This window comes from Typopeltis vanoorti, chromosome 4 (genome assembly GCF_054136105.1).
Source record: "Typopeltis vanoorti isolate ZY-2024b chromosome 4, IOZ_Tvanoo_1.0, whole genome shotgun sequence".
Taxonomy (NCBI): Eukaryota; Metazoa; Arthropoda; class Arachnida; order Uropygi; family Thelyphonidae; genus Typopeltis; species Typopeltis vanoorti.
The window spans coordinates 69,724,244-70,012,601 of NC_143552.1; the positions used below are offsets into that span (position 1 = coordinate 69,724,244).

Here is a 288,358-nt window from a genome sequence, read left to right on the forward strand (position 1 = left end):
AACAAAGTTGTTTAATCTAACTGAACTCTGGCAAGGTCCCAAGGGAGTGGAAAGAGGGTAAGATAATTCTATTGCATAAAGGTGGCTCCAAGACAGAAGCAGCAAATTACAGACTAGTTAGTCTCAGGAATGGTAGTTAAAGTTAGTTAACGCTAAAATTCAGGAATGGTATAGGAATGTGGTGGTGGGGTAGCATGGCTTTGTTAAAGGTAGATCTTGTCTTAGTAATTTAGCCAAATAATGTGACAGTGGATAAAGGAAGTGATTACACCCTGATACTTCTGGACTTGGCAAAGGCATATGACAGAATACCATATTTACTCGAATATAACTCGCACCCCTGATTTTACTTTATGAAAAAAGAAATTAAAAAGTTTCGCACATACCTTGCACACAAAAAAAAATGCAAACACATTCACGTCAATAACTCTCTCCCCACAGTAAACCCCAACACCCACTATACTGCAGACACAAGATAAGTAGTTTTATTGTATCACTGAATAAGGTACAGAAACATTTGCAATATGTGTAATATATTTCTCAACAAATAGTGAAATTAGAGACAACTGGGATAAAAACAGCACTAACTAATAAATCACGTCTCCTCCCACAGAAACTATGCTGTATAGACTCAAGTAAAACCATATGTTGCACTGGCAAACACTGTATCTAACTAAAAACTATTGTCCAATTTTTGATGTCATTAAGACCACAAAAGCAGAAGTGGCAAGCAAAACCAGCAATAAAATTCACCAGGGCTTGAAACTTTGTGCGAGTTAGCCTGGTAATGAAAAGTTCCGTCAGAACGATAAATGGGCAAAACACACCCCATTGTGAATGTGCTAAAACTAAGAAATATATAGTGAATGTTGTTATGGCAGTTTCAGATATGGAATTATTGATGAGAATTAGCATTTCAACTCAACAACTGTCAGCTTGCCTCTGTTGTTGGGTAGTGTAATCTTTTGTTAATACCACACCAATCATATGCACGTCTTCATAGCTGCTCTGTCTCTAATGACCTACTATTGCCGTCTGTTTTGCGCTCTGCTTTCAGTTCTCATTAGTCATTCGTGAAAGATTGTTCATTGCGTATCTCAAGTCTTGTAAATTACTGGTAAGTTTTGCTTGAAATAACGGGAAAGAAGTTGATGCTGTTTGGGTAGATGACTTTGATGATGCACACAAGGAAACTGCTCTCGAGGCCGGAAATAGCAATAGTGAATATGAGATGCTCGGTAAGTCACAGCCATTTTCAGTTTTTCCTAAAAACTTTTGTTACCGAAAATCCTTGCAATCTCTTACCATGATTATTTAGCGTTAATTTTGGGGGAAAAAAAGCACAAGTTATATTCAAGTAAATACGGTACCACATGGAAAACTATTACATATAAGCTGGAGCAGTGGGAATGGATGAGAGGCCGGCAGAATAGATGGAGGGGGGGGGGCAATGACAAACGTCAGAGGGTGATGTATAATGGAATGAGGACAACTAAGAGTATCCCAGGGCTCTGTACTAGTGCAGCTACTCTTTAATTTGTACATGTGTGCAAAACTGGGAAGGAAGGTGTTGTAGGTATCCTGCAAAATGATTTAAATAAATTGGCAGTGTGGACAAAGGTGGTCAATTTAATGTTGCAAAATGTTTTTTTTTTTTTTTTTTTTGGCTGATTTCTCTCATGTAGTAGTGACATATATTTATTCAACTAACTTCCCATTATACTATTATCTATTTTGATATTTAATTTGCCATCTTCACTAAAAATGCAGACCTAAACAGTAAAACTGATTATAGTTATTATACTGATGTTTACTGTTTTCATTGTCTTTTTATTCTGATTTTTATGTCAAATTTATCATAGCATCAAGTAGAACCAATGTTTCAATGTCAGAAAAATTGCTATACAAATGGAGCCTTTTGATATCTAGTTTGGAGGAGAGTCTTCTGATGAAAAGTTGAAGGTACAATAAGTATTGTATGTTTGGAATGGTAGGAAGAGATATTTACTGAGATTACAATGCAAGAATGCAATAAACCATCAGAATGCAAACACAAGGTCGGAAACAAGTTATGGCCAATAGTTTTAGCAAGAAACCCAAAATTGCAAAGTAGGCTGTTGGAAAGAGTTCTTTTGCGCAGTGAAGCTTGCATAAAGATGATAGTCATGTCAAGCCTGATGTCAGCAGAATTTGGAGGCAGGTTACAGATTCCATGCTCTGTATGAAACATGTCTAATGTCAATACGTGATGAGGCTGTACGGCAAAGTTGAAATTGAGGCTAAGGATGGTGATGGCTGTTTCATTAAGTATTTTTGATGAAAGCTTAACAATAACTTGAAGAGGCCGATTCTGTGGTTGAGAAAAAGTTGTCTGTAAGTTCTGTATTGAGAATAGAAGAGTTCAAAAATAAAGGAAAAACACACAACAAAAATACAACTTATAATGATATATTTTTTTCAACTGTCGAGTCAGCCTCTTCATCAAAAAGATTTGACAAAACAGCCATCAGTGTGTCCTTAACCACAACTTTGCAGTAGTGCCTCATCAAAACACTGACGTTAGACCTCATGGTACACACAAAGCACAGCATCTGCAACCTGTCTCTAAATATTGTTAATAACATCAATCTCGACATAGCTAAACATCCTTACACAAGCTTTGTTATCCAAAAGAAATCTCTCCAATAGCTAACTCTATCCTATCCCAATGACTTTAACAGGCCTTTAAGGCCCACAACCTTCCAAGCATGCTTGGATTTCATAACCGAAGTACGAGGATAGGATGGTCACCTCTATGACTAAGTATTCCTGGCTGTATCCCTGTGTGTTCAGGGGGCCGGTTTACCTGCTTGCAGGATGAAAAACCCCAGATAAACTGGCGGAAAAAAACCTGCTGTCCATGCCCAAGACCGGCTAACTTGGCTATGGCTGAGGAAGATCCTTGAGCTCCTCACGTCAGCGACGGGAATCGAACCTAGGACACTCCTTCCCCAGGCATATGGTTGCAAAGCGCAAGGCCACTAGGCTAACTGCACGGACTAACAGCTAACTCTATGCATGCTATAAATAATTACGCAATGTTTTACCTAATACATACCTAATAAATAGTTTTACACAATGTTTTACCTAAATTAATAAACCAAATAACCCTCTCCATTATAGTTTGCTGGCTACCCCTCCTTTTAACTAGACAAAGAGTTAGCTAAATCTTTAATATAAAATTAAGTTATAAATACTGATTTTAGTTGGTTTTGACAGCACTTCTTTACCAATATCCTCTTTTCTGGCTTCACCTTTACTTAAAAATGTCCTTCTCCCCAACATCATCATTGATCTGTTTAATTTTTTTCATCCATGCTGGTTTCTTCACCTGGAAGGATGCCATATATAAAAACAGATGGAGCTGTGATAGTCATGAATTCCCTTTCTTCTCCTCTAGTCAATTTTCATATGTAACATTCTGAAAAACATGCTATCTGAAACTGGCTAAGATACATTGATGATGTGTCCTCCATTTTTGGCCATATGACTCAGACACATTACTCTTTCTTCCTCCACTTCACCATAAAAAAAAAAGTGTCTTTTCTAGACACTTTAAATACATGCTTACCCAATCTATTTGCATGGGTAGATATACAAACTTACCTCTCATCACTCTCTCCAAACAATATATATACCATATATACCATATTGTTTGGAGAGATTGTACCAGAGCTTCCGACCTCTGTTCCAAGTAGGCTTCTCTCAAAGCTACACTCTCCTTTATTTGCCAAACCTTCCTGTTTAGTAGCTGCAATTCCAAAAAAGATCAACAGATTAGTTTTCCTTCTGCCACCTCACATCCCTCTCAACATACAGATTACAGTAATGCTATTACTATTCCCTGTATCCAGGGTACTTCCAGAAAAAATAGCCAGAACTTTAAAGAAATATAATCTCTGCACTGTTTTCAAACTTCATATGAAGCTAGCTACTTTTATCTGCTCTCCTAAAGATCAATTCGCTTCCCTCTCTGTTCCAGGTGTGAACAAGATCTTCTTCTTGCATCTTATGAACAAACTCCTTATTCTCCTTTTTGGAGAATAAGGAGTTTATTCTTAAATGATAAAGCCAATGTTATTTTAGCTACTCACATTGGCAGCAAAAGTGACCTTGACACAGTCCTTTGAAACCTAGAGAACTATAGATCAACAAACAAGAAAATTATCCAACAAATACCAGAAACACGTGTGAATCAATTATTTTATAACAGCATAAAACGTTTTATTTCATAAGTTTCTCTTTCATTCTGTCCACTGTTCTTTGAAACATCCTTGATCACTAAAACCTCCAGCTCTTCAAGAAACTCATTAAAAGATTATTTCATTATCGCTAATCACTTGAAGAAACATGGCACTATTGTGTTATAGGTTTTATCACTTCTTATGTATGGAGGTTGATGTATAAAAAAAAATACCATTCCATCTGTTAAGTGTTAGGATCCCTTTTTGTAGTATTTGGAAAAACAAATGCTAACTGTTATGTTCACATTTGCAATTCTTTCTTGCCTTGCTGTGAATGTTCTATGGGACCTAATTGAGTATCAAGATGGTTTGAGGAAAGAGTCCTAAGATCAGGTTGGACAGCATAAAGTACAGATGAATTATATAAAATGGCTTTGTATTTGTGATCATGCTAAGCATTTATTGATCTTGAGGTTCGTGACTGATATCTGCAGTAAGCTTCAGAAGCACTAAGTCAATCAAATAAAAATTGCCAGGGGAGTTGAGCAAAGTAAGCAGGAGGCAGATTCATTCCTCTCCGATCCTCAAGTTTTAAATGAAAAAAAAAAAAAAAATTGAAACAATTGAAGATAGAATGGGCCTTGACTTTTATAGACAATTCCACATCAAAATCCTTTTAAACTAGATGAACTGATTTCAAAGTACAACATACAAAAGGGAGGAAGGTTAAAAAAAAAAAAACTCATTTTCCTCCTTTTTTTTTTTTTTTTGCTTTTGGATAACTTTACTTCTAATTTAAGGATTCTAATTTACTACTTTATGTAAAATATTCTGTACAGATAAAGTCCATTTCTTTCCTCCATTTTTTTTAATACTTCAAATATGTTTGTCTGTTTCATGTATTTCTTTTCTTGATCCACATGCTACTTCGTATGTCTCTTTTAAACTGTATTAATAACTGTGTGAATTTACTTCATCCTTCAGTTAAGCACAGTTTATTCTTTATGGAGGGGGGGGGGGACTCAAAATAGTGTACTTACTTCATCCATAATATGTTTTTCTCCTGCTTTTTAATGATTAACTGCCTTCTATTTCATAATAAAATACTTCTGGATTTAGTGACTAGGTATAACAAAAGTAAAGTCAGTGATTTTTATTTTTATTTTTCAACATAATCTCACTTAAGACTAATACATTTATTCCAGCGATGCTCCAGTGCCATTATCCCATCCCTGTAGTGGTTCTCAGTAAGATCTGTAAAATACTCCCTGTACAGCTGCAATCACCTCTTGATTCGAAGAAAAATGCTGACCAGTGATGAAGAGTTTTAGCTTTGGGAAAAGATAGAAGTCAGAGGGAGCCAAATCTCGGGAAGAGTGTGGATGTTCCAACAATTCATAGTACAGATCCCTTAATTTTCCCATTGCCAAAACATCTTTGTGGACAGGTGCGTTGTCCTGATGAAAGATGATTTTTTTCTTCTGCAAATCAGTTCTTTTCTCAAACTTTTTCGTCTAGTCTGGTTAAAAGGTCAGAATAATATTCCCCAGTTATTGTTTTATCCTTTTCAAGATAATTAATAAACAAAATGCCTTAGGATCCCCAAACACCAATGCCATGACCTTTTCTGCTGATGGAACCAACTTTGAATTCTTTGGTGCTGAACAGCCGACTTCTGTCCACTGTTTTAACTGCTGTTTGGATTCTGGTGTGTAATGGTGAATCCAAATCTCATCCATAGTAATAAATCGAAGCACAAATTCAGTTTCATTCTTGTTAAAACTCTCCAAGCACTGTTCAGAGATTTTCATGCGAGTGAAATTGGTCATCCAATACCATATCGTGCACTTGATCAATGATTTCTGGTGGTGTTACACTTTTTGGACGTCCTTCATATGGATCATCTTCAAGGCTGGTATGGCCACGTTTAAACTCAGCAGCTCATTTCTTAATTGTTGAAAACGAGGGAGAAGAGTGCTCATAAATTTTTATGAATTTAGAATGAATTTCTTTTGCCGTTAAATCTTCTTTTACAAAGAATTTTATGACTGCATGATACTCAATTTTATCCATTTCAAGGGATACAGACAACACTTTTGCTTCAGACAGCTGTATAAAACAAACTACTTGATAGAATGACTTGCAATTTCACATGGATGCTTATGACAGATATACCAATGTAGAAAAAAAAATCACTCCGATAGTGTTGCCATCTCTGGTCGAGGCCGAGAACTTTTCAGACCACCCTCATAGAATGAAATGGATATCATAATGAATTTGATGTCGACTTACTTTTAACAAATAAGAAAAGGTGGGGAAAAGTGACTGGTCAGACACTCAGTGCTTGTTTAATTATCATAACATATAACTGAAAAAAAAATTTACTATAACCTTCTCCCAAAAATGAACTGTACACTGAGGCCCAAAGATACCACTTTGTGTGGGCCTGCATTTCACATGTATTAGTGAAAGCAGTTTTTGTAAAATTAACATTTTTTACATAAACATATATATAACATCCACTTACAACTTGCCTTCTCAAGATAGTCTCATAAGCATTATGTAAGAGAACACAAGTGCACTTGGTAAGATGAATTTCTAGCACAAAACTAGCAATAAATGCTTTATGTGTGGAAGTCAGTCAAGAACTATGAAGTAGCACTTTAATGAATTCCTATACACTTTGCTTTAGTACAGGTTGCTTTAGTAGATTTCTGTGCAATCCTTTATGATATCTTGCATCTAGATACCATTCCTAAAATTGAGAAAAAAAAAATAAATAACAGTTACTGTAAATAACTAGACAGCAATGGTATCTAATGAAAAGAAACCTATTATTGGCTATATTAAGATTTGTAAAAAAGTTTTACGAACACATTTAATGGAAGTATAAATGAGGATAAAATCAGTATATATATTAAAACATGCACATGCTTATGTACTGATATAACCTTAACTGATACATTTTTTTTCTGCAAGTATATTAGTATATATTATATGGCAGCAAGAAAAAAAAGTAATACTTTCTCTCCCCCCCCCACGCAGCTTAAGCATGACAGAAATATTTACATGTCACTGAGCGGACTGTAGTCTCTACTTACTGTGATCAGTCACAAGAGTGCAGCATGGTAGTTGTTACAGATACATGTATGAGGCAGAGGGCAATGATGGAATTCCTTATTGCAGAAAATGTGACTGAGGGTAATTCATTCCCATCTGAAAAATGTGTTTAGAGACAATGCTGTTGATGTGAGTTTAGATGCTGGATCAGACACTTTAAAAGTGGTGAGGTCTTCTCTCCTTTTTTGAGAATGTCCAACCTTGCACCAGTTTGTGCACAAGTGATATAATTGCAACATTTGGCTGATCTTCCCCATTCAGCTCAAAGTCTGGATCTAGCACCTTTTGAATTCTCAGCCTACTAGGCAGTTCCTAACAAGTTAAAGATACTAAGAAATTATATACTTGGTTTAATCCTTTATCCAAGTGTAAGCAAACAAGTTTGTGCCTGAACTATTTTCAGGACTGGGGCAACTCATATATAGAAGCTTATAACTTCACATCACTTGCCTTGGTATCCCATAGTGCAAAGCACATCCTTGCAGGTATATATAATGCTATGCATTAAGGGAAAGGTCACTACCCAGACTGGTTTCGATATTTACTTCCAACAGCTATTTCTAATCCAGAGTATTTTAATAATAAGGTGTGACACCTTTTGGCAACTCATATATGAAAATATGACTTCTGCATTACTTCAACCTTAGTATCACCTCTGGGTCTGGCTACCACTGATGAGACCTCAATAAAGATCGAAACCGGTCTGGGTAGTGATCCTTCCCATAATGCATAGCATTATACATATCTGCAAGGATATGTGCTTTGCATTATGGGGATACCAAGGTGATGTGAAGTCATAAGCTTCTATATATATATATATATATATATATGAGTTGCCCCAGTCCTGAAAATAGTTCAGCGCAAACTTATTTGCTTACACTTGGATAAAGGATTAAACCAAGTATATAATTTCTTGCTATCTTTAATTTATAGTATAACCAAGTAAAAAAACTTCCAACATTTCCTGACAAGACTGGATTGTAGATAATAGTGCCAATAGTAAGAAATGGATAGTTCTTTAAAGTAAGAAATACCAAAGAAAATATCAAATAATTTAAAGGCCATAGCTTGTTTAATTCTCTTACTGTAGTTGGAAATGTGCAGGTAAAGAGAATAAGAAGACACGCTTGCTGATGCGTGGAATGTAATGAGAGGATTGAATGATTTGAATGGATTTGACAGGATTTGAATGCTAGAGGCACATTGCCTGAGTAATGGAGGATATGTACCTTGATAAATATTATTTGATAAGAGGATGAATACAGTTAATCAAAGAAGCTAAAGTGGGCAGGACAGGTAGTAAGCAAGGAGATTAGGTAATGTGACATAGCACTATAGGACAGAAATGGTAATGGAAAGGGGGGGGGGTTGCAATAATGGAATATAACACTGTTTATGTACAAATGCCAGAAGTATTAGGATCAAGAGAAAGAATTTCTGGATTCAATCCTATCACTACCTTCAGAAAGACGGTAGTGATAGGATTGAATGTGAGAATGTATATAGTTAAAGATTAGATTAGAGAGTTGTAGTTGTAGACTGTCCTGTGTAACACAGTGTTTAGTACTGTGTTACATAGGACATGAAAATGTGAATGGAAGAAATAAATGGAAATAGGTTAAGCAGGTTATCAAGACAAATTAGGTTAATATCAAACAAAAAGAGGATAATCATCATTGGGGGGGGGGATTATTTTGAGTATAGTAATATGGCCTATAGAAAGGAATGAAAAATAGGAATTCTGTAATTATGCAAAGATTTAATTTGAACAAATGACTTGAGTGGAGAGGAAAATGAAAGGACAGATATCTGAATACCATTAAGGAGAGCAAAAGGTAATAGTGTTTCTTCTTTCTTTAATGGAATACCACACACAAAAAAGTTGCAAACAGCTGGGTTAAGGATTAGATAATCTGGACACTGTTCTAGAAAATAACATGGAAAATTTTTTTCAGGCCTCCAATAAGAAGGGTAGTTAATGGTCTTACACCAAGCAAGCAATGAAATTCATCTTCCACTTAAAGACATTCACAAACATCCATGCCCACAGGGCGATTTGAACCCAGTGTATGTTCAAAGATGAATGTTGTGTTGGCACATCATTCCACAGGTGAATGATCTGTTGACAGACTTGTGTTACGAGTAAAATACGGTAAAGGTGTGGGAAGAATGTGAGTGACGTGTAAGAAGAGTGGTTTTTTTTTTTTTTTTTTTTAGAATCTGAAAACCTTGCTCTAGAAAGCAAACATGGCACCTTTTTTTTTTTTTTGAGCCACTTCAAGTCTCCTATAAACAAAGTGGTAGTCTCACACTGTAGAATAAAAATGTTTGTATGTGTGGTCAATGTGTAAAGAGGGAATGCTCAATCATTCAGTTAGGTCTTGGGAAAATAGGACAGATTGTGACAAAAGGAAATGTTTGCAGTGTGTCAATCACAAAATGTTTAAAAAAAAGTATAAATCAACTGAATCACTGATTCATTTGATATATACATGAAAATCCTCATTTTCAAGCATATCAACCTAATTAACATTAACCATGGTGAATACCCATCATTCATTAATTATCTGGGTAGATACCTAACAGGGTGCACCATGAGAAGTTGAGGATTGGACATTAGATGAGAAGCCTCCGTTGGCTAAAAGGGTATGTGGAGGTCAGCTCCCAGTTATATAGCTTTGACCCTTAAGCACCCCTTCATTATTCTGTACACTTCCTGAGGGCACATATCAGGAATTTGATGATGATGATCCAGCTTTCTATCTGAAATAACAGAAAAACGAATTCATTCAATCATTCAGTTAGGTCTTGGGAAAATAGGACAGATTGTAACAAAAGGAAATGTTTGCAGTGTGTCAATCACAAAATGTTTAAAAAAAAGTATAAATCACTGATTCAGCTGATATATATACATGAAAATCCTTATTTTCAAGCATATCAACCTAATTAACATTAACCATGGTGAATACCCATCATTCGTTCATTATCCGGGTAGATACCTAACAGGGTGCACCATGAGAAGTTCAGGATTGGACATTGGGTGAGAAGCCTCAGTTGGCTAAAAGGTTATGTGGAGGTCTCCTCCCAGTTATAGCTTTGACCCTTAAGCACCCCTTCATTATTCTGTACGCTCCCTGAGAGTACATATCAGGAATTTGATGATGATGATGATCCAGCTTTCTATCTGAAATAACAGAAAAATGAAGAGAGCACAATTTAGAAAAATATACCCTATTTTTTTTTTAGAAATTATGGACTTTACAACTGTGTTATAAATAACTTTTAATTTCCCAACGTTTCGACCTTCATATTAAGGTCTTCATCTGGAGTATACACAAATATACAAAGAAAAGCTGAGTTACATTTCACAAAGTAGGCTAAAGAGACAATGATTTGATCAACGGTTGTTCTACTGGTATGACCTCTAGTGAAAATATATATAAAAAAATAATGCAAATAAAATAAAGATTAATTAATTAGAAACTACATCAAAGCTATATTCTATTTATGATAACATCAGAGAAACATTCTTTCATATAGATAATTTTCTTACAGTAACAATGATGTCCTAATTTAAAATGACAATTAAGAACTTTTATTGCTAAAAGACCATAAGATATAATGATAAAATATACAAACAGCCAACAAGTTTCACTAGCCACTGTCTAGCATTTTCAAGGCTGTACTGGTGTAAAAACAAATGTATCAAGTTACATGTAAAACATACACTTTTCGATGACGTGTTCATCATCTGGAAGGATACCATGGAAAACCTTCTCATGTTTCTTAATAAAATCAACTCGCTACACAATAAGATCAAATTCACTATGGAACTGGAGAAGAACAAAGATCTACCTTTTCTTGACATCCTCGTGAGGAGAGAAGATAACAATATCCAACTGTCCATTTACAAGAAACCCACAGATACAGGTAGATAATTAGAAGAATAATGTTGATATCTACATTATTCGTGTAACCATCATAGATCACAAAAACACAGCACCATTCATATGCTCCGTAATATAGCCTTAAGGTCTATTTCGAAAGAAGCAGATGTACAGAGAGAACTGTCACTAATAGCTAACACTCTATCTCTGAATGGATACCCTTCTAACATTTTAAACAAATTGCTATTTAAAGACAACCTCCAATGTGTTACGGTGTCCCAACATGTGTCCACAGCTGTCATTCCGTATATTAATTCAGTTTCCACAAAATTGGCGAGAATGTTAAAAGCTCATAACATCAGAGTGGTTTTAAAACCTACTACCATGATCAGACAAATCTTAAGATCACCCAAAGATGAGGTACCTTTCTTCAAATTTCCTGGAGTATATGAAATTCCATGCACATGTGGCCTTTCTTACATTGGTCAGACTTCTAGAAGTTTTGAAATAAGACAGAAGGAACGTGGGGGATGTCAATCACAATAGAATCATCACATCTGGTTTAGCTCATCATTTCTCAACATCAAATCATGTTATAGATTTGAAAAACAGTTCTATGCCTTACATCGAGAATGACTACAGACACAGAACTTTCAAAGAAGCAGCTGTGGTGCTACGCACAGGCAATAATTTAAATAGAAATCAAGGTACTATTCTTAAAGACATATGGAAAAATCTCTTCATTTCTCTCAGTTTAACAGAACTACAATATGCAAAAAACTACACAATACGTGGTCATGTACCAGATTCTGACTGAAGCATTTGAACGCATGCACGCCATCAAACACGAATTATCAAATGTAACGGCCAAGCAGTTACTAAAGTGTATGTTTTACATGTAACTTGATGCATTTGTTTTCACACCAGTACAGCCTTGAAAATGCTAGACAGTCGCTAGTGAAACTTGTTGGCTCTTTGTATATTTTATCATTATATCTTATGGTCTTTTAGCAATAAAAGTTCTTAATTTTAATACATTAGACCAAATATGTACAATTTAAGTTTAAAATTACAATTGTTAAATTAGGACATTAGGCACTAGCCCATTAAAATTTAAGATTCTGGATTATTTACAGTCCTGTTTATAGTTAACACTTAGGGAGAAAGGTTCCGTGGATAGAATATGTGCGTTCCAAATGCTTGGGATTTTTAGACCATCATTATTGTTAAGATCAGGGTGGTTGATAAGATCTCACAGGCTTTCTTGAATTTACGTTCATACCATGTTTTGGTGTGATTTAAACAACTGGTGCTTTTTCAGTAAATTCTATATATGTAACGTGTATAGTATGTATAGTATAGTATGTAATGTGTTCAGGGCATGATCAGAAAGGCCAGCTTCACCATAGTTATATATTTATATTATTATTTTATTTTATTCTTCATATATATTATATTTTCACTAGAGGTCATGCCAGTAGAATAACTGTTGATCAGATCATTGTCTCTTTAGCATACTGTGTGAAATGTAACAGCTTGTCTTTGTACATTTGTGTATACTCCAGATGATGACCTTAATATGAAGGTCAAAATGTCGGGAAATTAAAATAGTTATTTATAACACAGTTTTAAAGTCCATAATTTCTAAAACGAATGCTGATTGGCATGCAACACTAAAAGAAAGGATACTGTATTTTTCCGTGTATAGTACGCCCACAGATTCGAGACCCTTCGACACTTCTGCGCATGTCACAAAAAGGAGAATCCATTCTGATAATAGGGTAATCGATCCATCTTCTGGGATGAGTTTGTTTATTATTACAGGTCGGAAAATTTAGCTTTCCTTTTACGAACACTGTAGTTTTTAAAGTGGTAACTATTTTGCTTGTATAACAGTTGAAAAAATGTACGTAGAGTATTAACAAAATTAAAAAAAGGTATAGCATAAAACAAAAATAATTATACAAAAAAACAGAAATTTTTTTAAATGAATTTAGATATTCCAAACTTACAGTTGAGAGAACTGAGACACTTCAATGTCCTAAACAGATTAATTATTTATGACTTGTTGTGACTCTTTTAACAAACCCATGCAAAAAAAGGTTGGAAAAAAAAAATACCATTATCAAATCCTTTTAATCTTCATAGTCGTCTGAATCGGTGTCCGAATCACCATCACTTTCACTTTAATTGATCACCCAAGGTTCGCATAATTCTTCGATAATTCCATCTCTGTCCCAATACATATTTTCCAATGAGATGACATGAGAGCAATATTTTCTCCAGTTTTGAACTGTAATACTTTCAACCGCCTGTTCTGAAAGCTTAAAAAGTTTTGACATATCAATATCTCCAGTTATGGTGCGATGGCGAACAGTTGGCACTCTTTTCTCGACCATGTAAAATTTGTGAATACTTCTTCTTATAATGTATACATCAAAATCATTCAAAGCTACGTTTTCGATGGTTTTCTTTCTCTGGCGTTTTTTTTTTTTTTTTTTTTTTAAGGAGATTTAAATTTTGGCTTACCTTCATCTTTTGATTCCCTACGAATTCTTTTAACAGTCGACTCTGATACGCCCGCAATTGCACTTGCATGTTTTATGACTTGAGAAAGGGAAACAAGGAAACTGCCTTCTAATGATTCTTTATCGCAGAATGTCAGCACATTATTCAATATTCTTTTGCAAGAGCTACTGAAAGGTTTAACACCAGAACTTGTTGACTGTACTGGATCCATCAATCCATCATACAAATTAATAATAAAAAAATAATGCAAAAAAGCGACAACAAAAATCAAGCTACTAGTATAGCAACAGACAAGAAAGCACGTGATTTTGCATGTTGGCGACCAATTCATACATCTTTCATTTCTTTCTCCCCTTCAGCATGAATCAACTATTCTTGGCACCAAGCCAAGCGAAGCTCTACAAAGTGTGGGCATACTAAATAGGACAATACTTTTTTCCAAAATTTTTAGACCAAAAATTGGGGTCGTCTTATACATGGGGGTAACTGGTTGAGACCCACAGTTGCCATGGCAAAACTGTCGGTACCTTGTCTCCGCAAACAGGCTTCCACCAATCACTAGCCTTTGTTAACTCTGTCAAATGACGTCATTAACGGCTGATTCTGAATAAACCAATCAGAACTCTGAAAGCATTCATACATCTGCAACTTGTTGGTGGGATAAGTTAATGCATTTACAATATTTTGAGCACTAGCCCATTAAAATGTCTGAAAATAAAAAACACTGAAGAAAATGACATGCACAGAACTGAGAGTGATGCATAATTTCTTAGTATGTATCTTAAAAATATTACTTAATTACTAAATATACTTCGAATATTTAAAAAAATATCAAATGTGTTCTGTTTTATGTTTAAAATATTGATTTCTTAATTTTCGGTTTGAAAAACTAAGGTTCGACTTATACATGGGGGCATCTTATACACGTAAAAATACGGTAATTACATTTTATAGTAATTATTTTATAATTACATTTTTGGTCTTCTCCCAAATAACTAAGAGGATATTTCTACATCACCTTTCAGGAAGAATGTGGAGAATTGAGCAGAGCTTATAAAATAAGAACCCCCATGATAGACACAAGAAGTTAAAGAAGATGTTCTGGAAAACAAGAAAGCATACCTAAAGTTCCCAGCAAATAAGTTGGCAGATGTCCTAAAAAAATGCAGAGAAAAAAAAGTAAGAGAGCTAAGCTATGTGTGTAAAAGTAATTAAACAAAAGTTATGAGAAGACTGGTAATATTATAGGAAATAACTATCAGGAAGGTGAAAAAATGTTCTGGAGGCTATTGAAAAAGCTTACAAATTGAACCAATCCTCATCGTCACATGGTGTTGGGCTGGCAATTTGGGACTCAGCTGAGCAAATTGTACTCCCTATTCGCTTAAATGACAAATGCATATAATAGTACAACATGATGAGACTTCATGCTAGCTAGGGCATTGCCCAATTAAACAAGGCCCCCTGCTGTTTTCATCAGGGAACCAGGCAAACAGTGAAAAGTCAGCTACTGGAACAAGCTCCAATTCAACATCTAGAAAAAGGAACCATCAGTATAAGGAGTATTAATGGAAAGGAATTTGAACTTGCAGAAGAATTAGAAAAGTATTACGTGGACATAACTGGCATTACTGAGACAAAGAAGACAAAAATAGGTGAGATTCACTATATAATAATTATAGGTTGTTATTTTCAGGCAATAATGATCAAGGAAAAGAAGATGTAGTGATAGAATTCAACACCAAACATGAAGATAAACTTCTTTGATTGGAAGGCAGTTTCAAGTAGAGTAATGTGGGCAAACTTCAAAATGGGGAAAAAGGACAATGAAACATTTGTGCCTATGGTACCACAGAGGATTCTTTTAAGGAGGAAATGGAAGAATTTTTTGAGTCATTAAAACACTCAGCTGACATAAAGAAAATGGAAAAAGTGGCCCTTGTTGGAGATCTAAACAACAGAGTAGGAAATGAATATAGGAACATTTGAGAAAAATTGGAGAAAAGAGCAAAGCTAATAATAATGGTAAGTATTTGCTAGATTTCTGCTCAGGACACATACTAGTCATTACTAATGCCATGTTCCAACATAAAGAGAAGACACAAGAAATAAGAAAAGCCTCATTAAATATTTCATTATTAATACTGATATTTTGGTGCTAGTTCAGGATACAAGAGTGTACAGAGGATTTGAAATTGGAAGTGTCCATTTTTATCCTGCTTAGCACAAAGTAATTTCAATTAAAAGAAAAAGTAAAGAAACTAAGTAAGTGAAAAGAACAGTATGTAAGAAATTTTTTAAAAGAATTAAAGTTAAGTATATTATAAGTAAATTAAAGTTAATTAAAGAATTAAAGTTTGTATAGTCTATTGGTAAACTATAGACTATACAAACATTATTGAAGAAAATTTCAAGCAGTTTGAAAACAAGAACCGAACATTGGCATCTCGGTGGCAAACGCTGAAGACATTGACTGATTAGATAGGGAAGTATGTGGTGAAGTTGTCTGTAAGAATAGAAAAATAAGAACCCCCATGATGGACACAAGAAGTTAAAGAAGATGTCCTGGGAAAAAAGAAAGAATACCCAAAGTTCCCAGCAAATAAGTTGGCAGATGTTCTAAAACAATATAGAGAAAACAAAGTAAGAGAGCAAAGTTATGTGTGTAAAAGTAACAGAGCTAAGTTATGTGTGTAAAAGTAACTAAACAAAAGTTATGAGAAGACTGGTAAAATTATAGGAAATAACTATCAGGAAGGTGGCAAAATGTTCTGGAGGCTGTTGAAAAAGCTTAGAAATGGAGGTGGAGGAAAGCATACTAGAAAAAGAACCAAAGATGATAAAGGTGACATGAAAACTTAAGGATATCTTAAGATATCCTTAAGTTTTCTCTGAAAGACTGTTAAATGAAACAAGCAAGGACAGAATAGCAGTAGAAAATTTTCAAGACGAATACATATCAATACTTCAGGTAGAAAAAAGCTGTCAAAAAACTTGAAATGTGAAAAGGCAGCTGGAGTAGATGATATATGACCAGAAATGCTTAAGTATGGAGGTATAAAAGTTTTGCAGTGGTTAGACTGCATAATTCTGAACTGGTCAGGAGGTCGAATTCCAAGATGACTGGAGTAGAGCTCTCATAGTACTCATCTATAGAAAAAGGAATCAAGCTGGTTGTGAGAATTACAGAGGAATTTCTACTTGGAGAAGAACAAGCTGGGTTGGCCACAGAGAAATTATCAAGATCAGATTTTCACTTACAGCAAATAGTTGAAAATCACAGGAATCTGACAAGGATCTGCACTTAAGTTTTGTAGACCTGGAAAAGGCATATGACCAGGAGCTCAAAGAAAAGCTTTTCAAAACACTACAATTATATGGGGTAAATGGAACATTATACAGAGCAATACATAGTCTATACAGTAGGCTCCCAATTTAATGGACTAATTGGGGGAAGAGATGTCCGCTATTGCCAAAAGGCCATTAGATTGAACATATTTTAAAAACATATATTAATAATGAACTTATAATGTACAGGATGTATTCTTATTATTATTACGGGAGACTCCTTAGACTCATCGAGGGAGGCCCTAAACATCATGTCCATCACAACTATTTGACATTCAGACAGTATCTATCATACTTTGCCTTGAACTCATTCACTGTCATAGCACCCACAACAGACTCAGGCAGCTTATTCCACTCGTTCACCACTCTAAAAGTAAAAAACCCAGCTCTAACCAGCTTACTAAACACACTCTTGCCCAGCTTCCATGGATGTCCCCAAGTCCTCCCACCACTAGTCCTGTTCTCAAAAATATCCTCTGAATTAATCCTATAGATTAATTCAGAGGATATTATTGATATCCTCTGAATTAAGAGGATATAACCCTTCAGCAATTTGAATGTCTCAATCATATCTCCCCTTTTCTGCCTATCAACCAATTTCTGCAACCCACAAATCTTCAACCTGTTTTCATAAGGTTCATTCCATAGACTTGCTATCATCTTGGTCACTCACCTTTGGATCCTCTCAACCTCCTCCCCATCAAGAAGAAACCTAGGTGACCAGATCTAGTAATCAAGATGGGGTTTTATCAAGGCTCGATACAGAGGAACAATAACTTGTTTATCTCTGCTCGTATTCTTCAGCATCCAAGTGATTTGATGAGCTGATTTAGCCACTTTTGCAATGTTCCCCCTAAACTTCAACTCCCTATCCACCAATACTCCCAAGTCCCTGGCCTCAACAATCTCCTGGAGTACAGTTTCACCAATGTGATATACTGCTGCTAATCTTTTCACCCCAAAATGCATAACCTTACATTTTGCCACATTAAATTGACATCCATTCTCCTTAGCCCAGACCTCCAATCTATCCAAATCATTCTGCAAAATTTTGACATCTTCTGCATTCACTATTGCCCTTCCCAACTTAGCATCTCAGCGAAAAAATGAACCATTCCTCTCAGATCCTTCCCTATATCATTAATGAACAAATTAAACAGCAGTGGTCCAAGAACAGAACCCTGCGGCTCACCACTAGTCACAGGTCGTCTTTTGGACTCTACTCCTGAGTAAACTACTCTCTGGTATCTCTCCATCAACCACCCTCCTTTCCATCTCACCAACCCTATATCCATTCCCATATATTGCAGTTTATGGATTAGACTTCCATTTGGTATCCTATCAAAGGCCTTAGCCAGGTCAAGCAGTATCACTGTAAACCTATTACCCTTATCCAGTTCAGCTGTCACTGTGTTATAAAACCTGAGCAAGTTACTGAGGCATGATCTACCCTTCACAAAAGCATGCTGTCCCCCATACAGTATCTCATTTTCATCAATCCATTCCTGTATTTTTCCCTTGACTACTTTTTCCAAGACCTTGATGACTCCTGATATGCTGATCGGTCGGTAATTTGTAACAGTAGTCTTGGATCCTCTTTTATGAAGTGGAATATTTTCCCCTCTTTCCACCCCTTTGGGACTAAACCAGACCCGAGATTCAGATTAAACAATAAGGTCAAGGGCAGTGACAATTCTTTAGCTGCTTCATGTAAGACCCGTGCTGATATACCATCCAATCCTATAGATGTATTCGCATTAAGGTTCTGTAATAGACTATTCACCTCCATCTCATTCACCACAATTCCCATATAAACTAATGGTTCCTTCATTCCTTCAATGTCACCACCTGGATGATATACTCTTGCAAAGTGCTCACTCAGTAATTCCACTATATCGACTGATTCAGTGATCTCCCTCCCATCGGCGTTCCTTAAAATCATTCTGTCGTGTACAGTTTTTCTTTTACTAGCAGCATATTGAAAGAACTGTTTGGGATTCTTTTTAGCTTGCATGGCCAATATTCTTTCATAATCCTCTTTTGCTTTTCTTACCATCCTTGTTACCTTTCTGGCCTAAGCTTTATACTGTTCCTGCACCTGCAGGTCACCTTTCTCCTTAAATTCCTTCCACAGTTGTTTCTTTTTTTGCAACTCAAGTTTAATGGTGTTATTCATCCATTTAATCCCTACTAGATTTACTATTCGGACTCTAGGTATACAGTCAGCCATAACCTCCTGCAAATGCTCCTTGACCACTTCCCATGCCCTATCAACATCCAGCCCTTGCAGTTTTACATGCCATGGCACTGAACCAAGCAATCTCCTAAGCTTGTCATACTTGCCAGCCCGGTAATTCCACATGTACCCTGTTTTAATTGAAAATTTCACACATTTAGCCACCTCTCAGGTCGAGACCCTATGATCACTCTCACCAATAGGTGGCAAAACATAGTCATATTCATTACAGTCAAATTCTCAGATGCTATTACTAGGTCAAGCACTCTCGAACCTCTAGTATTTTCCATTACATGCAGTCTCAGATAGTTATCCCTCAGTAATTGAATAAAATCCAGTTCCTTCCTCACATGTGTCCTCTCCTCCTTCCGACCAATGTTACCATAGTTGAAATTTCCCATAATAATTACCCTCCTTCCACTCATTTCATCAATTTGCCTCTGCATACTATCTCCACCATCTATTCCATCACCTGGTCTATAGCAGCACCCAACTGTACATTTTATTCCGTTAGTCTCAATCTCACACCAAATAGCCTCAAATGAGCTCTTTTCACTATCCTGCAATACAACTTCTGTTCTCCTTGGTTGCAGTTCATCAGCTATCATTAATAACACTCCTCCCCCCATTTTATTCTCTCTGTCCCTCCTGAACACACTCTACCCTACACATTCTATCCCACTAACTATATCTTCTGTCAGCCATGTTTCACTAATGCCAATAACCTGTGGCCAGGAAGAGCCAACCAAGGCCAAAAAATTCTTCCTTCTTGTTCCTAATACTCCTGGCATTAGTATACATGAAATGCAGACGTCCATTTGTCCCACCCCTATCTTGATGCGTTATACTAACTATCGAATTCTGATTTCTTGTCCTTCGTACTGGCTCGGGCACATTATAAACATTCTTACACTCAACTGCCTCACTGATGTCTGCATATCCACTTCCTCCCCTCCTTAATAGTTCTAGTTTCCCTGATTTTGCACATCCACTCTCACTTCACTCAGCAACACTTTTTCCAGTCTTCGCACACCAAATACATTCAAATGTAAGCCATCCATCTTGTACAAATCCTTTCGTCCATCAAACTCACTCCAGACATCCACAAACTCCACATCACACCGTCTGCATAACCTGCACATAAAGTCATTTGCGATTATGGCCCTCCTCCTAAGCTCTTTTCTGTCATACAGCGGCAGCAGACTCACTATCCTAACTCTGTCACTCTTTTCTTTTGCTACCTCTGATAATTCCTTCATGTCCTCTATCATATCAAATTTATCTCCTTTCAAGTCATTCATTCCCGTTATGACTATCATTTCTTTCACCCTCTGCTTCTGCGCTCTAATACTCTCACTTACATCCTTAATTTTCGCACCCGGTAAGAACGATTTAGTTAAACTCTCATCTATCACACCTCTTACTAATGAGTCACCGTAGAACACTCTTTCCTTCATTTCTGAAACACTCCCAATCATACACTTGCTTATTTCAGTTTGCCGAGGCGCTCGGGAAAGAGTTTTGCAGTCTTTTCAACTGCTGCTTCGCACTGTGTATTACTCCATGTAACCATGCAATCTCACTCATTACAGCTAATTTCTCATTTTTTTTATCATTCAAACCATTTTCTCTCTCTGTATAATTACTTCCACTCTCTCTTTCATCACTGCTCTCTCATTGCTATCTTGTACAACATCACAATTTACTGTCAAACCATTATTTTCTCTCACATTCTGGCTTTCTTCTACAACAACTATCTTACGACCTGACTCACACTTCAATTCCTCACTTTCAGCACAATCTCCCACCATTATCATTATCTAACCAAACTCCAGCCTCTTTCGGGAATGCATACATACTGTTGGATTCTGAATATATAGAGATTGGAGTAATTATGTATAATTACTCCATATCTGTATAATTACTTCCACTCTCTCTTTCATCACTGCTCTCTCATTGCTATCTTGTACAACATCACAATTTACTGTCACTGTCAAACCACTAATTTCTCTCACATTCTGCTTTCTTCTACAACAACTATCTTACGACCTGACTCACACTTCAATTCCTCACTTTCAGTACAGTCTCCCACCACTATCATTATCTAACCAAACTCCAGCCTCTTTCGGGAATGCATACATACTGTTGGATTCTGAATATATAGAGATTGGAGTAATTATTATTTGATTCAGAATCCAACATGATCTTCCATCACAAAGGCTAGACTTGTAAATATTATTTAATGTAATTCACTTGTTTATAATTTAATATTCATATAACTACTTTAATTTTATCTAACATTTAATTATTTAATCAAAGATATATGTATTAATAATGAAAAGACTGTGACTGTATTAAATATTATTAAACTATTTTATTTATTACTATGTTAATATTATAAGAATTTGTATTCAATATTTTAACTGCGCATTAATTGAAATGTTAATATTTTCTATTTATTCCTACTTGTAGAAGTTTAGCGTTATGCAATAGCTCAATTTTATTATATTTTGTTTTGTTGTCATGGAAACGTATGCAAGTAAGCGAGCGCGAGAATTGGAACACAACGTGAGGAGAAGAGTTATTGAAAAGAGTTTTAGATCACGAGAACAATTTTGGTGGGAAAAACAGATATATAAGCGACGAACGCTGGAATTATGAATTAGTTAGGAGATTAGAGATTTATTAGAGAGAGATTGGCATTAGGTTGGAATCAGGCATTCGGGAATCACAGTGCGATAATAGCGAGTCGGCAAGTCACTCAAGCAGCTAAATAAAGTCTACTAGTCGAAAGGCGGTTAGCTAATAAGTTGTAGAATAACAATTATAGCTACGGAAGACAGCTGAGTGTCTACTAAATAGACTAGCGATATTTGTATTGCGATTCAATTTCAGGGCCGACCTTTCAAGGACATACAGAACCTTGAAGCAAAGCACGAAGTTACTAAAGTATAGTAGAGTAGAGAATATCCTCTTGATATCCCCATACCTCTCTCTCCTACTGTTTCCATTTTCTCCTCTTCTAGCACTCCCATACATCTCTCTCATTCCCTCTCTCCTACTGTTTCCATTTTCTCCACTTCTAGCACTTCCACATCCCTCTCTCATTCTGTCTCTCCTACCGTTTCCATTCTCTCCTCTTCTAGCACTTCCATATCTCTCTCTCATTCCGTCTCTCCTACTGTTTCCATCCTCTCGTCTGTTAGCATTCCCATACCTCGCTCTCATTCCCGCTCTTCTAATGTTTCCATTCTCTCCTATTCTAGCACCCCCATACCGCTCACTCATACTCCCTAAATTCTCTCTCTCTCCTACTCTGATTCTCCTTGCATTTATCTCTTCCATTCTCCTAATCTTATCTTTAATACTTCTGCTCTCATTCACAAGACATTCCACCTCCTCTTTCAACTCAATCTCCCTCTGCAGGTCACTCACTCTTAATCTAAATTCACTCTCCCACCACTGTCATTATCTAACCAAACTCCAGCCTCTTTCAGGAATGCATACATACCACACATGTCACACTGGACGAATTCCTTTACATTAATGTTTTTGAACAAAGATGGCGAAGTCTTGGTCAGGTCAGCATTTTTTTTGTAGCATTGGCACCATGCTACACTATCAATCATATCTTTAAACTACTAGTTTAATTAAAGCGGAAAAAAATATTCATCCCTACCGGGACCTTTGGATTAGAAGTACAACGCACTATCCACTGCACTACAGGGACATCAGTACAATTATATGGAGTAAATGGAACATTATACAGAGCAATACATAGTCTATACAGTAAGCTCTACAGTAGGCAATACAGTAGGCTCTCAATTTAATGGACTAAGTCCATTAGATTGAACATATTTTAAAAGCATATATTAATAATGAAATATATTAAAATATATAAGTATATAAAATGTATAAGATATTATTATTATTATTATTATTATTCAGGCCTCCATGGAGTCAAAAGACTCATCGTGGGAGGTCCTTCCTAAGAACATAAAGTCTGTCAAGACTCATCGAGGGGAGGTTCCCCCCTAAGAAACACAAAATCTATCATACCACTCAAACTCATTGACCGTTCTCGCCCTCACCACTCTATCAGGCAATGCATTCCATGGCTCAACCACCCTCCATGCAAAGAAACCACTCCTCACCCTCTTGCTCACAGTTTCCTTTCGTAACTTCCAGGGATGGCCTCTTGTCATCACTCCTTCCCGCTGTTCAACCAAGTGAAAGAACTCCCCAGTGTCAACCCTGTAACCACCTCTCAACAGTTTAAAAGTCTCAATCATATCACCTCTCCTTCTTCTATCTGCCAAACTCTCCAGTCCACATTCCCTCAGCCGATTCTCATAACTATCCTTGTACATTCCTGAGACCATATTTGTCATCCACCTTTGTATCTTTTCCACAGTTAATTTATCCCCTTTAAATCCTGGGGACCAAATCTGAGAACAATAATCCAAGTGTGGTCTGATCAGAGACTTATACAACGGAATGATAACCCTCTTATCTCTGCAGGTCAGTGTCCTTCTCATAATTGCAGCAATCCTCTGTGTTACCTTCACCACCTTTGCAATATGTCCCCTAAACTTCAGGTTTCTATCAATCATCAACCCCAGATCTCTTGTCTCCCCAACTTCCTCCAGTATAACTCCTCCCATAGAGAATGCAGCATCCCATCGATGTTTCCCAAACCTCCAGACCTTACATTTTGCTGCATTAAACTGACGCCCCCATTAATTTGCCCATCTATCAAGCTTATTCAAATCCTCTTGCAGGGCTACCACATCTGCACTATTACTAATAATCCTTCCCAGCTTCGCATCATCTGCAAACAACTGAATATCCCCTTGCAATCCACTGGCAATGTCATTGATATAAAGGTTAAACAATATAGGTCCCAGTACTGAGCCCTGTGGAACCCCACTTGTAACCTTCTGTCTCCTTGAAACTGCTCCACCATACACAACTCTCTGATACCTATCAGACAGCCAATCCTGAATCCAGTTGACCAATCTGACATCCAGACCCATGTGTTGCAACTTAAATATCAGCTTATCATGTGGCACCCTGTCAAATGCCTTTGCTAAGTCTAAGAAAATTACAGTATATGCCTTTCCCTCATCTAATGTTCTTGTAACTTTATTATAAAAGGCTAGCATATTGCTAAAACAAGAGCGCCCTTTCACAAATCCATGTTGACTCTCACAGATAACATTACCCTCATCTGCCCAGTGCTGTATATGGTCCCTCACTACTTTCTCCAAGATCTTAACAACTACTGATGACACACAAACTGGTCTATAATTAGACACTTCCAGTCTGTTACCACCCTTATGCAATGGCACTATCTTACCTTCCTTCCATTCCCTGGACACCTTTGCCGAAGCCAGACTTTCATTGAAAAGCCAGGTTAAAGGCACTGTCAGTTCCCTAGCACATTCTCTCAAAACTCGTGGTGAAATACCATCCAGTCCAAAAGCTTTATTGACATCCAGAGTTCTCAGTATCTGAAACACACTCTCCTTCTGTACCTCTAAACCTTGAACTCTAGCATTAAAACTGACTCCTCCAGGATGAAATACTCCAATAAAGTGGTCATTGAACAATTCCACTACGTCCTCTGCATCAGTCACTCTATTCCCATTTTTATCCCACAATATCATTCTTCCACAGTCATTTCTCCTCCTACTGGCCACATAGCTAAAAAATTCCCTAGGATTTTCTTTGGATCTTAGGGCCAATCTCCTCTCATATTCCAGTTTCGCTTTCCTTACCACACTAGTCACTCTTCTGGCCTGTGTCTTATATTCCTCATGCATCTCTTCACCTATCTCTCTTCCATATCTCTTATTATGTAGGAGTTAGATGGATCAATAATATATTAAGCATGAGTCAGAAAAAGAAAATGCTGTGGAGGGTATATAAGGAGAAAGGGGTGACCAGTATGGTAAGGAAAGCAAAATCAGATTACAAGAAGAATCTAGCTAAGCAGGCCAAAGGGAAATTGCAAAGAGTTCTTTCGTTATGTGGCAAGTAAGAGGAAGAATGACTATGGAAGATTAACCTTAATGAGTGATGATGGTCATGAGGAAATAGAAGCAGATAAAATAGTTGATGTGGGAATAGAGGTGGATGAATTGGTAAATATAGCTTGGGATTAGATGTGATATCAGCTAGAGTTCTGCAAGAATGTGCAAGGGAACTGGCAATACCTCTGACTAGGCTCTTTAATTTAAGTCTCAGCCCTGGTCACTGATCACTGAGTCTCTGTACATAATTTTCTCCCTAACTTGCTTTTCTCATTTGTTCGCTCGGTCTTTATTATTACTTTGGACCACCTGCTTCTTCCTCTTCTCAGATCCTCCTAAACTCTTGCTGCTTCTGCAACATTTCAGTTTTGCACTTTGTCCTATGAAGGATTACATTCAAGTGTGCTGTTTCTTTATTTATGTCCATTTCATTCATCTATATTTCTATTGTCACACATTCAACATTAATTCTGACATTTTCCATCCTACCATCGATACTGTCCACTCTACTAATATTGCTCTGCTCTCCTCACCTAATTAAGGCACTCACTTTTGAAACATTTCCAAGGGAGTAGAAAGAGGGCAAAATAATTCCCTTGCATAAGGGAGATTATAAGACTGCATTAGCAAATTATAGACCAATCAGCATCTCAGGCATGGTGGAAAAAGTACTAGAAAAACTGGTCAAAAAGAGAATTCAATAATGGGTAGATAAAAATATGATACTGTATGAGGGTCAACATACCTTTGTGAAGGGTCGGTCATGCCTTAGTAATTTACTAACTTTTTACAATAGAGCAACAGCTGAGTTGGATAAAGGAAATGGATACACGATTGTTTTGCTGGATTTTGTTAAGGCATTTGACAGAATATTGCATGGAGCAGTTATACAAATTAGAACAAACGGGGATGGACGTGACACTAGGTAAGTGGATAAGAGGGTTGCTGCTGGATGGATATCAAAAAGTGGTATATGGAGGGGCAGAATTGAGGTAAGAACAAGTGACTGGTGCTGTGCTATAAAGTTCAGTGCTGTTTAATTTGTACATAAATGATATAGAAAATAACCTGAAAGGAAATATTCAGTTGTTTGCTGATGATGCAAAATTAGGTATACAGTAATAGTTAATCAAGGAGATATAGAGAGCTTACAGGATGATTTAAATAGGCTATCAGTATGGGCAAAAGATAATGGGTATCAGTTTAACGTGGAGAAATGTAAAGTTATGCATTTTAGGATAAATAGATTCAATTAAAAGTACCACATTGATGGAAATGTACTCCAGGATATAAGGTTGCTAAAGCAGCTCATGAGATTATTTGACTATTGAAGAACACACTAACAAGTAGAGATAAGGAATTTGCTATTCCTCTTTTTTTAAGGCCTTGATACATCCACAACTGAATTACTGTGCCCAGGTCCGGTCTCCTGGGTTTCTTGGGGATGAGGAAGCAGTGGAGAAGTTCAGAAGTGAGCGAATAAATTGGTGAGTGGTATGTGGAATGTTCCCTATGAGGACAGAATTGAGTGTGTGTGTGTGTGGACTGCAGGAGTTGGTCGATAGGCAAAAAAGAGGGGATATGATAGCAACATTTAAGATACTTAAAGGGTTTTATAGGACTGGTGTAGGTGAAATGTTTCAGCACTTGGCTATAAGGGGCAGAAATAATCATCTCTGGAAGTTGAGTAAAAGTGTGGTTAGTAGGGATGTGAGGACAAGATTTTTCACTTGGAGAGTTGTGAATGAATGGAATGGGTTGTCAGAGTCGGTTGTTAGTACTTTTTCTGTTAATGGGTTCAAGAAGAGGTATGATAGATTGTATGGATAGTTTGGGTCTCCTGCGATGAGTCTTCGGACTCCAGGAAGGTGCCCATACAATAATAATAAGGAATAAAAGGTATTAGCAATTTTTTTTTAAATGGAATAAAAAGAAACACCAAGGTACTGAACTACCCTCTCCGAGGTGAACTATCATCTTGGAGAGAAATAAACTAAGATAGATAGTGATGTCCTTATCGGGAACACTATTTAATATAATTAAATGAAATAATAATAAAATGAATTGCTCCCTGAGTCTTCAAAAGATGGACAGGACTAAAACAGCCTCTCCTATTCCCTATAAAGAATAAAAGATATTAGCGGATTTTTTTTTTTAATGGAATAAAAAGAACACCAAGGTCTGAACTACCTTTTAATAAGGTTTTGTGAAGGATAGGTGTTTCTTTTGTAATTTGCTTACTTTTTTTATAATAAAGTAACAATGGAGTTGGATAAGGGAAAATAGCTACTCAGTGATATTACTAGACTTTGCAAAGGCATTTGACAGGATTCCACACACAACTCTATTGAATAAACTGGAGCAAATTGGGATGGATATGAAAGTGGTGATTTTGATTAGAGGGTGGCTGATGGACAGATATCAAAACATTTATGGAGGAGCTGAGTCCAGTAGAAGGCAGGTGACCAGTGGTGTACCACAGGGGTCAGTACTTGATCCTCCGTTATTTAATTTGTACATCAATGATGTAGGAAATGATTTGAGGAAACTTTCAGTTGTTTCTTGATAATGCTAAACTGGGAAGAGCAATGATAAATGAAGGTGATGCACATATCCTGTAGAAGACTTAAATCGACTAACAGTAATGGCTAAGTTAAATGGCTGCCAGTTTAATGTGACCAAGTGTAAGGTGATGCACTTTGGGAAGAAGAAGAAGAGATCACAAACTGTGCACTATATTGATAGAACTGAACTGTAGGAAACTGATAAGGTCAGGGACTTGGGGTGATTGTGGACAGGGAATTGGGCATATTGCAAAGGTAGCAAAAACATCACATCAGATTATGTGTTTGTGTTCTCTTCTTCTTCTGGATTACTGTACACACACCTGTATACCTGGATTCCATGGCATGAAGTGATGGAGAGGATCCAGAGGCAAGTGATTGTTGTAGGGCTATGGAATACTCCCCATGAGAATAGATTGGCACTCTGTGGGTTTAAAAAACTAGCTGATAGGGAAAGGAAAAAAAAAAGAGGAGATGTGATAGAATCATATGACTTGTTCAAGGAGATTTATAAGATTGAAACTGAAGACTTTTTTTCTGTACATGGCAGGAAGGGAGAGAACAAGGGTTCATCCATGGAAATTGTGTAAGAATGTGGTTAGCAAGGGTGTTAAGACTAAATTAATTGCTTGGAGGGTGGTGAGTGGGTGGAATGGGTTTCCAGAGATAGTTGTGCTTCATCAGTGAATGAGTTTAAGGAGAGGGGAGAGGTATGATAGGTATTGTGTGAATAATGGATCTCCTGTGATGAGTCTGCTGACTCCATGGAGATACCTGTATAATAATAATATGAATTACATACTTCTTTTTACAGATGACTCGGTGAATTACTGATCCTGAACAAAAACATGTAAAGCTATTTAAAACTTAAAGGAAGCTAATGATTTTGAAATGATAATCTCAACAGAAAAATCGACGACAGTAGTTTTTAAAGATCCAACTAGAAGTAAACTTCTTCTTCTTCTGCAGCTTTTCCCACTTAAGTAGGGTCACTGTTTGTGGGGAGTCTCCTCCACAACTTTCTGTCTTGGGCTGTAGCCACATCCAAGTTCTCCTCCACCATCTCCCTCCATCTCTTCTTTGGCCGCCTGCACTTCCTCCTCCCCTGCACATCCATCTGCATGACTTTTCTTCACACATACTCTTCCTCCCTCCTCATCACATGACCAAACCATCTCAACCTTGCCTCCTGTATCTTTGCTCCTAAGTTCGTAACTTTCACCATTCCCCTTACAGTCATTTCTCAGATGATCCTTTCTGATCACACCGCACATCCACCTAAGCATTCTCATCTCTGCTACCTCCATCCTGCTGTTATTTTTCCTCAGGGCCACAGTTTCCAAAGCATACGTCATAGTTGGTCTCACTACTGTTCTGTAAATTTTGCCTTTTAGATTGATCGGCACCCTCTTATCACATAGCACTCCAGCCCTCTCTCTCTCCAGTTCCTCCATCCTGCATCCCACTTCCTTCTCAGCCTCACCATCCTCTTTCATTGTTGAACCCAAGTATCTAAAGTCACTGACCTTCCTGATGACATTCCCTTCCAGCTCCAGATCTGTCTCCTGGCCGCCATCCACTTTGCAACACATATCCTCGGGCTTACTTCTGCTCAATCTCATACCTCTCTCTCTTCCAGTACTTTCCTCCAACTTTCCAGTTTGGCTGCCACTTCTTCTTTTGATTCTGCACACAGCACGATGTCATCTGCATACAACATAGTCCAGTGCATCTTCTCTCACTTCCTCCGTCACCACCTCGATCACAATATTAAACAGGAACAAACTTAATGCAGACCCTTGATGCAAGCCAACTGTCACTGGAAAACTTTCTGTCACTCCCAGGCAGGTTCGAACAGTTGTCTTCACATTTCTCTGTACATCTCCTGCACCAACCTGACATATTTCTCCGGTACCTTCTTCTCCCTCAGACACCTCCAGACTCCTTGCCTTGGCATTCTATCATATGCTTTCTCCAGATCAATAAATACCAGATGTAGCTCCCGTTGCTTCTCTTGAAACTTTTCCATCATCTGTCATACCCCAAAGATAGCATCTGTGGCCGATCGACCAGGCATGAAGCCAAATTGCTCCTTTGCAATCTCCACCTCCTTCCTCAGTCTTCCATCAAGAACCCTTTCTAGGATTTTCATTGTGTAGGACATTAACTTTATTCCTCTGTAATTCTTGCAGTCTTGTGCATCCCCTTTACCCTTGTAGATGGGGACAAGAGTACTTTTCCTCCATTCCTCGGGTATATTTTCCTGTTGGCAAACTTTCATAAACAGGTCCCACAGTAGGTCAATTCCCTCTTCCCCCAGAGCCTTCCATGCCTCCACTGGAATCCTGTCGGGGCCCACCAATTTTCCATTCTTCATCCTCTTCATGGCATCCTTCACTTCCACTTTACTGATGTTCTGCACGATCCCCTCAGAAAGCTGCCCATCATCTCTGTGAGTCCTCGCATTTTTCTCATTCAAAAGTCCCTCAAAGTATATTCTCCATCTGTTCCTTATGTCCACATCCCTCCATATTATTATTTCTTCAGCATCTTTGATCTGCCTCACATGTACGATGTCCTTTGAAGCCTTATTTCTACATTTTGCCAATCGATAAATCTTTCTCTGTCCTTCCTTTGTTTCTAATTGATCATAAAGGTCTTGATATGCCATGGCCTTCACTTGTGCAACAACTCTCTTGGCTTCTCACTTTTTCTCTCTGTCCTCTTCCACTCTTGAAGTAAATCAGTACTAAAAAAATAAAATAAAATAAAAACTGGTACAAAGACTATATCAGAAGATAGGACAATTGTTCAGAGCTGCACAAAGATAAGTTAAAATTTTATATTTGTTGGTTAGCAATATTGATAGTGTGTCAATTAAATTTTGTTGTATGATAGCTATGATTGGTAGGCAGTGTTTGTGGTTGTGTGTGTGTGGCTTTGAGAATGAACAAAATGGCAATGAAATGAATATTGGCATGAAAATGAATGTAAGTGGTGCAGAATTTTCAAAAATGATAAAGTGCTATGAATGCAAGTGTGACAAAGATGATGCAGCTGATGATAATGGTAAGAGAGCAGGAGTGCAACTTGCACTTGCATGGCAGTGAAAAAGTGACTGAAGAGATGAAAGCAGAGTTGGTAATGATGAGCAAGAGATGAAGTATATGAGGAGTGAAATAAGGAAGAACGGAACAAAAGATAGCCATTTGAAATCGGTATCAAATTATTCAAGAGTAGCTCTATATGGGATTCAATTATTAGAGGTGTGTGTGGTAAGTGAAAAGGTGCACAAGGTGAAACTTTGTGCACCTTTCCTGGAAGTAGAATGAGCAGAATGATAGAGGCATTGGATATGAGGAATAAGTGATCAAAAGAGTTGATAATGGTAGTAGGAATGAATGATTTGGTTGCAAACAAGAAGAATGTGAGGTTAGATATAAGGAAATTACTGAGGAGAGTGAGCTTCCATAGCTCAGTCAGTATGGACGAAGCCCTTTGGTCAGAAAGAACTGGGTTCGATTCCCGTCAGTGATGTGAGGAACCTTTATCTGGTCTCTTTTGACTAAAGGTGAGTTAGCCGGTCTCATGCAGAGGTTAGTTTTTTTTTTTCACCCAGAAACCCAGGTCCCCCAGAACAGGTTAAATCAGCCCATGAACACACACATTTACAGACACAGGACACACCGGGAGGCATAGGGCTAACCACCTCATCCTTGAATTATGGTTAAGAAATCCAAGAATACTTGGAAGGTCGTGGTGCTTAAGTGCCTGTTAGAACCACTGATGGATGGACCGAGGAGAGTAAAAGCTAAAGTGTGGTAAGAGAGGTAGTCAGTGTTTGTCTAGGTATAACAATAATGAGTTGAGACAGCGAATGAAGATCGTGAATGGTATGCTAACAGAGCTTTGCAAGGAGAAAGGAGTGCATTTTGTTAATGTGTGGGATGAATTTGAAGGACAGATGGAACTGTATAACAGAGGCAGACTGTATTTAAATAGTTTTGATGTGAATTAGTTGGAAAGACTGTTGCCAGAAGGGAGAATAATGACAACAGTCAATAAAAGATCTGAGAACATAAGAGGTGATATGGAACACAAGACAAATGGGGAAATCAAGGAGGGAATTGTGAATGGTATGGATCAGGGAGACACTGTATGAAAAGTGCATATGCTAGATTAAGAAGTGAATGTGTGATTGGACAAGAAAAGCTTAAGATGTACTGGGGTATGCAGACAGTGTATGAGTCTGGTGGGTGTTGTAGAATTGCTGGTGATAAGCAGGAATGGCCAGGAGGAGATAAGGAGTTACATCCAAGAGGTGAGGTCCATGGGACTTGTTATAGAACTAGAAGTGAACTATTATTTGTATATGAATGCCAGAAGTATCTGAAATAAGGAGGACAAAATTGTTGCACTGATTGAGTTCATCAGCCCAAAAATTGTTGGAATAAGTGAGACGTGATTGGTGGTAGTGGTTTTGAGGTAGTATGGTGAGGTAGAAGTTGAGTGACCTGGAAATGTATAGGCAAAGAAAATATTAATTATTATTATAGGTGATTTTAATTATGGTAATATAGATTGGAATGAAGACATCTGGAGGCAAAGAATAAATTTCTGAAGTTTTTGAAAGACAGACACCTATCTTGTAACAAAGGGCACACAAGGATCAAGGATCTTGGATTTGATCATCTCATCAGAAGATGTTATTATAAATGAGGTGTCATGTCTTCACCCAGTTGGATAGTGGCCAACCATATGAGGATCTCTGTGAGAAAGGGATATATGTAGAACTATAAGGCTGGAGATTATGACAAGCTCAGGAGACAGCTTGCAGCTATATCATGGAATTGGATGGGAAGAAAATCAATGCTGCTTGGGTCCTACTCACAAACTATCTGGCAGAGGCAATATCTGAATGTATTCCAAAGGTCAGGAGATTAAATAAGATAGATGTAAAATGGATGACTGAAGAAGTTAGGCATGCAATCTGGAAGAAAAAGGCATCATGGAGCAGCACATGTGAGATGGAATACACAGAGCAGGCAAGAAAGGTCATTTATTTGTTAAGGGGAGCAAAAGTGCAGTGGCAGCAGTTAGCTAATGAGGCCAAAAGAAATCCTAGAGTCCTTCCATAATCATTCTTTCTAGTAGAAGAAAGAATGATTATGGAAGGATGATACTGATTAGTGAACATGGTAGAATGATAACCACTGCAGTGAGTATAGTTGAGATATTAAATGAGAAATTCATAAAGGTATTTCATCTTCGTGAATGTGACATCATGCAGAACTTGAGTGCACTGGGGACGGGAGGGGAGAGAAGGCACCGATGATGATGAGTGAACAGGTGGTATGTGAGGAATTGAGTAAACTGAATATGAATAAGAATTGTGTTTTTCAATCTACTTACTTATTATAACAGATGACAAATGTATTGGACAAGGGAGATGCATACACAGTGGTGGATTTAGATTTTGCAAAGCCTTTGATAAATTGCTACATGACAAGCTGGTGATTAAATTGGGAAGGATGGGACTGGTTAATAGATTAGTGCACTGGATTGGATATTGGTTGCATGACAGTTATCAGCAATTTGTGTATGGCAGTGGCAGTGGATGAATCAATATCACAGAAAAGGAAAGCCATTATTGGTGTTCCCTCAGGGTCTGTTTTGGGATCATTGCTGTTTAACTTGTATGTTAATGATACTGGGAAATATTTCAATGGTGATATGCAGTTTGCAGATGATGCAAAGAATTATGAAGAGTAGAGCAGATGTAGCCTTGCAATTACTTGAATAGACTGGCTGAGTGATTAAATCAGTGGGTTACCAGTTCACTGTGACAAAGTGTAAGGTTTTTAAAATTTGAGAAGCATAGGTGGAATACAGAGTATGCAACTGGTGGAGAGATCATAGAGATTAAGGAGGTGAGGGATCTGGGGTGATGGTGGACAAGGATCTGAAGTTTTGGAGATATTTCTAAAATTGTGAGCATAGCACAGTAGATTAAGGCACAAGACACAAAAAAGCATTTGGGAAAATTTAGAGAAAAGGGCAAGGCTAATAATAGGAAGTTTCTGCTAGATTTCTGCTCAACCTAAACTAATTATTATTAATGCATGTTTATACATAAAAAAATGTACATGAATTTATATGGAGAGAACACACAAATGTGGAAAATCTTTTGTTATTGTTGATTAGAGTATCTTCAGATTGGTCCATGATAGAAGAGTGTGCAGACAATTTGAAATAATGTTGTGCAGGAAGTAAGGATATTCTCATTCCATTGTATAAGGATAGTAATAATAGGAGTAATCCTATAGCACTATGATATTGGAGGATTTCAGATCTGAAAAGACATTCAGAGTACTTAATAAATATCAGCTTCTCACCACTTTTAAACCATACACGAAATTGGCAATCATGTGTTCACCAAAGAACAAACTCTCTCCTTTATCACATCTAGGAGTATATGAAGTGCCCTGTATTTGTGACCTGGCTTACCATGGACAGACAGGAAGAACGTTTACATCTTCCTTGGAAAAAATAAAAAATACATGCTATGTATTTTTTATTTTCAAATGGAGAAAAACAAAAGTGCTACACAGTCAGATAGAGACTGTTTTTGAAATCAGTCTTGCTGATTCCAAAAACCTCAACAAGTATAGCTGTATCAATGTACCAAAAATCTGGGAGACAGTCATTTTAAGATCAAATTAATACTTCTTCACTCTCTCTTTATCCAACAATAGATAGTGCCAATTAGAATTTTAGTCTCTTGTGTTGTCCATTACAATTTTAAACTGGTCCTACTGTTAACTAATTGTTGCTCTTCATGTACTGTGATAAACTTTTTTTTGTGCTCTGAAGATGCCAGGTAAAACACCAGTGAAATATCAGGAAATAAGTAAATAAATATTAATTATTTTCTTATTATTCTTGTGTTGTGAAATAAAACTGTTATATGAATAAAACATGAACTGCCAACACACGAGCTTTCTACCCAAATATCCCATAATATGACTTTATGTTTAGAAAGATTTTCCATAATTGTGTTTTTCTATCCCTTTGTATTCAAACTTCTATTATTGTTCTTGAACTCACACTGATGATGCTTTACAATATCTACCTATCCTTTTCATACCCCCATGGCACATAATGAAGAGATACTCTTTTCCACTTAACCCAGTGTTTCTCAACTTTTTTTGGATCATGCCCCACCTCAACATCTCAAAGATTTTGATGCCCCCCCCTCTAGCATAATAGTCAGCCAAGTTCTGAAAAAGTATAATATAAATATGTACATGTACATTTTCTAATTGCACCCCTGTGGGGCGTACGCCCCACGTTGAGAAACACTAACTTAACCCTATGCTTTCCGACTAATTACTGCTACTCTTCAGTTCTCTCAACCATCATCCTTCTTTCTTTTTGTCATTCTTTACAAGTTGGTTTAGGCTTTTCCTTTTTCCCTTTTAGGATCCATGTCAAGGATATCCCCGGTTTCTATGTCCATTCTCAGTACTTGTCCAATCCAATTCCATCTGCATCTTTTTATTTCACTTTGTTTATATAATTTATCATTTGTTATACATTTTACAATATATAAAACAAAATTTGTGATTAATAAATAATTATTATTTCACTGTGGCACATATGTATTTTGTATAAAACATTATCATCAGACCTCCATGGAGTCAACACTCACCACAGGAAGTCTCACATGCACAATTCATATGTTAACTTAAATGCATCCACTGTCTCTGAACTCACCACTCTTTCAAGCAATGCATTCCAATCACCACTCTCGATGCAAAAAATCTACTCCTTATACAGCTCACACCCTCCTTATACAGCTTCCAGGGATGCCCATTTGTTCTTCCTCTGTCTCCAGACAGTCTATGAATAATCTCATCCACGTTAATCTGGTAATTATCCCTTACCAACTGATATGTCTCAATTGTATCCCCCCCCCCTTATCCACTAGGCTCTACAATTTGCATTCTCTCAATCTGTCCTCATACTCCACATTCCAGAGACCAGACACCAACTTAATCAATAGTCTCTGAATTCTCTTCAACAACTCATCATCCTTTTGAAAACCAGGCAACCAAATCTGTGCACAGCAATCTATATGTGGCCTGATCAAACCTTGTACAGTGGAATCATAACATTCTTACTTCTACATGTCACTGTTCTTCAGAACACTGCAATAATCCATTGCGTTGTCCTCACAATTTTAGCAAAATGTCACCAAAATTTCAAGTCCTTATCCACCATATCACTCACAGATCTTTCATCTCTTCCACTTCCTCTAGGATATCTCCACCAATCCTATACTCTGCATCCCTCTTTGCTTTCAAATTTTAAAATCTTACACTTTAAAAGCTTATGACATTAAACTGATATCCCCACACTTGCATATTCAGACAGCCTATTCAAGTCCTCTTGCAAGGCTACATCTGCTCTACTTCTCATAACTCTTCCAACCTTGCATAATCTGCAAACAACTGTATATATCACCATTTAAATCCCTTTCAATGTCATTTACATGCAAATTAAACAACAACAGCCCCCCCCCATAAAAACAGACCCCTGGGGCACACCACTAGTGACTTTCCTCTTCTGGGATATCCCCCCCCCCCCAAACACATCCTGCTGATACTTATCAGACAACCAATCTCCAATTCAATGCACTAATCTACCATCCAACTGCATCTGTTCCAATTCAATTACTAGTTGGTCATGTGGCAATCTATCAAACCCCTGCAAAATCTAAATATACTACTGCATATGCATTCCCCTTGTATAATGTATTCGTCACCTTGTTATGATAAGTAAGCAGATTGCTAAAACACTATCTTCCTTTAGCAAACTCATGCTGTCCATCAAAGAGAATTCTGCTACTGTCAATCCAGTTCTAAATCCTTGTCCTCGCTGGCTTCTCCACCTTGACCACAACTCCAAACAAGAAGATTGACCTATAATTCAAAGCCTTGGTCTTATCACTCCTATTATAAAGTCAAACAATTCTGCCCTCTTTCCACTCCTTTGGAACTTGGGCCAATCTAAGACAAAGAGGTAAGTTAAGCTGTTGTTAACTTCCTGAAACACTCTTTCAGGACATGTGGTCACATACGATCAAGTCCTATAGCCTTGTTGACATCAAGTTCCTTATATACCTTCTGCTCACTCACCATCAGTGGCTCCTATCCCATTCCCACTGTTCTCAACTTCTGCATTATGTTAGGATGGAAAACTTTAATGAACTGCTCATTTAACGCTTCTACTATATTATCCTCAGCGTTTATCATTCTCCCATTATCACTGACCAACATCATCCTCTAATAATCATTCTTCCTTCTACTGGCCACATATTGAAAAAATGCTAGGATTTCTTTTAGCCTTATTTGCTAAACTACTGCTCATGCTGCACTTTTGCTACCCTTACCAAGTAATTACCTTCATTGCTTGCTCTTCATACTCCTTATGTAACTGATTATTGCCACTCATTTTGTGCTGCCTTCACATCAGCCATCCATTTTACACCTACTTTATTTAATTTCCTGACCTTTGGATATATTCAGTCATTGCTTTTGCTAGATCCCCGAGTAGGGATCAAGCAACACTGATTTCCATCCCATCCAATTCCTCATTCCATGATATCACTGCAAATTGCCTTCTGAGTTTGTCATAATCATCTGCCTTATAGTTCCACATATAATCTCACAAAAGTCCTGATATAGCTTCCACCACCACCCAAGTGATCACTTCATTGTCACTTTCATGAACTGGAGGAAGATTTGACACTTCATTTACAATAATATCTTCTGATGATATAATCAAATCCAAGACCCTCAATCCTCGTGTAATCTGTCATGTATTGCCTAAGATAGCTGTCCCTCAAAAACTCAAGGAATTCATTCTCTTTGGTTCCAGAGAGAATGAATATTATCTCTTCGTTCCAGTCTATGTTACTATAATTAAAATCACCCATAATGATCACCCTTTTCTTATTAGCCAGGCCAGTTTTCTTAAACAGTTCCTTCTCACTGCTTTCCACATTACCAGGGCTTCAGCAACACCCTACTAAAAATTCATCCTACCCATGTCCTTCACACCACACTGCTTCAAAACCAATGTCACTATTTGCTCCTCGTATCTACACCCTAGATGGGCACAACAACTCCTCTGCCATAGCACTCTTCCTCCCTTTTTGCCTTGTCGGTCTTCACGAAAGACTACATATCCCCCCCCCCCCCATCTTTATTCCTCAGAATGCCATCTCATTCAATCATGTCTCACTTATTCCAACAAGTTTTGTGAGAATAAACTCTATGAATGCAACAATTTCATTCCCCTTGTTTTAAATACTTCCGACATTTGTAAACATACACACTGGCTCATTTCTTTTCCCATAACAAATCCCACTGATCTGTCCACTGTGACCCCCCCCTCCCATTTTCCTGTCTGTCTTGTGTTCCTTCTCTCTCATTCTCTTCACTCGTGCCACTCACTTCTCCATTGACAAACTATCCTACCTTACTCTCCTGTTCTTCCACAACACCTCTTGCTTCCTCAGGTCTTCCATTCACTTCAGTTATTATTTTCTCTTGCAGCAACAGCTTCTCCAACTGACTCACACCAAATTCATTTAAATATAGCCCATCTCTTTTATACAGCTCTATCCATCCCTCAAATTCTCCCATACATTCACAAAATGAACTCCTTTCTCTTCATACACCTCTGCTAGCACATCATTCATAATCTTCTCACAATATCTCACATGATTTTCTGTAGTTGTTTAAAACAGTGAATAATAACACACCAAGAATAACAGATAGGATGTTTTTTAACAAAAAATATGAAAGTTTATTTATTTTAATTAATTCTAAATATGAAAGACAAACCATTATCCTATGGTTCTATTTTTATATCGCTTTTGCTTTCTCCCTGCATGTCTAGCATTAGAAACTGTCCAGGATCCAGCTGTCGTGAAGAATCAGTAGAGCTGTCACTTTCTATTACATCACTCATTAAATCGATTCTTGTTGTCTGTGATGATGTTGCTGGAATACATGATTGCATTCCACAATTTGGAGATGACCAGCTTGTACAAGCAGAAGTTGATGGCATTGCCTGACTTGAAATTTGTCCCCCAGTTACTGCTGCCATAGCTGCAGCTATTGAAAAACATGAACAAACAATTAACAATAAAAGGAACAGTTTGACAAAGAAAAAGAGAAAGAAGGTTGAAAATTTTGGTTCTTTACACATATCATTATCATCTCATAATTTTAGTTTTAAACTTGGTGTGCTGTTTAGTAAAAGTACTGTAGTTTTTAAATCATATTGTTACTGATAATATCTAATGAATAATTTAGCAAAACTATTATATCTGATAGCAAACACCTATTTTTTACCTATGTATAAGAGTGGCTTGCCTTTATTATAAGTGTTTTGTAATAAAATTATAAATAAAATTTATAATTTTATTTATTATTATTATTATTTTTTTTTTTTTTGTGAGCCCATCAAGTAAACTTCAAATCATAGTATATATGATTTGAAGTTTACTTGGATGGCATAGTCATGCTTACTAGAACAGTTATTTATTATCAAGATGAAATTTAACTATAATTTTTTTTTTAATTCAGTATCTTAAAATACTAATGCCATGTTTCACCATTTTATAACATTTTATGCTCACTAGCTGTGAGATAAAATGCTAACGTATTCTGTAGTTACCACCATCTTGGAATTATTTCAATATCTTCAGAAATATATTACATGACATGCAATACATTTCAGCTACATTTAGGCAGTTAACATGTCCCCTCATCAATAACAATTGCTATACTTATGTTTTAATGAAAAAAATAAAAAAATAAAAATAAAGAGATATACAAAAAGAGTTTGGGATCAAAGCAAAATAGTTTACTGTACTTAATAAAAAAAAAAATAATAATAATAATAATGGCATGGACTAAGATGCATTATGGAATACTACAAGATGCATTAATAAATACTTGTGCTGGAGATTTTTCTATCATCATGATCAATTTCCTGATATCTATCCTCAAGGAATGTTCAGGCTATTATGACAGCATTACATAACTAAGATTACATTATTATTAATCTCCTATCAACTGTTTTCTTCCAAAGTAGTCTATTACTTGTCAACACTTCAGTATTATTGTATCTAACATTTTATGCTTCTAAGATACTTCTGACTGAAGCAATCCACCTGGCTTTCCATTTTTCCATTTTATTAATTACTTGTACCATCTTTTCCTCAATTAAGCAGCAATATTTGAATTTATATCTTGAGAGTGTATATCACAATTTTTAAGAACTTAGAAACCAACACACATTAGAAAATTATTATTATTATTATGCAAAGTTCCTTGAGGAAGTCAGGATTCAATTAAAAGAGGGCATCTTCCAGAGCACAGAATCTATGAACATGCTGATCACAACACTAACTGGTAATCCATTTCACTCACCACATGAGAATAAACCTGGACCTTATATACATATATATCCTAACCATATTCTTACTCAGTTTCATTCCAGGAATGACCCTAAGTTCTCCATCCACCTGTCAGGTAGATGGAGTAAAATCACACTTGTCCATATGGTAACATACCTTTCTAAATCACTTAAGGAATTGAACAACGTAGATCCGAATATAAATTAAATTACACTTTAATAAATATTTCCGATATTTTGGCAACGTCTCGTTGCCATTTTCAAAAGGAACTTACAAAAAGGCACGTGCACGCAGGCACTACAACACAGTAAATGAGAATGAAGCTATTGTTCTCCTAGAAGACCTGATGGTGCCCTCTAGCAGGCTAAGTAAGTGTACTTGGCTGTTGGGCTGAAGGTCTGCTGATGTATGCCTCCCAAATTTGGGGCAGTCGCATACAACCAAATTTGTTCAGCTTTGGAGAGTTTCTTAGGGCTGAGGCTGATTCCATAAATAGTCTTTTCGAATTAGCTTTCTTCCACCGTATTCTGTGGCATGTATCCAGAGCATGGTCTGCAAGACCAGAATGGCTGTACTTGTGAAACCGGATGTAGTCCTTGTGCTCAGAAATTCTGATATTCGCTGTCCTGCCTGTTTGGCCAAAGTAAGACAGTTTACAACTGCAAGGGACCTGGTATACATCAGGTAGGTCTAGGGGAAGTGGTTGGTCTTTGGTGGAGCGGATAAGGGATGTCAATTTTCTGTAAGGCCTGTAACAGGAGGTAAGGTCGTGTTTTTTTAAAATTTTGGTAATTTTTTCTGAGGTGCCTCGGATGTAGGGAATGGTGATGGATTTAGAGTAATCTTTGTTGTGGAGGGGGGGGGGTTGTCACCATCATCATCATCATCATCATCAAATTCCTGCCATGTACCCTCAAGGGGTGTACAGGATATGACAGTACTACATGAAAAAATTACATCATTACTAACTTCCTATCTACAATTTTCCTCCAAATCAGTCTGTTACTTGTCAAGACTTCAACATTATCAGATCTTAACTCTGGTGATGTTGAGTTGGGGTTTGTTTTCAGATTTGTTCCAGTAGCTGACTTTTCGGTGTTTGCCCTGGTTCCCTGGCGAAAACAACGGGGGCCTTGTTTAACCGGGCGACGCCCCAGCCGGCATGAAATTTTGTCATGTTGTACCATCATTTTTTATTTTTTATTTTGGTTTAACCAATAAGAATACAATTTGGTCAGCTAAATCCCAAATTGCCAGCCCATCCTCGTTCGTTCAGTATCAAAGTAGATACCCAACAGGGTGCACCACGAGAAGGTGAGGATTGGACATTAGGTCAGAAGCCCTGGTCGGTTCTCCACATTCCTTTAAAGGCTATGTGGAGGTCTCCTCTCAGTTATACAGCTTTGACCCTTAAGCACCCCCCGGGTGTGGTTTGTAGGTTTTAATATTTTTTGGATTTTTTTTTTTTTTTTTTTTGGGGGGGGGGGTAGCCATTGGCTGAGAAAGTGTTAAGGATGTGATTTAGTTCAGTGTTTAGGGCCATGTCGTTAGAACAGATTAGTTTAGCCCTGTTGTATAGTGTTTTCACCACTCCATATTGTTGTGAAGAGGGCAGGGGGATTGTTGGTGAATGTATCTGCCTGTATGGGTGGGTTTTCTATAAACTCAGAAAACCAAGGTTCCATCAGGCTGGCAGGTGACTAATGTGTCTAGGAAAGGAAGGCTGTTGTGTTCTTCTTTTTCCAAGATGAACTTGATTCTGGGGTGTTGGTTGTTTAAGTGTGTTAAGGAGAGGTGTGTTTCAGAGCCATGTGGCCAAATATTATTATTATTATTATTATTGTTCCGGGAAACTCCAAGGAGTCGACAGACTCATCGAGGGAGGCCCTAACATCATGTCAAGAACAACTATTCAACATTCACACAGTATCTATCATACCTTGTCTTGAACTCATTCACGGTCGTAGCACCCACAACAGACTCTGGAAGCTTATTCCACTCATTTACCACTCTCCAAGTAAAGAACCTAGCTCTAACACCCTTGTCAACCACGCTCTTGCCCAGCTTCCATGCATGGCCCCTAGTCCTCCCACCACCAGTCATATTTTCAAAAATATCTTCTGGATCAATCTTATAAAAACCCTTCAGTAATTTGAATGTCTCAATCATATCACCCCTCCTTCGCCTATCGTCCAATTTCTGCAACCCACAAATCTTCAACCTATTCTCATAAGGTTCATTCCACAGACCTGCTATCATCTTGGTCACTCGTCTCTGGACCCTCTCCACTTCCTCCCCATCACGAAGAAACCCTGGTGCCCATAACTGGGCACAGAAGTCCAGATGGGGGTCTTATCGAGGCTCGATACAGAGGAACAACAACTTGTTCGTCTCTGCATGTTAAAGTATTTTTCAGAAGCCAAGTGATTTGGTGAGCTGTTTTAGTTACTTTTGCAATGTGCCCCCTAAACTTCAACTCCCTATCCACCAACACTCCGAAATCCCTGGCCTCGTCAATCTCCTGGAGTATGGTTCCACCAATGTGATATACTGCTGCTATTCTTTTCACCCCAAAGTGCATAACCTTACACTTTGCCACATTAAATTGACATCCATTTTTCCTAGCCCAGTCCTCCAAACTATCCAAATCATCCTGTAAAATTCTGACATCCTGTGCACTCAATTGCTCTACCCAACTTTGCATCATCAGCAAACAAGTGAACACTTCCTCTCAGATCCTTTCCAATATCATTGATGAACAAATTGAAAAGCAGTGGTCCAAGAACAGAGCCCTGTGGCACTCCACTAGTCACAAGACGTCTTTTAGACTCCACTCCTGAATAAACCACTCTTTGATATCTCTCCTTCAACCACCCTCTTATCCATCTCACCAACCCTATATCTATACCCATCTGCTCCAGTTTACTGATTAGGGTTCCATGTGGTATCCTATCAAAGGTATATTTAGTTCTGCTAGCCACAATCTCACACCAAATGGCCTCAAATGTGTTCTTTTCTCTATCCTGCAATTCAACTTCTATTCTCCTTGGCTGTAGCTCATCAGCTATCATCAACAATACTCCTCCCCCCATTTTATTCTCTCTGTCATTCCTGAACACACTATACCCATCACATTCAATCCCACTAGTTATATCATCTACAGTCAGCCATGTTTCACTAATACCTATAACCTTGGTCTGGAAGTGCCAACCATGGCCAAAAACTCTTCCTTCTTGTTCCTAATACTCCTAGTATTAGTGTACATGAATTTAAGACCTCCATTAGCCCCAACCCTACCTTGATGCCTTATATTAACTATCCCACTCAGATTTGTTGTCCTTATTTGCTCTGGCATATTATATTCATTCTTACATTCAACTGCCTCCATAAGGACTGTATCTCTACCCCCCCCCCCTTAACAAATCTAGTTTCCCTGAATTTGCACATCCACTACATTCAGCAACACTTTCTCAAGTCTTCTTACACCGTAATCATTCAAATGCAAGCCATCCATCTTATATAGATCCTTTCGCCCATCAAACTCACTCCACACCACTCGTCATACATAACCCACGCATAAAGTCATTCACAATTATAGCCCTCCTTTTAAACATTTCACTGTCATACCGTGGCAAAAGACTAATCATTCTAACTCTCTCACTCTTTTCTTTTGCTACCTCAAACAATTCATTCAGGTCTTCTATCATTTCCATTTTATCTCCTTTCAAATCATTCGTACCTGCCACAACAATCATTTCTTTCACCCTTTCCTTTTGCTCTCTAATAGACTCAGTTACGTCCTTTACGGTCGCACCAGGTTGGTACGATTTTGTCAAATCCTCTACTAACACACCTCGTACTAACGAGTCTCCATACAGCACTCTATCCTTCATTTTGTTCATGTTCACATTCATACGTCTATTTTTCCTGTCATACCTTTTATTATTGGTTGGTTCATTCAGTCTACTTTTGTTCATGCACTCTAGCTGCTGTTTTGCTCTTTCTATCGCACTATTCAACAACGCGATCTCACTCAATGCATCTATCTCATCTTTTTTGTTCTCTGAGTAACCATTTATACTATCATTCACACTTTCTACATTCACACTCTCGATAGTTGAGTTACTGAGTGAGCACTTTGCAAAAGTATATCATCCAGGTGGTGACATTGCAGAAACGAATAAACCAGTAGATTATACAGGAATTGTGGTTAATGAAGTGGAGGTGAGTAGTCTATTGCATAACCTTAATGTCAATACATCTGTGGGATTGGATGGTATACCAGCTCGTGTTGTACGAGAAGCAGCTAAAGAATTGTCAGTACCCTTGACCATTTTGTTTAATTTAAGTCTCGGGTCTGGGGAAAAATAGCGAACACATCATCAACGTAGCAAAGCCATATGGTTATTTTTTGTGGGGCAGAGGCTAAGGCTTTTTCTTCAAAGGTCTCCATAAAGAAATTGGCCAAGGGTGGGGAGAGTGGTGAACCCATGGCTGTCCCCTCTATTTTTTCGTAGAATTTTCCCTGCGAAACGTTCATATGTGTGTGTGTGTGTGTGTAATTCATGTTACACACACACGCACGCACGCACATTTTTTTATGTGATGCCCACTCATGAAAGGTTTGTAAACTTATAATACATTAGTACCTGTGAATGGGTTAAGCAGTTTTTCTATTTTTATTAATTTTTCCCTGGTCTAGAAACCTGCTCTAGTGACCAAACGGGGAACTTTTTCAAGCCACTCCAGGCTTCCAATAAGCAGCGCAGCAGTCTCACACTGGGTATTGAAATTCATCTACCACCTAAAGATCACATATATTCCTTCACATGGTGGGATTTGAACCTACATACTGATGGTTAGAGAGCAGATTATACTAACTAACCACTTGGCTGACCAGGCTGGTAAAAGTATCACAGATATCATAGGCCAGGTATCACCTTAGTTACCTGCTGCTGAATCTCCATCTCTTCATCTTTTCTGAACACAAGTGATCACATCTGTGGACAGGAATCAAAACTTTGTAAATTGGGAAAATAATGTCTTTATTCTCACGACTCAGTATGGTATTTAGCACTGCAGTTATCTTTATGCAATGATTTAACCACTTTAACAATGTGGCAAACTTTAATTCTCTGTCTACTGTCACTCCAGTGACCACTTGGTACAAAATTACCATTAATATAATACTCTGCTAGTTCAAAATGCATTAAATGCATTACCGGCCTAGTTGGCCGAGTGGATAGCATATCCGCTCTCCAGCTAAAAGGCTGCAGGTTTGAATTCCGCAGTGGGCATGGATGTTTGTGATTGTCTGTGGAAATACCAGTGATAGTCAGCAGTAAATGGCATTGGTGTAGTTGCAGTCAGTTGGTGATTGAATGGTGGAGATGGTGTTGTAGAGCAGGTGCCCTCACTCGATGAGTCCTTGGACTCCCTGGATTGTCAAATAATAATAATAATTTAGCAACTTTGAAATGACAATCATCATCACCATTGCCAGTAGAATCAGTTTGTTCGGATCAACCAACAAGGATTCTATATCAGATCTATCCCTTATCACCCTCCATAACTTTTCATCATCTGCAAATAATTGTACATTACTGTCCAGACCAATTCAAATATCATTAATATACAGGTTGTTCCAAGAATTACAATTTTGATACTAAGTGAAATATTTACTAATACACATAGAATTACCAATCAAAGAAATTTAAACATGGAAAACCCCAAAGTTTTTTTTGTTTGTTTGTTTATTAAAGTAACAAGGTTAGAAATATTCAATATGAGCACCATTAGTGATTCACAAAACATCCAGGAGATAATCTAAATGCTACAATGTATGCTGCAACATATCCACATCAATGCTTTCAATAGCAACTGTGAATTTTGTCATCAGATCATCAATGTTTGTCACCCAAGTGTTGAACACACAATTGTTGATGAATCCCCAAAGAAACAAATCACAGGGTGTAACGTCAGGTGATCTAGGCAGCCAATGCATGTCACTTCCATGGCCAATCGACCTGTTTTGGAATATCTTATTCAGAGGGTCAGGAATGATCAAGACCCAATGTAGCAGTGTGCCATCTTGTTGAAAGAAGATATGTGGCTGAAGTTCTTTCGACTGTAGATAGACAAAATGTTGCACTTGTCTATGTGTTGGAGATCACTGTTGGTTCATTGATGAAAACGGGTCCAATCATGTGGTCATGCAACAGGCCACACTACACATTAACTTTTGAGAGATGAGAAATGATAAAAATTGTCAAAAACTTGGTATTCAGAAAAACTTAATGGGTTTCCTGTAAAATTAGACAATCCCAGTATTTCTACTTTTTGACATATACAGTTTTATACAGTATTTCTACTATTTGACTTTTTATATTGGATAAAAGCTATGAAGATAATTTTCAGACACCCCTGTACAAGATAAACAATGAACCAAGTGCATTTAGGATTAATGTAATCTTTTAGAGATGCCTTTCATATAGGAAATAAAAATTTGTAAGATCCTTCTAATATCAATTGTCTGGTTTGCACTTTTGTAGAACTTCTGAATTATTTTTGTTCTTGGTCTTGATAATGCCAAGCTTTTAACTATTTGGATGATGTAAGCTTCTATGAATACTCTCTTGCCAAATAATGCTTTTCATAAATGGAGAGGATTAAAGATCCACCCTGAAGTCTAATGATGAGACAGTCTCAAAATCACCCATCACTGATGATATATTTGCTGCGTGACCATATTCCAAAAATTAAACTTAAAACATTCTCATGAAAAAATTCACTCACCTTCATCAAAAAACAAAGTTCATTATTGGTTTTATTTTCAATGATAAACTTTATTTTTTGATGAACATGAATGATTTTTTTCATGAGAATGTTTTAAGTTTGATTTTCTGAAATGGCCACACAGCAAATATATCATCATCTATCATCTTTCCTCAACACTTCAGTGTTAAGAAAAGATGTTAAAGAACAGATCTTGTTCAAAATGAATCATGAAGTTAGCTAAATCAGAAGATAAAATGACATTTCCCACTCTAGTACTTGAACCTTACCTATATTCTATATATTTCTATATTTGGTTGCATGAAACTGCCTCAAATTTGGGAGACACTCATCCTCAGAACTTCAGCCCAGCAGCCAAGAATACTTATATTGGCTTGGTACGGAACACTATTTAGTACCTTAGGCTCACTTTTGTTGTTGTAATTCAGTCTTACTTACCTAGTGCTTGCATGTATATATCAGTTTGTACACTGTTTCCTGATGAATAGCAATTTGGCTTTGCCAAAATATTGGAAAATAATAATTAAATTTATTGTAATTAACAATTAGTCTACATGGTAATTTCCTTAAGAAATACCATGAAAATCAAGCTTGCATTACAAAATCATAGCTAGAGGATATCAGTCAGGAGAGATTTCTTTTGTCATAACAGATCAAGTAAATCATGTAAATCATTCTGCCTGGTATCTCCACGTCTGGGCCTGGCTCCCACTGAAGAGACCTCAATAAAGGTTGAAACTAGTCTGGGTAGTGGCCCTTCCCTTAATGCATAACATTATACATATCCGCAAGGAGATGTGTTTTGCATTATGGGAGATAGTGAGATAGGAGTGATGTTAGCTTGGTCCACCTCTGCTATGAATTTCCCGGTGCTGTACTACCTGACCCCAGTCCTGAAGGTACTTTCAGGCGCAAACTTTGTTTGCTCACACTTGGATAAAGGATTAAACTAAATTTATTATAGTCTAACCAAGTGAAAAATAAACTTTCAACATGTAAAGAAATGTTAGCAAATAATGTTATTTAAACATGGTAACATCCCAAACTTCATCCTCAGGAGTGTGCCAGGGAGTTGGCACCTGCCTTGACATGTTTTTTTTAATGCGAGTCTTGCACTTGGTCAAGTTCCTAAGGAGTGGAGGGAGGGCAAGATTGTGCCACTTCATGGGGGAGGTGATCGAACTCAGGCATCAAACTATGGGCCTATCTGTGTGTCAGGTGTTGTGGTTGGGTTGTTGGAGAGGCTTGTGAGAACTGGGATCCAGGGTTGGGTTGACGGCAATGGTATTATCTTTGATGGACAGCATGGATTTGCTAAAGGGAGGTCATGTTTTGGTAATCTACTTACTTATTACAATAAAGTGACTGCTTCCTTGGACAGAGGAGAGGGATACACAGTAATGTACTTGGATTCCGCAAAGGTTTTTGATAGAGTACCTCATGATAAGTTGACAGTCAAGCTTTAAAAACTGATCTGAAAGTAGCTGATCAGCATATGCATTATATTCATCTCAACATAGTGAAAGATAAATGTGACTTTCCTCCTTGTAATTATAGGTTTGCTACTTTGTCCAAGTAAGAATGAACCAATGACTTACATAAGACCATTCCAACTTCACTAAGCATCTTTATTCTAAAAATCAGGTTTGTTGTTGAAGCATATCAGTAAATGAAATGAATAAATACACCTGACATATGCCACTCTAGATTGTTAACTAATTCATTTAATTAAAATTATTTGAAGTGTTAAGAAACTGGACTGCTCTGAATAGAAACAACTGTTCCAAATTATGCAAATTTTTTAACACATTTCTATATAGTGGCACAGCAAATTTTTATATATGATATACACAACAGATTCCTATTTACTACTTTCATTTCAATTCATCTATTGATAATTTAAATGACTGTTGTTATTGTAACAAATTTTTATGTTATAATGTAGCATTTTTCTGCACTTAATGAAACATCAGAACATTATTGTTTAATGTAATTTTCAGTGTAATAAATAGTTACCAATTTTACAAATAAACCTTAATAAATGATCATATAAATAAATAAATACATTTTTTGGGATGGAAATTGGATAAGATACATCTGACACAAGCAATGTATAGCAAGAGTCATGTGAATAAATAAGGCAGGAATGAAATGGATGAACAGCAAAATTAGGAAAGCAATGTAGAAAAGAAGCATATGAAGGACATATAGGACAGAAGACAATAACCTGATGAATGAGGAATATAAATTACCCCATCTGGACTTCTGTGCCCAGTTATGGGCACCAGGGTTTCTTCGTGATGGGGAGGAAGTGGAGAGGGTCCAGAGACGAGTGACCAAGATGATAGCAGGTCTGTGGAATGAACCTTATGAGAATAGGTTGAAGATTTGTGGGTTGCAGAAATTGGACGATAGGCGAAGGAGGGGTGATATGATTGAGACATTCAAATTACTGAAGGGTTTTTATAAGATTGATCCAGAAGATATTTTTGAAAATATGACTGGTGGTGGGAGGACTAGGGGCCATGCATGGAAGCTGGGCAAGAGCGTGGTTGACAAGGGTGTTAGAGCTAGGTTCTTTACTTGGAGAGTGGTAAATGAGTGGAATAAGCTTCCAGAGTCTGTTGTGGGTGCTACGACCGTGAATGAGTTCAATGATAGATACTGTGTGAATGTTGAATAGTTGTTCTTGACATGATGTTAGGGCCTCCCTCGATGAGTCTGTCGACTCCTTGGAGTTTCCCGGAACAATAATAATAATAATAATAATAATAAATACAGGCTTGGGAAAGCAAAATGTCAATACAAGAGGAGATTAGCCAGTCAGGCCAAAGGAAATCTGAGAAAGTTCTACTTTATGACAAGCAGGAAGGAAGGAAGGAAAATTATGGAAGAGTAATGCTGATAGATGGTGATGGTGGAAAAATGACAACTGCTGATGCTGTAGTGGAATTATTTGATGAGAACTTTGTTACAGTATTTCATACCTGGTGAGAATGATGCTATGCAACACCCAAAAGGAAGGCAAATACATAGGGATTAGAAATGAATGAACCAGAGGTGCTGAAAACACTAGACGTAACAGGGCTATGGGGCAGGATGACATATTACCGCTCGTTGTTAGGGAAAGTTCAAAAGAAGTGACTATGCCCTTAACCCAAAAGGTGGCAAAATAGTGCCATTATATAATAATAGCGCTGAGAGATGTTTCTAATTACAGATCAGTTTATAAACTTGGAATTGTGGTTAAGGTATTTAAAGATAGATTAGGAACAGAACACAGGATTGAGTCAGTAGCGGAATTCTCTAGAAAGGCAACATGAGTTTGTAAAGGGTCTTACTTTAGCAATCTTCTAGCATTTTATGAAAAAGTGATGGATAAGGAAAACTCATATATAGTGATATTTTTGAATAGTGCAAAGACATTTGCATGGGAATCTGTATACAAGTTATGCAAGATGATGATGAACAATACACTCGCTTGATGAATAAGAAATTGGTGAACAATACCAACAAAGCTGCATATGTGGGGGGGGGGGGAAGGGAGATCAAAATCAAAGAAAAGGAAAGTAACTAGGAAGGAGTTACTGCTCATCTTATTTGTTAATGATATTTCACATGTACTGACAAGGAATATTTGATTGTTTGCTTGTAGCATAAAGCTGAGAATGTACAAAGTATGTTGATGTTAACTCCCTTCAGGAAAATTGAAACAGACTATTAGCTTGGACAGATGAGTGGGTTGTTGTAATGTTAAAAAGTGCAAGGCAGATATTGTATTTTGGAGTATAGAGCTGTGCATTGTATTGTACTGATAGAAATGTTTAGATTGATCAGATTTTGTTGTTGTCATGTGGGGGTTCCCCCTCTCCCAAATTTTCCTCATCCATCCCTTAGGACCGGCTGAAATTGTGCCCTCCAATAAGCGACTTCTAAATATGTATTTTTGACTGTAGATCAGTGTGTGTGTTCACAGGCTGGTGTGCCTGTTCTGAGGGACGAAAAAGCAGAGTTTCCAGGAATAAAAACCCTCTACTTCTGTATGAGATTGGCTAACTCACCTTTAGTCGAAAGAGACCGATAAAGGTTCCTTGCGTCATGAATGGGAATCAAACCCAGGTTTCCAACCAAAGGGCTTCGTCTATACCGACTAAGCTACGGAGGCTTACTCAGTATTCAGTACAATGGTTGAAAGAGGCTTGAAATTTAGACTGCAACTGCTGCAAAAAAACTGCACAGTATGCCACCATTATGATAAGAACACTGACATAAAGATTTTTTTGTCTCTGTGTGTTAATATGAATCCCATTCCCCCCCAAAAATGCTGTAAGCCTATACTACCTTTCATGATAAATAATTAGTACCATGGATGACTTGGGGATTAGATCACTTTCTCAAGCAACTTCAGGCATTCAATAAACACAATGGTGGCTTGAGATGGGGCAATGAAAGCTATCTTCTTCTGAAACACATTCACAAAACATCCATGCCCATACTGGGATAAGAACAACAGCCTGGTGGTTGGAGAGCAGATATATTAACCATTTGGTCAATCAGGTGCTGGCTATAAAGAACTACATTATACATTTGGTCACCAGGTTTCCACTGTGATAAGGAAACTCTGGAGATGATCTAAAAATAATTGATTAAAGCAATATTAGAACACAGTGAAACATTAGTTATTAAAAATAGTTGATGAAATGTAAACTGCAGAGTTTAGCAGATAGGAGTACAAAAGATGATATTATTATTTTTAGCTTTATGGCATAGACTTAAATCCACCTTTGCAGCTGCATGAATTTATCAACTTACATTTCAACATCAAATATAGTATGGTGCAAAAAAAAAAAAAAAAAAAAAAAAAAAAAATATCGAACTTTGACTAACTGAATAACTTAAATAGTTATTCAGTACTGTTTTTTTTTTTTTTTGTGCCATACTATATAAAAGGAATTATTTTAGAGCAGAAAATAAAAGATGAGAACAAGAGGCCATCCCTGAAAGTTAAATAAGGATATGATGAAGAAGAGATTGAGAAATAAATTTTTTACATTGAACACAGTCAATGAATGGAATGGAATGCAATGCTGAAGTATGCTGTGAGCGAGACTTTCTGTGATGAGTCTACTGTCTGTGGAGACTGCAGTTAATAAGAAAACTTGAACTTTGATATTATAGTTATGCAGCCTTATAGTATGGTCACCAGGTGACCATATCTTGTTATAAAGATAATAACAAGGATATTATCTTCATGTACAACTAAATAAAATCATAATTTTTTTTTCAATAATAAATTGCCTTAAGTACCTACCATGTTGTTGCCTTAATTGTTTTTTGGCTTCTTTTCGTCGATTATTAAACCAGTTGTTTACAACTGGAAGAGTAACTTTATCTCTTTCTGTTAACGGCCAGTCTAAAAAAAAATTAATCAAAATATACATAAAACCTTTAATTATACCAGATACCTCAGTGTACATAACATGCTAAAATCCATTAATGTTTTCAGACCTCACTTTATAAACTGTTTAAAATATTAATTTATAGGTTATAAGTAAATATAAGTTACTGTACATTATTATCGCTGAGTGAAATAAATTTTATAGATAAGTATTCATAACACTGCATCTGTCAAAAACTATATCTCTTGATCTATATCAACAGATATACATTACTTTAGGATTAATTTTATAATACAAAATTAAATACAAGACTAAGTGTAGGTCCATTATGTTTTTTTCAGATTTCTGTGTATGTGAAAGGCAGAGATAGTTGCAGAGGGTAATGGAACATTTACTGAAAAATGATTCCTTTAAAAATGTGATTGCATTGGTCTAGTATGAAATATTTGTTATGAAACTACAAGTGTGGAAGGTTAAAATATGGGATTTACTTTTTACAAAAAATTTATGAAGACTTCAGGAAAAACTTAATATGACTTAACTAGATAAAGACACTGAGGAGGTGGTTATATATTAATGAGAAAGTTTTCCATGAAATTATACTGTATTTCTAGCTTCATCTTCATACCAGTCAAAACTTTTAGGAAAGTGTCTTATTCATAATATATCAACAAACAAATGAGATGCATAGAGCACTCTTAGCACCCATGCATAAAAAAGGAAAATAGAAATAAATATGTGAATTACAGATGAACTGCTGAGTATTCCAGTAAGATTTGGGGATCTAAATAGCACAGTTGGAGATTGTCAGACATACAAAAATATTCTGGTAAAATTTGGAGACAAGAGAAAAGCTGTGAATTTGTGCATAAAAATGTGCACAAATTCATATGGAGAGAAGAGGCAAGGAATAAGAAAAGTCTCATTATGTTATTGTTGATGTTTTCTCATTGGTGCAGGACACCAGAGAGTACAAAGGATTTGAAATTGGAAGTGATCACAATTTAGTCTTGAGCAGGATAAAATTGAATTTCAGAAAGTTTTAAAGCAAATAAAAATTGAGCAGCTTTCAGATATGAACTGTAGACTAAAATACACAAACATTATTCAGGAAAAAATGAAAGAGTTTGAGAACAGGAACCAAACCTTGGAGATTCAGTGGCAAGCCCTGAAGAAAACAGTGATTGATTCAGCCAGAGAGGTATGTGGTGAGGTTGTCTGCAAGGATAGACAAATCAGAGGAAGTTAAAGAGGCAGCAAAGGAAAAGAAGAAAGCATATCAAAAAGTTCCTAGCAAATAAGTCAGCTTGTTCTCTTGGAGATTAGAGAGACAAATGTAAGAAAGCTAAACACTGTGTAAAACTAGCTAAACAAAAGTCATGGGAAGACTTTGGTAAGAACATAGAAAATAAATATCAAAAAGGTGGCAAGACATTCTCTGGAGGTTGTTGAAGAAGCTCAGAAATGGAGGAAAGAGTGCTGTAAAAGGAATTAAAGATGAACAAGGTGACATGAAAACTGGAGAAAAAGATATCATTGAAGTATGGAGTAATTACTTTGAGAAATTGCTAAATGAAACAAGCAGTGATAGCACAGTGGTAAAAAACACTCAACAGGCATACAGTCAGGAATACATATCCGTACTTGAAGTAGAAAAAGCCATCAAAGGCCTAAAATTAGAAAGGCAGCAGGAGTAGATGATATTCGACCAGAAATGCTAAGTATGGAGGTATAAAAGTTTTACAGTGACTGCACTGCATAGTTCAGAAGGCCTGGACAGAGAGACAAATTCTGGATGATTGGAGTAGTCCTGTCATAGTACCCATATATAAAAAGGGAAATAAAACCGAATGTGAGAATTACAGAGGTATTTCTCTACTGAGTGTTCCTGGTAATATTTATGCAAGTATACTTGAGAAACAGTTGAGATGGATTGTGGAAGAAAAGCTTCGTGAAGAACAAGCTGAATTCAGGTCAAATAGAGGCTGTCAGGATCAGATTTTCACTTTACAACAGAGTGTTGAGAAATCATGGGAATATAACAAAGACCTGTATTTTAGTTTTATAGATCAGGAAAAGACACCTGACAAGATGGCAAGAGAGAAGCTATTCAATGCGCTATGGTTATTTGGTGTCAATGTGGCATTATATCAAGCAATACTTAGTCTGTATTTGAGTTGTAAGTCCACTTACAACTCAAATACAAGAAGTACAGGAAGATGGTTTAATGTTAAATCTGGTGTGAGACAAGGATGTACATTATCCCCTCTGTTATTCATTATCTATATGGATCACATTATGAAGGAAAGTGGTATTAAACGCGATATCAAAATTGGAGATGTTAATGTCAGCTCTTTGCTTTATGCAAATGATGTTATACTTCTAAATAAATCCGCTACAAGCCTGCAAGATTCCCTGACTAAATTGAATAACTGTTGTAATAGATATGGTATAAAGGTCAGCATTAATAATACAATGACAATGAAAATAGGCAGAAACACTGAAAATATCAACTGCATTGTGAATGGAGAACTTATAGAACAAGTGAAAGATTTCAGGTACTTATACTATTTTTAGTGAAGATAGTAAATTTAATATGGAAATAGACAACAGAATCAGCAAAGCTCATATGAGAGGAAGTCAACTGAATAAATTTATATGGAGTAAGAGAGAAATTAGTCAAAACACTAAATTAGTTGTATACAAGATAGTGTTAAAAACAATTTTAACTTATATATCTAAGAGCTGGGTCAGAAGTAAAACACTTGACCAAAGATTAGAGACTGCCGATCTGAGATTCCTGAGAAAGATTAGAGGCATGAACAGATGGCATCAATAGCAATATCATATTAAAAACAAGGATATTAGGAAAGAAGTTGACATTGTCAGCATCCAGGAATGCGTTAGCAGAGCTAATCTCAGGTGGTATAGTCACTTTTAAACAGAATGGACGAGGAAAGATTAGCAAAACAAGTGTTCTCTGCCAGGTTGGCAGGAAAAAGACCAAGATATAGGTGGATTGATATGATAAAAAGTGCCTTAGAACAGTGCTTTCCATACTTTGGGCCTAGGCCACCTTGGGAGCCTTTAGTTTTGTTGAAGGGGTCCGTGAAATAATGAAACAAATTTTAAATGTTTTAAGACTAAGTGTGCCATGTCATATGTGTATGCAAGATGCTAAAATGTAATATTTGCATTTAATTTTTGCAATATTCGCTGTGTATGTTTTGTATTGAATATAAATACAATAAATATTATAATAATATGTGTCTATATTACGATTTTTTTTTCCCGATGGGGCTGAAATATTTTAATTTTTCCAAGGTGGCCTTTACATCCATAAGTTTGGGAAGCACTGGCTTAGAAGATAGAAATATAAGATCTGATAATGTTGGAGTCTTGACAGGTAACAGACTGATTTGGAGAAAAATTTTTGATAAGTAGTAATGATGTAAATTTTTCATTCAGTACTACCATATCAAAGCGTGGCTTTTAGACCCTCGAAGGTCATGGTTCTGGTGAATGGTACACCAACATTGGCATTGGCTTAAGCTTCAAAATTCCGGAGACATTTGCACTCAACAAAAGCATAAGTCTATCTTTTGCATCTTTAAAAACTAGTGCAGAACGTTCTTCACAGGAAATGAAGGTGCACAATGGCAATTTTTTCCAGTAGAACCCAGTCTCAACATTAAAAATGAGACCAGGAGGATAACTTCCTTGTTCTACACAGTCTTGAAATTCTTTAGGAAAAGCAGCCGTTGCCGCAACATCTGAACTTGCCACCTCACCACATAATTTGACACTATGGTACTTAATTCGAGACTTAAATCTCATGAACCAACCTTTGCTTCCTAAAAATGTTTCTTCACCTCCATCTGTCTTTTTAAGGTCCTCAAAAATTGTTTTTGCTTTCTCAGTTACAATTGCCTGCATCAGAGGAATGTTTTTCCGATTCATGTCATCCACCCATAATGATAATAATTTTTCCATTTTTTCATGAAGTTTACCCCTGCTATAACTTACATGTTTTGCATTTAGTACTGCCATAGATTGTTGCGCAAACTATTTTATTCTATCTGCATTTTTCATAATTATAGTAACAGTCGATGGAGGTAAGTTTATACTTCTACAGACATTAGCACGTGTCTGCCCATCTTCCATTCTTTGAATCACTTCCATCTTCTTTTCAAGTGCAATTGATTTCCGTGCTTTCTTAACAACAAGTTCTGCTAACTTTTCTGCACTTCTTTTATCAGACATGTAATTACGTACTTTATCAATTTAAATATGTATGTATGTATGTAAAAAAAATTAAATAGAACAATTAAGTAGATTCAACAGTAAAACTAGGTTTGATACATATACGTCGTAGTAGCTCAGTAAACACTCAAACACTAGAGTGCCTGCTAGCATCGTTTCTCAGTCAGACCACACTACAGTAAGAAAGCACACACAGACATCTGGCATTATTGTGAATCGGCGTAAATTGAACTATCGTAAACCGAGGGCTGCCTGTATTGGTCTGGTTTTTTTTTATTTGCCGTTGAAAATGGCTGGAAAAATATATAGATTGGATAATCCATCAGATGTTGAAGAGATTCGGCAAATGTTACTCGAGTCCAAAAGTGAAAGTGATATTTGATAGTAAATTGTATCTGAAAGATACCACGAACTCCAATGTCAGTATAGTATTGGTTTAGTTTTTTTTTTCTTTGTTTCTTTGTTCAATAATTTCTAGATTATAACTGAAAATAAATAAACCATCATGTATTATATTTGCAGTATTTTTTCCCCCTAATTTTATCGCATTTTAGCACATAATAGTAATGAACGTATCTCTCAGATACATGCGACCTACACTGCAATTTTTTCGAGTGCGACCTCCGCAGGGTTAAATGAGTGCAAGATTTTGCATTTATAAGCTTTTTTTGTGCTTCTTAGCAATACCTTTGAAATGAAACTTATACGAATAAGCATATATTTACTAATATATGCTAATTCATTAAGCGCCGAAATATGCAGAAAGCAAAATTTGTAAACCAACACCAATATGTGAATTTTTGCATTAAAATATAAGAAAATAATAAAAAAGAAATAATAAAAATTAAATACGTTTCTTTTAAGATAAAAAATATCTGCTTAGTATTAAAACATTTTAAATTAGTTTTTATTACTTCATGGCCCCCAAGAGGGCTGCAGCCCACAGTTTGGGAAGTGCTGCCTTAGAAGACTAAAATACAACAATTATTAATATTATTAACATCTGAGTCAAAGGACTCATCGTAGGAAGTCCATACTGTTTCATGCAAAAAGATAATCAAACTGTGCTTTAAAAGTTTCTTCAGCCACCACACTCTCAGGCAATGCATCCCACTCACCAATCCTCTCCAAATCTGGTAACAACCCCCTCACCAACTTATATGTCATAACCCCCCCCTTTCCTATTTAGGATCTGCAACTTCCATTCCCTCAATCTCTTCTTATATCTGACATTTCATAGACCTGGCAGTGACTTAGTAAACCTTCTCCGGATCCCCCCCCCCCCTGGAAACCAGGAGACTAAATTGGCACATAGTAATCTATATGTAGCCTGATACAACAGAATCAAATTCCTCCCTCAAAATTTCCCCATTAATGGTATATTCTGCATCCCAAACTTGCCCACCAAATTTTAAGACCTTACACTTTGAAACATTAAACTGATGGCTCCATTCACTTGCCCCTACACACACATAGTCTATTCAAATCCTCCTGCAAAACTACAACATCTGCTCTACTTCTCATAGTGCTTCCCAACTTTGCACCATTAACAAACAGCTGCACATCTCCAGATAACCCAGCCCCAATGTCATTAACATACAAGTTAAACAATAATTGTCCTAAAACAGATCCCTGTGGCACTCCACTATTGAGCTTCCTCTTTTGGGATACCACTCCTCCATATACAACCTGCTGATACTTGTCTGAGAGCAAATCAGCTATCAGCTAATTAGATAACAGCTAGTCTGTTATCTAATTTCATCTGTTTCAGTTCAGCTACTAGCTTGTCATGTGGCAAGTCTATCAAAGGCATTTGAAAAATTCAAGTATACAACTGTATATACATCTCTTTTATCCAATGAATTTGTCACCTTGTAATACATAAACAGATTGCCAAAGCATGACTTTTCCCTAACAAATCCATAGTGACCATCATAAACAATATTGCTAGTATCAACCCATTTCTGAGTCCTAGTCCTCACCAATTTTTCCGACACCTTAACAACCATTCCACACACACAAATTGGTATATAATTTGTAGCTTCAATCTTATTTTCATTTTTGTGAAGTGGAATGGAACAATTTTTCCCACCTTCTATTCTAAAGAAATAGAAGGTGGGAATAGGTGTGCCAAAGGTGCCTTTAATTCCCTAGAGCAGTGGTTCTCAAACTTTTTACCTCTGAGCCCCACCTGACAAAAGAAAAAACACTGTAACCACCCACCACCTGTTTTATTTATCAAAATAGAAGTCATACTAAGTTTGACATTTTATTCAGTTTATTTTGTGTTTTCTACATATTATTTAACAGTTTTTGATACAAAATAATTCAAGTATCACAATATTAGGCCTACAATAAAAATTAGTTTTAACACTTGCAATTAACCAAAATATGTATTGAAATGAAACAATATTTAACTAACAAGTATTTAATTTTTCTCTGTAAAAATAATCAAACATTTAAATGTTAAGTCTAATGTGATGGATGGGCCTGGTTTTGAGAACAAAGTTTATCAAAACGTGGTGTACTATCAGAAATAATCACTCTTTCTTTAGCAATATTTAGTCTTGAACAATACTTTGACTTCATAGCTGCCAAAGCAGAAAAGCCTTTCTTGCATAAATAAGTTGTTGCGAAAGGAATAAAGATCTTCAATGCTTTTTGGATCAAAGTTGGGAATTCCCTGCCAACATGTATCCAGAACTCTGACAAAGACAATTCCTTAAATTTACTTTTCAGTGAAGTATCGCTAGTGAGATTGATGAGTTGTTCTTGTTCATTTACGTTCAGAGATGATGGCCTAGGTGCATTTTTGAATGGGGTTTTAATCCAATAAAACTGCCCCCTTCCCGGCCCAACACGCACCAATGAGATGTCATTAAGTCGCTGCTTTCAGCTGCGTGTGTATAGTGCTGCTTCGAAGAGGATGCGGCCGCTGCCGAACTATCAGCACTGCCTCTGGCACACACGAGTTTTATAAGTGCAAGAGAAGAAAATAATTATTAGTTATTTTAAAATTCATGATAATTAAAACATGCATCATCAAAAGTTTTTCTTTCTGTATTTTTATTTGTTGTTATTTTTAAAACTGATTTAGGGCAGTTTTAATTTTTATCCATAGGAAAGTATGCCCCCCCCCTCAAGCTATTCCCCTGGGGGGGTCGCACCCCCACAGTTTGAGAACCACTGCCTTAGAGCATTTCTTCAAGATATGCAGCAACATATTGTTAATTCCTACTGCCTTATTAACATCAAGTTTACTTAATTCTTCAAATACCACCTGCTCATTCACCATTAGTCCCTCCTTCACCATATTCTCTACACTCCAGCTTCTAATGATGTTGCCATCATGTGGATGAAATACATTCACAAATTGCTCAGATTTGTGAATGTATTTGAAGGCAAATACATTCACAAATAAATACTTCATATTTATTTGTGAATACTTCAACTATAGACCAATCAGTATCACAGGTGTGGTGATAAAAGTATTAGAAAAATTGGTAAAAAAAAAAGAATTCAAGAATGGGTAGATAAAAATATGATACTGTATGAGGGTCAACATGGCTTTGTGAAGGGTCGGTCATGCCTTAGTAATTTACTAACTTTTTTACAATAGAGTAACAGCTGAGTTATGGATAAAAGAAATGGCTACACGATGATTTTGCTGTTTTTTTGCAAAGCCATTTGACAGAATACCACATGAAACACTGTTATGCAAAGTAGAACAAATGGGGATGGATGTGACATTGGTTATGTGGATAAGAGGGTGGCTGCTGGACAGATATCAAAAAGTGGTAGAGTATATGGAGGGGCAGAATCGAGACAAAAGCAGTGATTAGTAGTGTGCCACAAGGTTCAGTGCTGGGACCATTGCTGCTTAATTTATACATCAATGATATAGGAAATAACCTGAAAGGAAATATTCATTTGTTTGCTGATGATGCGAATTAGGTAAGCAATAATTAATCAAGGCAATGTGGAGAGTTTGCAGGGCAATTTAAGTGCCATCAATATGAAATAGATGAAGCTAGTGATTTAGGGGGGAAGGGGGGGATTAGACAGAGAGTTAAAGTTTAGAAGACATATTGCTAAGGTTGCTAAGATAGCACATAAAATCACTTAGCTAGAGAAGAACACATTAACAAGTAAAGATAAGGAAGTTGTAATTCCTCTTTATAAGGCCTTGATATGCCCACATCTGGATTACTATGCTCAAGTCTGGTCCCTGGGTTTCTTGGGGTGGGGGTAGAAGCGGTGGAGAGGAGTCAGAGGTGAGTGAACACGATGGTAAGTGGCCTGTGCCCTATGAGAAGAGATTGAAGGTGTGTGGATTGCAGAAGTTGGTTGATATGAGAAAAAGAGGGGATATGATAGAAACATTTCAGTTGCTTAAAGGATTGTATAAGATAGATGCAGGGGAAATGTTTCAGCATTTGGCTAGAGGGATCAGAACAAGGAGTCATCCCCGGAAGTTGAATAAAGGTGTGGTCAGTAGGGGTGTGAGGACTAGATTTTTTGCCTGGAGAGAGTGGTGAATGAATGGAATGGGTTGCCAGAGTCAGTTGCGAGTGCTTTTTCTGTTAATGGGTTCAAGAAGAGGATGATAGATTGGGTTTCCCGTGATGAGTCTTCGGACTCCATGGAGGTGCCCATATAATAATAATATCATCTGCATCGGTTACCATCTGTCAGTGTCATCAACCCACATCATTCTTCCACAGTTATATTTTCTTCTACTTGTCACATATTGAAAGAACTTGCTAGCATTTTTCTTAGTTTGAATGACTAATTACTTCTCATACTGCACTTTGTTGTCTTTACAAACCAAGTCACCTACCTTCATGTAACTGATTATTACTAACATTCATCTTGTATTGCCTCCATAGTGCCTTCTTCTTCTTCCAGATTTCAGGCTAAATCTCTTCATTCATCCTTATTCAGACTTTTCCCCTTTGGAATACCTCAAACATTGCCATTGTTAAATATCTCTTGATCAATGGCCAAGCAACATCTGCCTCCTTTCCATGCTATAGCCTCCTTCCAGTTGCATATAAACTTTTCATAATCACTAGCCTTGTACTTCCACATATATCCCTTCTTCACAATTCTCATATGGCTGGCTACAACCCAGGTGATCACTTTATGGTCACGCTCACCAAACGGGTGGGAAGATTAGACACTCTGTTCACAATCACGTCTTCTGATGATATAACCAGATCTAAGACCCATAACCCCATGTGCTCTCTGTTACTGCCCCTTAAGAACTTTAGAAATTCTTTCTCCTTATTCCCTGATGCTATCTCTTCATTCCAATCAATATTGCCATAATTGAAATAGCCCATAATGATCATTCTTCACTTACTCACTAAGCCAAATTGCTTATATATTTCTTTGTCTCTAACCTCCACATTTCCCAGACTGTAGCAACACCCAACCAAATATCTCAGTATCTCCCCACTGAGACAAGGAGTGATGAGAGCTTGATCCACCTTTGCTGCGAGTTGCCAAGGGATGTACTACCTTACCTCAGTCCTGAAGATATTTTCAGGTGCAAACTTTGTTTGCGTACACTTGGATAAAGGATTAAACTAAATTTATCAAATATCTCATTCTATCAATCTCCACCTCACACTATACTGCTTCAAAACAACTTCCCCCCCCCCCACTATATCTCAACCCTGTGTGGACATAATTCCTCTGCTATCATGAGCAGCACTGCCACCTACCTTCTTGCCCTTCTTATATCTCATGAAAAACATCATATCTTTCCATTTCTATTCCTGTCAAGATATCATTTTCAACTAACTAAGTTTCACTTATTCCAACTATTTTCAAGCAATAAACTCAATCACTACAACAATTTCACCTCCATTATTTATCCTGTTCATGACCTGAAGGTACACATTAGGGATGGGAATGGGACAGTCAAAACTATTAATAAGGCTTCAGCAGATTTACCCTTCTCCAGCTGATTGGAGAAGGACAAATATTACTCATGTCTATAAAGGATCATTGAAAAGTGACCTGTAACAAAGTTAGACTACAATTCACACGGCATGGATTTGTTATGTCATATTTATTAAATGTAATTACTTACTACAATAATGACACAATGGAATTATTATTATTATTATGGTTCTGGCAAGTCCTTAAATGCCCATAACCTTCAAGTATCACTGAATTTCCTAACCATTATTCCAGAATACTATGGTTAGCTCTTTGTCTATAGAGTAAGCCCTCGATTTAATGGACTAATAGGGGCTAAGGGATGTCCGTTAAATTGCGAATTTTTTTAAAATAAAATATCTGTAAATGTAATTACTTACTATAATAATGCCACAATGGAATTATTATTATTATTATGGTTCTGGCAAGTCCTTACATGCCCATAATCTTCAATTTTACTGCAATTTTATCAATATTAGCACTGTAATAAAAAAAATTGTTTACACACAATTTTTAACATAATTTTCACACTTTTAGATAAGTTAATGTGAAGTTAATGTTCGATATTGAGGTGCTTGGTTTAGGTAATCCTGCTTTGAAAAAACTATCAAGTTTTTTTTGAACTTTTGAATTCTGCTGTTTTTTTTTATAATTAACTCCCTAAAATGATGAACATGTGTGTAATAAAACTACTGCAGAAAGTCAAGCAACAAAAGAACCAATTATAGTGTGATTGGCGTGATCATGTCCTAATCATTCGGCGAACATGTTTTATGAGCGGTGACTCATTTATGTCAGCTAAATTACTACAGTGTTTTTCCAACATATGATGGCCTATTCGCCATAATTTGTTAAAAATAATAGGAAAGTAATAACAAAAAATAACCTGTTAATTTAATTATAAGCAAATCTTGGTTAAAAGTATTTTAAAATGAAAGGATGTTAATTTTCATGTGACATACGAACCGGAAATTTTTTCCGTTAAATCGAGGGTTTACTGTACTATTATTTGTGTGTATATTGTATATGTTCTCCTGGCTGGTTTGCCTATTTTGTGAGATGAGAAACCAAAAAGTTTTTAGAAGAAAAAAAACTCTGCCCTCCTTTATATGTGACTAGCTAACTCTCCTTCATTTGAAAAGCCCTGATAACGGTTCTTTGCATCTTAGACAGGATTCAAATTCAAGTAACCAACTAATCAGACAAAGATAAACTCAAAACACAGGGACAAGATGAAAAAGGACTTAAGAATAGGTCCTTTTCATGATCAAGTTTCTTCTTTTTCAAGGTGGCATTTCTAAAACAGTAATTCTGCTAATTGGTTGCTAGATAGGATTCTGGACTGAACCTTATAGTAACTTTAGGATTCCAGGTCATCTAGCAAATAAACTTGCTGCCATTATTTTGCCACATATGCATGCAGAGACAAATTAGTAGTGGAAGGGAGGGGGGGGGATGGTAAGGCCATGATTTGCAGAGGAGCTGGTTGAAATTCTCGAAGTGTATAGCTTAGTAAAGAATTCATTACTGTATATTCCATGTCCTTTCCAATTTCAATTCAACTTTCATGTGTCTTCTTCTTCTTCTCATCTCATCAGATTAGTAATGGGTTGAGTCCACTAAGAAGAAAGGTTCTCCACTTATCGCGATCTTTAGCCATCTCAATCATGACTCTATAGCTGGGTAGATGTGAATGTTCTTTCAGCAACTTTATCCAAGTACTTCTTGGTCTGCCTCTAGGTCTTTTTCTTCCTATATATCCATATAATTTTAATTTTAGACTTGGGATTTTTTTATTTTTAAATATTTTGTTTAGTTTATTCATGTTGGTCCAACCTAGGTTTAGCCTGTGTTTTACGGTTTCCATATTGTTGAGGTTACTAGATATAAGACTGCCAAGATAAACATATTTATTAACTTGTTCCAGCAGGTGATTTTCGAGATTTATAGAAATATTTTCTTCTTCTCTACCTATCTTCATTATTTTTGTTTTATGAAGATTTATTTTCATACCATAAGTTTTACAAGAGTCATTTAAAATATTAATAGTTTTTTCTAGCTGTGGTTTAGAATCTGCTAAAATAATGATATCATAAGCTTATTTTATGTGATTAATGTTGGCACCATTGATTTTTACACCTGGTTCATCAGCTATGATTTTACAGACTTCTTCTAGGAAGATGATAAAGAGTTGAGGTGAGAGGGCATCTCACCTCAACTCCTGCATTACACCTTTCTCGACTCTGAAATTCTCGGTTTTAATGTTGTTTGTTTTAACAAAAGCTTTGGTGTCTCCATAATAATTTGCAATAAATGTTAAAATATCAGAATCTATTTTTACGTTTTTTAGGATAGTGATCAATTTGTTTCTATTAACTGAATCAAAGGCTTGCTTAAAATCTATAAAACAACAGTATATGGACAGGTTGTATTCCCAATATTTTTCTGCTATATTATTAATGATGAAGATATGGTCTATAGTGGATCTATGTGGCCTGAATCCTGCTTGGTTTTCCTCTATGATTTTTTCTGTAACCACCTGAGTTCTCTTTTGTATAATTTGAATGAATAGTTTATAACTATGACTTAAGAGAGTTGTGGGTCTATAATTTTCTTATATTCTTTTGTCTCCTTTTTTGTGAATTGGTATAATAATTCCTGTTTTCCAGTCAGTTGGAATTACTCCAGTATAAAGAATTTGATTAAATAAATTCATTAAGAAATTAATGGCTTCCTAGCCACCGTATTTCCATAGTTCTATAGATATTTCATCTTTACCTGTAGCTTTTGAAAGTTTCATTTGGTTTATTGCATTTATAATTTCTGCTGAGGTTATGGGTGGTGCCTATTCTTATATCATCTTTTCTGTTATACTTTCCTCCTCCTGTTCTTTTTGAAATAATGTTTGATAGTAGTCCTTCCAAATTATTTTAATATTTTGTATTGACTCAGTTTCTAGATTGTTTTTATTTTTCATTGTTAATGGTTTATCTTTATAGATCTTAGTTAATTCTTTGATAATTTTGTATACTGTTTTATTATCATTTCTTTCATATATATATATTAGTGGCATCGTATTCCCATTTAGGTTGGGAGTACTGTTGTGTGGCTTATGCAACCCGAGTTGTCGTGTGGCTTATTCAATCCAAACCTACAAAATTCACGTCAATTTGAAACGTATGATTACATTTTTATTGATATATGAATGTTTTAAGAGTGCATAGCACATTAGCATTCATCTTAATTGGTCCAATGCAATTAACTGTAGGATAATTTTGAATACTTTAATTTATCAGTTAATATAATTTACATATGGAAAGCATAAAGATCAAATGAACAATAGCTATGCTTCAGGCACACCCAGTGTTGAACTATAAGGGGCTCGTCTGAGCCCCTTATAGTTCAACACTGGGTGTGCCTGAAGTAGTAGGACTATAAAATAATGCCCCTTGATTGATACCAGTGATTATCACTTGAAGTATAAAAACAAGAGAAATATAACATACTTCAATATTATTGTGTTTAGATAATATTTAATTATTTATAGATTGTGGGGCATGGGGAAGATGACTCGAACACTCGACACTCAGGGGCTACCTTAAGCGCCAGGGGACAGAACCCCCCCTTTTGAGTCTTCAAAATTCGAGTCACAGAATTGAAAGAGGGGGGGACCCACCTTTTCAAGTCATCAGAATTCAAGGAGAACCGGTCTACCAGTCTGGAACTCGGGGGTGGGGGGGTGCTGTAGGCACCAGAGCCCCTCCCCCCTTGAAGACTCGACACTCAGGGTAGCCCCCTGGTGTCAAGTCTTCGAAATTCGAGTCATCAGAATTCAAGGAGAATGGCCTACCAGTCCAAAACACGGGGAGTTGGGCACCGTAGACACCAGGGGGGGGGGCATATCCCCCCTCGCTAGTAGGACTATAAAATAATGCCCCTTGATTGATACCAGTGATTATCACTTGAAGTATAAAAACAAGAGAAATATAACATACTTCAATATTATTGTGTTTAGATAATATTTAATTATTTATAGATTGTCATAAAAACTTCTATTGCAACATAAGAAATTTATTTTGTTTATAAAAAATGCAGACTATTTCATATGTGCGATTATAAACGATTTTATTCTTGTTATATTTTGATAGTTAAAAAATATTTTTCTTATGTAAGATAAATTAACACAGATGATTGTGTGCAAATATTTCATGTTTAGATCATGGAAGATTTTTTTTTAAAAATGATAGCCTTTACAGGTTGATTGTCCTTGCATACTTTTTGATTGGCATTTGTACACAAGCTGTATTAAGTTTTAAAAGAGGTATACCGTGAGTAGACATATCGATACAAAATAAATAACGGAAAAAAAACTCACGTAGAAATATTTATTTATTTCTACGCGATTTATTTTTTATCAAATTTACTCTCCTCTTCAACTAGAAGAACTGATACTTATATAAAAAATACTTTGGATTTCAAAAATAAAATTTCAGATCTTCATTTGGACGTTTCTGATATCATGATCAGTTTAGATGTTGTTTCTTTATTTACAAATGTGCCTCTTTCGGAAAGTATTGAATTACTACAACAGGAATTTCCTTCAGACATTGTAAACGTATTTGATTTTGTAATAAATTCTGGTTATTTTTCCTTTAAAAATAAGGTGTATCAACAAATTGAAGGAACAGCAATGGGTAATCCTCTTTCTCCTGCTATCTCTAATTTCTTTATGGAACATTTTGAACAACGTATCTTTGACAACATTTCTCCCAGACCTACTCATTGGTTCAGATATGTCGATGACATTTTTGCTGTATGGAATGGCTCTTCTGATGAACTTCAACAATTTCTCACTAAGTTAAACGCATTTCATCCTAGGATCAAGTTTACACTAGAAGTAGAATCAAATAAGCAGTAGCCTTTTTAGATCTTCTAATTCTTCGCCAACCAGATGGTAACCTACATTTCTCAGTTTATAGAAAGAAGACTCATACAGGCCATTATATCCATGTGGAATCTCATCACCATCCCAGTCAAAAGGCAGGAACTATTAAAACACTGGTTCATCGGGCACACTCCTTTTGTTCTTCAGACGATCTTTTACAGAAAGAACTACAATATATAACTTCTTCCTTTCTATCTAATGGTTATAAGAATTGCTTCATTAAAAGAACTTTGAGTAGTTTTATATGTCTTCCTCTTCAAACACAGAGGAAATAACACGCATTACTATCCCTTATGTACAAGGCATCAGTGAACGTATAGCAAAAGTTTTAAAACCACTGAATATTTTTGTTGCCTTTCGACCGTTTAGAAAAATCTCCACCTTTCTCACTTCTCCTAAGGACAAGCTTCCACATCTTAATCATCCAGGTGTCTACCAAAATCCGTGCTCTTGTGGATTATCTTATTTTGGACAAACGGGAAGATCTGCCTCTATTCGGCTAGAAGAACACCAATCTTATATTGAATACTTTAAGAACTTTCTGAACATGCCATCTTCACTAGACACAGAGTTCATTGGAGAAAGACAAGAATTCTTCACAAAAGTCAGTTTCTCATGGAACGCCTTTATAAAGAAACATGTGAAACTCTACTTCATTCTCCTAACTTAAACAGATCCGACGGCTTACGTCTATCCCCTTTATGGGAGATAGTACTTTACAAATCAGCTAATCTTTCCTAACTTTTTATTGTATTAATTTTTTTTTTTTTTTTTTTTGGAAAGTTATTGACCTTTTTAGTTATCTTACACCAGCTACTTAGGTGGCGCTTTTTTGGAATTGTCAGTTAGTGTTTAATTTTGAGCTTAATGTACTGAAGATGCCTGTGACACACAGGCGAAAATTATACTATTAAATAATCTTTCTACGTGAGTTTTTTTTCCGTTATTTATTTTGTATCAAGCTGTATTAATAAACGTTTTTGTGTTAAATACGGCTTTTTTTGCTCAACGATGCGAGCCCTTTATTAAAATTTCCATAGCTCACCACTGGGCACACCCTTTACGCAAGAAGCACAATTAGATTACCATTGGCAAATACTAGAATGAGACACGGATAATTTGAATTTTGATATGATTTTTAAATACAGCCATATAATATGCACACAAATCAGAAAAAAAAGTAATCACTTGGGAAATTATTATTTTTACAGTTGAAATAACTTGTTTTACTTATTCATATGCAAGTTCCAACCTCCTTCAACTATAATCATACAATCCATAAGAGCTCTGACAGAAAATGGGACATTCAGAAGATCATCAACATTGTTTCCCATTGTAAATATGGGGGAAAAAAGCTATAAATTATTTATAGAAAATTATATATATATTACAAACTTGTCTATATCAGTGTCCTAAATATGTCAGTTCACATTTCATGCATGCAAAATAAATGAAACTCAGAAAAAAAAAAAAAAAAACGCACGACAAATGACAACATTCAGTTGGATTGGTTGACACAATAACCAATCACAGCCACTAATTTCTGGGTGCGATTGTCTCAGCATACACTCTGCCTTGCCTTCTTGGTGGTGTAAAACCACTGGAACACTAAGAATTTGATCCATTGCACCAATTCAAAGGGCTCAAAGATGTCTATGTTTGTGACTATACACTTGGGCTATTAAGGCGAATGTGATGCAATGTTTACGCATCGAAAAGTGAAGCTAGAAAACAATTAGGGAAGTCTTTAAGGAATAAATGCAAAAATATAATATCAGTGATATTGCTATTCTGTGGGAGTGCACCACACACCTAGCATATCCTGAATATATGCTCCTGATATATATATATATATATATATATATATCAGTGGTCCTAACAGGCACTTAAGCATCCACGACATTTCCAAGTATTCTTGGACTTCGCAACCATAACTTGAGGATAAGGTGGTTAGCCCTATGCCTCCGGTGTGTCCTATGTCTGTAGATGCACGAGTTCATAGGGCCAGTTCTGGGGGATGAAAATCTCGAGTTTCCAGGTGGAAAAAAATCCCCTACCTCTGTATGAAACCAGCTGACTCACGTTTCATCAAAAGAGACCAGATAAGGGTTCCTCACATCACTGATGGAAATCAAACCAAGGTCTTTCTGACCAAAGGGTTCATCTATACTGACTGAGCTACAGAAGCTCATACACAATATATATATGCTAGGGGGGGGGACTATGCCCCTGGCGCCTATGGCACCCAACCCCCTAAGTTCCGGGCTGGTAAGACAAAAAACGTGACATAAAAACATTTCAAATTTTGGCTTATCTTTATGTATATATATATAGAGTATATACAGTAAAACCCCGAAGTTATGTGGTAGGTGGGACCAACAAAAAGCGCATAAAGTTGAATTCGCGTAACTCGGGGTATAATTTTGCATGTAATTTATATATACAAACAAACAATTGAGACCAAAGGTTTACAAAAACACCTATATTTTTTAAAAAATATAATCATAATTGTAGTTTTTCGTACATAAAAAAAAGAAAGTTATTTCGATGTCAATGATTTCATAAAATCTAATAGATTTGTCTGACGGCATAATGTCTTTTTCTTGTCACGCAAAATTTCTTCATAGCAAGCTAATGATTTTTTTATTCCTTGTCTTGTGGCTACAATTCGTTCCTCGTTAGTATCTATGTCCTCCAAAATCTGTAAACCTTTCTTTTATGATTGTTCTTACTGTGGATTACTGTAGATAGAACTTCTTTGCTAGCTCACAAATTTTCATTCCGCCTCCAAAATCCTTAATAATGTTCAGTTTTGTTTTCAAAGTCAATGTTTTTCTTTTCTTGCTAGCTGTAGAAGAATCGGACTTGCTTCTTTTGGATGACATTATTATTTTTTTATGTGATAAAATTTTTATCAAGAACATAACATTAAACAATCGCAAGATTAATAGACTATAAAAATCATGTATGAATGGAGACCGTACGAAACACGTCGGTTCTTGTTCACAGCATGTGCGACACTGGCGAATACGGCCGGCGCCTGAAAGATACGAGTGGTGAGGCGTGAAGCGGGACGGGAATACATACATATATGAAACTGCGTAACTCCGGATTTGAGTAAGTCGGGGTATGACTGTGTGTATATATATATATGACAACTACTCACAAAGGTTGTAAACCTACAGTACACCAGTAACATCGGTGGGCTATGGACTTCTTTTTTTTTTTTCATTTTTTTCAAAATTTTTCAAGAACTTTTTGAAGCTATTTCAAGAAATAGTTCAAAGCATCCAATTTAAACATCTATGAAAAGTTAGTAGAGAGAAAAACATTATGTGAAGATTTTGAAGCTATTTGATGTGAAGTTGAGATCAGCAGAATAGTATATTCAATAGGATGTTGTTATAGGCCAGGGAATGTGGAGAGTACTGATTGTGAAATGTTTAGACAAATTTTTGGGCAAATAAAAGGAAGGCAATCCTAATGGGAGATTTTAATTATAGGAATGTGAATTGGAAAGAAGAGATAGTGTATGTTAACTGTACGTCATCACTGCAGGATTACTATCTTAAGCAGCATATGATTGAAGTAACAAGAGGTTTTCGGGTGTTGGATTTGGTGATATCCTCACAGGACGTGGTTATGAATAAAGTATCAACACTGCCACCTATAAGTGAGAGTGATCATGAGGTATTGGTTTGGAAGATAGTTAAACAGGAAAAGGTTGTTATTAAGAAGGTATATACAGTAAAATGCTGATTAACTGTGGTAAATTGGGGACACTGTAGACGAGATAATCGAAAAACACAGTTAATGCAAATTACATGTTATTGGGTTAAATATATACCTATAAAAACATAAAATAAACATTCATACAGTATAAAAATACAAAACTGCATTTTTAAACTTATTTAGATAGAAAATTCATGATTTTTGTTCATTTTCTTGGTAGCATTATTTCTTGCTTTATTTTTTCTTTATATGCCCACGAATTTTTAAAATTTCAATGAAATCAACATCATTTTTACTTTCCATGAATTTAAATAATGTTTCTGCAGTTGTTAGGGCTTCATTACGACTTACTTTGTTAGCTGGTTTTAGATCTTCATTGTCCTCACCAAGAGAAACACTTGATCCTGTTGTCAGTGTGATACATACACTATTATTTGAGTCTTCCACTTCCAAATTATTTTCAGTGATCACAAAGTTATCAGGCAATATTTTTTGAATGATTTTTCAATTGTTTCACTTTCAACTTCTGTCCAAGCTGTAGAAATGTTGTAGGATAATATTTTAATTGTTAGGAATTTTCAAAATAGAAGAGGATTTTTCTCTTCCATAATAAAGTCCAACATCATTATGGCAGGTTGATGTTGGTGAATAGTTATGGTAGCAGAATAACATACCAAACGAATGATGCTGTGCAACATATAGAAGGGAGATAAGTATTAGGAGAATTAAAGGTGAAAGAATCAGAGGTATATTGACTGTTGCTTGGATTAGATGTTGATAAGGCTGTGGGAATGGATGACATATTATCACATATTTTTAAGGAATATACAAAAGAATTAGCTATGCCTTGACCTGGTTATTTAATGAAAGTCTTGCAGTGGATGTGCATAATGTATAGCATTATGTACATCTGAAAAGAATAGTAGAAACATTATAGGAGGGTCACTACTCAGACTGTTTTGATTATTATGGAGGTGAAAAAGTGAATGGGTATTCATCATAGACCTAGAGTAGCATGGGGGTGCAAGAGAGCCTGATAGTACTAGGCGAAAGAAAAGACACATGGATAATAGGAGATGCAGAAAAAAAAATACCTTGGTTCCTTTATATCATCATACAGCCTTTGGCTGTATAATGGCTGTATATATCTTCCACCAGTCTCATACAGTTGAACAATTAAAAGATCAACTGAAACTAAAATCCAGAGATGACTGGTACCAGGTGGTTAGCTATATCTAAATTATCTGCCTCAAGCTGCCTTCTCTTCCTGGGATTGCTCTCCTGTCATCCCTGCAGCTGCCCATAAGACCACAGTGAACTAATAGGATGAAACCATGTGAAAAACCTCTCATAATAAAAATAGACAGAAATATATCTCTTCCCTAGTGAATACTGCATAATGTGGATGGTCTACACTACCTAGCCAAAAATTGGTATCTCCTAAAATGCTTCTTTCTAAATATAAAAATTGTCAGACTGAACAATAAAATTTCTATAATACCAAAGTTTTAAGGATGCCCTTACAGGTGGAAAGTGTTGCCAAAAAAAACCTGTTCTGTTGTAACTAATGGAATGCCCAACACATTATATAATCTGTTCAAAGATGTAGGGAAAGAGGATTATAGAATGCACGTTCTCTCATTTCCAATATGTAGCGGATGTCACAGATTGGATCTCCGATGTTAAAGTACTTCCATTTTATGGCATTTACTGAAAGATAATCATATGCAATTCTCCAACAAGATCCCTCCTGTTAGGCATCCTTAAAACTTCAGTAAGCTATTAAATAGAATGTCACTGTTAGTATTCAACTGTGGACATTCATGGCTGAAGAGGTTAAAGATTTCCTTATACCAAGTTCTGCTGTTCTTAATTTTGACGTTGCTGGTTAGCCGTGATCATCTAGTGGTTAGGACATTGCGTTGTGGCCGCAATAACCCAGGTTCAAATCTTGGTCACGGCAGTTTTCTTTTGCCAGCAAAGGTTGGTTGATTGGTAAAGCCTCTGCTACTAATGGTTTGCAAAAAGTTAAGCAAGTCTGAGCATGGTTAGTAGTTGGAAGGGATCAATCGTTCGATGCTGTTGGCACACTCTCCCTCGATGAGTCTTTGGACTCCCTGGAGGTGTCAAATAATAATAATAACAATAATAATAGAAATAATGTCAGTTCCAGAATACTGTAGCAGTCGTTGAGTTAAATACAGAATGCTGTAGTATTCAGGAACAATCTTGGCTCTTGGGCCATTGTAATCATTTATTCCGAATAGTAGGAGATGAAAATCCAGGTGATATTGGAGAAGGTCTGCAATACTTTATGGATGTTTGAAGTTGTACAACTTAAATAGCAGAATTTTAATACTGGAAGCCCTAAGTCTCCATGCTTTTTTGATGGCTGAAGAAATTTCTTTTTAACTTCTTATTACCTGCTAGACTTAAAAAAATTGCACATGTTTGCTATGTAATTGTTTTTCTTCAACTTCTGTAACATCTGAAATTTTTATTATGTACAGCTGAGCAGGAAAGATTATGATTCATGCTAAAGTTTCTGGAACAGAAAGGAATGCAAATAAACAATTTACTGACTAAAATTAATTATTTACAAGCCAATGTTTCACTAGTTCAAGTCAGCATTGTGAGTAGTACATTAACAATACACAATCAGTGCAGACAGAAAACAAAATGATCTAAATAATAAGGACAGTCACATGCATAGAGAGTGAGTGATATTGGTGCTCTTTGTGGTGATTCCTATTATTAACGAGGATAGGTTGATAGGGCAGTGCATTAATATCTATTCAAGATCATACAATCAGTTCTGTTATAATTATTCAAATTCTGTAGAATTTGTGCCCCTCCTAGGAACAATCTCTCCAATTTAAACAGGAAAGATTATGATTTTAAGTATATGGCTTTAGAAGAAAAGGAGAAAGGAGAGTTACCCTGTCCAGTCTTCTAAGATTTTAATGTTTTTGTGTTTAAGTTCTTGAACTGGTAATATTAGACAGGTGGAGAAAGGAATTCCAAGTAATGTGAGAGGTTCTCTCTTGGAGGTGGTCCAAAGGGAATGCCTCTACGATCCCATCTTCCAAAAACTTTTAATTTTGTCTTATTAGCACTGACAGTTAGCCCCCTGCTTTTGCTGATTTTTCCAAAATACCAAAGATATATACTGAATCATTATCCCTCAAGGTTGACTATATCATCTGCATCTGCATATTTTATTTTCCTTCATATCAAAGGGAACTGTTATCCCTGACACAGCATGCAAATTATCAACTTCATGCAAAAAAAAAAAAAATTAATTAATTAATTTAAAAAAAAAAGTTCCAGAACCAATGCAAAGAGTAAGGCGCTAAGAGGGCAACCTTACATGACTCTGTTTGAATTTTAACTAAGTCTGATAGGAATCCATTAACTAGAAGGTGGGTAGTCATATCAGCATAAGCCCCTTTAATGATAGATAGCAGCCTTTTGCTCACTCCAATTTTTCGGAGGAGGATATGGAATAGCAATGGATGCTGGACATTATTAAATGCCTGAGTAAGATCCACCAAAAATATTGCCACTGGCTGCTTTTTCACGTTAACTAAGCAGAGTAGGCCACGTAGCAGAAACAGATTGAATTCTACTGTACAGCCTGGAAATCCATACACTTGTGCTTTTAATTATGTATCTCATTCCTACGTCGAGCATGTTGTTGATAATGTGAAAAATGATCTTGTAGTCAGTGTTAGACAGAGAAAGACCTCCAGCTGTATATTAACATATGATGTCTATTATGTTTTTGAATGAGGATGGTATGGCTTGCTACAAATTCATTAGGTATGTGACCTATAGAGAGAAAATAAAGAATATAACTAGAACTGGTAAAGTTCTATCCATAGACTGTCAGGTCTTGAAAAGATTATCTTGTCTGACATTCTTTATAGGCTGTAGTAACTTTAGCTGCTGTAATGGATTTGTTAAGTCCACCTTGGGTTTGAACAGGAAAGGCATTATTGTTCTAAGAGTTATACTTTCCCACAGTACTACTATTATCTTCAAACAGATACTCATACTGTTCTTGAAAGGAGTCAAGGACATATTGTGCAGTGGGCATGTCTTCACCGTCCACACAGATTTGGGTGATAGTTCTTTCTTCATGGAATTTGGTGAATTATCTGCTTTCTTCAATAGACAATTCACCAAATTCCATGAAGAAAGGACTATCACCCAAATCTGTGTGGATGGTGAAGACATGCCCACTGCACAATATGTCCTTGACTCCTTTCAAGAACAGTATGAGTATCTGTTTGAAGATAATAGTAGTACTGTGGGAAAGTATAACTCTTAGAACAATAATGCCTTTCCTGTTCAAACCCAAGGTGGACTTAACAAATCCCTGCTTTATTCTTATTTTAAAATTTCTTTCTTCCACTTGTTTCTGCCTTTCCAGTTTATTTCTGTGTTGATGTTTCTAATGTGGGAGCCAGACGTAGGAAGATACTAAGGTTGTATTAATGCAGAAGTCATATATTTCTCATTATTATTAAAATACTCTGGATCAGAGATAGATTGCAGAAAGTTTTTTTTAGTTAAAATTTGTGCATGAAGTATCTTCAAGTGCAAACTTTGCTCACACTTAGATAAAGGATTAAACAAGAATATAATTTCTTTGCAAGTATGATTTACTCTTTGTAACCAAGTGAAAAAATTTTCTACATAGAAGAACCTTTATGATAGCTTATCAGATGAAGGTGAATTAACTGGTATCAAATGGATATCATAAAGCTTCTCCTTACAGAAACTCGAGCTTTTCATCCCACAAAACACACAAGACAAACCAGCCAGAATACATGCATATTTACAGACATAGAAGACAATGCAGTTAAGATTAACTACTCTATCACATAACCAATATCAGGTTTCTAAAGAGACCAAGTTACGTGGCCATGGCAGGCCAATGAGCCTAACAAAAAAGAATATGGGTATAGCACATAATTTTCTCAATTTCAAAGGTTTTAAAATTAATAACAACTTATTTCCAGCTTGTCTAATTTCTGATTTTTTACTGTTATTTTAATCCTCAACATGTGCATTTTTAGATTTCCTATTTTCATTTTCACACAAACATTTTTTTTTGAAGCAGCCACCTGCATCGGGTGTTACAAATCTCTAAGTTGTCTCTAAGGTTACGAAAACAGGAACCCTGGTAGACACAAAAAGTTAAAGAAGCAGTCCAGGAATGAAGAAAGCATACCAAGATCCTAGCAAATAAGTCAGCAGATGTCCTAAAAGAATACAGAGAAAAAAGTAAGAGAGCTAAGTTATGTGTGTAAAAGTAACTAAACAAAAGTTATAAGAAGACTGATAAAAATATAGAAAATAACTATCAGAAAAGTGGCAAAATGTTCTGGAGGCTATTGAAAAAGCTTAGAAATGGAAGAAAGAGCACAAGAAAAAGAATCAAAGATGATAAAGGTGACATGAAAACCAGGGGCGAATATTTCGGGTGTGCCAGGTGTGCAGTGCTCATCCACAAAATATCAGTATCACCAATATCAGTAGTTTATAACTTTGCGTGATTCCTAAAATTAAAAACAATATACTAATGCATCATTGCCCTCCCTCTTCATGAGGATAATGAAGCATTAGTGCTTCATGAAGAGGGCACTTGTCGACGTGTAGAAATTGCGTCACAATCTTGTTAATAGCCCAGGTGTGTGCTTTCAAAATGTATACACCTTTGTGCCCTTTGAAAAAATGTAAAGAGGGCACAGCTGGTCAAATTCTTAGTGTTCTAGTATTTTTAAACAGCTGAGAAGGTGAGGCTGGGTGAGCTCACATTGAGAGTCCACCCAGCACCTAGTGGCTGTGATTGGTTATCGTGTCAACCAATCCAATTGAACTTTGTCACTTGTCATGAGTTGAGCGCTTTCTGTATCTGATGACTGTATTACAAACAGCTGTTACACATGTTTTCTGGAACTGAAAATTTGAAAGTGGATGTTAGGAGAAAAAAACTAAATGTTTCTCTTGCTATGTAGTATAGCATCTGTTGAGGTTGCAAAGTTTTTTAAGACATTTTTATTCTAGTCTTCGGAAATGACAGTCAGTAAAAAATATCTATTCCTGAATAAAAATGAATATTCTGTGTATTATAAGACGTTGTTGATCTACAAAAAAATACCACCAGCATATGTGAGATTGATAAGATAGACGAACTGCTGATACTAAAAAAAAATAAAATAAAATAATGAACGTAGGATTCACGAAAGTGTGGATAATTCCAAATAATGATCGGATGTTATGTACACTGAGTCTTAGTAAACAAAAGAAAATCCTTGGAAAACGGAGCGAAATATACACAAACCAGAGAAATACACATAACATGGGCAACAAATTTTACGAAATGATTAGCTGCTCCATCAAACCATATTTATTCCTGCTATACTCTCTGTAAGTTTTTTTTTTTTAAATTATGCCATCATAAATTCACTTATCCATGTCTAGACTTTATAGGCTCGTGCTATTCGCTCTACTCAGCAACTTATAGGACACACATATCACAAATGTTAATTATTATTAATAATTCGTTTAGCATTGATGAAAGCATTTCTACTCACTTATTCTTTCCTTTCATTTCCTATTCTCACATGTCTTATAAATGATGGTTCACATATTTTCATCTTTGAGTATTTCAAATATACCAACCAAATATAGCATTCTCCTTCATTGTTGTTTTCTAATAAATCCTAAAACAAACCAATTGTTCCCCCCACTGCAGAAGTATTCAAAGTTATCCTGCAATTAATTGCATTGGACCAATTAAGATGAACACTGATGTGCTATGCACTCTGAAAACTTTTATACATCGATAAAAATGCAATCATACGGTCATGTGCATCAACGGGGGGGGTCAACGGGGACCCCCAGAATGGAGTAAAAAATTCCACAAATTATAATCATAAAAGTGATTCAGATATGTAACCTTAGACTCTCAACCATGGGACGCTTTTTCTGTCTTAAAATTTTATTATGGGTTGGCCTGTTTCGGTCCACAGCAGGGTAGCCATAGAACACGTGTTTTATTGCAGCAATAAAGCACGTGTTCATCTTTTTCTGATTTGTGAAAAAATGTTCATTACTGTTGTGAACATTTATATATTTAGTTTAATCCTTTATCCAAATGTAAGCAAACAAAGTTTGCGCCTGAAGTATTTTCAGGATTGGGGCAACTTGGATAAAAGATTAAACCAAATATATAATTCGTAGCATAGCCAAGTGAAAAAACTTCCATCAACTGTTGTAAACAGACGATCACAAACATCCATGCCCACGGCAGGATTCAAACCCACAGCCTTTTGGCTGGAGAGCAGGTACGCTAACCACTCGGCTAACCAGGCCGGCATATATATGGATCATAATATGAAAGAAAGTAGCATTAAGCATGAGCATGATATTAGAATACCATATTTACTCGAATATAACTTGCACTTTTTCCCCAGAAATTAAAGTTAAAAAATCATGGTGCAAGATATTTAACTCCAGATGTGGGGATTTTTGGAAACTAAAGTTTTTCAGGAAAAAATTAAATTGACGTTTATAATTATATTCTCAGTATTCATTTATAATTGATCACATTATTCATAAAATGAATGCATTTAAATTTTAATTATCAACGTTATTTATGGCATCAGCTGCTCACCTTCATCACATGATATATTTGAATCTTTAGTCTTTGAATCTTCTGTAATTAAATTAAAACAAACAGTTTCATTATTGTTTGTTCTTTTATCATTTCGAAATCATAAGATCACCATGATTTAAAAAAACAACAACTGAAAATGGGTATGACTTACCAAGAATCTATTATTCGCGATTGCTACTTCCAGTCTTGCATGTGATTAGTGCGGTATTAACAACAGATCACATGACTCAACAACAAAGGCAAGCCGAAGATTGTTGAGTTGAAATGCTGATTTCCTTCAACCGAATTCCAAATATTTGAAACTGCCATAACAATATTCACTAATTTACTATATATTTCTTAAAGCTTTAAACTTCTTTCATGTGCAAGGTACATGTGAAACTTTTCAATTTCTTTTTTCATAAAGTAAAACCAGGCGTGCGAGATATGCGCGAGGGTGAGTTATATTCGAGTAAATAGAGTATGTCAAACTTAGCATTATTTGGGATTACAACAGATGATGTTGTACTCCCAAACACATCTAATGCAAGTCTCCAGGATTCTCCAGGATTGAAAAACTGCTTTAAGAAATTTGGAAGGAAAATCAACAATAAAAAGACCACGTCTATGAACATAGGCAGAAACACTGAACACATCAATGCATTATGAATGGATAGTCTATAGAACAAGTAAAATATTTCAGCTATTCAGGCACAGTTTTTAGTGAAGATGGCAAGTTAAATCTGGAAATACAAAAGAGAATAAACAAAGCTGGTAAGGTGGACAGCCAACTGAATAAATTTATATGGAATAAGAGAGAAATTAGTCAAAACACTAAATTAGCTGTATACAAGACAGTGTTCAAACCAATTTTAACTTATGTATTTGAGGGCTGGGTTAGAAATAAAACACTTGACCAAGGACTAGAGACCACAGACATGAGAGTCCTGAGAAAGATTAGGGGTGTGAACAGAAAGCATCAATGGCAATATCATACTAAAAATGAGGATATTAGGAAAGAACTTGATGTTGTTAGCATACAGAAATGTGTGAGCAGAGCTACTCTCAGGTAGTATGATCACTTAAACAGAATGGGAGAGGAAAGATTAGCAAAACAAGTGTTCTCTGCCAGGTTGGCAGGAAAAAGACCCAGAGGAAGCCCAAGATATAAGTGGATTGATACAGTAAAAAGTGCCGTAGAAGAAATATAAGATCTAATAATGTTGGAGTCTTGACAGATAACAGATTGATATGGAGGAAAATTGTTGATGGGAAGTTAGTAATGATTAAGTTTTTCATGTAGTACAATAATAATATCCTATACACCTCTTCAGGGTACATGTCAGTAATTTGATGATGATGATGAAGCAGATACAAAAGAAATGCTTCAAATAATTGAAATTTCTTTGTTGTTTTGCATTATGTGATGGAAATTTTTATAGGGACACTTTAAAATCTTGAGAATAAATGTCTCCTGTTCATATTTTCTATAACAAAAAAAAAAAGGGTGCTTAAGAGTCAAAGCTGTATAACTGAGAGGAGACCTCCACATAGCCTTTAAAGGAATGCGGAGAACCAACCAGGGCTTCTGACATAATGTCCAATCCTCACCTTCTCGTGGTGCACCCTGTTGGGTATCTACCTGGATACTGAAGGATGGGCTGACAATTTGGGATTTAGCCGACCAAATTGTATTCTTATTGGCTTAAAACAATTTAGAATAAGATGGTGCAACATGACAAAATTTCATGCCGGCTGGGGCGTCGCCCGGTTAAACAAGACCCCTGTTGTTTTCGCCAGGGCAAACAGCGAAAAGTCAGCTACTGGAACAAATCTGAAAGCACACCCCAACTCAACATCACCAGAGTTAAAGATCGGTACTATCAACATAAGAAGCCTGAATGGCAAAGAAATGGAGCTAGCTGAGGAATTAGATAAGTACCAGATCGACATAATAGGGGTGACTGAAACAAAAAAGACAAAAACTGGTGCGATCTTTCTGAGCAATAAATACAAAATGTTATATATAGGAAATGACAATCAAGGAAAAGAAGGAGTAGCCATACTATTCAACACAAAATACGAGGCTAATCTTGAATGGCAGGCAGTCTCAAGTAGAGTGATGTGAGCAAATATCAGAATGGGGAATTGGACAATGGGACTTATTTGTGCCTATGGTTCCCACAGAAGGTTCTACTAAGGTAGAAGTGGAGGAATTTTTTGATGCTTTAGAAAAAGCAACTGACACAATGAAAAAGGAAAAGTTGGTCCTTGTTGGGGATCTAAAGAGCAGAGTAGGAAATCAGACATACAAAAATATTTTGGGAAAATTTGGAGAAAAGAGCAAAGCTAATAATAATGGCAAATACCTGTTGGATTACTGCTCAGGACATGGACTGGTTATTACTAACACCATGTTCCAACATAAAAATGTGCAAAAATTCACATGGAGAGAAGAGGCAAGGAATAAGAAAAGTCTCATTGACTATGTTATTGTTGATAGTGATGTTTTCTCCCTGGTGCAGGACACCAGAGTGTACAGAGGATTTGAAATTGGAAGTGATCACTATTTAGTCTTGAGCAGTATAAAATTGAATTTCATATTGAAAAGAATAACATGTAAGAAAGTTTTATAATGAATAAAAGTTGAGCAGCTCTCAGATGTGAATTGTAGACTAAAATACACAAAGATTATTGAAGAAAAAATGAAAGAGTTTGAGAACAAGAACCAAACCTTGGAGATTCAGTGGCAAGCCTTGAAGAAAAACACTGATTGTTTCAGCCAGAGGCATGTAGTGAGGTGGCCTGCAAGGATAGAAAAATCAGAACTCCATGGTGGACACAGGAAGTTAAAGAGGCAGTGAAGGAAAAGAAGAAAGCATATCAAAAGTTCCTGGCCAATAAGCCAGCTTTTGCTCTTAGAGAATATAGAGACAAATGTAAGAAAGTGAAACACTGTGTAAAACCTGCTAAAAAAAAGTCATGGGAGGACTTTGGCAAGAACATAGAAAATAAATATCAAGAAGGTGGCAAGATATTCTGGAGGTTGTTGAAGAAACTTAGAAATGGAGGAAAAAGTGCTGTAAAAGGAGTTAGAGATGATAAAGGTGACATGAAAACAGGAGAAAAAGATATCCTTGAAGTATGGAGTAATTACTTCGAAAAATTGCTAAATGAAACAAGCAGTGATAGCACAGTGGTAAAAAACACTCAACAGGCAGACAGTCAGGAATACATATTCATACTTGAAGTAGAAAAAGACATCAAAGGCTTGAAATGTGAAAAGGCAGCAGGAGTAGATGATATTCAACTAGAAATGCTGAAATATGGCGGTATAAAAGTCTTACAGCCACTGTAAGACTTTTATACCAGAAACAGTTCAGAAAGCCTGGACAGAGGGACGAATTTCTGATGATTGGAGTAGAGCTCTAATAGTACCCATATATAAAAAGGGAAATAAAACTGAATGTGAGAATTACAGAGGTATTTCCCTACTGAGTGTTCCTGGCAAGATCTATGCAAGTATACTTGAGAAACGGTTGAGAAGAATTGTGGAAGAAAAGCTGGGTGAAGAACAAGCTGGATTCAGGCTAAATAGAGGCTGTCAGGTTCAGATCTTCACTTTACGACAAGTAGTTGAGAAATCATGGGAATATAACAAAGATCTTATTTAAGTTTTGTAGATCTGGAAAAGGCATATGACATGGTGCCAAGAGAGAAGCTATTCAATACGCTACAGTTACATGGTGTCAATGCGGCATTATATCAAGCAATATTTAGTCTGTATTTGAGTTAAAGTCGGCAGTTAGAATTGAAGGAAGTACAGGAAGATGGTTTAATGTTAAATCTGGTGTGAGACAAGGATGTACATTATACCCTCTGTTATTCATTATCTATTTGGATCACATTATGAAGGAAAGTGGTATTAAACATAATATCAGAATTGGAGATGTTAATGTCAGCTCTTTGCTTTATGCGGACGATGTTATACTTTTAAATGAATCCGCTACAAGTTTGCAAGATTCCCTGACTAAATTGAATAACTGTTGTAATAGATATGGTATGAAGGTCAGCATTAAAAAGACAAAGACAATGAAAATAGGTAGAATTATTGAAAATGTCAACTGCGTTGTGAACGGGAAACCTGTGGAACAAGTAAAACATTTCAGCTACTTAGGCACGATTTTTAGTGAAGATGGTAAATTAAATATGGAAATAGACAATAGAATCAACAAAGCTATGGTAGGCAGTTAATTGAATAAATTCATATGGAATAAGAGAGAAATTAGTCGGAACTCTAAATTAGCTGTATACAAGACGGTGTTTAAACCAGTTTTAACTTATGGATCTGAGTCAGAAGTAAAACACTTGACCAAAGACTAGAAACTGCAGATATGAGAGTCCTGAGAAAGATTAGAGGCGTGAACAGATGGCATCAATATCATATTAAAAACGAGGATGTCAGGAAAGAACTTGACATTGCCAGCATCCAGGAATGCGTTAGCAGAGCTAATCTCAGGTGGTATGGTCACTTAAACAGAATGGGTGCGGAAAGATTAGCAAAACAAGTGTTCTCTGCCAGGCTGGCAGGAAAACAACCCAGAGGAAGACCAAGATATTGGTGGAATGATATGGTACAAAGTGCCTTAGACGATAGAAATATAAGATATGATAATGTTGGAGTCAGAAGTAGCAGTCCAAATCAGTCTGTTACTTGACAAGTAACAGACTGATTTGGAGGAAAATTGTAGATAGGAAGTTAGTAATGATGTAAATTTTTCATGTAGTACTATCATATCCTGTACACCCCCCCTTGAGGGTACATGTCAGGAATTTGATGATGATGGTTTAAAAAATAAATTGAAAGTTCATTAAGATGATTTTTTTTCAATGAGCTTACAATAATTCGAAATGATTTCATTTCAATACAGTTTCAAGTTCTAAAATTTTTAGGTATTGTACAAATGCAGGCAGCACACGGGACACAATTTTAAAGAACAGTACTTAAACTTCTGAATATTTTCAAAGTGGTATCTTTTGTTTTATCACTCCTTGAAACATCAGCATAATGTGAAAGAATTTTTAGTGTAATAAACTCCAAATGTCATGAAGGAAATCGATGTTTGGTAGAATTTGTGAAAGTTTGTTTTATGCTTATTTTAATTTTAGGATAATTGCTTGAATTTTGTGATAAAAAAGATTATGGTATTTTGCTGAAATCTGCAAAAAAATCAAGAAACAAAAATTTTACTTTTTAAATGTTGATTTTTCTCATTTTTGTAGATGACATAAAGATCTATCCAGAAAGATATTTCTTTTATATCATTATGGAATAATGAAGTATATTTAGAAAAACTTTTCCTCTCTTTATCTTCCGTGGAGTTGGCATCCCTAGCTTTACATGCATTTACCATATTTTTTGTTATTCAGTTAAGAGTATATCAAGTTTTCAAAATGAGTGATGTAAAAAAAAAAAAATCAACTTTGTGGATTTATGTGTATTAGTGAAGTTAAGAGAGATAAAAAATACTTCATATATTCACATTAAACTTTAACAATTCTTATTGCAAACAGTATGAAAACTAGCTTTTGTTGAAGATATGTATTGTGTTTCAGCTACATAGGCTTGTTAAATTACCTGTTTTTTCCACTGACTTATTGCACTCCTCTACAATCTGTTCTCGTGTTTGGGCATCAGGATAGGGATCCTGCTCATAATATTTTTCTAAAACTGCCAAATGAGCAGTTTTAAAAGTAAATCTCTCCCTTTTCAGAGGAATGAGGTCCCCAGTTTCTGATACCATCCATTTTACTCCAGAATTTGGACACATTTGAGCTAGAGAGAGAGATTATTTTCAGTTGTGTAAAAAACAGTTAAAAATATAACTATTATACAACTTCTGTCTATATCTCATTCTGCTATATAAAACCACTTTCAAAAAACTGTTATTATATTAAGTGTAACACTGTGGGAAAAAGTACACAATACAATCTTGATGACAGCATAATATATGGTCTCTTATTGATAATGTCATGCTGATTTAGCAGAGAATGGCAATGGAGCACAAGTTTTATAATGTATGTATAAGAAGCATTATAGAGCTGTATGGAATAACACTATTAAAATGTATTTAAGTGAATTCCAGGTTCTGATGCAGCACTGTTTATCACTGTGTATTAGTAAATGGGTTGATAAACTATTTCCAAATTAAAGCATAGTATTAGCACTGTATGTAGAAAAAAGAATGGTAATTAACTATGAATAAAAGCCAAAAGGCTATTTTTCTGGCAACCTTAATAATAATGAAGGGGATACAAACCCTTTGATGTTTATCAGCCAGTAAGCGAACTCTAAGAACTAGGACTAAGATCTATGAGTTTCATACCGAAAAACTATCGGCAAATCCAAGTGTAAGTAACCACTTGGTAGTACAACACCAAGGCAACTCATATCAAAGGTGGAGCATGCTCCCTCACTATCCTTGATATTTTCTCATAATGTAAAAACACAGCCCCTAGGGGATGTAATACTGTATTACATTATGAGGAGAGGTCACTACCCAGACCGGTTTCAACCTTTTTTGAGGTCTCATCAGTGAGTAGGTAGACCTGGAAGATAACAAGGTTTAAGTGAAAAAAACCTACATACCTTCACTATACAAATGCCATAAAGGTGTGCATGTATATTATAACATAGAATAAAAGCCAAAGGCTATTTTGGCAACTCCTCTACAATTAATTCTCATGTTTTGGCATCAGGATAGGGATCTGCTCATAAGACTTTTCTAAAACTGTCAAATGGACAGTTTTAAAAGTAAAACTGTTGCATAAATTTATAATTCAAATTTTTTTACAGAATTTCTGCCTATAATCTTATTTTGATATGCTAAGCTCTAACACACTGATTTTATACTAAGTGTAATACCATTGCAAACTATAAATTATCTTCATATCATAGATGTGCAGAATTCAAAGTAGGATAACATCATACAACCGTGATGTTACAATCAAATGTTACAAACCTGCCATGAAATAAGTACAAAAAAACGTCACTTCAGATTGAGATGAGCAATTAAGCCACCTAACCAAATTAGATGAAATAAAAATACCTTTAAAAAATCCTTAAAAAAACAAAACTGATAAATGATTATCATTTTTGATAAATAATGATATATATATATAAATAAAATGAAGATAAAATGATAAATGATATATATATAAATAATGATATAAAAATAAAAATAATGATAAATGATTATTTATCACTTTTTCATGAGCGCTGAATATGCTCTACAAATAACTAATAAAGTTCATTATCACATTCTTCTATATGATATTTTCAAAAAACATTAAATAGAATAATGATGTGAAAGATCAAAAATCTTTAAATTTTGTAAATTTGTGACAGAAGATGATAAAAAATGAAAACAATCAAAAAGATATTTAATAAATAATTTAGATTTATAAGTATCTTGCTAACTTATTATGTAGTGCACATGATGCATGTAAAAGTACCAGAAGTACATAACATAGTAGTATTCATAAATGATTCTTGAAAACTTTGATTTTCTGAAGATATCTTTTTTTTCTCTTGATAAAGATTTCCAGATCATAAGCAAGCACATAATATAAGAATGCAGTGTACCTGGAATCCTTAAGTATGCTTTATTTCTCAAAAAAAAAAAAAAAACTAGCAGAGACTAGACTAACTGGTAATTCTGAAATTAGTAACACAGACCTCCATGGAATCAAAAGATTCATTCCAGGAGGTACACATACACACATAAAGCTCATCAAGCTGTGCTTTAAACTCATTTAATGTTTGCATTTGCTACACTGAAAGGCAATGCATTCCACTCACCGATCACTTTCCATGCAAAGAACCTACTCCTCAATCCCAATATCTACTCACAAAAATGCTTAAGAGGCCTGATCAAGGCCGCACTCCCAGCCTCATACAAACTCTTGTTCTATCCCATTCTCCCATTCTATGAAAAATTTCTTCCATATTAACTTGGTACCCCCTCACCAACTTACATGGTCTCAATCATATCTCCTCTCTTCCTCCTCCTATTCATGAGGCTTTGCAAATTGCATTCCCTCAGTATGTCTTTATGACTCCACATTCCAAAGACCAGTTACCATAGTCAGTGTTCTCTGGAAACTTTCTAATGTATCCTCATCACCACAAAAACCAGGTGACCATATATGCACACAATAATGCTTAAGAGGCCTGATCCAGGCCTTGTATAATGGAACCATAACCTCTTTATTTTTGCATGCCAATATCACTGGTATTGCCTGCTATAAAAAAATATGATTCCACAACTTGCACAGTGTGACCCCCTGAATTTCAGTTCCCTGTTCAATATTGGATAAGGAAGTATCCAATCCCATTTGTTCCAAACTAGTTGACAACTTCTTGTTTAGCAATCTATCTGCATCTTCCTTGTCCATCTTCTTATACGAGGGCTGTTCAATAAGTAATAAGACTAATTTTACTGTCGCGAAACCACTCATCACAATATTAATTTCTGTGGAATAAAGAAATGTTGCTGTCTGTATTAACAAAAGAGGTTGATAGATGGCGTATACGGGCTGATGTGCCAGAGTCACGTGACTAAACGCAAGCTTGTTTCGGCTCACCTACGAGCCGCAACCAGTCATCGAAATGGAAGTGTTCTTGGAAAAGCGTTATGCGATTAAATTTTGTGTGCGTTTGCAAAAATTGGCATTGGACACTTTTAGCATGATATGCAAAGCTTTCCACGATGAAGCAATGTTGAGGGCAAGTGTTTTTCGTTGGCATAAAACTTTTAAGAAAGGAAGGCAAAATGTGGAAGATCTTGAACATGAGGGAAGACCTTCAACGTCCATCACAGAGACAATGATCAACACAGCAGCGATTATCATCAAGGAGGATCACAGAATTACAGTACGCCAGCTGCATGTTGTCCTGAATATTTCTGTGGGAAGTGTTCACTCAATCATGGCTGAACATTTGGGACTGAAACGTGTTTGCGCCCGATGGATTCCCAAACTCTTGACACCGGAGCAAATGAAGCATCGAGTGGATGTGTGAACAGAATGTAAAGAAAGACTGGAACAAGAAGGTGACAACTTCTTAAAACACATCATTACAGCAGATGAATCTTGGTTGTATCACTATGACCCTACAATGAAACACCAAAGCAGTGAATGGAAGCATCCATCCTCACCTACCCCCAAGAAAGCAAAAACTGTAAAATCGGCTGGTAAAGTTATGACCATAATGTTCTTTTGACTACGAAGGCATTGTTTACCAACACGCTGTAGAACCCGGGAATACTGTAAACGGCTCATACTATGCGGACGTTTTACGGACAGTGGTACAGCACGTTAAAAGGAAGCGTCCATTGCTGAAGAATGGCTTCTTATTGCACCACGATAATGCAAGGTCACATATTGCTGGTTGTGTAGTGGATGTTTTGCAGAAGAACAACATAGATATCCTACCACACCCTCCATACAGTCCTGATCTCGCACCGTGCGATTTCTGGCTGTTTCCTCAGCTCAAGAAACCACTAAGAGGTCACCATTTCGAAAGCAACAAAGCATGTGTAAAAGCTGCAGAGGCGGTTTTGATAGAACTCTCAAAAAACAGACTTTCACATGTGTTTAAGAAGTGGACGCAACGTTGGGACAAATGCATAGCGTCTCACAGTAGTTACTTCAAAAAAGACCATGTAAATGATGACGATTAAAGGTAATCTGTTTTCTGTATAAACATAGTCTTATAACTTATTGAACAGCCTACGTAGTATATAAATGAATTGGTAAAACATGACCCCCCCCCCTTTTATAACAAATCCATGCTGACAGTCACAGAGAATACTGCTATTAGTTCACTTGTGACCGCCTTATCACCACCTATGTGATGTGGAAAAATTTTACCTACCTTCTTTCCACTCCTTTAGGATATGTGCTATTGCAAGACTCTTGTTAAACAGGTATGCTAAAGCTGATGCTAACTACCTGGACATAATGATATGTCATCAACTCCCATTTCCTTATTAACATCAAGCTTACTTAACTCATCATGCATCATGTGCTTCTTGGCTCACTCACCAGTAAGCAATCATCTCTCACTCCCTCTACACTTGAGCTCATAATTTCACACTGATGTGAATGAAATAATGCTCACTGAATACCCCAACTATGTCCTCTGGAGCAGTCACCAATCTACTATTTTCATCCATTAACATCATTTAACCACAACCATTATTCCTTCTACTTGACACATAAAAAAAAAAACACTTAACGATTTTTCTCGATCTGATTTCTGCTCAAACTGCACTTTTGCTGTCCTTGTCAAATGTGTCACACCTAGCCTGCTTTTCATACTCTACATGCAATTGAATATTACAATTATTCATCCTGTGCTGTCTCCACAGCACCTTCTTCTTCTTCTTCTTCTTCCAGATTTCATGCTTAATATCATTGTTCATCCACTTGACATCTACCTTATTCAGCCTTTGATCTTTGGAATACATTTGCACATTGAACTCTGTTAAATATCTCTTGATCAGTGCCCAAGCAGCATTTATCTCCTTCCTGCTTAACTCCCGATTCCCTGCTTTAGCTCCAAGCTATCACCTAAGCTTCTCATAATCAGTGGCCTTGAAGTTCCACATATATTCATTTCTCACAGGAGTCATGATTACTCTAACCAACTGCAGGAAAATGCAACACCCTACTCACAATCACATCCTCTGATGAAATGATCAGATCTAAGACTCAATCCTCATGTGCCCTCCTTTAAATGCTGTCTAAGTTGGTTGTCTTTCAAGAACTCAAGAAATTCATTTTCCTTATTTCCAAATGCTACCTCTTCATTCTAATCTATATTACCATAACTAAAATAATCCATAACATTCACCCTTCCCTTGTTCACTAACACAAGTTGCATGTACATTTCATCATCACCACATCATCCCACATCCTCCACATTTTTTGGCCTAACAGCAACATCCAACTAAATATCTCTTCCTATCAACCTCCAAGCTTATGCAACTATAATTCCCATGCTTTTATCAGCAACAATCTCCCTACTTTCTTGTCTTTTTTCTCCTCATGAAAAACATCACACCCTTCCATTTCTATTCCCATTAGGATATCATCCTTATCCAACTATATTTCACTTATTCCAACAATTTTTGGAAGAATGAGTTCAATCTGTGAAACAATTTCATCTCCTTTATTTCTAATGCTCTCACTTTTAGATCTATAACCAGTTCTACTCTGTTGGTTGTGATCTCTCTTTCTCCACACTTGCCCATGCCCAATCACCTTTATCACCACTTACTCCATATATCTCTTTTTAGACTGAACTACCTGCCACCGCCACCTCCCCTTACATCCCAGGCTATCCCATTCCTATGCTGGCCATACCCACATTCACTACTGCTTCTAATATCCACTCTCTTCTCTTCATGCTGGTTCTCAAATGCATCCCACACATTTACAAACTGCACTCCCTTCTCACACAGCTCCACCAACATACCATTTATGATTCTTGCTCTCCATCTCAACTCCTCATTGTCATACTTTAGCAACACACACTGATAACTTTTCCTACCACAATGTTATCATTCACTCTCCTCAATAACTGCCTAATATCCATTCTCACATTCTCCTTATGTTCAATCAAATCCTTTGTTCCCACAATCACAAATAATTCTTTCTTGCTCATTTATTTCATCCAAAACATCAATTATCTTGCTTATCCTCCCTCCAGGAAAACAGACATTGTGGACCCTCTCATTTACCACACTTTTCTACTCTTGAGTCATTCATCATCTATTTTTTTCTACTTTCCTTAATTCTATCCTTTTGCACTCTTTCATTCCTATTGATCAAACACCTAATTTCACTGTATGTATTCCTAATCTCATTTCTCATTCTGATCAATTCGTCCCTTATATCTTGCATTTTGACAACTGCATTCTGTTACTCCTGCAGTCTCACTTTCTCTCATTTTGTCATTCCTTCCTTTCAATTCCATAGTTTCACTCACTCCCATTCTGTGATTCAAAGTCTTTTGCACTCACAATTACCCTAGCTTCCATTCCATCAGTCTTTTTGCATTCACTAACTCACAGTCAACAAAATATCACACTTTCTACAGACCCACTCCTCTCATATCCTGTTCAATCTCTCTATAAACATGTCCTCTGCATTTCACCATGCATACATGTTGTATTCATGACAACAAACCACTCTCAAAAAATCTACACCATTAATTACATTTGATCTTTTACACTGTGCAGATGTTGTTCATATCATCATTTTGTTTCAGTGCAAACTACAAAAATTTAGTAAAGAACATCAGTAACAAACCCACAAAGCTCAACTTCATGCAATTAAGCTAAACTATCAGTATTGTCAATTAATACACAAAATAGTACTTAGCTTTTCAAAGCTATTTCTCAATGGCCTGGTGCCATATGAACATGAAAGGAATCACTACAGATTATGAAAAGTTCTTCACGCATCAACAGCTTCTTTTAAAAAACTAGCTATTTGAGAAAAGAGAAAAAAAAAGAAACAGGGTTGCTTAAGGGTCAAAGCTAGACAACTGGAAGGAGACATTCGCATAGCCTTTGAAGAAATGCAGCGAACCAAATGGAAACTTCTGACCTAATATTCAATCATCACTTCCTGTGATGCACCCTATTAGTTGGTATCTATCTGGAATTTGCGGTTAATGATGGTACAAAAAGATGAAATGTCATGCTAGCTAAGACATCATCTGGCTAAACAAGTACCCTGCTGTTTTCATGAGAGAACCAGGGCAAACAGTACAGTACAGTTAATGTACTCAAATTAGCATTAGCAGAATTCAAGATAGATAAGAAGTATCATCAACATAAGAAGTATCAAACAAAAAGTAATGGAACTGGCAGAAGAATTAGAGAACATAATTACTACTGCTGAAACAAGACAAAAACATGGTGAGTTATTATTCTTCTAAATGAGTTTAAGGAGTGGTATGATAGACTTTGTGTTTCTTAGGGGGAACCTCCCCTCGATGAGTCTTGACAGACTTTATGTTCTTAGGAAGGACCTCCCACGATGAGTCTTTTGACTCCATGGAGGCCTAAATAATAATAATAATAATAATAATAAAATAACAACTACAAGATGTTATATTTGGCAAAACAATAATCAAGGAAAGGAAGGGGAATAGCTATAGTATTCAACACTAAACATGAAGATGATTTTAAATGGCAGGCAATTTCAAGTTGAGTGGCATGGGAAAACATCAAAAGGGGAATTAGACAATGAGACTTATTTGTGTCTATGGTCCCAAAGAAGGTTCTACTAATTAAGAAGTTGAGGAATTTTCTGAGTCATTAGTAAAAGCAGCTGACAAAGATAAAGAAAAAGTTGGTCCTTGTTTAGAGATATAAACAGCAGAGATTTTAGATTTTAGAAAGGATTTGTATACTATGTATTAAAATAGATAGTGCTGGTATGGTGCCAACATATAGTAGAACAATGGCAGCCAAAGACATCTTTTCTGGGAGAGCTGAATATGCAAGATTTTGCTCAGTGCACTATCTATGAGATGTATTCATCGTGAATATGGAAGATTTGTGGAAGAAAAGCGAGTGAGTGAATATGTAGGAAGTGTTTTGAGAGTAAGTGCCAGTTGTGTGAGGAGAGTAAAACATGTGAGTGGAGTAGAGAATATTGAACAGAAGTCTGGAAAAATGTTAGTGTTGGAAATATTGTTGAAAGTGCAGTGGTGGAAGGTCAAGAGAACAAAGAGGATCTCATGAAAAAAATAATGCACTTGTGCAGAGTTCTTCATGGGACAAAGCACAAGATTGAAAGATTGCAGAAATTTAAGCAAATGGCAGAGGTGAAAATAGGAAAAAAGCAAGAGACGCAAGATAAGAAACAAGAATGCACGACTTAGTAAGCAAGGGGGGGGGGCAAGAAGAAAAAAATTAAACATGATAAGAGGAATACTAAATTATAATATTAGTGATGCTGTCAGGATGCAAAAAAGGTAACATGAAAAAATGTTGTAAGAGAGAGAGAAAATAAAAATTGCAAATCTATTGCCATACAAGGACAGAGGTGAGCTGAGGAGGAGAACCAGGACCGGCCTTCTCTATAAAGGGGCCCGGGTGCAAGAAACCTTTTGGGGCCCCTAAAATATTTTTCAAAGGTAAAAATTAAAGGATTCGAAATAAACATATTGTAAAACCTCTTACCTGCAAATGATTTTGGCACAGGAAAACAAAAAAAAAAAAACATTCGAAATATAATATATTTCCGCAAATATGTACCAACTGTGCCCACTCAATTGTGGGGCCCGGGTGCATTGCACCCACTGCATCCCTGAGATGGCTGGCCCTGAGGAGAACAATAACTACAAATGAATCAATGTGTGGGTAATGCAGAAGGAATGGTGTGAATTTTATGGACTGATTTGATGTACAGAAGGAATTATATAATGCTAACTGACTGCACTTAAATGGGTTTAGAATTAGGTATCTAGAAAAACTTTGTTCATTGAGTGTGGGAATGCAAAATCAGGAAAAATAAAACTATTAGGGTGGATGCAGGTGTGTGTGTGTGTGTAAAGCAGTGTGTTGGTGGTAAATTTTTAATAACTGGCTTACTAAAAAAAATGCTGCAGGTTCTCTCTTTGTGAGAATTATTCCATCCACACACACACTCACTAGCAAATAACTGCTTAATTTTGGCAGTGCCCACTTCTTCTTAGGATAATTACCTTATTAGGTTCACAGCAATTCTAAAACTGCAAAATGTGTGATAAGTTGAGCAGACATATGTCATTACCTTAAGAACCCAGGCAAAATCAAGTAGATTGAAAAATGATATTCTTTTAAACATGCTAGAGGAGATAATTCCTACAGAGCCTGTCACATAAAGTAGAGCACAAGGGAAAGAAAGCACAAAGGGTACTGAAATAAGTGTGCCCTGGTTGGATTTTCCATGTCACCGTATAGAAGTTTATTATCAAAATGCCAGTAGACATTGTGGATTGAAGTGAGTGCTGCTCTATAATTTATAGTCATTGCCAGTTTAAAAACTGGCTTGAAAATTTTTTTCAAGTCAGTTTATTTTCCTTGAAAATAGGATATGTGGGGATTAAAGTTGTTGGGAAACAACTGAAATTTCTTCGTGATAGTGTCTGCAGTCCACAATCAACAATGAATGTCCTGATATGTTTAACACTCTCCTTTGCACCCTCTCCACTGTATCTGCATGACCTCAGAAACCAGAAGACCAGATCAGATAACAGTCCAGATGAGACTGTATCAAAGCCTAGAAAGAGGAAATGGTACATGCAAGGCTTGTTTCATCATTGCAATTATCCTCTAAGAAAGATTGTATTCACAATCTTTCTAGCATAACCCCAATATAATACACATTTGGATATCTTCATACCAAAGTGCATAACTTTACATTTAATAACACTGAAATGACAACTATTGTCACATGCTCACAATTCCAATCTATTCAAATCATTATGCAAGTACTGCATATCAGATGCACTAATAATTACCCTGCCTATCTTTGCATCATCAGCACACAGCTGTATACCCACTTTCAAATCCTTCTCAATGTCATTAATGTAAAGATTGAATAGCAAAGAGCAAAGGACTAATCATCAGAGTATCACTTAAATCTTACAGACTCACATTCCCCAGCACACCACTTTTTGATATCTAAAGCCTTAACAAAGTCCAAAAGTATCATGGTATATCCATCCCCCTTGTGTAACTCAACCATAGCATTATTATAAAATGTGAGAGCAAGTCACTTAAACATGATCTTCCCTTAGTAAACCAAAGCTGTTCATTGCAGAGTATAGATTCTCTGTCAACCCATTTCTGTATGCAAGCTCTTACCAACTTTTCCAAAATCTTCATCATCACACCAGAGGCACTGATAGGTTACTTAAATTGATACTTAAAAACATCTGTCTTTGTGTCAGGACTTACAATACCAATTTTTTGGTACTGATTTAAAAAATAACTGTTTATAATTTATTCACATAAAGATTTTCAAATCAACAACAATAAATAATTAATATTACTGAATTTACAATTGAGGGGTTTTTATTCACAATACAAATGCAACAGAAGCCTGAAAACATCATAAAATGTAGATATGGTTTACTAGACGCTTTTACTAGACAAAAATATTCTGAAAATATTCTGTTAGTGAAGTGGTTTTATAAGAATAATGTATGATGGTGAGTAATGACATAATTATCAAGATAAGACACAACAACCTACAGGGGAAAAAAAAATAGATAAATATAGTCTTTGTGTTTCTAGCATTGTAATTTGCATAACTGATGGTGCATCAGTTAAGGTCAAATTTGGTAAACTAATTGATGTCAAACCACAGTTTTGTTTGGTTTGCTTAACAGTAACAGAGGTACTTTATAAGTCATCAGTAAATTAATAAAATTCTGAATTTAACAATTTTGTAGAATCTGAACATGAAAATAATGATGATAATGAAAGTGCTATAATTATAAAATAATCTCGTACAGGTACTGTTCCTTATGATCTGAATCACAATTGTTCACCTCCTTTTCTTATTTTTGTTAAAAGAAGCATTATCTGGTACATCATAGTTACATAACAGGACAATTACCCATGGACAAAACCCATATAAAAAACTCCTGGACATTAACCCCCTGTATAAAAATAAAAACTCTTTAAATAAAATTTCCTTGATATAACAAACAATACAAATACAAAAAATTATTTGACAAAATAAATCTTTTAAAATAAATTTGACAAAATAAAAATTTTAACAAAAATTTATTTGCTACAGAAAATGTAGTTTAACATTATTAATTACGCATTAATACTAAAAAAGAAAGGTTGTGTGTTATCCCACGTAGACAATCCATAATACTGCGATCACGGTAGCTGCGAACTATGGTAAGAATGCGTGCATTTGAATCAGCATACTTCTTTCTCAGAGTTTGTGATGGATGACCGGCCAACACTTGAGTGCAGTAAACGTCTTGTAATGCTTGTTCTCTTTGGAGAAATCCAATAAATTTCCAAATGGTGGGATGGAAACTTCCGACATTGGACTGGAAACTTCTGTGCCATCCTTCTACTGAATTATTTGTTTTTGGTAATTCATCTTCGGATCGTTGATACATATTCCACATATTGATGGCATAAGTTGGTTCCTGTCGTCCATGGCGTTGCGGTCTTCCAATGTAAGAATTGTCAAAATAATCTGCAACTGGTAAGCTTTCTGGAGGTAGAAATTCATATAAATTTTCAAAAGCACCGACAACTTCAATCTGTTGGAATAAATGCAAGAGCCAGCATCATGCTTAATTTCAGTGCGAAGTTGGAATCTTCTTGGTAATATTGTTGCAAACCATTCTCTTGAATTTTCCGGTAGATGGGTAGATGTTCTGAGTTAGATGAAAGAAACATCCTTTAATTTCACTATCTGGAAAACTTCTTTCTAAACTGGCTATAACTGCCAATTGAAAATTGATCATGATGCTGATTGGCTTCAAATTGACATTCAGCGTAGTTAACGTCTCAAACGGTTTAATATATGAATCCTGAGTTTTGTTTTGCAGTAATGCATAAACACACGGAATGGTTCATCCATTAACTAGTGCATGACTGGTATACAGTTGGAAAAAAACCGCAGGAGCAGTTTTGAAAGTCCCATCCAGAAACCAGTGAGATATTGTTTCCAAGAGTCTGAGATTGTCACGTGTTCCAAAGATTAACATTCTGTTGTTATTGTCTGAACCAGAATCAAACAGAAGAAAATCTTGTTCATCATGTGTAACTTTGAAACAATCTGGAATATAATATCGATTTCACCAACATTCAACAGAACAGGTAGTGGATTATTAACAGCTTGACAGAGACGCCTGACATTGCGACGTAAATGATGAACTGTCAGCAACTTGGCTTTTGCATCTTCACTTATCGTTGAAAGAGAATGGGTGATCATTTGCTGCTGCTTCTTCAGTTTCTTCTGCCAGTCTTTTAATTTGTTGAACTACTTTGAGAACTTCTTGTTATGCTGTAATGGACCATGAGAACGATCGTTTAACCATCCCACAAGCTCTTCTCCATGAAGTTTAAGTTTAGCTTTACATTCACTCTTGTTATGTTTTCTTTCACATTCAAATGATACAACACCATTCGTCAAATTTTTTTGTTTTACATAAACATAACCTTCAAAAATCACTTTCTCCTTTCCTTTATTCGATTTTACAAATTCCATCATGGATAGTCAAAAATATTTTATAAATATTATAATAGATTGAAATAAAATATTTTGTTTTCAATTTCACTTTGACAACAGTTTTGACACGCTCGGTGTTATTATCAAAACTACAATAATTCACAAATGTAAGTTACTTATTTATATACAAATATTTAACCATAATGTTTACAAGGTTACAGAAATAAAACAAAACAGATTGAAAATTATTAGTTGGTGGAGATTCCTAATCCTATGAACTTAACGTAAATTGCTTCATGATGGTCATAACAGCTAAAATTCCAGGAAAAATTAGTATTGTTTTCACATATAATTGGGATTAAAGAAACTACAGGTAAATATTATTAACAGAAGTACCTGATCCGAGAAATTTTATCAGTCCCTGTGATTGTGTGTTCAAAGATAGCACCCAAAGAATATTAAATTATTATTTCTACATTCTATTTATTTTTTGTTATTGCAACTTAAAAACTTTTTTTTTGTTTCTTTTTTTTATCATATTTAATTTCATCTACCAATATTTCAAATGAGAGGATTCGTTGTCTGGGTTTTTTGCACGGGGGTTAATGTCCAAGGATTTTTTTAAACAGGGGGTTATTGTTCGGGGTGTTATTGATGGCCAAAAATGACAAATATTTAAGAAAAGTATACTGTAGCAGAATTTGGTAAAGAAATTGTCTTGCAATTAGATTTCAAGACTTATTGGAATAGTTTACTGTGCATGTTTGAAAGATTTTTTCAGTTCAGATATTATGTACAGAAATCTTTCATTGATTTAGATTCAAGTATTGATTTCTGTGAGATGAATTTAATTTATTATATGTGGCAATATCTACACTAGTGCCTATAAAGTTAGCGGTAGATGTGGTATGCTGCAAAGCCAAGAAAGTATGGTTAAAAAGGAAATAAGATTTTTTTGAAGATGAGTGAATAAAGAGAGGAGATAAACCTGTCACTTGTTTATGACTATCTCAGTAAAATAGCACACCATCCAGCATAGAAACTAAAAGGGCATTTTCTGGAGCTAATCAAATATGTATATGTACCAAAATTAGATCCAGAACAATAACATTATTGATTATGTTTCTTAACAGCTCACTTTATTTGAACAGGTACTGTGGATGCTTAAACTTAACTAAAATTTGCTGTATCAATATGTTTGTTTATGTGTGTGTGTAATTTTTTTTGTCTGAATGTTTATTATTGTACAGGAAAAATATCCAAGACACTGTCAAACTGAATTCCTTCTATGATTCTTGTAGGGAAAACAAAGTATCCATGCCATCTATTGATGGACCATCTATTAAAAGGTCTGGAGACGTATAATTGATTCTCTGTAGTGCACATTCCATTATTTTTTAATAAGTGAATTTTCATATAATGGGACCATTGTCTAGTGTTGGCTTCTGAAGACGAGTCTTGTGACTTCATAGAGGTCAGGAAAATAATGATAATGAACTCAAATAACATAACTATGCTTGCTTGCTTGCTTGGTAAGTGTTAATGTTCTGACAACAATCCAAAATACATATTTTTTCAATGTAGTTGAGCAGCTTTAACTAAAAGTTTCAGTAATTATATTCATTAATAATAATATAAAATTAATGGATTTAGAGATTTCATTTATTACATTGTGATTTAACTAGTACCTATTATCTGAATAGCTCAAGCAGTCTCAATTTTAAGGGGAGACATAATAGATAACTTCTTGTAAATAAAATATCTCTATAATTGTATTTGGTAGCTTGGTTGGCAAAGAAATTAGCATTACCACTCTCCAAACTAAAGGACATGAACAGATACCACCATGGCATTAACATTTGTGAGATAATTTTCATTTCCTGGTATGGGGATCCCCATTCTATTTATCAAAAGCTTTAAAAAAAAAAGTTTGTTTCAATTTCAGGGCTCAAGAATACCCAGCCCTCACTCTACCCACAGTTCTAATGGACTATAATTGGTTTACAATTTTTTATGGGTGAAAATTCAACAGAGACTTATATGGGAACAGAGGTGGATGAAATGGAGGTTCTAGGGATATTGCAGAATCTCAATGTGAATAGTTGTAGGATTGTGGGATTAGATGGGACATCGGCTCACATTTTTCAGAAATGTGCAAGGGAACTGGCAATGCCCTCTGACTAGGCTCTTTGATAACTGATAACTGATGTGGCTTGATGGATATCAATCCCGTGGATTCCGATCCCTTCATCGCTATGAAATAGACTTATATTAAAGGTTAGCGAGCACCTGGCTCACCCTATTTAGGGCTGTATGAAGACACCTGAACCAATAAGCAGAGCTGCTTTCGGGCACTTATGTTTCCACCTATCGTGTTCGTCATAGTTAGATGACTCTTGAATGAGTTGATTGGGATGAACAGCTGCTTTGGCAAAATAAGCAGTGGCAACATTATGGAGAAACGTGAAAATATCTGGAATATCGGCATCGCAATGTAAGAGAGCATTTCTGACAAACCACAGAGCGTTGAAAATCATACGGAGGCACTTGTTTTGAATAACTTGTAGCTTTTTGATGTTGGTGGGGGAAGTGTGACCCCAGGCCCGTGATCCGTAAGTTAACGATGGTCTGATAATTGTTTTGTAGATCCGTAGTTTGTTTTCAGTGCTGACTTGACTTCTTCGATTGAGGAGAGAACAGAGTTGCACAATTGCAGAGTTTGCTTTTTTGCATGCATAAACTATGTGGGAGTTAAAGTTTAAACGGTTATCAAGTTGAATGCCTAGATATTTGGTGCTAGATCTCCATGGGATGGCTGTGTTAAAAAGTTTAACTTCTCCAAAGTGAGATGCTTGTCTTCTTGTGAAGAGAATGGCAGTGCTTTTATCGGCATTTACAGATATTCTCCATTTTCTGAACCAGTTTTCTAAATTTGTTGCTGCAGTTTGTAAGCGCTGTGTAGCTATATTCGGCCTGAGAGATCTGCTAAGAATTGCCATATCATCCGTATAACTAGCTATAGTGATTAGTGATGTGCTAGGAACATCAGAAACAAAGATGTTAAAAAGCAGCGGTGAGAGCAGCGAGCCTTGAGGGACACCAGCAGTGATTTTTTTCAGTGAGATCGAATTCCGCACAACTTGACCTGGATTTTACGGTCCTTTAGAAAGGAGTCCATAATTTTAGTAAGGTAAAGAGGGATGTTGGCTGAAATTAATTTATAGATGAGACCTTTGTGCCACACCTTATCGAAAGCTTTTGCAACATCTAAAAAGATAGCTCCTGTGTATTGTTTCCAGTTAAAGCCTGTAGGGATGAATTCTGTTAGTCTGTGAATTTGCTGTGTAGTGCTATGTCCGGTACGGAAACCAAATTGTTCTTTCGGAATTATGTTGTTTTTATTCACCTCCTCATTAAGTCGGTTGAGAATGACTCTTTCTGCGATTTTTCCCAGGTACGATAAAAGACTGAGAGGTCTATAGCTCTGTGGCATTTGAGGTGCCGTACCAGGCTTGAGAATAAGGAATATATCAGCTTGTTTCCATCGTGAGGGGAAATAATTTAATCTCAGCATTGCATTAATAATGGCTACTAAATGCATGACAGCTTTGTATGGGAGGGCTTTAATTGTTTTGTTGGTAATTTCATCTGGACCAGGGGCTTTTTTGTTGTTAAGCTTCCTAATGATTGAATAGACCTCTTTAGGCAAGGTGGATATTTTCATGGCTACAAGGTTGCCGAAGTGTGGAACGTATTCGATGGTGTATTTTCTCTATGAAGACCAAATCCGCATGCGCATAATTAGGACGGCACTGAAGTTGAAGAGCATCAGTGAGAGCGTCTGCTTTTTCATCATCTCTGTAAACAAGGCCTCTTTCTCCGTGAATGGGCTGGATGTTAGAGCGAAATTGACTAAATTTCCACAGAGAATTATCTTCAGTTTTGAGAGAACAGAGTTTTCTTTCCCATTGCTGGTTCCTGTGATCTTTTAATGCATAACGGACTAGGTTGGACGCTCTATTTAGTTCTCGAAGGTCTTGCGGAGATAGCGTGTTGTGATAGCGGCGTCTGAGTCTATTTTTGTTTCTGAAGCAAGGATTTCTTCAGGAAGTAAGTTTACTTGAGGAAATAGAACAAGCTGCAGATAAGCCAGAATGGATTTTACATTCAAGATTGCTGACTGCCACGTCAATTTCTTCACGGGAGGAAATAGTAGGTACTGAGTCTATGATAGTATTAATTTTAGCCTTGAATTTTGCAAAGTTAGTGTGGGATTGGCTGGGAATGAACTCAGGATCCCCTCCTAAACTTAAAAGTACCGGATTGTGATCTGAGCTGAGCTCGTCAACCACTTGAAGTTGGAATTGATGAGAAATGTTGTTAAATATAGCAATATCCAAACCGTCAGGTCTGCCGGTCACTCCGTGATGTGTTGGCTCGATCGGGCCTGCAATAACAATGTTTCTCTTCAAGGCAAAATTGTAGAGGATCATTCCGTTGTTGTTAAAACTCTTGCTGTTCCATAAAGGATGCTTGGAATTGAGATCTCCTGCTACAATTATTGCTTCATTTGTATCTAGTAGCTGAGAGAGATCAGAGGGGGAGGTTTGACGGGGGGGGGGGGGGGGGGGGTTGTATACAGAATAAATCTTTAAGCTGCCTGCATTGTTGGTATGCATTTCTATGCCTGTCTCCTCGAGGTTAGATGTATTAGTCTTCTTAATCTCATTATAGTGGATGTTTCTTCTGACAAAGATGGCAGTGCCTCCACCTCTGGCATTGAGTCTGTCATTTCTAAGTAACAAGTAGTTTCTGAGTTTGGGATTATCACAGGGACATTAGGTGAGTCTCGTTAATGAGGAGAATTTTGTTGTTGAGACCATTTACATTCCAGAATACTATCTGCATAGAATTTGATGTTGAAGCTGGATTAGTCATTAATCATGGAGAAGATGACTTGAGTATTCCTAAGGAATTTGTTGGTGTCAGCTTGACTTGGATTTGTTTTGCTAAAGGCCATTAGCATCTCCCCTAGTGAGGCAGCGAGAATTGCTGAGGAGTTTACCCCCCCCCCCCCCCACCCCCCCCCCCCCCCACCCCCCCCCCCCCCCACCCCCCCCCCCCCCCACCCCCCCCCCCCCCCACCCCCCCCCCCCCCCACCCCCCCCCCCCCCCACCCCCCCCCCCCCCCACCCCCCCCCCCCCCCACCCCCCCCCCCCCCCACCCCCCCCCCCCCCCACCCCCCCCCCCCCCCACCCCCCCCCCCCCCCACCCCCCCCCCCCCCCACCCCCCCCCCCCCCCACCCCCCCCCCCCCCCACCCCCCCCCCCCCCCACCCCCCCCCCCCCCCACCCCCCCCCCCCCCCACCCCCCCCCCCCCCCACCCCCCCCCCCCCCCACCCCCCCCCCCCCCCACCCCCCCCCCCCCCCACCCCCCCCCCCCCCCACCCCCCCCCCCCCCCACCCCCCCCCCCCCCCACCCCCCCCCCCCCCCACCCCCCCCCCCCCCCACCCCCCCCCCCCCCCACCCCCCCCCCCCCCCACCCCCCCCCCCCCCCACCACAGTTGTTAGTGATTTGTCTGTTAATAGGTTCAAGGAGAGGTATGATAGATTGTGTGGATAATTTGGGTCTCTCGCAATGAGTCTTCGGACTCCATGGAGATGCTCGTACAATAATAATAATAAAATGGTCGTAAAACTATCTTGATGGAACATCAGGAAAGAAAGACTTTTTTGCTTGTTCCTAATTCTTTCTTAAGAAAAAGGATTCTAAAAAAGTTATTTACTAGTATTTTAGTAAATTAGTAACTTACATTAATGAATTACTCTGTCTATTATATGGATAAGGCTATAAATTTGAAATTACCAATATTTAAAATATATCGATACTCACTCAGTTTCAGAGGATTATGTTTACATGTAAGGTACCACATGTAAAAAACATTTTTTGTACGTTCTGGCATATCTTGTATATCACCACGAAAGAATCGACTTACATAAGCTTGGCTCATTCTTGTCATTTCAGCTATCATTGTTTGTTTAATGTTGTAAGCCATAACAAAGTTGCGAATCTCTGACAAAACAGCAGCATCACCTTTCCTATATACACATAAATTGTGTCACAAAGTTTTTCTACAAAGATTAATATTTCATGATATAAGAAAAAAAATAATTCAGTAAATAGAAATGCTTTCTCAATGTATTTTGATGTACAAATTAAAGAATGAAACAAAATAATAATCAGTAGACTGATATGAAAAATCACATACATATTTAATCTTTAATATAATTAAATCAATATAATAATTAAATATAATAATTTAATTTTAATATTCATTTTTATTTATATTTAAGTTTTAATATTTATCCTCTAAGAAGAATGATAGATTGAACACACTTATCTACTATAACAGAAGCATTCAAACTATATATGCAGACCACTTTCATTTTCTTCATTTTTTTTTTCATTAAAATTTTTTTTTTATAAATAATTATCACAAGTATTTTTTTAAATCAATTCTACACATATAAAGGATGAAAAAACTAAAACAGTGCTATGTATTTGAACATGTGATTAGGAAGAAAGAAGAAATTTGTTGATGTGTTTCTTGAACAGCTGAATGTCGTAGTCCTTGAAGAAAAACAGTATGACAAAATTGTTCCGAAGAACAGAGGTATATGGAATAAAAGAGGAAAGGCAAAAATTGGTTTGATAAATTTTTACATGTTTAGAAAAGTGAAAGAATGGTGGTGGGCCACTTTGGTAGAGCAGCACCCATGAAAATACCTATAGAAAAGACAATGCAGAAACAGTGTGTGTAAAAGATTGGAGATGGTCTGTATGTGTGTGTATGAGAGAGAGAGGCATCATCTCTTAAGCTCTCTTTTGGATAGCATCGAGCATTTTTAGGGTGGTTTATAGTTAAAAACCCTAAATGTGAGAGCAGTATTCTAAGGATCAGCAGATTTTGAATTTATATAGTATTAAGAGTTATAGAGCTAAAACATAATATCTAATGGAAGAGGATAAAAAAGTTTTTTGGAGAATGAGGAAGATACTGTTGCGATGTATTTTGCCAGGAAAAGCAAAAGGTGTAAGCAATTAGTCCAAGAAAAGAAATCTGGTTTTGACTAGAAATCTGAATATTATCAAAAGTTAAATGAGAGAGTTGATAGTCAAGTGAGACCTTTCTTATGAGAAATATCATATCACAATATATCCAAAATTCTTTACATCTGCCTTAGAGGAAACTTTTCATAAACTGAATTGGAAGAAATGAAGAATTAACAAAATATTCGGACTCATCTGTGTTTTGTTAATGATACAATTCTCTTGGCAGAAGATCTAGAACTCAAGGGAATTACTTCAAGTGCTCAGTGAGATTGGGTTGAAGATAAATTTAAACAAAATGAAAGTAATGATGATGATAATAACATAACACCAAAAAGAATTATACAGGAAGGTGGAGAAGGATGTAGATGTTAATCAAATATTTATTTGATTCATTATAAAAATCAAAGATATATTGAAAGGCAATATTCCAAATTAGGTTGAAAAGGAAAGGCTTTGGCCAATGTGTCTTACCTGTAATTAAATATGCCACAAAATCTGGAATTTAACTAAAAATATGGTTCACAAAAATCCAGAGAACAAAATGGAAAGGATATATGCCTGACTTAGAGACATCTTTCCATCTGACTAGGACAAGAACAGGCATATAGGACATTATGAAATACATCATGTACATTCAAAATAGAGATAGGTTGGAAGCACATTGAAAGATATAAAATGGAGAAAGATGACAGTAGGAAAAGAGGAAGAAATGGCAAGACGAAACTTAGAATTGCAAAGTTTCGTCTTGCTGAAACTTAGCAATTGAAACTGAAAAGAGAATGGAATGTAGAAAACTGAGGGAGACATCTGCCCAGCACTGAACTGATCTAGGTTAAAAAAAAAGAAGAAAATTCTTATTCATTTTGTTCCTTTGGTGATGTGAACCATGCTGTTAAACTTGTAATTAATGCAAGAAGATATCAAAAACAAGTATTTTTAGTTGTCATTAGCTAACAATGCTATACTATTTCTCACTTTTATACATTTTTGGTAAGTTTTGTACTTATTTTTTTGAATGACAAGCCAAGTCTTGAAAAGCTGGAAATCTATAGCACATTCAACAGTGCGAGTGACACACACTGTTTTGAGATTAGACAATTACAAAACTCTGGTCTAGAAGCCAGACAATATTTTTTGAAGCCAAGTACAGGCCTCCAATAAAATAAACATGGTGATTTCTGGCCAGACAATGAAAATCATCTTCCATCTGAGGTTTAGTGTTCAATATATGAAAGAGTATTAATCAATTTGAAGACAGTGCCTCTTTCAAGATTATATGCAAAATTTCAATATTTTTCATAACTTATTTCACTTCTAATAAATGTCATTGCAGTTACATGAAAAGTGATGGTAGTGGGAGGGAAGAGTGTAATGAACTTGGGTTTCCTTTGTAGTTGTATGCTAATTCATGGAAGGATTCTATGCTAGTCTTCATAAAAGACACCACTGGAACTGTGGCTGCAGCCACTTTGAGAGGTTGCTTACCATTCAGAATGGCTGATGTTTGCTGATTTTATGATGCTTAAAGAATATTTAAATATTTAATGCTTATTAGTATTAAAAGTTTTGTAAGCAGATATCCCATCATTCTTTGAAAGTTTTCCAAGCATTAAGTGATATGCTTAAAAAACCAGGTTTTGTAAGCATATCACTTGAGTTCAGTGATATGTTATAACTGGTTGGCTGAATCTGTTTGTCAGAAAGTTTGTCTTTTGCAAGTGGAAAACCAAAGTGATCTCTGCATGAAATAGTTAACTCAGCACTGAGTGAAAAGTCCTAGAAAACATTCTTCCTATTCTTTTACAAACAACCATTCAAAAAAAAAAAAAAAAAAAAAGGAATGTACTATGCTTTTTATTGTACAGCAGAGGTAATAGAAAATTGCATGAGATAAATAATCTGAAAAGTATTAGGCACACGTTTTAATTACAGACCATATCCAGTTGCAGCCAAGGTATTGAGGAAGCTTTTCATTTTAAATTGGTTAGGAAGGAATACAGGAATGAGTTGACGTACATAGGATTCTCTATGATAAAGATAAGCACAGGTTTGTGAAGGATAGGTCTTGTTTTAGTCATTTATTTACCTTTTATGATAAGGTGATGAATGTGTTTGATAAGTAGATTCATATACAGTGATGTTCTTTCACTTGGCAACAACATTTGACAAATCACCATGTAATAGACTGGTGTACAAACTGCAGAAAATGAGAATGGATAATAGACAGACTGGTTGAATGGATTGGCTCTTTGAATGATACCAGCAGGTTATTGAGGTTTAGTTGTGTGTGATAGAACACTGTCCCAAAAAAGAAGGGGGGGGGGAGTAACCAGTCATGTGCAAGCAGGATTCTGCTCTTTGACATCCCCTGCTGTTTAACTTATTTGTTAAGGATATTTCATGTGGATTGACTGGGATCTTCAGCTGTTTGCAAATGATGTCAAGTTAGGAAGAATTATGAGAAGTATTGCTGATATCTAATTCCCTTCAAGAAGATTTGAAGAGACTTTCATTTTGGACAAATGAATAAGGTTATATATAGTCTTAATGTTAATAAGTGGAAGGTTTGCACCTTGGAGTGCAGAGATATAAGGGTATACTGAACTGTGCTGTAGAAAGTGGATGAAAAATGGAATCCAGGAAAGATGAATGACAGTGGACTGAGGTTTAGTAGGCATATTACAAGTGTTGAAAAGACTAAACATTACATTGCTGCTGTTATAGCAGCACAATGCAGTCTTTGCTGCACTTTCAATGGGCCTTCTAAACATTTGCCCACTGTCAACCATCATTTCCAGATCTTAAATCAGCATAAAGCACAGGTCAGACCACAACTGAACTACTGTGATCAAATTTGGTCACCTAGTTTTAACTGTGATGTGAAAACATTGGAGAGGATTGAGAGACAACTGATCAAAGTAACATCAGGACTCTGGAATGACAGTTATTAAAAGATATTGAAGGAAAGTAAATTGCAGAGTTTTGGTGAACACGTGATAGAACCATTTAAGTTAGTGAAGGGATTTATCAGATTAATAATGAGGGGATTATACAAAAAAAGTGGAAGGTGAAAGGAGAGGAACAAGAGGCAATGTATTACGTTGCCACTTCATGGAATATTTGTTCTGAGCCTCGTATATGGCCTGTTAGCGTGCCTTCTTGTGACCTGGGATCTAAAGCTCCCTCGGATCACGAACTCTAACAAATTTCTTTGTTCTGCACAAGTTAGAGTCACCCCTTGAATGTCGTGGGGGCCCTTCCTGAATCCAACATTTATCTTACTTGACCCAAGTCAGGTAGAACGGTGTACGGATTCAGGGATTTGGCAGTCATGCCCTCTCCTAGCCTTACTAAATTTATTTAGATACTCTTCCCCTTTTATCACAGTTCGTGTGTTGGTGAGTGGCAATGTCGTTCTCAAACACAATTCAGTGACCAGGATTTAACAAGAAACACAAAATTTAATTTTAACAAGATTAGGACACATAGAACATAAATCATTCAATTAGTTAATTGTTATTTCAAACTTTAAATGCTCTACATGGTAATACATGACAATTTCAAATAGGACAAGATTGCTATTTTCTAAGAATGTTATAGATATAAGCATATAATATTAATTATCTGAACATGGATCTCTGGAGATATCGCTAAAGTGACACATATATGCACGATGTGAAGATCACATGACATGGGTCTTTGGACTACCAGTCCAAGATCTCTATAAGTTCCACTACCGACAAATAGTCTCAGCTTCCTTTGCTAATGAAAGGTCCTAGCTGCTTCCCCCTTCACCATTTAACATATTTTAGATATAGCAAAGCTTTACATTACCATTTGATGCAGCATATAGTCGCACTTCGTCACCACGTGCAAACCCTGGTTGGACTTTACTCACTTTGTGGAGCACTCTCCCTTTTGGATCAATGCACACTGGAACTTTGCTTTTGGTGGAAATTTTTTGCCATGCATCTCCAGGACTTATGAACCCTTCTAGAGGGACATCGCGCTTGAGGTTCCACTTGGTCCTGAGCTTCTTCATCGGTCTGTACTTAGAGGTTTTCGTCAGACTTCATCCGACCGACCGTCCGCAGTGGCACGCCTTTGTTCTACGGCCCTGCTTCCTGCCCTCTGTGCTTCAATCACATCCTCTTTATTTTTTCCTCCCTCCTGTTTCATGTTCCCTCTACTCTCTCTTTTTTTTTTCTGACCACCAACTCCTATTGTACTGTAGCTTTCAGTCACGGTCGTTTCGATGATGTTGCACTTGAATGCATGAGAGAGCTCCTCCCAGAGAATTGTCCATGTTTGTCTCTTTTTTGCAAACCTTGCTTGTAAGGATCACTAATGAGTTTGCCAAGGTCATGACCTCGGGGCCCTTAGTCACCACTGAAGTATGCACTGTTTCACACAGCCTATTGTTAGATCGTAATTTCTTCTCAATCACGTTTTATTGTCTTATAACTCTCTCTCTCGTTAGTATTTAACTGGTTGTAGGCTGATATATCAATCCACAATGAAGAAAATTTATATTATACTGCGCCACTCCATATTCTGAATTGCAAGAGCAACTTAGATAAATCAACCTTCAACTGTACTAGGTTATCATAAGCTGATTTTAGGCCGAAGTTTTTATTTTCATTACATAGGATTCCTGCTGAGATTCGTATTATTTTAATGAGCGGTGCAATGAAACAATCAGGCAAATACAAGATTCAATTCAAACAAAATTATTTAATGCAGTGTCACATAAATTACATCATAACACAGCATTCCAACAGGGACATTACAATTAAACGAATACAGAACTCTCATTAAGATTCTAGTATACCACTCAGCTGAGCTCAAACTTTATAATTAAGGATTATATTTAACAGATCTTATCCTTCTTGTTACAGAGAACTTCTATCAACTTTACTCTGATCAAGGTTATATTTCAAAACATTTAAATATCAAATCAGTTCAAGATATTCAGAATGAATGCAACTCATGAACCATCAGACACTCATTTGTACTTCTCTAAGCTCAGTCAATCAATTTTAGTTCTTGTAAGTTCAAGATTCCTAAATTACAACAACTATGCTTCTCAGTATTCTCATTCAGTCAATGAACACCTAATTCAATAATATAGCATTTATCACTTGAAGAGGGAAAAGTCTTAGCACATTACACATTAAATCTTGACCCACTGAATACAGCAACTAGGAACAATATACTATCGGCAGAATTAATTTTCGTTACTTCTCACTAAGTATAGCAAAGGTAATCTTACCAGGATATAGCTTCATCACATCATAGGGAGATCGAACAACATTTTTAAAGTCCTTGCTGACTTTTACTTTGTAATAACACAGACTTAAAAGAATCTTCCACATCCGCGACTGATTTATAGACTCGGGAGAATATAACCTTTATGCACTTGGATTAAATTATCTACCAATTTCTTCTTTTTTTTTTTTTTTTTACGTATTATCTTATTTCCTGCACTATTCCACTGTTAGGCATTAGGAAGTTTTGGTATAAATCCAACTCAGAAAAAGGTAAGTTAAATTACCAAGCGATTCCTGGTCCTTTAAATTCCGTTTTCGGCACGTTAAAATTCCATTCCAGTCTCCAGCTACTGTTCTCTATACTTCCCTACTCTATTCTCTTTTTTACTTTCGTTTTCGTATCCACTCCTTCCTTTTTCCCACCAGTAACTGGTTCTCACCGGTTTAGCTCACATCAAACTTGTTTTTCCCTTGGTAAATAGTAGTTCATGCTCCAACACGTGCTAGGAGAAATTTGCATGTTTTCTCACAACAACCAATCAAATGATATCACAAAGAATCTTCTGGATATATTAAAATTACATACATTACAGTTATAATATTATTAAAGTAATAAAAAAAATAAAATAAATGACACTTTAATACAGAACTTTTTCATATCTATAATATATATTAAAATTACATAAATAAAATTAACTAACAAAACTCAAAAGGATTACATGAATAACATTTTATAAGCAAGAGACTAACAAAATAAATTTAAATAAATCCTGCTTATGATATAGTAGGTTATGTTAATTATGAATGAAGTATTATTAATTAAAAATATCTTCATTCACAATATAACACTATTCTTGGGTTGGTCATCAAATATGTCGACTACAAATTCATATATCCCTTTTCCTTGATATATCACATACAAAATAACCTACAGTGTTTTTCCCCTCTTTGGGTAAACAGATATGCACTCGTTTAATATTTACAAGATACACTTTACCCCTCCCCCTTCTTTTTATTTATACAATTTGCACCAGCAGTACAGGTATCTTTTGATTTAGACTCTGTTCCTGTTGGATCATGAATGAAAGTCTGTCTAGTAACTGCAGGCCTCATTCACGATCCAACAAAGCTCCCCCCCCCCAAAATTTTTCTTTCACAAAAAGAAATTTTTTTTTTTTTTTCCCCCTAGAGAGTTAGCAACAGCTTCTCCTCTCTCTGGGAATTGTTCTCCCATTTTGTCTGGGTCTCAGCATGTATCTTGACACGGGATTTTGTGATCCCCCCTTTCACCTGATCTCCTTGGTTCACTTTGGTCCCCCCTCGACAGAGCTCATCTTCGCGGTTCATTTCTGGGGTCTCTCTGTGTCTCGTGTGGCAGGGGGAATATTCATCAGGAAGATTCTCTTCTTCCTCTCCCTTATAATTTCCTTGTTGGAGTGATTGTGAATTGTAATGGGGCAAGTTTTTCCTATTCTTGTACTTATTCCCACCCTTCGGTCTACCTTTTGTTCCCCAGATGCTTTCCAACGAGTCGCCGATGCAGACTAATCTCTCAGATCTACACTTGTAAAGCTTCAGGCGATCAAAATGGACAGTGATGACTTTTCCTCGACAGTTGGTCTCCTTAATTCTAAACATCACAGGGGTTATCCTCTTGATTATCTCAAAGAGCCCAGCTGCACCCCTACCAAATTTCCCCCCTTTTCTCCTTCCTTTGAAGCTCTGTTCCATCAGAACTAAGTTTCCTTCTCTGAGATCCTTGGTATTCCTTAGCTTGTTTGCGTATTGTCTGGCATGGTGGGAACACCTGTCACTAAACTCTGCTACTAACTCATAGGCCAGTTTGTTGTCTCTGATAAGGTTGTTGAGGTATTCATCAATATCGGGGAAACCGGTCTCTGCCTTGGAAGCTCTGAAATCATTGGGAAACAGGGGTTCAAAGCCATAAAGCAGTACTGTGGGGGCCTCCCTAGTGGCTGCGTGTAGGGCTGTCCTACAGGCAAAGAGGGTGTGGGGAAGATGAGTATCCCACTCTGAGATCTGTCCTTCTGCCAGTTTTGCTAAAGTGAGCTTCAGAGTGCGGTTCATCCTCTCGCACATCCCATTCGCCTGAGGATGATATGGGGTGGTGAATAGTTTCTTTATCCCCCAATGATTTGCATAATTGTAGGATCACCTCGGCATTGAAGTTCGTGCCTTGATCTGATAACAGGGTTTAAGGCATTCCATATCTAGAGGATATCATTTTGAAGAGCTTATTTGCCACAGCTTTTGCCATCTGGTCTCTCATGGCCATGGTCTCGGGAACCTAGAGAACATGTCTATTATGACTAGGATGTATTTGTTTCCTTTTGAGGTGGTGGGGGAGCGGTCCCACAATGTCCATGGCCACGGCCTGAAAGGGGTGCGAGGGGAGAGGGAACGGCTGGATGGGAGCCTTACCCGTGATGGGGGACTTATGTTGACATAAATGACATGAGGACACTTATGCCTCCACATCATGTCTCATTCCCTTCCAAAGGTATCTGTCCGTCACCCCTCTTCCATGTCCTGTGAATTCCTTGGTGCCCTGCCAGATCAGTGTCATGAAAAGTGTACAACACCCAAGGGACCATGACTTCTGGAACAACGATTTTCTCCCTCCACCCCGTGATGCCTTGCTTGGACAGCAGAAGGCCATCATCATCCATGTATATAGTACCATAGGCCCCTGCCCTGCGCGATGTGTTGTCCTCGTTTGACAGTTTCTTGTAAATCCCCCCCTCCTAAGTTGGATTGGTCTTCTGGGCTTCGATAATGTCCTTCTTCTCCCATGCCTGAAATCGGAGGTCAGGTGATATCCCTTTCCCAGTCCCTTGAACGACTAATACCTGTTCAGTGTCTCCTCCGTTATAGCTGGAGCTTTTCTCAGGCAGAGGTGTTAGTGACCTAGACAGGTAGTCAGCGACAACATTAAATTTTCCCTGTATATAACTAACCTCTATATTGAATTCCTGCATCTCCAAAAACAAGTGCACAATCCTTTGATTTTTATCCTTCATCGATGATATGAAGGATAAGGGTTTGTGATCTGATCTGAGGACGATGTTTTGTCCCAGCAGTATGTGACGGAGTTTTCTGAGGCTGTGCACAATTGCCAGTGCCTCCCTCTCGATCACAGAATAATTTTTTTCCTAAAGGGATATTCTCCAGCTTATGAATGCAATTGGTTTAAAAGATTCCCCTTCCACTTGCTCTAGAACTGCACTGATGGTATCCTTAGATGCGTCGGCAGCTAGGTAGAAGGTCTGTCCCAGTCTAGGATAGGTAAGGACAGGAGCCGTAGTCAATGCCTGGTTCAATGCTTGAAACATCTTGCTGTTCCCCTTTCCAAGTAAACTTTGTCCCCTTTTTGGTTAAATTAACTATAGGTTTCATTAGTTTGGAGCATTTGGGAATAAATTTTCGATAAAAGTTCACCATATCCAGGTATCTCCTAACCTGCCTGATTGTAGAGGGGGGGGTCTTATGTTTAGTATGGCATTCACATTGTTTTGGGAGGGTCTTATCCCAGCCTCCCTCACAACATGCCCAAGGTATTCCACTTCCTCGAGGAAGAATTCGCATTTCAAACATTTAAGTGACAGTTTGGCTTTGTCCAGTCTGTCTAGTACCCTCAGTAAGGTGTCCTTGTGCTCCTTCATGGTGGAGGAGTATATCAGTAGGTCGTCCTGGAAGCACAAGATGCCTTTGCCTAGCAGGCCTGCCAGCACGTCATTCATGAGGCACTGGAAACTCATTGGAAGAGTTCCTGGCTCCCTGGGGAAGTCGGCATAGTTGGTATTTCTGCCACCTTGTGGTAAATGTGAAATACTGCCTGTCCTCCTTCCTAAGGGGGGAGGATCTGGTAGTAGCCAAAGTTTAGGTCAAGCTTCAAAAAAATTCTCGCTCCTTCCAGTCCAACCAACAGCTCCTCTATCGTACATACGAGGAAATCAATAGGCTTGGTGACATTGTTCACTTCCCTTAGATCTAACACGAATCTCAGGTCACCATTCGCCTTTTCCACCAGTATGAACGGACTGTTCCAACGGGAAACCAATTTTTCAATTATTCCCACTTTCTCATATTCTTCCATGAGCTTCTCTAGGTTTGTCCATGTGTTTTAGCAGTGTTGGGTATTGTCGCACATGTAAGGGCAAGTCCGAGGTTACTTGCACAGTGTGTTCCACCACGTCCGTGCAGGTAAGGGTGGTTATCCCTTCTGTGAATACCTCAGGATGCCGTTCGTATGCTAAGTTGAGGAATTTTTTTATTTCTTGTCTGATGTGATCAGAGCTATGCTAATTTATGGTTCTGTTTATCAGCCTTTCTTTCCATACATCATGGTTCCCTTCTGGCTTATCTGCAAAAATCTGTTTGGCATCAATAGTTTTTCTCCCGAGGATGTCATTGTTTGGGCTGGGATTGGGGCAGCGAGTCTTTCCACAGAGTGATATTGACTGGTTCCCGAAGTCACACACAAATCGGTTTGCTTTCAGGCAATCTATCCGCAAAACAACTCGGTTGTTTGTGTCAGTAGAAAGCTCAGAGAGCACTATCAATTCATGCGTGAGGTTAATGGGGAAGCAGGGTATTGATATTTGCACTCTCACCTTTGTGGAGGATGGCAGCTTGATTATGGCTATTCCCATTATTGTGTGGGACTGTTGGAGTGGAATCAACATGTTGGTATGTGGCATGTCGAGGTTTTTGAAGAGCTCATTAGGGATAACGGATATATGGGCCCCCGTGTCAAGCAGGAAATCACATGAAGTTTCCTCTATGAATCCCTCGACGAGGGCAAGGTTCCCTCCAAGGTCTACCCCTGTCATGTTAGCATTTTACATCCTGTAGTGTATGCCCTCATGATCCCTGGGAAGAACAGTACAGCATAATTTTCCCCCCCCCCTTCAGTATCATTTCTCTGCATTCAGAGGCTTGGGCTACATCTGTTATGATTTTCTCTCTCTCTATCTTGTCACCCTCTTCCCTTTCTTTTGTAGACACCTGTAGAATTTTTCTAATGTTTGGCCGATTCCTCTTTTTTTATGAAATTCAGCAGTCAACATCCATTTGAAGTCCTCATAATTTAGTGCTCGCTTCAAGGTTTGGGAGTGGGAGGGGAAGGTTTTTTTTGCCTTCCCTACAAGCCCACTTCGTATCAAGGATAGGAGTTGAAGTTCGCTCCATCGGGCAGCCTTTCTTAGCTCCTCTATATACCAAAAGAAAGATCCCACATCATCATTCCCTTCCCCTGAAAATTTAGGACATATCTGTTTCGGGTTTATGTTTTTGAAGAACTCGGGGTTGTTCAGTTCTGAGCTCGATGGTTTAGCCATACCTGCACTCTTGGCTTATCTAATCTATCATTTCTTTTGCACTGCCTGGATGTTGTGCTTGAGATCGAGACCTACTCACTGTGATCTAGTCACATCCTGTTGACTGCTGCACCATTGTTACATCACCACTTCGCGGAATGCTTGTTTTGAGCCTCGTATATGGCCTGTTAAGCGTGCCTTCTTGTGACCTGGGATCTAAAGCTCCCTCGGATCATGAACTCTAACAAATTTCTTTGTTCTGCACCAGTTAGAGTCACCCCTTGAATGTCGTGGGCCCTTCCTGAATCCGACGTTTATCTTACTTGACCCAAGTCAGGTAGAACGGTGTACAGATTCAGGGATTTTGCAGTCGTGCCCTCTCCTAGCCTTACTAAATTTATTTAGATACTCTTCCCCTTTTATCACAGTTCGTGTGTTCGTGAGTGGCAATGTCATTCTCAAACACAATTCAGTGACCAGGATTTAACAAGAAACACAAAATTTAATTTTAACAAGATTAGGACACATAGAACATAAATCATTCAATCAGTTAATTGTTATTTCAAACTTTAAACGCTCTACATGGTAATACATGACAATTTCAAATAGGACAAGATTGCTATTTTCTAAGAATGTTATACATATAAGCATATAATATTAATTATCTGAACATGGATCTCTGGAGATATCGCTAAAGTGACACATATATGCACGATGTGAAGATCACATGACATGGGTCTTCGGACTACCAGTCCAAGATCTCTATAAGTTCCAATACCGACAAATAGTCTCAGCTTCCTTTGCTAATGAAAGGTCCTAGCTGCTTCCCCTTCACCATTTAACATATTTTAGATATAGCAAAGCTTTGCATTACCATTTGATGCAGCATATAGTCGCACTTCGTCACCACATGCGAGTCACGTGCAAACCCTGGTTGGACTTTACTCACTTTGTGGAGCACTCTCCCTTTTGGATCAATGCACACTGGAACTTTGCTTTTGGTGGAAATTTTTTGCCATGCATCTCCAGGACTTATGAACACTTCTAGGGGGACATCGCGGTTGAGGTTTCACTTGGTCCTGAGCTTCTTCATCGGTCTGTACTTAGAGGTTTTCGTCAGACTTCATCCGACCGACCGTCCACAGTGGCACCCCTTTGTTCTACGGCTGACACTTCCTGCCCTCTGTGCTTCAATCACATCCCCTTTATTTTTTCCTCCTTCCTGCTTCACGTTCCCTCTACTCTCTCTTTTTTTTTTTCTGACCACCAACTCCTATTGTACTGCAGCTTTCAGTCATGGTCGTTTTGATGACGTTACACTTGAACAGGTGAGAGAGCTCCTCCCAGAGAATTGTCCATGTTTGTCTCTTTTCTGCGAACCTTGCTTGTAGGGATCACTAATGAGTTTGCGAAGGTCATGACCTCAGGGCCCTTAGTCACCACTGAAGTATGCACTGTTTCACACAGCCTATTCTTGGGTTGGTTGACATATCACATACAACATAACCTACAGTGTTTTCCCCTCTTTGGGTAAATAGATATGCACTCGTTTAATATTTACAAGATACACTTTACCCCTCTCCCTTCTTTTTATTTATAGTACAATTTGCACCAGCAGTACAGGTATCTTTTGATTTAGGCTCTGTTCCTGTTGGATCCTGAATGAAAGTCTGTCTAGTAAGGGCAGGCCTCATTCACGATCCAACACCAGCCTTGGAAGTTGTGTAATGGTTTAGTGAAGAGTAAATTTTTTTACATGAAGAGTGGTGGATGAGTGAGATATATTTTCCAGAATGCATTGTGACTACTGGGAGTATAAAGTTTAAGGTGAGAGTTGAAGGTTCAGAATGACAGATATGCCACTACTCAAGTGAACCTTCTATGATGAGCCTGTTGACTCAATGGAAGTTGCTGAAATAATAGTGATAATAATATTAAAAAATTACTGTGCAGCATTTCAGTTGCTAAACATGATGTCTTCCATCTTCTGGAAATCAGTGATAATTTTTAACATAAGGAGAGGATTTCTCAAACAAAATAAGCAAATATAAAAAAATGAATCAAAATGAAATACTTTCAGTTATTAATTTTTGTTAAATACCCACAAATACTGAAAAACAGACTGTACATATGATCATCACATAGCAAACTGCAGAACTAAATCCCGTGATTATAGATTAAAATGGTCATAATGAAACTAAATTCTATATAACCTACTAAAATCCAATAAATCTCAATAACTGGATGGTATATATTCAAATATGGGATGAGTAAAAATATACTCACTTTTTTAGTTCTTTTAATTCACAAGAATCTTCTGGTAAATATTCATATGACAAGGCTGGAACTAATGATGAGCTAGTATGAATTTGGCTTTGCATGTTGGGAACTTCAGTTACAGTACCAGGATCACCTGACAAGGGAATAATTGTTAACTCACTAGATATTTTAGAAGTTGGAGATGTAATGGATGCAGGTGAGGGGTGATCTCCATTTTGAGAAATAGCACAATCTGGCATGCCATCACTTGAAGTAGTACTGTTACTTTGTGTTCTAGGATATGGCATAGTTACAATGTAGTCATTTTGTTTATAAGGAGACTGCACAGATACATCCATACCATTGGTCATCTGATGGCCTGATGAACCTGGTATGCTCATAACATTGGTGATAGTAATACCCATGGAGCTGTCTATCTGTCTTTCTTGCAGTGAACTGTCACATGGATTTATACTATTCAAAAGCCTTGACTGTTCATCACTTCGGTTTCCTCTTCCCAACTCAGCATCTAAACGATCTAGTTGCTCAAAAGCTTGAATAACCTGTTCCTTAGTAATGCCACTGTTTCTCAAACGACGGATTAACTCAATTTGTTCAATTGTAAATAAAGCCATCGCCTAAGGGAAGAGTATTCCACCTTTCCCACGTCGTCATAGATATATTTTCAAAGTATTTTCTGTAACAAAATAATAATAATAATACAACTATAAGTTAGTATAATTTATTTAGTTAAAATATATCAATTTGTGTAATAGCACTACACATTTTTTCTATACCTTGTGTAAGCTTACATGAAATTATAAAGAAAATTAATATTTAGAAATTTATTTCCCCTCTATTCCTATAGTTATCTCATAACTACAGCAATGTTTTAAAAAGGATAAAGATCCTATCATGTTAATCATCAGCTAGACAAATATTCTAATTCCGAGATAGTTTGATAATCTCTCCTTACTGGGATATCTTTATCATATGAAGATAACTCAAACAAAATAGAAGTAGAATGGAAAAACATCAAGTAACTTGGTATTCTGGAGAAATACCAAGTTTACTTGATATTTCTTTTCTGTATTAGATGACTAAGAGAAAATCAAAAGAAAAATATTTTGATTCATAATACCCAAAAGCAGTCTTATCTTGTTATGTTACATATTTTTCAAAATTAAAAATAAAATTAGTGCCTCTGTAGTGCAATTCGAAGAACAACAGAACACTGCGACCTTCAATTGGAAAAGATCTGCATTCGTTTCTTGTCACAGCAAGAATAATTTTATATCGGCTTTTCTTGTTGAAGGTGAGTTAGCCAATCTCATATGGAGGTAGCAGGGTTTTTCCCCAAAAACTTGGGTTTTTCATCCCACATGAAGGCAAATCAACCATGAGAACACATGCAATTTAAAGACAAGAAATACCATTGCTTCAGTGGTGAGTAGATGGCATTGATGGTGGTAGTAGTAGTAGTAGTATCAGTGGAGAATTAAGTAGTAAGGGAGATAGTGAAATGTGTGTAGCAGAGTAGACTAGAGTGCCCTCTTGCAATGAGTCCTTGGAGGTGTCACATAATAATAATAATAAAATTTTAAAAAATCTTCAGGGACTACACTGGCCATTTCATAACATTCTACAAATTATTTAAAAGTTGAGTGAAACTATTTTAACAATATCAAACATTTTTAAAAGTTTCAACCATTCCCTTAAATAAAATTAAAAACTCCTTTAAAATATTAATACCTACATTCTGTTTATATTCTGCAGGGAATCATATTTAAAGTTGCTTCTATGGAGAAGACGAGCTTCATCCCACCAGATACTGTGTTTAGTGTCAATACTATGTTGTGCCAGACCAGATTTTTGAGGTTTCATGTATTCAATATAATACTGATGTTCATTAATTCTTTTCTTTTTTTTTTCCCACAGAAGCCTGTCTGCCCAAAGTATGTCAGATTACATTCACAAGGTATCTGGTAAATGCCAGCTAATGATAGAGGTGATAGTTTGTCTTTTGTAGATGGCAACAGATGAGAAATTTTGTTGATAGGAAAATGTGAGAATAAGGTGAAACTTCAAAATTATACCAATTGGTTCAGAGATACCAGAAGCATAAGGGATTGGAATCCCCTGCAGTCTGTTGAAGAATCCTGAGGTGTTGGAATATAGGAGTCAATTATCTGCTGGATTTGATTAGGGTTGTAACTATTAAATTCCATTAAAGTTTTGATAATGAGAAGTTCTTGTAAGCTTGAGAGAGAGGAGCACACATTATATGCTCTGTTAATTAAAGACTTGATAACACCAATTTTTTGAGAGGTGTGATAAGCAGACTTTTGATGAATGTATCTGCCAGTAAAGGTAGGTTTTTCAATAAACACTGGTTGATAAATCACCGGAGGCTGTGAGCGTAAGAAGGATGTCCAAGAATGGCATCTTCCAGATGGTTCAAAAAAAAAAAAAAAAAAAAAAAAAAAAAAAAAAGCCAAAGGTGGAGGCAAAGAGCTACCCATGGCAGTGCCTTCAACTTGTCTATAGATCTTGTTTTTTTGAGCTGAAATATCCTGAGTCTATAACAAATTCAAAAATCTTTGCAATATCAGGAGGGTAATCATCATCATATAGTAAATTAACAGGGTCAGATAATGGAATCTTAAAGAGGGGAAAATGTCAAAGCTGACTAAGAAATCCAGTGCTTGTATTTGAATATCCTTGATTTTCTCAAGAATATGTGTGGAATTTTTGATGAATGATCTGAATTGTCCAGTCTGGGCAATTAATAAACATGACAAATTTAGCAATTCTATAGGTGGTCAATACAATTCGTGATAGGTCTTACTGGATAACCTTCTTTATGAATTTTTGGGAGACCATATAAATGAGGAGTTTTTTCCAAAATGAGTGTGCAACTTGTCCAAAGTATTTTGATCCCAACTAACAACTTCATCAAGCAGCTTATTTAATTGTTTAATTTGTCTTTTTGTAGGGTTATAAAAAACTAACTACAAACTAAAGTTTGTAGTTAGAATTGAAGGAAATACATTAAGATGGTAGGTCCAACAAGGTGGACCAATTATTTTCAAAGCCTTGGCTGCCAGATTCACATGGTACTTCAAAGAAAGAAAGATTCCAGAGGAATGGAAGACCTCAAAAACCATACTTCTATTCAAAAAAGGGAACAAGGAAGACATAAAAAAACTATTGTCCAATCTGTCTGCTGTCTCACATATATAAAATCATGAACAGCGTAACACTGAACAGAATCCAAAACACTGCAGGCAGGATTCAGAAGAGGCTTCTCCACAATAGATCATATCCAGGTCATTTCGCAACTAACAGAAAAATGCAGAGAATACCGAATCCCTCTATGTTTCCTCTTTATTGATTTAAAAAAAAAAAGCATTTGATAACATAAAACACAATGTTCCAGTGCCTTACTGGAAATAAATGTGGACCCTACTTACATCTACATGATAAAAGAAATTAACAAAAATCAGACCACACAAATACACTATTTCATCAACCTATAAATATAGATATAAAGAGAGGGGTCTGCCAAGGTGATGTGATCTCCTCAAATCTATTTACCAGCACTTTAGAATACATTCTGAAAAAAATAGACCTAAATAGAGGAATAAGCATAGATGGTGAAAAACTACAAATCTTTATGTTTGCCGATGATCTAGTACTGATATTCCCACAACCCAAAAACACCTAGAAGAAATAGGTGAAAAAATATACACAAACAGTAGTAAGATAGGCTTAGAAATTCTAGAAAAAACAAAATAGATCAAAAACATCTACACAAGTGACAGTCACCTATGTATTGATAACATCCCTATGGAATAAGTTCACTCCTACAATTACTTAGGACAAACAATAAAAATGAATAACGATTTATCTGAAGAACTAGCAAAAAGAAAGAATGCTGCATGGCTATCATTCAACAGACTAAAAGAAACACTTACTGATCCAAACTTGACATCTCTGCGAAGGCAAAACTTTTTAATAGTGACATTCTTCTATCACTCACATATGGATCAGAAACATGGAACATGACAAGAAAAGAAGAAGAGACTCTCAGAATAACTCAGCATGCAATAGAACGCAGGATTTGTAACATCAGCAAAATAGAATGTGTTAGAAATATAGAACTAAGAAAAAGATCAGGAATAAAAGATGTGGTAACTGCAGTATATGAAAGCAAGATGAGATGGGCAGGTCACATAACCAGACTCAGGGATAACAGGTGGACATATAGAATATTCAACTGGCAACCAAGAATAAAGAGAAAACCAGGAAGACCACCTACAAGATGGGAAGATCCACTAGTGAAATCTATGGGTATAACATGGAAGAGAGAAGCTCAAGATCAAGATCATTGGAGGCATCTTTGTGACCTGCACTCATGGAGAAAGCCTGAGTGAAACACAGGTCTATCAAGGTAATCAAGGTAATGAATCACATTATGAAGGAAAGTGGTATTAAACCTATTATCAAAACTGGAGATGTTAATCTCAGCACTTTACTTTATGCAGATGACGTTACGCTAAATAAATCCAGTGCAAGTAGGTTTCACTAACTAAATCGAATAGCAGTTGTAATCAATTTGAACGAAAATCAGCAAGATAAAGGCCAAAACTATGAAAATAGGAACATGAAAAACTTCTGCTGCATTCTCAATGGAGAACCTATAAAATGAGTAACATGTTTTAGATATTTAGACAGTTTTAGTGAAGATGGTAAGTTAAATTTGGAAATTTAATTTGCCTCCTGTGGTGAGTGTATTCTCCCCACCAAGTGTAGAGTATACACTTGGTGGGGAGATATTGCAGGGAAGTGGAGGAAATATGAGATATAAGTGTGATGGTGGATAGGGATCTAAAATGTAGAGGACACGTTTCTAAAATTGCAAGGACACATTTTTAAAATTTTAAGGACAACAAATTCTGGCAATGATCCAGAGGACACTAACTTGTAGAAGTAAGGAGACAGTGCCTTGATTAGGCAACATATGGACTACTGTGCACAGATTTGGTCACCTGGTTTTCAGAATGAAGAAGAAGAATTCGAAGGGTCCAAGAGGCAATTGACTAAGGTGGTTTCTGGTCTCTGGAATGTTGAGTATGAAAAAAGGTTGAGACGATGCAATTTTACAGAATCTAGTGCATAGGAGGAAGGATGATATGATTAGAGGCATATAAGTTGATAAGGAGTTCTTATCAAATTAATGTTGAAGAAGTTTTTCATAGAATGTTGGGAAAGAAGGAGAGAACAAGATGTCATCCCTAGAAGCTGTATAAGGAAGGTGTGTGTGCAAAGGAGTGAGAAGCAGTTTTCTGTATGAAGAGTGGTGAATGATTGGAATGCATTACCTGAGAGTGTTCTCTGCAGAGAATATGAATGTATTTAAGGCACAGTATGATAGGGACCTCCCATGATGAGCCTTTGACTCCATGGAGATCTGGGGATGATGATGATAATAATAATAAACACATTTAAACATTTTTTTGTTAATTGTAAATGGTTGTATAAGGTTTAGGCATTTGTAGAAAGATCTGAAAATTTCATGTTATCATGAAAAGTGTTGACACATAACCCACAAATATGGAGATCCAACTGTACTCAAGTGGTAATGATGATACTCTTTGAATGGAAAGAACCTAGGTTTGAATCCCATCTGGAGCATGAAGAATCTTTGTAAGGACTTTTAACTGAAGGTGAGGTAGCTGGTCTTGTATGGAGGTGGAAGGTTTTATTTTCTCCCAGAAATTTAGGTTTTACATCGTACAAACTGGCCAGAGAACATTCAATCAACAAATATTGGGTTGTTGCAAATGAAATGGCCGTTGAATGACTGTCAGATTTCTACTGGTTGCTGAAGAAAGCAAGTGCTGAGATATATGCAAATTTTTTGTCATGTGACAGCATCACATGTGGGTGATGCAATTGTAGTATTTGTTTCGTTGAACAAGCATTAAACATTGAATACTACCGACATCAAGTCAATCATGGAACCCAGTCAATTAAGGTTGCTATACCTTTACGAATTCAAATTGGGAAATTCTGCAGCGGCTGCAGTAAAAAACATCAATAAAGCATTCGGTGGAGGAACAACTAATGAGAGATCCATTCGCCATTGGTTTACAAAATTTCGCTCAGGAGATTTGAGGCTGCAAAACGAACCCCGTGGCCATCTTCCTTCCTCCATTGATTTGAATGCATTAAAGGATTTAATCGAATCAGATCCATGACAAAACTGTACGAGAGATCACCCAGACACTAAATGTACACTTCTCAACTGTTTCACGGCACTTAGAAATAATAGGAAAAGTAAGGAAGCTCGACAAGTGGGTGCCTCACAAACTCAATGATGAAAACAAAGCACGACGTTTGGAAGTGTGCTCTTCTCTCTTAAGAAATAAAGAAGAAAGGTTCCTGCAATGAATTGTGACTGTGGATGAGAAGTGAATATTTTACGACAATCGTACATGTTCGTTAATGGTTGAGAGTGAAAGACACTCCAGGAAGGACTCCAAAGGCACCTCTGCATCCAATGAAGATGTTGTTTACTGTATGGTGGTCTTCTGCTGGTGTCAGCAGACTATTCATTCCTACTCATTCCTTCCACGAGGTGAAACGATAAATGCAGCTCGATATTGTACAGATATGTGGCAAATGCATGACAAATTGTGCCTTAAGCAACCAGCACTTGTGAATAGACATGGAGTCCTATTGCTTCAGGATAACGCCCGACCACATACGGCAGTGTCAACCATACAGCAAATCAACAATTTGGGACACAAAATTGTGCCTCATCCTCCATACTCTCCTGACATTTCCCCAACAGATTACCATTTTTTTTCCGGCACTTGAGCCATTTTTTGTCCAAGAAATGCTTTGCCAACAACGCATCAATTTATCAGGCAGTGCAGAACTTCATCACTTCCAGAGACACTGATTTTTACAAATGTGGTATAAATGACCTTGCCACACGTTGGCAACAATGCATTGATGCTGCTGGAGATTACTTTGATTAAACAGGTATTCTTCTTATTTTTATTTTCTTCTTTTTCAATCGTCCTTAAAATCGGCCATTTCATTTGCAACAACCTAACCTTAGGTAGTTTGGCTGCAATTCCAAAACAATATATATTCTCGATTTCATGCTTATTTATCCATGCACAAGTAAACAAAAGTTAAGTGAAACATACAGTTTTGTTATAAATACTGTTACAACTTCCACACATCCCCACGTTGTCCAAGGAATTGCATGAGCCCAGTTCCATTAACGGCATTTCACATGGTTGGAATGCAGCTACCTGTTATTTTCAACATGCTAAAAATGCTTGGGATCAGTAGGATGCCTGTATATTGACTATTAACCATTATAACAATACAGAAGACATATCTGACAGCCAAAGAACAGGTTGAACACATTGCATTAGGATGCAACAGCTTGTGAGGACTGTGAAGGCATGCTTCTGTCACAATCCTGTCAAAACACAGAAAGTTACGACACAAGAGATGAACATTTTGCAGAGAATGATGTCACATGCACTAACTGATGAACTGGGGTGAGAGCCTATCATCATTCTACTGGACACTTCCTAACACCACAGCTTATTTGGCAGAGGGTGATAAAATCAAAGGCACTTCTCCAGTGGTATGCAAACAACAGACACAGAGATGTCCTCTACAGAGATGAGAAGATTGTCACAATGAAGAGTCCTTCAACCACTAAAATGATCAGGTATATGCCCTGGATGGTCACACAGCATGTGCCATAGCATTCAGGATTCAGAAGTCATCACCCCACATCAGTGATGGTTTTGAAGGGTGGTGGGAATTTCATATCAGAGGGGGGGGGGGGATATCCAAATTACATTTCTGTAAGAAAGGGATCAAAACCTATGTCAAAGTGTAACAAGACACCATGATGGAACCTATGGTACACCCCTGAACAACACCTTGTTTCACAGTAGACAGCGGACCTTCCAACAGGACTCAGTCCCTGCACACAAGGTGAGGACCCCACAATGGTGGTTGGAGGCGAATGTGCCTGACCACATATAACCATCTGATTGGCCATCTGGAAGTCCCGATCTGAATCCATTAGACTTCAAATTGTGGTTGGAGTTTGAGAGAGAGTAGCCTGCAAGAAACAACACCACAGCATCACCAGCCTGAAGGCAGATGTGGAGCGAGGAATAGCAGTGCTTCCATCAATATGTGGCCTCACAGACTTTGCATGAAGGCAAACAAGAAGCATTTCGAATATTGAGTACTGCTATATGCATGTTACACATGTGGTTTTTATGTGCTGAAAGCTCTAAATGATTTACCAATAGATTAAAGGTTTATACAGTGTTCAAGTTGTAGCAGTATTTATGGATAGACTAGGTATGTTTGCAAATACACTACTGGGAAAGAAGCCAATGAACACCATAGAGTGATGAACAAACAGCCATTACATCAACCAGAATAAAATGTACGACCTACTTTTGCTGTCATGGTTGCAGCATTCCTCTGAGGCATAATTTTCACGAGCATATGATAGCAATCAATGGGAATTATAGAATGAATTTTCCTGTAGGCATGTAATGAGGTCCTGGACTATTGTGGGGCAGATGTTCCTTGACCTCACCTGATGCTCCAGTTCATCTCACAGATGTTCAATAGGGTCGAGATCAGGGCTCTGTGGAGGCCAATCAAGTGTAATGATGATGTTTGTGTCCACAAAGTATGCAGTTACAATGTAAATACAAAGTAAATACAAATGTAAATACAAAGTATGCAGTTACAATGTAACTGCATACTTTGTGTCCACAAAGTATGCAGTTACTTGCTGAAAGATACAATGGCCAGTTCTGTAGAAATGCCACAAAATAGGAAGCATTGCATTGTCCAGAATGTTCAGATACCTCTCAGAGTCCAATGTTTGTAGCACCACAAACAGAGGTCTGAGGCCAAACCAGGAAAAAAAATCCCATACCATCAATACCGCCACCTCTGAATCTGATTATTGGAGTTATGCACTCTGGTAAAAAATGTTCACTGGCATCTGCCACATCCGTTCATTTGCTGTCCGTTCATTTGCTGGGCTGAGAATGTAGTGTGATTCATGGGGTCGTAGTGAGCATATGGGAGTTTTCCACATCCCACTGTACGCAATTTATGCACCAATGAAGATGCTGCATGTTGGTTCAAGTAACGTGGGGCTTGCATATTGTGGTCTTATCATGGAAACCATGTTATGAGCCTTGGTTCTGATTGACCATCTCAAGTATGATATCACATGAGATGGTCCAATTTGTCAACAATTTGCTGAAAAGATAGACCTGCAACATGGCATCCTATCACAGCCTCTTTGAAACTCCATCAGTTTCCTTCTATTCCTCTCTGCCAGCTCATCTTTGTTCTACCTCTCTTCCGTTCCTTGCAGATTCCACTCTAATGCTTGTTTGATTTTGTCTTTTTGAGATTTTCTTAGTACATGCTCTATCCATCTTCATTTTCTCTGAGTGTCATCATACAGTATTGGGTTTTGTTTAGTTTTTTTGCCATGACTCTTTACTAGATATCTTTTCTGGCCATTTTATTTGTAGAATTTTTCTTAAACAATTGCTTATAAATCTTTGCAGTTATTTTTTCTAAATGCTTTTATTGTTGTCCATGTTTCTGATACATAGAGTAGAACTGATTTGATATTTGTATTAATTAACCTGATTTTGTTTTTAAGCCTATTTGCTCCGATCTTCATATTTTCTCTAACATGTTAAAAATTATCTGTGCTCTCTGAATTTTAGATTTTTATCTTCCTCTGTTATTCTCTGGTTATTTATTATTGATCTTAATATTGTGTATTTTTTTACTTTACATTGTGTATTTTGTGTATTATTTATTTGATTATTTTTGTTTTCATTTTATTTATTCTTAATCCAACAGTCAAGGCTTCTTTCTTCATTGAGTTTTATTGTTTTTGTCTTCATATGTTGTGTATATGCCAGTAAACATATACCCTCTGTAAAATCCAGGTCATGTAGCTGTTCTATTAAATTCCACTGTATTTCTTTTATATTTTTCATGGCATTTCTCATGACCCATTCTACAATAAGAAATATTGTTGGAGAGACAGAAAGAGAATGCAGCCTGTCTAACTCCTGTTGTTTCAAACTTTTCTTAAAGTTCTCCATTGTATATGATTTTATTTTATATTTTTCATAATTTTTTTTTTAACTATGTTGATAATTTTACATGGTATACCTTAATGACATTGGCTTTTCTGTTCAATGCTGTCAAAAAATTTTCCAAAATCAACAAAGCTGATATAAAGATTTGATTGCCATTACTGTTCTATTATTATTCTTAGTGTTGCTATTTGATCTGTACATGACTTGTTGGCTTGGAATCCTGCTTGTGTTTCTCTTAGCTTTTGGTCTACCTATTTTTTTATTCTTTCTAATATTATTCTTGTTAGTATTTTACTTGTGTTTAATAATGCTATTCCTCTTCAATTACTGCAATCAGTTAAATCTCCTTTCTTTAGTATTTTGATCGGTAACCCAATATTCCATTCATCTGGCCATTCTTCCTGCATCCGTATTTGGTTAAGAAATGGATAGAGTATATTCACCATTAAATCTATATCCACTTTTAATAATTCATTTGGTATACTAGGCTGCTTTTCCATTTTCACATTCTTTTAGTACTTTTTATATTTCACTTTTTTTTTTTTTATTTCTTTGGTGTCAATTTTTAATATTTTCTTTCTGGTATTTGAATTTCTTTTTCAGGTTTCTCTCTATTCATTATCACTTTGAAGTATTCTACCCATATTCATATTCCCATATTTATTATTGTTTATTTCCTTGTTTATCTTTAATAATATTTCTTCTTCCTTTTGTTCTTTTCTTGCCTGTCATTGTTCTCATAATATTATATGATGTTTTAGTATCACCTCTATTAAATCACCTCTGCAATTTCTGTCTCATTTAATAGGTTTTCAATAAATTCTCTCTTATCTTTTCTTGCATTTTTCTTAATCTCTTTATGTATTTCTTTATATTTCTCTTGTAAGCTAATGTTATTCATATCTTATATTCTTTTTTTTCTTCAATTTTGAGTTTTGTGTGTGAAGATATCCATTCTTTGTCTTTTCTTCTAAGCACCACTAGCATTTTTTTCTACTGCTTTATGGTATATGTTTTTAATACTTGTCCATATTTCTTCAATGATTCAGAATTCATGTTTGTTCCATCTGGTCTGGATAAGAACTTCATATCTATTTTTTTTTAACTTCTACTTCATATTTTCTTTTAGTTTCCATATTTTTTAGTTTTCATGTTCATTGATCTTATTTTAAATTTCTTCTATTACTAAAAAAAAAAAAATAAGCATCTGCCTCTCTTACTGATCTCATGTTCAAAAGGGATCCTTTCCATTTTCTGGGAAGCATACATTTTAAGAACATCAGCCCAATGGCCAAGACAACCCAATTTAGCCCACTAGGAATCATTAGTAGGCTAAATTGGGGTTATATGATCAATCTGGTTTTATCCATGTTACTTATGTATATTTTTATGCTTAAAGGTGAATCATCCTATTACTAATTCATTTGTCATGCCAAAATTCGGTAACATTCTCCATGTTCATTTATATTTCCTATACCTTTTCTCATTTCCCTACCTGTCTGATCATTTCCTATTTTAGCATTTAGATTCCCCCATTACTATAATTATATCTCAATTGTGTTTTGTAATATATCATAAAATTCATATTTTTTCTTTATCATCTGCATTAATAGTTTATGTGTATATATTTATAATTGTCACTTTATAGAATCTTGAGTTAAATCTTGCTCTTATGCATCTTTCTGTAATTGGTTCCCATTCTATCATTACAGCTCTTGCTTTACTGAGCATCGTTATTGCCACTCACTCTGCATGTGCACTATCCTTATTTTTGCTTCCAGTATATATTATTATTTCTCCTTAACTCAACTGGATCAATCCCTGTCCATCTTGTCTTGCTTATTTCCAATATTTCAATTTTATAGTATTTCATTTCTTTGGCTATATAGACTACTTTTGATGTTTCATACGTAGTCCTCACATTCCAACATTCAATCCGTTTTTTTTTTTTTTTTTTGGCTCCAAATAGTTTATATGATATCTCTTGGTTTTTGTAACTTGTCTGAATTTTCTCTTGTATTCCTTAATTCCCTAGTTCCTTCATAAGAGCTTTTGCTAGGAGATGCCATTCTCAACAGTTTGTCTTCATTTAGTATTACATTTCAGTTAGATTTTTCTGTGGCACTTTTTTACCAGCATGGGTTGCTAGCACTTCACTCAACCCTCACTTATTTACCCAGGCTTTGGACTGGCATGACATGGCATAGCCCAACCATGGAATAAGGTGATACTCCTTCAAAATTCTACCAATAGTTTCAGAGATACTAGAGATATAAGGGATTGGAACCCTGCAGTCTGTTGAAGAATCCTGAGGTGTTGGAACATAATGGACAGTTATCTAGATTTGATGAGGGTTATAACCATTCAATTCTGTTAAAGTTTTGATAGTAAGAAGTTCTTGTTGCAAACTTGAAGGATAGGAGTACACATTATGTGCACTATTAATTAATGACTTGATAACTCCATTTTTTGGAGGGGGGGGGGGTGATGATAAGCAAACTTTTGATGAATGTATCTGCCAGTAATGGTGGTTTCTAATAAATACTGTTTGACAAAGTACCAGAGACTGTATGAGTAAGAAGGATGTCCAAGAATGGTAAACTACCAGCATTTTCTTTACCCATGGTGAATTGAATGTGTGGATGAAGGCTATTGACTGGCATAGCTGTCAATAGCCTTCTATTGACAGCTATCTTTTGCTGTTTGGCCTCATTATTTTCAGAATGAGGCCAAACAGCAAAAACGTCACTGACATAACCAAAGAGAGGGTTGGAGATGAATGGATGAGAACAAGGTATCTTCCAGATGGCTCAAAAAAATAGTTTACCAAAGGTGGAGGCAGAAAGAGATTCATGCAGACTGAATGCAAAAATATGAGCCATTATATCTTATGCAAAAATTTACTACTGACAACACTCCTAATTAATGGGTTATTAACATTTCTGGGTGCCCGTTGTCTGATGCCAAGACTAATGTATTAGCTAAAGGTCTTGATTTTGCTGTTTAAATCCATTCTGTATCTTAATTTTCTGCATAAAAGCAATTTGATGGGACTTTCAAGCAAAGATGCTAATGAACTAAACTTTGAAGTTGCTGCTTCACTCTATGGATGTAAATTAAATCCATGTAATTTATCTACTACTGAATTCTGTGCACTGCTTTCATTAACCCCCCCAACCGGCCAGGACGTGTGTGTGTGTGTGTGTGTGTATATATATATCTCCAGATAAATCTGGATACGATTCTGTAACACCTATTGAATAACATGGATAAGAAGTGCAAGTTGGTCTCACTATTTCATCCACTTCAGCCAGTAGAGAAGTTAAAACAAAAGAATCATATTTATTTCAAAGAGCAGATAAAGGAAAAGATGTAGTGATAATGGATAAGGCCAACTATGAGATAAAGAAAGACTGCCTTTTACAGGATACTTCTACCTATCAAGAAATTACCTATAATCCTACAAAAACACAGATAAAATAATTAAATAAGCTCCTTGATAAGTTGTTAGCTGGGATTAAAATACATTGTATAAGTATGCATCCATTTTGAAAGGACAGTCTTCATATAAGGGCTTCACTAGTGAAGCCCTTATATGGTCTACCAAAAGTTGAGAAAGAAGCTTATCCAGTAAGACTAATTGGGAATTGTTTATTGACTCTCCAACATATAGAATTGCTAAGTTTCTTTCACATTTATTAACTGACCATATTGGAAAATCCAGATCATTCATCAAGAATTTCACTAAATGTCATGAAAAAAATTAAGGATATTCAAATACAAGAGTCAGATATGTTAGTCAGTTTGACATTGTTTCTCTATTTGCCAACATTTCATTATTTGATAGTATTAGTTTACTATATGATGATTTCCCTCCTGCTGTTAAGATTTTTGAATTTGTTATACAATCAGGATATTTCAGCTAGAAAAGCAAGATTTATAAACAGACTGAAGGCACTACTATTGGTAGCCCTGTCTCAACCTTCAGCAAACTATTTTTTGAACTATCTGAAAGATATCTTGTTCTCATCCATTCATCCCCAACCCTCTCTTTGGTTTAGTTATGTCAATGTTATTTTTGCTGTTTATTCTCATTCTGAAAATGAACTTACCACTTTTCTACATCAGATCAATAGCTTTCACCCATGCATTCAATTCACCATGGATAGAGAAAATGCTGGTAGTTTACCATTCTTGGACATCCTTCTTAGTCGGACAGCCTCAAGTACTTTGTCAACCAGCATTTATCAGAAACCTACCTTTACTAACAGATACATTCATCAAAAGTTTCCTCATTTATGCCTCTCAAAAAAAAAAAAAAAAAAAAAAAAAAGGTGTTATCAAGTCATTAATTAATAGAGCACATAATGTGTACTCCTCTCCTTCAAGCTTGCATTAAGAACTTCTATCAAAACTTGAATGGAATTGAATGGTTACCACCCTCACAAAATCCAGTAGATAACTGCCTCCTACGTTCCAACACCCAAGGATTCTTCAAAAGACTGCAGAGTTCCAATCCTTATATTTCTGATATCTCTAAACCTACTGGTAGAATTTTGAAGAAATATCACCTTATTCCCACATATTTTCCTATCAACAAAATTCCGTATCTGTTATCTACAAAAGGCAAACTGCCAACTCTATCTTTAGCTGGTGTTTACCAATCACTAGTGAATGAAATAAGACTGAACAACTTCAAGACTGAGATTTTCTGCAAGCTGTTGCCACTTCTTAAGTTTCTTTATTACTGTTTAGTTGGTTTAAAACCTTTCAAAATTGGGTGAAATGTGGAGCCACAAAATTTCTCCATATTACTTAAAATTTTTCACATTCTTCCATGCTCTGCCAATGTTATCTACAGCATTACTGATGTTACTCTTCCATAATTCTTTTCATGTTGGTATCTTTTCCACTGGATAACATGAAACATTGTTTGAAAATGAGTTTATGGTACTCCATCTTAAAGTCTGCAACAACACTGATCCACTGATTGAATCAATGGAGTGATGTTTGAAGGGGAAAAAAAATCACTTTTATGAATTCTGGGAAATATATAAATACTCAAGGTCTAAGCTATGAACTGATGTAGCATCTACCCAAAAGGAGAGTCTTCCTTGCCAAATCTCAGTATGAAGATATCATGCTGCTGATGTGAAATAATTCAAAAAAGTAACCTTGAAATTTTTCATGAGTTATCCATACCTTTCAATTACTTAAATCACATTCTTCGAAATGCTTGGAGTCTCAAAATGAAAGATAAGGAGTAGATTCATTTTGAAGTCTTCCAAGGCATTTGATCCCAACATTCACATTAGATGCGCTTTCAATACTTCATGTCCCAGAAGCTTCTGTTCATCCTTCATAATATGTTATTTTGAGCATCTTTTTCCAGAAGAGACTAGTTTTGTCAGGGTGAAAACCTTAAACAAGTCCTTCAAAAATTCCCAAAAATTTGTGAATATGTGAAGGAGTAGTCTGATGGACAAAAGGACTTATGAGGTTTATGGAAGTTTTTTCATTTGGCTATGCTACTAATTATATATTGGATTTTATCCTTTATCCAAGTGCTAGCAACCAGAAGTACTTTCAGGACTGAGGACACTCGTGGTAAAGGTGGTATAAGTTCTCATCACTTGGCTTAGTATCTCCCATAATGCAAAGCACATCTCCTTGCTGACATGTATAATGCTATGATTTCTCATAGATATACTTCCACCTTAGTTAGTATCATCACCTCTGGGTCTGGCTCCCACTGATGAGACCTCAATAAAGGTTGAAACCGGTCTGGGTAGTGGCCCTTCCCTTAATGCATAGCATTATACATGTCTGCAAGGAGATGTGTTTTGCATTATGGGAGATACTAAGGCAAGTGATGAGAACCTATACCACCTTTATGAGTTGCCCCAGTCCTGAAAGTACTTCAGGCACCAACTTACTTAACCCAGTCTGCTGACTGGACAGTGTTTTTATCTCAAGTAGGCCATGGGCTCAAATTCCACTGTGGGTATGTTTGTGAATGTCTTTAGATGGTAGATAAATTTCAATGCTCAGTAGGAGACCACCACCATGCTTAAAGGCCTAAAGTTGCTCAAAAAGAGTTTCATGTTCAGTCTTTCCAGCAAGGTATCCACAGCAGATAACAATCAACTCATGCATATTACACAACCATCCATGACCTTTTATAGACAGGATTCAATTATATTTAAAAAAAAAAGAGAAAAAAAGTCATCTCTCCTTAAATCATTCCCAATGGCAAGAGTTAGAAACTTTAAGTCATTACATTCACTACACACTAGGTGAAATACTTTTGCTAATCACTCTCCTACTCAATTTTCACAGAAGCCACCCCTTGTTCTCAATTCCTTTCTATATAACTGAAAGATTACACTAATCTCTGTCATATAAAATTGCTATACTAAGTTGTGTGCCTAATCAATATCATCTCTTCTTTTATCAGAATTTGTAGTTCACAAGCCTTTTCTTTATATTTCACACATGCAGGAGAGTAGATGATTTACAGCAGAGTGTGAGGCTGTGGTTTTTGTTTTGAACTACAGCCAAAGAAGCTAGTAGCTATGAGGACAGTGTATTATGTCTGTTAACTACATGCATAGTTCAGGAAGTTATGTTTTGAAATATGAAAAATCCAAGTTTCCTGGAGGAGAAAACCACCACTTCCATATATGTGATTGGCTAACTAACCTCCAGTTGAAAAGATTTCTTTGCCTGTTCCTGGTTCATTTTTTTCAAACCTAAGTTTTTTCAACCGAAGCAGGTAGACTAAACATGCAACTTTTTCAATCCGCATCAGGCCTCCAATAAGCAGGACAGTGGTCTCACGTCAGGTAAACAAAATTATCTGCCACCTGATGACAAAATGGAGACGATCTAATCACCATATTCATATATGGTTATATCAAGGTGTTGTAAAGAGGCACAAGGACTATCTTTATGTGTTCATTTATTCTCAATATCTGTTACCCTCATTATTGTTTTACTACTCACTTCAATCTGAAATCAATACTGCTGGTTACTTGAAGCAAAGCACTGTTGATGTAATAGCCCTTTGCAGTCTCCTCAACCCAAAATGCATAAAACTTTGTATTTGGCAACACTGCACTGGTACCTATTATTCAGCTCACAGTACTGATGACAGTTAAAGGTGTGATCATTCACCTTTTTATCTAAGCCACTCTCGTATTCCTTCAAATGCCTTGGCAAATTGCCTAAGACATAATCTTCACTTAAGCAAGCTATGCTGCTTCTTGCAGGGGATTAATTCTCTGTCCATTCCCAAATCTGAATTCTTACTAACTTTTTAAAAGAACCATTACTCTTGAAATACTGACTTATCAATTCCATGCATCTGTTTCAACACCATGCCCTTTTTCTATTCCTTTGGGCTCTGCTCATGTTAAGACTCAACATAAACAACCAACACACTGAATACATTTCAAATCACCTTATCATACTTACAAAAGGCACTAACCATTGCTTGCCTTCCTTCAAAGGCATTACCAGTTTGATTCTGTTACCACTTATGCTACAATCCCATCTAACCAAACTGCCATGCTTTCTTCAAGAATTATAATATCTGTTTTTCTCATGCACCTCTACATTCACTTACTAGTTCCACTATTTGCTCTGTAACTATCCTCTTACTACCATTTGCATTCAGTAAAGTTATCCTGCCACAATCATCCTACTTTTACTCCCTAAGATTTCCTTTAAACATGCTTACCTATCTGCTTCTCATAATCTGACTTTATGGGAGAGACAAGCATGGTAAGGAAAGCAAAGTCCCTCTCCATCACTTTCTTTTTTATAGGACTTTTGCTTGATGAGCTTACAACTACTATCGAATTTATTCTCTTAATTCTGGAAATGTAAGTGCTTCCACAGTTCTGTTGGAAGAACAACAGGACATGGCAGCCTCCAAATGGAAAAGACCTACTTCAATTCTCATCATGACATGAGGAATCCTTTATGAGCTTTTCCCACATACAGTCAAAGTACTAACTATGCCACCCATCCATACTGCTAGTGGACGGATGGAGTAGTGCGTAGATGTATACTCTACTCCTTACATATATGAAGTAGAGTATATGGTGAGTCTTGTGGTGTAGAGTGCCCTTCTACAATGAGTACTTTGACTCTCTGCAGAAGTTATCCAGCAAGTAATTTTAAACCCTCCCCCCTCACCCAACAGTGATTTGTTCTTGAAAGCTGGCACACTAGCACTGCTCAAAGAGATTTTACAGAACTGAAATTCCAAGGTACATGGCAACCTCATAAGGTAGAAGTGCGTCATCAGGAGAAGGGTGGTCACCTCACATATGGAATACATCCAATACTATAACAAGACCTGATACCCTTTGATTTTGAATCCTGTTAATTACATTACTTTCAGTTACTTCATGGATTTTTTTAATTTTTTTTTTATTTTAATTTCTGCATGTTTTCTTCAAATTATTATTACGTGACACCTCCAGGGGTGCATAAGGGTCAAAGCTGTATAACTGAGAGGAGACCTCCACATAACCTTTAAAGGAATAAGGAGAACCAACCAGGGCTTCTGACCTAATGTCTAATCCTCACCTTCTCGTGGTGCACCCTGTTGGGTATCTACCTGGATACTGAAGGATGAGCTGACAATTTGGGATTTAGCCGACCAAATTGTATTCTTATCGGCTTAAACCAATATAGAAAATGATAGTACAACATGACAAAATTTCATGCTGACTGGGGCATCGCCCGGTTAAACAAGGTCCCCGTTGTTTTCGCCAGGGAACCAGGGCAAACAGCAAAAAGTCAGCTACTGGAACAAGTCTGAAAGCACACCCCAACTCAACATCACCAGAGTTAAAGATCGATACTATCAACATAAGAAGACTGAATGGCAAAGAAATGGAGCTAGCTGAGGAATTAGATAAGTACCAGATCGACATAATAGGGGTGACTGAAACAAAAAAGACAAAAACTGGTGCGATCTTTCTGAGCAATGAATACAAAATGTTATATATAGGAAATGACAATCAAGGAAAAGAAGGAGTAGCCATAGTATTCAACACTAAATACGAGGCTAATCTTCTTCAATGGCAGGCAGTCTCAAATAGAGTGATGTGGGCAAATATCAGAATGGGGAATTGGACAATGAGACTTATTTGTGCCTATGGTCCCACAGAAGGTTCTACTAAGGTAGAAGTGGAGGAATTTTTTGATGCTTTAGAAAAAGCAACTGACACAATGAAAAAGGAAAAATTTGGTCCTTGATGGGGATCTAAATAGCAGAGTAGAAAATGATTGTCAGACATACAAAAATATTTTGGGAAAATTTGGAGAAAAGAACAAAGCTAATAATAATGGCAAATACCTGTTGAATTTCTGCTCAGGACATGGACTGGTTATTACTAACACCATGTTCCAACATAAAAATGTGCAAAAATTCACATGGAGAGAAGAGGCAAGGAATAAGAAAAGTCTCATTGACTATGTTATTGTTGATAGTGATGTTTTCTCCCTGGTGCAGGACACCAGAGTGTACAGAGGATTTGAAATTGGAAGTGATCACTATTTAGTCTTGAGCAGTATAAAATTGAATTTCATATTGAAAAGAATAACATGTAAGAAAGTTTTATAATGAATAAAAGTTGAGCAGCTCTCAGGTGTGAATTGTAGACTAAAATACACAAAGATTATTGAAGAAAAAATGAAAGAGTTTGAGAACAAGAACCAAACCTTGGAGATTCAGTGGCAAGCCTTGAAGAAAAACACTGATTGTTTCAGCCAGAGGCATGTAGTGAGGTTGCCTGCAAGGATAGAAAAATCAGAACTCCATGGTGGACACAAGAAGTTAAAGAGGCAGTGAAGGAAAAGAAGATAGCACATCAAAAGTTCCTGGCAAATAAGTCAGCTTTTGCTCTTAGATAATACAGAGACAAATGTAAGAAAGCAAAACACTGTGTAAAACTAGCTAAACAAAAGTCATGGGAGGACTTTGGCAAGAACAGAAAATAAATGTCAAGAAGGTGTTAAGATATTCTGAAGGTTGTTGAAGAAGAGGAAGAAGAAATGGAGGAAAGAGTGTTGTAAAAGGAGTGAGAGATGATAAAGGTGACATGAAAACAGGGGAAAAAGATATCCTTGAAGTATGGAGTAATTACTTCGAAAAATTGCTAAATGAAACAAGCAGTGATAGCACAGTGGTAAAAAACACTCAACAGGCAGACAGTCAGGAATACATATCCATACTTGAAGTAGAAAATGCCATCAAAGGCTTGAAATGTGAAAAGGCAGCAGGAGTAGATGATATTCAACCAGAAATGCTGAAGTATGGTAGTATAGAAGTCTTACAGTGGCTGCACTACATAGTTCAGAAAGCCTGGACAGAGGGATGAATTCCCGATGATTGGAGTAGAGCTCTAATAGTATCCATATATATATAAAAAGGGAAATAAAACTGAATGTGAGCATTACAGAGGTATTTCCCTACTGAGTGTTCCTGACAAGATCTATGCAAGTATACTTAAGAAACGGTTGAGAGAATTGTGGAAGAAAAGCTTGGTGAAGAACAAGCTGGATTCAGGCCAAATAGAAGCTGTCAGGATCAGATCTTCACTTTACGACAAATAGTGGAGAAATCATGGGAATATAACAAAGATCCGTATTTAAGTTTTGTTGATCTGGAAAAGGCATATGAGAAGGTGCCAAGAGAGAAGCTATTCAATATGCTACAGTTACATGGTGTCAATAGGGCATTATATCAAGCAATACTTAGTCTGTATTTGAGTTAAAGTCGGCAGTTAGAATTGAAGGAAGTACAGGAAGATGGTTTAATGTTAAATCTGGTGTGAGACAAGGATGTACATTATTCCCTCTGTTATTCATTATCTATATGGATCACATTATGAAGGAAAATGGTATTAAACATGATATCAGAATTGGAGATGTTAATGTCAGCTCTTTGCTTTATGCGGATGATGTTATACTTCTAAATAAATCCGCTACAAGTTTGCAAGATTCCCTGACTAAATTGAATACCTGTTGTAATAGATATGATATGAAGGTCGGCATTAAAAAGACTAAGACAATGAAAATAGGTAGAATTGTTGAAAATGTCAACTGTGTTGTGAACGGGGAACCCTGTGGAACAAGTAAAACATTTCAGCTACTTAGGCACAATTTTTAGTGAAGATGGTAAATTAAATATGGAAATAGACAACAGAATCAACAAAGCTGGTATGGTAGGAAGTCAATTGAATAAATTCATATGGAATAAGAGAGAAATTAGTCGGAATACTAAATTAGCTGTATACAAGACGGTGTTTAAACCAGTTTTAACTATGGATCTGAGAGGTGGGTCAGAAGTAAAACAGACTAGAGATTGCAGATATGAGAGTCTTGAGAAAGATTATAGGTGTGAACAGATGGCATCAATGGCAATATCATATTAAAAATGAGGATATTAAGAAAGAACTCGACATTGTCAGCATCCAGGAATGCGTCAGCAGAGCTAATCTCAGGTGGTATGGTCACTTAAACAGAATGGATGAGGAAAGATTAGCAAAACAAGTGTTCTCTGTCAAGTTGTCAGGAAAACGACCCAGAGGAAGATCAAGATATAGGTGGATTGATACTGTACAATGTGCCTTAGACGATAGAAATATAAGATATGATAATGTTGGAGTCTTGATAAGTAACAGACTGATCTGGAGGAAAATTGTAGATAGGAAGTTAGTAATGATGCAAATTTTTCATGTAGTACTATCATATCCTGTACACCCCCTTGAGGGTACATGTCAGGAATTTGATGATGATCACCTCCAAGGACTCATCATGGGAGGGCACACTACTTTACTTCGTACTTCATTAAATACATCTCATCCTCTCCGCTACTACTTAATTCTCCAAATATGATACTACTAAATCAACATCATCGCCCATCATCACCAACAATAGTATTTTTTGTCTGTAAATTGTATGTGTTCTGAAGGCCAATTTGTCTGTACATGGGATTAAAAACCAGAGTTTCTGGGAGACAAAATCCTGCTACCATCATATGAAATTGGCTAACTCACCTTCAACTAAAAAAGCCCATATAAGGATTCTCCCTCATCACAACAAGAATCGAACCCAGTTCTTTTCCAATCGAAGGGTGCAATGTTCTACTATTCTTTCAATTGCGCTATGGCAGAATTATGTCCCAATAATTAAAATATATGATGATCATTTTGACTTGTATCCGAAAATAATATGCCAATACATTTTATAATAATTCCTGGCCTATACCAACAAACCCAAGCAAATATTTCATCCTCTTAGCTGCTAACTAACTATTCCTCAAATCACTGATACTCTTTGCTATAGCTTAATGGAAAATGCAATAATTACCTAAATTTAATTCTTACCACAATATTTCATCTTAGTCACCAAATTATCTTCATAGGCACAGAAGTAAGATTATGCACATACTGAAGCGCTTGAAAAGAACGCAGAGAACAGACCAAATATCATACAAGTCTAATAGTGCCCTTTAAGGGCACAGCAAGATGATGATGCTATCCTAAATGTCTAACAGTACATTTGAGATTGCCATATGCTACAGAAAATGGGCACTGTAAGATGGAGAGATACTGGCGTATCTCTTCTGATTACCAATTCTTCTGATATCATTAGCAGAGGACATGGGTGCAATACACTTTCAATCTTCCACCTTGCCTTCCTTTATATACAATAATCCTCAAATTCTATTCCCATAAGTACATTGTCACCTGTCAGCAGTCTCACTTGGCATGCAAAATGTGCATGCCAATGCAACAGACTCCTTTCTTTCTGATATTTGGCATTAGCTAAAGGCACAATAATTGACCTCCTGACTTAGACACATATCCATGCATCCAATACTATCATGATTCAAATCTACAATTTGTAAATGTGTGTATGTGTGTGTGGAGGGGAATGAATGGCAGTCTTCCCTCTATGCATACACGATATATCCAAACTGACATTCAGAATTATCTCCTCCACACACTGAACTTTGATCATTCCCATTTTCAAAGCTACTCATCCTCAATATTGCATGCACTGAGGTTTATTTTTTCATCCTAAAAGCATTTGGTTCCTCAGTTCTTCCATATTTTCTCTCTCTCTCTCTCTCTCTCTCTCTCTATTATTCACTAACATTTTCACCAGACACATAACCCTAAATCGACGAGTGCAATTCACCATTCACTTTTAAGTTCTTGCACCCACCAAAATCATCAACCATTTATCTATATACTGAACATCATTTCTCCTAAATGATGTTCAGTATGTTTAGTTGACATAATGCAGCAACAAACTTATGATCTTAACTCTGTTGCACTTTCTTCATGCTTCTTGCAGCAATTCTCTCATTCTATACTTCTCATCTTTTAACTTCCACATCTATCACTTGCTTATCAAACATGGCCCTTAATGATGGGATCACTGTACTGTGTGATCTTCTTTTGTGCACGCTTGCACTTTACATACTCTCCTATATCTTACTGGTTTCTTTCTTTTTTTTTTCTCCTCCCATGCTCAAATTTTTCCATTCTCCCCAGTTCACACTTTAAAGTAAAAAACAGCATACTTATTATTATTATGTGACACCTCCAGGGAGTCCAAAGACTCATCGAGGGAGAGTGTGCCAACAGCATCGAACTATTGTCCCCTTCCAACCAGTAACCGTGCTCAAACTTACATAACTTTGTCGTGAGCCATTAGCAGCAGAGGCTCTACCAATCGACCAACCTTTGCTGGCTATGCCATGTCTTTCATTATTTATACCTCACCAATCTTCTCTTTCATCCTCTCTCTCTCTCACATAATCATTTGCATCACATTTATAATTTGTTTCTACATCTTAAATTCTTCTCTGCTCTTCTTCCATACTCATTTTCATGACCATCTCTCATTCACAATCTCTGTATTTTCAACATGAATCACTTCTAGCATATACTTGCTACACTTCTTTACCTCATACAAACTACTCATTTTTGTCAAAGAATACACTAGAACAGGCATTAAATCTCACAAAGCAACATACTGAATGAGACAAACAATACTTTCTTGGATACAGCTATGATATGTTTATAAATGAATGACCTCTCAATTTCTTGAGCTTCAAATAACTAACCTCTTCAACAAACTAAACAGAAAACTGATTTCCTACTGCAGTTGGATAACTGAGGAATTATTGTACTTTTAAAATAAACATTAAATGAGCCACTAAGCTCTTATTTAAATTAAGTATACATAGAGAAAAATAATAATACTTTAATAGCAAAAGCACATCTGCTTGTTCCCACAAGCAACATTTACTGCACAAATTTTTTTTCTAACACAAACTTATACATCAACTGATGGCAACAATAATCTTAAAATTACACTAACAAAAAAGTAATCATACAAAATGCATTAGCATTTCCATGGGTTGCATAGGATTATTATTATTATTATTCAGGCCCGCATGGAATCAAAACTCATCATGAGAGGTCCTTCCTAGGAATCACAAAGTCTATCATACCACTCCTTGACCATTCTTGCTCTCACCACTCTATCAAGCAATGCATTCCATGGTTCAACCACCCTCCATGCAAAGAAACCACTCCTCGCCCTCTTGCTCACAGCTTTCTTTCGTAACTTGCTCCTTCCTGCTGTTCCGCTAAGCAAAAGAACTCCCCAGCATCAACCCTGTATCTATCGCTCAACAGATTAAGTCTCAATCATATCACCTCTTCTATCTACCAAACTCTGCAGTTCACATTCCCTCAGCCGATCCCCATAACTAACATTGTACATTGATACTGCCACCTGAAACCATCTTTGTTATCTGCCTCTGTACCCTTTCCACAGTTAATTTATTCCCTTCAAATCCTGAGGACCAAATTTGAGAACAATAGTCTAAGTGTGGTCTGATCAGGGTCTTATACAATGGAACAATAACTCTTTTATCTCTGCAGGTCAGAGTCCTCAGTATTGCAGCAATCCTCTGAGTTACCTTCATCACCTTTGCAATATGGTCCCTGAATTTCAGGTTTCTATTAATCATCCCCCAGATCCCTTGTCTCCCCTACTTCCTGAAGTACTGCTCCTCGAATCTAGTATGCAGCCTCCCATCGATGTATCCCAAACTTCAAGACTGCATTAAACAGACACCTAATTACTGGTTAGATATGACCTATTCCTTTGGAACTGCCACCATCAATTCCTAATATGTATTCTCAGAAGGGTGCACATGATATCAGGATAGTACTACATGAAAAAGTTATAATACTAACTTCTTATCAACAATTTTCCTCGAAATTAATCTGTTATCTGTCAAGACTCCAACATTATTAGATCTTATATTTGTCTTCTAAGGCACTTTTTACTATATACATCCCCGAACCAGGATCTTAATCTTACTCTGAAACTTTTCCTGCCATCCTGGAAAGACATGTTATACTAACTTTTCCTTTCCAATTCCGTTTAAGTGACTATATCATCTGAGATTAGGTCTGATAACACATTCCTGAATGCTAACAATGGCAAGTTTTTTCCTGATATCCTCATTTTTAATATGATACTGCCATTAATGCCATCTGTTCACTCCCCCAATCTTTCTCAGAACTCTCATACCTGTGATCTTTAATCTTTGATCAAGTGTTTTATTTCTCACTCAGCATTCAGATCCATAAGTTAAAACTGGTTTGAACGCTGTTTACTAAATTGATTCAGTTTTCCTATCATACCGGCCTTGCTAAATGTGTTGTCTGTTTCTTAATTATTATTCGATCTGCATAAAATAAAGAGCTAAGTTTAATATTTCTCTAATTTTGATATCAGGTTTAATACTGCTTACTTTCATAATGCAATCCATATAGAATGAATAACAGTGGAAATAATGTACACCCATGTCTCACATATGAACCGGATTTAAAATCAAACCATTGTACCTTGTTGAGATCTACGAAACAAATATAGATCTCAGTTATATTCTTATGATTTCTCAACTATTTATCTCAAAGTGATTTCCTTTATCTTGTTCTTCTCCAAGCTTCCTTTCCACATACTATAAGAGCTCTACTCCAATCATCCAGAATTAAACCCTCTTATCAGGTCATCTGATGCAGAGTAGTCACTGTAAAACTTTTATACTTACATATTTCCTCTGCATTTCTGGAGAATATCATCTATTCCAGCTGCCTTTCCACATTTTAATTTTTGATGGCCTTTTCTACTTCAAGTATTGATATATACTGCAGATTGCAGTGAGTGTTTTCTACTACCATGCTGTCACAATTTTTATAGTACAAGGTGGCCATAAAATAACTTTCCCTCTTTGGAGACATCTGCAGCAAAAGCCAATAAATGGAATGAGACCAAATTTTATATTGATTATTATTGAGCAGATGATTACATTAAAGGCAGATAAAATGGAATAATAACATTTTGACAATAAGCGACAGCCACGTCACTCATTCCAGCTGGATATGTGTTGCATTACAATGATAATAATAAAACTAAAACAACAACTTGCGAGAGAGAGAGACAGAAATTAATGTAGTGATTGAACTCACAGGAAATAATGTTTTATTCATCAGAATCAAGATCCCCTGGACCACATACACGATTTTTCAATGTGCTGACCTTTCTTGTGTACAACAAATAGCATCTGGTGTGCGACATGCTCTACAGCTGAGTGTAAGGAGTCGGATTGGATGTTCATAACAGCCCATTTTATGTTCTCTTTCAAGGTGAATGTTCTCTTTCTCATGCAAGTTGGGAACGCCACCAACATACACAACGGATTTCAAATACCCCCCACAGCCAAAAGTCACATGGAGTGATGTCTGGGTGATCGAGGCAGCCATGCCGTCGGAAAGAACTGACAACCCTCTCATTACTGAAATGCTGGCATAAAAGGTGCTGTACTGAACATTCAATGTGTGGCCATGCTCCATCCTGCATAAAAATTTTGGAGTCCAAAAACTGTCTTTGCTGCAATGCAGGAATGACAAAATTTTCCAGCATTCATCGATAAATCTCTCCAGTAATGGAGCAGGTTACAGTACCTGTAGGGATAATATGCTCAAAAAAGTATGGTCCTATTATGAAATTGGCTGTGAAGAACTTTTTATGAGAACTTTTTCTATGCAAAAATAAGAAAAATACTTACTGTTCAATAAACAAATTATAGTTGATCATTCTTTTTTTTTTTTTTTCTTCCCCAGAAACAATTAAGAAAGCAAAGTTAAGCTGAATAAAACTTATTTGCTCTTAACCAAATGGAAAAGAGGTTTCAACAGTTAAAATGTAATTAGTTCTAATATCAATTTTTCTAGGCCATATTCTGACAATTCCAGAAGTTGTCAGAATACTACACTAGTGGCATCCTTGAAAAGAGAAGCCTTTTGCATTACCGCAAAATAAGGACTATAATCACCAAACAGTGATTACAGAGGGAATGCTCCATGTTAGAGGGTGGGATAAAGATACAATTTGAGAAATTCTAAGTAGTAAGTAAATTTGAAATGTCAGCCAGTATAAACCTTCAAATTCTTATTTCTTATCTAGTATTTAGTATTCAGAAAGAACTTGTCCACTGATGACAAGAAAGCAACATTTGAAAAACAGCTATCACGTGGTGCTATTTTATTATAAAATTTCTGTTCTGAGAAGTGTTGATCTTTTTACTGAGATGCTCAAGCAATTAATTGTGGTTCTTATTGTTCAAATTTCACCTCCAGTTATTTAGTATATGTTTCTATTTGCAATGAGATAGGTTAACAGCAGAGGATTTTATACAGTAAAACCAAAATTTAATTTCACAAAATTTAAAGCCTTTAATTTCTATACTTTCTAAAATCTTAAAAAAAGTAACCACCTCTGAAAGGTGAATGCATAATTAATATACCTTAATATTTTTAAACAGCTTACTGATGAAGAGAAAGCAAATGGATAAATTTCATGCATATGGTTCAACTGCTCAATCCACAAATGTCTCAAATGCAGATAACTCTTAGCATGTTTGATGATAAGATTAATAGCTGTGGCTTGGTTATCTCCATGATGTCTAAATCTGTACAACTTTTCTTTGAAGAAATCTGAAAGAAAAAGTGTACCAAAGCAATCCTCTCACAGAAGAGCTGAAGGAAACTATTGAACAAGTGATACTGAGAATCACACACTTTCTAGAAGAGCTCATGTGTAACTGCCAGTCTTCCAAAAATGTGTACTATGGTTCAAAACTAAAAGATCACTTTCAGTTCCATCTTTCAAATGTATGTAAAATTAACTTAGAAAATACAATACACACACACAGCAGAAAAGTGAAAATGCAGTCAACTTTTACAACAGGTAATTCATAAGAACCATAGAATAGTTTGTTACAGGTCTACTATAATTTCCTTTAGAATAACACTGTTACATCTTTGATCGTGACCTTTGACAACAGTCTGTTATGGTGAGTTGACTGAAATTTCATTCACTGCCAAATGGGAATTAAGTGCTAACATAGCAAAATAATGTTATAACCAGAAACAATTAAAAATTGTTTCTCAAAAAGAAACAAATTGAAATATTCTATTTCAATTTAATATTTTTAGATACAGATATGGGTGGGAAGACAGTCTGGTATAGTAAATATATCTTTCTGAACTATGCCAACTTTTCCAAGTTCCAAACAGAAAAGTAATCCAATATAGTTATTTGTTTTTTTAATAATTTCTTTAATCCAACAAGTTAAATGAATGTTTAGATTTTGTAATGTGCATGATGTTAATATGAGTCATTTAAACTTGGTCTTATGATTAAAAAAAAAAAAAAAATCTTTTAGTTATTATCACTCTGATAAAAGATGAAGTGTAAATATTCCTTTCTACTTGTGTTAAAACTATTTTGATTATTAATTTCATATTAATTTTACACCTGAAAAGTACAGCTATGTTCTATTTTTTTGTACACCATATGAGACACACATTATATAATGGGAGAGAAGAACTAGGTTATGAATAGTTGCTTAAGATTTTGAGCAAATTATATTTTGTCCCCCCATTTTTTATTCTCATTGAATAAGAACTCAAATATTTCTCATTCTTCTTAAATCAAGTTATGCAATGTTTATGAATCAGATGTAGTCTCCAATAAGTATGCACAATAGTAATTAATTCTTAAGGATTATAATGGTTTGCAAAAAAAAGAACTGCATACAAAACATCAAAAAAAGAATTTTATTCTGAATCATTATTTTAATAACAGGAATTGGACTATAGCATATATACCATTTAGTTATTATTATTATTATTTTTTTTTTTTGGACTTAACTAAATGTAATAACTTCCCCTTTTCTATCAACCCACCATCAACAAAAGTGGATTCCAATTGTCCATATTGTGCACACGCTGAAAACAAATTGCAAATTGAACTTTCAATCAGGTTCTTTTAATGTCAGTTTATATTCATGCAGATGTATTTCCAAGGCTTGATTTTGTTCTTTTTCTTCTATTACATTTAGTTTCTCCTATAGTTGGACTTTCTGGGTCAGATTCATCAGAAGATGAAATGGTTTCATCTTTTCTTTTTGCATGAAGTGCAGCCTCTAATACAGTAGATGCAGCAAATTTACCTGTAGATTTTGCTTTTTCTAATACATGTATCTGTTCCTCTAAGTGTTTATTTTGCCGTTTAAGATCTTCAATAGCTTGCTGATTAACTGAATTTTTCCTATGCATTGACTGAATATATTCAGCAGCCTTTTTCAAAATTTGTGCCCTGGATATTTTTGCTTTATCATCATCTTTGGTCAGTACAACATCCCGCAAACTACTGAAACTGTCTTTTATGTGATCTCGCCGTTTTCTTTCTAAAGCATTATGATGTGCACGTTTATCTGCTTGGCTTTGGAACTGCTTATTTTTGTTTAAAGAATTAGAAGGTGAGGAAAACCCTAAGTCATCTTCATCACTTTCAATATCTATGTCACGGTCATCCTCACTCATTTTGTACAAGAAAAAAAAATCTTTGCAATGGTGAAATTTAAGAGAGTATTATAACGATGCACTCTCTTCTGAGGTCATCCACTATGTACTTGACATGTAAAATTGCCTAGAACAGATGAAAATAATGAATTAACAAAGTAAATTTCCTTAAGAACAGCAGCTATAAATTTCAAAACAAGACTAATTAGCAAATCTTGAAAATGAAAGCGAGGAAAAAAAAAATAACACTAACAATATACAGGCATTCTAACAATATACACTGTTGAGGTACATCATTCCAACTTGCACATCAGACTGAGAGTTTTAAACTGAATACATTGATCGTTGGAATATCATTTCCCTTCCGAAGTCAAGTACTACTGAAGTTATATATGTAATTATTTACTTTCCATGGCTGTTGCAATATTTATTCACAGAAAAACATCCAATATTTATATTAGCAAAGTTATTAATCTGGAATTATCTGTCAAACCTATTTGTCACTGTAAAAATTAAAAGGTCACTGACCTGTAGTTGTGATCTCTGTTGGCACACAGTATTTGTTACTGGGACCACTAGTAGTAGATGGTTAACAGAAGAGATTAAAGAAGAGAGTTAACAGAAGAGAAAATATGTCAAAGAGAATGAAAAATGATATATGTGGATTACTGAAATGGAAACTAATTAAAAATTGATTAATTTTTTTTTACATGCGATATCATCAAAATAAGATTAGTGAAGAAAGATAGGATTCATAAGAAGTGAAGCATTTTACTATATGATGGACTTTTACTAAGTATTTATTTTTAAGCAATCCCTACTCTTCCTTATTATCTCACTACCTTTATTATCCCTTTTTAAACACTTTCCACTAGTAAAAAATGTTAAAAACAAATTACAAAGTGAATATAACTTGTTTGTTGAGTGTGTGTCTGTGTGTTTTCATCTGGCCAGTGTCTGTTTTACAGTGAGGAAGAACCTAAGTTTACATGTGAATAAATCCCACCACCACCACTAAAAGATGAGAATGGTTAATTAATCTTCAGTTGAAAAGGCCATATGAATGCTCCTAGCATCCAAATAGTGTTCAACCCTAGTTTTACCTAACCAAAAGCAGAGACATACTATTTTAAGAAAATAATGAACTGCTTTCCAACTCTTGAAAGTGGATCACTGGCTTCACCTTTTGTTCATGAGGAATCATAGCTTCATCTCTTCAGATTTCCCCAATAATGACAGACCACCTAGGATTATACTTCTATATGTTCTCCTATATATAAACCTCCTCTCACTCATGACAATGCACTCTTTTTTTCATTGATAAAACATTCCAAGCTTCAAGATCTTCCATAATCAATGTCTTAAACACTGAACTCCATTTCTTGCACTCATCTCTCATTGCATTTACTTCTGTGTCTGGAACATTTTTTCTCTCCATCAAGAATTACACCTTCCAACTAATCAATAAGCTGTCTTTAATCAGCTATCCACACCTACATTAATTCCATATGCTAGTTTTAGCACATGATGTGCTAAACAATTAAATAATGATTTCAAACACTCTTCTGCACTGACAGAGACCTTTCATTTATTATTTTGAGGGATATACCAGACATGGCAATCCAATACCATTAACATGTAATAACTAGCTTTTTATCAAAAACTTTCAAATAGTCCATTTTAGCCAAGTCTGATTTGATCAGTGCTTGCATTTCCATCTTCTGAAGCACTAATAATTAAGAAGGATGTGAGATAAATATTTCACCTTGAATCATATATGGAATGGAATGCCAATGGAAAGAGGAGTGGCATGATAAATTATAGATGGAATGAACAAACCTCAATTCACTGAGTTTACTAGAGTATTTCATGACTAATTTCTGATTAATAATTTGTTTCCAAATTAACTTCTTATTTGTGTGGCCTGTGATTTGATCAGTCCTTACATTTTGCCTTCTAAAAACACTCCTAACTACATCAACCCACCTATATCTTGGGCTCTGTGGGCCTTTTTGCATCAAACAAGTTTTGCTAATCTTTAAACTTTCATACTGTTTAAAGTTATGCTACTCTTATATTAGCTCATGCTTATACATGCTTGAATATTAAGTATTTCAAATTCTTTTCTAGTCTTCCTTTTTAATGACCTGCTAACAAAGTCATATCTTTATTCCTCTAATTTTCCACAAAATTTCATATCTGTGGTCTCCAATTTTTGGCCAGCTATTTTATTTCTAACCCCTCTCCAATTTATATATTAAAACTAATTTGATCACTAACAGACTGTAAACTTGATGTTTTGACTTCTTGTTTCACATAAATTTATCCACCTGACTTCCAACCATACACCAGCCTTATTTTCCTTCTATAATTTGTCATCTTCATTAGAAGTTGGGCTCAAATACCAAAAAATGTATAACTTTTTTTGTAGTTTGATAATTAGAATGCAATTATCTTCTATTTTATTTGCATAGGTTGTGCTTTTACTGCCGATTTTTTTTTTCCCTGCATAGAGAATTTAGGAAATAGTTCCTATCTGAATACCAGCTTAATACTAATTTCCTTAATGATGTGATCCATGTAGATAATTATAACAACAGTGGAAATAGAAGACGTGTGCATGCACAATCTTGCCTAAATATTATCACTTTTCCAATGTGATAGTGCCCAATGAACAATATTTGGGTCTTCATTCAGGTATATTTACATAAATCTATGCAGGATTTATGTAAATCCCACTACAATTCTTACTGGCAAGTAAATAGAATGAACAGAGTTAGATAACAGATTAGTGAGTTGGACAGAATATTGGCTAATGGGCATCAGCCAATACCTACTAGCCAATCTAATATTGTGTATGGAGGAGCAGAAAAGGAAAGTCACTAGCAGTGTGCTCTAAGAGTATGTTTAGACATCATTATTGTTTAAAAGGAATCTAGTGATAAAAAATTGGAGAAAAACTGAGAATAAGAGCAGTGCTGTGGCTTCACAGGACTTGAACAGACTGTTAATAAGCCAATGTGGAATTGCCAGTTCAATATCGCAAAAGTGCAAGGTTCCATTTGGGAAAGCGAGGATGGAATACAGGGTATACAACTGGTGTTTGATACCTTGCAGGAGATGAAGGAAATAAGGTGGACAAGGGGCTAAAATTTAGAGGACATACTATCAAGACACCACAATGGATTATATAGAAGACACTAATATCTAGAAGTTCATAAAGAAAGACTTAGGTGTTGTTCCTTAACCATAATAAAGTTTAACAGCATAACTAACACCAAGAAGAAAAAAATACATTTATTAAACTCACTAATATTTTGCTGGTTTTCTATCCAGCATCACCAGAGCACAATGGTAACTGAGACAGCCATACAGCACTAAACCAAATAATAGTAGAAACAATTTAAAGTGCAATGCCCTTATGTGGCACACTCTATGGATGAGATACAAAGTTAATTCAGAGAAATCTGGCTGCATAATATGATTGATAATGATAGTCTCCCAGATAATTGGTAAATTAATGCAATCATACTTGTCGAGGTTGGGAGTGCTTCATTGCTGATTCAAGAGTGATAAAAAATTGGATACAGCCTTTCAGACATGTAGTGACTTCTATGTAATAAAGATGTTTTTTCCATGTTAAGAGTACATCAGAAAAAATAGCCAAAAGTTCTTTGCAAACATGATCTACACATTGCTTTCAAACCTTTCATTCAATTAGTTACTTTTATATGTTCTCCTAAAGTTCAGCTACATTCTCTTGAACATCCAGAAGTGTATAAAGTTCCTTGTGGCTGCAAGTAGTCTACTCTGGACAGACTGGTAAATCAGTTAACATACTGCCATGAGCATGGATGTATGTGATTGTCTGTGGAAATAGGGTGGTGGCCGGCGATAGATGGCGTTGCGGTCAGCTGGTGGATTGTGAATGGTCGAGACAGAGTTGTAGAGTAGATGCCCTCTCTCGATGAGTCTTTGGACTCCCTGGAGGTGACAAATAATAATAATAATACATACATACACCTTGAAGAACATAAAAATTATATCTGAGATCATCTGTATGGCAAGTTGGATTTGGCAGACTAATGCTATGGATACTCCTTCACATAGGATCAGATGGAGAAAATATCTTTATTACATAGAAACTGTTACAGATCTGAGAGGCTACTCTTAGAATCAGCATCAGCTATGAAACACTCTCCCAACCTCATTTTTGAATTAATTTACCAAAGATCTGGAAGACTATCATTTTAAGATCTAATAGCCAGACTTTTGAATTAACTTTGTAGTTATCTGACCCATAGAGGGCACTATGTAAGGACATGGGGTGTCAGTTACAATTTAAACTGTTTCTACAATTACTTGGTTTAGTTCTGTATTCCTGTCTCGGTTATCATTATACACTGATGGTGCTGAGTGTAAAACCAGCAAAATATTAGTGCGCTTAAATGTACTTTCTCCTCTTGGTGTTAGTTATACTGTTAAGCTATATTATGAATATCTAGAAGAATGGAGGTTACTGTTCTTTTGTATCCATATGCTAATGATCAAGAATGCATATGAATTACTGTGTGCAAATTTTATCACTAGGTATTCAAAAGGTACTGGAAAGGATCCACAGTTGATTAAGGAAATTTCTGGTCTGGAATTTTGGACTTTAAGATTGAAGAAATGTAATTTGTAAAGCCTCATGGATAGCAGAAGAGGGGATACAATTTGGGACTGCTACCAGATTAATGAAGAATAGAATTTTCACAGAAGGAGAGAAAGGAGTAGAACAAGAAGCTATATGAAAAGAGCACAAAAATACTTTTGCATGGAGAATGGTTGAATGCATTGTCTGAGAGTATAGTGAGTGTGGAAATACTGCATCAGTTTAAGGCATAATTTGATGAGCTGTGTGTCATAGAAGGACCTTCATTAATGAGTCTTTTGAATAAGGTCTGAATATATTTTTGAATTTCAGTTCATATCATTATTGCAGGGTTTTTTTTTTTAATGATTTCTGTCTACCTCCAGTATTATCATGTGTATATTCCACCTGGACATTTTCTATCATTAATCATTTTCCAAATAATTACTTGATCTAGATTATCCTTATGCTTCAGTTTTTATATCACCTTTATGAAACTTTAATTCATTTGATGGTATGCTTTCTTCCATTTCTAAACTTCTTAATAGTCTCCAAAACATGTCAAGCAGCCCATCCCTGTTTCATCTAAATACATCCTTTGAAAAGGATGTACCTCTATATCCTTTCCAAAATCTTCCCAGTTTTTGTTATGCTTCGCTACATACTTAATCTATGTTCTTTAAGACCACATGCTAACATACTCAGAATATTTTTTTTTCACAGGCTGCTTCTTTAACTTCCTTATCTCCTAAACTACATATCTCCTGGATGAGTTAATGCTTTCTTCAAACTTCGTCAATTAACATTGGAACTTCATTTTATGCCAACAATACTTGTATATATATCAGTTTACAGTTCATCATTGCTTTCTCTTATTCTTTTCACTTTAGCATATTTTTACAGCAGAACACCTATTTTTATTCTGCTCAACCAGTGGTAGCTCCACTTCAAATTCCCCAATAATCACGTATTTTGAAGATGATACTTTCAACAAGAACAATCAGTAATACTTCTTTGTGCTATCACCTTGTGAACTTATGCACATTTTTAAGCTGAAACGTGGACTTATTAATGACTACTCAACATACTGAGCAGAAATCCTAGAAAGTATTTACCATTATAAACTTTGCCCTTTTCTCCCATTTTCCTAAAACATTTCTATATGTCTCAGATTTATTTTTCACTCCTCTGCTGTTTATGGCTCTAAAAAGGACTAGCTTTTCTTTACCTCAAGTGTCATTTCTAATGATTTTCTTCTGCTTTCCTGCTAAAACCGACGAGATCATGGATAAATCTTCCATTGTACAAGTTACATACATCACTATTTGAAAATTAATTTTATTTTTACGTTTACTGTTCAATACTACTCCAACTCTTTCCTTTCTTTAATCACTAATGGCTGAATATAACATTTATGATGAGATAGTACTTTTGCAGTTTTTAGTTCCAGCACTTTTCCCACTGAATACTCATAAAATTTTGTTGAAGTTGTTTTAGTCCATATCCCAAAGAGAATACACTGTTCATTTATGCAGTTCCAAATTAAACCATGTTTTGAAAGACTACTTCACAATAAAATAGTGCTGCTACTACTATAAAAATTAAGTTTACCAGAGTATATTAGTTCTCTTTCCCAAGGGACCTTTTTTTTTACATTTATTTTTTGCTTTACTTCTTAAGAATGAAAAAAAAAATGTTATTAATGTTTTGGTTGTAAAAAATGCACATTTAGCTGATGCAAAATGCCCCATGATTCTGCTTTAAAGGTGCCGACAACCCATTTTAGGCTCCAAATAAGCTGAAGAAAGACTAAAGACAAGTTATGGTGGTGTTCATATACCAATGTTTTTTTAAGCTTGTATGACGTGGCAGACATAACTTTCCATGACTCAATTCCACTACAGCGTATATCTACATATCATATAACTATCGCTATATTATGTTTGAAAAAAATAAATGCATCAAATTTTTTTAAGTATCCACAGAGGATAAAGCATCAAATTCATAAACACACACAAAAAAAAAAATAAATAAATAAATAAATAAAATAAAAATGAGACCAATTAAATTTCGATATTTACTCTATTAAATGACATTTCTTAAATCTTAAGAAATGTCATTTAATAGTCTTTCATATAGATAAATGAAAGACTGACAATACATAAACACAGAAGTGGGAATGCTGCCCTAATAGTCCATTGCTTTTATATGCTTAAAACTATTATTTAATATAACTTGAAACTTTAAGCTACTAATTTTGGCTATATTTACGATAAAATACATGTTGTGGTTCTCTGTTGGGAACCTGAGCCTAGTTTATATCACTGTGTCTATGGAAAATTATGCTTAAACAAAATTTTCCAGAAATGCATAAACTACATGTATCTGTATAAAACTTTCTGACACCAGGCAATAGCTCTAACTAAAATTATAAATCTAAATATTCAGCAACACATCATAAAATAATTAAAAACTAGCATCAGTAAATTAATGAACACAGAAGTTCATCGTTATATATATATTTCTGCAGATATATTTAGATCTGCAAAAACATACTTCTGCAGATATAAAAACTTTAACAGATAGATATCCACTTCTTTCTTATTGGAGCTTTGTAAGATTTAACAGGGCTAGAGTAGGGAGTTCTTATTCTTGCCCCCCCCCCCCCTCCTTGGGTCATTCAGTAATATCCACAGGAATACAGAAGTGAGAATTTCAATAATAGAATGGAAATACTGTGGATGTATAATAAAATTAGTTAGGCAAAAATTCTTCTAGGAATTATAGCCATATTTATACAGTGCCTACTACATCATAGCAGCTGAAGAATGGAATTGTATTGAAACCCCCACCGATTAGACAAAATAGGACACCTCCAGAAGTGGAAAAGTGTATATGCACAGTTAACAATATGTCTAGACAATGCAGTCGACATATGGAGATGAGGATTCACAATCCTCATCTCCAGGCTTATATACATGAACTAGTAACCATCTTGATCATTTATATCTCTTCTTCCCTTATAAACAGGGTAATTCAGATGTAACATCCTGACAAAAATATGTCAGATCATACTCAAGTTCTACTTAAATTCTGCTGCATGGAACAAACAAAGATCAGTTCAGGATCATGGAGACTTCCACCAAATTTCCCACTGATCTTTTCAACAAAACTCCACATCCTCTGTTCAAGTTGGAATAATGTTACCTGGAACTAGGACAGGTGGTCAAAATTCAAACAAGCAGTAAACAAGAATAAGATTGAATGGGGAAATAAACAGGCTTTTCTCAAAAGGAAAAGATGAAAGATTTGTATAAAGAGAGAAGCTGGTTCATAGCAAACCAATGGTATAAAATGCAGCAACATCATTAGAAGCATTAACACAGAGATAGAAATGGAAGGGCAGAAACAAGCAGAAGAAAAATTCTTCAATAGACAGTTCACCAAATTCCATGAAGAAAGGACTATCACGCAAATCTGCACTGATGGCAAAGATATCCTTGACTAATTAAAATAAAAAGCCAAAAGGCTAGTATTCTGGCAGTTTTCAAAAACACTATAAAAATCTTTTTGGAGACAATAATGTTGCAAGAAATCTATCACTCTTGGAACAATTAATGGCTTTCCTGTTCATATCCAAGGCAGGATTGACAGATCCATTACAGCATCTGTAGTTACCACAGCCAATAAAGAATGCCAGCCAAGAAAATTCCTGAGACCTGATGGTATAGGGCAGTGTTTCTCGAACTTCACATATCTGCATACCCCATCTTAAATTTTCATTATTACCAAGTACCCCCTAATTAATTAATTAAAAAATAAATTCATTAAAAATTAATTTAAAATATTAATTACAATTAAATATCTATTTTATTTGAATTTATATGTTCATGTAAACAAAAAATATGATTTATTTTTAAATTTTGGTTCTCTAGAGATGTCAGACGACACACTCTTATCAATTTCATTTGATCCAAATGCAATATCAACGTTTTCTTGTTGCTTACAACTACTTGTATTTGCTATATTGCTCTCTTTTAGAGGTTTTATAAATCCAATCTTTAACCAATGATCCATACATAAGAATTTGAAAGCTAAAAAAAAAAAAAAAAATACTGTATTTACTCGAATATAACTAACTTTTTTTCCAAAATTAAAGCTAAAAAATCTTGTTGGGAGATATGCAGGAATTCGGAAACTAAAGTTTTCAGAAAAAAACTGAAAATGCTGCGACTTACCAAGAAGCTCCTACTCGCTATCACTACTTTTGGCATTGAGAACAGTTTCTTTGTGTGCATCGTCAAAGTCATCTACCCAAATAGTGTCATCTTCTTTCCCATTATCTCAAGCAAAAATTACCAGTAATTAACAAGACTTGAGATACGTAGAGCAGCAAAGAACTGCATATGATTGGCGCGGTATTAACAAAAGATCGTGCAAACCAAAGACAAATTAGCATTTCAACAGTTGAGTTGAAATGCTAATTCCCTTCAACTGAATTCCATAATATCTGAAACACATTCACTGTATATATTTCTTAGTTTTAACAAGTTAACGATGGGGTTGGTGTCAAACAAAATCATATGGTCCACTGGCAACATATGGTTTTGCTTGGTCTATACAGCAATTTCGGTTGGAGAGGGGATGCGATTCATTAATTAGTGCCGTTTTATCCTGGTTGTCTCTAATTGCACTGTTTGTTGAAAAATATAATGACTCCTTTAATTATGCATAGCTGAAAATTGCTACGTACCCCCTAACGACCTTTCGCGTACCACACTTTGAGAAACACTGGTCTAGGGATAGAACCAGTGGCAGCTTGTACAAAATCACTGCAGTACCCCCAAGAAAAAAACGAAAAAATTAAATTTTGTTTGTGTTTATAAATAATAACAATGCTTACAACATTATATAAATGCAATACAACATGTTAAAGGTTACAGCTTTTTACAGTTGTTCGACATTGACTGAATAATTAATAATTGGAATTGTTTGATTAACACTTTAGATTACGAAACAAATGCATTGCGATCTAGCACAGTGTCAGAATTATCACATTCAGTCAGTTGCGGCTAGACTCGCCAATATTCGTTTACAGTTGTCACTGCACTTAACAAGTAAATCCGACACTGCTCGTTAAGCAGCGTCGCTGCAGATATATTGTATGCTCGCACACGTTATTTCTGTGAGATACGAAACTTTTATTATTGGTGTGTGTTCATCACAGAAATAACATACGTAAGCGTGTTATTTTTGTGAGATACAAAACTTTTATTATTGGTGTGTGTTCGTGGTGAGGGTGAAATATTTTTGCCAAAAATATTTCACCCTCAGTACGAACACACATCAGAATAAAATTTTGGAATAAAAGTTTTATATCTCACAGAAATAACGCACGCAAGCATATAATTTATCTGTAGCGACACTGCTCAATGACCAGTGTCGGATTCACTTATGTGCAGTGACAAGTGCAAACGAATATCGATGAGTCTCAAAATTATCAAAGTATGTAAATTTACTTATTAATAAATTGGTTACCAATTAGGAAAAGATGAATTATTTTTCTTATTTTGTATATGCAGCACCTCCACTTAAAATTTTCACCGGCTGCCACTTTACCATGAAGCCTGGATGTGATTCTACCCATTCTAGTTATACTGTTTAATCCTTATCTCTGTACAGCAGAACGCATACCAAGTGAAGTTGTAGCAAGCCATACCATGCTATTCCAAAGCCTAAGAGAGATCATAACTTAACAGCTGGAGGCCTATTTCTCTATCTAATACTGACAACGCAATATTTTTCCACATTATCAATAACATGCTCAAAGTAGGAATGAGATACATAATTAAAAGCACACAGGGGTGTATGGAGTTCTAAGCCAAGCAATAGAATTTAATCTCCTTCTGCTACACTATCTACTTTGCTTAATTAATATGAAAAAGACAATGGCAGTGCTATCAGTAGACCTTATTCCAAGCATATGATAATGTCTGGCATCCATTTCTGTTCCACATCCTAGCAAACTGGTGTGGGCAAAAAACTGCTATCTGTTATTAAAGTAGCCTATGGCAATATTACTACCCACCTCCTAGTTAATGGGTTCTTATTAGACCTGGTCAAAATTCAAAAATGAGTTAAGCAAGGTACCCTCTAGGTCCATTACTCTTTGCATTGGGTCTTGAACCTTTCTTGAAGAAAATCAACCATACATGGTGTTGTGTGAGGAATAATGATTCCTTCAATAATAAAGGAAAATAAAGTATTAGCATATGCCAACGATCTAGTAGGCACTTTGAGGGATAATGATTCCATATATATCTTTTTTGGGATTTGGAAAAATTCAGCAAAATAAGTGGATTAACTGCTAATGCAGACCAAAACAAAATTAAAGTTTTGGAAAGTGGGATCTTAGATGCTTTCCTTTTGGACTAACCCCTAAGAGATAACTCCCCCCCCCCCCCTACTATACTTGTAATTATCTTCTCCACTTACCCAATATTAGCAGTTCAAGAATTTATATACAAAAACATTGAAACCTTAGAAAATTTAAAAATTAGGCCACTTTCCTTTCTAAAGTCATAGTACTGAAAACCATAATCTTCCTTTCTCAGTTGTATATAATAAATATCATAGATATTGCAGAAGCTGAAGAAAAGCAATTATATAGTAAAACTTTTGGTCCAGCCAATACTAGTTAAACAGGAATTTCTTCAACTATCAAAGAAGAATGGAGACTTTGGGCTTCCCATCTTAAAATTCTGCTATTTAAGCAATACAACTTCAAAAATCCATAAAATGTTGCAGACCTTCTCTGGTAGGTACTACATGAGCTTTCATCTTCCCCAATTTGGAGGAAATGATTATAAATGTCCAAAAGCTGAGACAGTTCCTGAATACGGCAACATTCTGAGCTTAACTCTAAGACTGTGAGACCATTCTGGCATCGACATTCTTTCCACTAATAAAAGTAAAATTTGGTATAAAGAAATCTTTCGCCTCGAACTTCCACAGTTGGATACTGACAATAACTTGTTTCATAACTTAGTGAAGTTCCAAGGACTACCCTAACAGCAGGGATTTTGCTTGGAGAATTGCATGTGGTCACCTTCCAGTAAATGCAATCAATGTAGGTACTTTAACATCAGAGATCAAATTTATGATACCTGTTACTGACTGGAAACATGCATTCTACAGTTGCCCATATTGCATAATCTGTTCCTCTTGGAACAGATTATGCAATGTGTTGGGCATTCTATTACTTACAACTAGGGTTACCATATTCTAAAATGCCAAAATGCTGACACCCCCATCGCCTGACCAACTCATTCTGGACAGAAACATCTAACACAAAAATAAATACATATGTTTGAAATCTTTACCTTTGTAAGCTCTTCATTAATTAGATATGATGAGTATGCTTATTAGAACACACAAAAATATGAGCTTCTAAGTGTCATCGTAAGTCTTATGAAACAAGAGTAGGCCTACATGAAAAAGACTTATCATACTACATACATTACTTTGCAGCCCATGCATATTTTTCACTAGACTACTAAGCACGCAGTAATGCCATTAATGTGAGGCCAGCGCCGGCAAGAAAGAGAGAAACGTTGAGGGGAAAAAAAAAAAAAAAAAAAAAAACGAGTGCAGTTATCTAAAAGCGCAATTCAATTCAATTGTTCTATAATATAACCAACCTCCTGCATTCTTATTTCAGCAATGTTACCAACACAGAAGAAACGCCTGAAGAAAAAAATCTAAAATGCTCCCACAGAAATGCGGACAAAACGGGAGGTTTCGAAAATGTATGCAGACAGATATTTTCATTATCAAAATGCGGGACGTATGGTAACCCTACTTACAACAGAACAGAACAGTTTTTTTTTCCCCATTACCCTCCAGCTTGTCAGCAATGGGAAGAGAATTTTGATTTCTATAATTAAATGGAAATTTAGGAAAAAACATACATTTGAAAACCGAAATATGATATACAAATGCTTTACAATATTGCATTGTGGAAATTTTATTGTTGAGTCAGACGATTTTTGTATTTAGAAAGAAGCATTCTAGGAGATAGCAAAGTTTTGGCCAGGTAGTGCAGACCACCCACATTATGCAATATTCACCAGGAGAGATAAAATTCAATATACTTTTACTATGAGAATGAGAGGTTTTTTTTTTAAATGGCTCCATCCTCTTAGTTCAATGTGGTCTTATGGTCAATTGAAGGGATGACTGGAAAGCAATCCTAGGCAGAGAAGGCCAACTCAGATAAGGCTAACCATCTGGGTATCAGTAATCTTTGTGCTTTCGTTTCAATTGGTCTTTTGGATGTTCAGCTGCATGAGACTAATGAAAAAAAAAAAAAAAAAAAACTGATAGCCTTGGGCTATATGATATAAAATAGCTTAGGCCTCTTTTCTCTCTGTCTCATGCTATCTGTTTTTTCTTTATCCTAATACTATCAGGCTCACTTGCACCCCTATACTATAACTAACTACTCTAGACCTATGATGATCACCCCTTTACTTTTTCCCTCTCAGTAATGGTCAAAACTGGTCTGGCAGCAACCCTTCCCTAATGCATAGTATTAGGCACATCTAAAAGGCAGTGCACTTGGCATTGTGGAATACTAAGGAAATTAATGATAAGTCATAAGCCTATACAAGTAGCCTAATTGTGAGGATGCATCATGAACAAATTTTAAACAATATAATTTCTTGTAAAGTATAATTTTCTAAACCCAATTTTCTCAAAAGATCTGCTCTAGAAAATAACTTATTTTTCATAATTTGCAAAATTCTTTCCCACACATTGTTTTATTTCTCTTTTTATAAATTGAATGTTAAGAACTATGTGCAAATCATTTGAAACTTCCCTTTATGCATGGCAAAGTGTAGCCACAATAAAACTTTCATGTTACCGTATTTCAACTCAAATTTCTAATTCCCTTACATTTTGGGTTTCTGGACTTTTTTACCTCCAAGTACTGATATGATACTGTCTAGCAATGTTTTCATTTATTACTTACAGTTATGTCTGGGAAGTGGAAGTGGTCTAAACTGCCAATCCATCTTCCAAGAAATATATTATTCAGATATTGGCAAAGACTAGTCCCAGATGATTGTAGGAAGGGGACTGCAAAATGCATTTAAGAGATACATGCTATATCAGTTAACTTTATACAGAGGGTGGCTTCATAGAATACATATGTTCAGATGATACTCATCTTCAGTGCGACACAGCAGTGCTCAACACCTCCATACTCAGATTAGATTCTTATCCCTGACAGAAGAACTATTTCTAAGAAAGAAAAAGCCTTTTCAAATACAGAAAGGAAGAGTATTTGTTCTTATATAACTAATTTTTCATTCCACAAACATAAAAAAAAAAGAAACAGCTTAAGAGTACACAGTGATGACAAGAATGGACAGAACACCTAGATCTGTATTAGGATTTGCCCAAAAAGGATCTATATTGGGGACTAGAATACTAGAAACCTAATCTCAAAAGATGGAACCCAGGAACTTGGGTTAGAAACTATACACAGGAATATGAGATGAGCGAGTGTCAAGAAGCTTAACACAATGACCACTTTCAGACTAGTCCCTAAATCAATAACCAGCCAACCACCAAAAACCATTCACAATATGATATTTAATCAGGTTGCAACTACAGTATAATGTGAACTTTATACAGTATCCTTTTGTGCAGCATTGTGTGTAGTTATACACAACAGTGTATAACTACATACAATGCTGCAGTTATAGTTATACACAACAGTACCAATTCATGAGACAAGGTTAATATTTTAAGAGTGAAAAAATGATTTTCTAAATCTTCTCTTTGCCTATATTAGGCTAGTCACTTCTACACCAATCATAAATATCAGTTTCTAGAAACCTTCACAGTCAGTACCTGATGGTCATCTTAACACCTGGTAGTTGTCTGTGTTATTTGTTCCTCTGCATCTCTTATGAATACAGTTTTGAATATCCAGCTGATGGAACATATTAGGTCATCCCAAAAGTAATGTCGTTTTTAGCATCAAGTTTTTAAAGGATATAAAAGATAAATTACTTGCTAATTTAATCAAGTATATATTCTCCATTAATCAATAATGCTTTTCCAACATTGTGAAAGTTTCATAATGCCATTTCTATAGAATTCAGGAGTTTGGAGGAAAAGAAGTCGCATAGGCTCAATTTCAGTGTCTCTAATGTATCATTAGTTTTTCGTTAATGAAATGTTGCAAACTTCGAAATAAGTGGTAATCTGAAGGTGAAAGATCAGGAAAATACAGAGGATGTGAAAGCTTTTCCCAGCTGAGTTCCCCACCCTTGGTACAGGTGATTCTTGCACTATGAGGGCTTGCTTATCATGGTGAAAAACAACATGCTTTCAAGTGACCAAAGAACACCTCTTTTCTTTAAGTTTTTCATTAAATCGATCGAGTTGTTCACAGTATACTTCAGCTGTGAATGTTTGGTTTTGTGGGAAGAGTTCAAAATGCATAATACCTGCAATATCCCACCAACCGTTAAACAAAACCTTCTGAGGGTGAAGGTCTTGTTTTGGCTGAGGTTTAACCTGTTCCCCTGACCTTCGGCGATTAACATAAAGTATCCACTTTTCATCACGGTGACTACACAACTCAAAAACAGAGATTGAACCTCTTGAGAATGAAGAGCAGTGCAGATGTTGATGGCTCTCTTCAATTGTTGTTTGTCAGTCCTCATGAACTGGCTTGCCAAGCTTAGATGCTTCTAAGTTCTTGCAAATGGTGATGGATGGTCAATGATATGATGAATTAAGATCTTTTGCTAAATCTTCAACAGTTGTATTGCATTTCTTGCAATAGCGGCTTCCAGCATATCATTATCAAGAGAGACAAGGCTCGAAAGACTTCCAGAGCAAGGGCAGTCTTTCAAGCTAAAGTCCCCTTATCAGAATTTTTCGAACCATCGCTGGCACTTTCACACATTTGAAACATTGTTTTTTGACATTAGCTACTTGTCAGATTAAGTGAGAGTGCTAGATGGAGAACTCTGCTCATGTTAACCTTCATTCTGTAGATTGTGGTTCTGCCATTTACCGAGACCCATTTAGACAATTGGGTCTCAGTAAATGGCAGAACCATGTTATCTGTGAAGTCCTTTTGAATTTGTGATAGATACTGTAGGTCAAACAATTGCATGTATAGCTATATACTTCATGATAATTTGTACCAAAATTAGTTTCATACAGATGGCATGAGCATGTAGCTCCCATTAGATGGCCTTGAATGTATGTTAGCAGGAATGTATCTAACTAAAGACTATTTAGGAACTAAACAAATCAGAACAGTAAACAGATGACTTCCATGAAAGAATCATGTCAACAAATGAAAGGAAGGATAGTCTTAGTAATCAAAAATACCTACGTTGGATAATAATTATTTGCAGTGGTATGGTCACTTAAACAGAATGGAACATGAAGGGGCACAGCCACTGTTGACAGAAGATTGCTTGCAGAATTACTCAATCTGAGGTAAGCTATTTTCTGCAATATTGGCAAAATATTGTATGTCTTTTGGTGATTATTTATTAGTTATATGAGACTGTATGTAATAACTGTTGAGGTTAGTAGGTTGTGATTTTTGTGTCATATAGCTTTCAGTTAAAAAAGGCAAAATGACAAAAGAACAACCAGATGAGTGGCATGGAAATCAAATGTGATGAGCAATATAATTTTTTAAAGATGGTTCATTGATGGAAGTGTAATATGTATGTGTGGGGAACAGGCTTGTGAAGAAACAGAATAAGAGAAGTGAGAGGTATGGATCCACAGAAAGCATATTTTGATAGAATATGCTTTCTGTGCAAGGTGGAAGGCAGTGATGAGCATAAAACTGAGAATGGTATCACCAGAAGGGCGAGCAAGAGAATAGGAGTGCAGAAAATATGATTGTGAACACAAGAGACTGAAAGAGCAAAAGGAAGTGTGACTGATGTGCGAATGAAAGAGCACACAGAGCAAAAGGCAAAAGCAACTGCATACAAAAGAGAATGCAACTGCCAGAATAAAGAGTTGAAGAATGAGATGATTACAATGAAAAACAAGAAGAGTCATATCAAAATGAGATTACATGCTTTGCAGATAAAAACAAGAGTGAGGAAGAATAAAACAAGACAGCAGAAAAAAAAAAGATGAACGACATGAGTGGTTCTGTATGGAGATGGAAAGGCATGAAGTTTTTCATGAAAACCGGGAGGGAGGAGTGCTGATGATGACAGAAGAGGAATTATGCCAGTACAAGGGGAGATACAATGAAATAATAGTGGCAGTGGTGCTGAAGAGTAATGTGTGAGGTGGAGGTTGATAAGATGAGATATTTAGTGGGATGTGGCTATAGGTCAGAGAATGTGGAGGATGGAGATAAAGAAATATAGTGTGATCATTATGGGTGATTGTAATTACAGTAATAATGACTGGGAAATAGAGTAGAACCACGGAATTGGGAGAATGAATTTGAGCTTTTGAGGGCCAACTATCTTAGGCAATATACAATGGAGGATACATTGGAGTTGAAGGAATCTGATCATGCTATCAGAAGATATGATTGCAAATGGAGTATCTACTCTCCTTCCAGTTATAAGAGAAACCATGAGGTTCTAGCCAATCATATGAAAACTTCTACAAGGAAAGAATACATGTGGATCTATAACACTGGTGATCACAAAAAACTTATGAAACAAATGGGAGCATGGAAAGAGTTGAGTGAAAAGGAAACAGATGCTGCTTGGGCATTGATCAAGAGATATTTAACATCTCATATGTTAAATATCTGAGTGCGAGTGTATTCCAAATGTAAAAAGGCTAAATAAGATAGGAGTAAAATGGACAAATGAAGAGATTAAGCATACAATCTGGAAAAAGAAGGCTTGGTGGAAAATGATCAGTTAAAATAAGGAGCACAAAGATGAGTCAGGAAGGGGATTCATTTAAGGACAGCAAAAATGCACTCCAAGCCAATCGAGCAAAGAAATATCCTATGAAGTGTGCTTTCAATATGTGGCAAGTAGAAGAAAATGATTAGGAGATGATGTTAGTGGATTAAAATGATAAATTGGTAACTATTGCATAGGATAAAGTTGAGGTATTCAATGAGCAGTTTATCAGGATATTTCATCCTCACATGTGCAACATCAAGGGCATGAGTGTAGAGAAGATATGATGAAAGAAGGATTGATAGTGAATAAATAATAGATATGAGGAATTAAGTAAACTTAATGTTATCACTGCAGGTCTTGAAGGAATGCTCCAGGGAGTTGATGGCAAGGGTGCTGTTAACTCCATCAAGAAGAACTGGCATACCTGTTTAACATGTGATGTCATGAGGATGTCTCAAAATAATAGACCAGGCTGTTTCTGTGGTTAAGGTGCTGAACAGGTTGGCAAGGGCCAGGATTCAGAAGTGGGAGGTCATTATCAATCTTGGATTTTTCAGAGGCCTTTCAATGACAGATTTGTTGCACAAGTCATCATCATAATCAATTTCCTGATATGTACCTTGAAGGTGTGTTCAGACTATTATGACAGCACTACATGATTAACTTTACATTTATTAATTCCCTATCAACAATTATTCTCCAAATTAATCTATTATTTGTCAGCACTCCAATGTTGTCATAATATGACATTTCATTCTTCTAAGGCAGCGCTTCCCAAACTGTGGGCCGCGGCCCCCTTGGGGGGCCGTACGTTTTGTTGAGGGGAGCCGTGAAATAAAGAAAACAAATTTAAAATGTTTTAAGACACAGTAGATTTTTTTAATCTTAAAAGAAACGTATTTAAATTTTATTATTTCTTTTTTGTTGTTTTTTTATATTTCAATGGAAAAAATCGCACATTGGTGTTGGTTAACAAATTTTGCTTCTTACGTATTTTGGCAATTAATGAATATTAGTAAATATATGCTTATTCATATAACTTTCATTTCAAAGGTATTGATAAGCAACACAAAAAAGATTATAAACCAAAATCTTGAATATAAATTGTATTGAATATAAATACAATAAATATTATAATAATATGTGTCTGTATTGCGATTTGTTTTTTCGATGGGGGCTGTGAAATGTTTTAATTTTTTCAAAGGGGGGCCTTGGCATCCATAAGTTTGGGAAGCACTGTTCTAAGGCACTTCTGAATCAATCCACGCAGACCTTGGTCTTCCTCTGTGTCTTTGTCTTTTTTCCTGCCATCAAACACCTGTTTTGCTAATCTTTCCTCTTCCATTCTATTTAAGTGACTATACCACATTAGATTAGACCTGCTCACACATTCTTGAATACAAACAATGTCAAGTTCCTTCCTAATGCCTTCATTTTTAATGTGATTCTGCCATTGATTAGGGTTGACTCCCCTAATTTTTTCCTCAGAACCCTCATATCTGTGGTCTCTAATCTTTGATCAAGTGTTTTATTTCTCCCATCCACAACTTAAAAGCTGGGAACTAAACTGAAACAGATAGGAATGAATAAGAGACTAGTGAATTGGATAGATTATTGGCTGTAAGACAGGCATCAGCAGGTTGTGTATAGAGTGGTATAACAAAAGAAAAAGAGGTCTGTTTTGAGACCATTATTGTTTAACTTGTATTTAAAAATAATGGGACAGGCGTAAGAGATATGCAGCTGTTTGCAGATGAAAAAAAGTTGGGAAGAACCATAAGGAACACAGCAAATATTGTTGACTTGAAGGATCTGAATATACTGTGTGAATTGGCAAGTCAGTGGAGCTGCAAATCTAATGTTGCAAAATGTAAGGTGATGAAATATTCTAGGCAAGGATGAGATGCAACATACACAATTATCAGGTAAATTCTGAATGAGGTAGAAGAGATGAGAGATCTGAGAGCAGTAGTGATGGACAGATTCAAAGTTTAGGGATCACAATGCTAAAATTGTGACATCACACCAGATTATAGCAAAGATGAAGAGCTTGACATGCAGAAGCAAAAGAGGTGGTTCCCTAGCATAAGGCCTTGATCAGGCTGCATATGTACTGTATGAAAATCTGGTTACCTAGTTTCCAAGATGAAGATATCTTACAGAGGGTCCAGAGAATAAGATTCCCTAAGTCCATGCGAAGTATCTGGAAAATTACGAGACATGAAGACCAGTTTGAGGAAATGCAAACTGAAGATCTCTGTGAATAGAAGGAGAGTGGATATGACTAATAGGCATATGTTGGTGCAGGGCTGTTACCAGATTAATGTCTCTTATCTTGTTAGATGTCATCTCCTTCCAGGAGGTTGACTACCATGAGCTTCCACCATGTACGGTTTTATGCTTCTCTTTTGCATTCTTCATAGAATAATAAGGTCCAGTCTTTAATATTTCTCATCCAATCTGTTCTTTGTCTTCCTCCTCTTCTTTTTTCTTGTATCATTCCTTCTAGAAGTATTTTTTGTAGGGATTCATGCCTTAGTATGTGACCAAAGTAGATGGTTTTCCTTTTCTTAATGGTTTTCAACAGATTCCTATCTTCTCCAATCATCTCTAATATTTCTAAATTAGTTTTTTTGGCAGTCCATGGGACTAAGAATTCTTCTGAGGATCCACATCTCAAAGGCTTTTAGTTTATTTTCACAATATTTTGATATTGTCCAGGTTTCTGCTCCATATAGCAGTATTGACCATACGTAGCATTTGGACAGCCTAATTCTTGTTTTTGTATGAATTTCCCTTGAGGTCAGAATGTTTTTCATGCTAATGAAGGTTGATCTAGCAATTTCTATTCTTAATATTTCCTTATCACAATTTCCATTCTCTGTAATCAGTTGACACCCAAATATATATAACTCTCTACTTGATCTAAAATATTTCGTCTGATCTTAATATTTATATCGGGTATTTTTCCTTTTACTCTTGTTACCAGCATGGTTTTAGTTTTTTTGGAAGTTCAAATTTTTCACTTAGCTTCAGCATCTCTTCTAGTAGGTTTTGAAGATCTTTTTCATTTTCAGCTAGCAGTACTGTATCATCTGCATATCTTAAGTTGTTTATATTCCTGCCTCCTATGCCGACTCCTTTAAATTCTTCTAATTGCTAGAAGATATTTTCAGTATAGAGATTAAACAATATAGGAGAAAGAACACAGCCTTGTCTGACACCCTTCTTTACTGGGAATTCTTCTGAAATTTCTCCTGATATTTTTATTGAAGCAGTTTGCTCCCAATATAGATTTATCAGTAATCTGGTATCTTTACCATCTACTCCTAAATTTCTGATGCATTTGATTAGTTGTTCATGTTGTATATTGTCAAAGGCCTTTGTGTAGTCAATAAAACATAAGTAAACTTCCTGCTACTTCTCCAGATATCTTTCTAGAATAGTTCTAATGTTGAAGAATCCTTCTCTAGTTCTTTTATTTTCCTGAAAACCAGATTGTGTTTCATTTTCCATTTTGATTTTATGTTTATTTCTTTCTAGGATGATATATAACATAATTTTTGCTATCTGACTGATTGTTCTGTACTCTTCACATTTGATTGTCTTTGATTTTTTTGGTATTGGTAGGAACATTGAGTGCTTAAAATCTTTTGGCAGGTGTCCAGATTCATATATTTTGTTACATATGTCAGTCCGTGATCTTATGGCCTTATCATCTAAAGCCTTTTCTTTATTCTGGATGGATGGAATTATTCTGCCATAATTCCATCCATTCCTGCAGCTTTTCCTGGTCTCAGTTTCCTAATGGCATTTGTTACTTCCCAGGTAAGAATAGTAGGCCCCTCCAAATCTTCTTGCACTGGCTTATCTATTCTATCATGATTGTAAAGTTCCTTTGAATACTCTACCCATCTATCTCTTATTTTGTCTTTCTCCATTAAGATGTTTCCACTGGTATCTTCAATGCAATGAGAGCCTACCCTTTGCAAGATTTGCTAGTTAGCTCCCTAACTTTTTCTCTGGTTTTGTGCTTTTTGTCCAGAATCTCAATTTCCTTGCATTTGTTGTTGAGCCATAGTTCTTTTGCAATCCTACATTCTTTCCTGATCACCTTGTTTAAGTTCTTGTATTCAGGACGATTTTTGTGTTTCTTTCTTTCCTCATCATTTTCAGTATCTTGTCATTCATCCAGGATTTACTCATCATCTTCTCAAATTTGGGAATTGTCTGTTTTACTGCCCTTTTTATGCCCTCTTTAAATTTCTGCCATCTATCCTCAATCTCATCTTTAGGATAAGGGTACTTGGTGGAATCAGGAACATTAACAGCAGTGAATTGTGCCAGTTCCTTTAAAAATTTATCTTGTATTTCTTGATTTTTAAGGGAGCCAAGATCATATTTTTCTATGTTTATAGGTTTCATTGTTTTCTTTAATTTTACTGCTGCTTTAATGATCATAGGGTTATGGTCTGATCCAATATCAGCCCCTGGGTATGTTCGGCTTGTAAGATGTTATTCTTGAATTTTTTTTTAATCATTATATAGTTAATCTGGTCCCTACAGCTATCTCCAGGACTTTTCCATGTGTAAAGTCTTCCAGGAGGGTGGCTAAATAAAGTATTTAAATTTTATGTCCTTTTCCCCTTCATATGCATTTCACATCCAAGATAAAAAGTATTTATCTGTTCTATTATTTTATTATTAATAACTATTTTACTTCTAACTGGAGTTCGTCCACAAAATGCCATTGTTTTAGTTTTATGTATGGAAATTTTTATTCCAAACTGTTCTACTATAACGTTGTTCAATATCAGCCCCCTGGGTATGTTCGGCTTGTAAGATGTTATTCTTGAATTTTTTTTTTAATCATTATATAGTTAATCTGGTTCCTACAGCTATCTCCGAGACTTTTCCATGCATAAAGTCTTCTAGGAGGGTGGCTAAATAAAGTATTTGCTATTACCAGATTGTTTTCTTCACAGAACTGTATTAATCTTTCTCCTCTTGGATTTCTATGTCCCAGGCCCTGGTTTCCCATGCAGGAAGAGATCTTTTCTGAGCCTACTTTAGCATTTAGATCTCCCATAACGATAGTTATGTCATCTGATTTAGCGTTGTCAAGTGCATTTTGAATGCCTTAATAGAAGCATTCTACATCTTCATCTGGGTAATCAGAAGTAGGTGCATATATTTGGACAATAAAAATATTAAAAGATTGAGCTGCAATTTTTAATACAATTATCCTGTCACTTATGGGCCAAAATCCAAGTAAGGATTGCACAATCTTATTTTTTAGTACAAATGCTACTTCATTCCTATGACTGTCTCCACATGAGTATATAATTGAATGGCTCTGTTTATTTTTCCACTATTAGTCCATTTTAATTCACTGATACCAGCAATGCCAATTTTCATTGCTTCAAGTTCTTGTATAAGGTTATCTAACTTCTCAACTTCATATAAGGTCCTTACATTCCAAGTTGCAAGCCTTAAGAGAAGATTCTTGGTTTTCAGACGTGAAGGATCAGGAGATACCCTCCCTGGAGGGTTTAAGGTATCTTTGTCATATGCTATTTTCATAGCATCCGTCTTACATTCCTGAGTTTCTTTCTCTTCTTCCCTGTAATGTTTCCAAGAGATAAAAGTTGCAGAGGGTCCAACCTTGTCTCAATTGCTTAAATCCAACATAGTTCTCTGTTTCATGGTTTACTATGGAAGGCTACGTGGTGAGGTTCCTGTCTCTTCCACAGTGACTGGCCACATCTCTGTTTTGTCTCGGAGTGTGCCTGGACTGTGTCACATAGTTTGCTGTCATGCCTTCATTACCATTGTCAAATTAAATTTCGGTCATCTGCTAACTCAGCCATTTCAGTCTTCAGCTGCAACAAGGAGGAGACACTCTCCTTCACTACAGCATAAAATGCTGATGCCCTCACTTAGTTTTGCATGCCAGTCGAGGCACGGATTAACGTAGAGATTTTTCATTAGGAGACAATGGCAGAATCCATAGACATAGAGCTATATAAGGAAGGTATAAATATGGGATTGGAGGAGCAGGTTTTTTGTATGGAAAGTAGTTGGTGAGGGGAATGCATTGTCCGAGAGTATGGTGAGTGCAGAACTTCTGCAATGTCTGACTCCATGGAGCTTAGGCAAACAATCTTGGATGCAAAAATTACATGGAAAAGATCATGAGAAATGTTGAGATCAGGATGCATTGATGCAATTATGACTATGCCTTGGAAAACAGAACTACTATATCAGAGTTGATTATGCAGAAGAACCGGGAAGTAAAAATCAATCTGCAAAAAAACTGTGAATAGCATCCTGTATACATTCTTTGAATAACAGAGGAAATAATTCTAATCTTTAAAAAGGTACCTGTGGCATGACTATAAACAACAAATTGCATGATAACCACAGTAATTCCCTTAATGAAATGAAAATACAGATATTTCGTACTGAAAATAACAGTACATTATCAGTGCGTAGAAACAAACAAATCAAAGAAAAAGGAATACAAGGTACATACAACAATCAGTTTACCAATTAAAAACTTGCTGCATGCTAGAAATTAATATATTAATAAATAGCATTATTAAAACTATTTTTGATGGTCACATAAAAAGAGAATCTCCCAATTTTTTTTTTTTTTTGGGGGGGGGGGGGGGGGGGTAAGAGAGAGAGACAATCATTCCGATTCAGATTTGGCCAATGTAAAAGAGCTTCGCAACTTTCTTTGAAAAGGCGTGCATATTTAAAACTGCTAAGTTACTGGAGGCAGTATCTGCGCATAAAGCCAGTAATGTAAGTAGTGCTAATATCCCATCCCCTTGGCAGGATATTAACACAGTTATATCGGTTTAACCACAGTTCATTTTAAATATTATTTGTTAAACAACCTAGCCTGAAAATGAGCCAACAGAAACGTAAACGTTCATCTTTTGAAGCAGGATTTAAATTGCGTGTCATGCAGTTTGCAGAAGAACATAATAACAGTGTTGTTATGAGAGAATTTGGTGTAGCAGAGAGTAATATTAGACTTTGGCGTAAGCAAAAAGACAGTCTTGAAAAAATCCCCAAAACGAAACGTGCCCATCGTGGAGATGTAGCATCCTTTCCAGAACTCGAAGAAGAGCTAAATGAATGGATTTTGATGCAACGACAAGATGGCATTATAGTAACAAGAAGTGCAATTCGTTTTAGAGCTCTACAACTCAAGAATGGTAAATTCAAGGACACACCAGGTATTTCATCTTTTCTTGCTTCGCCTAGGTGGTGCAACAGATTTATGGAACACAAAGCATTAACATTACGACACCAAACCAAAATTGCGCAGAAGTTACCAAAGCAGCTTGAAGAAAAAGTGGAGTCCTTCCATAAATTTATCATAAAATTACAGAAGTATCACGGATATGAACTTTACCAAATAGGCAATATGGATGAGACACCCATGTACTTTGATATACGTGGGAATCGAACAGTAAACTCAGTTGGTGAAAAGAGTGTCCTCATAAAAACAATGGGACATGAAAACACACATTTTACCGTTGTTCTAGCATGCAATGGCAGACAGAACCAAATTAAAGCTGACAGTGATATATAACGCGCATATATATATATACACAAATATATATACGTGCATAGCCACTAGGCTAACCGCGCGTCTGCGCGGTTAGCTTAGTGGCTATGCGCTTCGCAACCATATGCCTGGGGAAGGAGTGTCCTAGGTTCGATTCACGTCGGTGACGTGAGGAGCTGAAGGATCTTCCTCAGCCAGAGCCAAGTTAGCCAGTCTTGGGCGTGGACAGCAGGGTTTTTCCCCTAGTTTATTCTGGGGTTTTTTATCCCGCAAAGCAGGCAAACTGGCCTTGAGAACTCAACACTACAGGCCATAGGATACACCGGGGCATAAGGCTGAGAAACCTTATCCTGTAAACGGAGTGAGGTCCGATGATCAATGGACCCTCGACACCGCAAGGTAAAGGAGGGTATAAGGAAGATGAGATGAGTGATATATAAAAGGAAGAAAATTCCGACACCTATGAAATTTTCACCAGGTGTCATTTTTCGCGCCAATCAGAAAGTTGGATGGATGAAGAAGGTGTACAATTGCGGCTGGATCAAGTATGGAACATACGTCCAGGCAGCTTGTTAAGTCAACAAAGCATGCTAGTCTGGGATATGTTCCGGACGCTTTTAACGGAGGCAAGCAAAGAGAAAGCACATGAGCTACGTACAGACCTAGCAGTCATGCCAGGTGGTCTAACTTCCGTTTTGCAGCCGCTTGATGTCAGCTTGAATAAGCCATTTAAAGATCACTTACGTGAAAAATGGAGAGAATGGATGTCATCTGGTTTGGTGAAGATGACAAAGGGTGGAAATTTTCAGAAGCCTGAGATCACCCTAGTCACCAGCTGGATTAAAGAAGCTTGGGATTCGATACCATCTGAAATGATTCAACGCTCATTTCTTAAATGTGGAATAAGTAATTCAATGGATGGATCTGAAGATGACGTCATATACAAAAGCGAGGATGATGCACAACAAAATAGAGAGCATGACGACGATGACAACTGCTACACTGATGACGCAATGTCTACAGATGAATTTATAAAAGAATTGTTTGATGACTCAAAAGATGAAGAATTTAAAGAATTTTGAGATTTTGTTTTAAAATAAATATTTCTTTCGTTAATTCGTATTGTATTATTTATAATGTTATGGAACAAGATTAACAGATCGCATTATACGTGGACATGGCATTTTAGGGCTAGTTTCAAACAAAATTTCTAGTTCGCATTATATGCGAAAATATATGGCAAGTTCATTTTCTAAGGTCAAACAGCAAAAATATCATTAACATAACAAAACCAGTGAGAGGGTTGGGGATAAATTGATGAGAATAAGGTATCTTCCAGATGGTTAAAAAAATAGTTTGCCAAAGGTGGAGACAGAGGGCTACCCATGGCAGTGCCTTCAACCTGTCTATAGATCTTGTTTTTCCAACTAAAATATCCTGATTCTATAACAAATTCAAAAATCCTTGCAATATCAGAAGGGTAATCATCATATAGTAAATTAAGTGTCACATGCCTTTTCAAAGAAAGCTGCAAAGCCCTTTTGCATCGGCCAAATCTGAATCAGAATGATTGTCCCCACCCCCAAAGGTTTGAGATTCTCATTTTATGTAACAGTCAAAAATAGTTTTAATAATTTTATTAATATATTAATTTCTAGCAGGTGGCAACAGCTTTTAATTGGTTAACCAATTGTTGTACAAGGAACATCCAGAAAGTAAGTTCCGATGGGCTGTCAGAAAAACAAAAATATACTTACAAAAAAAACTTTATTGGAAATTAAAGTAGACATCTTTAACACATAATTTCTGCCATTGTTCAGGCACTCATCATAACAGGGCACCAAGAATTGTATACCTTCGTCGAAGAAGGTTGTCACCTGTGATGCAAACCATGCATTGACTGCTTCTTTGACCTCGTCATCGTCTTGAAACCACCAGCCGCAAAGGAAAGATTTCAGATGTTTGAACATGTGTAAGTTGCTTGGCACGAGGTCAGGACAATATGGGGAATGATGGAATTGGTACCAGCCAAAAGTGGCCAGAAGTTGTTGTGTTATGCCGACCATGTGTGGGCAGGCATAATCATGATTCAAAACAACGCCCCTGGTAAGTATGCCACGTCGCTTACTCTGGATCACACAATAAAGTTTTTTAAGAGTTTGGCAGTACATACTCGCGTTGATTGTGAAGCCTTGACCTAAGTCTACCAGCAAAATTCCTTGTCTGTTGCAAAACACAATGCACATGATTTTCCGAGTGTAAACCACTGTCTTCAATTTCGTCTTGACTGGTGATGAGGTGTACTTCCACTCCATGGACTGTTGTTTGAATTCAGGGGTTGCATGCAACACCCAAGTCTCATCCCCGGTGACAAGTCTGCTCAGGAAAGCATCGCCATCCTCATGGTAGCACGTGAAGAATTCCAACACACTGCCCAGTCGATTCACTTCGTGTTGTTCTGTAAGCAACTTCGGCACCCAGTGTGCACACAATTTCCAATAATTCAGTTTCTCTGACACAAATTCATGAAGACATGAACGTGAAACTTCTGGAAATTGCAGCAAGAGTGAAGTCGTAGTGAATCCCCTATTCTGTCGAATCTTCTCTTCAACTGAATGCACCAAATTATCAGTCACTAAAGATGGTAACCCGCTCCATTCGTCATTGTGCACACCTGTCCTTCCTCCATTAAAAAGTCTTACCCATCTTCGTATCAGTGAATCACTCATTGTACGTGCTTCATAAACCTCAATAATTTGCTGATGAATTTCAGCCTACTTTAATGTTCCTCGCATTCAAGAAATGGATAACTGACATAATTTCACATGCAGCAGGCGATTCGATTTCTTAGACATTATAAACACACACCAAGAAGCGTATGCACTGTGAGAATGTCTGAAATTGGCACAAATGTCTTGTTAACGAATCAACAAACTCAGCATGCATGCGCACCATTGTGATCGCAGCGCTGCAGTGAAAATATTTAAAAACGGAACTTACTTTCTGGACATCCCTCATATATATACCTTGTCTTCCAGTTTCTGGAGATGTGAGATAAGATAATGATATATAGTAACAAGCATTCCTGTGTCATTACTTTTACAATGGTGTATCTAATATATTAATCAACAATCTAATATATCGATAAACTGTGGTTTATCAATATATTAGATAAACCACAGTTTATCTAACATATTGATGCATTTACAAACAGATATTCTATCATTAAAGAATGGCGCCTATTTCTAAAAGAAACAATGTTCTTTACATCAGAACTGTAGCAAAGGTATATGCTTAATCACTTAACTCATTGTATAACTGTGGAAATCATTGGACAATATTTAACTGTACATAATTCACATATAAACTAACTAAAAATTGCTGCATTGTCTAATCATTAATTGGTTATTTTTTCTTTGTTTTAGTTTTTTTTAATTTTTCTTTTAAAAAACTGATTAAGTACCTTAAAAAGCTGCAAGTTGACAGTCATGCTTTTGATTATAATACAGGATAAGTGGATTTTCTCTTTAGTCTTATGAGTTCCATATTTTTAAATTCTAACACTTCCACTTCAGTTCACAAAACTTAGTTCCAGAATCAGTCCTGCAGCATGTGGTATAAAAAAAAAATATATATACATAATCTGTCAGTGTAGAACTATAGTTTTATATATATATATATATATATATAAAACACACCACAGAGAGCACACTTTTAAACATATGCATAAGAACAAACATGAATTTCAAATATGTAACACTATTTATCAGCACTGGAAGCAGCTTTAAAAAGTTCGCTGAAAAGGTCTCTAGAGTAGGATTTTCAGTTTACCTAACTTTCAGCACAGTACTAATGGAGGTCACCTGTATGTACAGAAAGTAAAACCTTTTGTGAAAAAATATGGCTTCATTACCACATTTCATTGAAAGAACAGGCAAATTTACGGTTATAACTGTTTTCACTGACTTCATATACAGTATAAACATTAAACCTGGAACCCAGATAGCAGTTATCATCATATACTGATTGGTTGAATGCACTCAGTTTCATAGAATATTCATCAGATTTTTTTTTTTAAATATATAAACCTGTAGTATGTTGATCTAATGAATATATTATCTGTAAAGACCAAACATGGAATTTTTTTGAACTAACAAACACTTTGACAACTGAAAAAAATCCAAAACTGCAATAAAAATCCAACCAAAAACACAAACATTAACAAGTCCTGCAAAAAAAGTTCCTATATCCAATTTATGATGAAATAAGGGATCAAAGCAATTTAAATAATGTGAAAAATCACCTATAGTCATACAAAACAGACTTATTATTCCTAATAGAACCTCAGTTGGTGAGCTCAACAACTCCTGTTCACCTGGAATACTGCTCAAACACCTTGCACAATTCTTTCAACCACAAGTGCAGCATTTATACACATTCACAAGAAAACTGATATCCCCATGCGAGAAAATACAAATCGCTGAATCCCCCAATCCCACTCTGGTTTGATATGCTTTGGCTCAAAACTTCCATACCAACTCATGTTGCATTTATTTTCTGTATCTATCATTCTTCAAATTCAGATGTCCATCCTATCCTCTTTGACTATCCATCTCTAAAGCTTCTTTTAGAGATTGATAATCAATTATCACTATTTGAGGACTTGAATGCCCACAACTCAAATTAGCTTCCTTCCTGCAGTTCCACTGATCAAGCAGGCAAGAATGCTGAGGCATTTGCCACAGCAAGGACCTAACACCAATGGTCCATTTTCCTGCCAGACAATGTTCACCATCTTGTGAACATCCTTCACTTCTTCCTAACAAGACCTCCTTCCAAAAACAGCATGGATGTCAGTTCTTTCTCCTTTTGGTAACTCAGACCACAATCTGATCCAAGTTTCTTCCATATCAGAACAATCTACAACCAGACATTCTCGGTCTTGTGTCTTCTGGCATTTTAATGACACAAATGCCTCCAACCAATTCCTCACTTGGTCTTTCTTGTATAAAGGTCTTTATAATTTGATTAATGCTTCAGATCTATCAATCCAAACAGCACATGCTCAGACTGAATAACAGAAATAATTATAACTGGAATGAAGGATTTCATCTCTCAGTTCACCCAAAATTATAAGCATTCCAAAGCAGTCAGAACATGAATAGGCGTATCTGATCATCAACAATGTTTGGGAAACTACTCCATTCAGTCCTAGCTCTGTTTGTATGAAATGGCCTAAGCCAGTCAGAAAAACAGGCTCCAAGACTGCTACTGCTTTGCACTAGTATGATAATTGCATGACTTTTTGTTCTTGTCACCATATCCTTTTCCTTATATCTGCGTTAAGTAAAAGGATTAATCCTTCCATATGACCTCTTCCTTCTGGTGATGTTCCTTTGGTAACTATAGCTGTAGCTGCTTGTTTTTGTCACACGTGTGACAGTGGATTTAGATATGCTTCCTTTGGCTGAAACATGCTGTCATCTGCCCAACTGTAGATGTCAAGTGGAGTTTATAATCCTGGTAATTCTTCCTTCCCTTGAACTGATCGGATATTTCTAGCCATATTCCCAACAATAGTAATCATGTCATTCAGGAAAATAGTCAGAAACATGCCTAACAACATGTTTCTATTTCTCACACCATTCGCAGTATACCCAACATTATGCTTCCTTGTTTATAGATGATGTCTTACATCTGTCATGTCAGTGGCATATTTCATTCAGTGAGGGAAATTGCTAACATTCTGGCCATGAGTGTATAATTTTATATAGTTAAATTCCATCTAGCCAGAATAATTATTACTATTATAGCACGTTTTGTCAAATTTTTCAATAGAAATGCCTAACTGGAACTAAAGTGGAGGTAAAAACTTAATTAAGATCTCAAAAATCAATGCCAAAAAATCTATCTGACAAGACCAAAGGAATAAATGCATATGCATGGACTGACAACCCAACACAACCTAAAATAGTGTGCACCTGCAAAGTGCACTGTTTCAGGATCCTGCATCTCAAATGACTGCCTTTGTACACCCACCTTTAGCCACATAAGTAGAGGGTAGGAAGAAGCATGAAATAGATGATACTGCCAAAGTAAATAAGGATAGAAAACCAGTGTATTGTCTGATAACTATGCACGTGTTCTATCCAACGTGTTCCGTATGTTTTCATAGGATGAAAAATTAAATTTCCAGTTATTCTCGGTGTTGTGTCCTCTGGCATTTTAATGGCACCAAATGCCTCCATGACCAATTTCTTATTTATGTGCTGAAGCAGGATTTCACCAAAGCACAAAACATTCAGCCAAAGTATACTGAATTAAATTTTATGAATATGTGTCTTGTTTTTAACGAAACATTTTTTAAATAAAACAAAAACATATCGGCCTGGTTGACTGAGTGGTTAGCAAATCCGTTCTCCAGCCAAAAGGCTGCAGGTTCAAATCCTGCCATGGGCATGAATGTTTGTGATTATCTGTGAAAATACTAGTTGTGGTAGTGGGAAGTAGATGGCGTTGGTAGTTGCGGTTTGAGGTAGTTGGTGAACTGATGAGTAGTGGAGACAGTTGTAGAGTAGGCGCCTTCCCTCAATGAGTCCTTGGGCTCCTTGGAATGTCACGTAATAATGTTTTCAAAAAATTCATTAAAAATTGAAAAAAAATTTAATGAGCACATTTTTTCTGTTCAAAACATTTATTTATAAAATTTAATTATGCTTTGACCAAATATTCAGCGATTGCAGAATGAAAAAAGATTAAAAAAGTAGTGCAAGCTAAGGTAACTTCGATGCTGAGGATTGCATTCTCATAAGCTCTTCTTTATTCAAACTCTTTAAGTTTCTATATACATATGTATATTTAGCTATGAAATAAGCACGTATCTTTAGAATCTCCTATTTCTGTTTATTTTACATTGCCAAAATGAAGACAGTTATTTTTGCTCAAATATATAAATTTTTGTCTTCTCTTCCGCTTGCGATTTTTCTGAGATTGGTCAATTCGAAGCTTGATGTTTCAGGCTGGTGAAACTTACTGAATGCATTAAGAAAAGGTGAATATATGGGTTGTGGAGTGCAGCAAAGACATCTCTGATTCCAGTCTTGTTCTTATAAGCTCACTGGTATATTTTTGAAACTTTACTTTCTTTCCATTTGGCTATAAAATATATATGGATCTATATCCTCCATTTCAATATAACAAAAAGTATTATTTAATTTCATAGAGAACATTGTATTTAAAAAACAATACAGTACAAAAATCAGAACAAAATATTGTACTTATTTCTTCAAATAAAAATAATGGAACTTATTATAGGAAAATGAACTTTTCAGCATTTTTTGGAGTATGTTATTTGGAGCTTGCGTATTTTAGTGCGTCTATTTTTGGTGTGTTATAACGTATAATTTGACAAAACACGTTGCAAATAAGAATGGCACCTGTGCGAAGGAAAATGGCGGCCAGTAATGAAGGTTCGCCATCGTTATCAAAGAACGGTAGCATAAAAGAAATGAGTCAGTGTACTAGCTGTGAAATGTACGCTTTGAGGAGTGCAGTCGGAGTGTGGTTAGATGATAATAAAGGATTGAATGTATGCAGAAAATGTAGGGAGAATGAGGAATTGAAGTGTATTTCGGATCGTGAGTGTGATATTTTTGTCAACCTTCAGAATGAAGGAAATAGGGATATGACAAGAAACGGCAAGGTTGTACATGAAAATTGTGAGAGTGTGAATGATAGTATAAATGGTTTCTCAGAGAACAAAAAAGATGAGATAGATGCATTGAGTGAGATCGCGTTGTTGAATAGTGCGATAGAAAGAGCAAAACAGCAGCTACAGTGCATGAACAAAAGTAGACTGAATGAACCAACCAATAATAAAAGGTATGACAGGAAAAATAGACGTATGAATGTGAACATGAACAAAATGAAGGATAGAGTGCTGTATGGAGACTCGTTAGTACAAGGTGTGTTAGTAGAGGATTTGACAAAATCGTACCAACCTGGTGCGACCATAAAGGACGTAACTGCGTCTATTAGAGAGCAAAAGGAAAGGGTGAAAGAAATGATTGTTGTGGCAGGTATGAATGATTTGAAAGGAGATAAAATGGAAATGATAGAAGACCTGAATGAATTGTTTGAGGTAGCAAAAGAAAAGAATGAGAGAGTTAGAATGATTAGTCTTTTGCCACGGTATGACAGTGAAATGTTTAAAAGGAGGGCTATGATTGCGAATGACTTTATGCGTGGGTTATGTATGACGAGTGGTGTGGAATTTGTGGATGTGTGGAGTGAGTTTGATGGGCGAAAGGATCTATATAAGATGGATGGCTTGCATTTGAATGGTTACGGTGTAAGAAGACTTGAGAAAGTGTTGCTGAATGTAGTGGATGTGCAAATTCAGGGAAACTAGATTTGTTAGGGGGGGGAGTAGAGATACAGTCCTTATGGAGGCAGTTGAATGTAAGAATGAATATGAATATAATATGCCAGAGCAAATAAGGACAACAAATCTGAGTGGGATAGTTAATATAAGGCATCAAGGTAGGGTTGGGGCTAATGGGAGTCTTAAATTCATGTACACTAATACTAGGAGTATTAGGAACAAGAAGGAAGAGTTTTTGGCCATGGTTGGCACTTCCAGACCACAGGTTATAGGTATTAGTGAAACATGGCTGACTGTAGATGATATAACTAGTGGGATTGAATGTGATGGGTACAGTGTGTTCAGGAATGACAGAGAGAATAAAATGGGGGGAGGAGTATTGTTGATGATAGCTGATGAGCTCCAGCCAAGGAGAATAGAAGTTGAATTGCAGGATAGAGAAAAGAACACATTTGAGGCCATTTGGTGTGAGATTGTGGCTAGCAGAACTAAATATACAATTGGGTGCTGCTATAGACCAGGTGATGGAAAAGATGGTGGTGACAGTATGCACAAGCAAATAGAAGAAATGAGTGGAAGAAGGGTGATTATTATGGGAGATTTCAACTATGGTCCCATTGATTGGAGTGAGGAGAGGACACACGGGAGGAAGGAACTGGATTTTATGCGGTTATTAAGGGATAACTATCTGCGACAGCATGTAATGGAAAATACTAGGGGTCAGAGAGTGCTTGACCTAGTAATTACATCTGAGGATTTGGCTGTAACAAATATGACCACATTGCCACCAATCGGTGAGAGTGATCATAGGGTCTTAACTTGGGAGGTGGCTAAAGGTGTAGAATTTTCAATTAAGACAAGGTACATGTGGAATTATCGGGCTGGAAAGTATGACAAGCTTAGGAGTTTGATTGGTTCAGTGCCATGGCATGTACAACTGCAAGGACTAGAAGTTGATAGTGCATGGGAGGTAGTTAAGAAGTGCTTGCATGAAGCAATGGCTGACTGTATACCTAGAGTCCGAATAATAAATCAAGTAGGGGTTAAATGGATGAATAACACCATTAAGCTTGAGTTGGAAAAAAAGAAACAACTATGGAGGGAATTTAAGGAGAAGGGTGACCGGCAGGCACACGAACGGTATAAAGCGCAGGCCAGAAGGGTGACGAGTGTAGTAAGAAAAGCAAAAAAGCATTACGAAAGAACATTGGCCATGCAGGCTAAAGAGAATCCTAAACAGTTTTTTAGATATGTAGCAAGTAAAAGGAAAAATGTACATGGCAGATTGATTTTAAAGAATGCCGATGGTAGGGAGGTAACTGAATCAGTTGAGATAGTTGAGTTACTGAGTGAGCACTTTGCAAAAGTATATCATCCAAGTGGTGACATTGCAGAAACGAATAAACCAGTAGATTATATGGGAATTGTGGTTAATGAAGTGGAGGTGAGTAGTCTATTGCATAACCTCAATGTCAATACATCTGTGGGATTGGATGGTATACCAGCTCGTGTTGTACGAGAAGCAGCTAAAGATTTGTCAGTACCCTTGACCATTTTGTTCAATTTGAGTCTCGGGTCTGGGTTAGTCCCGAGCGGGTGGAAAGAGGGGAAAATAGTTCCACTGCATAAAGGTGGTTCCAAGACTGCTGTTGTAAATTACCGACCGATTAGCATATCAGGAATCGTTGTCAAGGTCTTAGAGAAATTAGTCAAGAAAAGAATACAGGATTGGATAGATGAAAATAGGATATTGTATGGGGGACAACATGGATTTGTGAAGGGTAGATCATGCCTCAGTAACTTGCTCACATTTTATAACACAGTGACGGCTGAACTGGATAGGGGTAATGGGTTTACAGTGATATTACTGGACCTTGCCAAGGCCTTTGATAGGATACCACATGGAACCCTAATCAGTAAACTGGAGCAGATTGGTATAGATATAGGGTTGGTGAGATGGATAAGAGGGTGGTTGAAGGAGAGATATCAAAGAGTGGTTTATTCAGGAGTGGAGTCTAAAAGACGTCTTGTGACTAGTGGAGTGCCACAGGGCTCTGTTCTTGGACCAGTGCTTTTCAATTTGTTCATCAATGATATTGGAAAGGATCTGAGAGGAAGTGTTCACTTGTTTGCTGATGATGCAAAGTTGGGTAGAGCATTTGTGAGTGCACAAGATGTCAAAATTTTACAGGATGATTTGGATAGTTTGGAGGACTGGGCTAGGAAAAATGGATGTCAATTTAATGTGGCAAAGTGTAAGGTTATGCACTTTGGGGTGAAAAGAATAGCAGCAGTATATCGCATTGGTGGAATCATACTCCAGGAGATTGATGAGGCCAGGGATTTGGGAGTGTTGGTGGATAGGGAGTTGAAGTTTAGGGGGCACATTGCAAAAGTAACTAAAACAGCTCACCAAATCACTTGGCTTCTGAAAAATACTTTAACATGCAGAGACGAACAAGTTGTTGTTCCTCTGTATCGAGCCTTGATAAGACCCCATCTGGACTTCTGTGCCCAGCTATGGGCACCAGGGTTTCTTCGTGATGGGGAGGAAGTGGAGAGGGTCCAGAGACGAGTGACCAAGATGATAGCAGGTCTGTGGAATGAACCTTATGAGAATAGGTTGAAGATTTGTGGGTTGCAGAAATTGGACGATAGGCGAAGGAGGGGTGATATGATTGAGACATTCAAATTACTGAAGGGTTTTTATAAGATTGATCCAGAAGATATTTTTGAAAATATGACTGGTGGTGGGAGGACTAGGGGCCATGCATGGAAGCTGGGCAAGAACGTGGTTGACAAGGGTGTTAGAGCTAGGTTCTTTACTTGGAGAGTGGTAAATGAGTGGAATAAGCTTCCAGAGTCTGTTGTGGGTGCTACGACCGTGAATGAGTTCAAGGCAAGGTATGATAGATACTGTGTGAATGTTGAATAGTTGTTCTTGACATGATGTTAGGGCCTCCCTCGATGAGTCTGTCGACTCCTTGGAGTTTCCCGGAACAACAACAACAATAATAATAATAATAATAATAATAATAATATACAATCATACCTCGACTTATGTCAGGGTTCCATTCCATCAGGAAGGACGCAAGTCAATACATTAAATCAACAGGGTTATAGGGGTTAGGGACTTCTTATCAGAACTTGCGGATTCACCATATATTTTCACATTATGCAGTGCAAAACTGCTTGAATCTCATGAACCAACTGGAAGAAATGTTGAATTCGTAGTCATAATCGGGCCCTGCTTTCTCCATCAACATGTTGAAGAGACTTAGTGCCTTAGCGATTATGGTCATAGTGCTAAGGGTTCAAGTCCTCTATGCATGATGAAAGTAGCTTTTCCAATCACTGATATGACCTTGTCATTGCTTCATCACTATCGTCGATTTAATGGAAGATGCTTTCACAGCCTCTATGATTTTATCCTTATTTTTTAAGGTCGTCACTGTAGAATGAGACCATCCAAAGTCATGTGCGATCACACTGACTGGCTTACCAGCTTCATGTTGCTTTGTAACTTGCAACTTTGTTTCAAGATCAATTGCTCGTCTCCTTTTCTATGATTCTTCACTAGGTTTTTTAATTGGGTGTGTAGGGCCCATGCTGCACAAAATATCGCAAAATAATTAACGATAAATTTGATCAGCCAAGGTTGATCAAATAGAAGAGTTTCCAAAAGCTATTTGGAAATGCAATCATAACCAATCAGACAAGGCTGATTGGTTGTGTTTGTTATGATGCATATAACAGGAATTTTTCTGCTTCGGCTGAAGCCAAATAGCTCAAAAACATGTCAAATCAGCCAAATACTGAAGCAAAACTGAATATTTGGTGCATTCCTAGAGAGAACATAATTCCACGCATGTAACACTAGCTGGTGGGAAGGGGATAAATACAAAAATGGAGGAATTAGAAGTATTAACAATATTGTAAAGCAATGCCTCTAATTTGGTTGTCTTTACTACCTCAACACAAGCAGGATGCTGCAAGGATTTATGGCAGACATCTTCTTTTACAACAGATTTAAATTTTCTACTGTGATTGTATGAAATGTTGGGCAAAGGTGAGGTTTGTTGTCTGGCATATACCTCAACAGTAAGTTGCTATTTTTTTATTTTTTATTTTTAATTAATTCCCATACATGAGTGGTCAAAGGACCTACATTGATTTCCATAAATTAATGAATAGCTGCAATAACTATGTGATTTTTATGCAATTCAGTGAAAAAACAGCATAATATGAAATGTGAAAGAAACACCCACAAAAATGGTAACTAGTTTAATTCAGTAACAAATGGGTACCTGAAGACAATGATCAAAAACAAGAGGTTAAAATTAGAGTATCCAAGTACCTCAAATAAGGAATGTGGTCAGCCCTCACAATTATAGTGTTTATAATGGTGTCCAGGTCGATGTATCCACCCACAAGATTCCTCCCTAAACCATCACACTACCTCCACTATAAGTGTCCCTTTCACAAATATTAAAGAGATGAGATTCTCTCCAAATCAGAGGATGCCTAATATCACTTTGTCAAGCAAATTGGGACTTGTCTTTACACAATACTAACTCTCATTACAACTGGGTCCAGTTGATGTGGAGCATGGCTCATTTCAAACATTCTCTCCTGTGGTGTGGGGATCGGGAGCATGCAGACTACTGGTCGCCTAGCATATAGACCCCACCTCCGTGAAGCCATCTGCACATAGTTGAAGCAGATATCAATGTTCCTGTAGCCGATGCAAGATTAAATTGTAGCTGATTTGGAGTAGCACTCCAGTTTTGACTAGATAACAGGAGATATCGGTCACCCATTGCAGTTGTAGCCAGTGGTTGCTGTTTGTGACGGGTGGAATTAATTACACAGCCTGTGAACCAGTGAACAACTCAAATGAAACCACCTGGTTATCTCTGCCTGACTGGCACGTGTCTAGTCTTATGATGACTTACCATCTGAATTTATCAGGTAAGTGATATCTTGCAGCCATATCTAAGAATTATGCTATTACAAAATGTTCTTGTTCTCACTCCAGACACAAAATGAAAAATCCTACCAAAAAACCTGCTTTCATCCTGTGGCCCATCTGCATATATGACTATATCACTAACACTGCCATTCACCTGTATAAGATTAGACAGCATCACTTTTTTATCTGACTTGCATGTTTTTTTTTCCTTTTCCACCTAAAATCGTGATTTTTCTTTCTTCCTTAATTTATTTAAACCAGCATATGAGCACATCAGTGCTGTGCATCAGGTAAGGACTGAATAGCAGTTTATTATTATTATTAAGAGAGACCTATAGGGAGTCTGGGACTCACTGAGGGAGGCCACATACTATATGAACCAGCTATCATACTTATTCTTGAACTCATTCACACTGCTTGCACACAACATCCAATGGCAAACCACCATTCCAATTATGCACCACCAATGAGATAACTCAAAACCTCATCCCCTTCTTAGCAGCATTCATTCTCAGCTTCCAAGGATGCCCTCTAGTCCTTCACCCACCCTCCATAAATTAAAAAATTCCATCAACTGAAATCCTGTATGACCCTTTCCGTAAGCTCAAATCATATCACCCCTCTTTCTCCTGTTTGCTAGTGTCTGCAGTCTACAAATTCTCGATCTGTCTTCATAATCAGTATTCCACAATCCTGCCTGATATCATTTTTAACACTCTCCCTCTCTCTCTCTCTCCATTGTATCAGAATCACAATGGAAACCGAGAGACTAGACCTGTGCACAATAGTCCAAGTGAGGTCTTATCAACGCCTTGTAAAGAGGCAAAATGGCATCCTTATCTTTACATGTGAATTTGAGAATTGCAATTATCTTTTGAGTCATTTTCGCAATCTTTGCTACTTGGCCCCTGAATTTCAACTTCCTACCTACTAATTCTCCAAGATCCGTAGCCTGATCAGTTTCTTCTAGCATAATCCCACCAATATAATACGACAATGCAAAGTGCATGACATTGCATTTATTGACATTAATTTTCCTATGCCCAAAATTCCACCCTATTCAAATTATTCTGCAAGTACTGCATATCAGCAGCATTTCTAATTACCCTACCTATCCTTGCATCGCCAGAAAACAGCTGTATGTCACCTGTCAAATCCTTCCCAATATTATTAATGGACAGACTGAACCAAGTGGACCAAGGATTGATCCATGTGGTACACCACTGGTTATTCTTTTTTTTATTTTTATTAATCTTTGTACTGGTTATGGGCAGTACTACCCTTACATCACATCCAGACATTTTGTCTAGACTTGATATAGGCCTAAGCCTTTACAAGTGTTTTACCCTATGCCTGTTCGAGTTATCATTGTAGTCATTCTCTGGTGGCAATGCCATGCCACCAGTGTGTGCCCTGTAGGGCCCTCAAGGAAAGAACTTTTATATCCTTTTGCATAAGCCCAATCTGTTTTAAGTCCTTATAACTATCTGCACTCCATATCATGTAAAGAGATGGTGGCGCTGGTAAACCTCGGAGTTGCCCCATGCTCCTCCCGTATCTTACTAACTAGATCTGGATTATTTTTATAATAATTTACTTTATTATTATGGCAATAGGCTAGTGGGCACCCTGTTCCCACCACCTGGGCATCAACTACCCAAATGTCACCATCTCTTTTAATCACTAAGCCTGGCTTACGCAAACCAGTGGAGGTCCTATGATGTGGTTCCACCGCAGTCTCCCAACCTTTATTCTTAAAGTGGTTGTTCAGAATGGAGACCACGGCATCATGCCTCCTCACGCAGACCCCATAGGTGCAGAAGCAACACTGGGCTATATGAGACAATGTCTCACTGTAGTGGCAGCCAGCCCTACAGTTGGAGTCGTCACTACCCCATCGAGCTGTGCAGGCTCGAGTAGGCAAGGCACTGATCCTCGTCCTGATAAGGTCAATATACTCGAACCCAGGGAGGAGTCTGGTGCCATCCCTTACCCAATCATGCTGGGGCACCAGATATGACTCTTTTAAAGGAGCACCATCTACAGAACAGGGAAACAGAGATGCTCATCTCTTGTGTTCTGCAGGCAATGACTCAATTAAAGTATCTTTTGATAATGGGACCAGCCTTTAGCCCACCTAAAGTCTTCTTGTATTAATGGGCAATAGAAAGCTTCTCTGCAGATGGGGGAAGAAGATAGTTCTAACTGCGTGATTCTTGACAGCCACAGGCATGGGATCAGCCACCTAAGTGATGGAACCCCAAGCCCACCATCCTTCACCCTCGCATGGAAATATGTAGGAGTGTCAGGCAGCAGTTGGAGCCATGATCTCATGGCTGAACGGACAGCCCTGTCCATTCAGGACAGTACCGAGATATATGTCCTACCAAGCAGGTAAAAGCGAGGTAAGAGAAAGTAAGAAAGGAGAAACAGTCTTTGCTGGGAATTGAGAGGAGCTTTCCTCAAAGAAGCGATCCCAGCTTCCAGGATAGAAGACCTTCCCTTTGGGGGTAACCATGATACTGAGGTATCTCCACTCTTCCAGGATGGTCAAAGCATACAATGGCCTCCCGTACAGGGGAAACTCTATAGTCTCGACCAGAGGGGACAAGAGCTAGCTAAAGATCAGGACTTCTCGACATTAATAGAAAGGCCTCGAATAGAGAAGTCAACTGCCCAGTCAAGGAGTTCCTGCAAGCCTATCTTAGTAGAGGCTACGAGAATAAGATTGTCCGCAAAGGCCATAGCATTAAAGGAAGAAGCACCTAGAGAGAAGCCTATATGGCTAGGAAGAGAATGAAGAAACTCATCTATGACGCAGTTAAAGAAAAGGGGAGACAGAGGATCATCCTGGCGAACACCCCCGCACTGTGGGAATAGAAGTTGCACAGGACCCTGTAGTGATAGTGATGGAGCTACCCAAGTATAGCTCCATAACATAGGAAAGAAAAGGTTTTGGACATCCAGCAATGGACAGCGCTTGAAGGAGAGCAGGAAGGGAGACGCTATCAAAGGCCTTTTGGAGGTCCAGCAACGCCATATATAGAGGCTTAAGGTGGCATCGGGAATCAAAGCGAAGAGAAGAAAGAAGATATATATTCTCTGCACAGCTGTCCGTCTAATCATGCTGTATATGTTGCTGAAGTCATTTAACTAATATTTTATGACAGAGTCTAAGTAACACAGGAGAGATGGTAATAGGTCTAAAGTCTGATGCACAGCTTGAAGTTTCTTTCTTCAGAATGAAGATAGTTCTTGAAGCATGTAAGTATGGTGGTATTACTTTACTGGAAAGGAGAATGTCCACTAAGTCTTGAAGAATCTTCAACAGCACCTTCCGAAGCCTAGACGCAGGAAAGTCATCAGGTCCGGAGGCAGAGAAATTAGATGGAAGAGTTGCTTTAATCTCCTGGATGGAGGCAGACTGGTATATTTGAAGGGCAGGAATGGACCTCAATATCGTAGGTTGGTCATCATAATCAGGGAAGTGTGGAGGTGGAGCAGAAAAGACTGTACTCCAGAATTTGACAAAATCATCATGTAAGTCTGTTAGAAGTGGAGGGCAATGTGCCAAAACCGTCAAGGATGGTTTTGGCACATTGCCCTCTATTCTTTTTACAGAGGGCCTGCATAGCTCCATAGGCCCTCTTCCTCTGCTTCCTATTTGACAAAGTCGTAGGCTGATGTTGACGAGGCATGAAGTGTTCAGAGAATTCAGCGTGGAAGTAGTCATTCAACTGATCTGTGATATCCATTCCCAGAAGGTGAGTCCAGATGAAAGATTTAAGAATTGGATGGTTATATTCTGGAAGAGGAGGATCATCTAGAGATGATGTCAGTCTGAGAATCAAAGCCTCTTCTTCAACAGCAGGATGGTGTCTGGAAGATGGAGAGGCAGGGACAGGAGATACGGAGATATTACCTGTCCCTAACTGTGGTGGATGGGCTGCCAATTCTTGAATTAAGGCTTTGTAACTGGCTTTCCGTCTATGACACTTGATGGCATCCAAGGATCTTAATGGGAATGACTTAAATAAAGCCTCATTGATTTTCTTTATCCCTCAAGCAGTCAACTCGATCTCATGAGTGGCGAGGATCTTTTCTTCTTCGGCAGTCCAACGTGCTTTGACGCGCTCAGTTCTTATTGCAGCATTGGCTTCAGCTGGATGTTTCGAGGTGCGATGCACGCCAAGGCCAACTGCGGTAGAGAATTCACGATCGCAGACCAGACATATGAAGTGTCTGAGATTGGGAACTCCTTGACCGCCAGAACAAGCATGATGAGAACTTGAATAAATGGGTTAAATCTTGCAGACTCACATCCCCCATATACCACTTTGATATCTGTCAGTCAGCCATCCTCTTATCCAGGCTAATATTTTATAACCCAAACCCAATTCTCCAGTTTATGCAACAGTCTTCTATGCAGTATTCTGTCAAAAGCCTTAGCAAAATCCAAAACTATCATGATGAATCAATTCCCCTTGTCTAGTTCAATGGTAACATTATTATAGAATGTGAGCAAGTTGCTAAAACATGACCTTCCCTTAATAAATCCTTGTTGTTCATTGCAAAGTAGAGATTCACTATCAACCCATTTTTTCCAAAATCTTCACCACCCTTCTTGAGATACTGACTTTTCGATAGTCGGATTACATCAATTTTTGCACCACCACTGTACAATGGGATTACCATACATTCTTTCTATTCCTGCAGAATTTTCCCTGTTCTGAGACTCAAATTATATAGCCTTGTCAAAAGAATAGCCAGTTCAGTTGAACACTATTTTAGCACCAGTGCTGATATCCCATCAGTCCCTACTGCTGAATTCTTATTTAGTTTATGCAACAGCTCTTATACCTCCTCTTCATACACATGAGTTTCATTCAGTGAAGAAATAGCAGTGAACTATCTCTGTTGGTTATACAGGTTGATAGCTTTTAAAAAATGGGCATTCAATTAGTTGAACCTCTTCTGCATCTGTCCCCCCCCCTCACACCATCTGCATTCAGTAGTTATTCTTTTATATTCATTCTTTCTTTTATTTGCAAAATATTGATATAATTCTTGTAGGATGTCATTATCCTGCAGAGCCAGTTTCTTTTCATACTCAAGACTTAGCTTTCTGTTACAACAGTTGTAACTATTCTAGCCTGCTGCTTATAATTTTCATAATGGACATCATCCTTATACACATTGTATTCCTTCAACATCATCTGTTTCTTACGAATCTCTTGCTTAATAAGATTACACATCCATTTGACTCCTACCCTATTTATTCTTCGAACTCTCAGGACACATTCTGATATCGCATCATTTAAGTATTTTTTAAACATTTCCCACACACACTGTTGATATTCTTTCCATCCAGCAACCGATACCATTCCACTGAACTCAGTATACTCCTCAGCTGGTCGTAGTTTCCTGCTTAGTAGTTCAGCATGAAACCTTTTATGAAGTTCCATTCAGAGATAAATCTTCAGAGCCACTTCAACTGCATGACCACTGTAACCAACCAGAGGGAGAATAGTTACATCTTTAACTGGAACATCCTCTGACACTATAATCAAATCTAACGCTCTTTGACATCAGGTTCCTTCTATCACATGCTGCTTGAGGAAGTTGTCCTGCATCAGTCCAATAAATTCAGTTTCATTCTTCTCATGAGATTTTACTGCTACCCAATCAATATTTGGTTAATTAAAGTCTCCAATTATGATTACTCTTTTTGCATCCATCATCTCTACTTGGTGATGCATTTCTTCATTCTTAGACTTTAAGGTCTGTAAAAACAAGTAATTGATCTTGTTAGATTTCACCTTACATCAGATGGATTCAAATTCACTGCCACATGAAATACTGTTATTAGTACTACAATCATAGGTCTCAACACTAACTGGATTGAAGTCATCTGATATCACTAGCAGCATGCCCCCTCCGCTCCTTTCTGTATCCTTGAAACCCAATACCAGTTGGTATGCCTGATTCTGATAGCTAGAATCAGCCATATTCTGATAGCCACAAACATATAGATCACACTAATGCCTACGATCTGAGGTTCCAATATACTGACCAAGGCCACAAACTATCCATTTGTTTCTGATACTCGTAGCATTCATGTATAGACATAATAATCTACCTGCATATTCTTTTGTATACTCTTGTCTTCAGTCTACATAACACAGTTGGACAACAGTCTCTATTCTTGCCTTATACAAGACAACTTTGCACACATTTGATGGGTCTGAATCGGATGAACACAAAGTCAAAATCCTCAATCATTTCCAGGGTAATGCCCATTCCCATTAGCAAATTATATAATATTATTGCTCTTACATTTATATTCTCACCATTCTTCCTATTATAATTTAGTTTCCCTGACTCTCTGTGTTATCTCTCATACCAATTATTAGTTTTTCAAGACCCCCAATACCAAATGCATTCATGTGTAGGTCATCCCTCTTATACAAATCTAATCTTCCCACAAATTCACTCCACACATCCAAGAACTCGCATCCATTCTTTTGCACAGCCTACACATAGAATTGTTTGCCATCATAGTTTATCATCATAATGCTAATTAGGGGTATAGATCATATTGGTCTGTTCGAGTCTCATTATTCATCCAATATCCTTTTTTAAGGCCTACTTTGTCTTCTCTTTCCAATTGGCTTATATTTCAGTATTTGTTTAGGATATCAGGTGTTGGCCATTCGGTTTACATGTTCTATCCATTTTTGTTTATAATTATTTAGTTTTTCTTCCATTGTTTTGTTTTTAGTTCTAAAAAATGTCTTCGTTCCTTTTTTGGTCTAATAATGTGTATTTTGCAGTTCTTCTCATAAATCTCATTTCACTTGTTTTATTCTTTGTTTATCTCGTTTGTTTATTGCCCAAATTTCACTGCCATATAATAATGTGGGCACTGCTAAAGTATTGTATATTTTCAGGCATGTTTCTTTTTGTACTATATTTGGATGGAGTGTTCTATTTATCAGGCCTATAATCTGTAAAAATTTTGAAGATTTTAATTTTATGTCCTTTCCCCCTTCATATGCATTTCACATCCAAGATAACTGAAAGTATTTATCTGTTCAATTATTTTATTATTAATAACTATTTTACTTCTAACTGGAGTTTGTCCACAAAATACTATTGTTTTAGTTTTATATATGGAAATTTTCATTCCAAACTGTTCTATTATAATGTTTAAATTATATATTGCTCATTGTAAATTGTCTTCCTTATCTGATGATATTACCTGATCAGATGCAAATAATAGCGTATTTATTTTGTTATTCCAGGAAATAACTGGATTGTTTAAAGTGTTCCACTGTATTAATATATCTGATGATATTACCTGATCATCTGCAAATAATAGCATATTTATTTTGTTATTCCAGGAAATATTTGGATTGTTTAAGGCATTCCACTGTACATATTAATATTTCATTAATATAAATGTTGAAAAGTGCTGGAGACAGAGGACATCCCTGTCTTACTCCTTGGTTTATATATTGTTTTTTGGACGTTTTTTTATTTATTTTTTTTTATTATCTTTGTATACATTCTACAAACATAAAAATATATATAAATATACATGGTGTGCAAGAGGACAAAAATCAGTAATAGACTACTTCATAGCAATGAAAAAGCAGCAAACCTCTTCCTAGATTTTAACGTCAGGGCTAGAAATTGACACAGATCACTATTTAGTGCAAGCAAAACTAAGGTTTCTACCAAACTAGCTACAAAAAAAAAAATTACAAAGTGAGATAACTAAATGAATCAAGTATACAAAATTTATACCAACAGAAGATTCCCAATGAATAACTCAATGAAGACATTGAGAAAGAATGGAATAATATAAAAGAAATTATTGCATCAGCAGCATATGAAAGTCTAGAAACACATGAAAAATATCAAAAATAAAAAATTACATATATAGGACAATGAAATAAAAACAATAATTGAAAATAAAAAGCTGGCTTTTAAAATATGGTTAAGTAGCAAAAAACAAGACAAAATTGAATATATATATATATATATAAAAAAAAGACAAGCAATAGCCAAAAGAGAAACCAGAAAGAGACACAGAGAAAGCTGGGAAAAATGTCTATCATATCTACAAAATAACATATACAAAACAAGACTCAATGTGCATAAAATACTAAAACACATGAATGCAGATATAAAAGAAATTGCAAATATAAATTGCGAAATTGATGTAAAAGTATTCTTGGATTACTTTACACATCTTTGGATGGATAATACTAGTATAAAAAAAAATTACACCAGAAACTTATAAAATACTGTAAATGATATAATAACAAGGAAAGAATTAAAGGACAGCCTAAATAAAATAAAAAAAAACGGCAAATCAGCAGGAGAAGATGGGATAAACTCCGAACTGTATAATTTGCTGGAAAAAAATTATCATCAAAGATTATTAAAATTTTTAAATAAAATATATACAAATGGACAAATACCAATAGAATGGAATACAAGTATAGTAATACCTATATTTAAAAAAAGGGAATAAAAAAAACCTGCTAATTACAGAGGGATTAGTTTATTGAATACATGCTACATAATATATAACAGAATACTTAATGAAAAACGGAAAATATACAGTGAAAAAATATTATTAGATTGTCAAAATGGATGCAGCTTTCTGTTTAAAACTACTTATAGTAAAAAGAAGAGAATTTAATTTAGAAACTCATCATTTGTTTATAATTACCAAAAAGCATTTGACAAAGTAAAAAGATATATACTGTTTGATATATTACAAAGAATAAATATATCTAATATTTTACTACATGCAATATTGAATATATATATATAAAGATAATGAAATAGAAATAAAAATAAATGAAAAAATTGTCTGAAAAACAATCTATAAACCAAGGAAAAAGACAGGGATGCCCTCTGTCACCAACATCTTTCAATATTTACATTAATGAAATATTAATACAGTGGAACACCTTAAACAATCCAGGTATAGAAATTTCCCGAAATAATAAAATGATTATGCTATTATTTGCAGGTAATCAGGTACAGTGACGTAGCTAAGGGGAGGAGGGTCCACTCCAGACAGCACCTTGAACCTTTTGCAGTTAATTCTAAAATAGTCTAAAGAACTAATTTCCAAATACCGTAATGCTACTGTGAATTTTCCTCACAATTGCAGTAAGTGTTGTTAGTTGTGAGAGGAGTTTTTCTAAATAAAACTGATTAAGAATTATCTACATTACTATGAGATAGACTTTGCCAACAGAAAAGCAAGAAAAATAACATTTTAGAATGTTGAAATTAAAGTTTTACTTCAAAAATAAACATAGTGATTTAATTTATTTCCCTATATGTTCTTTTGACTTTTTATAGTATTTTTGGTGTATTGAAAGGGGGCTGCAAACTATGGGACCGCCCCAGGCAGCAAAAGCTCTACCTACACCACTGAACAGGTAATAATATCAGATAAAGAAGACAAATTACAAAGAGCAACTCTTTCTTTTAAGGTTACATGGTGTTATAAACTTATATATGAACAAAGAGCAACGTTATAGTAGAACAGTTTGGAATAAAAATTTCCATACATAAAACAATGGCATTTTGTGGACAAACTCCAGTTAGAAGTAAAATAGTTATTAATAATAAAATAATAGAACAGATAAATACTTTCAGTTATCTTGGATGTGAAATGCATATGAAGGGGAAAAGGACATAAAATTAAAATCTTCAAAATTTTTACAGATTATAGGCCTGATAAATAGGACACTCCATCCAAATATAGTACAAAAAGAAACATGCCTGAAAATATACAATACTTTAGCAGTGCCCACATTATTATATGGCAGTGAAATTTGGGCAATAAACAAACGAGATAAACAAAGGATAAAACAGGTGAAATGAGATTTATGAGAAGAACTTCAAAATACACATTATTAGACCAAAAAAGGAAAGAAGACATTTTAAAAGAACTAAAAACAAAACAATAGAAGAAAAACTAAACAATTATAAACAAAAATGGATAGAACGTGTAAACCGAATGAGCCAACAATTATAGGCCTGTTAAATAGAACACTCCATCCAAATATAATACAAAAAGAAACATGCCTAAAAATATACAATACTTTAGCAGTGCCCACATTATTATATGGCAGTGAAATTTGGGCAATAAACAAATGAGATAAACAAAGAATAAAACAAGTGAAATGAGATTTATGAGAACTGCAAAATACACATTATTAGACCAAAAAAGGAAAGAAGACATTTTAAAAGAACTAAAAACAAAACAATAGAAGAAAAACTAAACAATTATAAACAAAAATGGATAGAACATGTAAACCGAATGAGCCAACACCTGATATCCTAAACAAATACTGAAATATAAGTCAATTGGAAAGAGAAGACAGGCTAGACCTGTCTTCTTTCAAAAAAGAGAACTGAAACAAAAAAGAATACTGGATGGATAATGAGACTGGAACAGCCCAATATGGCATAATCCCCATAATTAGTGTTATGATGATAATGATAAATATGTTACTGGCAAAGTGTGAAAAGCAGGCATTCTATAGAATGCGTGACGTTTTTAGGCAATGTATGAAATGTCTGTTTTATTTTAATATTTTACATACTTTCCCTAGGCATTGTATAGAATGACAAATACTATTTCGGCAAAGTATGAAAAAGGATTTTATTGAAAGGATGCATGTGAAAATGTAAGAAGTACAAAATGTAAGATACCGGATTTTTCTACAGAAAGAGAAAAAGACCAGTGCTGAACTACTTGTTGCTACAAGGTAGACTGGAATGACATTTTGAATTGCACTTAACTGCCTTTTTCATACAAAAGCACTTCAAATTTCGGCACTTGGTCTTGCAAGTACACCTCACGAACCCTTGGCTGCTACCCATGGACAGACCAGAAGCGACTGACCGGAGAGCTATTTCATGGTCAGGAATGTCTCCAAGTTGGCAAAAACCATCGTCTGTCACACTCATAACAACCATTAGCAGATTGCGTGAGTCACCCTGTCCCTTGTCGACATCTGGGGTAGGAACTCGTGCAGTGGCTCCCAAAGGTGCAGGAGGAAATTTATTGTTGGAATCCATTTTCATTTTTTCAGCCAGTATTTCCAGATTCAATTTAGATCGAATTCTACTTTCGACAGTATTCTCAATATTAAAGCAAAGAGTACACAAAATATTAACATCATAACCTTCTATTTTCTCATTTCCATCGTCTTTACTCTCATGTCCACAGGCGGCATGAACTTAACCATTTCTGGTTAGGTTAGGAAGTGCTCTGGTTCTCTGTTTGAGGTGAGTGTCGAAAGTCACATCACTTGCCTTTGCGACATTAAAAGTCACTGCCAGGAGTATTTTATACTTTGCCGATTTGCCTTTTGGCATTCTATAGAGTGCCTAGGAAATGTGTGAAAATCTAAGCATTTCATACTTTGACGTCCCACTTTCGACATTCTATAGAATGCCGGTTTTCACACTTTGCCGGTAACATATATATATATATATATATATATATATATATTTATTTATTCTTTGCATTAACCTGATATATGGTTGTTCAATATCTTGATCTTTTAGTGCCTAGAAAACTGCATTATGTTCTACTGTGTCAAAAGCTTTTTTGAAATTGATAAATAGCAGACAAAGTGGAAGATGATATTCTCTGCATTTTTCATTAGCTGGTTTATTGTGTTTATGTGATCTATTGTGGAGAATCCTTGCCTAAATAGCATTTTTTATTTTTGTGAATATTTTACAAAAGAGGGAGGAGACATAGGTCTATTCTCTTTTTCTCCTTTATGGTAAGGATGATTTTAGATTATTTCTATTCCTGTTTCTGGTACTCTATGTACCTTCAACTGATTGGTTGTATATTCTAACTCTTCTAGTAATATTTTTGGTGCTTCTTTATACTCAGTTAACTTTATTGGAATGACATTTTGTGTGGATGAGTAGAGTTTAGTGTAGTAATTCCGGATGATTATTCCCATTTCTCTTTCGTTTGTTTTCCTGATATTCTGTTCATCTAGGAATGCTGGTATTATTACTTCATGCAGCCTTAATTCCATTTCTACCTTTATAGGTTACTTTGTTTTTTTGCTGCCTCTTGTGATCTATTTATTCTCTATTTGGTGTAATCTTCTGATATCATTATATATTCCAAATGAGTGTAATCCAAATCTTTTAACTCTCTTCTTTTAGATAGCAGTTCAAGTTTCTTGGCTGAGACACTCCCTGTGATTCTTCTCATCATCCTTTTACCCTCTTTTACCTTGAGTTGTTGAGGGTTTATTAATTATCGGACCTCAAACCATTCACAGGATAAGGTGGTCAGCCCTACGCCCCAGTGTATCCTATGGCCATAGTGTTCTTCAAGGAAGGTTTGCCTGCTTTGCAGGATGAAAAAACCCCCAGGATAAACCCCCACTGTCCATGTCCAAGACTGGCTAACTTGGCTATGGCTGAGGAAGATCTTTCAGCTCCTCATGTCAACGACAGGAATTGAACCTAGGACACTCCTATGGTTGCGAAGTGCACAGCCACTAGGCTAACCAAAGGACCCCTGTGATTCTTTTCTGTAACAAATTCTGCCTCATGACAAATAAATCAATGTTTTACATTGCTTTATTTGTTGGTTGAATTTGGCCAAGTCTTCATCTGTCTTCTTCCAAGCCTCCAATCAATCTGCTTTACTAATTTATCAAACACTTCCATGTCAATACATTTCGGATGTTTATGGTTTCATATTGCTCACATTCTTGCTTGCCGTCTTTTGTCTATATGAAAAATGGCTTTTAAAGGTCAGAGTAAAGTGTATGTCACCGTGCTTTTTAGAATTGTTCCAACATTTTTTATAATTCTTTTGAAATCTTTCATTTGTATCATCTATTCCCCATGAACCAACATATTTCTCTCCAGGCTGCCCTTTACCAATTTTAATTTTAAATCCCTATACAACATTGTCTATTGGCTTCTGTCTTTTATGCGGTCTTCTATTTGCTTGTAGATATCTTCTACTGTTTCATCATCAGATGTAGAAGTTACACAGAAGACTATTAATGTTTCTGTTTGGCCTATTTGAACAATCAGTTTTATCTACTCTTGCTAATAAAATGTTGCAAGATAAGACATTCCTGTATTGTTTTGGTACAACTACAAATCCCACTACAGTAACATTGTTTCCTGAATGTGATTCATCCAGGAAGTCCTCGTAAATTCTTACATTTTGCAATCAGGGTAGCTTGTCTTTTAAGTTTTACATATTGTCAGAAAATGAAATTTTAGCTTATCAATCTCTTTCAGAAGAAAGCCTGCTTGAAAGTCCTTAGACAAAGTCTTATGTTGAATGTTTGAAGTTGAAAGGTCAAATATTTCCATGGTGGCCCGCCATCTTCAATTTCTCTTTTGTTTGTTTTCCTGATATTCTGTTCATCTAGGAACGCTAGTATTATTACTTCATTCAGCCTTAATTCCGTTTCTACCTTAATAGGCTACTTTGCATTTGAGTATACTCGAGCTTAGCAGTGAAAAGGTTAATGAGGCAAAGTGTCAATTTATACACATTTGAGATGAGAAAACCTCTATTAAACAGAAGCAAATAAAGATCTGGGACTTCCTGGAATCTGCCACAGCACTACAACATCTGTTAAATATAAACAAATATAGCTGCCTTGTCTGCACGGTTAGCCTACTGGCTTTGCGCTTTGCAACCATATGCCTGGGGAAGGAGTGTCCTAGGTTCGATTCCCGTCGACGACGTGAGGGGCTTAAGGATCTCCCTCAGCCATAGCCAAGCTAGCCAGTCTTGGGCATGGACAGCAGGGTTTGTTCCGCCAGTTTATCTGGGGTTTTTCATCCCACAAGCAGGCAAACCGGACCCGTGAATACACAGGCTATAGTCATAAAAAATATGGCACGGAAGGCAATGGGAAACCACCTTGCATCATTATCTCCCTAGTAATTAGCTGCAACCCTCTCTAAGAGAGGAAGCTACAGGATCAGATCAGATAGCTGCCTTACATTATTCAAAAATCTGGAAGACAATCATTTTAAGATCTTCGGCAACATAATTCCATCACCAAAACCCATAGAGAGTGCCAACTACGACTTCGGGATCCCACTTTTACACTCACTCTCTATTCTGCCTTCCTACTGATGACTGTAGGCAACAACAGAGTGCCCATCCTTAGATTCCTTGTTGACAAAGGAATCTTCATTATACAAAAATATACTGGCTTAATAATTTAACTCAATAAAATTAATTATTATCCCTGGAAACATTTTCTCATCTAAACATGGGTGATACTAAACATCCAAACCAGATTATATTTCAGCCAGTACACTATCATTAGCAGAAGAGAAGCAGGGTATACTTTTACACTCACAATGTTAATCCTCAAGTACAATTCCTAATACTACCTATATGGATTTGTAGAATTAGGAATACTAATACTACAAATCCATACATACATATCTTTTAGTGTTCCTAATACTACAAATCCATATAGGTCATATTTCAACTTTCATTGCAATCATTATGGTTTCAGTGATGACGAACGTGACAATGCTTGTCTTAAGAATATGATGAAAAGCAATGTCCAACAAATGTTTGAATTTCATCCAAAAGAAAGAAAATATACCATGAGGAGAAATTCTACGTATACATGCAAGTAAATAAATAAATCCTGGAACATCTTTAAGTACATATTTAAATTTTTTTTTTAAAAAAAAGAGAAAAGTTCCTCTAGAAAAGCAGTAGCTACAGAGGTCATTATGGAGATGAACTGTTGTTTATAAATTGCTTTGTAATGCACTACTGTAATTTAAAAATAAATAAATGAATAATGATTGAGTGAGGCCATATTTTAGCTTTCATTGCAGTCACGCAGGCGAAATTTCATTGTTGCAAAACATCAACATGAGATTCGTGTCAGCTTAGTTTAAAAATAAACTTGACCCTCTGGTAAACTCCGCTTTTGATTATACCTGCGATACGGAATAAGATTTCTAAAAAAAAAATTTTTTTTTTAATTTGACAGTTACAGTAGAAATGCTGGCTGAAAAGCCGATACCAAATTTTAATCGTATATCGATCAAAGCTTTTTTTTTTTTTTTGTGGACCGAGATTTATAGACTGAATCAGAAGTAAAATTCTAATTCTAAATAAAAATAAAATATACAAATAAATACCTACCTTGTAAATGATTCAAGCCCATAAAAAACTGCGAGTTAATTTCATGTAGTATACTCATTTACATTATGGAATTTATCCATCTGACAAACGTGAATTACTTAGCACATTACACCAGAACTTTCTGTAAATATTATTACAACTAAATATAAAAAGGGATTCTGCACATGGCATTTTTTTTATATACAAGAAAAAACAAATACATAAAACGCACAGTCAAACAAACTACCTCATTCTGTAAATCACCACGACTAAAATATAAAAATTATTATTCAATAAACTCCCCATTAATGCCACCTACCGGCTAGAAACTATCACATTTTTGAAATGTAAGAAAAATCCACCAATCAAATAACTTGCTCTAAAGAAATTTCATTACAATTAGCCAGGAAACATAATTTACATTACCAGCTGAAAGCATATTAATCCTGCACAGTTATAGTTCTTTTCATTATTACTATTATGCTTAATTGTGTATAGTGTTACCGTTTTTGAAACTACTGGATTATCCTTGGCGTCTTTGTTTGCCACACAATTCTTTTTAGTTTTTAGATAACACATTATTATTATTATTATTATTATTATTACTACTACTACTATTACGTGACACCTCCAGGGAGTCCAAAGACTCATCGGTAGGCTGACCATATTTCCTTGAGACAAAAACGAGACATTGGGATGGTAAAAACGGGACGGGGGTTATGTAATATTCTGCATTCATGAAAAAGTAAGACGATAAAAAAGTTTTATTACGTAAACATATTGAGCTTACTATTATTCTTCAGTGACAAAACCCATACAAAAATTTAGGTAGACATAAAGGGGGATTGTAAATCACCACGATCGTACCATGAATATTTCTCCGATGAAGTGATCTTGCCCAGCAAATTTCGGTCTTTCAACAACTTATTATAAAACTTCTCACATTCCATGACATAATTTTGTCTTACAATTAACATAGCCCTCATTTCTCAACACGTATTCTAGATTTCTCCTTTGACTACATACTGTTCGTAACAGAAAATATTCTCTCAACAGGTGCTGTACTTCATGGAAGACAAAGAATAAACTCTACAATAGTACAAAAGTTTTGAAAGTCTAGACGTTTTTCGTGCATTTCAGAAAAAATGTGTACCCATCTATCAGATACAGGAATGTTTTCTTTATTCCATGTATCCAACTGTTTCACAATTATAGATTTTATGAAGGTCCACTGATCAAATACACGAGTTTCTTCTGTTTCTGTGAGTGTGATGAGTTCCTCACTCAGGCTGTCCTGTATTTCTTTCCATCCTGGTGTCTCCCTTAGTAGCACCCACATGACCTTCTGAATGTTTCCTAAACTGCACTTCCACTTGTTGACATATTTGATTTGGTTTAATAGAAATTCTCAACTACCTCAAAAAACTTAGCCTCATTAATTTCCTCTGAATCTATTAACATTTTCAGTTATTTTTTGACATTAGTACTTACAAACATTTCACTTTTTCTGGACTCTAAATTGTTTACAAGATTTTCGATGTTCATGGCTACTTCTGTAGTTGAAATACTATCTTTCTCAATTAAGCTAATGTATGTTTCGAACGTAGACACTTGATCTCTTGCACATGACAACCATAATTTCAAACAGGGATCTCGAAACAATTTTCGCAACATAACAGGGCATTTTTCTTGAGAAAGAAAATAAGAACAAAGCCCATCAAACTAGCTTAAAATTATGTCAAATGATGGATCCAATGACAAAAATCTTGTATTTCCATGCTCTAATAATTTAGCGTAATTGCTTTCTGCAAAGTCACAAAAGTTTTTCAGTTCTTCAACTCTGACTGTGTGTATATATATATTGAAGTATTTGTATACTTTCACTGCAAAACATTCAATATCAATTGATAAACAGTCGACAGCACAGTGGAGACAGTTGTGTATAATGTGCACCCCACCAATACCGATAATCTGCATCTTCAGGTCTTTCAAGTTTTTGCCACACATTATTTTTGAGAAGCCTTTTGCAAACACCGAAACTGGTGTTCGTGTTATCTGCATAGAAAGCAACAATTTTATCTTCTAAGGCACTTAGCACCTTCAACATTGTAGGTCGGATGTTTCACCTGGTAAGGAAATAAAGTCCATAATATTGTCTTGAACACCAGAATTTCGGAGAAAGTACTGCACAACGATTCAAAAACCTTTGATGTCTTTTTTGTTTGATGCATCTAAACTGACTGTAATACTTTTCGTTTTATTCAAATGCTCCGTGGCTTCGCCCAATATATATGGTGATAAAACATTGGTAATTATCGCTTCTGATTTAGTACATGCTGAAGAAAATTTCGGTTCATAAATTTTATTTATCAATGTCGACAAGCAACAAGTGCTTCACTAACTGCAAATCACTTTCACTATCACGGCTCACCATAAACGAATCGATGGTTTTAACTGAAGCCAGAGTCTTTTCAGTATCCCTATGTTTCTGGCTATGTTGGTTGATGTCGCTTCTGCTTCCATGAGCAACAGAAAAATGGAAATTACAATGTTGGCACACCACTTTTGTTCTATCACTACACAGAGTGTCCAGTTTAATAAATTTGAATTCTTTCTGGAGATCGTCATTAAAACTGCAGTTTCGCCTGTTTGAAATGCAAGGAGAGACTTAAAGCTTTAAAAAATAAGATATACTAACGCTTCAGCAGAACAGACGCCGCGTCTGAGACGTGGCGCGTGTTATGATCTGCAACTGGCAGTCTCCACCACTCAATCCACCAACAATAAGACTTAAAGCCTTAACCAACAACAAACAACTGCAACTATACCAACGCTATCTACCGCCCGCCACCACTTGTATTTTCACAGACAATCACAAACATACATACCTTCGGCGGGATTCGAACCCACCGAAGGAATTGATCAGAACTTTTCAACGGAAGGTGAGACAGCTGGTTTCATATAGAGCATAGGTTCCCAAAGTGGGCGCTGAAGCCTTTTAGGGGGGGGGGGAATAGTGGGATCAGAAGCATTTGGGGCGTTCAGGTAGTCTAGGGGTCGGTGGCTCTTTATAGAAGAAATTAATAATATATATCAAAAAAAAAAAAAAAAAAATCAGCTAACGCCTTTTTATTCCCGTATTTACGGGAGTAGGCGAGGCCATTTAGCCCTATCTAACTTTTGGAGACTGAGTGGGCAGTTCAATCTCCACTGGTACCCAATCAGAGACAGATGGCCCAAGGCTATCACTAATTAAGCGGTACGCAGTGAAGAGAGACGGCTCAAATGTGCCGCCATCTCGTGGTCTCTAACCCTAACACAATATATTTAATGTCTGAAATAATGTGGGTTCTACGGTCGATTTTCTTGAGTTTACAGGACGAAAAACCCGAGTTTCCGGGAGGAAAAACCTGCTTGCCCGTGCCAGAGATCGACTAACTCGGGAACCGGTCGAAAAAAGGCTTAGAAAAATTTCCTCTAGTCGCCGACTAGACTCGAAACCAAGACTTCCTTCGTGCGGCCTAGCGCGGTGGTGTGCAAACGCCACATCCACTGAGCTACACAGGCTCTTGAATTATATATATATATTTCAAAATTAATTATTTTCGTGATTTTGCGATTAGATAATGATTTAAAATTTAAATATTGCATTTAATTCATCTTTTGCCCGTCTTACACGATCAATTTTTTTTATCAATTTTCTATTTCAATTATTTAATCATTTGAAAATTTACCATGTCAGATAGAAATAGATCTCAATTTTCTATGTCAATGACATTAACATTAACATTTCTGGCTAGATGGGTGAAGCAAAATTGCTTTTCATATTTCCCTTTGTCTTGTAATGGAAGAACTTTGAATGGAGTGTTTGTGAGCTATATGCACGCCCATTGAGGGCAGTGAAGTTAACTGTGTTCAGCTGAACTTAAGATAGACTTTGGTCTTTTATATTTGTAGCTTTCCGCTTCATTATATTCCGAGGCTTCCTTGATTAACGGGTCAGGATGAGAGCTTGTCTTGGTAAAGAACTTCTCAGCTAGATTTATGAAAAAGGAAGAGATATAAGGGATATTAACTTCTCTATGGATCTGGGTGTTTTTTATGAACCAGGGGGGCATCCAGAATCATCCTCGGGCACTTATTCTGTAATCTCTGAAGTTTTAGAATGCTAGAATTTGCGGTGTGGCTCCAAGCTGGGGATGCGTAAGTGATAACCGGTTTAATTACCATCTTGTAAATTGTTAATTTTGTTTGCATGTCCAGTTTACTTTGTCTGTTGATCATAGGGTAGAGCTGTGTTAAGACGTTGGATGTCTTTGAGGAAATGTAACTAATATGTTTGCTGAATAGGAGTTTACTATCAAGAATCACTCCAAGATATTTAACTTCAGTCTGCCATGGAATCTTTACTCCCAATAAATAAATATCCTCCATGGTATGGATTTTCTTTCTAGTAAACAGTATGGCTGAGCTTTTCTGGGGGTTAACTTGGATCCTCCATTCTGCCATCCACTTTTCTAAAGTGTGTATGCTATTTTTTGGTCTTTTAGTTGCCAGTTTTGGGCTCAGTGATCTTGACATCAGTGCAGTATCATCTGCATATAATGCAGTGAATGTTGTTCTTGGGTTCAGAGGGATGTCTGCTACATAGATTGAAAACAGTAGAGGTGCCAGAAGAGATCCTTGAGGTACGCCTGCCGAGATCCTGCATCTGGTCGAAACCGTTTCGCCTACCCTGACCTGCATGTATCTGTCTTTCAGATAAGAATGTATTACCTTTATTAGTCTGACTGGGAAATTAAATTTTATCAGTTTGTAGAGAGGACCTTGATGCCATACTTTATCAAACACCTTCTCTGCGTCGATGAAGATGGCAGCTGTATTGAGTTTCCAGTTGAAACCTTTAGTAATGATTTCTACCAGCCGGTGCACTTGTTGGGCTGTACTATGGGCCCTACGGAAGCCGAACTGTTCGTTAGGCAAAATTCCTAACTTATCTGTTTCTGCTTGGAATCTTTAGAGGATCACTTTCTCTGTTACCTTTCCGAGGCTGGATAATAGGCTTATGGGTCTGTAGCTTTCAGGAAAGTGAGCATTTTTTCCTGGCTTCTTCAGTGGTATGATTGTGGCTGTTTTCCATGTAGAAGGGAAATGCTGGAATCTAAAGATAGCATTTGTAATGTTGACGAGATGGACTATGGCCTTTCTTGAAAGTAGTTTTACTATTCTGTTAGTTATGCCATCTGGTCCTGGAGCTTTTCTATTGTTTAGATGGGAGATGATATTTATCATTTCTGTTGGATTTATAGGAGTGATATGTTGACAATGTTCTGTCTTAAGGTTGACCTAACATGACGATGAATCTTGTACATAAGGTTGATATTTAAATTAGTATACGATGGGTTGCACTGAGATTCTAGGTTATCTACTAGTGCTTCGGCTTTCTCTTCATCTTTGTGAACTGTCCCTTTCTTGGTTTGGATATGGGGTATGAGTTGCTTTTTGGTGCGGATTGCTCTTAAGAATTTCCATACAGAATGATCTTCAGTATTGATGTTAGCCAATTTGGTTTCCCATTGATGGTTTCTGTGTTTTTGAAGCGCTTCTCGGACCTGCCTGTTTAGATTGTTCAATACTTTTTTATCTTGTGGGGCTCTGGTATTGTGGTATCTCTTCCTGGCTCTATTTTTTGCTCTGATTAGGTCCATGATTTCTTCAGGGATACGGTTAGTTGGGTTAAAGACAGTAGATTGTCTGACTGATTCAATTGCTTTCTGAATTTGTATGGTTAAGTTATTTATTGCTGTGTCAATCTCTTCCTTTTTACTGATATTGGGTACCGGACCAATATGATCGGGAAGAACCTTGGCTAACTTGTCTCATGGTATGAATGTGTGCAAAGGAGAGAATTGATCTGATGAACCTAGATTGAGCACTATGGGACTGTGGTCAGAAGATAATTCGTTGACTGATTCCAATTTGAATTGGTATCTTAAATTTTTAAAAATGACAATGTCCAGCACATCCAAGCCACCTGAAGGGCTGAAATGGGTGGGCTCAGTATGGCCGGCCACTACAACAGAGTTGAGCATTGCATAGTTGAAAAGTCTGTGGCCTTTGGTGTTAGTAGATGAGCTGTACCAAGATCTCTTTTGTTTTGAGTTGAAGTCTCCTGCTATTATTATGGAGTCATTTGGACCAAGTACGGAGTCTAGATCTGTTGTCAGCAGAGGAATGCTTGGAGGGTTATATGCAGCATAGATCTTGAAACTCCCAGCATTGAAGGTATGTACCTCCACACCAGTCACCTCCAGGTTTACTGTTTTGGGCTTGTCTATTGTGTTATGATTCAAATAACTCTTTATATATATGGCTGTGCCTCCACCTCTTGTGCCAATTCTGTCGTTTCTGTACATAGCGTATCCACGGATTTTTGGGTTATTAGTTGGTCTTAGGTGTGTTTCACCAATCAAGATGATATCAGCACTGAGACGAGTTGAAAGTTCTTGTAGTTCCAAAATCTTGTTCATCAATCCATTTGCATTGCATGCTATTATCTTAAGAGCTTTTGGTTTGAATTTATTATTCATGACAGATGGCTGTTATAATGTTTTGAGTGCTTTGCAGGAATCTCTTTCTGGAAGATGTTGAGGGGCATGTCTTGCTGAATTCTTGCAGCATAGTGGTAAGTGAGGCTGTTAAAACGGATGTTATGTTGGAGCTTTCTAGCTCGAGAGATGTAGGAGGCTTAGTTCTTGCAGCCTCAGCATATGTTTTGGTCATGGTTGTTCCTTTTTGTGAGGAAGAAGGCAAAGTGTTTCGGACTGGAAGACGATTTGTTTGGTTGCTTAAAACGTTGTTACGTGGCGGAACAAGATTGACTTTTGTTGGTCCTCGGTTTTTTGGATTGGAAAGGCATCCCTTGTAGTTGGCGGGGTGAGGTCCTCTGCAGTTTGCACAGCATGCTGGAGTTGTGCGAGGTTTGGTGCAAGAGATGGTCTGGTGTCCCTCGCCGCACTTCAAGCACCTGTAGGCTGCCTTACATAATTTTTGGGCATGTCCAAATCTTTGGCATCTATGACACTGACCTGCAGATGCTCTTTTCCTTAGAGGCTCAGTTGTAATTTTGAGACCGCATACTACAGTCAGTTCATAGATCTGCTTTTGTGTGTTGTTTATTTCCACCAGCACCAAAGGCATTGTCCTTTTATCTGCTCTGAGCCTCACTTTAACTGGGGACAGGCCCTGTCTGGAGAGATCAGTGGACACATCTTCAGGAGTGATACCTTCAGCCATCCCACGTAGAACAACTTTCAGGTTCTTTTCACTAGGTAAAGTGAAGGTGTGGTATGGGACGCTAGCTTTGTCCATAAATCTGGTCATCTGTCTGTAATCTGAGGCTGTAGAGGGTTGTATTTTAACTCCCTCATCTGTGTTTTTAGCCCATGAGAATGAGATGTTTTGTTCTCTTAGAGCTGATGAGATAGGGATCCATTTTTCTTTATCCCTTAATATGACTGGTGGTATCTTTTCTTTAGGACCATTGAGTGCTTCTATCCCTGATGTTTTGGGTTTTTCCACATTGGTGGAGATTTTCCTCTTCTTTTTCACAAATTGGAACTCTGTATCAGTTTCCAAGGTATGATGACTGCTGTCTTGGGATGTAGCATCTTCCATACTCGGGGAGTGTGCTAAATCTGATTGCGTCTGAGTTATGGGCTCTTCACTCATGTCAACCATATTATCCTCTGTGACTGCTGTGAGGGGGGGGGGTATGTGTCAAAGAGCTTGACTTTTCCTGGCCAATTATCACTCAGCAGCTTTCGCAGTCTGAGGAATTCAAAGTAAACTTCCTCGAATTTGGCCTCATTTAGAAGTTTTGCCATGATAATATTCGGAAATAAGTCACGGATGGAGAAAGAGTAGAGATTGCTCAAGTGTTCCGAGCAGGTAAAGATAATCCTGTGGACTTTTGAGGGTCCACTAGCAAATCCCGTAGATACACTAAGGTGTCTACCAGCAATAAGATGTGGCGATATAAAATACAACAATGGCGATACAAGCGGCAGTAGGCCTAGCGTATCGCCCTTGTAAATTCAATAGACTTACCTGGATAAACCAGTATAGAAAATAAAGTGCCTGTTTATGGCAATAAGTACTTAACTGATATTACTAATGAATAAGCATAAATCTCTAAAAACATATCAGTCAAATTCACAATTCACCATCAAAAATACACGACACGAAACACTAACACGCGAGCCGCCATCTTACTTCCACTTACGCTCCTCATTAATCTCTATGTCAATGAGAAAATAGAGCATGTACAGTATATATATGTGTATAATAGATTATGTTTACAGTAGCAAATATATTCGTTATATTTCATTTCAAAATACATATAAAATATATAAAACCACTTTTCTAATTGATTTGTACAAAAATAAACCAAATTTTATATAATTTAATATTACGAGTAAAAATAATAATGGCAAGAAAGAAATAAAATCGTAAATTTTAGTTAGCCTAGTTAGTACTAACTTATATTGCTAACTAGAGGGAAAAAACAAAGTAAATATTATTCCAAACTTATTATACTGTTTTCTGTGGTTATGTTTTGTAGGTTTGTTGTTTATATCTTGTGTAATTATTTTATTTATTAATTATTATTTATAATTATTCGGACAATGTCGTGGTCGGACGAACAAAATGCTCTTGCGTGCAAAATAAAAAATTGAACGTGTCATACAGGATATTTTAACTTCTATTTTTTATATACTTAAAAAATTTATTCATTTTTTGCTATTGTAAAAATTGATCGTTCCATACAGGCTTTAGACTCGTTAACTAGTTAACGAGTAGCTAACGAGTTAATACTACTAGTTAAGACTCGTCTGCTGCGTCTATCCAGGCAGCAGACGAGTCTTAACTAATAGTATGTCGGTCAACTATTACGTAGGCAATTCACTCAATTCAGCATGTTTTGACAGTAATATGGGTGCTTGCAGTGACTTGTTTCAAGCACGAGTACGATGGTATCGCAAACAAGTCAATGCATGCAAGTCGATTCGGGCTAGATTTCAAATCTATAAATACCAGTGGTTTAGGAATAAGTTTCATTATTTTTTGTGTGCTTTGCCAACAATCATCAGTCGAAAGTGTGATAGATAAGCGGAGTCATACAAAGTGTAAATTAAATCTTTTATTTCGTGAATATTTTTGCAAATTTTATTACTTCATTATGTCTGAATATAAGAAGAAATGTCGATATTACAGTATTGAGTATTTGAAATATGGTTTTATTTAGTCTCCTACGAACCAATTATTACCCATGTGCTTGATTTGCCAAAAAGTGTTTTTAAATGAAGCAATGAAGCCTTCTAGGCTACAAGAGCCTTTGACTAAAATGCATGCTGACAAAAAGGATAAAGATTTGTCCTATTTTCAAGTACTAGAAGAAAAATATTTTAAACGTCTAACTATATGAAAACTTTTTACGTCGTCCACTAAACAAGATAATGACGGATTACAAGCTTTTTATAATATTTCATTATTAATCGCAAAAGTGGGAAAACCACACAAAATTAGTGAGGAATTAATCTTGCCGGCAGTAAAAGAAGTAATAAACACTGTGCTTCATAAGCCAGCGTCAGATATCATCAGGAAATTTCATTTGAGCAATAATTCAGTGCAAAGAAGAATCGATGAAATAGCTGAAGACGTTGAAAAATCATTGTGCGATTATTTGAAGACATGCCAATTTTCCATTCAACTCGATGAATCAACTCTCCCAAATAATGAACCACTACTCTTATCATACATACGATTCATAAAAGAAGAAAAAGTTTATAAAGAATTATTTGCTAAAAACTTGGAAGCGGATACAAAGGGAGAATCTATATTTAATATCATGAATAATTTTTTTCAAGAGAAAGACATTCCTATTCGTAATATTTTGTCTGCTGCTACTGATGGTGCTCCAGCAATGACAGGACGCCACAAGGGTTTCATAGCGCATTTGAAACAAGCAGTACCAAATGTACTCGCTATACATTGTGTTCTTCATCGTCAACATTTGGTTGCGAAAAATTTAAGGGAACGCCTACACCCGTCGCTCCATTACGTTATTAGAGTAGTCAACAAGATTAGAAGCAATTCATTGAGTGAGAGATTGTTTAGCCAACTTTGTAGTGAAAACGATGAAGATTTCAATCGTTTGCTGCTTCACACAGAAGTTCGCTGGCTTCCAAAAGGTATTTGTCTGAATTGATTTTACAATTTATTTGATTCAGTACTAGAGTTCCTAGAAAACAGAGACGACGGATTGCGGGCCAACCTGATTACATCCAAAAATGACATCGCTTATTTGCCAGACCTCTATAAAATATTTAATGAAGTCAATCTACAACTACAAGGAGATGAATTGAATTGAATTAAAACAAAAAACGTCATTGCCGCTTTTGTAGAGAAACTTCTGTTCAAGCGGAATATGGGCCGAGGGGAATATAGCTACTTTTCAAATTTATCAGCAGTGTCTCTCAAAAAGGAAGATTTTCTTACATACTGCCAACACTTGGAGGTTCTCCATGCTGATTTTCAATGAGCGATTCAAGGATATTCTAAACATGAGTATACCAAATTGGGTTCTAGATCCTTTCTCACATGTAAGCACAGCAGGATCATCAAATTTAGAAGTGGAACTCATAGAACTCACAACAAATGAAGAACTAAAAATAAAATTCAAAACTGAATACCAAGAGTTCTGGCTTCAAAAATCAATACTAACACTGTACCCTGAATTATGGGAAATAGTGCAGAAATTTTTAATTGTATTTCCATCTTTTTATTTGGCTGAGCGTGGGTTTAGTGCTGTGGTGAATTTACTATCTAAGAAAAGGAACCAATTACATATAACTGAGCGTGGCGATTTATGACTGTTTTTAACGAAAGTTGAACCCGATATTAACAAACTTTTAAAAATGCACCAGGCTCATCCTTCACATTAATTTGTTATCTTTTCTTTGTATTTTTACTTTGTAAGTTCGAAATAAACCATCTAATACATTTGATGGTGTTTTAATTATTACAATAAGATTCTTACTTAATGTAATGCAATCTCTTAATATGTATTCCGAGTTTTCATATTTAAACCATTGTATGAAACTTCACATTAATTTGTTATTTTTGCTTTGCATTTTTACTTTATAAGTTAGAAATAAACAATTTTGTAATATATTTAATGGTCTTTTAATTATTACAATAAGATTCTTACTAATGCAATGGAATCTCTTAATTGTATTCCACATTTTCATATTTAAACCATTGTATGAAACTGTGCATAATGTTATTCGAGCATACATTTTACAATCTTTACGTATGGACTACGTTTCACCAAAATTGGTATAGCAATAACTGTGTTCAAGATGAAGCACATATTGGCCACTTCTTTTTAAAAATTTAACGGCATAAGCAGTAATGTATCATTAGTTGCTATTTACGTCAAAAATATCAAACGGCTTGAACGCGAAAAACTGTTATAATGTGGGGGCGTTACAAAATTTATGTATTGCAAAGTGGGTGGTGGCCCGAAAAAGTTTGGGAGCCTATGATATAGAGGTAACAGAGTTTTCCTCCGGAAATTCAGTTTCCTTCCACAACTGGGAAAATCCGCCAGAATAGCATGCGCAATTTACACAAAATTGTATATTTAAGTATCCTGTAAGGATATTTAGGAAGTCTTAAAGAAGGGCACCGCTAATTTAAAAATTTAAAAAAAAAAAAACTGGACATCAACTGTGGTGTGGAGGTTCAAGATTCCTTGAATTTTTGTGGTTTAAAATTATTTTAAACGACAAAAATCCACTATTTTGACTATTGTTAATGGCAACTGAAACAAAATTGGGTATTTAAAAGACACCGTTCTTCACCTGTTCTAATATTTTAGTATAGAGTAATTATATGTTTGTAGCATCTAAGTAAGTAATTAAATAATATTAAGTCAATACGGATTAAATTGGTAAACCCTATATAAATCAAAAAATTAAATTGGCATTATTTTTAATAATAAGAAAATGAAATTGAAAGGAAAATATATAGCATACAATTATCTCGCTGGTCAGTGCCTAAAGTCCCAGCAATTTGTTTCTTGGAATTTTGTTGCAGTGACTGATTTGATTTGATTGTGTTTCACTTGCTCTAACGAGAAAACCATTTCTAATGATATAACTTCAACAATGGTTTCCATATCTTTCATTTTTTCTGAAGAAATGTTTTTATTATGAAATTTCCGGAAAACTTATTTCCATCTAACACTTACAGAAGTCTGTCGAGGCACTCAAAATGTAATTTTTCCTTTGGTATAACTTTTCAGGTAGTAGAATTAATTCCTTAAACACATGGCATTTTCAAACTCAGCAAATGACGTGTGTTAAGGTTGACACCCAATTTATAATTGTCAAGTTAATGATAATGTCTTCCCACTCCACAGTTTATTTATTACTGTTCAGGATATAGAAATCATGTATACGAAACCATATGAAATAATCTGTTCGAGAACCCATTTCTGTATGTACCAGGGGGCGTGGAAAGTTCTGATAAGCACCTAGAACAAAAATGATATTAAAGCAACTGATATAACTACAAGAAAGAACATATGAGGATATAAAAACATAAATTACCTGCATAACTGTGCTACTAGTATGCTCTTTCTTGTGGTTATATCAATTGCTTTCATATTTTTGCTCTAGGTGTTTATAACAATTTTCCAGACCCCCATCGTATTTTACACTACTGCTTGGAAAGAAGTCAACGGATACCATAGTGTGAGGAACAAACAGCCACAGCGCCACCTTAATAAGATGTAGGACCTCATTTCTCTGCGATGACAGCAGCAATCCTACAAAGCTTTTCACAAGCGTACAATAGAAATCAATGGGAATTTTGATCATTCTTCCTGTAGGCATCTAAAGAGGTCCTGGACTGTTGTGAGGCAGACGTCCTTTGAATGACTAGACGTTCCAGTTCATCCCATAGATATTCGATATGGTTGAGATCAGCGCTCTGCAGAGGCTCGTCAAGTGTGGTGACATGAACACCACAAAGTAGGAAGCATTGCATTGTCCAGAATGTTCAGATACTTCTTGGAGTTTAATGTTTGTGGAACCACAAAGAGATTCCGAGGCCAAATCTGGAAAAACAGGACCATTCTATCACACCGTCAACTCCAAATTTCATAGTTGGGGTTACGCACTCTCGTAAGAGACGTTCACCAGGCATCCGCCTCACTCACTCCCATCCATCTGCTCTGTGGAGGGTGTAGTATGATTAGTTGCTCCATAATAACACAGCCTTCCAAGCTTCGACATCCCACTGTACATTCTCATTGCACTAAAGACTACGCTGATTGTTGATTCAGGTAATGCGGGCTTGCATATTGCAGTCCTATCACGGAAACCCATTTGGTAAGCCTAGGTTCTAATGTTTTTGTGCAGATTCGCGTTTTAGTCGATGCTGCCCGGAACTTCGCATTAAAAATGTCGGTCGACGAATGGCCGCTTTCACATACTATTCTTTGTAGCATTCTACGATTACGTTCAGTCAATGTGGTGAGTCCTCCACTGCGGCATCACTAGCAGTTGACTCCTTGCACTTCCACCTCAGTATGGTATCACTGACTGTTGACCTTGGATGGCCGAATTTGTCAATAATTTTCTGAACTGATAGGCCTGCAAAATGGTATTCTATCACAACGCTTCTTTCAAACTCTGTCAATTCCATTCTCGTAGATATTTCACCTCCCTTATGACGTAAAGAGTCATAAAGGGTGCAGTTTAGACAGCATAGACAGGGTATGGCTGATTTAGAAGAAATTCGAGGTTCAGTCATAAAACTACATCAGGTTTGGATGACTGAAGGTGATGATTCAGGTCACTTAAGTTATTGTTGATATTATGGATGTTGGTAAAATGCATATGAAATATTTAATCTTTTGAGATTTTTAGATTTAAATAATAATATTTGGAAATTTTGGAGGGAGCTTTACTTTTTTACTTTAACTAGAGACACTTTATGCTTAGTTTTATAACTGTTTCAAAAGGTGAAGAGAAAAAGAAAAGGAGAAAATGCAATTAGACAAAAACCCTCTTGAACAACCTGCCAAATACAGAGAACATCCAGTCTTCAAATTACAATGGATACTCGGCACTGCTTCCCACTGTCGAGTTACGCATTTACTATTGCACAGATTCCCTTCAGGCGCGAGCTGGCAGTATCGTTGGTGAGATTATGTGCCAGTTGATCAGACAGCCTCCTAAAAACGCCTAAACCTCTAGTTTTAGTCCTGTTCATAACTGGTGGCTAGTCTGCAGAATTACTTTAGTAGTGTACTCTCGAAGAAGGGGGAAGTGGTACTGGATCCCTGCAGTATGTTTGGCATGCCCTCGATGGGTATCACTCACAGTGCAAGTCGAAGATTGGGGCGGGACCGAAACCGGACGATTGAAGTCATTTTTCCCCCAGTTCTACTTGGCTTTTACTCCATCTAAGAAGTAACTGCTGTCGCCAGAGCCATTTAGCAGAATCAGGCCACACCACGAGATGGGAGTTGATTTGATTGTGAAAGGCTTTATATTGAGCATGACAGTCCTTTGTTTGCCACACAGATTACCTTGCCTATCTTTGCATCATCATCACCACCACCTGTCAAATTCTTCCTACTATCATTATTGTAAAGATTTAATAGGAAAGGACCAAATATTGATTTCGCACGTATTCTTCCTTTTACCTGAACCATAACGACAGAATTATTTTTAGTTATCTATAGCTTGCAGAGCCAGTTTCTTTTCATACTCACACGTAGCTTTCTGTACAACTCTTCTGGCCTGAGTCTTATATATTCCATAACTGATATTTCAAGAAAAACTTCAAAGTATACTCTATTCGATCACAAAATAAATGAAGAAATTATGATAGGAATAAGGTATATAAAAAATATAAACATAAAGGGATGGATAGCCTAGAAAGAATGACAAAACAAGTATTAAATTATAAGCCATTAGGAAAAAGAAAACCGGAACAGGCCACTGTAGGCTGAAATCCGTGAAAATGTATGATGATGATGATATTTCACTCCCACTCTGTTTTTCTTCGAACTCTAGGTACCCACTCCCATATTGCATCATTGATGTATTTTTAAATACTTCTCGTGCACTGCAGATATTTTTCCCAACTAGCAAACAACACGGGGCAGAACCGTGTATACTACTCAGTTGGTCATAATCTCCTAGTTCAGCATGTAACATTTTCTGAATGGAATAAACATTCACACACTTAACTACTTCCCACGTAAGAGCAGCATGATCGCTGAACCTAACCGGTGGCCGATTAGTCACGTCATTTACTAAAACTCCCTCTGACACTATAATCAGATCTAATATTCCTTGACATCATATTCCTTCTCTTACATGCTGCTTAAGGAGTTATTACGGGGAAAAAAATCAACTAATGCCTTTCATTCCCTAATAGGGAGTAGGCGAGACCATTATACCCTATCTAACTTTGGAGACTGAGTGGGCAGTTCAATCTCCACCGGTAGCCAATCAGAGATAGCTTGCCCATGTCTATCACTAATTATAGCAGCCGCCGATGAAGAGGCTGGCAAACAAGTGCTGCCATCTCTTGGTACCTAACCCTAACAAGATAGGTCACTGTCTGAAATAATGTGGGTACTACGGTCGATTTTCTTGAGTTTACGGGACGAAAATTCCGAGTTTCCGGAAGGAAAAACCCGCTTGCCTGTGCCAGAGATCGACTAACGCGGGAACCGGTCGAAGATAGGCTTAGAAAAAGTTCCTCCAGTCAGCGACTAGACTAGAACCTAGGTCTAACTTCAAGCGGCCAAGCGCAGAGGACGCAAGCGCCACTTCCACTGAGCTACACAACAAATCAATAAATTCACATCATTCTTTTCTTGAGATTTCACTGCTGAACTCAAGGGAAGTGATGTCTGCACTCATCAGCACTAAACCGCTTGAAGAAAGAGAGTCATCAGTTTCATTCTAGTCGCCCACTAGGGGAGGAACTTTTTCTAAGCCTTTTTTTGATTGGTTCCCGAGTTAGTCGATCTCTGGCACGGGCAAGTGGGTTTTTTCTCCAGGAAACTTCGTCCCGTAAAACTCACGAAAATCGACCGTAGAACCTACACTATTTCAGACATTAAAAAAATATTGTTAGGGACCACGATATGGCTGCACTTGTTGAGCCGTCGCTTCACTGCGGGCTGCTTAAATCAGTAATAGACTTGGACCAGCTATCTCTAATTGGCCTCCAGTGGAGATTGAACTACCCACTCAGTCTCCAAAAGTTAGACTGAAACGGCCTCGCCTACGCTATATAAAGGAATAAACGGCGTTAGCTGATTTTTTTTACTGATCGGTTAGTTCCCTGGCTATTTTTTAAAATGGTAATCTTTCTTTTTCTTACTTAACCACTTCAGGCTTTTTTATTAAGTTTTTTTTAACTGTGATAGGGTGGTTAGGGAGTAAGGACACCAAATTAAAGAATGTTCATTTATTTTTGTTATCTTTCACTATTTTTCTGCTCACGTAAGACACTCGTCCATATTTGATATTATTCACTAAACTAATTCAGAAGATGAGCTGCTTTCTATAGAATGACTGTATATTTTAGAATTGAGTTCACTTTTCGGGCATACTAAGGAAATCTTGAAGGCTACTATAGTTTTATAGGGTAGTTTAAGACTATATATATGCAATCCGAGTAATTATATTAAGGAAAATTAGGATGAAATTATATAAATCCTTTTATGATATAAATCAGCTTAAGGCAAAATTCCCATTTGTGGCTGAAATACCATCTATACCTTCTTTCCCAATATTAGTTTCATGAAACATAGGAATGTCTGTCGCTAGTATAGCTGCTCCAGATCGTCCAATAGTATTCAGGCAACATAGAACTTTACCACTTTCCCTGTTATCGTTTCTCCATCGTTGCAATTTCCTGATGGAAGAGTCCACAGTGCTCATCACTAACCATGCTGCAGTTGATGGGGAAGAAATCCAAGTAGGAATGGAGCAAGTGTATTTTGAAGGACATATTGCAGTCAGGTTTGTGATACAGAGACAATAAGTCCTCAACTAGTTCCTTGCAGTTTTCTGCCCTGACATTTCCGAGGAAGTTCGTTGACACCAGACGAAGCGTGTCCCAAGCGTTTTTTTTCATCACCCTGTAGCAGGTTGTCGAAAATCTCCTCAATGAACTGCTCTCGAATCTGAGGACCCACAAAAACTCCCTCTTTAATTTTCGCTTCGCTTTCGCTTCCTAGATGGAATTTGTCCGCCAGGTACTTGAAAGATGATCCAGTCTGGTCCATGGATTTTAGTTTTTTACCAGATCGAGTTTGATGTATATGGGCGGTAGCAGAATTTTGTGCGTTTCTTCTGGTGCTGCAAATTCTTCTGTCCGACCTTCAGAGATTTCTTCGCAGGCCAGTCTCTCTTCACATGGTGCAAATTCCTCGGCTGTCACATTCACACAAATATCTCAGCTGCTGATGCATCAACACAGACACTACCTTCAAGTCACCACAGAGATGCCAGCCGTACTAACTGTATTGAAGGCGGTCCAACAGTTGTTTTACGAGATTGTCGTATGTTTCTTTCATGTAGACAGTGTGTCCAACTGGGGTGGCTGTTTTCCATTATGCATCAACACCGCCTTGAGACTTAATTCCGACCATTCTATGAATAGTCGCCACTCGTGCGGGTCATGTTTGATTCGAAAGGCAGTCATCAGAGCATCGACATCGTAGCAGTGCACAAGGTCATCTTCCTTTCAGAATTAAGGCGCAAGCTATTGATGAAGAGTGCAAAACGAAGTCACTTGGACATTTTCCTTGAGAAGATTCCATTGTAGAAGTCTTGATCCCAGTAACTCTGCTTTGGCCTTGGACAGCTCCAGATCGCGAACAACATCGTTCAGTTCTTGTGTGAGAATGTGTTGCGCAGGTGACACACCGTGGCCGACATATGGATCATCATTAGACCGAAGGCTCAGAAGAACCTGACATCGATTCGCCTCCGTCATCTGCATCGATGGAAAATTCTTTCGCAGGTTCAGAAAAGGGAAGTCTTTCGTCGTGCGGAACTGGTATGCGAGCAGGTGGTATATTTGGGTACGCTATTGTCCACTTCTTTTTCCTCTTGATGCCTCCCGAAATTGGTTGTACGATGCAGAAGTAGGAGTCATTTGCATGATTGCTTGGCTCCCTCCAACCCATAGGAACAGGAAACGGCATCGACACTTCACAGCCTTTCAGCAACTTCAGAAGTTTTCTAGCACATGTACGGCAGCATACGTGTGGTGCCCAGGCTTTTTCCTGGTCTCCGATCTTACATCCGAAATAAAGCTTATAGGCTTATTTCATTAAAGGAGTGATGGCCTTTTTCTGGCTTGCAAATGTAACAAAAAGTTATTTGCACTATTAATACAAGTACGAGGCATCACTACTGCCGGATTTACATTGCAGGGATCACTTGTATAGTACTTACGACGCAGGAGTAATTGAGAGTATAGCCCAAGTCCCACAAACGCTTACTCACCTTACAAAACTTCACTTTATTCAAATGATTGCTTCATCTTACGACAGCGATGTCATGACTCAACTGCACTGCATCAGCCAATTATGCAATAGCTCCTTGGGGTGTTGAGTATGATTGGTTGAGTACAGCGTTGCCAAATGATACCTATGTACACAATGCGGACTGAGTATCTCCTATACAAGAGCCAGTAGACAGATTTTATTGCCATTTTTGTGTTCAGCACAAAAATGATGAAATTAGTAAAGAATCGCTATTTTAATTTCAGAAGCAAACTGTGTGTTATCCAGTAATATCAATCTTAAAATTTCTGGTTTCATAAATTACCAGCATTGAGAAATAAGGTGAAGACAATATTTCAGCCTCAGATTGGAATTTTGCCTTGAGTTGATGTACATTATGAAAGCATTTATGTAATTTTACCGTCATTTTCTTTAATATAATTATTCAGAGTTGCGGATATAATCTTAAAGTATCCATGTAACACTATAATAACGTTCGAAATATCTTTACTATGCAGAGAGTGGAGACAATTCCAAAACACGATATCGTATAAATGAAAGCACCTCATCTTCTGAATTAGTTTAGTTAGAAAACAAAAAAAAAATCAGCTAACGCCTTTTTATTCCCATATAGGGAGTAGGCGAGGCCGCTTAGCCCTATCTGACTTTTTTGAGACTGAGTGGGCAGTTCAATCTCCACTGGCAGCCAATCAGAGATAGCTGGCCCAAGGCTATCACTAATTAAGCGGCACGCAGTGAAGAGAGACGGCTCAACAAGTGCCGCCATCTCGTGGTCCCTAACCCTAACACAATATATTTAATCTCTGAAATAATGTGGGTTCTACGGTCGATTTTCTTGGGTTTACGGTACGAAAAACCCGAGTTTCCTGGAGAAAAAACCTGCTTGCCCATGGCAGAGATCGACTAACTCGGGAACAGGTCGAAAAAAGGCTTAGAAAAATTTCTTCTTGTCGACGACTAGATTCGAAACAAAGTCTTCCTTATTGCAGTCAAGCGCCGTGGTGTGCAAACGCCACATCCACTGAGCTACACAGGCTTTTAGTTAGAAAAAAAAAAAAATAATAATAATAAATACGTTTGGATGAGTGCCTTAAAAGTGCGCAGAAAATATTATGAAATATTCTTAAATTTAGTGCCTCTTACTCCCTAGCCATCCTACTACAATTCTGATTTTTTTTTTAAATTAACATCCCATCTACACAGCCTGAAGTGTCTACGTAAGAAAAAAAAAAACCTTAATATTTTAAGAAATAAACAGATTAAATTCACCGATCAGTAAAATGCTAAATATTTAATTTTAGAATAAAAATATCATAAGACAGCTAAACAAAATTTAATGACAAATAATACAGCATGAAACTATATTTTCTAAAAAAAAAAAAAAAAAAAAAAAAAAAAAAAAAAAAAAAAAAAAATGGTTGTGTATTTGTTTTTCATATACAAGTAATATTAAAATATTATTTCAATTTTCTAGCGAAGAATTTTTCCCTGGGTCAATTTCCAAGTGAAAAATTGTTTTCGGGATGAATTTTTTCTGCAAAGAATTTTCCTGCGAAATGGTGTATCTATTGTCCTTGTCTAAATCAATAGTAATTTTTTTTATTTTTTTAAATAACGAAACTTGTGGTGAGATCATAATTAAAAGAAACACGTATTAACCACAATGAAAATTATTTAATTGTAAATATTTCATCCTAAGTATCTTAGAAGGGCCGACCTTCTCTATAAAGAGACCGGGTGCAAGAAACCGTTTGGGGTCCTGAAATATTTTTCAAAGGTAAAAATTAAAGGATTCGAAATAAACGTATTGTAAAACCTCTTACCTGCAAATGATTTTGGCACAGGAAAAAAAAAAAAAAAAAAACATATTCGAAATATAACAGGTTAACATAACGTTTACTGAACACAAAACAAAAGTATTAAATAATTAAAATAAATAAATATTTAACACAAACAAAAGTAACCTGGCTCACCAACTAGCGCACAAAAACTATTTAGAATTAATTATTGTTTAAAGTAATTAATTTAAGCACATAAATAAATAAATAGGTTTACTATTTAGGGGACTAGTTTTACTAACGCGTATATTGCTTAATATGTATTTATTTAAATATGCGATTTTTTTTGCTATGTCATTAATCATTTCCGAAAAATTACAATTTTTGCAATTTCCTTTTCGATGTTTAATATAGTAAGTGCATTTAAGCGTTCTTCGCACATACTTGACCGAAGATAATTCTTTATCAATTTTAATTTGCTAAAAGAACACTCTGCACTTGCTATAGTAACTGGTAACGTAAAGAAAATTTTCAATACAGTTAGCACATTTGGAAATAGTTCATTATAACTATGATTTAATATATATTGCAATATGTCTTGCGCGTTATTTACATTTTTTTGGTCCAAGATCAATTCTCGTAACAAATCAATTTCCTGGATTAAGTCTTCATTTACATCTTTACTATAATATTTTACAAAATCCCTTGAGCGGTTTTCTAGTTCATTTGTTTCTAATGTTTTTATATCAGTGATTAATTTAAAATAAGAAATAACATTGGGTATATTTTTAAATCTCTCATCTATTTGTACAATAACAGTATCAATCACAACGTTAAAAAAGTGACATCTGAATTCCTCTACCGGGTTTAGTAAAACTTCATCTTCTGCTAGTTCGGAAAATAATCTTTTTCTTTTTCGAATTCTTTTTTCAGGGAAGTCTTCGGAAATATTCAAGTTTCGTGCTATCATTTTTGCGTTGTCTAAAAATGTGTTAAATTTTGTTCTTAAATTTTGGATTTCGTTTTTAATTTTATTCACTAAATTAAAGGCAGAGTCAAGAACAATTGTTTTTGCTTGAAATAGTTTGTTGATACTATTAATTTTCGACAATATTGTAAACCACACCGATAAGCTTGAAATAAATGGCATTTCTTGTAATGAATCTAGTAGACTTTTAGGTTCGGATACTGCTGTGGTATCGTTAATTGCACCAATAAATTCTTCTGCATTATAAGTTTGTTCAAACTATGTATATGTTACCGCTAAAGCTTTGACTATTGACATATACATTGCTTTGACTGCGTCTACTTTGGCTTTCCATCGAGTATCACATAATGGTTTAAGCGTAATATTTAAATGCTTTTGTATAATTTCCCACCTTTTTGTAGATGCAGAAAATACGCAGTATAAACGTTGCAATATTCCGAAAAGGTTTTTACAATATATACTACTGGAAGCAGCATCACAAATTATCAAATTAAAAGAATGTGATAAGCAAGGTACATAAATTGCATGAGGGTTTAAACTAATTATTCTAGATTGTACGCCTTTATATGTTCCCTTCATATTGCTACCGTTATCGTATGCTTGTCCTCTACAATTCATAAGATCTAAATCAAGCTCACCTATTCTTTTTAAAAGCGAATTTGCTAGTCTTTCACCAGTCACATCAGTTACTTCAATATATCCTATAAATGACTCCTTTATAATTAATTTTTTATCTACAAAATTTACATATCTAATAATTATTGAAGTTTGTCCCTTGTGAGAAATATCAGAAGTACAATCCATTTGGATACTGTAATATATGGCTACTTTTATATCGTCTTTAATTTTATTAAGGACTTCATTACCTAATGCAGCAATAATTTCCTCTTGAATGAGCCAAATGATGCACAATTCTTTTTTTCGTATTTTTAATTCTGTTTACATGACCCATTAACACAGGATCATATTTACTTAATGATTCTATTAAACTTAAAAAATTTCCATTATTCGGCGTTCCTATTGTTTCATGGGATCCTCGAAATGACAGATCATTACTTGCTAAAAATAGAATTACATCTACAATTCTTTGGAATAGTAATTTTAGACGTTCCGTTTCTTTATTTATATTAATTTGATTTGTTCTGTCAACAGTCGAACATAAATTAAGCCTTTTTAATAATTCTTGCCAAGCAATAAAAGAATTAAAGTGACCAACAGAAAGCTCATGATCTCGAATTACAGATGACAGTTTTCTCCGTTTATTAAAAAAAACATATATAAATCGTGTTAATTGATCTTTTCCTCTTCTTTTGGAAAATAATATACAACAAAAGCAAAATACTGAGTCTCGAGCTTTTGAGTAAACTAACCAGCTGCGAAGCTGAGTTTCACCATTTGGCATTTTTTTTTTAAATAGTACGATGTAGAAAATGATCTACCTTCAACATTCTTAACGAATGCGTCTTGATGATGTTGTTTAGGTCAGGTTTTAACACAAAATAATCTAAATTTTTCGGTTAAAATATTTGGCCATAAACTTGGATCATTTATATTCACTTGATCACCATCGTTATTATTGTTTTCATCGTTATTTGCTGTATCCAAAACATTTGTATAATCAGACGCATCTTTTTCGACGAATCCCACAGTTTCTATTTTCGTTGAAAAGTTGTGTAGCTTGTTTGGAGTTTTCTTCTTCAGTTGAAGTTTGAATCGCAACTGCAGAAGTCGTAGCAATTTCGTTGTCAGATTTATTTTGTAGCCATGAAAACAAATCTACTTGTGACTTTTTGAGATTTTGCTTTTCTTCTTTTTTCTTTTCTGCTGATTTCCTTTTTCGACACCCAGAGGGATACTTTCTTGGCATGGACATTATGGGTTAGGCTTTACCTGTCGAATAAGTAAATAATATTAAATATTTTTATCCCATGAATTAACAAAAAGTTAAATATGTACATACTTTTTACAATATTACAAAATTTTAGAAACATTCAAGGAATGTGTTTATTTTTTTCGTTTTGCTTACTTCAGTACATTAGTTTCACCCTTATCTATCACTATTAACTGAGTTTTGAAATTAACGTAGTTGAGATCTAATCACGTGAGACAACATTTCATAATCCTGAATATTGATAATACATTTCACATAGTTTTAAAAATAACTTATCGTATTTACTGGAATATAACTGGTCCTCGCGTATAACTCGCACCCCTGATTTTACTTTGCGAAAAAAAAGAAATTGAAAAGTTTCGCGTAACCTCGCACAGAAAAAAAAAGTTTAAACACGTTCACCTCATGGCAATAGATCCCGTGACAAACACGCGCCCTCTATACTAGCCAATACGGCTGCAGACGCAAGTAAAAGCAGGTCGTGTTATTGTATCACTGAATAAGGTACAAACATCTGAAGTCCGTGTAATATATTTCTCAACAAATAGTGCAATTAGAGACAGCTGGGATAAAAATGGCACTAACTAATGAATCGCATGTCCCTTCCCCCAAAAACTATGCTATTTAGCCGCAAGCAAAACCATATGCTGCACTGGCAAACACTAAAAACTAGATGTGTGGGAGTCTGCCCCCCACCCCGTGGCTCAAATGCAGAGCAAGAATAAAAATCAACAGAAAGTGTTAAAATTCGTAAACGTCTTAAAGCTAGGAAATATATAGTGAATATTGTTATGGCTTTCAGATATTGAATTTGGTTGAAGAGAATTAGCATTTCAATTCAAAAATTGTCTGCTGACTTTCATCTTTGACTCGCGCTATCTTTTGTTAGTACCGCACCAATCATATGCACATATCTTTACTGGCCTAGTACGATGGCTGTCTGTTCATTAGTCATTCGTGAAGGATTGTTCATTAAGTATCTCAAGTCTTGTAAATTACTGCTAATTTTTGCTTGAAATAATGGGAAAGCAGATGGTGCTATTTGGGTAGGATGCACACAAGAAAACTGCTCTCTAGGCAGGAAATAGCAATTGCAACATATGCGGAGATTTTACGAAAAAACTGAAAACTTAGTTTCCGAAAATCAATGTAAAGGAAATTTGCTTTTATATCTAATAAGTTAAACATATTAGTTGACAATAAATACTTCCAATCCATATTTTAATGACTTACGATTTAATAAAATCCAAATCCAAATACACTTTAGAAAACGGATATGTTCTTTACATGAAACATGAAAAGATATATCAAATGATGGTAAAAGGAGTCACGCCACATCTGGATGCCTGACGAATAATGCAACAACTGAACTGGACAAAACTTGTACATCAGTATATCGCGGAGATATATCGATGACTTGGACATAGGATGTTTGTTTCTAATTTTCTTATTACTTATTATTATGGAACAGTTGGTCGAGTTTAATTAATTATTGTATTTTTATTTGGTATAGCTGTACTTAATAAAATTGTATTATATTAAGTTAAAATATGTGTCAGCGAAGATGTTTGAAATGTAATTTTTTATTTAATTATTTTTTAAGATGAGCCCTGGGTTGCGTGTCGGAAAAGTCATTGGCGTGCCACGTTTGGCAGGCATGTTAAGGGTTGTCCACCCCTGCTCTAGACTAACCATATATAAAGAATATAATAAATATTTTTTCAACGGTTTCGATAACGAGCCAAATGATATAAATGTGCAACAGATTAGGAAAAAACTAATGACGAATCAGACATTTTAGGGTAAAAACGAAATCATGTTTGTTAATTTTTATACACTGCATAAACGCATCAAAAGGGTTAAGCAAAAACCCTAATATAATAGAGAAACACAAAGATATTATTATTACCGGGGGCCCTAAAATCCTGTCGATGAAATCCCTTTAGTTATAAGCAAAATTAGAAGAAGAAAAAAATAAAATAAAATAAAAAATATTTCCGCAAATGTGTACCGACTGTGCCCACTCAATCGTGGGGCCCGGGTGCATTGCATCGTAACCCCGAGATGGCCGGCCCTGTATATTAGGACATCATCAGTACAGTAGTTTAAACAATAATAGGAATAACATACAGTTAGGGCGCATGATTACAATAGAATCTCATTAAACATGCGTTACGTGTTACAGAAGTAAAAAAAAAAAAAAAAAAAAAATAATAATAATAATAATTATTTTACACAATTTTGTATGACAATTTCCCATACTTTAGGAATAGTAAGGACGTCGTTGCGGTTTAACTTTGGTCTGTGTAGTAGGGCTTCAGAACTTTCTTTATATAAACGTTCATGTTTATATAAAGATCTATGTAAAGGTCAAGACTTTTTTCCCAATGGATCCTATTTTCAATTCCGTGTTGAGAGAGGCCATATTTCTGCGGTTTAAAAAGACGATTGTGGTGTTGATGTTCCGAGATGCGTTTTTGAACAGACCTGTCTGTCCAAAGTAAGACAATTTGCATGAGCATGGAATCTCATAAACTCCAGGCAACATCAAAGGTGAGAGTTTGTCCTTCGGAGAAGGTAACAAGTTGTAAATTTGGTTGATAGGTTTGTAAGTAGTGGCAAAATTGTATTTCTTCATAATTTTAGAAAGACGTTCGGAGATGCCTTTGACGTAAGGTATGGGAATCCTATGGACGTCTTCTTGTCTGGTTTGATGTATGGGAAAGTGAATGATGATTTTTTGAGTTGTTTTAGGATTATATCCATTTAGGATGGCTGTATTTTTGATTACTTCTAATTCTTGGTTTAGAGACTCTTCAGAGGAGCAGAATTTGTGTGCTCTGGAAACTAGTGATTTAATAATGCCAGATTTCTGAGATGGATGATGAGCGGAAGAATTGTGAATGTAGCGACCTGAGAATGTAGGCTTGCGAAAGACAGACGTGGCGATGGAACCGTGTCTTCTTTTCTTTGGATGTGTAAATCCAAAAAGGAGATACCCTGTGGAGATTCTTTTTCTAACGTAAAGTTGATGCGATGATGAAGAAGGTTAATTTTATCTAGAAACAGTTGTAATTCATGTTCGGGATGATCTCAGACTGCAAATACGTCGTCGACATATCTTAACCAAATTTTTGGTTTGGGTTCAAAACTGAATAATTTTTCCTCAAGGTGTTCTAGAAACAAGTTTGATAGGTTTGGTGATAAAGGAGATCCCCTTCCTGTTCCTTCTTCTTCTTGCTTGTAAATTTGACCTTTTCAGGTGAAGTAACCGATGCAATAACAAACTTGAACAATTAAACTATATCAGACAGAAATTTTTGAGTTAGTAATTCTATTGTTTCGTTATGGGGAATGTTCGTGAAGAGGGAGACAATGTCGAAGCTGATTAACAAGTCAGTTTTTGACAGTTGAATGTCTTTCATTTTTGTGTGAAACTCTGTAGAATTTTTGATTGAAGAGACGGAGTGGCCTATGTGAGGACGGAGAAGGTTACATAAGAATCTTGATAACTTGTAAGTTGGACTGCTAATACAGTCTACGACGGGTCTGAGTGGAACATTAGTTTTACGTGTGTTTCTTTTAATAACGGTAACATATAACATTATTATATTGTAGAATGTGAGCAAGTTGTTCAAACATTAACTTCCTCAGTAAACCTATCCTGTTTGATATAAAGCAGATGCTTTGTCAACCATTTTTGAATGCGAGCCCAAACCAAGTTTTCCAAAATCTTCACGATTCCTGAGATACTGATTGGTCGATAGTGGGATACATCGGTCTTTGCACCACCTTTATGTAATGGGATTGCCATATATTCTTTACATTCCTGTGCAATTTCCCCTGTTCACACTCAAATTATACGACCTTGTCAAAGGAATAGCCTGTTCAACTAAGCACTCTTACATTAGTGCTGATATCCCGCCAGTCTCTATTGCTGAATTCTAATTCAGTTTGTGCAACGTAAATACATAACCAAAAAACCAGTACATATGTAACACCAGGAAATTGACATAGTACCTCCAATTTTTTTTACCTAGGGCAAAAGATTACAAATAGGGAAGCGGTTAAGAAGAAATTATAAGTAGAATGCAACTCGATTCGGTTGCCTTTAGAAAACAGCACTCAAAGGGGACATCTCAATCGGTCTTAAAAAGAAAAAAAAAACTAATAGGTCCACACACTTGTATATCGACATATGGAAGTGAAATGTGGAAATTAACAAATTGAGGACTACCCAGAGGAAAATGGAAAGATCAGCGTCCAGTATTACAGTTCAAGACAGAAAGTGCAATACTTTGGTCGGAGCCCATACGAGTAAGAGACATAACAGCAATTAAAAGATATAAATGTCAATTATCAGGTCATATTGCAGGACACTGAAAAAAAGGGACAAAGTTGATATCAGAATGATATCCCAGAGATGGAAAGCGCTACAGGAAGACAGTGGGAGGATGACATTAAAGAGATGGTTGGAACTTAGTGGTATAGATAAGCTCAAGATAGATGGCCTTCGTCCAGCAGTGGACAGGAAATGGCTGATGACATTGTCAAACATCAAATATAGTGAATTCTATACAACTAGAGTGATTTGATTCACAAAATAATGAAATAAAATAAAATAAAATAAATTACAAAAACAGAGCCACACGCTGAATTGTAGGATGATCAGGTTTGAAATAATATGCATCCATGCAAAACTGATTATACTAATAGGTCCACACAAGTGATGTGTGAGTGAAATAACTATACAATATTTAAGCAGATGATATATAAATATGAAAGTAGAATATTCTAAATGCTGGTATGTTACTTTCTGCAAGGGCCTGTGTAACTGTATGAAAATAACATTTGCATTTACAGCGCTAGACAAACTGAAAAAATATCTTTGTAAGCCTGAATTTAGCCGTGGACTACAGGAATGGAACTTTTCCTAAGCATTTTGGGTTCCCGAAATAATCGATCTCTGGAACTGGCAAAGTAGTTTTTGTTTTTCCCCTCTCAGAAACGTGGATTTTTTTTCCTGTAAACTGAAGAAATTCAATTGCAGAACTTATACAATAGCAGGCAATATACACTGCTTGGAAAGAAGTCAACGGATACCATAGCGTGAGGAACAAACAGCCATGGCGCCCACCTTAATAAGATATATCACCACCTTTCGCTGCCATGACCGCAGCAATCCTACGGTTTCTACAAGCGTACAATAATAATCAATGTGAATTTTGCACTATTCTTCCTGTAGGCATGTAATGAGGTCCTAGACTGTTGTGAGGTGGACAACAGTTGATCTCACCCGATGCTCCACTTCATCCCACAGATGTTCAAAAGAGTTGAGATCAGGGCTATGAGAAGACCAGTCAAATGTGTTGATGTTTGTGTCCACAAACCACGCAGCTACAGAAATAGCCTTAAGACACGATGTGCACTGTCATGTTGAAAGAGACAATGGTCATCGCTGTAGAAACGCCACAAAGTAGGAAGTAATGCATTTTCCAGAATGTTCAAATACTTCTTGGAGTTCAATGTTTGTGGCTCTACAAAGAGATGTACTAAGTCAAATCTGGAAAAACAGGTCCATTTTATCACACCGCCAACTCCGAATTTTATAGTTGGGGTTACGGACTCTGGTACAGAACGGGCATCCGCCTCACTCACGCCCTTTCATCTACTCGGTTGAGGGTGTAGCGTGATTCGTCGCTCCATAACACAGCTTTCCAAGATTAGGACGTCTCACTGTACCCGCTCATTACACCACTGAAGACGACGCTGCATATTGATTCAAGTAATGTTGGGCTTGCATATTGCGGTCTTACATAGAAAAACCCATGTTGTGAGCTTTGGTAAAAAATTCAACGTGTCGGACGACTAATGCCGGTTTTTACATATTATCCGTCGTAGCATCCTACGGTAACATTCGGTGAGTGTGGTGAGTCATCCATTGCGGGTAGCACTTACAGTTCAGTCCCTGCATTTCCATCTCAATATGATGTCACTGAATGTTTGTCTTCGATGGCCCAATTTCCCAACGGATAGGCTTGCAACATGGACCACGCTTCTTTCACACTTTGTCAGTTCCCTACTCGCACCAATTTCACGAGGACAGACTTGCACTGAGTTGGAAACATCATATTCCTCCAATATATATACCGGTTTCAAATGCGTGACCGTTACATGGCATGAAGCACCTTGTCCATGTTGATGTCCGGTGACCTCATTCCAAGCAGTGTACTAGGAGAGTGGCAGTTGTTAGTCGTACTATCCTCCCCGGATATCAAGTAAAATCACTAGTAGTCTTGGAACAGCTTTCTCGGATTGTGAAGGCTGGAATTGGCTTCCCACTAGTCTTCAAAAGGTAGTTATAACTAAATGACCTCGCCTTTTCTCTTCGGAGGAATAAAAGGTTATCGGATTTAAAAAAAAAAAAAAAACTTTCCTCGCCTAATATAAATTGTTGTTAAGAGTGCTTACTGTTATACTTTCCACATTAACCAACATATCAAGTCGGATTGGCAAAAATTCCAAATCTGGCCCTTATGGGAAATCGACCTGGGTGAGGTGTCTACACCCCAGAACTTTCTGTAAATTTTATAAACTTATGTGAATTTCAGCAAAAGACACCACTTCCGCTTTTGTTTAAAGCATGAACGTAGGGACTTCATTTGATTGATCTCTCGGAACGGTTTCCATGTGAAACTAAAAACTTTTATAACTTTTTCAGAATTAGCACCATTTTAGCTCCAGTTTAAAACGAACACCGGAATGGCCAAAGGAAATCAAGATATGAGACAAGCCTGGTGCCTGTTAACTGCGAGTGTATTCCCGTTGTTTGCCTATTTTGCAGAAGTAGAAATCCAGCCACCTCCATATCAGAGTAACTAATTTAACAATAATAATTTAACTTTAGCTGAGATCTTTGGGAAAATGTATATAAAAATTTCGAAATAGATAGATGTCTTAACTCTCATGCAGTCATAAACAATGGTATTGTCCCATTGCTCTGTAGTTCATTAGAGTTATAAACATTTTTAAATATCTTAAACAATCTAGCATATAAGGATCTATCTTTCAGTACGTTGCACAACAATAAAAATTTACCGGGCTTGACTTTCCTTAACTTTTCGACCCTAATATATTTTTATTCGCCAAATGAAGCAGATGAAACTCATTCAGTCCTAACCTTTTGGACACAAGTGGAATGTTGATTTCCATCCTTAGCTGTCAGCGACAGCTGATCTCCTGATACAGATAATTTTGAAGGTATTGAGGCGAGAGTATGGCACACAACATGATCATCTCATAATCCCCAAAACTAACTCGTTTGTTATCTAAAACGGTGAGTTCTACTGTCAATTTTTGTGGGTTGTGGAGTTAAAAACAACTGCTTCCTAGAGAGAAAGCATTACTTGCCTTCGACAAAGGTCGATTAACTCAGAAACTAGCTAGGAAAAAAAGGAAAAAAAAAACCTTAGAAAATGTCCCTCTAGTGCTAGAATCGAACCTATACGATTTTTATTGTCGTTATCTAGAATCATGAAACGTCACCACAAGCATCCTAATTCAGATATATTTTTAAATTTTTAATAAATAAAATTAATATTCTATTTGCTATAATATGAAGATATTTTCACTTATTATAGTAAGTATTGTTTGTGTGTACCGCTAAAATTTTATCCCTTATTAAATATACTCGGTTAAGACCCCCCCCCCCAACCTCCCAACAAAAAATCATTCCAACCTCAGTAGTAGTGCGGCCACTAGTGACAAGATCAAGATCAAGATCAGATAAGGAATCATGACTTGATTGGTTGATGACGTCATTGTGTGTGACGTCATGGGTATGGAATGTTTGGAATTTCCCTGGGGGCATATGTGTGGATGGCTTCAGTTCTGTGTTTTGGTTTGCGTATGGCATTATGGGTGATGATAGAGATAAGGATTCGTGTTGTGATTGGTGGTGTACTAGTGACAAGATCAAGATCAAGATAAGATAAGGAATCGTGACGTGGGTGTGTTGTTATGAGATGTAGATAGGTGACGTCATTTGTTAGTTGTAAATAAGTGACGTTGTTGTTTTGAATGGAAAGGAAGATATATTAGTGTATAAGTAATCGTGTCGTGATTGGTGGACACTTCTGACAAGATCAAGATCAAGATAAGATAAAGAAACATGACGTGAATGTTTGTTGTTATTGAGTTTGGAATGTTTGGAATTTCGCTGGGGCCCTCGTCTGTCCGGGACATCACGTGGTGTGTTTGGTGATATTTAGAGATAAGAATCGTGACGTTATGTGTTTGGAAATTTCTGGGGAACATGTCTCTCTGATATCACATGGTGTTTTTGTTTGGCTATGGAATTGTGGGCGATGTTTTTGAGATAAGATATCTTGGAATTTTCCCAGGGTGACACACATCCGTCATGTTTTGTTTGGTTGTCTAAGGATGGATGCACTAATTTCCAATACATTATGGGGTATTTCTTTCCTGTTAAAGGTTGGAATTCTTAGAGTAGAGTAGAGTTGTGATGGCGTCCGTGTTTAGATTTTCTGAATAATTTAATTATATATACTGATGTCACTCAAACACACTTTTTTTTCCCATAGTTCATCCGTATTTTCTTCTATATTCATATTCTAATCAAGTTCATATTTTATTCATAATTCATCCGAATATCTTGATTTGTCTAAAATTAAGATCTTAAATTTCAATAAATAAACAAATCGTGTGTGAATTCACAGTGATTTCAAAAGTGTTCTTACTTAAACATACATAACACATCAAAGACACTGTTTGTACTTTTAAGTTTACATATTTATTTCACAGATATTATTTACAATGCAATATGCAGAAATAGGAATTTACATACATCACCAATGCAAATGGTGTTTTTCTTGGCGTAACATTTCTTTGATGAGGCAAGTTTGATTGCCTGATTTTGATACTACTTCCCAAATGATTATGGCTATTTCTCCGGTCACTAATATTAGCAGTACTGCTATAAAAGCAAGTAACTGCCACTTTTGCGATGTTTCTTGATTTTCACCTGCAAAGAAAAAAAATCATTGATAGTAATGGAAAAGTTAGCAGATTACTATAATCCTAATACAGTAGTTAGTTTTGGAAGTATCAAAGCTTTACAGAAACATACAAACTTGTCACATGAAACCGTGAAAAGTTGGTTAGCAACACAACCTACTTATGTGAGACATAAACCCATTAGAAGAAAGTTTAAACGCAATCAAATCAAAGTCCCGGCAATTTTACACACTTTTCAATGTGATTTGGCAAATATGTCATCCCTTGCAAAAGAGAATGGGGGGGGGGGTGTTTCCTTCTTGTTTGCATTGATTGTTTTTCCCGATTTGCGTGGGTTCGAACACTGAAGAAGAAATCAGCAGACGATGTTGTTAATGCTTTCGAGTCTATTTTTAAAGAGGAAGTGCCATGTTACATAAACACTGATCAAGGAAAAGAGTTTTGCAACAAGAAAGTTCGTGCAATGTTTAAAAACCATAATATTCATTTCTACACGACCAGGAGTGAAATGAAAGCACCCATTGCAGAAAGATTTATCAGAACATTGAAAACAAAGATCTACAAATGGATGACGTATACTAAAAGTTATACGAAAGTTTTGCCGACCCTTGTACATACTTATAATCTCACACCACACCGCACTATCGGTATGGCTCATCCTTCGCAAGTTAACTTTCACAACGAGGATCGTGTTTGGAAATATTTGTACGGAACCCAAGAGGAGACTACCAAACCAAAATTTCAAGTAGGTGATAGTGTGGTTTTAAGTGATGATACCCACAAATTTAGAAAAGGGTATTGGGGTAACTGGACACGAGAATTGTTCACTATTGCTCAGGTCATTAATAGAAACCCTGTAGTATATAGAGTTTGCAGTCGGGACGGAGAGATAGTGGAGGGAACTTTCTATGAACCTCAGCTGCAAAAGGCTAATATACCCAATGAACTTCCGGAAGACGTGTATCTAATCGAACAAGTACTTAAGCACCGCAAACAGAAAGGAAAGCTTCAGTATTTTGTTAAGTGGCTCGGTTATCCCTCATCGTATAATTCTTGGGTTAGTAGCGAAGATGTTTTACTTAACCCTTCCCAGTAGTAATGCCAGTATGAAAATGTTTCCTACAAACACGCAAACGAAATTTCAAGTGGAATTACCACACAAGATCACACTTAAAGGTAAATGGGAAGTTGCTCTTGCCGAAATTCATCTTCCGGGAGAATTTAATAACATAGATTCCGGTTACGATGAGTTTCATATGATACGTGCACTTGGAGGAGGAGGAGAAGTCAACAATATCGACAACAACATCACAGGAAATAAAGTTTTCGAAAAGTCTAAAGAAGGATTTTACAAAGTGTACAAGATTCCCCAGGGCAGTTACAATTCACCCTCTGAACTTCTTCAAGCAGTGTTTGATGTGAGTTCTGTGATTACTGGAAAAAAGAACCCAAATAATACTATTTCTCTGACAGTCCCAAAAGATTACAACCTTTTGTTTCCCAAGGAGGCCTCGGGTTTGGGTCTTCTACTCGGTTTTAATCAGATTGTGTTAAACTGAAAGGTACAATCACAGGGAAATATCCAGTTGATATAAAGAGGGGTGCAGCCGTATATTTTGTTTATTCTGATTTAATCCTGATTATTATCCGTTACGAAAACAAACATTTCAGTCAATTAGCATTGAAATTCGTTCTGACAGCGGCGAGTTGTTCCACTTTCGTGGTGGCAAGACAATAGTTAAATTACAGTTCCGACAACTGAAGGATGACTGATTATCTCAGATATTACACATTGCAGGCAGGTGGGGCTCAAATGTTTACGGGTACCCCAATACAGCGTGGGTACGGATTAGGTAGCATTTTCAGAAGTGCCTTCTCCTTTCTAAGTCCACTTTTAAAACCTGCAGCTCAATTTGTCGGTCGTCAAGCTTTAAAAGCCGGTCAGCATATGATAGGAGATGTATTGGAAGAGGTACCTGTACATCGAGCCTTTATAAACAGAGCATCAGAAGCTGGGAAAACCATTGCTGAAAAGGCTCAGAGTCGATTACTTCAGAGAGGTCAAGGAAGCAAGAAGAAAAAAACGAATACTAAAAAACGCAAGCGAGATGACATCTTTTGCTGAGGATATGATGTCAGAGTTAGATCTTTTTCCCACCCTCGTGTCAACATGTGTGTGGAAAGAAGTTCTTATGTCACCTACCAACCAATATCCAGTACTGACAGTGGAGGTCCTGTGGAATTTTGCATACCAGGTACATCTGAAGAATACTTGGATTTGGGAAACTCATACCTACGCGTTCGTGTGCGCATCACTGACAATGATAATAAACCTATCGAAGATTCTTCTGTTGGTTGTGAATAATTTTTTCCATTCCCTGTTCAGTCAAATTGACTTTTTTCTCCAAGATAAACTAGTGAATCTGGCATCAGACACGTATCCTTATAGGGCTTATATTGAAAACCTACTAAATTATGACAGAGATGCTAAAAACAGTCAACTCACAAATGAACTATTTGTTAAAGATGATGTGGTTAATGTTAGTGATATGTTTACCAAAAGTGAATGTGGGATGCGTAGACGACAAGCTCGAATTAACCAATCGAAAAGTGTCGAGATGCTTGGGCGAATACACGCTGACATCATGCATCAAGACCGGTACTTGATCAATAACGTTACTGTTCGTGTTCGTATGGTTCGCAGTTCTCCCGAATTTTGTTTACTGACGGCAAATGCTGATTCTAAGGCTAAAGTGCAAACAGAAGAGGCTACACTTTTTGTCCGAAAAGTCAAAATAAATTCAAAGATTCAACTGGCTCACCTGTCTGTATTAGACAAGTCAAACATGGTATATCCCATCAATCGTGTGCAAGTGTCTTATTTTTCGATTCCCAAAGGTATGTCAGATGCCACACGAGACAATCTGTATCTAGGTGAAATACCATCTAGATTAATTATTGGACTGGTCGCTAGTGATGGATTTAATGGCACTTTCAACAGAAATCCATTTAATTTTCATCATTTCAATCTGAATTTTCTTGTAGTGACAGCTGACGGTATTCAGTATCCCTCACAATCTTTGACTCCGAACTTCAAAGAAAGGCATTACAGCAGATGTTACATGTCACTATTCACATCACTAGGTAAATGGAACAGATACTGTGGTAATGACATTTCTTATGAAGAATACGTAAAGGGAAACGTTCTCTATGGATTTGACTTATCGCCAGATCAAAATTCCGTTGCCCCCCATGTCAGCCTGTTAAGAAGAGGAAGTGTGCAACTCGAAGTTAAATTTGCTCAACCTCTTCCTGAAAACATCACAGTGGTTCTTTATGCAGAATTTGAGTGTACGTTATCCGTAACAAAGGATCGTTCTGTGTTACTGGACTATGAACACTGAACAATTAGTAAGCATACTAGAGTTAGATCCCACCACAAGAAAAGTGGGTTTAGGAGTTTGTGCTCGTGATGAATTGCCACAACATCCGATCAGAAAACAACAGTCGATGTTCGTCGTGAACACAGATCCGACCTGGTTGCCATGACAACATTGGCAAGCTATCTATATTAAAGACAAAAACGGTGATTTTTTCGATAGCTTCGGTCGTCCACCCGAAAACGATATTGTTAACTTTCTGAATATTAACACTAATAAATGGAATTATAATTCTGTAGCTGTACAAGCTAAGGAATCTGTCGCGTGTGGTTTGCATTGTGTGTATTTTTTAATATTGAGATGTCGTGGTCTTTCTATGCTAAATATTATTAGCAAATGTTATTCTAAGGATTTGTGGTTAAATGATATTGTAGTAACTAATGCTGTTACAGATCATTTACTGAAAATAAAAAAATAATTTAAAAAAAAATTGTTTTTTTCACTTACCATTTTTTCCAAACCACTTCCACGCAGCTTTCGGGGAGATAGAGAGATGAATTTGGTACTCCTTCTTCGAGCTCTCTTGCGGGGAGGGATTGGATTGGAAGCATTTTCTTCACTGGGACTGGCTGACGTTGATGGGTAGATGGGAATGGTTCTGAGTATTTGGTTTGTTCAGTAAAGGTTCTGGACGTGGTAGTCTATGTTCCTGTTGCTCTCCTTATGTGTGAGCCAATTGGTTTTTCAACCCTAAATACTTTTGCAGAACATTTAAATATGCTTTTACTTTTTCATCTGCATGTTTATTTCTTATTTTTAAAATGGCACTCATCTCGTCATCGAGTGTGTACAGTTCACGCTCCTCTGGTGATTGGAGAAGTGTAAATTTTTTAAACATATTCATTTTCTAATAAGTGAAGTCAATAAAGGAACAATGATACTGCCTAATAATGGGAACACTGCTCCCCCGTGCTGTAAAACCAGTTTTCTTCTGGTAATGAAGAGAAGCGATTTGTTACTTAGTGCTCTTATAATTTTTTTTTTCCTTAGTAGGCGTGACTTCTGATTATGTTTTTGTGGAATATTTCCACATAAAACATTTTTGCATATTTCACAGAGTGTGGTGATTTGGCTGGAGGTGCAATGTTTTAAAGCATCATTTGCTTGTTTGGGAGAGGAACGAGATAAGTACTTGATGAGATATTCATAGCGTTTGAGTCTATCAGCCATTCAGGGATAAATACTGTATTGGGTTCTTCTCCTGGCAAAATCCGTGACCTCAAGCGTAAAATATCAGGTGTTTCCTGTCTAAAGTCTAAAACTAAATATGAGTGGGGTTCGCGTGTTGCATCTTTATAAATCTGAACTAACACGTTCGTTTGTCCTGGAAATACTTGGGAAGCTAAATGAGAAAACTGCAAAGAGTCTCGGGGATTTTTAAAAGCAATAACATAATGGCTATTGAGAGAAATTGTACGAAAAGGTGTACCTTTACAGAATAAATTTTGTGTCAGTAGAATGACACTAAGGTTACGGTGATGTGAACCTTTTATGAATACATCAGCTATTTCCGTGCTGTCCTTAGCCTGGTGAACCAAATCATCGATTATGAGTAAATTTCTCACATAAGAATCAAATTCAGGTAACTTCAAACCATTCACGAATTCTATATTGGTAAATTTTTTAAATTTATCTTGATTTTCACTGTAACAGTACACGATTCGCTCCGGTGGTGGTTTGATTAGTTGATTACAATGTTCTATGAGAGACAACACGAATGTTGTTTTTCCTGACTGAGTAGCTCCCGAAATTATGCATGTAAATGGATGTATGAACATATCGAAAATGATAACATAATAAGACTGTGATTATTTTTATATAATCAGAGATCATGTAAAAACAAATAGTTACTTGTTTTTAATATCAAAAAATCTCCTTGTCAACATTTTTTTTTTTTTATCACAGTCACCATGTAATCATGCCAAGACGAAATTTTTCTTTTTTTAATCCTAAGAAAGAAAAAAAAAAAAGCTATTGTGGAATAATAGTAACAATAACATTGATGTAAAAAAATGTACAAGAGAAGGGCGACACTGCAAATTATCGTGTTGGGAAACAACCATGGATTTTACCTACCAGGTAGAATGTTGTTTAGTTTTCTGTCCCACATACCCCATAAGCAAAAGATGGCATCTTTTGCTTATGGGGTATGTGAGTGTAAGGAATTATCCTTTAAAATACCCATAGGGAAAAGTGCATGTGTCTGTTGACACTATGCGCTTCGCAAAAGTGTATCCAAATCTTTTTGTTACGGAGGTCGTTTTGAGTTGACAGCTCCATTTGTCTCTGTGGACAGAAAATGGTACAGGAATTTGGATGTTTTGTGGCTCACCCCTTACTGCTGCAATCATAGATTCCAGATTAATCTCAGTGGCCGCGCGAGAATTTAAAGTAATACCTTTGCATTTGGTCACAATCTTACCCCCCACGTTCTGTAGGAATAAGATTTGGGGCCTGTGGTAACAAACTCAACAATAAAGTCACCGTCGAGTTCGTCACCTAGCTCCCCAAGATAGTGACCAATGGACGGTGAGTAATCGCCCGGTTTTTCAATGAAAATGACAGAATCAGTATCTGTGTATAAAAGCCGTCTTTGCAAAGGTTCCATGACCTCGTATAACTTTATCCTACCATAGGCAGCTACAAATGAGGAGATGACAGCATTCCCTTTCCTATTTTCAGGCTCAGTGCCTTCAATAGGAGAGTAGGCAACCATCATCTGCTCTTCTGAAACTAACCTGGCATCTTGGATAACTTTACTGTTATCTAAAAAAAGTTCTACGAGGTCTTCATAAGAGGAAATCACCTGGGTCTGAGTTCTTAACATTCTCATGCCAAGCCTTCCCCATAGAGAATTCAAACAAAGCTTAGCAAGTGAACGTTTACCAGGGTTTTTACTAATGTGTTCACTATTTAACATAACACCTTCCCTTAGCAAAAACTCGTCCAGATAAGCCTGTCGGTTTAGACATTCAGGCCATCCAGATGCTTCCTGTTTCAGCTTCAGAAAGGTATGAATATAGTGAGCAAAGAAGTTTTCTTCTCCTTCAAATTTTTGAGAAAAATGCCACACCTCGTAAAATTCAATAACTTCATAACCGCGAGAACGTGCTAAATCTAATTCTGGACTGCACCAATAACCTGTAAATGATCGGTCCGTAAGAGAGCATAATGGGGCCATTTCGGAAGCACACTTTCCACACAGGGGGAAGATTAATTTTTCGTTAACTGTGATGGGCAAAACCGGTAAAAAGAGATCAGTAGGTGCTTCCACTTTTGCATAGCAAATACCAAAGTATACCCCAGGAGAATAGTCGAAATTATCGATAACTTCGGGATGCCACATAGGAAATACCTGGTATTTCATTACCCATGGATAAAGGCTATTGAAGTCCAAATAGCGAATAACTTCCCCTTCTGACTGAATTTTGTGATACATTTTGTAGCAGTCAGTTCTGCCACCATGTAGAGCACTACGAGGTAATATGGGATCTGGAATATTAAGAGCAGCAATTAAGAAATGGGCTGCCGAGTTTAAACGTGGCCGTACTAGCCTTGAAGATGATCCGTGAAGGACGTCCAAAAAGTGTAACAACACCAGAAATCATTAATCAAGTGCACAATATAATACTGGATGACTGGCGAGTCAAAGTGAGTGAAATTGCTGAGACTAGAGGCATTTCAAAAGAATGTGTAGGATATAAGATAAAAGTAGTCGCCGATAGTTTTATGGTTACTATATTCGGGATGAAACTTTTTGATTCCGATCTTTGAGTTTCTTATTCGGTTTTAAAACAATGTGGGATTTAATATCCCCTTAATTTAAATAGTGTAGGATATATTTTGAATGAAGAATTGCAAATGAAAGAGCTTTGCGCAAGATGGGTGCCACGCTTGCTCACAGCAGATCAAAAATACACTGGCATGAAAATCTCTGAACAGTGTTTGAAGAGTTTTAACAAGAATAAGACTGATTTTGTGCACCGATTTATTACTATGGATGAGACTTGGATTAACCATTACACACCAGAATTCAAACAGCAGTCAAAACTATGGACAGAAGCCGGTTGTTCAGCGCCAAAGAAGACAAAGTCGGTTCCATCAGCAGGAAATGTTATGGCATCGGTGTTTTGGGATCTTGAAAAGGATAAAACAATAACCGGGGAATATTATTCCGATCTTTTAACCAGACTAGACGAAAAAAATTTGTGAGAAAAGACCCGGTTTCCAGAAGAAAAAAATCATTTTTCATCAGGACAATGCACCTGTCCATAAAGGTGTTTTGGCAATGGGAACATTAACGGATCTGCACTATGAATTGTCGGATCATCCACCCTATTCCCCACATTTGGCTCCCTCTGACTTCTATCTCTTCCCAAAACTAAAAATCTTCCTCACTGGCCAGCGTTTTTCTTCGAATCAAGAGGTGATTGCAACCCTACGTAGAGGGGTATTTTGCAGATCTTATTGAGAACCACTACACGGACGGGATAATAGAGCTGGAGCATCGCTGAAATAAATGTATTAGTCTTAAGGGAGATTATGTTGAAAAATAAAAATAATTTTGAAATTATAAATTCGTTTTTTCATTGTTAGGCCGAGAACTTTTCAGGCCACCCTCGTAGATCGGTTAACTTTTAACTTTAACCAAAAACGTTACAGAAGCGGGTCCCACGGCAGCAAAATTTAAGAAAAAAAAAAATTTAATTTTTGAAAATTTCAAAATTTGAGGAAAATATAATACTGATTATTGTTTGATACCCTATTTCAGGCCCCCTTCCTCTTGGATTCCGTGATGTGAACCCGTTGCACCTGCCTAATTACGGCACTGCTATTGCTCAGTGAAAAGCGCGCAGTAAGCAAGTTAGTGAGCCTTTGAATGCACATTTTAAATCAATGGCAGACACACGTTCATAAAAATGTAATGAAATTGAAATTAAAAAAGTAGAAAAAGAGTTGGAAAACAAATTAAGACATGCAGGCTTTAGCAGATGTTTAATTAATTGCATGGAAAAAATGCTTACATGGCACCTAGATGGCGCCACGTATTCTTATTTAGACATGGGGTAAGTTATTGTGGTTAGGAAATGAATTCCATTATTCGGTCATTTTCAACAAACAAACAAAAGACGAGAATAGTCGACCACATCTAAATAAGTCCGTATTTTTTTATTTTTTAATCTATCGAACATGCTAAAGAAATATTTGTTTTTTTTTCCTTTCAGAGACTTTATAATGCAACTGTAATAATTTATAAAAGGATAGAACAGAGAATAGTATTTCTCTCCCCACCCTCTAATCTGAATCTCACGAAAGGCGGAGACATCGAACGTTAGTAACGTGAGTGAGCTAAGGGTTAGATGATTCGAAAACTCTGTTATGGAGATCAAATAGGGTTTATTTTTTCGAACCAATTCAGGCATTCAATAGGTAAGGGAGTCTCCATCAGACAATAACCAGTGGCGGCCGGTAAAAATTTTAAGTGGGGGGGTGCTGCATATACAAAATGAAAAAAAAAAAAAAAAAAAATGGAAAAAAAAATAATAAATTCTTTTTTTCCTAATCAGTAACCAATTTATTAATAAATAAATTTACATGTTAAAAAATTGCTTATTAAAAATATTTCACCCTCACCACGAACAAATACCAATAATAAAAGTTTCGTATCTCACAGAAATAACACGCGCAAGCATACGATACACTGCCCAACCAAGTAGTGTCGGAATGACTTGTAACGTGCAACGAGAAGCGCAAACGAATATCGGCGAGACTGGCTGCAATTGATCGAAAGTGATAATATCGACACTGCGTTAGATAGCAGTGTATTTGTTTTGTAATCTAAAGCATTAATCGAACCATTCCAATTATTAAATATTCAATCACTGTCGAAACATAAGCTGTAACCTTTAACATGTTGTATTGCATTTATATAATGTTGTAAGCATTGTTATTATTTATAAACACAAACAAAGTTTAATTGTTTCATTTTTTCCTTGGGGTGCTGCAGTGTCGCAGTGCTTATGTACAGTCAGCCACTAACAATAACATTCATCTACTACCTAATATGAACAGATTGTTGTTAGAGTTCGTAGGGAATCAAGGATTACGAAAGAACATTGGCCATGCAGGCTAAAGACAATCCTAAACAGTTTTTTCGATATGTTGCAAGTAAAAGAAAAAATGTATATGGCAGAAGGATTTTAAAGAATGCCGATGGTAGGTGGGTAACCGAATCAGTGGATATAATTGACTTACTGAGCGAGCACTTTGCAAGAATATATCTTCCAGGTGGTGACATTGCAGAAATGAATGAACCAATAGATTATACGGGAATTGTGGTGAATGAAGTGGAGGTGAGTAGTCTATTGCAAAACCTCAATATCAATACATCTGTGGGATTGGATGGTATACCAGCTCGTGTCGTACGTGAAGCGGCTAAACAATTGTCAGTACCTTGACCATTTTGTTTAATTTGAGTCTCGGGTCTGGGTTAGTCCTAAGGGGATGGAAAGGGGAGAAAATAGTTCCACTGCATAAAGGAGGTTCCAAGACTGCTGTTGTAAATTACCGACCGATTAGCATATCAGGAATCGTTGTCAAAGTCTTGGAGAAATTAGTCAAGAGAAGAATACAGGATTGGATAGATGAAAATGGGATACTGTATGGGGGACGACATGGTTTTGTTAAGGGTAGATCATGCCTCAGTAACTTGCTCACGTTTTATAACACTGTGAGGGCTGAACTGGATAAGGGTAATGGGTTTACAGTGATTCTACTGGACCTTCCCAGGGCCTTTGACACGATACCACATGGAACTCTAATCAGTAAACTGGAGCAGATGGGGATGGATATAGGGTTGGTGAGATGGATAGGAGGGTGGTTGATGGAGAGATACCAGAGAGTGGTTTATTCAGGAGTGGAGTCCAAAAGACGGCTTGTGACTAGTGGTGTGCCACAGGGTTCTGTTCTTGGACCACTACTTTTCAATTTGTTCATTAACGATATAGGAAAGGATCTGAGAGCAAGTGTTCACTTGTTTGCTGATGATGCAAAGTTGGGTAGAGCAATTGTGAGTGCACCATCATCATCATCATCATCATCAAATTCCTGCATGTACCCTCAAGGGGTGTACAGGAAGTCAAAATTGTGAGTGCACAGGATGTCAAAATTTTGCAGGATGATTTGGATAGTTTGGAGGAGTGGACTAGGGAAAATGGATGTCAATTTAATGTGGCAAAGTATAAGGTCATGCATTTTGGAGTGAAAAGATTAACAGCAATATATCACACTGGTGGAACCGTACTCCAGGAGATTGATGAGGCCAGGGATTTGGGAGTGTTGGTGGATAGGGAGTTGAAGTTTAGGGGGCACATTGCAAAAGTGGCTAAATCAGATCATCAAATCACTTGGTTGCTGAAAAATACTTTAACAAGCAGAGACAAACAAGTTATTGTTCCTCTGTATCGAGCCTTGATAAGACCCCATCTAGACTAGTGTGCCCAGATATGGGCGCCAGGGTTTCTTCTTGATGGGGAGGAGGTGGAGAGGATCCAGAGACGAGTGACTAAGATGATAGCAGGTCTGTGGAATGAACCTTGTGAGAATAGGTTGAAGATTTGTGGGTTGCAAAAATTGGTTGATAGGCGGAAAAGGGGAGATATGATTGAGACATTCAAATTACTGAAGGGGTTTCTATAGGATTAATCCCGAAGATATTTTTGAGAATGGGACTGGTGGTGGGAGGACTAGGGGCCATACATGGAAGCTGGGCAAGAATGTGGTTAGCAGGGGTGTTAGAGCTAGGTTTTTACTTGGAGAGTGGTGAATGAGTGGAATAAGCTGCCAGAGTCTGTTGAGGGTGCTATTGTCGAATAGTTGTTCTTGACGTGATGTTAGGGTCTCCCTCGATGAGTCTGTCGACTCCTTGGAGTTGCCCGAAATAATAATAATAATAATAATAATAATAATAATAATAATAATAATATATATATATATATTTTTTTTTATTACATTACATACTTTTGTTACAGTTATTACATACATTACAGACATTTGATTATATATGATACAACATCATTTACATTTGTTTACATATGATACGTATTAGGAAATCAAAAGCAATTTTAAATATTTTCCTTTTATTTATTTATTTTTCTTCTTTAAAATACGTCAATTTCTTTCTGACGATTTGTGTCAGCTCTTTTATTGCTGTTTTGCTTTAGAACTGTTTTTTTTTAATATGTATTTATTTTATTGATTGTTAAAATATTTATACATACAATAAACATCTTGTGTGACATTGCACCTTACAATTTTACAGAGTTCAGCACTAAGTGCTGCAATTCCTACATTGGATTTCAGTTAAAATTTTTAATAATACTTTTTTGCCTTTATATTATGTATTTACAACACATGTTCTTCTAATGTTAACAATGAAGATTATACAGAATTTTTTGTATACTTTTTTATTTTTTATTTTATTTTTATTTTTTTAAGTTTGAGAAAGAGTGATTATACATACAAATTTCTGCATTTGCTTATAAGGATTACTTGTAGATGAGTGAAGCAAGTTAATCCCACCTACTTCGAAGCTTGGGTTAGCTTTTATGAAGAGAGTGGGATTTAGCCTTCACTATTTGTGTTGTTGCTACTGTTTATATATGGGATGTAGGCATTGGATACTAGTGATTTGTGAGGTGTATATTAGTGTTAATGGTTTCTTAACTTTGTTGGTATATTTTCCAAAGTTCGTTTTTTAATGTTCTGTAGTTGTCTACGTGTTTTAACTTTCTTGGTAGGTTGTTGAGTTGCGTGGGTATCTGATGTGATCTCACAAAAGAACTGTATGAGTTGTTGAAGGGTGTGGGGATGTAGAGGGTTGTTGTAGGTCGTGTTATACGATATGTGTCTCTGTTGTTTCGATAGGTGATGTTGAAGTAATTCCTCGTTAATGTCATCTAGTGTTTCAGGTTTTTAATGCCCAGAATTCTGTGTATCGCCATGTGCTTGTCGGATATTGGTTGTTGCGTGTAAGGTGTCCAGATCACTGTTGACACGATTTTCCTGTGTAGTGTTTCTAATTTTGTTAGGTGGCTGTTTGATGTATTTGCATAGACTGTTATTCCGTATCTGAGTAGGGATTCGCAGATACCGTGATATAGGAGTTTTTTTTTATGTTGGGTGGAATAATGTCTTTAACTTGGAAGAGTTTTGCTACGATGATCCGGAGTTTGGTGTGTAGGTATTCTATATGTTTTATCCATTTACGGTGGAATCTATATAGAGACCGAGGTATTTTGCGTGTGTTACAGGTTTGATTTCGGAACATTGGCAGGTATTTTTGTTGTTAATGCAGCGGTATGTGTGACAATGTATCGATAGTGATGCGGGGCGTATGATTCTTGGGTTCTGTATTATCAACATCTGTGTTTTGGTGCCGTTGATTAGAATTGCGTTTTGATGGAAGTATGTTGTGATTTCATTTAGGTCTTGTTGTGCTTTGGAGAGAGCTGTGTTAATGTCTGTGTGGATTGCTAGTAGTGCAGTGTCATCTGCGTATTGAAATATTTGACTTCTTATGGATATGTTATGAACTTCGTTAATGTATATGTTGCATAGAGTGGGTGATAATATGGCACCTTGAGGTACACCGTGTTTTACTTGTATACTCCGACTGTAACATGTACCTATTTTTGTTACTTGTGTTCTGTTTGAGAGGTAGTTCTTGAACCATGTATGCAGTGTTCCTCTTATACCTATTGAGTATAGTTTGGTGAGTAGTATGTCATGCTTTGGTTAGGTCCAGCAGTATAAGGGCGGCGTACTTATTTTTGTCTCGAGTGCTTTGTTTATTGTGTCAGCGATGTCTTTAAATAAGGTAATGGTGCTTTTTGTTTTCTGAAAGCCGTATTGGTTTTGTGAGATGATGTTGTACTTCCGTAAATAGTTCTGTAGTCTGGTGTGTGTTATTTTTTCTAGAATTTTTGAGAGGACTGGTAGTGTAGTTGGTCTGTAGTTCTGAGTATCGTTTCTTTTGCCGTGTTTGTATATTGGCGTAATTAGTGCAGTTTTTAGTTGTTGTGGAATAATGCCTGTGTCGAATATTATATTCACGAGTTTCAAAAATAGTGGATTTATTTGTTCAAAGTGTGTTATAAGGTCTGTGAGTCTTATATTGTCTATTCCTGGAGTGGTCTTTGGTTTTAGTTGTAGGATTGCTTCTTTCAGTTCCTGTTTTGTTATGGGTGGAAAATACATCGTTTGTTGTTGACTTTGTGTCGGTAGTTTTTTGTTGATCGTTGGTAGTTTGTCTTTTAATAATATTAAAAGTAATAATAAAATAATAATTTAAATATAATATAATAAATAATAAAAAAATATAAATAATAATAATAATAATAATTTACGGCTTAATGTTTCTAAACCTGAACTATATCCCAACCTGTTTCTCCAATCTGACACTTTAAATATGTTTAGCGAGGCCCATATGCTGATTTTCAAAAACACTGGGCTTTATGGCACCGTAGGAGGAATATTATTCAACATCATTTCTAAATTCGTGTCTTTCTAAATTAACTTTATTTTTGTAATTTTCATAAATGCACTTTTGTATATCAGTGCCTGGTGCGGGGGGGGGAGTGATGTCCCACTTGTTCAGCTTTGCACGCAGATGATCATCGTCAGAAGTTCTAATGGAAATATGAATATATCTACTTAGTAGTACTTTTTTTTTCTCCCCCACCTTGTAATAATTACAATGATTGTTCTGGATTTCAACAGAAGTGTGCAGAAAATTAATTTTACATGTTCAGAATTTTAATTATTTCAGAGAGCAGCAAGGATTAATTTTGAACAACGAATCACCGAAATGTTTGATTAAAGAAAAAGAAAAAAAGAAAGAAAGAAAGAAAGAGGGGGGGGGAATTCGCAGAACAATGATTCACTGGGCGATTTTCTTCTGACGTTTATTCTCGGTGGATAAATATGTGTGGAGTGGGAGACTTCTTTGACTAGGGTTTATAGTAGGGCACAATATTTTATTAGCGTCACTTTTTTGACGAGACCTCTCATCGCATGCTGCAGAGGTGGTAGCACGAAAGGCTTTTCCAAGACAAACAAAGCGTCGTGTTGTTTTAAACATCTCAGGGAAGAGAGGGGCGTGTGTGAAAGGCATCCAATGGGTTAGAAGATAATGGAATACTCACCCTACGGTCTACAACTCTCCCGGCGCGCGTCTCTCTCTCTCAGTATAAATAAACCCAGTCATGTTTTAGAGCTATATATGGATTATTGCAATATAATTATTAAACTACTGACACAAATTTCTAAGCCTCATACTTATCGTTATTATATGATCAGAGTTCGAAGAACACAGATGAAAAAAAAAAAAAAAAAAAAACGTTAGCCAGTATCTGGTAAAGGGCACGAATCTTGGAGCTTAGAAACAGTCGGATCCACAATTTACCTAGAAGTAGATGATCCACTGTAGCATTTTCTGTCTATCACTTACAGAAGAAGATCACTTTTCTGATTTCAAGTTATTGACAAGTGTTGGATCTAGCAAACTAAAGAAGCATGTAACATTTACTGGATACCAAGTAGAGTGGGGCTATTAACATTAAATCATGAGAATGGTTTTTCAATGCAGGTGCTTTGGATGGAATGCTTATAATGCAAAGAGAGAGAGAGAGAGAGAGAGAGAGAGAGAACGCTTAGTTTTCTTACAATATACGACAATACCTATATGAGTTTACAATCAGTGGCGATTAGATATGGGCAAGATTGAATTAAAAGAATATTAAGAATTTGGGCTTTCATCCCACTTCCTACAGGTTGGTAAAAACTGATGACGCACTAGTAAAAATGTTCTGTTGAAAGAGAAACTTTGGAACGTCTAGAATTGTAAAATTACAAATTCTTTAAATCATTTTTCTTTTTTTTTCTTTCAGACTACATTGAGATCCAATATGTAAAAATGGGAACTTAACTCGATTGGTTTTACGTTTCACTAATGAGACTGAGAACCTCCTTAGCTCAGTTGGTATAGACGAGCTCTTTGGTTGAAAAGACCAGGGTTCGAGTCCCTTCTACGAAGTGAGGAAACTTTATCAGGTCTTTTCAATCAAATAGTGAGTTAATCAGTTTCATACGGAGGTAGAGGGATTATTTTCCCTCCCGGAAACCCGGTTTTTTTGTGAGATAAACCGTCATCGCGAACACAACTCTACAGACATAAAATACTTACCCCTCGAAGGATGCAGCAAAGGAATAGCAAACCTACTGCGTTAAACTGCCTAAAACCTCTAATGAGGGGACTCAAGCCGTTGGGGATGAGAAACAGATGGATGGAATGAGACTGGTTAGAACTAAAAAAAGTAAAAATAACAACTGGTAACTATAGATGCCGTTATGGTGTTGCAATAAAAATTTATATTTCTGTCTTCTTATTATTATTATTGTCATAAGAATGAGACGGTGCCTGTAGCAAACGCTTCTGGTTCTACAATATTAGAATTGCTCAGGAAAAAAATATTATTTTCTTCCTGAAATTCGGATTTTAACTTAGGAAAAAATTACTCTGGAAATCCCATTATTTCATACAATAATACCAGTTAAGGTTAGGATCACGAAATGGCAGTAGTAATTTGTCACATTCTCGCCTGGAAGTTTTCCAGTGATCCACAGTCATGAATTCAACTATTATCAGTGACGAGGAAAGTGGAAACCAGTTCTGCCTACTCCCTTTGGATTATATATATATATATATTTTTTTTTTTTTTTAATTTTGTTGTTACATTTTCACAATTGTCAGATATTGCAGTACCGATTGTGACTATTTACTAACTTTTTTTTTTTTTTTTTTTTTTTTAAAGGATGGTTCAAAGTTTAAAAATCGCTCGTAAAATGTTTTAGAAATTCTGATAAAGATTTCTGGAAACTGGAAATATGGAAGCGTTCATCTGAAAAAGAACAACAAAAGGTCATACATCTATTTCGAAAACTTATCCTCTTTTGTTTTCTTCTTGTCAAACGCATACCACTAAGCAAGTTACGAAGATACAGACATACCTATGGTGATAAATAATGTGCAAAATTCTACTTGGAGGACTGGTTTTTCTTTGCTTTTTTCATGTATTTAAAACTTTCTTTTATCCTGCACACACACACAATTTTATGTTTTGATAATGGGGGATGTGTGATTTAGCTGCTTCCGATTCAATTAAAAAAAAAAGAAAAGCGCGCAGTCTAGTAAATAGGAAACGGAATGAGCGCGCGTGTGTGTCTACCTAAAGCTTTAAAATCTAATATTTCTCTTAGTATTTTTTTTTTCTTTGTTCATAAATATAAAAACAAAACAACTCCCTTCCTCTACAAAACGGAACGACCGAAGTTAGAAAGTATTGGCAATTATGGACAGTAATAACCCATCTCCAAATAGTTGAATACAATAAGGAGCATGCAAGGTGACTGTCAGAGACGACCGCAGTTGCGGTTGACTGACTTCATAATAACTTTTGGTGTCAACGCTCTGGGAAGAAACGTTGAACTAATATCTAGGGTTTCACTCTAGCTGAACTGAACATTTGGACATGCCGCGTCAGTTTTTGTTTGAGTATGGAGCAGGTCAGTGCAAGCAATTCAAGAAAGCTAACTCGTCTGCTGACGACTTTAGTTTATATAGTACGAGAGTCGATTAAGGGAAGACATTCTAGACAGCGAATGAAAAGGAATTTACACGCAAATAGCACACTCGGATGGTATTATTATTATTATTAGGTAACTTTTATTTTATTGCTTATCACAAATATAGCTGAGAATTAGAAGTTTACATCTCATTCTGTAAAAGAATGGAAAGAAGTCTGATCAGGGCTGTGGCAAGATTAGATCGCGCCCTGAGGCAAACAATTAAATATCGCCCCTGATGGATTATAAGACAAGAATATAAGAAAATCTCCAATTGCTATTTTGTTTTTATTACAAGAGAAACATTAATGCAAAATGATTACATAATAATATTAATTAAATGTTTGCTCTACGGGAATATCGCACAATAAAACTGTTTATAAGATCTTCAAAATGTAAATTCTAAGCTATGTCCGCCTCTATCAATATAGTGCTAGACCAACCAGTCTTTATTGGGTCATCGCTGTTCTGTTCTCAAATAATTTTTAATCAGTTTAAGTTTGGAAAAACTTCTTTCCCACTTGCTACGCTAATAGGAATTGTTAGCGCAGCGATGGCGCCTACCGCAATATGGCTGAACAAGCGCCTTTATTAAGCCGTGACGTGAGGCAGGCTGCCTCTATGCTACACCCAATCGACGGTACTGAGTCTGATCAAGAACAGTACAGAGAATAGAAATAGTGGACAAATTTTGATTAGAGAAGATTTTCAGCTGAAATCCATCATTTCCAATCAAGGTTTTTTCTTTGAATTTCGATATGCATAGCATATGACTAACTAACTCACTTCATTTTGGAGCAACAGAGAGGCTCGGACTACAGTAATAACACTTTCTTGGTATCTTAAAATCCCAGTCACTGTTTATGTGTGTGTGTGTGTTTTTTTTTTTAATCTTTATGACTTAATGCATGACGATTTCATTTTATATTTTTGCGATATTAAGGTATTTCTCATACCTACTTATTAATGCCTTCACTATGTTTGATGGTTGGTAGATATTAATTTACTACTATTTTTACGAATGTCACTAGTATTGTAAAATTCGTAAAATTTTAATTAATCTTGCATCAATAAGCAGAGTCTCTGTAGCTCAGCTGATAACAACGATGCTCTTTGGTTTGAAAGTCCATAATTGTAGAACCTTTATAAAGGTTCTAAAAATATATATAAAAAGTTATATAAAAAATTATATAAAAATATATAAAAGGTTACAAAAAACCTTTTTAGTTGACAAGCCTTAATAAAGGCTTGTCAACTGAAAGCAGGTTGAAAAGTAAGCTGAATCATAATTATGAACAGTCAAGTCTGGCAGACCATGTCTCGATCACCACAGATTAGAATCGAATGGAAGACAAAACATTGTTTCTTCGCAGAAAATTCAACGCGAAAGCATCCCCCCCACATTTTTTTTTTTTTTTTGCAGAATCTGCAGCTGCTGTTAAAAATCAACTTAATTCGTACAAGTATGAATGCGTTGAATTTCCCAATTTATGAGAAACAGTTATTCTTATGTATCTCGAGGTTACAACCTAGCCTTCTACTACCCACAGAGGGTACCCTTCCCACCTAGGACTCTAGGCTTAAAACTACTAAGTTTGACTTAATTTTGTGTTGCTTGTGTGTTTGTTAGATTCATAGTGTACTCCCTGAAGATGTCTCTGTTACTGAGTCTAAATACTGAAGGAATTAAATTTATTTAGTTCATTCTGTGTGCTGCGAATCATTTACACACCTAACCTTGAAGACTCGACGAGGGTTTTTTTTTTCCTCTTTGTCTTTTTCATCTAAAAGAGTTATCTGTTTCACACTGAGATGAGAAAATTTTCTCCAAAAAACTCGGATTATTTCAGTTAGCAAATTGGCCAGAATAGCACAAGTATACTATTAAAAGACATAATACTTTCTTCGTAGCCGAAGTTGTTCGGACCACATAATCAGCAATCGTCAGTATGAGTTCTGATTACATTATGAAGAATATTTCCAATTATGTAACCAAACTCTGGATAACTAATATGAAATATTTGGAGAAATCCCCACCGTTGCTCCTCAAATACCAAAAATTAAATACTGTATTGAGAGAAAGTTCATATAGGATTTAAAACCAAATTGACATATCTCGACAAAATTGAATACAGAATCAATATCCAAAAATTACATTTCAACAAATGCCTATCGAGAAGAGAGTTACAATATCCTTCTTATATATTACGGAAGATAAAATGAATCTAATAGGTACTTAACGCATTTTGTGAAACGCACCAATAACGTTACTTTGCTATTATAATAATTATCACAATCATTATAATTAACTAAAATTCTATTTATCTTTATAAATATAATTTGATTATGTTTATAGAAATTTCTTTAATAATTATAATTATTAAAGTGATCTTCAGATCGGGATTCAACACTATCTTATTGAAATGCAATACACAGTGCGATCCATACGTTTTTGGACTTAATTTGTTGCGCATACTGTATTGGAGTGATCTATCAGCAAATGCGCTAATGCCAAGTAATGTCTATACCCCCCCCGCATCCCCCAAGAGAGTGAGATTAAAGTCGGTAGGCCCTGACAGGATCCCAGTGGAGGCATGGAAGGCACCGGGGAAAGAGGGAATTGACCTGCTGTGGAAGCTGTTAATAAAAGTTTGTCAACAGGAAAATATACCCGAGGAATGGAGGGAAAGTACTCTTGTCCCCATCTACAAGAGTAAAGGGAATCCACAAGACTGTAAGAATTGCAGAGGAATAAAGTTGATGTCCCACACAATGAAAATCCTAGAGAGGGTTCTTGATGGAAGACTGAGGAAGGAGGTGGAGACTGCAAAGGAGCAATTTGGCTCCATGCCTGGTCGATCGACGACAGATGCTATCTTTGGGTTACGAAAGATGATGGAAAAGTTTCGAGAGAAGCAACGGGAGCTACATCTGGTATTTATTGATCTAGAGAAAGCGTATGATAGAGTGCCAAGACAAGAAGTCTGGAGGTGTCTGAGGGAGAAGAAGGTACCGGAGAAATATGTCAGGCTGGTGCAGGAGATGCACAGAAATGTGAAGACAAGAGTTCGGACCTACCTGGGAGAGAGAGAGAGGCAGAAAGTTTTCCAGTGACAGTTGGCTTGCATCAAGGGTCAGCATTAAGCCTGTTCCTGTTTAATATTGTGATGGAGGTGGTGACGGAGGTGAGAGAAGAGGCGCCTTGGACTACGTTGTATGCAGATGACATCGTGCTATGTGCAGAATCAAGAGAAGTGGGAGCTAAACTGAAAAGTTGGAGGAAAGTACTGAAAGAGAGAGAGAGAGAGAGAGAAAGAGAGAGAGAGAGGTATGAGACTGAGCAGAAGACAGAGTATGTGTTGCAAAGTGGATGGCAGCCAGGAGACAGATCTGGAGCTGGATGGAACAGTCATCAGGTGGGTCAGTGACTTTAGATACTTAGGTTCAACGATGAAAGAGGATGGTGAGACTGAGAAGGAAGTGGGATGCAGGATACAAGCAGGATGTAGGAACTGGAGAGAGAGAGAGAGAGAGATGGCTGGAGTGCTATGTGATAAGAGGATGCCGATCAATCTAAAAGGCAAAATCTACAGGACAGTAGTGAGACCAGCTATGAGGTATGCTATGGAAACTGTGGCCCTGAGGAAAAATAACATCAGCAGGATGGAGGTAGCGGAGATGAGAATGCTTAGGTGGATGTGCGGTGTGACCAGAAAGAATCGTCCGAGAAATGACTATGTGAGGGGAACGGTGAAAGTTACGAGCTTAGGAGCAAAGATACAGGAGGCAAGGTTGAGATGGTTTGGTCATGTGATGAAGAGAGTGGAAGAGTATGTGTGAAGAAAAGTCACGCAGATGGATGTGCAGGCGAGGAGGAAGCGCGGGTGGCCAAAGAAGAGATGGAGGAAGATGGTGGAGGAGGACTTGAGGATGAAGAACTTGGATGTGGCTACAGCCCAAGACAGGAGGTTGTGGAGGAGACTCACAAGAAACAGCGACCCTATTTAAGTGGGAAAAGCTGCAGAAGAAGAAGAAGTGCGTGAATTACGATGTGTAGTGTAAAGTGCTTTTTTATATACGTCATGAATATGAAAAATGAAAACAGAAAATTGCGATTAAATTTTATTTTAAAGCTGTTCTTTCTGCCAAAGAAACCCTAGAAATGGTACAAAAGGTGTATGGAAATGAGGACCTGAAACGATCTAACGTCTTTAGGTGATATTCGCTATTTTGTGACGGAAGATGTGCTCGTCGCACATCGACTCGAAATCGAGAAAACGTTACCAATGAGCTGGTGAAGAACGAATGCCGAATCACATCACGGATGATAGCGGAGGCTTCAAACATCCCCCCCCCCCCTAAGAACGTCATTCTCCGCATTTTAAGTGAAGATTTGGGGTAGAGGAGGTTGTGTGCGTTTTGTCCCACATGCCTCACCAGCTGAGCAAAGAGAAGATTGAGTGCCATCTTATCAAAATTGCTTTGACACATTACGGGATAGGAGAGTTGTTGTTTTTGTCTACGATCTCGAAACAAAGCGACAGAGTTCTGAATAGGTTGGTGAGACATCTCCCAGACTGAAGAACGTGAGATTCCAAAAGTCACGGAGCAAAACGATGTTGATAACTTAATTTTTGTGACTCTTAAGGCTTGCGCAAGATTTCGTACTGGAGGAGAGAAGAGTGAATGCGGAATTTTATAAAGAAGTTATAAATCGTCTCCGAAAACGCATTCAACGTGTTCGTCCCGCTGCATCTGGTCGCGATATTTTTCCTGTTGTATGACAATGCGCCAGCTCACAAAGCTGCACATGTGCGACTTTTTGACACATAAAAGAATCTCCACCCTTTATCATCTCCTTACTCACCATATTTATTCCCACCGGGCTGTTTTCTGTTCCCTAAGTTGAAAATGAAACTGAGAGGACACCAATTTCCGCCATCGAAACAGCTGTAACCGATACATTAATGACAATCGAACAAGAGGAATTTTCTGCTGCCCTCCAAAAACTGGAAGACCGAGTTAAAGCCTGTAGGGATCGTATTTCAAATAACAAATAAGTTTTTATCTTCCTCCCATGTATTTTTGATTTTTTTAAAAATAATTTTTTCCTTGAAAAAATGATTTTTTTTCAAGAAATGAACCGCACTGTGTATATGCCGTAATATCCTTAGCAAATGCAGATTTGGGTGTAACGTATTTAGTTGCCAGAAGTTGACCAACACGTTAAGCTGAAATTCTTATACACTACACTTTATCATCATTGTTGTTTGAGAATTTCTTCGTTGCATCGAATTTCTGGTACTAACTGAGATAACATGTGGATAAATGATGGAGCAAAAAAATTAAATATATATATTGTGTACTCAAAATTACAATCCTGCCAGTAATATTTCATGTGTTTAATTATTTTTGCATAAGGCTCTGAGTATATGTAGTTTCATATGTAAAATTAATTATTAGTAATTTTTGACTTCATAAATTCTGAAAGAGTGGTCTTAGCACAACAGCAAAAACAGTTTCCTGAGAGAGAGGGAGAGGGGGTATTTAATGTGTTCTTTACAGAAGAAATGTCAAGGACAATCTATTACTTTCTTTTTTCCTTTTCTTTTCTCTCTCTCTCAATCTCTCTCTCTTTCCTGTTTTTGAATGTAGTAAGCTGCAGGCTGAAAGCGTCCTCTTACTGGCTGCATACTTGGGTGATTTCGTATATAGCTGAATCACTTGTGTAATCTGCCTTTGTCTAACCTCGTGTCCGGCTTGGATCCAAAGGGGTCAACTTTAGTTATAATGTTTTGCTAACATTTAGGGATAAAGCAGTGACTCAAGTCAGCAAAAGTGGGAGTAGTAACCACAGTTATGGAGGTGTCCGATGCTGAAAGGAAATGACGTGTGTTTTTTGAGTGAGTAAGAGACTAAGCATGTGTCCTTTAGTTTGCATGATCTTCGAAGGGGATCATGAACTTAGTGAAATAAGGGTGGAAACATACTCAAAAGGCGACAGAAACAAAGCATTGTTTGGGCGAAGTAAAATTACTGTATATTAGTTCCTAGCTGTTGGAATTCGGATTTAGGCAAGAACATCCTGTGCCAGTTAAAGGAATCTCTACCACTTTCCGTTTAAAATGAAGCGAAGTGTGCCTTTACATTGTGTTAAGCAAGCCAGTAGAAAAAAGTGAAGGAAACTGTTTAATGGAAGGAACTGTACTCAAAGGAGATGGGGTCTATGTCGAGGTGTCATTGACTTTATAGTATGGGCGTTCTGGAAAGATATAACAAAACTGAAAATTCGGAGAAATAGGGATATCCGTGGGAGGGAGGCACAAGGAAGGACGCTTACTCTACCTAGAAGCTGACAAAATAAAAACGGAAGGCTTTTTATTAAACACGCCTTTTTTTATTATACTGCGACAATTTAAATGGTATTTATCAATAAATTATTGCTTTATATAAAAAATTTTCCATTTCCCTTACTACTGAGATATGAATATCGTTTCCATATAGCAGTAAGAGTTAGGTTTGAACCTTTAATTGGAAATGGCTGGTTCCTTTAATTGGAAATGAGATTCGCACTCGTCTAGAACTCGATGAACATTTCTAAGAGGTTACAACTAAGGTGAGTCAGTTGGTGGTTAATATCATATAAATATAGCTACAGTTTTTCTAACTTTTATTATTATTTTTTTTAATGCAAAACAGATCAAGCCATATCGCGAACACGATACAACTGAGACAATAACTCATCTAATCGGCTTTGGCTGTACATTTTTAACCCCAATTAAAATTTTAAAAAAAAAAAAAAAAAAAAAATTTTTAAAACAAGTATGGACAATCATAAAAGGTAAAAAATTACATTTGCCAATAGCATACTGACAGAACAGTGACGTCATTCATTATCAGACAACTGAGCCTAGAGCCCTTATTTTTGTTGCTGTTATCACAAATTTTCTTGAAGTCAAAGGCTCATTGAGGAAGAGAATTTTATATAAAAAAAATAAAATAAAATAGTACAATATCAATGATGACTTTTCTTCTTATTATTATTAGTAGTAGTAATTATTATAAGATGGATTATTATTTTTGGCTTATGTACGGCTTACAGTTTATTGTATTTGTGATTTGTAGGATCTATTTTCGTATTATGTTGCCTAATTTTATCACTAAAATGGTCCGACTGAAATCGAAATTGAGATGTCTCGAAAATTTTAATAAAATTCTCAGATACCATATTTCAAAAACCATCTAGTCAGAATGTTATTTACGTGTTTGTAATCAACAAACACGTAATACATCTAATTATCTGATAGATAATTAGATGTTTTGTGAAACACACCTAAAAAGAAACAGTTATATTAAAGCGATTCAATACATCAATTGTTGTTGTTGTAAAACAGATATTTGAATTTTACCACCTCCTTTAAAACAGTATCCAATTTTTCGTTCAGAAAGTTAGAATTACTTCATAATTAGACCTGCTTTCGTTATCCGGATGAAGCACAAACCTTCTAATATCCTTACAGATAATGAAGGGATCTAAAAAAAGGAGGAGATGGCAGGATTTCTAAATAGTCAAGGACGAATACACAACTTGGCACCTAACTGAGGTAAACAATAGAAGTTTAAGATGGTGAAGAAACAATACGCAGGCTATAAACGAGGAGCAAAGTCAAGTAAAAATAAACTGACTACATGAAAAAAAAAAAAAAAAAAAAGAACTGAAAACTTCTCAAAATCTAATATGGGGAGGGATCTGAAACTTGGAGTGTCAATTATTTATTAACATTATTTTGCATACATACAATTTAATTCCTGGTTCATGGAAAATAGCTTGAATTTCTAAATTCTATTAAAATTATCATGAAGATTCTCTCTTTCTCTCTTTCCTTACACATGGTACGTAATGTACTCCAATAAAGCATGATCGACAAACGTTTTGGATTATAATACGATGCATGATATTTCATACAGTTTATATGTAAATAAAAGCACATAACATCATCTCTAAGTATATAACTGTTATCATTATTATCATATTATCAATTGTTATCATGTTGAAGTTTATATGACATTAATCTAATCTTTTACAAATGTTGCATGTAAATACATGTAAGCCTGGAAGCTAGAGAAGTTACAATTTAAATGGTATGTATCATTTAGGAATAAAAGAGCCCGAAACAAGGGTATAACTTGTTCATAAACTTTTACATTGAAATTACGTTATCTAAAGCCTTTTTATTCTCCAAAGTATGTTGGTGGAATTTTTTACTTCTATCGTTTGGAAACCCGTAGACTTAAGTATCCACTAATCATCATCGTGACATTTAAGTGCATTTCTGTCTATATGTTACACAAAAGGCAACAAGAATACTGCTGATCACACGCTATCTCGTGTTCCTGATCTTAACTGGTATTATTTGTATGTGTATGAGTGAGTGGTCAATGGTCGCTGTTGTGAGTTGCGGGTTTAAAAACAAGAACGTCTTCCAGGAGGAACAAAAAAGCCTTATTTACCGGTTCCACAGGCGGACTAACTCTAAAATCTTTTCTAATGATAGAATTAAATCTTTATGGTTCTTTTATCATAATATATATTAAAGAATTGTTGTCACTAAGAAGTGTCACTAAACAGACCATATGTGAATAAGTAAAAAATTTCGAATATTTAAACAGCATAGCACTTACTAAAATAAAATATAAACAACCTAATTCAAATAGTTTGCAAAATAAATATACTTCCAAACGATAACTAAAGTAAATGAATACGCTAGATCGTCTAAGATGATTTATTTCCATACAGTATACCTTTTCTGCGGAGATATGAATTGCGAGATATGAATAATGAATGAAGTTCGTTTCTTGGGAGCATGCCTGTCTCTTCGCAAAAAAAAAGCGAGTTGAATACTGTGACGTCTAAAGCATAATTCCGGTTCCAGCCTTTAAAATGAAGCCCACGGATTTATTTGTGATGATTCAAGAAAACATATTAGTGACGGTGTTACACGTAATCAGACTTCTGGCTGACAAAGCAGAAATATGATTGCGTATTACACTTCCGTATGTAACTAAATAAACGGCAAAATACCTCGCATGACACAGAAGAACTGCTATTGATGTGTAACTTCCTCTGAAAAAATAAAATAAATGAAAACAAATCAACCTGACGAGTCACCTATTGCAGTTTACTGCAAATCTGAAATACGAGAATGACAAGGAAAAACTACAGGAGTTGCATCGATGACTCTTGCTTGTTCAATATATTCCCATAAGCCCAAACAATAAGGCGTAAGAAAATGCTCCAAAATACTCCGGGTACAAACTTCAGGTATAAATCAAGGTTTTATTGTTTTTGCTGCATTTCAAGCTAAAGACATGTCGATATATAAATACAATTTCGCATGTTCCTGCAAATGCTTAACGAAGCGCCATTCATTTCCACGTTATCAATTTTAAAACTGTTAACTATAAATGCACTTAAAAGGAAGAGTGATCAAAGCTAGAGGTGAAGAGAAAAGTGGACGAATAATATAGAACACTTTCACTATTTCACAGAACTATTTCATCTGTAAATTCCTTATTTCATCCCAGAATAACAATACTTACAAAGTAAATACAAAAAATAAACAAACTCTCTAATGCCTTTTTATTTCCCACAGGGAGTAGACAGAACTCTTTTAGCTCAAACGTTTGGAAATTGGTAGGCAGCCAGTCTTCAGCTTTATCAATTACAGACAGATGAGTTTTCATGGCTACCGAGGACTTAGGAATGAGTAAGATTACGGAACACAAATGCCGCCATTTTATGAACCTAAATTATACCTGGTATTACTCTCTGGTACAGTGTGTTTTAAGATCGAATTTTCTCAGTTGCGCGAAGAAAAAAGTTTCGAGTGAAAAGAAAATCTTACTGCGCCAAAAAAGTGACTAAATCGAGAACCAGCAAAAAAAAAGGGGGGATCGAAAATTTTCTGTAGCCGGTGATCAGAATATAATCTATAACGGTCTCTTCCACTTCCATATGAGGCCAGCTAACTCACCTTCAAGCCAAGAACCTTTATCGGAACTTTTCAGTTGATCTTTCCACCCAAAGGACTTCATCGAAACCCAATGAGCAACAGAAGCTCTATTTCTTTCATTGCCCTATCTAATATTCACTTCAAGAATAAGCTCCAAACTGTTTCGTGTTTGATCAATTAAATGTGCTAATTTATTTATTAATTTTCCAATTTGAGAATTTTTTTATATACCAAATTACAGGAAACGGCACAAGGGAGTAGTGATGCATGTGTGTAACTGAATATCCCATCCGCTAAACTTATTTTATTTATTTATTTTTTAAAGCAGGTTATAATCCTTCAACTCTCCTTTTCTATGTGCATCTGACCAACTGTTTTGCCCTTTCGTTTGTCCATAAACATGTTATTCTAGAATCTGGTTGATCAGATTTTATGGAAATTCGTTATCTGAAATCGTTCCAAAAAATAAATAAATAAATCTTAACCTTTCTTTTCTATGGTCCTAAGCAAGAACTGTGCTCTGGCTGAATTGAATTAATGAAATTTCGTGTGTAATCGATTGATAAATCTCGATTTTAGTTTCGAGCGGATAATTTTTAGGGACAAAACAAATATCATTATACGACGGCTTCACCACACTACATGTCTTGTCTTAAGCTTTACATGAACCATTGAGGTTCTTTAGCTTCACCACCGCGACCGTCTCGCGAATACGGTGGTTAGCCCATGCCTCCCAGTGTGTCCTATGTCTGTAGGACACACAAGGGACGAAAAACCCAAGTTTCGGGTTGAAAGAAAATCCCTACTTCCGTATAAGAGCGACTAACTCATCTTTCACCGAAATAGACCAGATAAAGGTTCCCGTCCATGACGTGAGCAACCTTTATCTGGTCTCTTTTTCGGCTAAAGGTGAGTTACCGGTCTCATACGGGGTTGGAGGGTTTCCTCCCGATAACTCGGGGTTTTTCATCCCCCAAAAGAAACAAACCGGTTGAACACACACGGCTACAGTTATAAATATACTTACGGTAAGGAAGGCAACGGAAAACCACCTTGTTTCATAATCATTTCCCTGGTATAGCAGCGTATTGCTTCCCCACCAGCCATAAGGCTGAAGGGAATCGACAGAGACAATGTCAGGCATATGATTTTGTTTTCTTCAAACAAATTTTGAAATGCGATCCATGACTTGCCAAATTTTATTATAGACGAAATGATCCCACTGAAACGAAACTTGAACCAACCAGTCAACTTTATGTAAAAAATAAAACTACGTTAATATATAAAGTAGGGGATAAAAAATAGAAAAAAATTCCTTAACCCATCCATGATATGGGTTTACTAAAGCATTTCGTGGGTGGAAATCACATTAAGAAATAGTAAATTTCCTTATATTACATTCAACCAAATTGGAATTATTACTACCATTTTGAATTGTAATGAATTTTGCGGACAAATGGTCTAAATTGAAACCCAAATTTATCTCGGTGGACATGTTTTGAAGTACATCCGACATGCTAATTTTATTAAATTCCAATACAGTCAGAACAAAGCTACTGCTTTGCATTGTTTGAACCGTTTTGTCAAATTTTATCTAGCTACAAAAGATCCGATTGAACCTAAAATGGAGTCGGTTAATCAATTTTTTATCGAATTTTAATAAATTCTTTTAACCAGAGCAGAGAAAAAATACGAATAAGAACAAACAAATCTAATACGTGTATATATATTGCGCGAAAAATTGTAACACCGAAACACTGTTTCTAGTTCAATTAGTCTCATAATATTGTCACCATACAAAAATGCTTTTTATCACCTAAATAATTAGCGGAGAGAATAATGTAATAAAGAAAACAGTATGTATGTATGCTAAATCCGTTTAATCCCCAAAGGGAGTAGGCGCCATTTTAGCTCTTTTTAACTTTTTTGAAGATCGATGTCCAGTCAGTTTCTACCCTTAGCTGTCACTGATAGCTATCAATGATCGGAAAGTATTTGGAAAGAGAGAGTTATGGCAGACAATCTTAATACAGTACTATTTCATTTTCAAATATGCATCGTGTCTTTAGCTAAACGAAAACTTCTGGGAGCACGATATGGTCTTATAGATCCGAGAAACAGTTGCTATTAGTTCACGTAAAAAAATAGTTCTTACAACAGATAATCTTTGTGAAAAATCAAATTGGTGGTCATGTAATGTTAGTTCATGTCCTGCTTAATAAAAGTTATTTTAAAATGGTTATATAAATAAATTATCTTTTATTGTCAAAACACATTTCTAGAATTCCGTAGTGTTTGTTGACAATCGATGCTAATAACACACGGCAAAGGTTACCAACGAGAAAATGTAAATGACGGTTGCGACCTTTCGGAAATGAGAACATTCCTTTGGAGAAAATAAAAATTGTCGCACCGGTTAGATGTACGAACGAACAACTATTTTATATAAGGGTATACGTACCCTGAGGTATTACATTCAGATCAGTACTGTAGTAATAAATGACTTCACTTAACCTTGCTCAAGGAGAGTGCTCATTCCCGGATATTCAGGTGAATCACCCGGATGTCATCGTTGCGTTGGTGTTGACGTTCGTCCTAGCGTTATTTTAAGTCTTGGAACAGTATCAGTCATCTGGAGAACTGTGGCTACGTTAGCAAGGTCAATTTCGAATATAAACAAGGAACCATTTATAAAATCAGAGAAATGATAAGAGGAAGTTTTTTTTTCTTTATTAATTAAGAATGGAAGTTGGAATTCAAGAAACAGTTTACTTCCTTTTTTTTTTTTTTGGAGTGAAATGAAGAGGTTGGTTTCCACAAAGGGAAAAGAAAAAAAAAAAAAAAACTGCCACCTCCGTTTGAGATGACCAACTTATCTTCAGCTGTAAAGACGATATAATGATTTCTCCCATCCTAGAAGGGATTCTAATCCAGGCTTTTCAATTAAATGACAGAAATGTTTGTTAAAAGTAAATTTTTCTTCACGACTGTTTAGAAAGTAGTATTTATTTTGCTTTCATTATTTATAATATAAAATACTGCATCCGTTTCCTTATTTAAATCACTGAATTTACTGATTCAACAATTTTTTTGCTATCCGCGCTTCGAGGCGACGTAAATCTGTATATAAGTATATGTAGCTTCGAAGCTACATATACGTATATAAAATATTCGGTGATACGAATTTAGACAATGCTAGTCAAAAATATTCACGTTATTTTGTCTCATTGATTTATTACTTTGCAATTCGATTTATAACAGATGCTTGAAACAAAAAAAAAAATGTTGAATGGCAGTCTGTATTCGAATAAATAACTTACGTACTTTTGCTACGTTGGTTTTAAAATGATATTTTTTGGGGGGAAGGGGGGGAAGTAGTCCGTGTAATGGGTACAGATAATGTGCCATTAAATTGTTGCATGCCAATGTATGCAACATGAAAAACATTTTGTGCGCAAGTTTCCAGTCTCAGACTGAATGTGTACGGTAGCCTATGCTCATGAGAAAGCCACAAGCACAAAACCCTTAATTTGATATGTCTAAAATTGATGACAATATTTTTGTTAAAAAATCTTCTATGTTGCATGCTAAATATTTCTATAAGAGCAACTGCTTACTCCTTCGGCTACTTAAATACTGCATATAAACCCAGTTTATGAACAAATTATGTCCAGTTCTAGAATAGGAAATTCTATGTCTAAACCCTATAGGAAATTCTAAGTTTAACGTGCTAAAACCGTTAATGTGATATTTCTCATATTAATGTTGCCCCTTTTTTTTCGTCGAGGTATAACCTATAAAACTGCGAGCACTAAATTAATTCGTTTAAACCAGTACTAATGTCGGCACACTAAAAATATATTCTTTTAATTTTTTTGACGATATGACAAAAAATAGGCATAATTTTGATTGATTAACATACAGAAGATATTAATAATGGTAATCACTTATTCTTGTTGGGAGCTTCAAGGGAATAAATGCGCAAATTACGACAATATTTCTTTCAATTAATTTGTTTTCACAAATCTCGCGGCACACCAATGTGCCGCGGTACACCGGTTGAAAATCGCTGGTCTAGACAGTAGACACTTTAAACAAATAAGCCTCTGCAACTTGCTGACGTCAGCGTCAACCTGCACACACATCACAGACTAATTAGAGTGTATTAAGCTGGAATGGATTAATGTTGGAGTGGAGTCGTAGAGAAATTTACCATGTAATTTGTTTTTATAGTACGTTCAAAAATTATTGACTGTAAATTAGAAATTCTGAAAGAATTTCTAATTTACAGTCAATAATTTTATGATGATTTTTATGATCAAGAATGATAGCTCCATTTTCTCGTGCTGTTGTTATCATACAATCATACATTATGTTGTAAAGACCGTATTAACAGCAACCGGGATTCATTCCATACAATTTTTCTCCAGTACTTCGGCGTCAAATAGTTTCCTTAGTCCCTTTTAAGCAGTAACTTCGTTTTTGCTGTTGTACCATTGTTAGGGTACTTCACCCAGTACCCTAACAATGGTACTGGGTGAAGATAGACGTGCTATCTTCACCCAGTACCATTGTTAGGGTATATGCCGCCCTCAGAAAAACAATATTTTCTCACTCCCTAAATTCAAGAAAATACGTAAAACACACACACACACACACACACACACACACACACACACACACACACACACACACACACACACACACACACACACACACACACACACACACACACACACACACACACACACACACACACACACACACACACACACACACACACACACACAAAGTGTTTTTGTGGTTGAGATACAATTTGCTGTCTCCCACATTTGCCGTTTCTGTATACCCCATTCGGAAGTGTGTGTGTGAGATCAATATTTTTATCACTTTAAGAAAAAACAACATGAACATCAAACATCCACGCTCATGGAAAATAAAGCATGCTACATGCGTACGGACCTTGGAAAACCCCGTGCCTACGGGAAGTGACGTACTCTTCTCGATGCTCGTGCGTAAGCAGCTCCTAAAATTACTAACGTGCAATGCTCCTCTGTTGGGTAACGTACAGTAAAAATAAAAAATATATATAAAAAAATGAAAGTTTATAAATTTTTTCTCTATGATCAGTTTTAAGGTTTCATAGTTGTACATTTTGTTCGCCTGCTATAATTTAAAGATTTTTCCCCAACCCTATACTCCCCCCCAATCAGATTTTTAATGACATCTGGCTGCTATAGAATTGTTATTTGAGAAACAGACTTTGTCATTTCGCACTCAGCGGCAATACGACTCACCATCCGTAAGCCGTGTATCACTTCTTCAACCCACAAAAAAATAAAATAAACCAGGAACTATTTTTCATGATAATCTTATCCATAAAAGATTGCAGACAGAGTAAGGATTAAATGATTGGGAAATTGTGATCGTGATTTACAGACAAACATGGAAATTGTGAAAGTCACTCTAAGAATCCAATAACCAGAACCCTTTCGTAAAGTGATTTTCATTGTATGGCGTGAGACCGGATAACAGAAATCACTTATGCAATAAGTATACTCTAAAATATAAACAAAAAACGTTTTGATATGGAAAATACGAAACTTTAATTTTTGAAAAGAAAGCATTGCAGCGCATTGAAGAAAGCTGATATCTCCAAATGAAATGTTTTTTTCTTTTTTTAATTTCGATATTTCCAACAGAATGAGCGATAACAGTTTAAACATACCTTTCAAAGGCACTAGATGCTATTCACTCATGTTAGATCAAGTTGGTTATGTGTATAAGTAAATCTACTGAAGACCTGCTGTTAGCAATAGCGTAAATGAGACTGTTCGTCCTCAGCAATATACTTTTGGTGGGTGGGTGGGGCTCCTGAAGGCTTAAAGGTGTGCCCATTTGCAATTATCGTCGCCTCCGGAAAGAGAGATTTCATTGGATCAGCTGAGCTCGTTGAAATGATTGACTGTGGTGATGATGAATCAGTCAAGCCCAAGGCAGATTACACAGCTCCGAAAATATGTGGATGAGGTTCTATTCCATGGTCCCCACGTCATATTCTCATCTAAGACCGCCAATGAATTATTAACGTATGACTGAAATCTTAACACTATGAATATAGCAGTCTTTAAAGAACTATGAAACTATTATTCTTTTATACAAAATAAGTATGAGACTTGTAGCATATCCATCTTTCAAAACAGAAATCGCCACCTTTCTATGAACCGCTACTCTGAGACAATTGAAGTAATATCAAGAAAACGGAAATCTGTGTGCACAGAAGCTGACTCGTAGAGATATATCAAAACCAAAGTTTACCCATTACTACATAAAGGATCTTGAAAATAGCTCTTGTGGTCCGGTGAGGAAGTCCTTTTTGCGAATCCTGGAATGTTTTTGCTATAAAGAGGGAATGCTTTCTTGTATTATTTATATTTGACGTGCTTCTAACGATAACATAAAAAAGTATAAGGTAACGATATCGTTTTTTTTTTTTTTTCGGTATCAGCGAATTCACTCTGACAGTGAGGCAATTTTGAACAACTTACTCTTCAGCCTACGTAATCACAACCACTTCATTATCAGCTGTTTAGACTTTGATTGATAATTCCTATACTTGGCTTCTTGCCATTCGTGGGCAATGAATGCTACATTTACGTCATGGCGAGCAATTCAGCAAAACTTCAGAATGCACAGCCAAGGAAGATATCTCCAAATTGTGTTTAACGTGACTGTAGCATTATCAATGCCGCTATTCCTACAGCTGTTTCAAAGATTTTTGATTTCCAGCATCGATGGTAGACTGTTATCAACAAGTGTGGAGAGTTATAACTGTGTATATATGCTGAAAAAATAAACAATGAATAAAAAAGAAAAGACAATGATACATTTGCAAAAGCTGCTAAGCAGGCACACGTCATTGCACAGTATTTAAAATACAAGTGCTTTTATACTCGCCATAAATGTGATCTCTACCTTCCAATATAAAAATGTTTATTCAGATGACATTTTATGTGTCAGTCAGAAACGTACTCATTTCCAGAAGTCAGACGTCTCCATGGTAACGTGTTTTGTGAATACAACTCTCATGGACGAATTATCGCAAATACTGTATAGTATGCCGTGGCATTGTCTGAAAATTTCAGCTGAACTCACAAATGTTCGCTTAATGATTAATATTGCATGCGCCCTTTTATTGTTAGAGATTTTGTGGCATGTTTGAGCTACACGATTTATATGACGCGTGAGACAGACTGTTCTGAAATGGGTATGGGCACTGCAAAGTTGCATAAAGGATAATTTACATATTACATATAAATGGTACGGTTTTGCTCTTTCAGCTGTCACAAGTTTAAAGGTTTTAAACATCATTTTGAAAAGATTTTATACTTTCTGAAACACAGTTATTCCTTGAAGAAATGTGGATGATGAGAACACTATTAAAAAAAAAATGACTGCACTTCTTGAAACGTGGAGATCACATACTGGGCGATGAAATTCATCTACTTAAAGACATTCAGTCATTTCCATCCCACAGAGGGATAATCGACTTAAATAATTTGTCAAACACCGCTGGCTGACGAGGGGACTAAATGAGCAAAACTTTGACGGGATAAAAGGATAAAGTTCGCTTCTAAAAACTGACGAATATGAGAGATAAAAAGGAAATGCAATGAAAATTCACTAAAAACTTTGTGAATCCCGAACGAAAGGTCGTAAGCCTATCACACATTAGTAGTTTGGGTGGGCTAAGGGTTAGATAATTCGGAAACCCTGCTCTATAGACCAAACAAGTAGCTTTTTTCATTTCTCCTATAAGCGAAATGGAGATCACATACTCGGCGATGAAATCATCTACTTAAAGACATTCCCTCATTTCCATACCCACAGAGGGATTCGATCCGATAGCTTACCGGCTAGAGAACAGAATCGCAGTCTACTAGTTATGAAGCGAATATTATTTGTGTCAACTGCATCCATTCTTTTTTTTTTTTTCCAACGAAAAAAGAAAACCAGGAAAGAAAAACCTGTAACCGTTGTACGAGACCTGCTAACTGAACTGTCACCTGAAAAAAGTTCCTATAAATGATCTCTATTTACAAGGGATTCGAACTCAGGTCCTTATGATCACAAGGAATGTATCAACTTTTCTATTAAAATGCCCGGAACGAAGCTGAATAGGCTATGTGATAACATTATTTTAAGATATTTTTTAAAGTGATAGCATTCTGGTAGCTTATACATTGTGCTGACCAGCTAAAGCATAGTGAGCTAAAAACTGGGTTGTGTGTTCGCCTTCTTATCAGTGCATTTTTTATTATGGTTTCATTGGTCTGATAGTAATGTTCTGAATTATGGATTTGTTCAGAAGAGGGAGCCTCCGTAGCTCAGTCAGTATCGATAATGCCCTTTGATTGGAAAGACTTGGGTTCGAATCCTATGTAGGACCCGAAGAACTTTAATCAGTGCTTTGCATCTGAAGGTGAGTTAACAGGTCTCATACGGAGGTGGAGAGGTTTCCTGCCCGGAAATTCGAGTTTTTCATTCAGACACACGAGCCGGAAGGGTACGTGCAATTTATAGACATGAATACACTTCTCTCATAGACTAAGTTGCTTCCACTGTAAATCCAAAACAACTAATCTATTCAGAAGATTGGTTGTTTTGGATTTACAGTGGAAGCAACTGTAAATCCAAATCTATTGCAACTGTTCTGGATTGGAAAAAATCCAGAACAGTTGCAATAGATCGACAATAATTTAATCACAAAGGGGTTCACTTTTGAGTTTCACTCTTTCTTCACAACAGTCAATTTCAGTTTCTATTCGCTCATAATTTATTCTTGTAACTGTAATAGTGTGAACACATACATAAACAATTTCGATGTTTAGATCTTAATCGGTGTCTTGCTTGCAGAATTAAAATAACAGCTACAGACAGGGCCGCCGAGAGAAATTTTCGGGCCAGCGACAAGTCTGTGGTTCCCGGGCCCCACTTAACAAAGTGCATCACTTTTGTTTAATAAAAAAGTCATATAAAACATTAAACATTTATTTAAGATTTATGATGATACATTTCTGTTGGTCAAATTTTTATTATTAAAAATATAATTTCAATAATTAAAAAATCAAATTAATAAGAATACTTACTTTTATTTTTTAGCGCGTGGCCTACACTATACAGTTGCACACTTTACAAACAATCACAAAACCTTCGTCTATCAAAATACTAACAAGAACGAAGCGTTCTGGCAGGGAACATTACTGTGAATGCAATTAGTAGCTAGCGCAGCCGACTGCAACAACCTTGCACGAACGCCTATTGAAGTCATCACCCGCTATAACTACAGCGATCCGCGCGGAGAGAATCAGTGTCTTCCGGACACTCACGGCGAGCTAAAGAGCGTAGCCGTCCGTCTAAAACAAAACACAGTTATGTGAAAAGCCGGGGCCCGACGGTCGGGCCCGTGACAAAAGTCTCAGATGTCATCCCCTCTCGGCGACCCTGGCTACAGACCAACATTGTGCAAATTAATTTTCAGAATAATATGTCTTAGAAAAGTTTTCATGAAGGTAATTGATATATCAGTTCTCTGTGGGCCGCATTTAATAATAATAATAATAATAATAATAATTTGATTTCATTTGTGGGAATTATGTTAAATGAGTTACTTAAACATTTCACGGACGATGCTTCAAGTGTCTACTATCTTCTCGAAAACAAGCGGATCCAATAAACTATTTTATTGAGATACACACCAAAAATTGGGTGGGATGTGAAGTCTAGAGATCAGTGTAGCCAAAGACAATGCCCAGTAGCATGTTCACTAAACAAGTCTTGCAGAAAAGAAGTTCTCACTTGTCTATCATACTTTCATTTATTTTTCAACTCAGAAATTGATGGTATCAGAACATTCCGGATAAATGGTCTCTACTAATTTCTTCTTCAAAACACTGAGGACTACCACGCATGAATGAATGAGCGTGTTTGTGTGTGCACGAGCGCGCGCACACACACACACACACAGCTCTTCATTTTGTTGCATTTTTAATATTGCATTTTTAACCAACAGGTTGAGGTTATAAATTAACAGAATATATTATGTAAAAAATTTCAATTCAGCATTTTTCAGATACTGATATTATCGTGGGTGAATTCTTCACTGCAATAAGGTATCACCTGTTGGAGTAGAAGATTACTACAACAACCTGCTTTCTTTAATTTGAATACAAAATAGGATAATCAGAGCTATAGCCATTACTAGCTTCTTCGCATATTCAGCTAGTGACCTGTTTGCCATTCTTAATATTTTGTCATTACAGAACTTTATCTATAAAATTGTATACAATATGTAAGAAATAACATTATAAATTTTTCTGCGTATAACGTAGACTATGGTTTACGATGTGGCTGGAACTTGGTGATAGGTCCCAAGACAAACAAAGAAATTTTTCATAAATCTTTTGAGGACTTACCAACAAGCAGTTACAATTAACCGCCTAACGGAATAAAGTCTGAAACATCAGGATACACTTTTAGAAAAAAAATTGAGAGACTATCTCATGGGACTAAATAATGTTGACTTTTATTTTACATGCATATTATGGAAATTATTCTAAATACTATATATTTTGTCTTAATTTATATGCTGTGTGTAGACTTGTGCCCTGATAGATACAGTCATTTCATCTTTTAGTGATTGTAATGCCTACATTTGTGTTTTTATAGTAACCAGTACGGCTACAGCACTTGGTTATACACATTGTATAGTTCCTTTGAATCCATTTCCACTTTCTGTTCTTTATTCCTAAGAGTTTTCTTTAAGTGTCAATCTCTATATGACCACTTGAAAAATAACTGCAGGATTTATATATATATATATATATATATATATATATATATATATATATATACACACATAACATACGTAGTACTATTTTTAGTATCCGCTATCATCACTTGTATTGTTCTAAATACTTATTGTCTATTGTATTATATTTTCATTTGTACTACTTCGGTGTTAATAAATTTCAATATTTCAATCTTATTTCATTGCAGCAGCTAATGCACTGTTTGTAAACCGTACAGTAGCAACTTCAGCAGTTTAGTTACTGGTTTAGTAGTTTTGTGTGGCAATATAGTTTGCCTAAAAGCAGTGACAAAATCTTCGCAAATATTTTCTTGGCGATTACTATAGGATTTCGTTAACCTTCAAGAGCTTATCAAGTATCAAAACCGTCTCTTGTCGCAACTTCCTGTTTCCCTGAAATTTTGCTACTGGTCAGTGTTCAATGATTGGGTAGTTCACTGATTACTAAGGATTCCACGAATGGAAACAAACGATTTCAATGCAGAGTAATGTTGGAACGCGCATTCCGCTCACGAATACCCTATGGTAGACCTGCAAAGTTGTTACTCAACTAGCATCAGTCGCAACGAAACAACAAGGATGACCTTGAGAAGAGCGTCATGAGGAAAGTCCATAGCAGGGGGAGGGGGGGGGATTAACGCTTCTGAGTTAATTTCTGAACAGTAGTTCGTTACTGTCGTTTAGCTTATTTTAAATGGCACCTCCTATATAAGCATATTTTAGCCTACTTTAAGTAAAGGAAATAGGTTATCAGTTCGCCATGCGTGTTGAACTATCTCTCTCTAATAACTTTTAAACCCAAGTGCGATCTCCATAAGATGTTCTATAAATTCCACAAGAAGTTCACGACAAAACCATTTTCATAAATCTTTCTCTTCACCAAAACCAAACAGCTACGTATTTGTAAGATGGGTACATAACATCTTAAATGCAACGCAGGAATGGATTCTGAAATTTTGCATTAAATATCTATAAAACATCAGATATCAAATAAAAAAAAAGAGAGAAACGCCGTCATTCGGTGATCTCGATCATAAATCAGTAAGAAAAACATTGTAACTGTTACAGAAACATAACATACAAAAACTTAACATTGACACACTAAGTTAGTGTCCATTTTTTTTTTTTTTCTTTTGTGGCCGTGCGCTAATAGCAGTTCGACTTATTATAAAAATTCATGGAAAGCAGACCTTCACGATATGTACTAATATACTCGTATGTGCTTATGGTCTTTATAAATTCTAGAGCTATTTTAAGAGGCAATGATTACGCTACATGCCGTTTACAAGAAAAAGAGTACGAACTCAGAGAGAGAGAGAGAGAGAGAATTAATTTATCGAATAATAATAATAAGAAGAATACCTAAAAACTATAATCTATGAAATATAGGGTAACTATATAAAACTACATATACGAACAATCCGGTCGAGTTTCTGTACTAAGAAACTGGACCGAGAACGTAAATTCAAGAATAATTTAGATCTAGAACCTAAAGTGTTTTTGTTTTTTTTACATAATTTATATAATCCGGAATAAGCAGAGCAGTAGTTTCATGTCGGACGACAAAATTCGTGCACTGTACCCAGTATCGTTGACAGGGAATAGTATAGACTGCAGGAGTATCAAACCCAATTGAACCGCGGGCCATTTGCTATAAAAGTGTATCTCAAGTGGGCCGCAAAAATTTTTCGCCTAAAAAAACCTTCACTAATTAGAATTGAAGGGAAGTGAAAGAATGAGTATAAATAAATTGAAAAATTAATAACAAAAATTTTATTTATTCTAAGTTATTACAAGACATAAAATAATAGTATAATGATTATGACAACTAAAAAAAATAAAGAATATTTTTATTATATTTATATTACGGGATAAAAGGCGTTAGCTGAATTTTTTTTATTAATATTTACAATAGATGGCATTTAAACCAAATTAAACCTAAATTAATTTCATTGTTGCTTTGCGTTTGAGTTAATGGGAGCGCTCACACACATCTAACTAAAAACAATAGTTTTTAGTTAGATACTGTGTTTGCCAGTGCAACATATGGTTTTGCTTGAGTCTAAACAGCATGGTTAATGTGGGAGGAGATATGTGATTCATTAGTTAGTGCTGTGTTTATCCCAGTTGTCTCTAATTGCACTGAAGAAACATATTACACATGTTGAGAAATATAGTACACAGACAGCAAATGTCTCTGTAATTTATTCAGTGATACAATAAAACTACTCATTCCTTGCAACTGCAATATAGTGGTAGTTGGGGAGGGCATGTTGTTTACCTCGGGGAGCGAGTTATCGCCCCGACTTGAAAGTGGATACACTTTATTTTCGTGTGCGATGTATATGCAAAACTTTTTATTTATTTTTCGTAAAGTAAAATAAGGGGTGCGAGGACGAGTTATATTCGAGTAAATACGGTATTTCTGTTTTATTAAAAAAGCAACTTTTTTTTTCATCTTTCCTTGGGCCGCAAGAAATTGCTTTGGGGGGACCGCATGCGGGCCGCCAGTTTGACACCCCTGACATAGAGGCAGCTGCCTCACGGCGTGGTAAATAAGGGTGCTCGTTCAGCCATATTGTGGTAGGCATCGTCGCTACGCTAATAGGAATTGTTAAGTGAGGAAAGAAGTTTTTCCAAGCTTAAACTGATTAAAAATCATTTGCGAACAGCAGTGACCAAGAAAGATTGCTTGGTGTAGCAACTATATCGATAGTGGCGGACAGCTTAGAATTTAAATTGAGAATACTTATAAACAGTTTTATTGTGCGATATCCCGTAGAGCAAACATTTAATTAATATTATTATGTAATCGTTTTGCATTAATGTTTCTCTTGTAATAAGAACAAAAGAGCAATTGAAGATTTTCTTATATTTTTGTCTTATAATCCATCAGGAGCGATATTTAATTGTTTGCCTCATGCGCGATCTAATCTGGCGACGGCCCTAACTGTACCACCTAAAGACTCTTACAAACATTTATATCTACAGTAGACTTCGAATCTGCAGCATGTAGATTGGAGAATGGATACGCTAACCACGCGATTAACTAAGAATCTGGTTAAACTGGGATTCTGAATCTCATTAATCCAACTCTAGTAAAAGAAAAAAAATGAAATAATCACCACCTTGCCTTTACGTACGAAGCTCAATGTCTGTCATGGCCAAGTAAGATTCAGCTTCGTATATAACTAATTAATGCTCTGATAAGGTAGTCAATTCTATCTGCTTGTTAACTGTGTGTGTTCTCGGGCCAGTTTGTGTATACTGAGGAGAGAAAAATTCATGTGAAAACTCCTATCACCACCGGATGAGAATGGCTCACCTTCAATTGATACAATTATAAAAGCTCCTCCAGTACTATGACGGGAATCGAAACTTCGATCAATTCAACCAAATGTATCATCTAACATTTTTATTTTATTTCCCCCCAATGCTATTAGAGTATTTGAGAACAAGGGATGATTCTTTTGTATTTAACTATTTTTCCACTTCACGCAGTGGGAATGGTGAAGACAAATCAGAACTCTATACCGCAGCGGTTGTCGCGCGGGCTACCAAGGACCGCACTGGATGTTAGGCTCCCTGGACATCCAGTGACAAATGGGCTACAGGAGCAAGATCCGCAGAACTCGAAAGTAATTACTAGGAAAAAGTGGAGCATGGCTGAAAATCGACGCCATGCAGTGCTTCTACTGTTTACATCCCTCAATTGAGGGATTTCAGAAACAAATGTTCCAACTTTGGCTTGAACTACACCCAAATTCAGAAATTTCATTCGAAAGGCTGATGCAAGATATTTAGTGAACTTGAGCTTGAAGCACTGAAAGCTCAAGCTGTAAAAGGAAATTGTACTAACCCTGAACTGACTGAGAATATGTACGTAGCAGAACCAGATAGCAAGAAGGAACAAGAACTGGCCAGAAAAATTATCGAGCAAATGAACAACAACGCCTAGGGGAGACCTGACTGCTATCAGGCGCGTCCTTAGGGTGGTGGATGAAGGAAACCCCAACGGGTTGTTCCGAATAAAGAATAAGGAGCCGTGGACCAAAGAATGCAGCAGAGGAGTGGCAAGCCGGCTGCATTATTTTGCCATTAAACCCTATGAATCAGGAATCTCCACTGTGTCAAGAGAACGTTACTACGTCCGAGGAAGCCGACGCAACTGATCCTAGATCACAGGGAGCAGTCGAGAAGTACGTTATGTGGGCAGCCAATAGAGTTTCTCATCTCTTAACTTTAAATATAAGGACACTGCTAAAACCTGGGAACAAATTTGATGGAAAAAGGACTCGCTGGGATTAAATGGGACATTGTGGGCTTGACTGAAACCCACTGGACAGGAGGAGTTATAAATCTAAATTCAGGAAAACTATTCTACTCGGGCAGAGAGGACAATATACATAGAGAATAAGTCGCCATTTTAGTGAATAATAGTCTACAAAATGCAGTTATGGCCATAGAACCACATGGCCCAAGAATGATCGCTATCAGATTAAAAAGCAAAGAAAAAAAATGTTCACTTTACAATTATTTAAATCTACGACCCCAGACCAGTCACATGAAGATGAAGAAATCGATATTATTATAAGTTGCAAGATCTAATAGACAAGACTAATAAGAAAGATATATTAATCGTGATGGGAGATTTTAATGCCAAAATTGGGAAGTTCACCCCAGGCATGGAGGATGTGATGGGAAGGTTCGGAGTTGATAACAGAAATGAGAGGAGAAAGAATATTAGAATTTTGTAAAGCAAATAATCTATTTATCTGTAATATCCTTTTTTCATAGACCTCCCCACAAATACACATGGACCTCACCAGATGACACAATAAAGAACTGTATTGGTTACATTTTAATCAAACGCAATTGGAAATCATCAGTGCAAAATGTTATAACTTTAAAAACTCCACGACACTGACCATGAACTGCTTGCGGCAAAATTTAAACTAAAATTCAAGTATCGTAAATCACGAGCTCCCATCAACGAAGTGGACCTGTCAAAACTGAAAGAGAAATCTATGCAAGACAACTATCAAACACTAATAGGAAATGAGCTTAGACGATCAACCTATGATAATATAGAAAATCCATGGAATCAAGGTAAAAAAAAATTGTTACAAGTACTGCAAGAAACATACTTGGTACAACATCAAGACCAATCATGAATGGATAACCCCTGAAATTCTAAATATTTTAGAATAAAAAAGAGCAGCAAGCATATATTAAATATAAAAAATACAGAAAGAAATAAACAACATCATAAGAATCTTAAAAACAAAATTGATAAAATGTGCACATCTGCCAAAAATAATTGGTTTGAGGAAAAAGCAAAACTGTGCGAAGAAGCTAATAAAAGAAATGACAATAAAACGCTATACAAAATTATAAAAGAATTAACTAAGATCTATAAAGATAAACCATTAACAATGAAAGATAAAAACAATCTAGAAACTGGGTCAATACAAAATATTAAAATAATTTGGAAGGACTACTATCAAACGTTATTTCAAAAAGAACAGGAGGAAGAAAATATAACAGAAAATATGATATATGAAAAGGCACCACCCATAACTCCAGCAGAAATTATAAATGCAATAAACCAAATGAAACTTTCGAAAGCTACGGCCAAAGATGAAATCTATAAAACTAGGGAAATATGGTGGCAAGGAAGCCATTAATTTCTTAATGAATTTATTTAATCAAATTATTTACACTGGAGTAATTCCAACTGACTGGAAAACAGGAATTATTATACCAATTCACAAAAAAGGAGACAAAAGAATATGTGAAAATTATAGACCCATAACACTCTTAAGTCATAGTTATAAACCATTCATCCGAATTATACAAAAGAGAACTCAGGTGCTTACAGAAAAAATCATAGAGGAAAACCAAGCAGGATTCAGGCTAGATCTACTATAGACCACATCTTCACCATTAATAACATAGCAGAAAAATATTGGGTATACAACCTGCCCATATACTGTTGTTTTATAGATTTCAAGCAAGCCTTTGATTCAGTTAATAGAAACAAATTGATCACTATCTTAAAAAACGTAAAAATGGATTCTGATATTTTAACATTTATTACAAATTATTATGGATACACTAAAGCTTTTGTTAAAAATCACAACATTAGAACCTAGGATTTCAGAGTTGAGAAAGGTGTAATGCAGGGATGTCCTCTCTCACCTCAACTCTTTATCATCTTCCTAGAAGAAGTCTGTAAAACCATAGCTGATGAACCAGGTGTAAAAATCAATGGTACCAACATTAATCACATTAAATAAGCTTATGATATCATTATTTTAGCAGATTCTAAACCACAGCTAGAAAAAACTATTAATATTTTAAATGACTCCTGTAAAACTTATGATATGAAAATAAATCTTCATAAAACAAAAATAATGAAGATAGGTAGAGAAGAAAATATTTCTATAAATCTCGAAAATCACCTGTTGGAACAAGTCAATAAATATGTTTATCTTGGCAGTCTTATTTCTAGTAACCTCAACAATATGGAAACAGTAAAACACAGGCTAAACCTATGTTGGATTATCTTGGTAGTCTTATTTCTAGTAACCTTCACAATGTGGAAACAGTAAAACACAGGCTAGACCTAGGTTGGACCAACATGAATAAACTAAACAAAATATGGAAAAATAAAAAAAATCCCAACAAGGTCTAAAATTAAAATTATATAAAACAAATATCATCCCATTGACTATTTATGCTTCAGAAGCCTGGAGATTAACTCAACAATCAATCGAGAAACTTCAAGCATTTGAAATGAAATGCCTCAAAAAAATTAATAAGACCCACTGGATGAAACACAAGACTAATGATCAAGTTAGAATAGATTTAAACTTCCCAGATGATATAATAGATACAATCATTAAGCATAAACTGAGATGGTTAGTTCACATCCAGAGAATGGCCTCTCATAGACTACCATATTTAGCTCTGAATGGATAAGGAAGTAAAAGACCTAGAGGCAGACCAAGAAGGAAGTACTTGGATAAAGTTGCTGAAAGAACACTCCCATCTGCTCAGGTATAGAGTCATGATCGAGATGGCTAAAGATCGCCATAAGTGGAGAACCTTCCTTCTTAGTGGACTCAACCCGTTATCAAGCGGATGAGATGATGAACAACAACGTGAAACAAGATAGGCTTCCAGTGTTGTTGAGGAAAGTTCCTCAACAAAAGCTGAAGGAACTTCTACAAGAAACCAATAAAGGCGCAATGGCTATTCCTACTGGAACTATTGGACAAACGAATCAACTTATGTACTCAAGAGCCTATGTAGATTCAGATGAGTCATTGAATCAAAAGGGTCTGATTCAGTGCCTCATCTGAACTAGGCCATAAGATTAGTGAACCCAAAAGCAGTACAGTTCAGAAACCAAAGTGGAAACATCGACTGGAGAATAAAATTCTTAAACTTAGAGCAGACATGGGCAATTTGAAAAACCTTAAGGAAAAGAAGCTGAAAAACCCGAAAATAACTTCATAAAGAGGTATAATATTGGAACAAGACCTATTGATGAAGTACTAGAGGAACTGAAGCAAAAAATAATTGCAGTTGCAGCTAAAATAAGAAAATTGAACATTGAACAGCACAAGCAAAATTCGATGTTTCGCACGAATCAGCACCAATTTTACAAGAAAATGATAGCTGCAGGAATGACAATTTTAAAGAAAATATAAATACTACAGACAAAGAAAATACACTAAAATTTTGCAAAACCTATGGGACAACCCTAAGAAGTAGAATGAGAAGTCACAGTGAATTGCACGAATCTCAAGAACGAAAAATGGACCAACTGAAAATAACAACTGAAATGGTTCAAAAACAAGCTGAAGGATAAAAAAATTGGTGAACACCAGGGTTTGGACGAATTACATGTCTACTGGTTGAAATATCTGACAGGCTTACATGAAAGACTTGCTAACCAATTTAACGATGTTTTAACAAAGCAAAGAAGAGTGACTCACAGCAGAAAACACGTTTTTGATCATAAAGGACAACGAAAAAGGTCCAGAAAACATCGGATCAAGAACCTGCCTGCCAACAACTTTTAAGTTACTCACAGGCATACTAGCTGACAAAATATACATCTATCTTAAAGCAAATTCTTTTTTTCCAATTGAACAAAAAAGGTAGCAGCAAAAATTCGAGAGGTACAAAAGACCAATTACTGATTGACAAAATTATTTCGAAATATTGCAAACGTAGAAAACCAGCCTTCATATTTGGATAGATTATAAAAAAAAAGGGGTTTGATTCAGTGCCTCATGGCTGGATTTTAAAATGCACATAACTATCCGGTATTAACAAAAACGTACAAAAATTCTTGTAAACCAGCATGAAAAATTGGAGAACAATGTTGGTTCTGAATAGAGAAGAAATTGGGGAGATAAAGATAAAAAAGAGTTATTTTTCAAGGAGAATCATTATCTCCTTTATCGTTTATCTTGTCATTGATCCCCTCAACTAGAATTTTAAATAAAACTGCTCATGTTACCAAACTGCGCAAAAAAGTGCAAAGATATCTCATTTTTTATTCATGGACGATCTGAAGCTTACGCAAAATCAGAGAATGAACTTGGATCACTGCTTAATACTGTGCACATATTCAGTCAAGATATATCAATGGATTTTGGCTTAGACAAATGTGAAATTGCTGGAATAACAAGAGGAAGGTTTGAAGACCTGAATGAAATCGAGTTACTTAATGGTGAAAAAAAATCAACGCAATAAACTTCGAAGATAGCTACAAATATTTGGGAATTTTAGAAGCATCAAAAATTTTGCACAATAAAATCAAAGAAAAACTAGAGCAGAATACATACGGCAGCTAAGAAAACTCCTTAAGTCAATGCTTAAAGCTGGAAATTTGATAAAAGCAATTAACACCTGGGCCGTACCTGTTCTGAGATTTCAGCAGGCATTGTTGAATGGACCCAGCTAGAGGTGGAGGATTTAGACCGAAAAACTCGGAAATTAATGACAATGCACCATGCCCTCAATTCTCGCAGTGACATTGATAGGCTCTACCTATCATGCAAAAAAGGAAGTAGAGGATTATTACAAGTAAAGAAAGTTGTTGAAGAAGAAATATGAAACCTGAATGATTACTTGCAGCAAACAACGGAAAAAATTCTAATTGAGGTAAGGAAAGATGGTTTATTTTAACCCATGGAGACAAAATTGGAGTACAAGACCAACCAAGTAAAAGTGAGAACTGAAAGATGGAAAAATAAGGCACTGCATAGAAAGTACCTTCACAGCATAGAGGACAACGCTGACAGTAATTTGACCTGGCTGAGAAATGGTTGAGAAATGGAGCACTAAAGAAAGAAACAGATTCGGTAATTTATGCAGCACAAGAACAGGCCATTGAAACCAATGTTATGAAGGAAAAAATACAAAAAATTCAAGAAGACAATGAATGCAGATTGTGCAAAGAGAAAGAAGAAACGATAGACCACCTTATAAGTGAGTTCAGCAAAATCGCACAAATTGAGTACGGTAAAAGGCATGATAATGTAGCTAAGATAATTCACTGGCATTTATGTAAAAAGTACGGATTTAAAGTATCTAAAGACTATTGGAAGCATAAAGTTGACCAAAAAGTGACTGAGAATGAAAAAGCTAAAATACTCTGGGATTTCAAAATCCAGACTGACAAAAGCTTGGAATGTAATATACCCAGATATAACAGTGGTTGAAAAAAGTGAAAACAAGGGTGTTCAGTTTATCGAAATATAAGTACGGAGATAGTCGAATTGACGACAAAGAAGCTGAAAAAATTACATAGTATCGTGAGTTGCAAGTCGTAGTTGCACGAATTTGGCAAAAGAAAACGAAAATTGTTTCTATAATAATAGGTGCTTTAGGCGCCATCCCCAAAACATCGAAGAAAAAAAAAAAACATCTAGAAGCACTCGAGTTAATGGATTAAAAATCGAGCAGTTTCAAATTGTCGCTTTGTTCGGCACAGAACAAAGCGACAATTCCTTCATTCATTCTGAATATGAAAATTTATTCATATTCAGAAAATATTTCCAGAAATCATAGGCCCTTGGGTAGGGGTCGAATTAATAGATTATAACCAGCGTTTTACTTAAGGCTGAGGAAGCAAATCAAGCTTGGATGAATATTATATATATATACATATATACACACACGATATACTGTATATAAACAATACTCGTATTGTTATACTTCCGCCAGAAAGCCCATACTAGATTTTTTTTTTCTCCTGAAAAGCAAATAGTCTAAAATTTTCGTAGGGTACCATGAACAAACTCACGAAAGTTTAGTATCAGTCCGCCTAGCCAATTTTCAGTGATAAAAAAACAAAACAAAAAACGAATAGCTACGTCATCCAAATACAATCTGTGTGTGTGTGTGTGCCAATCTCATGCACGAAAGGCTGTAGAAAGTATAGCTCATTACTCTCACGTGTGTGTGTGTGTGTGTGTGTGTGTGTGTGTGTGTGTGTGTGTGTGTGTGTGTGTGTGTGTGTGTGTGTGTGTGTGTGTGTGTGTGTGTGTGTGTGCGTGCGTGCGTGTGTGTGTGTGATGCTTTATAATCACCATTAAAGAAAACACTAAATAAAAATCACTTTCTATATACGCGATTCTTAATAACCCAGCATAGATAATAACTTCCGCATTTGCTATCATTAAATAAGGGGAAAGCCTTCTATTTTGTGCAATGCAAATCACTAACGTATTTGCCGCCATAATACAATGACTAAATGGATGACTGATGTCACAGTAAACGAGTATCTTTTCCATACCAGACACTCCTGCATTTCAATGTGAATCGCAAAAATGAGCACGAAGTGAGCCTATTTCCTGCTCGGATACTGCAAGCTCAAGGACATCACAGATGATGTCATATTATGGACTCATCAGTAGCTTTTAATGAATGCCCGATTCTAGGAAATAGGTAAGGCAATCGCGTTCAGCCTCAGGTAGCGGGTACTATTCCTTCAAATTAAATTGTCAATGTCAAATTGATAAAGTTTAAACATCCATATTTTCAAGCCTAACAGAAATTTCAGGAAGTGGTGAAATATGGAACTTGCTTCACCTTTATCATATATTACATTCTTTAAAAGACGTGGTCGTGATCACGAAGGTTGCACACCTGCGTCTTTCATTCACACCACCATCCCAGTGGAAAAGAACGGGTGTGTGTGTGTAGGGGGGGGGGGCTGCCAAATCTTATTTTTCTCCTTTTTGATGTTTGTTTAAATAAAGCATTAAAATACTTTCGTTACATAAAATATATTAATTTCGATATCATACATTGAGTTTTCTAACATAGAAAAGATCTGGAAAGATCTGGATTCGAATCCCATGTATGATGCAAAGAAACTTTATAAGGGGCTTTTCATTTGAAGGCAAGTTAGCTGGTCTCATATGGAGGAGCAGAGATTTTCCTCCAAAATCAGGCAAACCGGCTAGAAGAACACACGCAATTTACAGATACGATACATTGGCATCCATAGCCTTCGTTGCTTCGGCCATAATTCCAAAACAATGAACCAAGCGACTGGACAAGGTCGGAGGGAGGAATAAAAACTTGATTATTTTGTTTCCACTTTGCAAGTATCATCTCCACTAAGAGTGCGAGGAACAGATGTGATCCTACATATGTGATTTCCATATAATTATGATATTTTCCCCATAAACACGTGTTTTAAATTACATAGCAAATGATATTGTCTGAGAACAAACTGATTTATTATATAATTTTTTTTTTTAGCAAGAATGATCAGAGCATTAAGAAAAGTTGAACGAACTAATTTATTTTAAATGAATCTAATCTCTTTTTCCAAATTATTCCTTTTATTGATAAGTGAAAACTCATCATGAAAAATAATTTTAAAAAAATCAACCGGAAAGTTAAATAAACAGTTAACTGATGCCTCCTGGAAAGCATATTGCGATGGTTTCCTGCCTGTTTATTTCTTCTTCTTTTCGGCCATTTTCAGTCCACTGCTGGTTATGATTATACGTCTTCCTTTTTAAACAGAGTAGGACATCCTTGTTTTGAAAAATACTTTTCAATTCTCCAAATGCACTCCAAGCCAGTTGAGCTCTTCTATTTATTTCATTTCGGAGTCCACTATTTATATCAATGAGATGACCTAAGCATGTGTATGAAGAGACTCTTTCTAAGAAATAGTTTTCTATTATTATGTTTTTTGGTGGTACAAAATGATTAAACATGATTTTACTTTTTTCTATGTTTATTTTTAGACCAACTTTTCTGCTTTCATTATATAGATCTTCAATCATTATATTAAGGTCTTCTGGAGTGTATGCAAAAATGACATCATCCGCATATCTCAAGTGTGTTAAGTTTTTGTTATTAATTTTTATACCAAAGTTTGTTTAGTTTATATTATTAAATGTTTCTTGTAGGACTGCTAAGAAGATTTTGGGTGATAGAAAGTCTCCTTGTCGGACACCTTTTTCAACTGGTATTCTATTGCTACTTGTGTGAAGTTGAAGTTGGATTGTTGCTGTTGCAGTGCGATATATTTCCTGGAGGAGGTCTGTATATTCTCCAGGAACTTTCTGATTCTGAAGTGCCTTGATTATTGCAATGGTTTTGATGAAGTCAAATGCTTTTTCATAATCAATAAATGCTAAACAGAGAGGCAGCTGGTTTTCTTCTGCTTTTTCTATTATTTGTTTTACTTCATGAATATGATGAATTGTGTTACAGTCGTTATGGAATCCTGCTTGTTCTACTGATTGATTTGAGTCTAAAAGAGGGGTTAGGAATATCTTACAGCATTTTGGAAGCATGCACAGATTTTTAAGATATGCGGTATATCATATTACAAATCCAACCTTGTAACAGACAAACAGTACGCCCAGATAAAAAGTGGACTCTGTTAATATCTGGATGCATTATTCTACGTAAAATTAAAAATACGGGATTCTGAGCAGAGCTTGTGACAAGACGTGCTTGTTTCTTCTCTTTTCCATATTTTTCCATATCCTCCATTTTAATATCACTTTAAAATTTAGATTATGGTGAAATATTTTACTATGGCTGATTTCAGTAGTGAAAAAAGGAGACTTAAAAAAACAGGCAGGGTTATGTAAGGATTATGTTCCTGCCATAGTGCATTACTGGGGATTTTCTCAATCAGAAGTTCACTGCATCCAGAGCTAAAGATATTAGAACATTATGAATGCTCCACGGTTTGGTTTCTATTAACAAGGGCTGCTCCGTACAAGGCAAACAATGTGCTTGAATGTATCTCGCATTGTGCAGAATCCGCCATGATTACAAAACTGTAGTATGGATTGGAGAATTACGATCTTCAAATAAGATGGACGTTCACTTCTGGAGGCTTCCAGAAGAACATTATTTTCAACATGCATCATTCCATGTGCTGGTTATGAGAGGAATAGTTCTCTTGCTTTTGACTAGAATCCTGGAAACATGAACACTCAAAGATATATTAAAATCTCGGATAATTTTGTATTGCCCAAGCTTGGTGATTGCATCTAAACATTCCAGTTGAACATCAACATATTAAGGCGGCAGTGTGTCATACTGCGAAGACTGGAAGAAAAGAAATTAGAGTAAAAATGTGAGACATACCAGTCCAGGAATTTGGACTCTAGAGAACGCCTTTGCAGTTTTGCAATGTAGAGTATATAATTATAGGTTAAAATTATTTAAACAAGACAATTTAAACGAACCATTCCTTAATTACTTTCTTATTGAATCTATGAAGATAATGTTAAGAGAGTAAAATAGAATTCGTTTTGTATTTTAATTGTAAATTATTACTACTTAGTGATTCGGGTTTTCAAAACCTTTCTTTCAGATTCCAATGCTTTTTTTATATAAATCAGAAATATTAAATACATTTCTCTCTCTCTCTCTCTCTCTATATATATATATATATATATATATATATATATATATATATATATATATATATATATATATATATATATAAATATATATATAAATATATATATATATATATATAAAATATATATATATATATATATAAATATATATATATATATATAAATATATATATATATATATATAAATATATATATATATATATATATATATATATATATATATATATAATATTCTGTCAGAGAAAAAAAAACAAGAACTAAATATTGAGATATTTCAGCATCTTTCTATACAATATAAAATGCTAGCTATATGTATATATATATGTGTGTGTGCATGTGTGTGTGTGTGTGTATGTGTGTGTGTGTGTGTGTTTTATTTGTTTTTTACGTTCCCTGTATTTATGGATTCACGTATTCAATTACCTTTATAAAATATTATTGTAATATAAAATTGACATTTAAAGTTTCTTTTATGTTACAATAATAAAGTTAACATGTTTTATTATAAATAATAATGAAATATAATAAGTCAATTGTTACTGCGCTACGAAATGTTGGATAAAAATGGATGCCAAAACAAATAAAGCAACAAGATACACGTTTCTAACAGTTCTTCCAGAGGAATTCAAGTAAAACGCTTTCCAATGTAAATGGAAAATGAATTTTCATCTAACTGTGTAAGACTACTCCCTCACTTATAAGAGGCCTGAAGAGTTCAGAAAAAGTTCCATGTTTGGTTTCTAGAGTAGGGCTTCTGGATTATCTGACTCTTAACCCACCCATAGTACTAAAATACTATCTTTCTATGTCTATAATCTACAATCTTTGGTAGGAGCGAATTACATAAAAAAATAAATAAAACAAGCAAGAAAAATGGTTCATTATAGTGTTGTAGCATATTAAAGATAAAGTGTTCTAAATTCAGCTTTAAATTAAAAATTATTCTGTTAGAAGAAAAAAACAAAACAAAAACTAAATATGTATTGAAATATTTCAATATTTCATCTTTCTATACAATATAAAATGCTAGTAGCTGGTATGCATAATCTAGAAAATCTGGTATAACGGGAAGACTATGCAATGCAAAAAATACCGCGAAGAAATCCTATATAGTATCTACATGGAAATGAAACAACTTTGAAGCCTCATATAATGTTTTATTAAAGAAAAATATTCACACAGATCGTATTTAATATGACTGTGTTTCAAATGATGTACGCGATGGTTCAACATCACGGACACGTATTACATGCACCATTAGTAGCACGGCCTGAGTCACAGCAGTATTCAATTTTACTCACCACAGAGTCTAACAAATTGGGGAAACAGAAGCCACTATTAATATGATGCCGAACCTTTTGTGGGGTACAATTTACCTTTCACATACACTGACAGAAAAAAATCTTGAGCGAAGTAAGGTTAGGCGATCATGAAACATAACTTTGATAGTTTAGATTCATGACCGAAGCAAATAAGGCTATGAGGGCCAGAGTATTTAGTCTGCAAAGCACGTGTGCTACCCCGAGTTCCATCGAAGTAGCGGACATCATGAAACGAGATGACGCTAGCGAGGAGGTACCATCTTGCTAAAATGAGAGTTGGAGTTCCTCTATGGTGCGACTAACAGCAAGTATATCTAAGTACGCATGGCCTTTCACCAACTTTACCACAAATAATGACCGGCAATCTTGTTAACATGAGGCCCCACAAACCTTAACATTTAGGCTATATCTTTCGACCTCTTGGATGGGATGGGATTATTTTGTTTATTAATTCCCCACATTTATAAAATGTTGCGTCGGAGAACATGACCCGGTTAGATACTCTGGATTGTGGTTCAACTCCGGCATATGTACATCATAATTTTTCCATTTCATATGATCACCAAATGTTATCTGCTGCCTGAACTGAAGCGTGTAATGGATGAAGATATAGCCGTGTAGGCAGAAATTTATGGAAAGTTTCACATGGAATATGCACTTCGTTATTGGCACAAAATACACTTGGACTTCAACGGAAGGTATTACGTATGCATAAAATATCCTCACCATACGTTTCAAGTCTCCCTACTTTGCTGTTTCAGAGCATTGCCATTTTTCTCAATATTTCTTCATTTGTGAATATAAGATCTTCAGTCTCGTGGTTTTGCCAACATGAACGAAATCATCGTTGCTCTACGGTAGGTAAGTTCAGTTCAATCATCCATAGCACACATTTATCTTCGTCATGTCGAATCATCATTATTCAGCTTGAAAATTACATATAATAAATATAACATGTTAGCCCACATACGGCATTTATTTGCTATAGACCTTGCGGCCTCGTATGGGAGTGATATAAAAATATATAGACACGTATAATAATTGGAAACATTTATATATAAAAAGTTAAAGGCTCAAAGTTGTTCCATTTTTATTTAGACACTCCTGTATTAGAAACACAATTACTTTTTTTTTTAATGACAAGATTTCAACTGATTTTAGAATAAATTAATGACTGTATTTCTAATATTTAATTTATTTTTTTTAGTAGTTGGATAACTTATTTCATCCAATAACACCATATGTTATAGATCTAGGTGAACATGAAAGATGTCCACCTTGTTCTGTAATTTATATAATTTCTTCTCTTAAATTATATGATTAGTATATTAGAGAGAAAAACATTAAATTCATTATACATGCTTTCATTCTGTAGTGTTTTCTCATATGAACAAAAAAGTTCATATGAGAAATATGAACTTTTTC

At 36.3% G+C, this 288,358-nt stretch overlaps 1 protein-coding gene and 1 pseudogene across 6 annotated transcripts; both read right to left on the reverse strand.

The window, feature by feature from the left end:
- Positions 1-6,871: 6,871 nt before the first annotated feature.
- Positions 6,872-201,596, reverse strand: LOC150107393 (homeobox-containing protein 1-like). Of its 6 annotated transcripts, XM_090391254.1 has the most exons (10): positions 201,366-201,596; positions 176,248-176,387; positions 145,570-145,759; positions 117,475-118,144; positions 103,359-103,564; positions 84,829-85,026; positions 79,209-79,250; positions 52,545-52,646; positions 38,856-39,128; positions 6,872-6,978 (listed from the first exon to the last, which is right to left on the reverse strand). In XM_090391254.1, exons 4-9 carry the CDS (start codon positions 118,080-118,082, stop codon positions 38,863-38,865), a joined length of 1,422 nt encoding a protein of 473 aa, XP_090247380.1. In that variant the 5' UTR covers positions 118,083-118,144; positions 145,570-145,759; positions 176,248-176,387; positions 201,366-201,596; the 3' UTR covers positions 6,872-6,978; positions 38,856-38,862. The 6 variants fall into 6 exon arrangements, with proteins under 6 accessions (XP_090247380.1, XP_090247382.1, XP_090247381.1 ...); XM_090391256.1 differs by lacking the exon at positions 176,248-176,387; XM_090391255.1 differs by lacking the exon at positions 145,570-145,759.
- On the reverse strand, positions 147,113-147,652 carry LOC150107394 (protein max pseudogene; annotated as a pseudogene).
- Positions 201,597-288,358: the final 86,762 nt, after the last annotated feature.

Bases quoted from the DNA above. Each gene is read 5' to 3' on its own strand.
- LOC150107393 (XM_090391256.1), bottom strand. From the start codon at position 118,082: ATGGCTTTATTTACAATTGAACAAATTGAGTTAATCCGTCGTTTGAGA. The intron at 85,027-103,358 runs GTGAGTATCGAT...CTCTCTCTCTAG, and splicing joins ACATAATCCTCTGAAACTGA to CTCAAATGTGTCCAAATTCT. The intron at 79,251-84,828 runs GTAATTTAACAA...ATTTAATTACAG, and splicing joins TAAGTCAGTGGAAAAAACAG to AAGATTCAAAGACTAAAGAT.